The 257,674-nt window shown below is 43.3% G+C and overlaps 1 protein-coding gene and 1 long non-coding RNA gene across 4 annotated transcripts; one reads left to right on the top strand and one right to left on the bottom strand.

Annotated features, from left to right (window-relative positions):
• Positions 1-48,776: 48,776 nt before the first annotated feature.
• On the bottom strand, positions 48,777-229,504 carry KCTD1 (potassium channel tetramerization domain containing 1). 3 transcript variants are annotated; one of them, XM_028523755.2, is made up of 5 exons: positions 229,389-229,504; positions 91,024-91,202; positions 68,602-68,746; positions 53,441-53,746; positions 48,777-49,693 (listed from the first exon to the last, which is right to left on the bottom strand). In XM_028523755.2, exons 1-5 carry the CDS (start codon positions 229,395-229,397, stop codon positions 49,535-49,537), a joined length of 798 nt encoding a protein of 265 aa, XP_028379556.1. In that variant the 5' UTR covers positions 229,398-229,504; the 3' UTR covers positions 48,777-49,534. The 3 variants fall into 3 exon arrangements, with proteins under 3 accessions (XP_028379556.1, XP_028379557.1, XP_028379555.1); XM_028523756.2 differs by lacking the exon at positions 229,389-229,504 and adding an exon at positions 140,023-140,577; XM_028523754.2 differs by lacking the exon at positions 229,389-229,504 and adding an exon at positions 137,875-139,997.
• On the top strand, positions 112,756-118,137 carry LOC118496694. Its single transcript, XR_004899251.1, has 3 exons — positions 112,756-113,300; positions 116,765-116,951; positions 117,836-118,137. It is a non-coding gene; the product is annotated as an uncharacterized LOC118496694 (long non-coding RNA).
• Positions 229,505-257,674: the final 28,170 nt, after the last annotated feature.

Raw genomic sequence — 257,674 nt, 5'->3', positions numbered from 1 at the left:
CCTGAAGCTATCTTTATTGATTTTAGAGAGATGGGAAGAGAGAGAGAGAAACATCAGTCTGTTGCCTCCTGTACATGCCTCAACTGGGGATTGAACCTGCAGCCTTTTGGTGTATGGGACAATGCTCCAACCAACTGAGCCACCCGGCCAGGGCCAAAGTTTATTCAGAAGTCGAACCAGTTACCCTTCACTTTGTGGAATGATGCTCAACCAATTGAGCCACGCTGGTCAGGGCTATTTCTAATATATATCTTAAAACTTTGTGTCTTGTGTACAGGGTGGAGGGGAGTGAAGGGGGGCGGAGAATGGGACAACTGTAATAGCATAATCAATAAAATATATTTTAAAAAATCTAACAATAGCCAGAGGGGAGGGGTAAGGAGAGAATGGGGAGAAGGGTTTTCAGGAACTGCTATAAAGGACACATGGACAAAACCAAGGGGGAGGGTGGAAGCAAGGGAGGGAAGTGGGTTTGGCTGGGGTGGTGGGGAGAAAATGCAGACAACTGTAACTGAACAACAATAAAGTAATTTAAAGAAGGTAAAAAAAACCTTTGTCTTGAAGTATAGTTTATGTACAAAAGAATGAATAGAGTATATCCAAGGTATTCTAGTCAGTTTGCAAAATGGTGGCCTTGGAGTGGATTTGATATATAAATATATTTTCTGTGACTCACACAGTGTTGACAATGTTTTAATTCACAAAAATCTCTATTTCTACTTCTTTCAAAAAAAATTAGAAGACCTGGAATCACTAGGTATAGCCTTTGTGTGTTAATGCCATGGAGCCAACCAGTGTCCATTTTACTTCCGGGGGGTGTGAGTGCCTTCCCTTGTCTCATCCCTGTACGCACTGAACTTGGTGACCCTCTGCCTGCAGTATTTGTCTTGGGTGATGAATAGTAAAAGAAGAAGGTACCAGAAACTCTCCATCAGTTTACTTTTTTTTTTAAAGCAACTTTACTGAGGCATATTTTACATATAAAATTTACCCATTTCATCCATTTTCCTTTTAATGTGACCGATTGGCCTTTTAAATGGTTTCCTGAACATCTGTAAGATCTTTTTCTTAAAAAGAAGCCAAGTTTAACATTCTTTTAAAGCCTGTATTTCTTAAAAGTTGCATATGGGGTAAATTTTGTTTCATTAGAATTTTGGCAAAACTTTACTTAGAATTAAGACCATTTATACTAACTTATGTCATGGTTACAGCAAAAAACACAAGCAATGTTAAGGGCATATTCTGTAGAAAAAAAAGGAACCGAGATCTCAGGCTGATTGAGTTGGACTTTATCTCTGTACCTAGTTGTACAATGAACCAACTACGTTTTTATAAAACTTTGACCTCAACAAGACTCAGTGATATATATAAGTATAAAATTTCATATGTTTATACATGACCTGGTAGCCAGTTTCTATTTTGCTGTTTTTAGCATTATTTCCAGATATTTCACATGCTTCACTGACTGAGACGTGGTTTTTTACATGTTGGCATGACTTACATCTGGTATCAATATCTTTTTCTTTGACTTTTAACTCTCACTATTTTCTTATGTACTGCAGTTGTATTGCATTGGTGCATTCGCTTTTCCACTGAAGCCGTTCCACTGGTTGGAAATTGGCCCTTGGTAGAACATGTTTGCCATGCTTTTGGGGATTAGAGAGACCTGTGCCGTGCATGTGTTCGCCACCACATACTTGAATGCTGACTGGTTAGGTGAGAGAAACGTATACGGCTAATATGTTTAAAATCACTACACCTTGCATACTGAATAATTGTGAGAAAATACTCCTAGAAACTCGTTTTAAGACTTTCGACTTTGTTGTTAAGCCATAATGAGAACAATTTTAATAGCAACTCTTCTTTAAAATAGATTGTTAAATTGAGATCTTTCTAAGTTCTCGTATTGTAGATGGTGTTGAAGCACTATTGCCCTGGCTGCCCATCTCAGTCTTGCCTGGACACGCAGCTGGAGTACGTTTCTGCTTCTCCCTGTAGTTACATGTGGCTGTGTGCCTGAGGTCTGGCCCATGACACGCAGGCAGAAGTGACGGGTGACATTTCAGACCTGGCTCATGACAGCCTGTTTGACCTGTCATGTACGATCTCTTTCCCTCTCCACAGAGACCTCAGAGGGCCCCTGATGAAGATGGCAGAGCCACCAGGAAGGAGCCTGGCCACCAAGTTGTGGCTTAGAACAAAGCCACCTGCTAACCAAGAACACCAGTTTGGGATACAGAGTGGGGCATACACATCCACTGTAAACCACTGACACAATATATGTTAGAGCAGTTAATTAATCTATATGATGAGTATACACATTATAATGTATAACTATGGCAGCTGAATTAACTAATACAGATAGTTAATCTATTCTACTGAATAGATTACTGCTATTATTTCTATTCTACTGAAAAGGAAACTGGTGTGTTAAGAAATTTGCCATTTAGTGCAAGTTGTAGAAAAAGTAGGGGAGTTGGAATTTCAGCCCATGTCTGTACAACCTCAGAGCCTGAACCCTAGATCCCTACACTGATCTAGGAGTTTGTTGTGTTGTGTTTTTGTTTGTTTTTTTTTAATGCTTTGGAGCTAATCTCTGTCCCACGTGATAGCACTTTAAATATCGAAGCCTACTGTCCATTTCCTTTCCTACACTTAGTAGTCTTCTCTGTAGGCTGAACTAGAATCCACAATATAGATTCTAGTTCTTAGTTAATTGTTTTCTTGGTCATATTCTGCTATGCTAAAGACCACTTAAAACATGGTTCCACTCTGGCCCATGCATGTCGCCCCCAGCCCCGCCGTGCCTGCCAACCTCAGTGGTGACTATTTTGAGGGCTACCTGCGGGCCCTAGGTATCAACCTTGCCACTCATAAGGTAGCCAAGTTGCTGAAGCCAAAGACAGTGATTGAACAAAATGGGGACTCTTACCATCCACACATTCAATAGTCTAAGGAACCGCCTTGTTCAGTTTAAATTTGGAGAAAAATGTGATGAAAATAACAAAGGCCTGGGTAACAGAAGATGCAAGAGCTTGGACACCTGGGACAATGACAGGCTCACTTGTATCTGAAGGGGGAAGAGGAAGAGGAAGAGAAGAGAGGCTGGGCTCATTAGACTGCCGGGGATGAGCTCTACCTGGAAACATTCCTTGCAGGCCGAGTGTGCAAGCAGACATTCCAGAGAGCCTGATCTGTATCCAAAAGCAGCCATGTGTGTGTGCAGCTTAATGCCAGATTATATATATTCCAGCATGAACAGGTGTTGAGCTTTCCTGATTTACTGGTGGGGTCACGTGGTCAGAGAGATGTCACAGAGGTTATACCAGAAACCGTCTGAATTGTGGGGAAACCGATCAGCTTCCGTAAAGCTGTCCATTGACTAGAAGAAACAAACATGCTTTCCCTTTGGGTGGTGAGCATACAATGCAATATAGAGATGATATAGAATTGTATACTTGAAACCTCTATGTGATTTTATTAACTAATGTCACCCAAATAAATCAGTAAAATTAAAAAGCAAAAATGGTTCCCTAGGCTAAATGCAGCCCAGCAGGTGGGGCTGGAGAGAGGGAGGATAGTGGGCCCAATCACTGCTTAGCTCAGAATTCCATACTGCTGTCTCTGCGAAGTCGGATTGTGGTGGTGTGAGCCCGTGGTTTATCACTGCAGGGCTTTGCACTCTCGCTGTTCAGAGAGTAGTGAGTGGACCAGCAGCATCGTATTCACGTGGGAACTCGTTACAAACACAGGATCCCAAGCCCCGCTCCAGACCTACTGAGTCAGAACCTGTCTGTTAGCAAGATCCCTGTGCTCACTAATCTTTAAGAAGCACTTCTCTTAACTGATCAGTTAGATCAACCTACAGGGAGAACACTACTATGTTCTGCTATGCTTCATTTTGTTGGTTTTGGCTATTCTAGCCAGTCATGATCATTTATATTTGATTCTGTCACTTATTAAAGACATTTGCATTAAAATGACTAAATCAACTATTCAATTCATTGTCCCTCTCAGCCTTGTGTCTTCCACAGATTTCATAAGCATGTTGACTCAACTTGGTCCATGATATGTTGAACTAGAAGCAGGTATAAAATCATGAAGTGTCTTGTCAGCCTCCAGCGTCAATCTCTTAATTAGCAGATACCACTCTACAGCCAAGTGGGACTGTATCTGGCTGACAGCACTGTTGCGGCATTCACAAAGCCTTCACGAGCAACTCTGGAGCACTTGCTCAGTTCTGTGCACTGCCTAGCACGGGGTTAACTAGCCTAGCCATTTCAAAGAAGAGCAAGGCAATGATTTGGAAAGTCCTCATCTGTTATGAGCTAAACTGTGCCCCACATTTATATGTTGATATTCTAACCCCTTGTACCTCAGAATGTGACTATATTCAGAGAGAATGTCTTTAAAGAGGTAGGGAAGTTAAAATGAGGTCATGAGGCAGGCCCTGATCCGGTACGACTGGTGTCCTTACAAGAAGTGATCAGGACACATGGGTACAGAGGGAAGGTTATGAGAGGACGCAGCAAGAAGGTGGCCATCGACAGGCCAAGGGGAGAGGCCTCAAACCCATCCTGCTGACACCTTGATCTCGGACTTCCAGGCTCCGGAATTATGAGAAAATAAATGTCTGCTGTGTAACAGCCCCTCCCCCCACCTGCCTTCCCTGTCCGTGCTGCTGTTATGGCAGCTCACGCAAACTCCTACATCGCCCCTCCCCTCTTTGCGTCATCTGGTCACCTGGCTCTGGCAAGGTGATCTGAGTTGGCACTTTACTGTCTGTGTGAGAAACTTGGGCACAAACTACATTACATTTGAAATGTCTCAAGGGTGTTTACTACAGTAAAATCCTGGGGAAGTAAAGGATTGCCTCAAAGGGAAGACTTGCCTTGAGGGTCACAGGGTACAGAGGAATGCTGGAAGTGTCTGCACTCATGGCGTTTAGTCAGAGCTTACAGGCAAAGTCAGAATACAACACCCTGGAGCCAGGCTTCTGGGAGGACAGAAAAGTCATTCACCATGGAGCACACAGTCTAGCAGCCCTGTCATCTGTACCCTCAGTGTCAGGATCACTTTCTGAGCTCTAGGGCTTCGATGTGACACTGCCTCAGCTGCTCTGTGCTCCCCCTGCTAACTCCCCTGTCATTGCTTTCACTCTCTGTTCAGTGCTTCCGAGCACATTTTTGCATCTGGGCTCAAATCTCTGCATGTCCCATTTAAACCTCCTGAGAGAGAGGAAGTGGTTGCGTGCTTTAAATAGTCTTCTTTTTGGATCTCATAGGTGGCTGGCCACCCTGCAGACAGCTATTCTGGAGTCAGGTGCTAGTCCCTGGTGCAGACAGCTGTGACCAGCATGGCAATGTCATGGTTATAAAGTGAGGCAGATCACGTGCAAGGAAGCTCCCTTGGCAGTGTTGTTCTGAGGGAGGTGTTAACATGCTACACTCTTACCACTCCAAGTGTGGTCTGTGGACCAGCAGCCTGGGCATCACCAGGAGCAAGTTAGATGCAGAATCTTAGCTTTGCCCCAGAGCTGCTCAGTCAGAATCTGCATTTTATTTAACAAGGTGCCCAGGGTATTAGTATATGTGTCATAAATTTGTAAAACACTTCTACCAATACTCCCATTGATTTTTAGTAAATCTGGACTGTTCTGTATATTAGGTTTGCTTAAAACTGCATACCCCTGTGGATCAGATCAGATCCAGGCACAGGAATTTCCAAGTTCTACTGAACCTTGCTGTATAATCAGATTGAAGAGCGATCAGGCGATTTGCCTGAGGGCACAGCAATAGAATGCATCTAATGCACAATTTTCTAGGAACACTGGTAATATAAAAATAGATTTTCTAATGCAAACTGGCAATGGTGAGTCAATTTCTGAGCCAGATAGACTTAAGAACTAGGCCTAAACTTAGTAAAGCGATGGATGAATTAGCTGACTACATCCAAGTGCACTCAAAGGGGTTAGGCAGTGGAGGGTGGAGAAAAGTCAGGGTTGCCAAAGAGCAACAGCACCATTCTTCCCGTTAGAGGGGCCAGCCCGTGGCAGGCCTCTTTATCTGGCCTTACCGTCTTAGGAGAGATTATTAAAGTTTGTTCCGTTTCTAAGCAAGTTCTCCCACATCTTTTATGTTTTAAATTTCCTGTTTGATTCCCATCAAAATACTTGGGCCCACACAATTTTTTAATCTAAACAGGCACCATGATAATAAAAGTGCTCGTAGTAATAGCGCCAATAGAAATAATAGTAACAAATCATTTTAGGTTCACTATGTGAATGAGTTATGTATGTCACATGAACTGATTCTGAGAAATATGTCATTATAATCTTATGGATTTTCCCTGATGAGTTTCCCATTTGACTCATTAATGGAGTATATTTTAAATTTTTTTTGTTAAGTTTTATAATGGTCATTGTTCATTTAATATTTACCTACAGAATATCCTCTTTACTGAGCTTTTGAGATGGTGGAGTTATACTCATGAATTGCTCAAAGGAATTTTAGAAAGCCTGGAATAGGCACCTAATTTCACAGGTGAGGAAAATAATGTCCATAAGTGGTTGCCGGCAAAGCAGAAGCTGGAGCCCAGAGGACAGAGGTTTGAATCAGCTAACAGGCCCATCAGGTCTTCCCTGTGGCCTCCCTGAGCCTGAGAGCCTGACATCCAGGCCTGTGCTTGGGCCACCTGGTAAGATATTCACCCCTGTTCCTTTCAGGTCTACAGGTTTCTTGTTTATCAGTTGGACACAATTCGATTCACTCGCCCACTTTTCTGCAAGGAGCGGCACTCAGCTCTTGTCTGTGGCTCTCTTCACTGGTTTTGTCACGCATCCAGCAGACGTGTGTTTGGTGCCCACCGTGTACCAGACTCTGTGTCTCATACAGAGGGTTCCAGGGCAAAGAAGACAGACGCCCTGCCTCTAGGGGCTTCCCATGCAGGAGAGGAGGCAGCCGGGCAGCAGGTGACCGGACACAGCGCGGCCGAGGTGAAGCACGAACCGAGTGCCGTGGGAGGTGTTTTGTTGTCTGTGTCAACCTGTTTGTTTCACTCCCTGCCTTTCTCCCTGTTTCTTTTTCTTCTTGAAAAAGAATAAATGTCAGATACTTTAAGAGAAGTAATACCTTGTTTTATTTTATCACACACCCATTGTACCCAAACATGGCGATGAGTACACAGAGATGGACTGTGCAGGGAGGCAAACCTGTCACCAAACAACTTCCCGGGGCACGTGAGGTGCTGTGATGGTGTGCAAAGCCCCATGGGGACGTGAGACGGGGGGCGGCCGTGGGAGAGATGGGGACTTGGAACTTTTACGCTGATACTGAAAGAATAAATAGGATTTTACTAAATGTATATATATTCCTAAATAATGTGTTATTCTGTTGTCTGTTCTCATTTTGGGGGCACGCACTTGTGAGACTCATCTCTGTGGGTGTGTTGTAGTTAGTTTACTTTTTATTGTTGCATATCATTCATTGTATGACTTTGCCCCTGTGTATCCATCCTCCTGTTAAGGGATATTTGGGGGGAGTTTTCAGTCTTACTTTTTTAATTTAATTTTTACTTTTTTGTCATTAAAAGCTGTCTCGTTACTAACATTCAAAAAAGAGAATAATTACGAGGTGCCCAGGCTGCTGAAGAAGGTTGTCCAGGCAGAAGCAGAGCCACCATGACACGTCTTATTTGGGGAATTGTTGTGTTATGTTTGAGTGCTGGGACACATCAGGTGCACGGTGCAGAATGACAGCCTTCGGAAGGCATGCTCCGGAGTACAGGGTAGCCAGACTGCCTGGTCCGGCCCCTCTGGTGGTCGCACAGGGAGGGCATGTATCCCAAACTCCCTCGACTCTGAAACCCTTTAAAATTTACTATAATACGTTCTGTTACACAGGCCTCTCATGAGAGATAATGCTCACTTGAATTTAGGTACGAGAGGTCCTCAGTTTGCATAAAGTCTTCACTTCTGCCCACTGTTGACTCAACCCCATTGGCTTTGGTCATTTCTATGTGGCTGGTCTAGTGACGAGGCATCTCCTGGGAGCCCTGCCTGCCAGCCAGGCACCGTCGCAGAGAGAACAAGAGAACAGCCAAGAGGTGGGTCAGCTGCCCAGCCGCCTGAGCCAGCATTTGCAGGGGCCCCGCTGAGCCCCTGCCTTGTATAGCCCTGGGCCTCCTTCTAGGGGCTCTTCCACCCCACCCTACCCTTTCCTCCTTTTTTTTGTGATTGGTGAGTGTGGGGACACAGGTCCAGGCTGTGCACAGAGGGCCTCACCTGTGGTGTTGGCCCGAGGCCCATATTTGATGAGGGGTGCCCCAGGAAAAGAAGTGCCCCTTTAGGGCAACCTTGCTTCAGAGAAATGCACATCTGGTTAATGGTCTGGAGGCTGAGGGAGGGCTTGTGGGCCCCGGCAGGCCTGGGGGCTCAGGGCCAGCAGGGGCCCCCTTCCCCAGGCACTGGGCACCTGGGAAATTTCTTAGCTGCCTGCCAGGTAGTCTGAGCCTGATGGAGGAAGTGCCTACAGAAGCCATAATTAGGGATTTTATCATCTTTTTTAGTTCCCCTGGAATAGAAATTCTGGAAGTCAGCAGCAGCCAAACCGGCTGGGCAGGGCCTGGCAGTTCTGACTGTTGGTGGCAGCACAGGCCACCTTTGAGTCACAGGGTCTTCCCAGAGGGCTTAGGTGAGTCCTCCAAGTGTGGACCAGTCACCTCCTGGAAGCCACAGCCAGCCGGGTGCCTTGTGCCATGTAAACTATGAACTGTGGTTAAGCATTTTCAAATGTGTTCTGTAATAAAAAGATTTCCCCCGGCTTTCTAGGCATCCATCCATGGGTCCACGGGCTCGGCTCAGCCCTTCTTTCCAGCACGCACTTTGGACCTGGGAAGCCGGCTGTGCCTCTGCCTACTGCAGCCCCTTCTCCCGCCGGCGGACGGTCATGTTGTATTGCAGCCATTTCTCCCCCAAACTGGAGAACAGGGGAGAGAAGCTTGGTGTGTTCCCCTCTCCTCACCTTGTTCTGGGAGTGAAGCATCCGGCTGCACATCAGAGTGGATAGACCTGTTTTACTTCCAGATGCTTCTCTGACCTGAGCTCCGTGTCTCCCACTCCAGCACCAGCAGAAGGCCTGTTAACCAGCTGGTTCCCTAGCCGTTTTACTGGGGGAATTAGTTTGTCCTCCAAGAGTCTAGTCTGTTGTAGGAAGGGGTTCAAGGGAAGAAACTGCTTTCCAGATGCCATTGGCTCCTAGTTGTGCCCGGAGGAGTTATTTGGGGCCAGGTGGGCATTAATAAGTGCCTAGAAGAGTAATCTCCTGAGACCCATACAGCCCTGTCACCGTGTGACAGAAAGAGGGGAGCCCTGAGTTACAGCAGGTCCACAGGGTGTTGCCTGAGCGACGAGAGCGGGGCGGAGGCATCTCCTGGCTCATAGGACAGGCCACATGTCAGAGGTCCCGATTCACACTGTTCAGGAGTATGGGCCTGGAGTTCGGGACACGAAAGACATTTGTTCCACATCCGAGTGTGGGACAGGCCAGCCAGTGTCCCTGGGGCACACTCCCAGGAACACCAAGGAGAGCGTACAGTCGCTGAGGCCCTGCAGTCAGTGCCACGTCTTCCTACTCAGAATCCGGATCAGCGGCTTGACCTCGGAGCTCATAGCCGCTGTCTCGGCAAGGAAAGCGCCTGAGGAGCCAGCTTAGGTTCACCCTGTAAGTCACGGGGTGCCTGTGGATCTCACAACTTGCCTGTCTGGGTGGTACAAAGGCCCGCTGGAGGGGAGCAGGAAGGGTTGTGGGGAGAGAGAGTTCCAGAGGCACTGCAGCTGCTCTGCCTCCCAGTCCCTCCTGACTGAGCAGCCTAGCTCCTAGGCGCCTAACTCTCCACTGGTGCCACTGTGGGTCAGTCTGTGCAAGGACGGGTGATCACAGATGCAAATGGCCGGGGCCTCGGCTAGGAAACCAACAGGTAAACCAACAAACTTCCTACCAAATCCGACACTCGGTAGACATTTCCCTCTAACCCTGGACAACCTTCGCTTCAAGAACTGCAGCCGTAACCCTGGCTGGTGTGGCTCAGTGGATAAAGCACCAGCCTGCCAAGCAAAGGGTCAATCCCGTCAGGGCACCTGCCTGTGTTGTGGGCCAGGTCCCCAGTAGGGGGCACGCTAGAGGCAACCACACATTGATGTTTCTCTTTCTCTCTCTCTCCCTTCCCCTGTCTAAAAATAAATAAATAATCTTAAAAAAAAAAAAAAAAAGAATTGCAGCTGTAGAGAAATTAGATGGAAAAGAATTGTGAAATCTTCCCTGGCAGGGAGCACACAGTTTGGAAATGTCTTCAGCTGATCAGTAATCGTGAACCGGAAAGAAGCGGCCGTGGGGGTTCGCTGCCTCTGCACCACCCTCTGCGAGCTCACTGGTGTCCACGCCAAACCTCTGCAGGGTCTAAATAAGCAAGACGTAATGCGATATATGAAACAAAACCACGGGAGTGTCTTTTCATCCTGGATTTAACAGTTTCAAACTTTCATCTAATGTTTTTTCAAGGAAGGGAAGGAGAGGGTCTTAACTCTTAATAAAAACACAGATGTCAGCGTGTTCTGTAGAGCTGAGGCCTCTAGAACTGGACCTGGAGCCTTTGAGCTCCCAGAGTTTATTGTAAACATTAGTACCGCCAAAACCCACAACTGTTACTGGGAAGTGAGTGCGTGGGTGACTTTTTTTTCTTAATTCAGCTGTAACGTGGCTTCAATCTGCATCTTTACTTCTCACAGGCTGTGAATTTGCCAAGCTGGTCAATCTCTTTTATAGAAAAATATGCACCCATTTTATTAAAACAAAAGCCTCTTAAAATGCAGATGGTATGTTTCCTGCTTGCTAGTCTTCACAGATTCCTTGTTGCAACCGAAGCTGGCGTGTTACTTTGATAGTCCTATGAAATAACCTTAACTTTGCCTGGGGATATTTATAACAAAACATGCAGAATTATTGCACCATAAAGCCTGCTTCGCTGATTCTTGCTGATTAAAAACTTGAAGACTAATGTAATAAAAACCAAAAAGACCCAACAGCTGGAGCTCTGAAGACAGCCCAACTGGGGCCTCAGCCGCTCCCCCTCTGCCCTTTGATTCCAACCGGGTGCTGGGAGAAACTGGCCAGCTCCTCAGCCCCTTCCCAGAGGCACTTCATGCATCACCTACATTCCGGCCCCAAACTGAGGCAAAGAATGAATGGCCTGGGAGGGACAGGCTTGTTTTTCTGCCATCCTGGAGGTCAGCGCCAAGTTTTGCTTCAGGAAAAACTACGGCAGAGCAATCCCGGGTATTAGGCAAGACGGAGTATTCCACCCTGTCCCCGGGCAGACAGGCCCAAGAGGACGGAAGCATTTTTAATTGATGCTAGAAGCTTGCAAGCATAAGAAGCTGGCAGGAACTGACACACCCTTTATTCCTCCTTCCAAGGTGCCCATTTACCAGGCACCTGCTCCAGGGCACTGTGAAATCGGGCCCAGTGGGGTTTCTTTCCCTTGGCTGTTGGCCAGAATCAAACCGGCTTCATCGGGCCCTGTGAGTAGATGCGGTGTGCGTTAATTGGTGCATTCAGAGTTAATCCTCATTTTTCTTTGGGTGTTATGAGGAGCTTTCCCATAACCTCTCCCATGTGGCTCCTCATCTTGCCGGCTCTGACCAGCAGCACCACCACCCTTTACTCCTTTCTCACTGCCCTCTTCCCGAGTCAGCCCCGCCCAGGGCCACACACAGGCTCACACATACCTGATCCCCAGTCATCGCAGTCAGGTTTCCCTGAATCCAGCTCAGGTGGAAAACCTGTTTTAAAAAGAAAAAAAAAGTATTCTCTTATTCCTGAGGGATGACTGAAGAATATTCTTCCCAAGGCCCGCTGGCTGGAAGCCTGGGCTGAGCAGGAATTGCTCTCCTGTGGAGACACCTCTGGTCACGCCAATCACCAGTCCTGGCTGACCCTCAGTGAGTGTTTTTACTAAGATTGAATAGAATACAAAGACCAGTGATCCAGGGAACGCCGATGTGCCCAACACTCGAAATAAGAGACCGTCTCTCCTACTCTGGTGTCTCCTGGGTCCCTTCCCTATTCTGTCCCTTTCTCTCTCCCCTTAGGAGTGACTCATCATCCTGAGTTGTGTGTTCAGCTTTCCTTTGTTTTTCTTGGTATTTTCACATCTGTTGGTATCTAACTAGGAGATTCAATTTGTATGTTTCTGGGCTTTACACGATGGAAGAATATTCTTCTGTAACTTGCTTCTTTCTGATAGATAGCATCAGGCATCTGAGAAACGTCATTTGGCTGCAGCTGTGAATCTCTGTCTGGTTTTCCCGTCGCATCGACTCCCGTTCTATAATGGAGATATTGATTCTGATGGACACTTAGGTTGTTCTCAGGTTTTTACTATCATGGACTTGCTATGCTGTGAACATTCTGGATATGTCTCCTATTTAAGACTTTCTCCAGCAGTGAAATTATTCAGTTCCAGGACATGTACTTGGTGTGGCTAGATGAGTTCCCACCCTGCCGTGCCGTGTACTAAGTGTGCTGTATGTTTCCTCACTAACACGCGATGTTCTTTTCAATACTTGCCAATCTGGTGGGCAGAGTGATAGTTCACTGGGTCAAGTTGAGTTGCTGAGGATAGGTATCTTTCAATGTGCAATTTAGCTATTGTGAAGCACCTATTCAAATCTTTTGCCTGTTTCTCTTAGTGGATTTGTAGGTGTTTTTATATACATTTTGGATTCCAATCCTTGGTCAATTATTCGTGTTACAAATATATACTCCCAATTTTGGCTTACACTTCATTTTCTTTGTGGTGCCTTTTAATGAGCAGAAGTTACTAATTTTAAGAGTTAAACTCTTTCATCTTCCCCTTTAGAATTTGTGTAACTGTCTGGTTTCAGAAATCCCTCCCTATGTCATACAAATTCATAAAGATAGTCTTCTATGTTGTCTTTTTAAAGTTTTATAGTTTTTCTATTTTATGCATTAATGTTGATACTTTATGATGCTCTCCTCCTCCCCCATTCTCCTTCAAAACTTTCTTGGCTGCTATGCTGATCTTGTTCCATATACATTTTAAGATTAGCTTGTCAAGTTCTAGTCTGATGGTATTTTGACTGCAATTGAACTAAATTTGTTAATAAATTTGAGATCTTTATTGATTAAAAAATTTTGCTACTCAATGTCACCCCAATAAATTTCAATAAAAAAGAAAATTTTTTACTTCTCTAAATTGTATTCTCAGAACAATTTTCTAGCATTTGCTGTCAATGGATGAAAGTAAACTTGGTTTCATGTATTGATTTACTATCCATCCACCACCTTACTAAAATTCCATCAATGCTGACAATCTTCTATAGATTTTTTGAGAGTTGTTTTTAAAGACAACTGTATCACCTGCAAGTAATGACACATTTTTTTCCTTTGCACTTTTGAAAAGTGCACTTACACTTTTCTTACTTTTCTTGCACTCCTCTGTTGGCTTGAATATCCAGTACAAAATGGATTGGAAGCAGTGAGAGTAGACACATTAGTTTGTGCCTGATATTGAAGGAAGTACATATGATATTTCACCCTAATGTCTGTGAGTGACATCTAAGCTGAAGAAGTTCCTTTATCCTTAGAGCTTTCCTATTGTTAGAGCTTTTTTTGTTTGTTCTGTTTTAAATCATGAATTAATGTGATATTTTAACAGCTACTTTTTCTGCTTTAATTGACAGAGAACTGCTTTATCCTTTAATCTGCTAATGGAGTTAATTGTATTAATTGATTTTCTAATGTTTATGACCAACTAGGTCATAATGATTTTACACAGTGCCAGAGTTTGTTACTGATCTGGTTATCTCTGGTTGTTTCTGAAACAAACTGCCTTCAAAACTTATTGATTAAAATAATATCTACTTTAATTTGTCTACACTTTTGCAGATCTGGAATTTGGGCAAGATTCAGCTCAGGGATTTTCCTGCTCTATCTGGACTTCTTAAGGTCACTTGGTAGAATTAAGTTGGCCAGTGGGCCGGTGTGGCGGGTCCAAGACAGCCTCACGCATCTGTCTGGTGCCTTGACAGAGATTGCCAGAAGACTGGATTGTCTGGGATTGTCTCAGGGTAGTCTTACTCCTTACAGGCAGCTAAGGGCTCCTAGAGAAAGTTTCTAAGAGATTAAGGTAGAAGCTATAAGCATCTTCTCACTGGTCTAGAAAGGCAGAGTCTTTTTTTTTTCCAATTACCTGTAACCTGACCTTTGCCCTCACATCTCTATTGAGATTATGCTCTTAAAAATGAAAACTTTCCAAATTCTTGATCCTGGCTGTGTATCTCAGCTAGTTGGAGCATTGTCCCAATGTGCTGAGGTTGCCGGTTAAATCCCTAGTCGGGGCACATGCAAGAATCACCCAATGAACGCATAAGTGGATGGGAAACAAACTGATGCTCCCCTCTCTCTCTAAAATCAATATGTTAAAAAAATGAAAGTTTTCTTTTGTTACCACCACCCCCTCTCTTTGGCTTCTTGTACCAGATTCTGAGCACCCCTGCTGGGATAGTGTGCTCTGCTCCTGGTCACTGTGCTGTGTCTAGTTCTTCCCTGCCCTCTGGCTGCCCTTCCTTCACGCCCGCCCCTCCCCCTAAGCCTGTTCCCAGCTCCAAAGCTCTTCTGTCTGTACTGGAGGATTCTACTGCCTTTGTGACTTTAGCTTTTATTAATGTGGCTGCCTTTCATGTCTTGATTCTCTGACCTTAAACTAATTCTCCTTTAAGTCTAAGATCCTGCATTCCTCAGTTCCTCCCAAACACTCATTTAGTGTCCTTATGCTCAGAATGGCTCTCTTCCCTAAAGTTTGTGCATTCATCTCTTCCATTGCCACTTAGACTCAAAAGTCTCAAGTTAGTTGGGTCCCTCCCACTTCCTTACTCCTCTCTCACCTTCTATCAAGTTGGTTCAACCTGCACGATTTCTCTTTCCCTCCCAGGTGCTGTCCCTCTGGCTGAGGACCTCATCCTCTATATTAGAGTGCCAGGCTGCCTGCCGATCTCTCTGTTGCCAGTCTCTTTCCATTCCCAGCCACTTCATACGTCATTGCCTACTATTCCAGAAATTTCTATATCCCCCAGGATATTATGTAAGGAGGTGGGAAAGGACTATGGACTTTGGATTTAGACAAACCAGGATCTGAATCCCAGCTCTACTCTGGACTGACTGGGTAATGCTACTTTCCTCAGCTTCTACGAGGAAGGTCACAGTCTATAAAGCAGAGCACAGTCTAGAGACTTTTCATACACCTCACAGGTCAAGGTGAATTTAAGTCTTTACTGGTCTAATTAATGAGTTCATATTCCTCACGTCCGGAAGCAAATCCTAGATTCCTCTAATTCTTTAGGATCCAGAGCAGACACTGACCGTGCGGGGGCTGGAGCAGGCCCGCGTGCTCAGGAGCTAGGAGCTGGAGGGAAGACAGGCGGTGTGAGTCAGTGTGCAGGCCACCAGGTGTGGGCACTGGGGTGGACAGGTGAGGTGACAGAAGGACTCCTGCCCAGCACGACTGTCACTGGAAAATGAGAAAGGATGTGGAGCTCGTTGCATATTTTTATGAGGTTGAGTGAATTTCATCATTTTCTGCCCTTGGCAATTCGCCCTTCGTAGGGGTCTTGGGGGGTTGGCTAATTGTGAGAATGTCTGTAGTGATACTAAAACTCATTTCATGAGGTTAGCAGCCCTTCCTTTCAAACCATAAATTCATCCCTTAAGACAGTAAGAATGAATGCTTTGAAAAATTCCATTTGATGATGGAATAGTCATAGAAAAGACAAAAACAGAACCCAGGATGCCCCCTTCTGCCTCGGTCCTGGATACGAGCTTGGTCAGGTGTCTGCTGCCACGAGAGGGCCTGGGGCCTCTCACACAGAAGTCGGCTTTGTGGCTGACACTGCAGCTGAACAACAAAAACACTTAGGAGCATGCTCTTTTAGAAAGGTGGGAGAGAAAAAGGAAGGGGGATACATTTCAAGGCATGACAGCCCACCCTTTGCTTGTCTCCGGGGTCATGCATCTCACTTCTCCGATAGGCAACAGCACGGCCTGACTTACTCGTCCTCTCCTTGTGTCCAGAAACGATGTCTTCTCCTCTTGAGCCCTGTCCCTATTCAATGCTTGAGGAAGCCATTCATTCAGAGCTCCCCCAATGAAAGCATTTTGTGATGAGTTTTGTTTGGGAAATGCTGCACGTTACTCTCCCTTTCTGGAGATTTACAGTGAACGTCAGCAGTTGTAATTAAGACTCTGTTTTTTTGCTACTAGCCTTCAGAGCCAGGGTGACAGCTCTCGGGTTGTTTCCAGGGCCCAAGTCAGGCTTGGTAGGAGCTTAAGGAGTTACAGAAATTCTCACATTTCACAGATTTCCCGTTTCCATTATTTTTTGGCAGCAGCTCCCGGGCGAGCTGGTCAGAGCACATCTTGGGCGGGGGGGGGGGGGGGGGGGGGGGGCGCTGCTGAGCCTCACCTTCCAGCCTGCTCAGGACCAGCAGGTCTCAGCTGTTCATTCTAAAACCCTTTAAATAATTCCTCCCTATTCATTCCTCTGAGAGAGGGGAGAAAACCCATTTTTCTGGGCTGACAGACATTCTGTTGCTAGTTTAAACATGAAAAGAATGCTTCAAGGATGGAAAAACTTGAAGCGGTGTTTTGGGGAGCAGCTAACATTGTTGTGGCAACTAAAGATGTTTGCAGGAGTGCAGTGGGCACGGGGCAGTGGGGTCGGTGGGCAAACTCCAGAGAATCACCGGGAGTCCCATCCATGGCCATTGGCAGGGGCCAAAGGAGACAGATAAATCCAGACGAAGGGGCTCACAGGGGAGAGCTGGTGCCACAGGGTGGGCATCCCACAGGGGTTAGTGTGGGCAGTGAGGACAGCAGTGGTGTGTGGGGGGTGGGTGGGGACATCCTTTCGTTCAGAGCATTTCTGCCTGCCTGACTGCTCTGAACCCTCCAGCTCAAGAATATTTGGTTTGGGAAACTGGGCAGAAATCATAGTAGTTAGCTAACATCTGTCAGACTCTCCCTGTGTGCCAGGGTTAGAAAATGCTGCATGTCCATCTCCCCACTCCATACTCACGGCACCTCCGTGACTCGTGGCAGCAGAGTTTTATTATGCCCATTGTACAGATGGAGAAAGAGGGGCTTGGCGAGGCCAAGTCACGCCCTCCCTGAAGCTACTAGGGAGGAAGCCCAGGCGTGCTCTGCTTCTGGGTACAGTTTGGAGCCTTCTGTGGAACCTTCCTCACATGCCAGGCAGAAATGTAAGCACTAGAGAAATAAGAGCCTCGGCATCACATCTGTGCTCCAAAGGCTGCCTCCCTCCTTCCACATCGCCTGCGTGGAGAGGGCTTGGCGCTTCTCAGCAGGAGAGAACAAGCAGAGTCTTCTCTCTGCCGGGGTCCCAGCGTGAAGAAGGGGAGACTTGGTCATGGGTTGGGCCCTCTGGTGGGACGCAGGGTGTGACCCTGAACCCTGACAGTATTCTGTAGATCACAGTGGGCAGGGTGCACAGAGAGGGGTGGCCCCAGGGTTCAGGGGCAACGGAAGGTAGGCAAGCTCCCAAAGGGAGGGTCCTCACCTACCCTTTTAAATGTGATTTCTTCTCTCCAACTCTACCTCCTCCTACAGATGTAGTGAGAGAAATTCGTAGGGAGTTTCGGAATGCATTTGGCTGGCTTTGCTGCAAAATATGTAGGAGAGTTTCAAAACTCCACTGTTGTGGGAACTTAAACCTTAGGTGTTTCTGCACAAAATGGGCAAGGCTGCGCCGGCTCCTGACCGAGCGGGGAGCAGTGATCTGTGTGCCGGCCCCGGGGAGCCCTGGACAGCTGGCCCCGGCTTTGGCGGCAGGCTTCAGTCTGGAGAAGGGAGATTCTGGAAAAGTTGTCCTTGAAATAAATTTCTATTAGTGTAGTCATTTGTGTATTTGATAGTATATAATGCTTAAAAATATCAATATCCCCAGAAAAGACTAATATATATATTTTAAAATCTGGCACTTAAAGAAAAAGTAAAATAGCTGTAATACAAAGACAATATGCATGCAAGGGCTCTCCTGCCTGAGACTGAAATTGCCATCTGCTGGGGTAGGATTCATGCACCCAGGGTCAGCTTCCAAGCGTGTGGCTCCTGGCACTCCCCACGCAGGTTCTTGGCCCTGGCCTTGCTGCTGCTGACCTTGGCCCTGGCAGCCTCCCTTCCACTCCACCCTCCCTGAGCATCCCTCCTCCTGGCCACTGGTTGGGCCCTGTGTCATCTCTCACATCACCTGCCCTGTGACACCCTCATTCTCTGCATCTGTCCCCCACTACTCCGCAGCCCCTCCAGGCAGGCACTGCCTCCCAGCCATCCCCACCCAAATGGCAGGCAATGCCCAACACACCGCAGGAGCCAGCAGCATCGAATGACGAAAGCAGCTTTGTTCTGGGATGGGAGCACTCTGTGGGGGCTCCGCACAGGCACGTGCTCCTGTCCAATAAGATGGAATTTTTTCTGCCTTCTCCAATACCCCTTTTTAAAACTCAACTCATTGTCTAGCTGAAAAACCATTGTCAAACACGAGGCTCTCGTGTGTGTGTGTTCACTAAGGCTACCAATAGATTCAAAACCCGTTGTTTAAACCTGCCCTCTTTCACTTCTCGTGGTGTCAGTCCTCTGGGGGAGCTTCAGGTTTGTTCAGCGGAGGCCCTCTCTAGGGCTTTGTTTCCGCACGTGCAGACTTCTGCACGGAGCCTTCTTTTACTCAACCGGCTTGACCTCCAGGGAGACGGTTGGCTTCTCTGAAGGGGGGTGGGCTTTGGGGTCTGGGCATGGCCTGGCCCTTCAGTATTCCTGGTTTTGGGGCCAACTTCACTAGGCACAGCACACACGGGGCCTAGGGCTCATGGAAATGTTTTAATTTCTTTTCAAATCAGAAGGAAAATGAATATAATTAATATAGAATATGTAACATATAAATCCAGTCTGGATTACATTTGTCTTCATGCCAATGTAGTCGTAAAATATAACTTTTAATATTTTTATGGAGGAAGGGGCGCATGGAGATGAAGTTGTGTTGGGCGCCCCCCCAAAGACACACCGGGCCCTGTGTGTTTGGTGTTACTTGTGTTGTTAGACACTGCCCTTCTGCCCTCGGGTCGCATCAGTGGCAACAAGGTAAGCCAGCAGTTTTGAGGGTTTAGTCAGAGTGGGTGGGAAAGCATTGTGAGGCCCCCGGCCCCCAAAGCAGCCCTAAGAGAACACGGCATTGTGATCGTGGTTCTAGGGATGGGCGGCTTCTATGACTTTCGAGCCCCCCAAAGGCACTGAGGCGACTCGGCGCCGAGGCCAAGGCTGGGCCTCACTTCCTCTGGGTGAGCACGCTCCCAGTGAGGTCTGGAGTAGGGTGCACACTGCCCACTCTCCCTCCATGCAATGGATGCCCTCTGGGGTCCTGGTGACCTAGGCAGCCCTCAGAAGTCTTTGCTGAAGTGCTTGCCTGTCATGGAAGCTTCATTTGTGCATTTATTTATTTATTTATTTATTTATTTTAGGAAAGTTCATTTTAACTCCTGGGTTTGTGAAGGATTGAGAAGTATGTGTTGAACAGAAAAGGTGCTCCATGCCTTATGGGTACATTCATTATCCCCTGGCTGTATACTAGAACAGCAGGTACCTGGGGACAGAGGCCTATAGGTAAGTCATGAAACTCCCCTGAGGTCAGGCGCTTGGAGCTGACCTCAGCCCCACAGTGCAGTGGGCTTAGTGGGGCAGCCTTGTGTCACTCACTGCAGGGGCCCCAGACCAGCAGCGCATAGGCAATCTGGACCCAGGTGCTGACTGTATGACTCCGAGCTGTGGGCAGCGCAGAGGAGTTTCCAAGCAGTGAAAGTATTCCCAGTTCTGGGAAAAAAAATTCTATGCTCAGTCTCCATTTTAACCTCACTACATTCTTCTCTGGAAGGTGCTATTGTACCCATTTTACAGATGAGGAAACTGAGTTGCAGAAGGCTGTGGAGAGATAAGTGAAATATTCAATGGATGACACTGGAGTTGCCTAGCAACTGGTTCTCTGGGACCAGATGCCCCTCTCCCTGAGGTGGGAGGGGCTGTGTGTGGTCTTGACTTGCTAACTATCTCTAGGTCCCGGGCACTAGCATTCCCAGTACCTCCCTAAACAGCCCATGTCTGTGCTCAGACTTCCTAGTAGCCTGGAGTGATTTGTCTTTCATCCTGCAAGGTTGCTTGTATGCCAATAACAAGGGAGCGATTTCCTCCCCTGGAGCACAAGCATGGTGCTCCACACTCAAAGAATGCAGCACCCGGGCCCCAGCTGAGCCTTCTCCCTGTGAGTCCCAGCCTGCCCAAGATGCTGAGCAGTTGCCTGTGTCCATCAGCATGAACGAGGTCAAGCAGTTTCCACAGTCACACAGCAAGCAAGGGGCAGAGCCAGGGCTCAACCCAGGCGGATGGGGTCCAATAGCTGTGAGCTGAACCACACTGCATTCTGTGTAAGCATGGTTTCTTCCTCAGAAACAGCTCGAATGACCCTCTGCCCTGGCTTTCTCACCAGGTTTCTGGGAAGGAAAAATGAGATACCATATGCCAAAGCACAGTGTAATTTCAAATTGCCACGTTTCCTGGTTTAATGCCCCCTCCCCAACCCACTCAGCCTCCTTCATCTTTAAATTCCTCACTCGGCAGCCGGTTTGGTTGTCTTGACCAGGGCAGTAACAATTTCTGAAAAGCAAAGTTATTGGTATGTGCAAGGTCAAAGCCCTTTAGGGGGTTGCGTTTCAGCGTGGTGTAGTGATAGGAAGATAGAAGACCGATATAGGATATTTGATTTCTAGTCTTGGCAATGTCATTGTACTTAATTTCCACCTTTCAAAGGGCACTGTCCCTTCATTACTGTGCATTCTACTATAACCGGATTCTGTGCTAAGCATTGGGGGCACAGAAAAAGTGATTCTGGATTGCAACACGTTCAGCCTAGTCTTCCTGGCAATGTGTGGAGGCGTGCAGTAGACCACACTACTGTTTGTAATTATTTTCTGCCCTTCTTGTGAGAGGACTATTCTTCTCTACCTCATTGATATTGGTTTGGGCACATGTGACTTAGGCTGGCTGATGAGATGTGAGTGGACGTGGCATATGCCACTTCTGAGCCATTGCATGTCACTGCCAATTCTCTTATTGTTCTCTCTCTGCCGTGAGACCAGCTTGGTTCTAGAATGAAAGAAAAGCTGAGTTGACCCTTAGAAGATGTGAAATATGAGCAAGAAATAAACCTATTGTTGCTGTGAGACTCAGATTTGGGGGGCGGGCATTTGTTGTGCAGCTTAACCTACCGAAAGCCGAGTGATACAAAAGGGAAAAAGTGGGCCATATTTTTCTGATCCCTTGTTTGCAGCTGTTTGGTAATAAGAACGGTAAGCTTCGTGTCTCAGGTTATTGATTTCATGTGGCTTAGAAACTCATTTCATTCATTTGTTGTCTTCAGAACCTTGGGGTCTGGGCAGGCAGGACAGTCCAAATCTATGGAAGTTCACTGGCCACTTGCCAATGGTCTTGGTTGCCCTGAGGTCCCAGGCTCGCATGTTTCTTTGCCACTATTTCCAGTGAATGGTTGTTCTTTGTCTTAAATTGCCCTGAGTTACTTCCCAGCCCACATTTGTAAGGCAGGATCCCAGGGTTGTTTGGTGTTGGGTGAGGACTTCACATTGGAAAGAAACTTTCTACTAGACAATCCTGAACTGGGGGCAGAGCATGCTCTGGCCTGTCTACTTTTCCTCCAAGTGACCTGTAAAGTCCTTCTCTGAGGGGCATCCCTGAGTCCCTTGCCTGTCTAGCCCTCCTATACCTTTGCTTTACTCATGGCTACTTTTTGACTTTCCTTCCCATTTGATGAAACAGAAGGGGCAGAGTGAGTCCCTTCAGAATGTAAAACGTGGAAGAAAAACTAACCTTTCTTGTGCTAATACTGAGTGTCTCTTGCAGCCTAACTTTCATGTATGATGACACTAACCAGGGCTCTTTCCTTCCCTCTCCTTCCCTCCCCTCGCCACCCCTCCGTCTTCCCTTATTTCCTTCTTTCCCTCCTTTCTTCTATTTTTTTTCTTCCAGCAAATGTTATTGAGCTTCTGTGATATTCCAAGGCACTGCACTGGGCAATGGTGTGATTGCGGTGAATTAAACAGAGCAATAGCTCCTCCCAAGGCTCTGCAGGAATGGTACAGGGTGAGTGGGCAGGGAAGACAACACACACCTGTTATTCTTTTGTATAGATATCTGATATATTGGTATAACCTTATTATTTTTTTAGTTATTGTAAATGTAGACCTCTGAGTGGAGGTGAGATAAGATGGAAAGGTGAAAAGATGAAGGAGAAAAATGGTAACAGAAAGTCACCAACAGTTTTTTCTGGCATCTTCTAAAGGCTCGTGCTAGATTGGGGATTAAAGATCATTAGGCCCAGCCCTGGCTGCTGTGGCTCAGTGGATTGAGCGCCTGCCTGTGAACAAAAGGGTTGCCAGTTAGATTCCCAGTCACGGCACATGCTTGGGTTGAGCACATGCTGGCCAGGTCCCCAGTAGGGGGTGCTCGAGAGGCAGCCACACATTGATGCTTCTCTCCCTCTCTTCCCCTCTCTCTAAAAATAAATAGATAAAATCTAAAAAATATATGTTTATATATTTTTTTAAAAGGCCATTAAGCCCAGTGTTTCCCAGAAGTCTGCAAAGTGGCCCTAGGGGCAGAGCAGCACGAACCGCTGTTCCTGAAGGAGACTTACATTTAGCATGAAACTGTCAGACATGGGGGAAATTTCTTCAAAGTATCTTTTGTGAGTTAGAAATTAATCTGTTTTACATGCTTTTCATAACATAGCTGTTTGTTTTAATATAAATGTTATTCTCTCTATTGTATGATTCCATTCATATGAAATGACCAGAATAGGCGAATCTAGAGAGACAGAAAGCAGATTAGCTGCTGCCAAGGGCTGTGAGGGCTGGGAGACCTGGGAAGCGATGGCTCAAGGGTATGTGGTTTCTTTTTGGGTGATGGAAGTGATCTAAAATTAATTTATGTGACGGTTTCACAATCTGTGAACATATTAAAAATCACTGAATTGTATGCTTTAAATGGGTAGATTGTATGGGATGTGAGTTTTATTTTGTAAAGCTGTTTAAAAAATGTTGTCCCTCTCATTATCCTCAAATAAAATAGGCATTCCGGGAAGATGAGTAAGCTGGAGTTAAATGCACCCATGTAAGAAGTGAGATTCTGGTACAACCCCATCAGTTTACAGATTTGCAGAAACCCCAGGAGGTGATGTGACTTGCCCAAGGCCACCCAGGGGAGGGAGCAGAGCCAGACTTCCTGAGTCCCAGTCTAGGACAACAGGGTCAGTCTCCAAAGTACTTTGCGCTAGACTTGCATTCACCTCATTTCATGTTCTTGAGTCATTTACTTACCAAGTTGGTTCAGCTACCCATGCTCCTTGGTCTTTGTCAAGCCTTCTACTCTCGGCTTTTTCCTGGCTTTCTACATCCTCACTGTTCCCAAAAGAAGGAGCTAAACCTGCAGATCCCTCACACCGACCTTCCACAGGTGCTGGGTGGGAATGGCAGGAGGAGGAAGGGCCTCACCCATTCTTGCCTTGGGCCCCACAGAGCCCAAGGCTGGCCCTGCCTTCCAGAAACTGTGGGAGTAAGATCCACTATCTGTTTAATCACAGAAGAACCAGTGGTATCTGGATACAATCTCAGCCTGGACACTTTCATCCTAACCTGCTCTGCATTGGGCAAGCCCTCAAAATGAGCTGCAGGGATCAGATAGGAGGAGGGATTGTGTAGTAACTTGCAGTCCCCATGGCCCAGTCTTCTCCACAAAGCCTCATGCCCCGGGGTCCATGGGTGTGTCCAGAGTGTGGTCCCTCCCCGGCCAGCCGGACTTCGTCAGTGAGGGGCAGCTCTGATGATATCTGATGAACTTGGGGCCTCCCTCTTGTGTGGTTCTATGTGTTTCTTGTATCCATTCTTTCATGAAATCTTTATGAGGTGGGAGAGGAGGATATTATTTACCTTCATTTTTTAAAACATGGAAACCAAGGCTTAAGAATGCAAATTATTAGCCCAAGGCTTTTAAACCAGCAAGTGAAAGTGCTGGGTCTGCTCCACACCACAGACCAGGCCCTTTCCACCAGGTGCTGCGCTCAGATTAGCAGTCCTGCTGGAGAAGGGTGCAAAAGGTTGCCCCGGGCCCAAAGGACAGTGTGAGCATTAATTGTCAGTCTGTCCTCCATTTGAAGACCGCTTTGTTTTAAATTCATGCCCCAGGCTGAAATTGGACTGAAAAGATGTGAGAGACAGCAGTCCTAAGTGTACTTGGAAGTTTTTCCTCATAGCTGACTCTCTCTCCCCTCCTCCCTTTCTTGAATGCCAGAGGTTGGGGAATGAATGCTCGGTCACAGGCAGAGATGGCGGTGTGAGCTATCTCACGGAGGAGGTGTTTCAGCACCGCTAGTGCAGCAGACGAGCAACTGGCCCTTCAGTTTACGCCAACAAGGAACTGGTCCTTACGTGGCCTGGTGAAGGACGCTTGCAAAGTTCAGGGCTGGAATTCTGGGTCTGGGCTGTCTGTCACACTTTCCCTGCCAGGCAAGAACCACAGCCCACCGTGATAAGAGTTCAGACATCTTAGGCTCTTTTTTTTTTAAGTCCTCACCTGAGGTTATGGTTTTATTGATCTTAGAAAGAGAGAAAGGGAGAAAGAGAGTGAGAGAGAGAGAGTGCAACACCTATGTGAGAGAAAAACACACCCTGACCAGGGGTAGAACTTGCAGCCCAGGTGTGTACCCTGACCCGGGATCAACCCGCAACCTCTTGGTGCATGGGACAGCGCTCCAACCCACAGAGCCACCCAGCCAAGGCCATCTCACCGTCTTTTAATTACATTCATAGGATTAAAACTTATCTGATTATCTAGTCCAGAATTTTAAAGCACATTAAAAAAATCTGAAGGATCCTTTTTTTCCTCCAAAATAAATAAAAACTTGCCCTGACAGACGTGGCTCAGTTGATTGGGCATCATCCTACAAAGCAAAAGATTGCCAGTTCAATTCCTCGTCAGGGCACATGTCTAAGTTGTAGGTTAGGTCCCAGTCAGGGCACGTACAAGATTGATGTTTCTCTCTCACATCGATGTTTCCTCCTCTTTCTCCCTCCCTTCCCCTCTCTCTAAAAACAAATTAACACTTTTAAATAAATAAATAAATAAATACTTCATTAATCCGAGAAAAGCAGAGCTGGAAAAAGAAGAGGGGTGAGTCAGACAATGCAAAGTAATCCTAAAGTGTCTTCAGAGGTTGTTGACCATGAAACTGGGAGTATAAATGGTCAATAATGTTCCTTTAATGTGTTTATTTTTAAATTATATACATGTGCGTCTGTGCTATTCTGTCCTATGCATGTTTAAGTCTGCACCCAAATAGAACTTAAAGAATTAATTAGCACATACAGGTGGGAATTCTAATATTTTCTTCTCCCTGGTTGGACTGGGCAGGAATAGGTTTAGAGCACTCACTTTGGAGACCTGTGGATCAACCACCTTACCGACTGGGAAAGTTAGGGACCCTGAGGTCAGATGGTCAGTTTTAGGTGACTTTTTATTCTGAGCTGCAACCCCCACTTATAATATCACTACTTCATTCGATTCTTTTATTTGATAAAATAGACATAACATAAAACTTACCAGCCTTCACGTTGTTGTGCGGTCATCACCACCATCTGTCCCAAACTTTTTCATCTCCTCAGTCTGAAGCCCTGTGCCCATCACACAGTAACTCCCACTCCCCCAGGCCCTGATACCCAGCATTCTGCTTTGTGCTCCTGTGCATTGGGCTACCCTGGGTCAACAATTATTTGTAAGCTTCTACAAAGACTCGGGTGGTTTTGAGTGTGGGATTCAGTGGGGAGCAAGGCAAACGATATTCCTGCCCTCTAACCATCAGCAACGTCTGTTTTAATTAACTTAAACTAACCTAGCATCCGTTAATGTCTTTGGAGAGGCCAGGAGGCGGGCTATATCCAAACTTGGGGCCAAGTGTGACAGTCAGGGCAGGCTTGGTGAGAAGGTGTGGAAGGGGTGAGGCTGGAATTCAGTGAGATGCGGCAGGTGACCACAGGAGGAAAGAAACACCTTCCCAGGGAATTCGTTAAAAACTGGGAGAGAGGTGGGTTTTCCTGCATTATGTAGGTTGAGACTGAGTTTATTTTAGTCGAATGCTATAGGTAAATGTGATCCCAAAAGGCTAGGGGACATGAGAATATTAGGGTGCTGTCATTATCAGCCGCCTTCCACTGACTCAGGCTTCAGGGCTGGGGAAAAACAGGTTTCAGGTGTGGAGGAAACACGGGAGGGACCGGGAGCACCTCCCAGGGCAAAGCTGTGCTGTGTGACTGAGAGCCTGCCCCGCGTCTACTGGGTTCCCCGCTCTGCCCCTCCACCCGTCTTTCCCTCAGGGTAAAATTATTCACTGCCAATTACAGGGCTGGTCAAAAATCAATACAAAGGTGGGAGAGAACAGATCATTTTTCTTATGGAAGTAACTGTTTTCATTAATTTTTCATTAGTGCTGCCTTTGTTTGCCATCCATCACTGGCGGAGCCATAGCCTGCATTTCGGCCGGGGCGCATGCTTCTTGGATTCAGGAGACGCTGGTTGGGAAAGCCAGCAGGTTACCGCCCAGGACGACTGCCTGCGGAACCAGTTTAGGTGACTGTTTTAAGATCATCGCGATGGTTAAGACGTGCTTCAAAACACCGTGTTTCCACTCACCAGAACTCAGTCCTAGCTCTCTTGTGGAAAGTCTATTATAGAATCAGTGCATTTTGAGTGTCTGTCACCCTTACTTTCGGTGTATAAGTCCATCTCTCCTCGGGCACCCGTGGTGGTGAGGGATGCGATGGGTCGGTGGGGCTGGCACACTGGGCTGGGGGCGCCAGATTTACGCCTTGGGGACCTGGGCTCTTGGATGGGGAAGAGGGGAGGGCAATTTCTTGTGTCTTTGCGTATGTGCTTCCCTTTGCTTTTAAGGCGGTTATTTTATTTTTAAACTCTTCTCAGTCCCTAACCTTGACCTGCCCCATCCTCTCAAAAGCTTAGATCTTCTCTGTGAAGCCCTGTCAGCTCCCCACCTTAGCAGGTTGCTCGACCAGTGAACCTCACCCCCATCCACATGCCCTTCATACCGTACAGTGCGCTGTTGTCTGTTCACGTGGGCACCCCCCAACCAGCCCTGAGTTGTCTGAGCACAGGGGCAGTGGCTTTTTACTTTTGGATTTTCTAGCACCTAACAGCGTCTGGCCAATGGCAGGTGGTTAATGAATGCTTGTTGAACAGTTAAAAAAAAAAAAAAGACTGGAAGTCATTCCTGGCTTTGTGTAAGCGAGGGTAAGAGCCCCCAACAGCAGCGGGAGGAAAGGGAAGCCTGACACTTCTCCAGCTGACTTATCCTATTGATGTAAAAGCACTAAGTGCTAATCCCAGCTCTGTGGCTAATTAGCTGTGTAACTGTGAATAAACCGCTAACACTGGGTCCTTATCTTTAAAGGGGGGATTCTCTCCAGCCCTAATGTCCTTACCCCAAGAACACGTGCCCTTGGAAGAGAACACTCCCCTGTGCTCATTCCTCCAGCTGAATGACGCACGAGCCTTCCGAGCCTTCCGAGCCTTCCGAGGCCGACTTGCTCAGCTGGCTCCTGTCCAGGCCACGGGCCGGGCTGACTCTCCCTCCTTCTCCGGCCTCCAGACAGGCCTCTGGAGCTAAGCCCATCTCTGGTTGTTAACCCAGCCTCTCAGCCTGCTCTTGGCCTTGCTCCATCAATTGTCTCTGGACCCTTTCCTATTTTCTAAAATCTTCTTAGATATGACTACATTTGGGACAACTGCCTTCATAGAAAACATCTTTGTTGCCCCAGAAAGTTCCCCCGGGCCCTTTTGGAGCCACTAGCCCCCACCCCTCACCTCCACACCACTGGGAATCACTCTCCTGCCTTGGGTCCCTGGGAACTAGTTTTTCCAGTTCTGGGACTTCTTATTAACATTGCCATACAGCATGTACTCCTTCGGTTGCCCAGTTTTTCATTCAACGTAAGTTTTCTGACATTCATTCATGTCATGGCAGTTGTCAGGGTAGTTCATTCTTTTTAATCACCGAGTTGTATTTTGTTGTTTGAATAGACCAGAATTTATTTAGAGTCTCTTGTTGGAGGACATTTGGATTGTTTCCAGTTTTGGACTTCTTGTGTTTTTAACTTCTCCTACATCTGGCTGTTTTCCCTTTGTTTCTAAATATAATAAACTCATTAAAAACATTCACCTCCACTTAGTAGATATGTGACTGTGATTGGGGTACTGAAGCTCTCTGAGCTACAGTTTACATATCTAAACAATGGGAAAGTAGTATCTTTTTTATAAGATTGTTGTGTTTCTTTTTCTTTCAAAGGTAAAAAATATTATATTTGAGAAATTTTATACTGAAATATTTTCAAATACGGTCACATAAGAAAGCAAAAATCTTATCCTCCCACATTCTAGAAATAAATAAGAAGGGTATAAAATTTCCTTTTAAATGAGAACATTTGGAAGTTTAGCACTAGCATCCAAAATGAAGAGAAAAGAAAAAAAGGCATTTACTATATATTTCAGATTACTTTGGTTGGGGTTCTCCTCATGTGGTATTAATATTTCTTTTTTCAATTCTTATTACCCAAACAGCAAAAACCAGGGGAAACATATATATTTAATATGTTCACATGAACACATAACCAAATGATAATGACTAGGTTCATATATTGAAGGACTTAGGATATTGCCCGGAATATAGTGAAGACTGTCGGTGTTTGCTGTTATGAATATTACTATTGAACTGCCGTGAGGATTAAATGGGTCACGTCCTGTTCACAGCAACACGTCTGTCTGTGGTGCCGGCGTTGCGCAAGAAGTGTGGATTTTGAACCTCCTTCTTATCACTTACATTCCTTCTTATAAACATCAGGTAAACTCACTCATAACTTTGGTATTAATGTTTTACAGCAAAAACATGAGATGGTATGCATAGATAAAGTTCTCAAATATTCAAACTGAAAACTATTATCACCCTAACTTGCTGAGTCTTTATCCTCTGCAAAGACATTGTTAGGCATTGATGCAGTAGAAAATATTTCTAACAAGTCTTGGTCATAGAACGTAGAAAATAGCAACTATATTGAATGACCCATGTTAAGGCATGCCATTTTAATGAAGGAAAGTTTGAAAAGAAAGAAAAAGGATCTGTGCATGTCATTCTGCCATTTCCTTCTGGCTACTGCCCCGGCTCTCTTTTCCTTCACAGGTTCAGCAAGAATAGTCTGCAGTCGCTGTCCTCACTTCCTCGCCTCTGATTCCCTTCTCAGGCTGCTGCGTCAGGCTCTGGATCTCAGCGCTTCACGATGGTTTCCTTCAGGGCCAGCAGTGGCCTTGTCTTTGCCATACCCAGTGGACAGGTTTCGGTCCTGTTCCTATTTGACTTCTCTCAGACACTGGACTGAGTGTCATCCTTCTCTCTTTGAAATTTTCCATCCACCCTACCCCATTTAACACTGGTTTTTCTCCTCCCTCTGGGTTCTTCCTCCGGGGTCCCCACCCACCTCTGGGAGTTGGTGGCTTCTCCAGGCCAGGACTGCAGCCCCCTACACGCTCTCCCTGGAGTCGTGGGCAATGTCTTGTCAGTCACCACTCCAAAGCCATGTCTTTGGTTCAGCTCCTCACCCCCGCTGCCCACTCTGACTGCCAGTGCCCCGTCTCCGGACATCGGGTTGCCCCCGGGCACCTCCCCTGCCACATCCTCACAGCTAAAGTCCGTCGAGAGACCCCTTTACCTGCCCCACAAATGCAGGCTTCTTCTGGGCCTCCATTCCCTCTTTCTCCTAAGATCTCCCCACCCACCTGGAAGCCTGAGGTAGCAACTTCAGAATTATTCTTGATTCCTTTCTCTCCTTCACCACCCACATCTAATTGCTCATCAAGTTCTGCCATTTCTACCTTGGAAATATCTCATGAATTCACCCCCTTTTCCACCTCCCAATTGCTTTCATTTATCATAGCTCCATGAGACAGCTGGAACAATCTCCTGATTTATCTCTTCAGTCTCTGCTGTACTTCTGTCTCCATTCTGCCACAAAAATAGTGTCTCTTAAAAGCAAATCTAGTTACATCACTCTTCTGCTTAAAAATGCTGACAGCTGGTGTCTACAGGGGACCCACCTGGCTTTAGTGTCACCTGGAGGTAGATTTCTGGGGCCTACCCCAGGGCTTCAGTGTCAGTCATGGGGCCCAGTGGGCATCTGCAGTAAAAAGAGCTCCCTTTCTAACTGCCAGGACGGGTCTCCAGCTCACTCCCTTGTCCCTGCTTCTGGCCCATGAGGAGCTTGCTATTCTTAGTACACTGGCCCCCTGCTCGTTCAAGCCCCTGTGCTTTGCCAGGACTATTGTTTCCACCTGGAACCCCCTCTGCTCCCCACTCCTCTGCCCTTGTCTTCCTGATGGGGTCATCCTAACAAGGTTCCACTCTTGCCCACAGCTGTGAAGCCTTCTCTGGCTCCCTAAAATGAATTAGTCATTCCCCCCTTTTGTGTTCCCAGGACAGTGTGTCCATAACCCCGTTAGGGCATTTACCAACTCTGTTAATATATGTACAAGGCCACCTGCCTCTGCTCGCTGGGAGCGTCTTCCTCAAGGGTGGGATGCCACCTCTTCCCACCTGCATCCTTGGTGTCTAGCATGTGCCCGGCACACCAGCCCCACTCAGTGCTTGGCCATGCAACGAGTGAATGAACAAACCCCGCTTCTTCCTTCCCTCTTCACTCCCAGCACTGCTTTTCAGATGGTGCCATCAGCACACTAATAGTTAACTAAAGCTGAGTGTGGTTCTGTAAATGGTGCTTCAGTTAGGGCCTCCAGTTTCTCTGCGTCAGTTTTGCTAAATTTTATTTCACTTATTTCTTTTACTTCAATAGAAGAAAATTAAGGTGGGGTTGAGGAGGGCCTACAGGAAAGAGAATTCTGGGCCTTCCTCCAATGTGAGCCTTCTCAACTCTGACACCTACCAGGGCTGTTTTATTTGGGTAGAATAAGACTCCCCTATTTCTCTGTGGAGAACTCCCAAGCTGAAAAACCCCACTGAGACAGTTTTCCTGGTTCCTGGGGGTAATGTTCATTTTTCCCCCAGCAGGGCACTGCCTTTGGGACTAACTTTTGTAGTGTGGGGAGGGTAGCAGCAGCTGCGCCCCAGGACAGTGGAGGGGGCTGTCTGGGGAGATTGGGCGGTCTGGAAAGACAAATGTAGGGTCAAGCACCCATTTGGAGGGTGTGGTGAGACATTCCAGGAATGAGTTCTTATCTGTGGGCTTGGCTTTTTAACTCAGTAGTTGGCCTTGATTTTATTTTCTTTCTTCTTCTTCTTCTTCTTTTTTTAAAAATCTTTACCCAAGGACATGTTTATTGATTTTAGAGAGGGGAGTGGGGAGAGAGAGATGTGAGAAAGAAACATCGATAGGTTGCCTCCCATATGCACCCTGCCCAGCAATCAACCCATAAGCTAGGTATGTGCCTTGACCAGGGATCAAACCTGCAACCTTCTAATGTACGGGATGATGCTCTAACCAACTGAGCCACTCAGCCAGAGTGGTTTTATTTTCTTATTCACAAGAAAGTAGGGGAGTTCCAGCCAAGACAGAGGCATAGGTGGAAATGCTTCACTTCCTCACACAACCAAAAGAAGAAAAACAACCACTTTAAAAACAATAAGCAACCCGAAGTGTCAGAAAATCAAACTGCATGGAACTCCAACAACCAAAGAGTTAAGAGCAGAGCAAGCAAGCGGCATTGTCCCCTCTCTGACCCCTCCCCCACAGATAGAGCCAATGCAGCAAAAAGGGTTGCCCTGCCCCAGTGGATACCTAAGGTCCTGTCCCCTTACAATGTAACAGGAGCACTGAGACAAAGAACTATGGCCCAAATGAAAGAATAGATCACAACTCCAGAAAAAGAGCTAAGTAGAAAGGAGATAGCCAACCTGTCTGATGCAGAGTATAAAACACTGGTAATCAGGATGCTCACAGAATGGATTGAGCTCAGTCACAAAATGAAGGAAGAAATGAAGGCTACCCAAAGTGAAATAAAGCAAAATATATAGGGAACCAACAGGGAAGGCAAGGAAACTGATACTCAAATTAACAATTTGGAACAAAAGGAAGAAATAAACATCCAACAGGAAGAGAATGAAGAAACAAGAATTTAAAAAAATGAGAAGAGGTTTAGGAGCCTATGGGACAAGTTTAAGTACTATAACATCCAAATCATAGGGGTGCCAGAAGGAGAAGAACAGGAGCAAGAGGTTGAAAATTTATTTGAACAAATAATGAAGGAAAACTTCCCCAATCTGGTGAAGGAAATAGACTTCCAGGAGGTCCAGGAAGCCCAGAAAGTCCCAAAGAAATTATACCCGAGGAGGAACACACCAAGGTACATCATCATTAAGTTACCCAATATTAAGATAAAGAGAGAATTTTAAAAGCAGCAAGAGGAAATGAGAGAGTTACCTACAAAGGAGTTCAGCTGATTTCTCAAAAGAAACCTTACAGGCAAGAAGGGGCTGGAAAGAAGTGTTCAAAGTCATGAAGGGCAAGGACCTACATCCAAGATGACTCTATCTAGCAAAGCTATCATTTAGAATGAAAGGCCAGATAAAATACTTCCCAGATAAGGTCAAGTTAAAGGAGTTCATCATCACCAAGCCCTAATTATATGAAATGTTAAAGGGACTAATCTAAGGAATAGAAGAAGATCAAACATTATGAACAGTAAAATGACAACAAACTCATAACTATCAACAATTGAGCCTAAAAAACGAAACCCAAAACTAAGCAAGCAAACAACTAGGACAGGAACAGAACCAGAGAAATAGAAATCACATAGAGGGTTTTCGGGGGCGGGGGGCTGGAGAATGGAGCAGGGAAAGGTACAGGGAATAAGAAGCATGAATGGCAGGCATAAAATAGATGGGAGAGGTTAAGAATATTATAGGAAACAGAAAAGCCAAAGAACTTATATGTATAACCCATGGACATGAACTAATGGAGGGGGAATGCTGGGGGGGGGGGTGCAGGGCAAAGCTGTAATAGCATAATTAGCAAAATATACTTAAAAATAAAGTAGGAAGATCTTAGGAAACAAATTTTAAATGTGAAAAATGACAAGAAGACTAAAAGTGAAGCTTATAAGAATTTTGCACACACAAGAGAGAATCTTTTAGCCTTAGACTCAGAGGAGAAAAAATAATAGTGCAGATTTATTGAGCCTTGTCCTCTTTACATGTATTAATTTTAATTATTCAAATCCTCACAAGAGGTAGATACTACCATCACTGCTAGTTTAGAGATGACAACCCTGAGGCACAGAGAGGTTACCCAACTTTCCCAAGGTCGCATAGCCAGTGAGCAGAGGGCAGGGATGAACCGCACTGGTACCTGTTGTACACAGAGCTCCTTGAGGCAGGAGGAGGGAGAGGCCTGCTGCCGAGAGGAGCCAGTGCGACGTTACCTGTGGCTGCGAGGAGGCAGATAGACAGCACTGCTGTTTTGCTTCTGCCTTCCTGGTCTCAGGGGACAGACCTCAGGTTGGGAGTTGTGGAACAAACACAGTAAGGAGGGAACTGGACTTAGGAATTGGTGCAGAATAGGGGCTGGCCCCTGGCAGTTTTACACGAATTTAGGTCTCTTGGTTTAGGTGACATACATTTCCAGATGAGGAAAGGACTTGCAGATGTGTTAGCCAGTGAGATTTCCTGGAGAGGGAGGGGAGAGAGTAAAATTGAATGTCAATGGTGTCCAGTGATGGAAAAGGACCTAAAAGGGGACCATTGATGGCATCTTTTTCTATATTATGTCTTAGGAGGGATTTTTACATTGCAATTGACATAAACTGTTTTAAACAGATTCAATAAACGAGAAGTTATTATGAGGTTACAGAACTGTCTCTCAGAGGGGAGAGCAGGGGTCCAGGCCTCCGGAGTGAACCGGAACCAGGGAATCAATTGCTGCTTCCACTGTACATTCGCCTTTCAATTTTCTCTTGGCCGTGAACTTGGTGGCTCTCTGCATTCGGTCTCTGCTCTCTACGGTTGGTTCTCTGCATTCCTGGGCTTCAGATCCATGGATTCAACCAAACGCAGCTCAAAAACAGTGTTTTCAATCTGAGGTTGGGAATGCACGGACGCAGACTGGGAGTAGGGAGGGGGCTGCTGACTGAATGCATTGCTCTGGCTGTTTTATACAGAGGACCTGAGCATCCTGGGATTTTGGTATCAGCTGGGGCCTTGGAACCAATCCCCCTTGGACTGAAAATTTTATAGTGGATTTTTAACTCTGCGGGGGAGGGATGGTCAGCACCTCTAACTGCTGGTCGTTCAATGCTCGGCTGGAGTGTCAAGATCAAGGGCATTTTAGTTGAAGAAAATGGGACTGCTTAATCTGGTGAAGAAAATATTAAGGGTAGATCGAATGCCTTTTTTCAAACAGTGAGGGACAGTGGACCAAGGAGAAGGCAACCAAGGTGACAAGGGCAAGTTGCGACTGATGGTGGCAATGACTTAACCTTTGTGCAGAGCCTTGCCTTCCAGGTTCTCTTTGTTGTTTGCTCCTCACAGAGCCTTCGGGTGGAGTTGAGGTGGGGGATGATGTTCTCTCATTACAGCTAAGGAAAATGAATGGCAAGAGTGTTTCAGTGACCTCTGCAAAGTCACATAGCTCACAAGCTACAGAGCTGAGACTGGAGAGCAGGTGTTCTGGCTTCCAGTCTGATGGACCCCCTGAGCTGCCCGTGATCAAGGTGCTGAAGGGGAAGCTGGAAGGCCATGGCAGGGGTGCCGTGGAGGTGAGTCATTTCATGCTGCCTCCCCACACCCCTTCTAAGCGTCTGTCTGACTGTGAGGACGCCCATGGGGGCTGTCATCCCGTGCAGGATGTCTGCGTTTCTGACTTTCGCAGATGATGCGAGGTTAGGACCAGATTCACATGCCAATGCTCCCCACTAGCCCCCCTCCCCCCAGCAAACCCCAGCATGGCCCGTGAGGGGAATATTCGATGTGAGGACTGAAAGACAGTGTTTTCCCTGACTCCAGTGCCCTGCATCATTTTTCAGTGACTTATTTATTTATTCAAAAGGATGGTTTAATGAAATATTCCTTCTGCCTTTTGAAACAATGTGTCTCCTACTGGAACTTTACTTCCAAGGTAATAGCTTCTGAATTAACTGCAAAATCAAGTTTTCACTTATCTGAGATTTTCTAACTGCTGTGAGTGGCAAGTCAGACATTTAGTGTGGGTTAAAAAGTGCTCAGTAATATGACAGCTAAATGCAATAAAAGACTGCTTCCGGGTCTGCAAATGAAACAAGACAGTGCTAAAAAAATTACTGGGACAATTAGGAAAATTTGAATATTGACACTGAGAGAGAGAGAGAGAGAGGGAGGGAGGGAGAGATTGTCAGTCACATCAGTTAATTTCCTGAGCGTCATGTAGGAGTATGTTCTTTTTCTTAGGAAATTCGTGCTGGAGGACTTAGGGTGGATTGTCAGGATGGTTGCTGTTTACTTTCAAATGGTTCAGCAAAAACAGTATGCAAAGAGAGAGGGGGGAGAGCAAATGTGGCAAAATGTTAATAACTGATGAATCTAAGTGAAGGGTGTATGGTGTGATTTGTACTATTATTTCAACTTCTCTGTAGGCTTGAATATTTTCAAGTGAAAGTTTGGGCAAAAATGGTTAACGCTGAAATAAAGGCAAATTTCAAGAAATACTTGTACTGTATCATGAGCCTAAAAATGAAAAGTTCCAGTGGTAAGCAGGCAAGTTGAGGCAAACCATATTGCCGCTCCTCAGCAGCGGAAAGCCAGCAAGCCACAGAATAAAACAAAGGCTATTTTGTGTGGTAGATGAACTCATTTATCAGCCTCATTCAGGCTGGAGAGGCAGAGGGAAAGATCAGACTGTTTAGGTTTCTTTTCTCCACCCCATCCAATTGCTCTCGTTAACCCTATAGTTTCTTCCCAGTGCTTTTAAGGAGAGGAGGCAGCCCTAAAATTCAAATATAGCTAGGATTCAAGTGTGTTGCCAGGCATAAAGCACCTTTGAAGTACAAGCCATAATTATTTTTGATTTTCTGGCAAATATTCTTAGTTTAAGAAGAGTACAGAGTTTAAGAATCTACTTTTTTAAAAAATATTTTAATGTTCAATGTCAGATAATTTTTCTAATAAAGAAGAAATAACTTAAAAGAAATTCATTACAAATTCATCTAAAGAGTAACTTTTTTTTTCTTTTTCTTTTTAATCAAAAAACGTGTTGCTGGGCAGTGTTTGGGTTGCAAATGTGTAATTTGGAAGGTTATTAGACTTGTTGGAGACCCTTTTATGGACCTAGGAAAAGTTACTTTACACGAGCAGCACCCAACCTGTTTGTCAATCTGGGGTGCCGCTGTGAACCCTGAGGAGCCCATGGGGTGCGGTGTGGTGGTTGGCCCGGCCTGGCTGAGAATCTGGGCTCCTTCGTGAACTCATGGCTTAGCTCATTCCGGATACTGCATATTTTCGTTGTCTCCTGTTTTTCTCCCTGATCCGAGCGTCTGGAGGTGCACAGTGCTACTGGTTTTCTCAGAGAAACAGCTTTTGATTTCATTGCTTTTCTCTCTTGTTTATTATTTTCTATTTTCTTGATTTCTGTTCTGCTGTTTATCATTTTTCTTCTGCTGCTTCCTTTGGATTTCATTGGCTCTTCTTTTTCTTATTTTTAAGGTGGAAACTGGGGTTGCTGAATGGAAACCTTTCATCTTTTCTCGTGTGGATGTTTAGTGTTATAATTTTCCCTTAAATATTACGTTGGCAGGATCCCATACATTTTGATATGTTGTGTTTTCATTTTCATTATATACTTCCTAATTGCTCCTTTGATTTCTTCTTTGACCTAGGATTATTTAAAAATGTACTACTTATTTTTCAATATTTGGGGATTTTCCAGATATCTTTTTGTTATTGATTTCTAATTTAATACCATTGTGGTTAGAGAACATCCTTTGTATGACTTAACTCATTTCTCTTTTAAGTTGTTAGGGTCATTCATGTCATCTGTATCTTCACTGATTTTCTGCATACTTTTTCTATCAATTCTTGAGAGAACTGTGTTGAAATTTCTGATAATAATGGCCATTTGCCTATATCTCCTTGCAATTCTATCAATTTTTAGTTCCTGTTCTATTGCTTTGTTGCTATGGGCAAAACGAAAAAAAAAAAAAAAGAAAAAGAAAAAAAGCAAACTGTTTGTTTTCCTGACCAGTTTATAATTATGAAATGCCTTTTTATCCCTGGTAATATTCTTCACTCTGAAATCTGGCTGACACTAATATAGCCATTCCAGAAATATAGCTTTCTTTTGATTAGTGTTAGTATAGTATATCTGTTTCCATTCTTTTACTTTTAACCCATTTTTAATTGAAAGTGCGTTCCTTGTAGGCACTGTATAGTGGAATGTTATAGTTTCATCTGATTTGATAATCTTTGTCTCATATTTGAGGTGTTAAGTCATTTACATTTAATGTGATTATTGGTATGGCTTGGTTTCATTCTATTTGGGTGCTTTTTAAAATTACTTATTTGATCATACTTTGTTTGATTTCATTCTCTTTCTCCTTTCTTTTGGACAAAATGAGTATTTTTTAATTATCTCATTTTATCCCTGTGGGATTACCAGCTGGAGCTCCTTGTTGCATTGTTTCAGTGGCTGCTCAGTGTCTGTGGTCCTGGCTCCATCACGAGGCAGCCTTCAAACGATACTGTGTCACCTGACACGCGAGAACCTTATACTTCCATTCCTCCCTTCTTTGTGCTATTGTCATACAGTGTACTTCTATAAATGCTATAAATCCACAGTATCTCTTTTGTTCAGAATTCATTGAGCTTCTTGGATCTGTGGATTGACAGTCATCCTCAAATCTGGAAAATATTCAGCTATTATCGCTTCAAATATTTTTCTGTTCTCCCCCACCCTCCACACTCCTAGAGAGGGATTCCACTCACATGTGCATTTGGCTGCTTGGGGTGGGCTCACAGCTCAGCGGTGCTCGGTTTATTACGTTTCAGCCTTTGGCAAAAATCTGTGTTTCACTTTGGGTAGTTTCTATTGCTCTAGCTTCATTTTCACAATATTTTTTTCTTCTCCAATGTGTAAGCTGCTGTTAATCCTATCAGGTGTCATTTTCAGATATTGTAATTTTTATTTCTAGAATGTTTTAAAAATATTTTCCATATTACCACTTCACATGTTCAGTCTTTATTTTGGCTTCTTGGACATGTGGAATATTGTTTAATAACTGTTTTAATGTCTTTGTCAACTAATTCTATCATCTCAATCATTTCTAGGTTGGTTTAGATTGATCGCTTTTCCTCTCTGAGTTGTATTTTCCTGATCTTTTTGCATGTCTCATAGTTTTTTATTAGATGCCAGATATTGTGCATTTTACCTTTTTGGAGGCTGGATATATTTGTATTCTTTTATTGGTGCTTTTTTATTTTTATTTTTCACTTACTGAAGTGTAAATATTTTCTTTTCTTTTTAAAAGTATATTTATTGATTATGCTATTACAGTTTCCCCAAATTTTCTCCCTTTATCCCCCCTCCACACTATACCCCTAACCCTCCAGAATCCCCCCTCAGTTCATGTCCATGGGTTGTACATACAATTTCTTTGACTCTCTTTCCTATACCATTTTAGACACCTCCCCACCTATTTAGTGCTTACCAATTATGTCTCTTCTTTCCTGTACATTTCCCCCCATTTCTCCCTTCCCCCTCCCCACTGAAAATCCTCCATGTGATGTCCATTTCACTGATTCTGTTTGCTTAGTTTTTGTTTTTGTTGTTTTTCTTTCTTTCTTTTTAAGGTTTATTTGTTGATAGTTGTGAGTTTGTTGTCATTTTCCTGTTCATATTTTTGATCTTCTCTTTCTTAGATAACTCCCTTTAACATTTCATATAATAATGGCTTGGTGATGATGAACTCCTTTAACTTGACCTTATCTGGGAAGCACTTTATCTGCCCTTCCATTCTAAATGAAAGCTTTGCTGGATAGGGTAATCTTGGAAGCCTTTCATGACTTCAAATACTTTCCAGCCCCTTCTTGCCTGCAAGGTTTCTTTTGAGAAATCAGCTGATAGTCTTATGGGAACTCCTTTATAGGTAACTCTTTCTTTTCTTCTTGCTGCTTTTAAGACTCTCTCTTTGTCTTTAATCTTGGGTGACTTAATGATGATGTGCCTTGGTGTGTTCCTCTTTGGATCCAACTTCTTTGGGACTCTCTGGGCTTCCTGGACTTCCTGGAAATCTATTTCCTTCACCAGATTGGGGAAGTTTTCCTTCATTATTTGTTCAAATAAGTTTTTGATTTCTTGCTGTTGTTCTTCTCCATCTGGCACCCCTATAATTCAGATACTGGAACGTTTCAAGTTGTCCCAGAAGTTCAAAAATCTCTGATTTTTTTTTTGAATTCTTGTTCCTTCATTCTGTTCCAGTTGGATGTTTATTTCTTCCTTTTGTTCCAAATCGCTGATATGAGTCCTGGTTTCCTTCCTGTTACTGTTGGTTCTCTGAATATTTTGCTTTATTTCGGTTTGGGTATCTTTCATTTATTCTTTCATTTTTCAACCAAGCTCAATCAGTTCTGTGAGCATTTTGATTACTAGGCTTTAAATTCTCCATCAGACAGGTTGGCTATCTCCTCATCACTTAGTTCTCTTTCTGAGGCTTTGCTCTGTTCTTTCTTTTGGGCCATATTTCTTTGTTTTGGCACAGCTGCTAGGTTGTAAGGGGGCAGGGCCTTAGGTATTCACCCCGGCAGGGCAACCTTCCTTGCTGCACTTCGAGGCTGCCTGTGGGGAGGGGCCAGAGAGGGAACAGTGCAGCTCAACTGCTCTTCTTTAGCTCACCTTTCAACAAACTCTCGTGTGAGACTGGGAGTTTCTCCCACTGCAGCAACCCCAGGTGTAGTCCCCAGCCAGCTCTGAGTCTCAGTTTCCCTTTTCGTCAGCCTCACCCACGTGGTCCGCCAGCTCACCATGGGTTTTCTCTGTGCACCGCCTTACCAGTCTGGTTGTTCTGTTTGACTGTTTCTGTAATTCTGTGGTTGTCGGAGTTCCATGCAGTTTGATTTTTCTGGCACTTCTGCTTGTTTATTAATTTTAGATTGGTTGTCATCCTCCTTTTGGTTGTGCAAGGAAGTGAAGGGTTTCTACCTGCACCTCTATCTTAGCTGGGACTCTCCCTGTATACTTATAAATAATCCTGAGCTTTGTTTTTGCATGAGGTTGAGTTACTTGGAAATAGTTTGATCCCTTGGGACTTCCTTTTAAGGCTTGTTAGGTGGAAGCGGTACTATCTTTAGCCGAGGGCTAATTTTCCCCAGTACTGAGGTATTCTGAGTTATCTTGGCAGTGACCGATTAGTTATGAGGTTTTTTACTCTGATGGATGGGAATAGGAAATTTTGTAGGCCCTGTGTGAGCTACGGGTTTGTTTTTTTTTTTTCCTAATTCTCCTACATAGTTGTTTGCCTAGCTTTGGGTAGTTTCCTAAGACACATGCACCAGTCAGTACTTAGCTGAAGACTCCACGGAATCACTCTCACGTTCTTTGGTCACCTGTGTGTGTGCATGTGTGTGAGGCTCTCTCCTCTCTGTTACTCCACTCTGTAAAGTCTGTCTGCCTTGGCTTCCCTAGACTGCCAGCTCTGCCTCTTCAGCCCAGGGAGACCACTGGCCTCTGCCTTGGTTTCCCTTCCTGCACCATGCCTGGAAACTTCCTGAAGGCAGTTTGTCAGGGCAACTCTTACCAACCTGTCAGAGACCACTGTGCTCTGTTGTTTAATATTCAGTGTCTTGAAAACCATTGTTTCATATATTTTGTCCAATTCTTTAGTTGTTTCTGGTGGGAAAGTAGATCTGTCATTCTAACCTGGTTAAATGTGGAAGTCTTCTATGATTTTTAATTGAGCAAAATCCAAAGAAAATGTTAAAAAACCCATAGTGCTTGAGCATTTACTGTTGCTAATAATTGATTCCCTATTATACCCTAGTTCCTTTACACACATCTTCATTTAATCTAGTTTTTATGAGTACTGACAAGCTGTCCAAGTGAGGGAGTTAGTCACATGCAATCTGTACTCTGCTTTGTTCTAGGACTAATAGACTTCACTTATTTATTTAATCTATCATCAAGAAACATTTCTTTAGCGCCTACTAGGTGTGACGTACATATAAATAAGTCAGATTTCTCCCATTGAAGATCCAAGTTTAGTCCTTAGATATAGATATGTGAGTAGATATTTCAATATTATGTGGTAAGTGAAATAATAAAAGTACAAATAAGGTGAGTTAGAACCACAGGAGAGGGTCAGCCAGGTGAGGGATCCATGGGAAGGTGGCAGTAGGTGACAGAGGTCTTGATGGATGAATGGTAGGGATTAAGCAATGAGGAGGATCAATATGCGCATGTTCCAAAGCAGCAAGACTTAAAACAATGCGACACATGGGGGAGCTAACATCATTATGCAGAAGGCTGGGGCGGCCACAGATGAGGTTGTAGGCAGAGTCAGATCAAAGAGGACCTGGATGTCACACTAAGGGGACAGGATGGTTCAGGAAACAACAAGGAAACACCGTTGGGCTTTTAACAGGGCAGCGAGCGGGCTGCAACATGGAGGATGCATTTCAGGGGCAGCACTCCCAGTTCCTGGCAGAAAAACAAACTGGGATCTTATAGAACAGTCCATGTCAGAGGAGTTGATAACAGAGAGGAAGAGACTCATTTGGAAAACGTTTGGGAGGGAGACACTCTCTGTAGAACTTGTGACCAACTAAAGTGGGGAAGGCAGGTAAAGGATGCCCAGTGTGGATGGAAAGGAGCATTTTGAACCTAGATGGGAAATCTAAAAGGAGAAAGGAAAGGTCTAGGGCCAGAGTAAGTTTAGTTCTGTATCGTCAAATGAAAACATCTTGTAGATCCTTCATGTGTCAATGCTTTTGACCAAATATATTGAAATGATCTGGTTATGTCTTACTGTCACTGTGTCTCCAGAGCTGGCTACCCCACCTGAAGCTCTGGGAGAGGTCAGGCCTGAAGCACAGGTGCTGGGGAAGCCACCAAAGGATGAGATCACCCGGGGAGAGAGAGAGAGGACAGCGAGAAGAGCAGTGATACACAGGAGAAGGATGTTCACACCTTGGAGTGAGCATTTGAGAACGGAGTGACCTGTGGCCTCACAGTGTCATGTGGCTCTTCCAGGGGCCCCGTGAAATGACACCTGGATGCAGTCTTGTTGCTTGGTCAGTGTTTCTGTTTTAGGGAAGCCATTCCCTGTGTATGTTTTAAATTTTAACAAAAAGGCTTTTAATGACTCTGCAGAGATCATTTCAATTCATCACCTGACTAGCTTTGCTCAGAAGAAAGGCTCCGAGGAGTGGGCAGGGCTGTGAGTGGGGTGTGGAGGGCAGACTGGACAGAAGCAGAAACCTATCAGAAGGAAGGACTGGGGCGGGGGGTGTAGTCTGTCTTCTCCCCCTCCGCCCCACGTAGCTATGGGAAATAGATCTGACTTTGAAATTGTAATGGCAGTAGGGAAAAGATTATAAGGCCAATGTTGCATTTTAGAAACACATCTATCTTGCTTGAAGTAAGAGGTATAACCGAATTGTTTTCATGAATAGGTAACCTACTAAACAGAATTCCCAAATTTTAGGGATCTATAGATATTTGGGGATGTGACTTATAGGAAAACAATAATGTGAATAATAAAATAATGTTTCCAATGAAGAATAATAAAAGAAAAATACAAGTTTCAGCTAACCCATGAGCAATCTGCCTCTCACCACACCGCTGCCTCTCGCCAATCCCCTTGCCCGTGACTGCTGACTCACAGGAAGACTGGCCCCATCAAGTGGGCTGCTCCAGGTGCAGGCCTGTGGATGATCCATTCAGTCCCCCTCAGACTGGAGGTACTCACCTGTCCCTTCTGGTCTTGCTTCTCTTCCAACTAATGTGATGCTTCCATGACAAGGATTTGGTTTTCAGCTTCCAGAACAGGCTTTCCGGACCAAGTTCCAACGTTTGAATGGCATACACAGCAAGTGTTTCTCCGGCTTTTCCCATCTTGTTAATCAGCAGCATAATTTAATATCTGTACGGTCTGTTCCTTCCTCAGACAAGCACAGTCTGGTAGGTGGATGGGAAGGAGTGAGGAAACACTGCGTTTCACACTGAGAGTGAGGGGAAGGAGAAACAGAGAGAGAGGGAAGGAGCCCAGAGGTGTGGGAAACAGAGGGAGCTCTCTGACTCTGATACATCAAAGCAAGAAGGGGATGCATGTGCATTGTGGTAAATAGTTAGGGTTACAGGTTTACACACCTCTTCAAATTCTAAAGTTTGAAATGATTTAAATTCCAGGGATACTGACAAATTAAAATATAAAGGGAAAGGGGATTCCAGTACACCTGCATGCAGTAAGGTATTTTTACAGGTGGTAGATGCTACTGTAATTATTTCCTGTTTGTAAAGTCTTCTCTCATTCATGTCTCTAATAGCTTTTGAAAAGGAGGTGGAAAAATTCTGTAGCTGGTGCACTGTTTTGCATGAGACGGGGCAGTTCTCTACTTAACCAGGAAAGGATGAAGGTCCTTGGGTTAAATTTCAGATAAGTGCTTCTCCATCCCACCACATCTGATGCATTCAATCAGGTCCTCGAAAGATTAGGAGAAGCCAACCGTTGTTTAATCGATACCAATGAAGTTGTAAAAAGGTATGCTGCAGAAGTACTCCCAGAATATTCTTGTCTACTGCTCTCAGCCTAGATTGGGGAAGCACACTTACCCAATCTTTTCCAAATTTGCCTGATTGCGGAGTTGCCTACAGTGGGCACTGTTAAAATACAGATTCCCAGGCTCTTCAGTTAGAAGCTGAGATTCAGGACATCTCTGGGGAATAGGGGTGGCAGGAGTGGTGATGGACTAGAATCTGTAACTTTAACAAGTGCCCTTTGCATGTCTTCCAAACAGGCAAGTTTAGGGAACCCAATATAACCAATACAGACTTTTACTGTGAACAGCTGCTTGACTGTCAGAAAGTCAGACATGACTGTCTTCTCAGGGCTTCCGTTAGTCACAGATGCTATTAGTAATTCCTACTCTATAACCAGTCGTTACTATAGTGACATATTTGTCTAGTGTCTTGGGATAAAGTGCACTGCAGTTGCCAGTGACAGCAAAATCATTTTTTGCATGAGTTAGGGAACCAGAAAGAATTGAGTACAGGTATTAATCAAACACTGGGTGTGTGCTGCTGTTGTTGCTCCACGTTTCTTGAGGACTTTGGGGATTTTTTTTTACTTACCAGTGATCTCATCTACAAAACTGGGACGCTAATGAAAGCCACCTTCCTAGGGTTTCTATGAGGACTGAAGGAAAGAGCATCTGTAAATTCCTTAGCGCAGTGCCAGCACGTGGTGAGCATTCAGTGAGAGCAGCTTATTATTGCTGCTGTTGGCTATAGCGGGACTTAACTCTTTACAATCAAGTGGTATTATTCCTAAGAGTTTGCCTCAAATTTTCATTTTTTAAAAAACTTATGTCCTCAAAGGATTTAGTTCTTTTGTCATCACATATGATTCCACCCAAATGGGATTCTTCTAGAATGTCTAAAACTGCTCTGTTATTTCATAACTTTCATCAGTTACCAACTCTACAGATGTCTTCTTTTGTCTGTAAATCTGAAAACATGAATTGGTTCCAACATCTGCACATCTGGTGATTTCACAGAAATCAGGTTAAGTGTATAGGAGCCTTGTTCTCTTGCTGGAGAACCTGGGGAGTTGAGTGGGGCCTGCCCCTTTGAACGGGCGCACATGCTCCTGCTTGTCTCTCTCCTAATTGATGCAATTCACCTGGCCCTTGTAGGCATCTGAATCGGTCACCCCTACACCCAAGGTGTTGTCTTATTTTCTCATATATCTTTGGATTGTCAGCTCTTAGCTAGGTAGGTCATGATGGATGAAATGGAAAAATGGCCACTTAACTGCCTGCCACATCAACAGACTGTTCCCGTCAGTCAAGTCTGCAGACCCTCAGGTGGACTATTCATGGAGCCCACCTCTGTCTCTCCAGCAAGTCCTGAATGGAGTCGGACCCCCAGCCTGGCACGCAAGAGCAGCCCTGCTCCAGTCCAGTTCCGCCTTCCTTTTGTAGCATGTTCCACTCTTCCCCAGTCACCCAGCTGCACCCCACGCCAGGTCTGAGCCTGCCTTCTGCTTCCCCAGCTGAGCCTCTGCCCTCCTTCTGTACCCCTTCTTTTGTGAAGAGTAGCCGTCTTTCAAATGCCACCTCCCCTGTTGTGCTTTCTAATGTCCCCAATTAGATGTGATTCCTTATCACTTGGTATGTCCATACCCTTGGTTTGCGAATATCAAATGGCACATAGCCCTAGTGCCTCATACTGTCCTTAGCTACATACACCCCCTCCTCCTGCTGCTTGTTGTGTGGGTCCCTACCTACCCCAGCATCCCGTGGTAGAAGCCATGTCACGGTCATCACAATACTACCAGGACTGAGTGCCCAACACATTGTAAATGATGCTCAAAATATTTAAATACAGGCATAAGTTTCCATTCTAAGGAGAAAATGCTGTTAATTAATAACCCACCTTCTTCCTCATCCCAGTACCACATGAGAACTAACTTTTTCTCAGATACTTTGGGGCCCTCCTTATAAAGCTTAACTGCACATTATCTGATGTCTTGGAATCTTAGTTTCTTTAACCGAGAGGCATGGATAATACAACCTCGAGTATGATCATAAGGATTCAATGAGTTGATGCAAGTTGACAGGCTCGACACAGTGCCCGGTATGGAGCAAACACTAAGTGCATGACTACTATTATTACTATGTACAAACTCACTGAATATTTAGAAACCAGGTTAGAAATGGCTTGCCTCTCTATACTTTTCTAAAATACTTCATAGAAAAGAGGTCAGAGATTATAGTTTGTGTGCCCTAAGGGGCTACATTTTGCGTAAAAAAAAAAAAGGTTCTTTCAAATACCTATGGTGCAGACAATAGTTTTTTTTTTTTTTTTTTTTTTTTTTTTTAGTATGCTTTTATAACCACAAAGGTAAATGACTGATTCCGGAAAAGATGACTGAGGAATGTTAAAATCACTGGTGAAAGTGTGTTGAGGGACAGGATATTTGTCAAGTCGACTATTTATTAATTGCAAAGGGAAAAGCTACTTTTGCATTGGAGAAATTTGGTAGCTGTCACTTCAACCAAGTGGTCAAGGTTACCATCACCAAAAAAACCCCACAACTGACATGCAATAAGATTTATAGTAGCAAAAAAACAACAAAAAACCCTAAAAATAGAAATAAAACAGTATTGTCACCATCATGGGCCAAACAGACCCTTATGATGTGATGCAATGAGGACACAGCATCACCTGTGCAGTATTCCTGCAAAAAAAAAAAAATTAACTTGACTTTACCAATGAGGGACCAACCAAATATGGACTGTGCAACAAACTATGAAATAATTGACCTAGACTCTTTATATAAACTAATATCATACAAGACCAAAAACAGGGTGGTGGACCCTTTCTAAATTAGAGTCTAAGAAAACATTATTAATAAATACCACACGCCACCCTTGGTCGGATCCTCCGCACCAAGCATGGCCGCAATGATCCGTATCATGACAGCTGGGGAAGCCTGGGTATGACTGTGTATTGGATAGTAAGGCAGGGGAAACATATTGTGATTGACAAGCTTTTTCCTGGAATGTGATCTGTGGGAATCTGTGTTTTAAGACCTAGAAATGTGAAAACTGCATGAGATATGGTGGCTCCTCGAAACTGTGTCAGTTCTTGTGGAACAGGCAATCACACGATAGAGTGTACAGATGTCATACCGTAAGTTGTGCACCTGCAATTGATGTTATTAACCAATGTCACCCCAATGCATTTCATTTTCAAAAACCCAGAGAAGAAAGAATGTGCTGTTGGATCGTAGTTGTATAAATGGGCTCAGAACTTAGAAAAGAACAAAGTGAATGATAACAGCTAAGGCAGAGTTCAGTGGAGTGACTGGTCGGGACAGTACTAACCGTGTGTACATAGGAGTGCTGGGTGAATGTGAACAGATGACAACCACCAGCAGAGTGTCCCAAGGTGAAGGCTCTTGATTTGGGAAAATTCTGCCTTATGGGAGTGGATTGCTAGTAAAATCATACAGCAATCACCTTCTCCTTTCAATAGGACGTGGACAACCAAGCAGCCCGTGGGAGCAGCCCTGGCTGTCGATGTCTGAGCCAGTGCTGTGCTAGTTTCAAATAAAGGGAAATTAAACAACTACATGGAGGCCTGGCTGGCAGTCATTAGAGTAATTGAGTGTTCTGACCATCTCTGTGTTTCAGGGGGCAATGGGAGCCATTAACAACTTACTTTTAGTTTCAGAAGCCAGAGATATTTTCATTACTAGTGTCCTCAGGCACAGACTTTTTAATTTAAAAAAAGAAAGTTCAGGATGGAAATAGCCCGTCACCACAGGAACACCTCTGTAGCAGAAACACACTGTAGTTTGCCCGTCAATCTTATCATCACGCCAGATTTATTCTGAGCGTCTGGAAGAGCAAGTAGGGCAGAGAGGTGATGGCAGGGCTGATGGAGGAGCTTCCCGAATCACTAATGCCTTGGAAAAGCTGAGGGCTTAATCCCAAGGTGGTGTTGAAATTTCCAGTTTCTTCCCTCTCTGGCTAATAAGGAAGTGTTCGTCCTGGAACTGAGATTTTCCCTACTTCTTCCAAAGCCATGATGCCCTACTTTTTGCATCTTTTAGACAGGTGTTCCAGCAGGTTCAGGTTGGTTACAAATTCTTTGCCCATCTCCCTAACAGGTGGATATTATTTCCCTTTCCCTGGAACCAACAGTCTGCTGCAGAAGTGCACGGGACAGGTCCAGGCCTAGCCTTTCAGAAGACTGCAACTTTTGCTTCCTCCCTCCTGCAACACCTTAGCTCAGGACACTCCCTCTTGGAAGCCAGCACCCAGGCTGGGAGGGGCCCAAGCCACTGGAGAGGCAGGCAGCCAGTATCAATTGGCAGCCCTGTGGGGGAAGCTATCTTGGGTGCCCCAGCCCAGTCACACCCTGGATGACATCACAGAGGGCAGACGGAGCCCAGTGAAGGCCAGTCCACACAAGAGAACCAGCCCAATGAACAAGAGAGAAGAAAATGTTGTTTTAAGCTGCTACATTGGTGTGGTTTGCTCTGCAGCAATAGGCAACTGATATTTGTAAAGGATGAGTTCAAAAGCAGCAAGATGTATCTTGCTCTCCAGTGCAGAGCAACAAAGCGCAGGACGAGACAGTGGCTGAGTGGGAACAGGACTGCTTAGCACTGGTGACAACACCCTCACCCTTCAGTGGCTTTTGACCTCAAAACTGGCCTTAGTTTTTTGACCTCTTTTTGATGCTCAACACAGAAAATTTTAAAAAGAAAAATTTCATTTTAATATAGTTTCACCCCAACATGTGTTTCACACAGACCTTATTTTTTAAACAGAGTTTATTGTATTTAATACATTATAAAATTTGAAAAACTGTAGGAAAGCAGCAGACTCAAACTGGTGCAACTCTAACAAGTAATAATTCTGGCCCCTTTGCAAAACTGATCAGTTTAAAAACAAAGTAACATTCACATCTGTGAGGCGGACAAAAAGTGTGACTTCTGTACAAACTACATTTAAAATTTCATGTCTAACGTCTTTTGAATGCAATGTGCTCATGAGTTTTTCTGAAGTCCTGCCTGGTCCCAGCCTAAAGAGAGACATGAAACCTCCATATGCAAAGATACTGAGTCAAGGTGTGTGTTAAAAAAAAAAAAAAAAAGGAAAAAAGAAAGACAAAGGAAAAAGAAACAATGATGGCTGTTGGCAATGGAAACCGCAAGGACGCGTCCTCACTGCTCATGGCTTGTTCACCGGTCAGAGGCCTCGGGAGGCCCAGGACACTTCACGGCCATCACAGCACCAACTGTAGCTACCACTTTTTTTTTTTTTTTTTTTTTCATTTCCTACCTTTTGACATATATATATATTTATATATTTTTTACACCTTGAAGATATCACTATTCCAATTGTTCCCATATGAATACAGGTGTGGTCTCTATCGGATATAAATGTGTCTTTTATTCAATTTTAGGTCCAGGACTTGGTTTGCTGTCCCAACTGCACATAAATGTCCCTTTTTGTGGTTTGCGTTACTGGGTGTGTATTTTTTTCCTTTTTGTGTAAGAAATATGTCCATTTAGTCCAGAGGCTCTTGCTTTATCCGGATGACAGAGGGGCCTCGGGGCGTCCGCCTCAGCTCCCGCCGCAGGACGTATTCACTGAACTGAGACGAGTCCACTCCTCCCCCACAGGAGCCCACGATTTCAAATCCTCTTTGCTGCAACCTCTCGAGGACCTGTGAAGGGCCAAGACAAGCATCCAGTTAGGGGTGAGACACGTCCTTTGGCCACGTAAACAGTCCAAGAACTGTCCTAAAGCTTAAAATCACATACAGCTCTGGCCAAGCTTCTCCAACCCCTAACTCGCTTGAAGTTTCTGCTTTCAAATGAAGACTGAATTAAAGGACAGGAAGGGAGGGAGCAAACATTTGTAACATCTAAAATGTGCCTCTACATGCTAGCTTTCCATGTGCCAAGTTCATTTAATCATTACAACCTCCTGGAATAATGGGTGGTGTTAGCCTGTTTCACAGATGAGAAAACTGAGGCCCACTATAAGTGATGGAGTTGGGTTTCCAGCTCAGACCTGTTTGGCCTAAAATCCTATGTTTTTTGCAATGTGTAACTACCTTCTCTGGAGGAAAAATGGCTTACATTTCAAAGCTCATTTGCCACTAAAATATATTCTATCCGGTGAAGGAAAGTCAGGGATATTATTTGAATTTACTCAGCCAGCGATTCACTCAATTCATTCACTCTTAACCCTGCCATTGTTTGAGTTTCCTGATACCGAGTTAATATATTTCAGCTTGGAAGAATGGTGTCATTGCAAAAGCAGAACAAACTGAAGACAGCTGCGGTTTACCTACATGTTTTCAAGTTTGTGGCATCTGAAATAGGTTTACCGCCTTGTGTGCATTCAGGGAGGCAAGAATAAATGTGATGGTGATATATTAGAACACGTATCCAAAATAAATTCTAAATGTCTCAATAACCATAAGCCACCTAAATCTTTCTTTGATGAATCAAATACCTAATGCCTAAAAAATCCCTGGTTTGTCACTGCATGTCTGACACTTGGAAATGCTGGAAACAGTTCCCACAACTCTTAGGCAAAAATACAGAAAACTGAACTAGAGCATTCTGTTTCTTTAGGAATCCAACAAATATTAGACTTGCAAATGTTCCCTGCCAGGATTCCGGATATAATTAAGTTGCTTCTATGCCACTCTCAAGGAGAGATGGCTCAATCATAACTTGAAAAAATGTATCTGGCTCAATTTTTTTTGAAAGAAGGGAAATGTTACCAAATAACTTTCAAAACGTAGTCAATGTAAAGTGAATCCTTACTGTTTTTTACAGTTATTATTCTTTTTTGGTCACCTAGCTTTGTATGGACTATGATCTGCTATCTTGCAAAAGAGCTAAGTAGATATGACTAGAAAACGAGAGTAAGCTTTCCGAAATTAAAACTTCAGTTGCTGGCAAATTAAAAGAAAGTCCTCATGAGAGAAAAAAGTGGATCTTCTACCCTGCACGTCTCTGTTCCTGGAGCTACATTCACGACACGTGCGCGCCAGTCTACGAAGCGCCGGACGGAGAAGACACACCTGAGCGTACTGTCGAGACGGGCTCTGGTGAACACTCGGGTGAAGAATGGCTCAGTCTAAGGAGACGTTCTCCAGTAGAGGCAGGAATGCTGTCTGTCAGCAAGAAAACCCCCAGTTTGCTGGAACAAACCACCTCAAAAAGGATTTTTTGCCATGATGAGGAGAGGAATTACAAAGGTAGAGGAAGCTTTGAACAATAAAGAGCTGAACTCTGATATCTTTTGTCTTTCAACGCTGTTACAGTTGCTAAATTGCTAAAAAATAGGAAGTCCCAAAGCTTCCTCCCCAGGGGGTTCAATATGCATGATATGATAATTTTTTAATATGATCCAATGTTACCTTGGATGTGGTCGAAACTTACTCCAACAGAATGCAAATAACTTATGCTTTTTGGACATTACTTTTTAACCATCAACTTAAAAGTTCCTCAAAGTTGGCAATCTAATTTTGAGAATATTTGAGCATATCCTCTTTTGAGAATATTAAAATCACCCCATGGGGTCTTGGGTCTCAAGTGCCTTGTCTCAAAGCCTCTGAAGGCTGAGAGGACACTGCCTAGTTCTCGGTCAGTGGCGCAGGAAGCCAGAGGGGGTCATGATAAAGTCCTACGATGACATGAATGCAGGTGAAAATCTCCACACGTGCTCAGACTTCAATGATGGGGAAACTTCTCAGGCACATGATTTTAGGACAGTTATTCAATGGACTGAGGAGTGGACTGGAGGTTTTGTGTGGGAGAGATGGAGCCCTAGAGAAGTGACCCTGGCTCTGGCCCTCCCTCTGTGGAGAGGAGAGGAGAGCACAGGGGGTGTGTGAGAGGGGCGGGGCTGTCAGGAAGGCCCCACTGTGCTCCTGAACACTGCCCAGGGTGTGTGGGGTGCACCTCCAGACCTGGATAACCTGGCAGCCTGTGAGTGTGTGACCTCCTCTAGCATGCCCAGGGCCCAGTCCTGCCAACAGTTCCTGCTGTTCTGCTTTCAAACATCTGTTCATCCATGTAAACAATTATAAACAGTTGTGGAATACTTGTCAAGAAGCAGAAAGATAGAGTGGGTGCTTCTAGGCCTGGTGTGCAAAGGTTGCCGGTTTGATCCCTTGTGGGGGCACATACAGGAATCAACCAATGAATACATAGATGGGTGGAACACCAAGTCAATGTTTCTCTTTCTCTCTCTCCCCCTTTCTCTCTAAAAATCAATAAAAAACAAAAGTATATATATTATTTTAAAAAATGACCACAAAAAACTTTAGTCATCTTTGGCTTCTGTCTTAAAACCTGCAGCCATCATCAGAAAACCTCATTAGGTCCTGGCTGGTGTGGCTCAGTGGATTGAGCGCCAGCCTGTGAAACAAGAGGTCACTGGTCCAATTCCCAGTCAGGGTACATGCCTAGGTTGCACGCCAGGTCCCCAGTAGGGGGCGCATGAGAGGCAACCACACATTGATGTTTCTCTCCCTCTTTTTCTCCCTCCCTCCCCCTCTCTAAAAATGAATAAATAAAATATTAAAAAAAAAATAAAAGAAAGCCTCATTAGCTCTACATTCAGGATATTCAAAATTGGACATTTCTCCCATCCAAGTACTAACAAGACCCAACTCTGCTTAGCATCTGAGATCAGATGAGACAGGGAGTGTTCAGGGTGGTATGGTGGTAGACAGAATAGACACCTCTCGGCTCTTGCTTGGCCCATAGTTTTCTAACTGGTCTCCTTTCTTCCATTGTCTTCCACCTGCTGCTGGAGTATTCATTTTCAAATACGAGTTGCATCATGTCACTCTTTTGCTCAAAATCCTCAGATAGCTTTACATTTACTCACACCAGCAAACGAACCCAAAGAAAACAAAACCAAAAATCCCAGAGTGCTCTGGCCACCCACTGGCCCAGTGTCTTAGCACTCCCCTTCCCACCTTTCCTCTCTTCACGTCACACTAGCTTTCCTGACACTCCTCAGTATCCCAAACATACTCCTGCCCTAGGGTCTTCAGAACTTGCTGGCAACTGCTAGAATAAGCAATCCCAGATATCCTCTTCTCACTACCTGGACAAATTCGTGTTGGTTACTGTTTGCACCACACCCTCAACTCCATCCACATAATGTAAGTCCCATGGCAATGGAGCTGTTGCCTCTCTTTTGTCTTTTTTATCCCCAGTGTCCAAACCAGCACCTAGCACATAATGGATGTTCAATAAATATCTGTGGAATGATTGGATGAATGCTGTAGAGGGCTGAACAGGTTTAGTAACCCAGGAGAAGTGTCACCACGAGAGTTTCTCAGCTCTTTGGAAGACAGGCACCACGTGAAGGCAAGGGGAGGTAAGCAACAGCATTAGGAGTGACATTCGATGCCACAGTGTATGACATCACAGTGTACCTGGACTGAGTTGAGGTGACAGTAGCCATTCAGTGGAAACCTAATGACGTGCGTTGAGTCGTGATTCCAGCCTGCGTTGACAGAGTTACACATCACGTCACCAATCTCTGGAAACACTTCTTCTATCAAGGATTTGTCACCGCTGAGTGTGATCCTTTCTCCGAGGTCTGGGGCGACACGCACCACTAGGCACTCACAGGGCCTTGAAAAGCGACCGGTTTCTCTGTCCTGCTTCCATCTTTCCATCTCCAACAACATGGGCTGAAGCTGGAAATATTTTGCCTCTTCGTATAACAAAGTGTAGTCCTGAAAACAAACAAACAAACACTTCACAGTGCGAAATACAAACATAAAGTACCCAAAACGTCCACGTATGAGATGTGAACTTTTCACCTCTGTTATTTCAATAATTACACCTAGGTGTGAATTTTTCACTTATAACACATTTGTACGGACTCAATTTGCATTCACTCACTCACTCAATTCATTCGTTCAGTGATTAGAAAAGGAGTGAAGAGTATAAAGGACAGACCAGGTGGGCCCTAAGTGCTTCACGTGAATGAAGCCCTATAATCCCCATAACTGCCCAGGGACTTGGGAATTGTTAGTATTCTCATTTTGCAGATGAGAAAACTGCAATTGGAAAGATTCACTCAAGACTCTTCTCTTTTTGTAGAGAAATGCCTCTGAGAATTTAAGGTCTGACTGTGTTGGTGGGAATCCACGTGATACCCTTTCGGGTGAAACACCAGCATCAGCTGAGTGAAGGAGACACAGCTGTGCACCTTCCTCCAGAAGCCTGAGCTCATCAACCGGAAGCCTGTGCTCCCCGCCGCCTGCAGTGGCAGCACCAGGACTTTCTGCAGAGGAGCAGGGAGCAGCGTGAGGGTAGAAGTGGAGCTGGAGAAGTGGCGGGTGGGCGCCTGGAGGCCACGCTGCTTTCACCTAGATTCAGGGGCTGATCTGTGAGGTGTGGGGCAGGCGGATGGAAATGTGGGGGCTGGCGCGCTGCCCTTGGCCACTGAGTCATGCTGCTGTCAGAGAGTGAGAGAGGCGAACACACTGGGCCTTGACCCCTGCAGGACAGAGGTGCAGAAAAGGAAACAAGTCCATTTCTGAAAGCACCATCACCCTGTCTCTAGGCTTCCTTTTCGCTTGCCTTTAAAAATATATTTGAGTTAAAACAGAAATCTAGCAAACAGGTATCAAAACACACACACAAGCCACAGAAGGGGAGAACAAAGCGGGATGAGGGGGAGGCAGCAACTTAGGAACAATGTTATCAGGCAGGTCAATATTATGTCTAAACGTAGCTATGGCCACAATCATCTCCGGGTGTGAGGTAAGTGGATGCTTGTCCGGACACGTCGACTGAGAACATTGTAATCAACTGACATAGGCATTTCTGCCTTGTCCTGGGGCGGGAGCTGGCAGGGGTGCCTGGTGCCTGCGGGAGGGCGGGTGCTGGATGCCGGGCCTGAGTGCTGGTGGAGGCCTCTGCCTTCCGCATGGGTGGGGCACGGGGGCAGGATGACCACAGGAGAACTGGTTTCATTGGGCATTCCGCTCTTTCTGCTTGTACATCAAGCAGCAGCAAAAAATGGCGTGGAGGGATGAGAAACACCAGTGGGCCTCTAGCTGGCTCATCCACTTTCTATCATGAGAAACTTGGGCTGGGGGAAGAAGCTATCATTGGCACTCATGGTGGAATGGCTGCTGCTTTGTCTTTCCCTGCAACCCCATTCCATACAGGCCCCTACTTCCCCTACAGGAGAGCAGCCCATCACTCTGATCGTCTTCATTTCACGTCCTGCTCCCTGCTTAGCCTCCTGACCCATAGGAGACACTGTTTGATTTGAGGCCTTGAGCACTGAGCTGAGGTGTGGCCACTGTTAAAATGGAGTAGAACTGGGGGCAGGAATGGGGAGACCGCAGGGTCCTCCTGGTCGACTTACGACCTGCCCCCCCCCCTCCCCGCCCAGCCATGGTGACCTTGCTGTCTTTGAAGTACAGCTATGAGATGCTGACCTCAGTGTTTTACTTACTAATCAAGATGATGGCTCTGGCGGAGATTTAAAAACAGCACTGAGAATTACACAAGTAACAGAAGTGAGAACCCCTATTGCCGCCTTGTATTTTCCTATGAGACTAATTACAAATTTTAGCACAAGACCTGGACTGCAGGGAAAATGTGCCTTGTCTTTCTAGAGTCATCAAGTCCTCAAACCATAAAGGTGCTTAGATCAGTTTTCTGGGCCAGTCCTGGCCCTGTGGAGGGGCCCTTTCTAATACCTCTGAGTAGTGACCACTCAGCCTCTGACTGAGCACTTCCAGTGATGGGAAGTTCACTACCTAACAAGGTGCTGCATTTACTCTGCAGCTCTGATTGGTGTAATGTTTTTGTTAAATGACCTGAATTTCCCTGTAACTCCAACTTATTCTAATTCTTTCCTCTGGCATTTCAGTGATCTTAATCTTTCTCTGACATGTTAACCCTTGAAACATTTGAAGACAACTGTTATGTCTTAACATTATTCAGGGTGGAAATACACAATCTTTTCAGCTCCTTTTAATTTGTTATGACATAAAAGTTCTTCTACACTAGGTATGTATTTGACATTGTCAACATCCTTTTTAAAACTCAGACCGGAACTGATGTGATCACGTTTTAGATGTGATCTAATGAGAGCATCGCACAACCTTTGCTGGCCGGACACTCCAACCACTGTCAAGGCAGCCTGTATTAGCTCACTATGGCTGCTGTAACAATGACCACAAATGTACTGGCTTAAAACAACACATGCTTATTATCTTATAGTTCTAGAAGCCAGAAGTCAGGAATGGGTCATTAAAGCTGTGTTTCTCCTGGAAGCTCTGGGGAAGAATCCATTCCCTTGCCCTTCCCAGCTTCCAGAAGCTTCCTGCACTCTTTGGCTTGTCCTGCATCACTCCTACCTCTGTGTCTGTTGTCACATCTCTTGCTCTGACCCTCCTGCCTCCTTCTTTCACTCAATGTCCTGTCAGGACATTGGGTCAACCTGGATCCCTATCTCAAGATCCTTAATTTTATCATATCTGCAAATTCCCTTTTGCCACGTAAGGTATGTATTCACAGCTCCCACAGATGAGGACATGGACATCTTTGGAGGCCAGGAGTCTACCCACCACACAGCATAAGACTGCATCAGCTTTCTTGGCAGTCCCATTACTCTCTTCGCATTTTGCTTACAGTGAAATCCTATACCTTTTTCACAAGAGCTGGTATTAGGCTAAGTCTTCCTCATTCAGCATTTATAAAAAAATTTAAACCTCGATTATTTATCCCTTTATTTTTTTTAAAGTGATTTTTCACTTACAGTCGATGTACAATATTATCTCTCTTTAAATTGTACAACATAGGTTCTGAATCTGTTCCAATGTATTGAGAAAAACGTGGACTCTCTCATGCTACGTTCCAGGTCTCCCTGGGTCCCCCTCGAACTGGGGGTTCTGTTTCTGTATGTGAATCATTTCTTAAAGTCCTGAGAGGACAGGGCTACATACAGGGCTTTGTTCAGGCTGATGGTCAGGTACTAAATCAAGACTCTGGATTTTGGCTGTTCAAGCAGTTACAAAACCTGTAATTCTAAGATCATCCAGCCCATAATTGTGGCCTTTGCTGGATGTCTTGTTGAAATATCATGTGTTTGGGTGGGACTCCCAAGGAAAGATGGGAGGTATAGGAGGGCCTGGGTCTCCATACTGCCCAGTACATTCAAGGTGCATCTAGTCAGGACATTGGGTCAACCTGGATCCCTATCTCAAGATCCTTAATTTGATCATATCTGATACTCTGTGAGTCTGTCCGTGGCAATGCCCTTATCTACCAGTTTTTCTAGCATAACCCAAAGGCAATGATGTTAACAGGACTTGGGGCTACAAGTCCCCCCGTGCTGACTCTGAATCTTCACCGTCACCTTTCCCCTCTGAGCTCACAAGCCACATGTGTAATAATCCACTCTGACGTCTGGCTGTGGACTGACAAGAGTGCCTCCCTCTGTAAGGCTGTTCACATGCATTGTGATCTGCTTTTGGAAAATTACAGAAGCACTGGCCCATACAAGACTTGGCCCTGCTCAGTGATGTCTCAAGGATCCTGCTAGTGGTCATTAAAGTGAAGGTTTAAAAGGGCTCCCCCAAGGTCACCCTGCACTTAGGATGCAATCTCATGGGCCTACCCTGGACCTACTTCAAGCCATCAGGAGCTGGTTCCTCGACTCTCTTGACTGCCTGGGCTCCATTTCTTGCTTTATCACACTGTTCCATCAGGTCTGTGCTGGGGGAAGCAGACACTAGGGAGCAGGTGAGCACATGGGCTTCGAGCAGCCATCAGCTTCTGTGCTGACTTGCCTCCCAGCGTTGGCCGGCCCGAGAACTGAAACAGGTCCCTGTTGTTGTGTTACCATTTTCTGCACGGTTAAGCACACGCTGGCCATTCGTTTTCTTGGCAGGCTCCTTTGTATTTGTCTTCTTCGCCTTCCTAATGCACGTTTCCAGCCTGGGCTCCTCAGAGAATTCCCTGCAGGACAGACTCAGTCCCCACGGCTGCTTTCTTTAGAAACCTCGTCCTCCTTTCTCTCCTCCATCAGGATCATTTCACTTTATTGTCTAAATCCTCTATTTTTAAGAGTTTATCGTGCTTCCTTTCAGATTTTCCAGCCTTGTTCATTTCCTTCTGGTCTCTGCATCTTTTGACATCGTCCTTCCTTGAGGCTGAGTTCTCATCTGACAATGCCCACCATTCCTTTCTTTGACTTTTACAAACTCCGTCTGACTCGGTCTCTTATGCTGAAGGTACAAGGTGGGAACGAGCAGGAGTTTATGGGGCAGGAGGAGGTTTGGCCCCTGTTGGTCTTTGAAGGAAATGAATCCAAAGCATCCACGTTTACTTGTAGCAAGGCAAGTCCAGAATGTTCTACATGCCATCACTTTTCTCTCTTCCCATGCAGATTTGATGTTCTCAAATGAAGAAAGCCATCACGCATATTTTTGCTTAGCCTCATATCCAGCTAAAGGGAAACAGGTTATTCATGTATCTATTATCATGTTTAAATAGTTTTAAAATCCTAGAAGATATATTTTTAAAATAATTATCTTTTAGAGATTTACAATGGTTTTTCAAGGAAGAAGGCTCAAGATATCACTTTGTAGATGAATAAATGGAGCTTCCCTAAGACCCTGAAGACAGATACATGGAACAAGAAAGTAAATACAGGTGGACTCCAAAATTCCAAAATGCAAATGGGTCATGTTTCAAAAGCTTATCTCTTGAATAAATATTTGGAGTGCAGAAAACATTTTCTTTAGAAAGAGAAAAGTGATACATTTACACACACAATGTATTGTTTCCCTATTGCTGCTGTAAGAAATTACCCCAAATTCGGTAGCTTAAAACAACATACATGTCTTCTACTGTTTGGGGGTCAGAAATTGGAAACAGGCCTCACGGAGCTACAGTCAAGGTACCGGCAGCACTGCCATCCCTGTGGAGGCTCCGGGGGGGAGGGACCCACTTCCTTGTCTCTTCCGGATCCAGGGGTCGCCCACATTTTGGTTCGTGGCCAGCAGTCACATCCCCTCCTTCATCACATCTCCTTGTCTACCTCTGCCCCTCCGGCCTCTCGCTTTCACTTCTAAGGACCCTGCTGATTCCTTTGGGTCCACCTGGATGATCCAGAGTAAGCTCCCATCTTCAGACCCTTAACTTAATCACCCCAGCAAGGTCCCATTTGCAAGGTAACATATTCACAGGTTCTGGGATTAGGAGACGGACACGTTTGGGGGCCATGATTCAGTTTACCACACACCATTTCTAGTTCTGCAACCCGGTTCAAAGGCTTATTAAACACCTAGTGTACTTGAGGTTTTACACAGTAGTTGACGGGTTCTTACACTCAAAAGGCAACTCACCCAGTCATTTTAAGATCTGTTCACGTGCCAGATGCCATGCTGGGCACTATGGGTACAAAAACGGTTGAACCTATCCCAGTCTCCCAGCAGCTCTAGCAGCTCCTCTCCTACCACTGCTGGGGGCAGTGGGTCCTGCTCCCGGGCCCCGGGCGGTGCTTGCTTCCCCCCAAGGGAGGGTACACACAGGGTCCAGCATAAGTAACGCCTACTGGGGTGTGGTTGGTAGGGTGACAATATGGGTCTAATAATTTATAGTTTTACTTTGAACATTTCACCTAAAATGTCATATGGTGTACTTGAGTGTGATAATGTTGTTACAGAATTATATGCTTATGATTTTGTAATAAAAATGGGGGGATTATTTGTGTCAGACCTCGTATGCATGAGGGCACCTGCAAAGTAGAGACACAAAGAAAATGAGGGGAAATGAAAAGATTTTATATTTTACATTTCAAAAATAGCATTGGAGCAGCAGTCATCTTCAGAAAAAAGCACATCTCTGCAGGACTGACTTTCCTTTGAAGACTCTGAGCAGGAGGTGAGTCGCCGTAGTTTTTCAGTGTCTGCCTGCCCAGTGGAGCCCACTTCCAGCCTCTCCCGGCTACTCCTGTTTTTCTGGGGCAAGGATACCCAGCCTGAGATATATCCTGACAGCTATTAAAGGAAATGGAAGCAGTAGCAAAGTGCCCTGTGTTTGGCCACTGTCTGCAGCCTCACCCTTTGAATTTTAGAGAAAGGCTAAAAGTATACATAGGTGACAATGATGGGGTGCTGATGGCGGAGCCGAAGACAGATCCCTCCATCCCTTGAAGCCATACTATGACTTGGCAAGTCACTCGGACACCATGCTGCGGGAGTTAGGCCCGGTGCATTGGGCATGGTGGTGAGGGCAGGGGCCGGAGAGGGGTGGCACTGGCTGCTGCAGCTAGGCTCGCCTCTGAGGGAGAGAAGGGGCCTGGGTAGGAGTACCAGGAGAACAGTCTACGCATCGGGGACACAATTCGAGATTGTGGCAGCAGAGACTGTGGGCTGCAGTGGGTGTTCTAAGTGGGCACGCCCTCAGGGTACCTGGCAAGAAGAAATTTCCTGCGGGTCTACCCAGCTCAGCACTCTGCCTTCCCTGAGAAAGTTCAGCTCCCAGGAGTGGGAAGCTAGAAGCCATGCTACAGCCAATCAACTACAATGTAAGCACTGGAGCCACCCTAAGCCAATCAGACGGTCTCTCTGCAGAGCTGAGGAGGGAGAAAGAGGGCCTGGGCACCGCTGGCACAGAGCCACGTGAAGGGCGGTGCTTGCTGTGGAGCCCACACACTCTCATGACCGAGGTCCTCAGAGCTGCCCTGCTGTTTCCACGCTAGAGAATGTTCCCACTAGTTCTGTGAGACAAACTAGTGTCCTTCCCATAAATACTGCCTTCCTCTTTTCCTTTAGTCACACTACTGTTCCTTAGCTGGAAGTTATTTTGACCCTAAAGGACATTGTAGCTGTGGCTAGAGACATCCTTGACTGTCACGACTGGGAAGAGGGGTGCTATGGCATCTGGTGGGATGCTCCACAGCTTCCACTGCTCAGCACAGCCACAGAGAATTTAATTTCTACCACAAAGAATTATTTGGCTCAGCCCTGGCTGCTGTGGCTCAGTGGACTGCGGCCTGTGAACCAAAGGGTTGCTGGTTTGATTCCCGGTCAGGGCAAATGCTTGGGTTGCGGAACAGGTCCCCAGTAGGGGGCGCATGAGAAGCAACCACACACTGATGTTTCTCTCCCTCACATTCTTCCTCCCTTCCCTTCTCTCTAAAAATAAATAAGTAAAATCTTTTTAAAAAAATTATTTGGCTCAAAATGTTAATAGTGTACAGTGAGAAACCAAGCTTGACAGAGATAATTTTTCTTGCAACCTAAGAAACACATAAATCACCCTGATCAAAGGGTCACTTATCATCATTATCAATGGTTCAACCATATGTATTTGCTTCTGTGATGCAATATGAGGCACAATATCACTAGAGGTATATTCCTAAAATGTTTAACTTAATCCACCAAGTCTTTAGATATAACTTACAGTGTACAGGAAACTAGAGGACGGAGTAATGAGCTAACTACACATGACAAGGCGATCACACAAGTCAGATGGTGGGATGTTCTGCAGGGCAAGTGGCACAGTCTCTTCAGTGAGTTGGCATCGTATGAAAAGAGACCATGGTAGATAATAAAAGGAAGGGACATCAATGGATTCAAGTGTGGTCTTGGTTCAGATACCAACTTGGAAAAACCACCTACCTATAAAGAGCATTTTGGGGTGACCAGAGAAATTTGAATATGGGTACAATATTACAGGAAATAAAATTTTATCAAAATAAAGTAGTAGAGATTATCATCTGAACTAAGTATAGAAAATTCAGAAGACTAAGCACTAAGGTTTTAACGCTGACAAACTCTGAGTGGTGGGACTATTTAAACTTTTTTATTTTGCTTGTCTATTTTCAAATTTTTTGCAATCTACATATATGAGGGAGGACCCAAAAACCCCCACAATTATCTTCTGGAGAGCAGGCCCCTTCTAGTACTGGCTTCCCCAGCTAGGTGGTGTTCTAGGAACCCATATGTATCAGTGTACCAGCTGGTATTGTAAGAGGCTGCATTTGGCTTCAGTGAATTTCTTTTGAAGACCCAATGTGTTTGCCCATTTCATGATGGGTGATTTATGAGCATCTGCCCACAAGGTGCGGAGTGTTCAGCAGTTTTTGACCGAAAATCGGCATGACTCCCGCACCCCACCCTACCTATTCCCGACCTCACCCCTAATGACTTTTTTTTGTTTGTTTCCCTGGATGAAAAAAGTCCTCAAAGGGAAACAGTTTGCCAATGTAGAAGAGGTGAAACACAAAATGGCAGAAGCATGCAAAGGCATCAAAACTGACTAGTTAAAAAACTGCTTTGAGCACTGGAAAAGCCATCTCGATAGGGGTACCGCATCAAATGGAGAGTACTTCGTGGGTGACTGAAGTTTAGACATGAAATAATAAATACACGATTTTTCAGAAATAAATTCTGGGTTGTTTGGGCCCCCCACCTTGTACTTCTATAATATTCAAAATTTATTTAAAATTACTAATTGACTTCTGAATGTAAGCCACTCAGGGATAGGTGAGTTGGGGGCTGCCTGCCAGAAAATTTTTCTGTATCTAAGGAGGGTGGACATTCACCCAGAGGCCACAAAAGATGCTAGAGACCTGGGGGACACTGACCAAAGATGTTCAGAATAAAAGGCTAGAGAGAGAATGGTGTGGTTCTCCATCAGAAAGGGAACCAAAGCTTTGGACTCCCGGTGCACTGGGAATCATAATTGTGTGTGTGTCTGTGCATGTGCGGAAGCGAAAATAAAGCAACAGTGAGCCAATCAGCATAATTGGGAGGAAGGGGAATTAAGGGAAGACGGAGACACAGTCATATCCATGATAAAACGCTGCAGAGAAGCTCTACAACAGCTGATCTAGAGAACAGATTCCAACAGCCTTCAGTGGGCTCAGGGCACAAGCAGCTGCCACTCAAATGGTGTTCTGAAATACGAAATTATCTGAATTGTTAAATGGGTATCTAGCTCAGTCAGCACATTTGCAGAATGAGATTCTGAGGCATAGGATGCTGTGATTTTGAGATGTCATGCATTTGCTCAACCCAGCATTAAATAGCTGGAGAGGGAAGCAGGAATCAAAGAACGCTCTCCCTAGCAAATCCAGAGAGTAAAAGTCTCTCCACCTGCCGAATGCTACCTATGTCCCTTTCCCAAGGTCAGGAAACAAACTCCGATGAGGAAGAAAGAACTATTACATTGTCAGGGACAGGCAGACTTCAGAGCTCATCTGTGTGCCTGTATTTGTGACTCCTACATACTGACTGGTGCTGTGGGTGCAATTCCATCACCAGCCACAAGGGCTGAAAGGCCGCCTCGGCTTACTGCTCCACCAGGTTCCAGAATGCCCAATTTATAGCCTGTCACCCAGAGTTTCCGTGGGAAACATTTCAGGGCTCTGAGATACGTGAGTTTCATCAGACATGCTTTTAATCTTCTGTCTGCCTGATGTTCTTTCCTCGGCCTTTATTTGTCACTCAGGCTCATCATATTCATTATCATTACTAAGTCACCTTGTACCTAGTCCGGCTTACGTTTGCCAGTACCCACCCTGATTCTCTGTGGTCGCAAACATTGCATTTGTCATTATTCATCTCTGTTGTTTGGGGAAGAGCATCGGGCAGACAGAACGGTCTGTTCTGAAGAGGGCAAGAATATTCTGTTTGAGGAACCAAGAGATGCTCTGTAGGGCACTGTCTGTAGGGTAAGAGTCAGGTGAGGTGGGCAGGGGCTGACACCTTTTGGGTCTCGTGGGCTCTGACAGGAGTATGCTGCTTTGTTCCATAAATAAGGGAAAGCCCCAGCAGAGTCTTAAGCAGAGCAAGTTATGATACAGTGTCTTTTTAAAATGCATTCCTTGGTGAGGGATAGGGTGCAGATGGAGGAGGGGGTAAGGGAGAAGGATGTGGCTAGAAGAGCAACAGGAGGGGTCCTGGCAATGACGGAAATGCCATGGACCTCAACTGTGTCACCGTCACTATCCCAGCTGTGATGAACTGTAATTTTGTGGGGAACTGGGTAACATCGGATCTCTATTACTTTTTATTTTTTAAAAGATATTCTTTATTTTTAGAGAGGGGAAAGGGAGGGAAAAAAAGAGGGAGAGAAACATTGATGTGAGAAACACTGATGGTTGCCTCTCACACGCCCCTAACCAGAGACCTAACCTGTAACCCAGACATGTGCCCTGACTGGGAATTGAACTGGTGAACCTTCAGTTTGACCCTTCAGTTTGAAGGACAATGACCAACCCGCTGAGCCACAACAGTCAGGGCTCTATTATTTCTTACAACTGTATGAGAATCTACAAAAACCTCAAAGTAAGTTTAATTTTTAAAAAGTGTCTCCCAGTCTCAACATGGAGAGTGTATGAGAGGGGGTAAGGGTGGGAGAGGAGACCAATTATGAAGTGACTCCAAGCCATCCAGTGAGCTGCTGGGCCTTGGACTAGGGAAGGGGATGAGAGGTGTGGATTGATTCAAGATGCATCTGGAAAGTGCTACGGAGAGACTCACTGAGGGACCTTGTGTGGGAGGTGAAGAAGAGGAAAAAGCACAGATTGGCTCCCAGGCTCCTGCCTACAGCAGGCAGGTGGACTCCGGCATCTTTTACTGAGACAGGACAGGAAGGAAGAGGAGCAGGTTTCATGGCCGTGGCAGCGGTGAAGGGGAGGCCAGCTCATGTTTTGGCAGCTTAAGTGTAAGGAGCCAGTGAACTACTCAGGTGGAGATTCTGAATGGGCATTTAAAACACAGTCACCTTAAAACATACTAAAAGTGAAATTTCCCCCCTTCAGCCCCTTTCCCAACTCCAAGGCCTTCCTTCTAGGAAAACATGATAGAGTAAGAAAACAGCAGCCACCTCCCTTGCCTCCACATGTCACCTTCAACCCTTTTCTCTCTGCTCACTTAACTGCTCTCCCGCACAGGACACAATCCAGACCTGAGTGGTGAACGCCTGACACAGGCGACACCAGGTTTGATTAGGGGGGCCCAAGTCCCGCCCACAAATAGCAGGCCCTGTCCAGATACCTTGCGTGTCACGTGGGGCCAGTGCCCACTTGCTAGAAACAGTCCTTTCTTCCTAGCCCGCTGTTCCACATGCAGCAAGCGTGCGAAGCGGCCTGCTGTCCTCAACTCTGCAACTGGTCGACTGAGCAGCCTCAGGGCCTGCTGTCTAAATGCAGCCGGCTCTCTCGGCAGTCCAGCTCGAGCAGGTGTGTCCCCAGGCGTCAGACTGAGGACTGAAGATAGAGGACTTCGCTTTGGCCTTTGCATAAGATGATTGCCAGATGAATGCAGTGGCATCAGGGGAATGGAAGAGGTCTGAATGTCGGCACAGAAAAAAACAGTGTACAGCCCAGGGGTCCCCAACCCCTGGGCTGTGGACCAGTACCGGTTTGTGGCCTGTTAGGAACCTGGCCGAGCAGCAGGAGGCGGGCGGAGGGAGAGTGAATGGAGCTTCACTTGCATTACTGCCTGAGTGTCTCCAGTCTCCCCCTACCACCCCTGTCTGGGGAAAAATTGTCTTCCAAGAAACCGGTCCCTGGTGCCAAAAAGGCTGGGAACCCCTGGACACAGTACATGAAAGGCGTCATATTAGAAACAGACCCTCAGTGCCTTTTCCTTCCTGAGTTGGAAGAGATCATCACTGATGAAGTAGCGGACTTTAACTTAGGAGCCCCGTTGCACAAACTAACTTCATGTGTCTTTTAATCCTGGAATCGCGCCCAGTCAGCAGTGGGAGATGCATGCTCTTTGAGGAGCTCTGGGACCTGCTGCTGACTGAGGAGAGCAGGATCTCGAGTCTTCCTCAGGCTCCTTCCAGGGCTGCAGGGGGCTGCACATGCTAGCTGCAGTTATTTCTCTTATTTTCTTGCCCAATGTACATAGTTGCTTTCATGTAAGATAAATGTATACATGATATAGCTCTTCTGTATTCTTTTCCATTTGGCTAATCACCCTTTTGTTGGTCAAAATCCTAAAGAAGAGGATGAATGAAAGGCTTCCTGAGCCCCTAATTAATTTGGGGTCTATTCTCCCCAATCTTTTTTATTCATTTATACATACATGCACAATTTTTTTACATAAATAAGATCATACTAGCCCTGGCTGGTGTGGCTCAGTGGCTGAGTGCCAGCCTGAAAATCAAAGGGTCACCGGTTCTATTCACATGCCTGGGCTGCAGGCCAGGTCCCTGGTAGAGGGCATGCAAGAGGCAACCACATATTAATGTTTCTCTCCCTCTCTTAAAAAAAAAAAGAGCATACTATACATATCCTGAACTTAGTATTTTTGCTGAATGATAAAATTGTGGTGATTTTTGCCCCCACAGACCAACAGATATGGAGCTACCACATTCTTTTTAACTATCCCAGAGCATGGATATCCAATAATGCTTGTGACCATCTGCCAGTGTAGAACGTCTTCTAGCTGTGTCTGGTTTTTACTACTGCAAATATGACCACAATAAACATCCTGTGTGCGTATATCTTTGCATATTTACGTGGACATGTCCAGAAGATACATACCAGACAAAAAATTGCTAGCTCAGAGAGCATGTATGGTTAAAAATTTAAAAATTACTGCTGAATTGTCCTAAAAATGTTTAATTTTTACTCTCACCCACACTGTAAATTTCCCAAGACTGTATACTATTAATTAAACATTTCTTCTGCCAATCTGATGCATTAAAAACAGGTGTCTCATTTAGGTTTTGTTTCTCTTATACTAGAAAGATTGAATATCTTTTCAAATGTTTATTGGTAATTTCAATTTTTTCCTTTAGGGAATTTTTGCTGTATTTAAAAGTGTTTTCATCAGGTTGTTTGCATATTTCTTGTAGATTTTTAGGAGCTCTTTTATGATAGATATTGATCTTCTGTTGCAAATATTTCTTCCAGTCTGATATTTGTCTTTTATTAATATATAGTATCTTTAATTTAAAAAAAGTTTTGAAGGATGCCTTCTGGGTATTAAGTCTTGCTTAGGTAGACCCTCTCTGCCTCAAAATTATACCTTTAGAAATTCCTTTATGTTTTTTCTAATACTTTTTTAAAAAAAGATTTTATGTTTTAGAGAGGGGAAGGGAGGGAGAGAGAGGGGGAGAGAAACATCAATGTGTGGTTGCCTCCTGAGCATCCTCTACCGGCACCTGGCCCGCAACCCAGGACTATGCCCTAGACTGGGAAGTGAACTGGCAACACTTTGATTCGCAGGCCAGCACTCAAACGTTGAGCCACACCAGCCAGGGCTATTTTTTTCTGATACTGTTATAGCTTTAAGTTTTATGTTTATTTCTAGAATATTTGTAAATTTATGAGGCAGGACTCTGATTTTACATTTTTTCCAAAGGTCTTTATGCTTATTGTCTCAGTGCCAATTACTGATGATTTCTTTCTTTTCCCGCCTTTATAATATGTCCAATTCCTATGTACACACATTTGCCTCTGGACCCTGTTCTTCTGCGCTGATGGGTCTGTAAATTTTAGCCCTGTCAGGATCACACTTCTTCATGACTACCGCCCTATAGTATGTTCTGACATCTGGCAGAACACATTCGCCACTGCCCATGACTACTGCCATTTTTACCATTTACAATAACTGATGTAGCTATTCTTAAGCATTTTTTCTTTTACACAAACTTTATAAATGAATCAAATTCCATTTTTAAAAATATCTGTGACTAAAATGGGCTTGCACTGAATAGGAAGAGTAATTTGGGGACAGCTGACATCTTAACAACACTGAGGTTTCCCATCCAGGGACACAGACGGCCCCTTCATTCAGTCAACTCTTCTTTTACATCTGTACGCAGCCATTTGCAGTTCTCTTAATCAGGCTTTGCGTTCTTCTTGATAGGTTTATTCCTAGTTGTTATAGTTGTTGTTGTTAGTGTGAATGGTATTTTTTCCTTTATATCTTATAATTGGCTCTTGCTTTTTTATAGGAAAGCTATTGATTGTAATATATTGATCCTGAATTTAATGCTTTAATGAGTTCATTATTAGTTCTATTAGCATTTAGTTGACTCTTTAGAAACTTCTATTTAGAGGGGTGTTAGCAGCTGCATTTGATTACATTTTTGTATATTCTCTTCTAATTAACATGTTCTATTTGTTCTTCTGATCTAATTCCACTGCCCATATTTGCCAGTGTAATGTGGGACTAACTTTAACACTAGGTACTAACTTTAAAGAGAAGAATTCTAAAATTTTACTGCTAAATGTTTCCTTTAAACTTCTCAGAGAAAACGTCTTTATTAAGCTAAGGAGATTTTTTTTATTTTCTACCTCATTAAGACTTATCAGAAATAAGCTATGAGTTTAACCAACTTATTTTCAGTGGGTTAAAACAAATTTTAATTCAGTTCTTTATATGAAAAGCAGTCCTCTTTTGTTCATGTAAAACTTTAATGACCATGTACTCTATTTCATGAAGAAAGTATAATGAAGTCAGAGACCTCTGATGCCATTTGAATTGGTATATATTAAAAATGTAGAATTAGAAATATTTGGCGGGGAGTACATCAAGACAAATCATATATTTATACTATTGGTAATTTAACATGAATCCCTCACCTTGAAATCATCGGGAATGAGGAGTTTTGATGTTCGTAGAAAATTCAAGATATATCTGAACATCTGTCCATCTCTGTCAATGAAATAGTGCTGTTTGAGACTGTCCAAAACAATGGGCTCTGTACCATCAAAAAGTCTTCCGATTCTGTGATAGAAAAGAGGGAACAGTGAAGACAATTAGAATCAATTGTTCAGCCACTAAAACTAAGAGCTACCATTTTGTGTTGCTGTCAAAGGTAGCAGTTTTGAAGATGGCAGGCAGGAAAAATTACCCTTTAAGTAGTTATGGTTCTTTGAGAAGTACTGGTCCCTGCTTGATAAATACCTCAGGACCAGGCAATTCAAAGTAGTCTCAGGCTTTCTCAAGTAAATTCTTTCACTCACGGTCTTTTTTCTGTAAAGAAGATGTTCCTGACATGGTGATTATGGCTAAGTGCTGTCGGTGTAATGGAAGATCGAGTCTTTACCCACCCCGTGTTACTTAAAACAGCCTTTTTTGTACTTAAAGATGTTATTGTTCCAAACTGCCTTTTAAATGAATTTTGAAAAATAAATTTTGTTTTTAAGAATCTGTTTTCTGAGCTTTCCCCACCCATAAATCCCAAACTTTTCAAAAATAGAACAATACCTCTATGCTAACACCTACATTTAATTATAAAAAAGAATAACTGAAAAGTATCACTCATCTAGGAGAATATGTTTTCCATTAACAATACACAGTCTAATTTCTTAGGTCTCAACAAAAATCATTTGTAACAGCCAGGTATCATTATAAAAAATACATATTTGACCACCCCAAAAATACAATACAAAATACATTAGACCACCCCAAAAATATGACCTAGGTTTTGCAATGTAAGTGACTACGGGTAACTTTTAAAAACAGCAATCCATATGTTTTTCCCATTTGTAGAGTAAACAATTGAACAGTGTGCTATAGTCAAAGTACATTGCATTCACTATCACTTAACCCTTTAAAGAGGGCTGAACCCAGACACTTTAGCATATATTCAGTTAAGAAAAAGTGGTCACATCTATACTATGAGAAAGTAAAGGACTGACTAATGACTATTAATTATAAAAAATAAATAAAAATAAATAAAAATTTAAAAGGTGCCTTTTTTTTTTTTTTGCTTTTCATTAACAGTGTGGGCAGAAAAATGGCTCCATTTTCTTAATGAAAAGCTTTTGTAGAACTCATATTTTTGATTTGGAATATCATCTTATTGCTTTGAAGATGATTTTGAACTCATACATTTTTAATCTTATGTTGAAGTGGGAGATATGTAACAGATCAGTAATTCCACCCATTAAAATACAACAAACAAGTAGGAAAGCTGCCCCCCACCCACAAGAAAGGCATGTGAATTTCTGTTTCAATAAATATCTTTCAATAGAGTTAGAAAATTCATGTCCTACTTGAAAGTAGTAAATGCAAAGAAGAAAAAAACTAATTATGGTCAGGTCACATATATTTTTCTCAGCTAATGTACTTCATCCAACTTTCCATGAATTGAGGGTGATTAACCAGGGTGTGGATTACAACCATCCCAGATTGCTGCAATGCATTCTACCTTGTCATTCATTCCTCATTAACACATCAATCAAACAGTAGGCTACATGAAAAAGAGGCAGTGAAACTAAAATACACTTAGTCACTTATTTATAGTGTTTCCAGGATGAGAAAGAATGAGAATGGTCTATTATTAAAACATTTTACCCTTTACTGTGAATAACATAAATTTATGGAGGAAGAAAAGGGAGATATACTTATTAAGTGCTTTCCAGATACCTTCCACTGTCCTCAGCATCTTATATGAGTAACAAAACCTCCTTTTAAAGATGAAGAAATAGGCTCGAAATGATGAATAACTTGCCCAACTAGTTAAGTAGCATGGGGGATTTGTGCATGGTCTGTTTGATCTTAAAGGGGCCTCCTAACAATGACTGGAATGAAAAGAATTACCACGACCTAAAGAAAGCTTTTGGTCTAGCGTTTTTATTTCTATCTTATATTTGTTCAGCACGAGCTTTATAATGAAACATAAGCATGTACAATTATTATTATTATGGCCTGAAAAAATTAGTATCAGTGATTGCAAATCACTTTAGTAAGGAAATAAAAAGTAAATATTCTCTTCTTAAATAAATCTTATGCTTTTTACACTTACATGCTCATTCCCAAAATCCAGACTTGGATGGACACTGGCACGCAGTGAGTGATTACTGAGGCTCTGTGGAGTGGACAAGCGAAGCAGGGACTGCGTGGGGAGTGGAATGACGCTCGGCCAGTTACTAGCTCTAATCTGGGTAAAATAAATTCTCTGGCTCCATTTCTGTTATAAAATTGCCTGTTTTTTTTTTCTATAAAATTGCACTGACTTTTTCTTGGAGTTGATGAAAATATCAAATAGGGTCATGGCTGCTCAAAAAGAGTACAGCAACAGAAGGTATCCCAAAGTAAACAAAAATTTCTGTGAGAACAGTTTTTCGAAGATTGCAGGCACTAAAAAAGAATGGGATTTAAGGAAGAAAAGAACAATCTTGGTAGAAGTGTATTGCTATAGTTTTCTAAGAGGAGAGGCCTGCTGTCTGAACAGTTTCTAGGATGCCAAAACAAAACACAACGAAAACCACCTCTCGCAGGTAGAGCAAATTGGGCATAGCTGCAATCAGAAGCACCTTCCCATCTTAGATGAAATGGGAAAAGGTGAGAAAGAGAGCAGGAGGGTAATCTGAAAAAAGGCCCAAAGCAGTGAGAGGTGGGGGCAGGAGGGGGTGAGCAGAGAGGTGGCGGTAGCCTCTGAGCAAGATGGTGGGAGAAGTGGAGTCTCCAAGTGTAAGGAGACTCAAGGAGAACGGGCACAAGTTGAGGAGGAAAGACTGGCCCCCACCAGGCAGGTAAGAACCCCCAGCCGGGCAGCGGTCCGGTGTGCGGAGCTGCGAGGGCTGGAACCTGCGGAGGCCCGGAACCTCCCTCGTGAGCTCGCAGCAGGCGGGGAAGATGAGCTGCGGACCCGGAAGGCCGGAAGATGGTGGGGAAAGGCCTCCTGGCGGCCTGCGCAGGGAAGAAACACTGTGTGGGCAGCGCGGGGCTGAGAGGGAACCGGCTGTGAGGAGGAGAACTTAAAGGCTTGGAAAAGAAGAGCCTGAGGGCCGCGCCTGATGCATATGCTTGACTCAGGTGACAGACCTCTTACCTAAGGAAAGAGTCCCCACATTTGAGGCAACAAATGCTAGGAATAATAAAAGAAAACACAGTGGTGCTGATTTTCGATAACTTAAAAGGCAGGAATGTTTAGGGTCCTAAAATCAACGTGAAGGGCAGGGCTGTGTCAATGATCATAAAAAGGCGTCCTGGGTGGGTTTTGAGATTGGGCTGAATGTGCTGTGGAAACCATTGTTTGGCTAAGCAGATAAAGGGGAAAGTGGACCCAGGCGGTATTTCTTGTGGACATGTGAGTGGACGTACAGATCAAAACTGCAGCGATTTGTAAACCCTGGTGCCTGGAAACTGTGTGGAACTGATTACAGTTTACTAACCTTGGAGAACATTCCTGGTTTTCAACCGACCAAGGCCAAGCTGGCTCTGGATGATGTGTCGTTGTTTGGTTGTTGTTTTTTAAACACTCCTTGAAGCATGTGGTGATGCTGAGGGAAACTTCTTCCCACAATTTCATTTTTTTTTACATTTATTTTGGACATTTTCAAACTTATGCCAAAGCAGAGAAAATAATATAACAAAGTGCCATGTGTCCATCCAGTTTCAAAAGCTATCAACTCTTGGCCAATCTTGTCTTACCTTATACTTCCATGCCTCACCCTCCCCACTGGGTTTTATGAAGTAAATTCCAAACATTTGTGATTTGTAAATATTTCATTGACTGCTAGGATTATAAAAGTTCACTAAAACTATACTTAACAGATAATGAAATATATTCCTCTTTCTTGCTTTTTAGTATTACCACACTGTTGATTATTCTTGTTTATGGCACAAATAATGCAGAACCAGATCCCTGAGGAAATTAAACTCCTTCGGACGGAAAGTAAGTCTGGCTCCCCACTACGACTCCCTGCTCTCTGGTATTAAAGAATGGTCTGGAATGAAATGAAGTGAACTGCAAGTACAGGGGTAGGGCCTGATTCACCTGGCTCAGTGTGAATCAGTCACTAAGAATTTATTTTTTCTTGTGTATTCATTCATTTATAGGACCTGGTTTCTCTAATTTACAGTGACTCAGTTTTTTTTTAAAGGATTTCTCTTACTTCCTTTACAGTGCACTCATTTAGTTACTGATTCATTCTTTATTCACTGGGCCTGACCATGAGAAGTAGAGGGTACACAGTCGTGAATAAGCCACCTTCCTTGCTTTCGTGGAATTTAACAGTCTGTGGGGTGGGAATACAGAGCAAGTGTAGTGTGATGGCGTGTGTCACTGGGTGTGTAGACAGAGCTAGGGGTGTACACAGGAAGTGCGCCCAGCTCAATTTTGAGGAGGCAGGGAAGAAAGAAAAAGTTCATGGGAGACCTGAAGGATGAGCAGAAGTTGGCCAAGTACAGAGGGGAGGTAAGGCTAGCTAAGAAAGGAGAGGGGTAGGGAAGCTACAAAGGCTTGCAGCTGGAAAAAGTCTGGCATGTGATTACTCTCTACGGGGCTGTAGACTCAGGTCAACTGAAAACCGAGGCTGGGGCAGCAGGAGCCAGATCATGAAAAGCTGTATCAGCCAGGTCAAGGACTTGGTCTCGAGGGTGATGGGGACTGATGCCAGGCTACGTTCTCAGCAATGTCAAGGAGAAGAACAAATTTAGAAGTGAAACAAAATTGAAATGCCATATCTGAAATCACATCTCACAGATGCAGTTTGTGGCTTCTCCACATCCTGTCTTCTTTGCACAGCATTTGACTGTGTCATTTGCATAGAGCACTGGTTCTTAACCCTGGCTAGACAATGGAGTCACCTGGGGACCTTTTAAAAAATGCTGATGCCTGCAGCCAGATATTCTGAGGTTAGGGTTGGGGTCCCCATGTCCACCTACATTCTAAAAACTCCCCAAGTGAGTGTAATGGACAGTTGAACTGAGAGCCAGTGCAAACAAGGGTGAGCAGAGAGACTAAAGAGGAGCAATTCACCGTCATCCCCTTGAGACGCTTTCAGTTAGTCATTCTGACAGAAGTGTGGTTGGCCATTTACGAAGAACTGTTACAGCACTTCTTAAATAGCCAACCACACTTTCAGAAGCAAAAGATCTCCAGGATGACCTGGTTCAGCCTCCCGTTCTACAAATGGAGAAACAGTTCCAAATATGTAATGCTCAAGGGTGCACAGCTGGCTAGACACAGAGCTGGCTCTCATGCCACCATGCTGCCCTTGGAGAAAGGACAGTCCCATTCAAGCCCATGGAGGACAACTGCTCCAATGCCAGTTACTATTTATTGAATAGCATTATGGGCCCAAGAATGAGCTGGCTCTTTGATGGGCTTTATCTTGTTTCATTCTTACAGTGATCCTGTGAGGCAGCCACCATATTCCCATTACATAGACAAGGAAAATGAAGCCCTGTACGGTTGTCACTTGGCTTAGATTTCAACCTAGGTTTGATGCTACAGCCTGTGCTCCTGACCACTAAATATACTGCTTTTTTTGGTTATAATTTCGAAAACAAAACACAACAACAAAAACAACAGCTAAACAACTCCCCTTGTGAATTGCACAATTTTTATAATTCAGTAGCATTTGCCAATGTATGTTATCCCAAGCAAGTTTAGTTATATACGCTTTGTAGGGAAAATAATTTACCTAATAATTGGGATGTAAAAAGTTGAGAGGCTCAGGGATTTGCTGTACTTGAGGTCTGGGTACACTGAAAAGATACCCTAAGGTGAACCAAACCAAAACACCCCAAGACTTCAGAGGTTACTTTTAAACAGTTTGTATAAGTGTGGAGTATGTGACAAGGGATGGAAAAGTGAGGCTTCTTAGGACAATGAAAACCTTTGGGGAGAGTTATACACATGAGGTTCTAACTCTATTTATCTTGAGCTCTCATATTCCATTATGTGCCGTGTCACTACATTTAATCCTGACAAACCCCTGTGGGATTTGTCACTTTACAGCTAAGAGAATTTAACTTAAAGAGGCTTCCAACCCTTCTGTGGCGCCACACTCCCAAGCCTCCTAACATACCCAATCCTCCTAAGCTGGCTAAACACAATGTCCATCCAGCACCGTGGTATGTTACATGACACCAGGCCCTGCTTTCCCAGAGGCAAGGGTTAATCCTTCCGACTCTCCGGAGCTGGTGCACACATGGTAATTACACAGGGAGGGAGGCTGTTAACAGAAGGGCTCATCTGCACTGCCCCAGGGAAGGCGGCACAGACTCTACCCAGGGGTGGGGCTGGGAGTGAAGTGCTGAAGACAGACTCAGGGAGCACGATGGTGAGGAAAGGGCAGGACACAGGTTGCTGGGCCTTCCCCCCTACTGGTTCTCCTTGGCCAAGAAATGCCCTCTTTCTCCATCTCTGGGTTTTTCAAGCCATGGAAAATACCATTTGGACTTAAGAAGAAGATTTATTTTGCTAAGCAATTCAGAGGCAACTTCCAAATTATTTCTTTAGCATTACTTTTCAGGGATATTTTTAATTATAAAAGTGACACCTACTCATTGTTGAAATTAGAAAAGTATGGAGGATGAGGAAACAGCAAAACTGATAAACAATCTGCCATGAGTCCACCAACCAGTAGGGCATTACTTGGAAAAAAAAATCCAAGTTAAAGAGTGTTTTTCCATTGAATAATTTTGTTTTCAGAAGCAGTTGTGGCTTTGTACATTTTTCTGTCTAACTAATCCAAGTTAGTAGATTCCCAATTAAGTTTCTGTCCTAATATCTGAAAGCTAAGAAGGATGGTGAATGGGGTTAGAGGGCTGGGTGAGGGTATGCATGTTTGTGCACAAACAATCGTGTGTGTGCGCATGAGTGAGAGGTATGTGGACAGAGCTGTCGCTGTAGGTAGAACCTGGACTCAGAGTAGCAGGGAGGGAGGGAGATATGCACAGAGGGAGCAGCATTGCAACCAACAGAGGCCTTTCCCTCTTTTCTGTTGAGATGGGAAAGGAAGGAAACAAAATGGGTAAGTGGAAAGAGAAATGTTAAATTCATAGCTGAAACTTTTAAATTTTAAAAAATATTTTATTTATTTATTTTGAGAGAGAGGGGAAGGAAGGGAGAAAGAGAGAAAGAGAGAGAGAGAGAGAGAGAGAGAGAAACATCAATTAGTTGCCCCTCACATGCCCCCAATGGGGAACCTGGCCCACAACCCAAGCATGTGCCCTGACTGGGAATCAAACCTGTGACCATTAACTTTGCAGAATGACACCCAACCTACTGAGCCACGTTACCCAGGGCCATATTCAAAAACTTTTAAATATATGATGGTTCATACTGTTTTCTCTCTACATATGCATATATATTTTTAAATGCCCATAGTAAAAAGTTTTTCTTTCTTAAAAAGGAAATACTATGCTAGACATAATTTTAATGTAAAAAAATAAAAAAACCCCATCAGTCAACTTACTGTTTTAAAAGTATGAATGATCATAAACAGCATTTACTTTGCTTAAGTATTATAACTCTTTTAAAAAGTCTAGGAATAATTCTTTATAGTTTCCACACTTGGGAAATTTCATCTATATTTTATGAACACAGATAAAAATTAATTCAGAGCTTGTTAGAGAAATGGATAGAAGTAATGTAAGAGAAGGGAGACAATACCTTCTCAGTAAAAACAAACAAAACAAATTACATCTACTTATGGGGAAGTAATGTCTCCAGTATGTTCCCTGAGGCAGCATCATTTTCTTAAATGATACACAGAACTGGAGAAAGTAGGGGAGAAAGGAAAGGCAAGTCTAAAATATGAGGGAAAATCTGACAGCAAAAACAACTCCAGACTCGGCGTTTTGGAGAACTGCTTACTGAAGGTGACACCGATGGCTGGTGGGGAGCCAAGGCCACTTGGGGCTGCCACCCTCCAGGAATCCTGGGGGTCCTCCCATGGCTCTGGCTAGAGATTTTTTTTTAAAATTAGCAGTTACATTGTTTACTATGAAGAATGTATTATTATTATAATTAACCTGATTTTAAAAAAACACCAGCATTTACATAAGCAGACTTTTAATTTTTGAATTTATTGACTGTCTACCCTGTTCCTGGTGCCCTGCCAGGCCTTTAAAATGACACAGTCCCACTGGGAGCCGTGCAGGACAGGGGAGAAGACCTTGCCAGCCTGGAGCAGGTAGGAAGGCTTCCTGCAGGACGGGATGCCTGGGCAGGGCTTCACCAATCACTAGGTATAAGGAGAGAGGCACACAAGGGCTTGAAGAAGGGATTTCAGGGAAGAACGAACATGATGGGGGAGGTGGGGACACAGCAAGTGAAGAGCATCTCTCTCAAAGTGTTGACCTCAGCAGAGCCTGTGAGGGCCCCATGATTCACAAGAGCTTAGGTATGGAGCTGTCAGTGATGTCCTCGGAGCCCCTGGCACAATCAGCTCAGAAACTCAAGAGACCTGGGTTTGAATCCTGGCTTTACATATTTAGGACTAAATCAGTTTGAGTTTTGATTTTGTCATCTGAGAAGTGAGATACTAGAGAGCCCAAAGAATTCTTAGGAGGAATAAATGACTGTCCAATAAAAGCTACATTTACTGAGTGTTCACTACAGGTAGGACATGGTACTGAGTCTTCAAAACAACTCTCCCAGGTAAATACTATCATCCCCATTGTACAGAGGAAGACGCGGCAGCCAACTAATTAACACTGAGGCCAGAATTAACCATCAGGTGGTGGGACTGCTGAGCCAGCTGGGAACCACACCCTTACAGCCCAGCGACTCTCTTACTGCTCCTACTTAAACACTGTGCCTGCCTGGCACGGGACCAGTAAAAGCTGACAGAGTCTCACCCTCCAGAGTGTGTGCTGTGCCAAAATGGAGTTCTGACTGCAAATACTACCCTGCTGTGCATCTGGAGTTGGAAGGAAACTTTCAAGATTACCTAGCCCTGCCCTTTGGTAATGCCTGCTTTAAGATGATTTCTAGGGGAAAGGACTATTTTTCTAAGATCAGTCCAGGATCAGATCATCATAATCTCCCTTGGGGGCCCACTTCAGTATCTTTGGCTCCAGTGGTTTCTGCAGAGGTTTCTTCCTGCTTTCTTTCGGGGCGTCAAGCACACACGTGCACCAGAGCCTGCCCTGCAGCCCACCTCCACCTTCCTCCCAACAGTCTGTCGATATTTGGAGGAATTTCCAAGAAATTCTATTTTTCTCCTGATTTAAAACTCTAGAATAATTTTTCCATTAATAATTACTCTTTGGAGAAAAACATAATAGATAACATTTTTTGAGTTTGTGTTAGACATTCTGCTAAATTTACAGATGATTTGATTTAACTCTCACAACAACTCTGTGAAGTATTTACACATAACATTTTGATCTGACTGATGTAGAAACCAAGGTGCAGAGCCATCGGATAACTTGCCAAGGGTTGCCAGCTATGCAGTCTCCCTGTCCCCAGGAGTGAAGGCCAGCCCCTCTGCACGCTGTCCCCGACTCCTAGTTTGCATCTGCCCCAGACCTCCCAGCTCCTCTCTGGCTCTGGCACCTCCTGCCAGTCCTTCTCTATCCTGCAGCTGCTCTCCAGTTCCTGTTTTCCAATTTCTTGTCACGTACACTCTTTAACATGTGTTCCATTGAATTTATTCTGTTTTTGAGTAACTGCTCTTACTCCTGGGCTTCTGAGTATCACTAGCCCTACGTATTGAACCAGTGCCTTCCTATCCGATGACACGTTCCTGACTCTTCCATCTGTGCCATCGATTTAATAAACGAACGGACTCTAGGCCCTCCCCCTGTGACTGCTGCTCTCCCAGTGGCCCCACCCTCTGCGGTACTTTGAGATTATTAATGACAACAGGGCACAGAACAGAACCTGTCCCCGTGTCCCTTTGGACTTGACTCTCCCAGACTGTCGGGATTTGCTTACAGTGTCATAGTAGTCACTTCAAATGAAGGCATCACGTTATTACATGACACTAAGAGAGGACCATGGCAAAGCCGGCCGTCTCCATCTTCAGTGTATCAGTTTTTTCTTCTTTGTAATGGGGCTAGCAAAGCAGCAGCTTACAGGAGTATGTAAATTTTTGCTTAGTACCTACAAGTGGAAAACCAGACGCTTAATACAGTGCTTAATAAAAAAAGAAAGAATAAGAAAAAATATAATTTACCAAGAGGCTAGGTAAAATGCTTTTCTAAAACCTCACAGAAGCTGTGTGGAAGAAAACAAGTGAATCTACCCCAATGCACCTGTACCCGTTCCCACCCGGACACAGACACGCACTGCTGACACCTTTCGAGGGTCTTCCAGCAGCGAGCATTGTTCAGATGCTCCGCTATCAAAAGGTGGCTGGACGGTGAAAATGAATGGATTATTCTCCCACTGCATGACTTCAGAATGACTAGGAAGCTTAAGAACACTTTCAGAAACTGGACTTTATGAGGACAAAGCCAAAGGGAGGAGATTTTGCCACAGGACTGTGAGTTTTATTCCTTAGAGGAAGGGAGGAAAGCTGAAAAGTGGAGAAGAGTTATATTTATGCAACTCCAAAAGTATCTAAATATTTTAAAGAATATGTAAAATTATACCTCCCTTTCACTTAAAAGAAAAGTTCTCATTGCTTCTTCAGATCACAATGGATGATGTGCCTCGTTGGCCTTATACTCTGAGAAGCTTAATTAAGATTTCAAATTTATGTCAAAAGATTATGTAAATAGTCACCAAATCAAAATGACGTGCAAAATATTAAGTATAAATCAGCTCATGATTCAAAGACAACATTCTCAGGTGTGTGAGGTTGGGAAATAACGAAAGCGGCTGCTGACAGCACGGTGCCTTTGGCTGCACCACAGCCAACAATGTGCTGTCGTAGGTGTGTGTCTTGTGTAACCTGCTGTAACTGTCGACACCCTTCTGGGGCTCAGGCTTGGTTTATCATAGTTCAAGAATTTACCCAGAGGCACCGAGCCGGTCCCTAGACACGTTGGGCGGTAGGTGTATCTATTGGTTTTTCTCCCTATCCCTTTCAACAAAACACAGAACCAAGTCCCAACCTGCAAAACATTAAAAAAAAAAAAGTTTCCCAGCTAATGACAAGAATTCCTCTTTTTTTTCTCTTCCTTTTCAGATGATCACCTAGAGAAGTGGGCACATTTTAGTAGTCTCTGGATGCCATTTTTTCCCATTCTCGTGGTCCCTACCACTTCATTTGGAAATCCTGTGTGAGACATACAATAAAGCCAAATCTCAGTTTTCAAATACATACTCTGCTAAGTTTTAAAAATCCACATAGAATATTACACATGGCTTCTCCAGGAGCCCAACAGGACCTGTACTCGGAAGAACCGTACTGTCACTGTTTGGTTTTCAATTGGTCAGACATCTTGCCATGGTGAAGAACAGGGTTTTATTCATATTTAACATGGTGCCCTGGGTTTGCTTGGTTGTTACGAACTTATTCCAGTGCATTTTAATGTGTCCAACAATTTTCTCTGAATTCCACCCTTCACGCCTTCTTGTTCCCCTGCAATGTATCATCAGAATGATGTTTTGATAAAGTGCCTTCCTTAGGGCCCCTAAGATTATGGATTACTGGGATATACTTAAAAGATCCTTCTTTTTTCTTTGGTATTGACTGTTTGCACTGCTCTGAGGCTCAGGAGAATTTTCATTTTTTAGGTGAGCTCTCAAGCCCTTGGGGCCTTCTAAGCTGTTGCTTAAAAAATCAGTTTTCGGAGGGGTGGCAGGGGCCTAGCCGAGCCTAATGAGGCTGGGTGGGAGTTCTGGAGCGCAGTCAGCTCAAATCACGAAAACAAGCCTGGGCGAGCTCACATTCACCATTCAGTTACGAAGCCCTCTCTGCCTGGCAAGGCTTCCCACTGTTTGAAAGTGGTGGTTGGCTATTAGGCACAGTTGTACTTTATCTTCTGAATATGAGGAACACAATAGGAAAAGTTGCACAAGAGTAAAAATAATCATTACCAACAAGAAAGATAAACAGCAAACAACGCCCTCATGAAGAACACTTGCACGTGCAGCAATGGGAAGCCATTACCCAGTGACCGTGCTATTTTCACTGAACTGCCTCTCGATTAGATTCAGATAGCCAGAATAGTTGTGGAGCTCAAATACGGGTTTTTAAAAAATATTTTTCTCTTTTAGACGGGATTGCCACCTGACTGGCGTTTCTGGGTGTCTGCCTTTGTTGGCATGTGAACACACGGAATGCGCACACCTGGTAGGGGACGACGGCTCCTCCCCCTCCACCCACCAATCACACGCCCTCGTTCTCCCTCCGGGCCACCCCGGGCCGCCGTTCAGAAGCCCAGCACGTAAAACACCACGCACCCCACTTCGGCGTGCGGCTTTGGGGACGAGTTACTGTGCTTTCTATCTCCAGACATAATATTGATAATTTATCTGTTTGAGGCTATACACCCTGCATTTCTAATGAAATGGCATTTTAATGGGTTATTTACATAATAGACGGAAATGTCTGGGAGACATAGTGACCTGAACTTTTCTGCGAACACGCCTCCCGTTTCAGTAGAGGGCATCGTGTGTTCAGTGGGCCCCTAAGGCCTCCCTCCGTGTGACTGGTTCAGAGGTTTTTTTTTTTAGGAGGGATCCTCGAAGTATAAATGCAAGTTATACCATCATGAGTTTTGGTTGTGAATAAATGCTTCTGTTTGGAAATTAAGAAGGCAAAAGCTTTTCTGCACTGGCTTAATAACAAGGGATCCCCCCCCCCCCCCCCCCCCCGGACTTGAGAATAACTTGCACACTGTTTCATTCCAGCGAGAACACACCCACACAGACACCTCATTGTGTTCTGAGGCAAGGGAGCTTCCTTCCGGATACAAGACTTCACATCTAGGTGAAGCAGATCACGGTGGCTTGGGAAGGTGATCTCAGACTAGACTGCACACCCAGGGCTAATGTTCTGTGGTGTGAACTCCCACCCACAAAGCTCTCTACATGGCCAAAACGTGGTCGGTCTTTTGGAAATTCATCTAAAGTGTTTTAGTGTTGGTCCTCACTGGCCATAAAGAAGCTCTCAGATGAAGAACTAAACCTGAATCAGCATCATGTGACTGACAGAAGCTACGGGTTCGAAGGGCCAAAGTCACGAGATGTGGGAGCTGGGTGGTATGAAATAACAATGTCAATTTTAAGCCCTTTTGATGAAACTGTTCTCAAGAACACAGTAGATTATATTTTTCCCACCATCACCCTGTAAGAGATTACTGTAATCTTCTATGAAATTAATTTTTTAAACAATAAATAAAAGTTTATTATTATGAAAGCTCTTTCTTGTATGATTAGGGGAAGCATGAAAATATGATCATGAAACAAAAGGGCAAAATGACCTTGGCACTGCTGACACTATTCATGACAGAGCAAAATGAGCACAGGAGTGTTATTGTCCCAAGTGATAAGAACCAAGCCAGAATCAATAAGAAAAGCCTTGCTTTAACAACCTGTCCCCTGCCACACCACAGCTGTTCCCACCCTTCTCTGCAAAGCCGGGTGGGTTGCCTGGCATTGATGAAAATGGCAGATTTTCCTCACATCCTGGGATACAGATTATGTACATGGTGGTCAGAGCCCAGGAATCTGCATTTTCAAGCATCTCCAGGTGACCCCTGATGTGAGGAATCAGGGAGGCAGCATCAGATGGAGGAAGTGCACTGAAGGCAGGTGTCACCCTTCTGTTAATCTATTTCCTTGGGGTCCAAGTTGTGACTGGGTTGATTTATTCCCTTCTCCTTATTTTTTCCCTTCATGGTAACTAGAAAATCCTTCTGTGGACTTAGCCTTGAAGAAAAAGGATGTAAATCTTTGCTACCCAGATTGGACTAGGCCTGCCATTGTGTCCTAGTGTCTCCCTAGCAGCTGATGATCCAAGATATTTGACTTTCACGCTGCAGCAGCCCAGATCACAACAAAACGCATTCTACAACATTCAATGAATACTCGTCGAGCATTTGCTGTGGGCCACACACAGTGGGCAAGGTCCTGAAGACTACTGGTGGATCTCTTATTGTTTAAAAACCTAAGACATGTATGCAGAAGGCATGTTTTAGAAATGAATTTTGAAAGTCCTTATAGTTGTTTTCTGATTGGTATATGCATGTGTTTTATGCACAGGAGTGAACCCTGAGATAGTCTGCTACCTTGGTGGGCTCTCTGGGGTCCACTGTTCTATTAGCAACGAGAAGGGAGGTGTCCAGTGGGAAGTGGGTGACTAATGACCCATGGGCCCAGACACCCCCAATGTGGTTGGCAGCCCTCTGTATCCTGGTGTGGTCCAGTATGCCTCTCCTCCAGGTAGGCACAGCCTGCTAGGGCTAGCACATTTTGCTAATGGTTTTCTCTTGACAGGTACAACTAAGCAGCCATCAGGAAGTGGCAGGGTCACTGGTCCAAGGCCAACTTTGCCCCTTGCTGTGGGCAGACTTCATATTGTATACTGGACACTGGGCCCTGAAAAGAACTTCCTGGAATCCACAGGCAAATAAGAGTACAACCCACTTATCCCACTGCCCAGGCTAAGGCGGCACTTTTCGGACCTTTCAGGGTCATGGCACACAGACTACACCAGATAAGAGAGGCTGCTCCTGGCTGGGGGCGACTGGCCCAAGAGCACCAGGTACCTCGGGGGCTGAGGGGGATTAAATGAAGGCCATAATGAGAATAGAGTGGCTTGAAATATTGTAGGTGGCCTGACCTCTTGGCTAAAGACCACCTTTAGAACATAGTTCCAGAAGGTGGTAAGATGGACCATGTGGCTGAACATGGGAAGCATTAAAAAATCCCATGGCCCCGCCCTGCCCCAGACCAATAAAATCAGAACCTTTGTGGGCAGAGCCAGGTTTTTAAATAAGGAGTCCCGATGATTCTACCTTGGCCCTGGATTTGAGAAGCACGGCTACAAAACAGGGACCAACAAGGGGCCTGGAATCAATGTGGGAGTTGGAGTATGTGCACTTCCCCGTTGGGTGAATACGACTAAACAGGCTGCTTATCGCTTAAGAGTTTCAGTGTTCCCATCTGTAAGCAAAGGCCAATCACAGCCACTACCTAACAGGCTACATAAATGAGACAACACAGATGATGCACCCGAAGCAGCCTTTAAACTTGCCTTTCCATTTGAATAAGTGTACTCGATTATTTGCCCTTTATTATTTCGAGGATCCGGCCTCTGTCTACAATATTTTACCCCATAATTAGTTCATATGCTAAAGCAGCTTTTGGATGTCCACTCTGTAGCAGGTGTAGTGCTAGGTACCAAGAATACAAGAGTGACACGAAGTGAGAAAGAGCTCTCCAGGGAGAGGGTTTCTGTCTAAGTGAGGCTGAGTCCTTGATAAGTGAGAAGTTAATAAAAATCAAGACTGACCCACAGTCTCACCCTGAGTTGTGTCCCACAAGATGCCCAAGGTTGTCCCTGATGTCACTGCTCCGCCGTCACAAGCACAGGGACAAGGTCTGCATTCTCACAGTGCCTTCACCTTCCTCCTCTCTGACTAGGAAAGGGCTAAGGGGTACACCAGCCTGTCTATTGCTGGCCTCCAGGGAACTCTGTCCACACTGATTTCAACATCTTTTAATTTTACTTTAGTCAAAACCAAATATGACATCAGTGACCAAGAAATGAAAATTTAGAGGGTATGTATCAGAAACAGTATTATGGGTAATATATTAGTGAGGTGACCGGAAGATGATCTGACCTTGAGTTGTCCCATGTCTGTGGCCCAGAGAGTAACCTTCATCACATATTTCCCTCCCACTGAAATGCAGGGTGAAGGTATATGAATACAGTCATCTGTATTTGCCACACATTAGGTAACAGGAGGTGAAAAACAAAACTCAGAACAGGCAATGGGCCATAAATTAGGGATGATCTCTAATACTGAAGTGACAAAAATCTGCTTTTAAATTTAAACTAAAATAAACTAGACTTTTGTCTTGAAAATGTAGATGAACAAATAAAGATGTTTCTTAAAAAAAACAAATGAAACTATCTTTAGGCTTACAATGAGGGCAAACTATATCCCAGAGCGGGCCTATCGGTTCTGTTATTTTTATTCCTACTTCACTTGATACTAATTCAAATATTGTTAATCGATTGTTCACTTGTTAATTGTCTGTCTTCCTTCTCTCCCAAGGAAGCTACAAGAGAGCAAAGACTCGTGTTGGCCAGTATATGCCCTGGCTGATGGGGCACATGGGAACCATCTGAATGAATGAAAGGATGTAACAGGGAAAAGCTATAGGCACAGGAGTACGGCTGCACTTTCCTTTGAATTATGCTCTATGACAAGACTTCATCGAGTTACTTTACTTTACAAGTTCAGCCTGTTTTGTTCCTAAGTGGCAAAGGAAGTTTGCTGAATATACCAGAAGCTCAGAGTGTTTACTGAAGAACTTGCTTTACAGCAATCAGAAAATTCAGTTTCATCATTTTAAAAAAAAGGCTTTTGAAGCTGGTTTCACTTACTCCTTGCCTATATAACTGAGGAGCAATTTTAGGAAAGCAATATTGCCAGATGAAGAGACAGGGAAGAGGAAAATTTCTCCTATCACCCTGAAGAAACTTGCCATTTTTCATTTGCTAGGGACTTTTCCTCCTTTTAAATCCCTTCGTAAACTATTTTTTAAAAAGATTAACCAATCTTACCAGTCAAAATGTTCACCACTAGTTACACTGTCCTGTTTTTATTCATTTCCATAGACGTTTTCCCAGCAACAAAGACACGCTCTCTCTGTCCACACATGCGAAGACCATAGCCCTCAGGTTGACTTCTTACCTACAGACCCCACAACCCATTCTGGGACTTGTTCACTTGATATTCACCATGATGATCTAAGGAACAGGTTAGAATTAAAAGCTTTCTACTCAGAGTTATGCAATCATTCTGAACGAAAGCTCAAGGAACTGTTTGGCAAATAGGGATGCGTTTATTTTTTTGGCTTTTTTGCTGAGATTCTGACATGTGGGTCTGATGCTGCTGGGCTCACAGGGTCACAGAAAACTCCCTGGGTTGGCACACAGTGGTACCGTGGAAACCCCAACGTTAGCATTCAGTCGTCCTGAGAGTGTGTGCACCGATCCCTTAATACTGCTCTCACCCAACTTTCCTCTCGGACAGATGGCTGACACATCAGAGCGGAGCAGGAGCCAGATCTCTGCTGGGAAAGCATCTCCATCCTCCAGATCCCACTGCACACACCACACCCCTTGGGTGGCCATGGGTGTCGACGGCAAGGCTGAGTCTCTTGAGTTTTGCAATTACTTCCATATGCCAGAGTGCTTAGTAACTCTGCTGCTATTTAGGAGAGCCCAATTTGGCATCTTCTACTTATGTGGGAGTTAACTCATGTACCGGGTTTAAAATACACAAAAGCTCTGTCCAGCAGTCAGATCGATGGCTCAGGATTGTAACATGAGATCTTGTTTTTCATCTCTAGGTCACTGGCTGGCAGTCAGCTCTTTTCCCTAAGACCCCTGACTCATTACCACTCCATAGGCTTAGCTAATTAGGAGTATCAGCCCACTTCCTGTTTTTAAAAAGTCCACCGTCAGTACAGCTGTTATTAATATCGATTTTGTTCGAGGTGATAGCAGAGGGTAAAATAGACCTAACTTTGAGGTCTGACTTGTGTCTACTTTTAAAGCAGTCATAGAATGTGTCTTCAATATCACACACACATTGGCTCAAAAGATATTTTAGCGTGCCAACAGTAGATTTTAAGAAGGTCATGTAACTTGGCACCAATCTTAATTACTTATGATAATTATTTAAACATCTTATTATCAATGATGTTAACAATGATTTCTGGATCAAACATAATAAGCTCTGTCCTTAAAATTTGCAGGGCCCAGGTCAAGAGAGTATGAGTGAGGCCCAGCTCCCATATGTCTAGATATTTACGACTTACAAATCAAGCTGTTAAATAAAATACATTTTATCTTCTTGTATATCCACTCAAAATCCCTTTATGAGGGCAATATATTTATCTTGACTTTTTGTTTTACTTATTTGATGTAAAATTATTGCCGATCTGAGCTGAGCACTTTTCCTGGTGATTATAACTCAAACCAGCAATCAAAACTGGAGACTCGAGGCTCCTCTGTGAGGGAACAGCAGTCACCACGGGGGCGGGGCACCTGTCTTAAAACCACCGCCAAAGAGGGCTTCGCAGTTTACACAAAAGACTGATAGAGACAGACCACAGCACTAATGCGTGCAAAACTTCAGTTAATGTCAACATTTCAGTCCCTTAAGCTAAAAAAATACCTGATGACGGAAGTCAGTAACAATGTGAGTGGTTAACCTTGCTGTGAGTTTAAGAAAGTCAACTTGCTTAGTGAATTCCTGCTCAGTCAGGCCTTACAAGCCAAAACAGCACACAGGTGCACACACAGTAGACCCAGGAAACACTGGTAATTAAAGAAATGAAGATCCAGGTATTTTATTTTGGTGGAATGGCCATTAGGATATCAATGGAATATTCCTTAAGGAAGAGGCCTATATTTGTTTGGAGAAACCATACACTTTAGTGTTGTTCAAAGCCAGGTAGTGAAAAATCAGGATCTCTTAGGGAAATTGCAGACCTTCCTATTTTATTTGTTTGGGGCAGGGCCTCACATGGCCTTTCGATGCTTCTGATGTTTAGCCACGTGGTCCATCGCACCACCCTGGGGACGGTGTTCTAAGACGGTCTTTAGGCAGGAGGGGAGTAATAGAGACAGAACAAAAAAATCACAGTATTTCAAAAGGGAGTAAAGGCTCTTTGCAGGGCCTTTGAAATTACATATTTTAAGATCATTTGTTACAAACAAATTAGTACTTTTACATTACAAGTTTGCCCTTGAGATGCTAGAAAACAAAGCTGAGGGAAAGTCCTCTTCCTCTCTGGGCTACACCAAGGAAAGGGTGGGCGAGAGGAACCAGGGCGCTGCTGGGGGTGGGATGGGGCAGGGAATGGTCCCGGAGGGTGAGAGGGCTCACAGTCCCTGGAATCTAGAGAACCGGCATTGGAGTTATGTAATTCTGTGTTCATGGGCATTCTGGTGTCCTAGGCTTCATTCCAAAAGGGTTGCTGATATGCAGGAGCTTTTCCCAGAAGTTGGTGGGAGCACCTGGTATCTATGGGGGAGTGTGAAGAACTATTTCTTTTCTGTAGCTTTGACTACGAAAATTAGTGTGTGGGTCCCATGAAACTGATGGCTGCTTTGAAACAAATATTTAATTACTTACCAAAAATAAAAACATAAAAACCCAAGAGGGAGCAAAGCAACACACAGCAGTCAATTCAACATCTAAACCAGCGTCACCTGCTTGTTTCAAAAACAAGTCTTGACATATTTTTAAAAATATCTCCTAACGATAAAGATGATCTTGGAATGGCTGAGCAGCTCTGTGACAGATGGGGGCATTTAAGATAAGGTGCCAGAAGATGCAGGTGAGGAATCCTTCAGCCTGTAATAATTCAGGCAAGAATCCAGAAGAAGTAAGGCTGTTTCCATGGTCTAGGAAATGAATGAATGAAATATATTTGGAATTTGGAAGGCAGTTTTAAAAGAAGCAATTACTGAGTTTGGCAGAAGATTAAGTCTAAATGTAATACTCTGTGTTTGGTATGGCTGTGGAGTGCTTTCTGTAATCAAATTTAATCCTCCCGATAACCTTGTAAGTAAGGCATATTTGTGCTGACTTTTACAAGACAGAAGACAGTCGCTCAGAAAGTGGACCTATCTGTGGCCAAACAACTATCGGGTAAATGACAGCATTAACACTCAAAGCTAGGGCTAATGAGCCATAAGTTATTTTTGATGTTGTTCCTGTGATACTGTGACCCATTGGTGACAAGGATGCACAGGGAAAGGTTGGGGAAGGAAGATGAACAAGTCGATCTTTTCTAATTAAATAGGTGAAAGAAAGATTCAATATATGATGCCCAAGTATCAGGTTGGGGGAAGGGTAGAATTAATTTGATTTTTTTAAAAATCTGTGTAGTTTAGCACTGTCCAACAGAAACAAAAGTGAGACACTTACATACTTTTATGTTTTCCAGTAGCCACATTAAAAATGTAAAAAGAAGCCCTGGCTGGTGTGGCTCAGTGGATTGAGTGTTGGCCCACAAACCTAAAGTTTGCCAGTTCAATTCCCAGTCAAGGCACATGCCCGGGTTGTGGGCCAAGTCACCAGTAGGGGTGTGTAAGAGGCAACCACACATTGATGTTTCTCTCCCTCTCTTCTTCCCTTCCCCTCTCTCTAAAAATAAATAAATAAAATCTTTTTAAAAAAGTAAAAATAAACAAGTAAAATAAATTTTAATGATATTTTATTTAACTTAATATGTTATTATTCCAACAGAAGATCAATATATAAATTATTGGGATCGTTTACATTTTTGGGTACTCTTTAAAATTCAGTGCACGTTTCACACTTAGAGGACATTTCGGTTTGGACCAGCCACATTTCCAATGATCATCACGGGCACATGGCTGGTGGCTGTCATGAAGCAACCCAGATACCAAATACTGAGATTCAAGATATCTTGGGGTGTGGCTAATGAGGGATAAAAAGTAGATTCTTAGAAATACCTATGAAAAAAATACCCATGTGGGGAAAATAATCAGGGAGAGGAGGCCAGAGAAAGACTCTCCCAGTGAGACTATTCGAGGTCTTTAATAATATGAAGCACCAAAGTGATTAAAGTGGCAAATTATTTCAGAGAAAGGAACTGAATGAACGGAGTCTCTAACCACTGCCAATGGGCCAAGTGATACTTGGGAACTTCCCAGAGGCTTAAACCCCTGTGGGGCCTTAGTCTGTGGGAAGACACCCACCCGGTTACAGTGAGCACTGGAAAACCTACTGCTTACACCACAGGCAAACGGCATCATTATTAACTTCCCTCCCGGATCGGAGTTTAAAAATCGCACTGAAGCAAAAGGCCATCAGGCCAGACCAATGAATTTTTCTGAGATGAGGATTTGCTTATTGACCCTTATGTATGTTTTGTGACTTGCCCCCAGAATTAAGTGTTTGTCTGAAGAGACATGGTGATTGTCTATCGTTGATGCTGGTATTGGCAGAAGGTTAGAAATATGCAAATAGATATATTTTTTTAAAAAGCCACTACTCATACAATAGTACTCTTGAGAAATACAACTTGTCACATAACATGATTTTGTAGACCTACCACAATGACCTCATGTTAAGGAGGGGACTCAATAACACTAAGTGACTGACATGATCATTTCATTTGCAAATATTAGTTATTTTAGATAATGGTGAGATTAACTAAACGAAACAAAAACAGTCTTTGTGCAGTTATCAAGATGACCGTGATTTGTAAGTCACTGCTATCTACACAGGCTGTAAATTATCTGCTATTTTGTAAGAGAGACTTAAAAATGCAACTGGTGCCTTCTGGAACCTCAAGTGGTGTGTTTCCATTTCACAGGTGCAGACACAGAGAAGCCCCCTTTTTCCTGACATCAGCCACAGGAGTTCATGCCCACTCCCCTCTGCACCAGCAGAGCTGGAGAGGATAAATTCCCTTACAGGACCCGGGCATAGCCCCCAATCTAGGCAGACTCAGGCGCGCTGTCCCAGGAGGGGACCAAAGTCAATTGTTTCCGTGGAACTCCTTCACCAGTGGCAGGGTGGGGTTGTGGGAGGACCTGGCTCAGAAGCACAGCATATACTGCCTATTTGCAAATCACCCCTCCTATATTTTCTATATTTACTTATCGGCCTTGAACTCTCATAAGTTCCATTGTTCTTCATTTTTTTTAAAACAAGACTATCTTGGCTTCCTGGACTTTTGCATACTGTTCTAAATATACTGCCTCACTGATAATAGTCTCTTTTATTTTTTTCCCTGAGTTCACAAGTTGGTAGATCAAATGATCACCTATAAAACTCTAAAAACTGATAAGCAGGTACATTTTAGAAGAAGACAGAAGAAGGGTCCAGGGTAGAAACCACTGTCCTTTTTGTACTGTACTAAAAAATGTGAAGATCTTTGCAGACTGGAATAGCACAGACCTCCATCCTCATGTGACATTTTTACGTGTCCTTGACTAAGCTGTGCGTCAAGCCCTGATACGCAGAAGACCTGCAGCACGTCTGCGGGCAGCCTCAGGAGCAGGGTGGCCCGCATGGTGCTTTCATGTGCTTACCCCGGCCGGGGCCAGGCCAAGTTGCTATGCTGGTCAGGGGAGAAACAGTTAGCTCATCAAATACATGCACTTCTGAGTGTGATTTTTCTGTTTCTGAGTTACCTTGATTCAGGGTATTTGGTGAGGGTGGCCAGGCTGCTGGTGTACATGTGGCCGCCCACGTCAATGTGGACGGGCGCATTGGATTTCGTGAGCTGTGCTGGAGTAGGAATGCCTTGGTTGTTCAGTGGAGATGCAGGAGATCTAGTGATCAGAGGTCTTGACATATTGGGCCGACTGTCCTACAGAGAGAGAAGCAAGTTAGACACGTTTTCCTTTTTCAGTGGAGAGAAAGGAAACACATACATCATAAAGAATAAGCCAGTGACTAGAGCTGATGATACTCATTAGGCAATAAAACCAGCGAGCTCTCACTTTTGCTATAATGAATGTCAGAAAAACAAATTTGGTAACAAAGGAAAAACTTCCTATGCTTAGAGTCAAGGAGCTGAACTAATGCTCACTTCAAATCATTCTGAGCACTATGACAAATTTTACTCATGAATCCTCGCATTTAGCAACTGGTAAATGGCATATGGAGAAGCACTACTCATTCCAAATGAAAAGCTGATCAACATTTAAAACAAAACAAATCTAAATAAAATATGTATGCTTTATCTTTCTCTTTGAAAACTTCTTAAATGTGATGCAGTTGAGGTTAGTACAGACTTTTCAACACCTGTGTTCTACAAAATGTTTTCTTCAATTGCTATTTTTCAAATCAGGACAAAGGGGGCATGACTGGTTTACCCATCAGCTCACATACTCAAATCAACCTTGTATATAGGTACTGTAAGTTTATCTGTCAACAGATGAAAAAAAAACTATCCACGCTCCATCATTTGTTCCCTGTTTCTCTCCCTGTAAGGCTGTGGATGTGGGGGTGCTTTGAAAAAGTGTACAACAGCCCCTCCTATTCGTGGTCTTACTTTCCGAGGTTTCAGTGGCCCACAGCCAACTGCAGTCCAAAAATACAAAATGGAAAATTCTAGAAAAACCATTCATAAGTTTTACATTATATGCCATTGGGAGTAGCATGATGAAATCTCTCTCCAACCCACTGTGTGGCACACAGGATGAATCATCCCTTTGTCCAGTGTATCTACCCTGTAGACACTCCCTACCCATGAGTCACTTTACCAGGTGGTCTTGGTTATCAGATCGACTGTCACAGTATGGCAGCACTTGTGTTCAATAACCCTATTTTATTTAATGGCCCCAAAGCACAAGAATAGCCTAAACTTTATTAACACGTACATAAGAAAAAACATGGTATACATAGGGTTCTATATATAGTACTATATATAGTTTCAGGCATCCCAAATAGGTAAGGAGACTACTATATGCTCCAGTGACAAGGATGCGCTTATAAGCCCCAAGCAAGCTGTTCTTCTGTACCAGCTTCTTAAAGGAACCAAATTCCCCAGGTGCAGTGGAGACAGATGTCAATGTGGCAGGTTTAGTCCCACAGGCAAAGGTGCAGTGTGGACAGAGGAGGAGATCCACGGTGGCAGTAAGAACATGGAGAGGAAACTGCACTCTCTGGGAAAATGAAATATCCCATCCTTTCCATGGAGACAATGCAAATATTTCAAACACTGTCCAAACAGAGTTGATTGCCTCTAGAGCCCACACCACAGACAAGTCGAGTCAGATCTCGGGCACTCAATGAAGGCGTCAAATACGTAAAGTCTACAATTGAGGAATAAGCTAAAATAGCATTTATGTTTGAATTCTGAATACCACAAGTATACCCTCGGACTCATAATGTAGCCAGGGACTGTCTTCAAACATGCAAACAACGTGTGCCAAAGCCAGTGATGAGGCATAATAAAAGGATTTTAAAACATGCCTTTGAAGGAGATTACAAAGGGGAAGTCATCTAATTTTTGTACTTACAACCCAGCATGATAAAGTATAAATTTGCAAAACACATAGATTTTATGATCTGAAACAGCTTTAGGAGTCACCTGGGGCACGACTGTGAGACTACTTAGCATTAAGCACAGGTCTGGGCAGGACGGCAGATGCCCGTGCTTTCTGAGACCTCAAATTGAGCTATGAGCTGGATGGTGATTGGGCCTTTCCCTACATGCCGACCACCTGTGTGGTGCTGGTTGCTACGCTGAATTAAACAGAGCCCAGGAGCAGTCACACAGAAAGAGTGAATGTTTTGTTTCTTAAATTGAGTGGTGGGTTTGTAGGTGTTCACTAATTATTCTTTATCTGTTCCTGGATATTTTCAATAATGCAAAATAGATATTAAAAAAACCCAAAGGATGTGTGTAACGCAGAGAAGTTAAAGAGGTATTGGGGAAGGCAGAAAAACTAAAAAAACAAAAGCATACTTGGTAGGAAATAGAAAAGTTAAAGCACGGAAATATTAAAAGCAGCATTTTAAAATTGGGATGACAGAAAACACATTTTTCCTTTGAAAGTGCAATCACGTGACCGCTAGTTTTAAGAGATGCATACTACCTAACTTCCTTTTAGAAAATGATTTCCTGGCTCGAGATCCCCCCAACCCCTCCCTGTTATAATTCAGCCCATCACAGCACACTGCAGTGTCTGTAATAGTTTTTCAATTGGACACATTCTCTATCCTGCCGGAGGGTGCTTGGGCGAAAATGAACAGATTTGCAGGGTTAATACTGCAGTTCGACTGTGACCTCATTCGGCACAGCTCGAACACTGCGAGGTCTATCCAGAAGGAGGGAAAGAAGCATAACTGATTGGTTGAAGGATTCCAGATTTCTCAGACTATATGCCATTTACACTGTAAATCATAAATGTATGGATATTGCTAAATTTAAAATTAAGCCAGCGTTTCTTTAGCTGGGGTCAGGGAGGGGAGTTAACCCCCGAAGGCAAGGAGGACGTTTCCTGAATGGCTGGGCTCGGGCTGCCCAGGTCTCCAGTGGGCCCAGCCAGCTCTTTCCGATCCTCTTTCCATCTCTGAAAGCTTTTCCTGTTCTGTAGTGTCCCCTTCCTTAGTTAAGGTCCCTTCTAAGGCATTAACTGGCATTAGCTAAAGGAGTCGGTTTTCATTCAGTATGTTCTGTACTGGTGCAGGCTGACAGCACTTTTAAAATCCACAGGCTGGGGTTGGGGGAGGATACCTGGGGCTGGGAGGTCTTGGCGCATGCAAGGGGCTACTCAGTATCTACTGTGTCTACTGCAGGTGATTTAGGTGACACTTTTGGCAACCCCCGTCCCTCACCTGTGACTGGAGCTGACGCTTTCTCCTCTTCATCTAGACATGAGGATGGGACGCCCGTCCCGGCGGCAGCCATTTCCCTCCCAGCCTGGGGAGGGGGAGGAGGTCAACGCTCAGAAGGGCCGGCGGGGAGCGGGGGAGAACCTGGGTTCTCACCGACACTATGGGGACACCAGATCAACCAACTCTGAGCCGCCTACCTCAAGGTTTCTGTTACTTGAGAGAATAAATTTATTTTTAAAGTGAGTTTGAATTGGGATTTCTGTTACCTAATCTGACAGAATACCCACCCCTCCACTCCACTTTCCACGGCTGCCTCCCCATGAGGTTGTTGATTTGGTGACACTTGCTCGGCCCACGATGCCAAGGGCAGCTGCCGGCTGATAGATGCAGCAGAATTTTCTATCATATTATCATCATTCTTCAACTCTAATTTCCCATCGGCCCTTCCCTTGAATCACTCACCCATCATCATCTCGGTTTGCATGCGTTTTCATATATTTCTCACAAAATGAAAACCGTACACTTTAACCAGGAAGGGGTGCTGATGATTTAGATGTGCGTCATCACTACTGAAGAAAGAGCCCAGAGCACTGGTGTGTATTCTGAAAGGTGGCCGGACAGAAGGCTGTCTCTGATGAACCCCCTTCTGAAATGGGCTCCTCACCCAGGGGAGAGGAGCCCCGCCCTAACACTAAGCCACTCAGTCACTGCCCCTTCCTTGCGCAGGTCCATGTTCCTTCCTTCCACATTATTTATGAACAGCTCCTATGTGCCGGGCACTGTGCCAAGGGAGGGGCTTACAACACCAAAGATGACAGACTGGTCCTTGGCCTTACCGGGCTTGCTGTTCAGTGGGAGAGAGAAGCAGAGAACAAGCACCTACTACCAGGCAGGGAGGCCAGGTTCTATAGTCTCTTAATTGAAGAGACACATAACCCAGGCTTGAGGGCGGGGAGGTGGGACCGGGAAGGTTCCCTGGAGACAGTCTATGTTGAGATCTGACCAGTGAGTGTGGGACATTAGAAGGAGGGTTCCAAGTACTACTGCCAAGCCCAAAGTGGGAGAGTATACTTCTTCCCAGGGTGGAGGATAACGCAGGGAACAGAAGCTTGTAACATCATGGTCTGAGAACCACAGAAGTGCAGTAGACACTTGAACAGCAAGGATTTGAACTATGCAGTTCAATACACACAGATTTTTTTTCAATAGACACCCCTACTGTTTTTGATCTGTGGCTGGGAGTCCACGGATGTGGGGCACCAGCTATATGCACTGATCTCCACCGTTTTATATAAGGGACTTGAGCATCCTTGGATTTTGGGATCTGTAGGGAGTCTGGAACCAACCCCCCACAGATACCAAGAGACAACTTAAGTTCTGGGAAAGTGAAAAGTTATAATAAAATTTTTGACTGCACAGGGCTCAGTGGTCCTAATCCCTATGTTGTTCAAGGGTCACCTATAAATGATAATTTACCATAAAAAAACACACCACAACATCCTTATGTCTGGAAAAGAGTAAGATGACGAGGAAGGGAGCTAATAGCCAGCTTCCTAAACAGCAGCATCCGGCAGAACTTTCTGCAATAATGGCAAAACTGTACTTTCTGTACAGGAACCACTAGCCACCTGCAGCTCTCTGAGCCCTTGAAGTGTGGCTAATACAACGGAAGAACTGAATTTTTAATTTTAATTTAATTAATTTAAATTTTAATTAAGGCCACCATAGGTAGCTAGTGGCTATTATGTTGGACAGCCTAGTAAACTCCGCTTGGATTTTGTTAATACATGAAGCCCAAATCATGACAAACATGAACTTATCACTCATGTGGAAACAGAGAGACAGTGGTGTTTTAGAACTGAGTACAAAGGCAACACATGCATTCCCTCTCCCCTTCTAACATTGTCTCCCTTCTCTACTGATTTTATGAAAATAAAAGAAATTAATAGCCACACAGTGAGGAAAAAGAATGATGATGCACACACAACATTTGTGGATCTCACAGAGAAAGTGCTGGGAAAAGGTGCCAGACACAAAAGCATATTCTGTGTGACTCCATTCACACGAAGTAGCAGACAGCAAGGTGAACGTGTAATGACAAAGCTCAGAACACTGGCCACCTGTGGCAAGTACTGACCGGGAAAGAGCAAGAAGGAGCCCTCTGGAGAGCTAGGAAAGTTCTAAATCTTGATCTGGGTGGTTACACAGTTGTCTCCATATGGATACCTAAGATTTATTCACCTTTCTCTCCTAAGTTCTACTTTAAAAGAAAATCATTCTTGGAGCTTCCAGCAAATGTGGAGGCATAAGAGATATGTTTTGCTTCCTTGTACAACCAAAAGAAGAATAACAACCAATTTAAAAACAAAAAATAACCAGAATTGCCAGAAAATCGAACTGTATGGAACTTCAAAACCAAGGAGGTAAAGAAGAAACATTCATCCAGATTGGTAGGAGGGGTGGAGATGGGATGCCTGGAGGTGAGGATGTATGACAAGGCCACAGCTGGTGGACCAGATGGTCCCACATTTGCATGCAGAGAAGCTGGGAGGAACAACTGGGGAATGAGACAGACCATGCAACCCAGGGCTCCAGTGACCACTGAGTATGGTCACAAAACAGAGAAAGAAGTGAAGGCTATGCAAAGTGAAATGAAGAAAAAATACGCAGGAAACCACCAGTGAAGGGAAGAAAACCAGACTTTAATCAATGATTTGGAACAGAAGGAAGAAATAAACATTCTAACAGAATAGAATGAATAAACAAGAATTCAAAAAAATGAGGAGAGGCTTAGGAACCTATGGGACCACTTTAAATGTTTCAACATCTGAATCATAGGGGTGCCAGAAGGAGAAGAGGAAGAGCAACAAATTGAAAACTTATTTAAAAAAATAATGAAGGAAATCTGGTGAAGGAACTAGACATGTAAGTCTAGGAAGCTCAGAGAGGCCCAAAGAATTTATATCCAAGGAGGAACTCACCAATATACATCATAATTAAATTACCCATATTAAAGATAAGGAGAGAATATTAAAAGCAGCAAGAGAAAAGGGGCAGTTACCTACAAAGGAGTTCCCATAAGACTACCAGCCGATTTCTCAGTATCAGCTGATTTCTTAAAAGAAATCTTGCAGGCAAGAATGGGCTGGACAGAAGTATTCGAAGTCATGAGAAGCAACCACCTACATCCAAGATTACTCTGTACAGCAAAGCTATCATTTAGAATGGAAGGGCAGATAAAGTGCTTCCCAGAGAAGGTCAAGTTAAAGGAGTTCATCATCACCAAGCCCTTATTATATGAAATGTTAAAGGTACTTACCTAAGAAAAAGAAGATAAAAACTATGAAAATTGAAATGACAACAAACTCACAACTATCAACAACTGATCCTAAAAAACAACAACAAAAACAAACTAAGCAAACAACTAGAACAGGAACAGAACCACAGAAATGGAGATCACATGGAGGGTTATCAGCGGGGAAGGGGTGCAGGGAGAATGGGGGGAAAAGGTAAGGGAATAAGAGGCATAAATGGTAGGCACAAAATAGAGAGGGGGAGGTGAAGAATAGTATGGGAAATGGAGAAGCCAAAGAACTTACATGCAGGACACATAGGCATGAACTAAGCAGGGGCAGGGGGGAGGGGATGCTAGAGGGAGAAGGGGTGCAGGGCAGAGGGGGAGAAAGGGGAGAAAAAATGGTACAACTGTAATAGCATAATCAATAAAATGTACTTTAACAAAATAAAAGAAAATCAATCAAAAATAATCTTGTAAAAAACTCCCCCAATCAAAACACTTTTCTGTTCAGATATTCATTTAAATTTGTGTGAAATATTGCTTTTTCTAAAAATCCAAAACAATGTTTATTATGTCCTCCCATAGGATCCACCAAATTTGACTAAAATACTCTGACGTGAAACAGCCATCTGAGGTTTTATTTCTAATTCTCCTTTCCCTATGTCTATCCTGGATGTATCATCCTGGCATGTTGATTGGTTTATCCTTAACATTCCCATTTCCCAGCTGCTTCTACTCTTTGGCTTCCTTGTAGCTTAGTCATCCATCTCACCTACCCAACACATTGAGTAGCAGCAATGAGTTTTTGGTAGGAAAATCCTTCAACGGATTTGACTTCAGGCATCTTTCGGAAAAAGCTAATGAAAAATTTGCCTCCTAAATCTAACCTAGCTGTGTGCTGTTCAAACAGGAGCCCCAGGGGCACTGCCTTGAACAATGGAGCTGAAGTTTAAATGGAGAGTGTTAATGACTTTGTCTGTTATGAATGTATGCCCCTGTCTTACGTCCGGTTTCACGACCAAGTCAGACTATATTACCTCCTTCACTGGGGAAAGAAATGTGTTTCTTAGGGATATTTCCAGAAAAGCATGTCAATAGTAAAAAACTTACCTATATCTTTTGATATTGTAATTCTTATCATTCAGTAGAGCAGCAGAGGAATTTAATACAAATCATAACTTTTCCACGAATTTCAACCTGGTTTAAAACACACGTGTTCACATACACATATCATGCACACATGCTCAAGCAAGCATGTATATTATACAGACTGTCAGGAGCATAGAGTGTTTTGATGAATTCTATTTCTGGAAAGTTGGCCAAGCATTTAGGGCATGCAAACTGTAATCAAAGTACCTTAGCCAAGGACCCCGCTTCCTAGGATGGTAATTTGTGGTTGCCTCGGGAGTATTATTTCAGGACTGACACAATCCTATTGGACTCATCATAATGGTTTTGTAGAGAAACATCACTTTACTGACCAGAGTTACTTAATCATATAATGAGACTCTCCACCATAATGTTAGTGTATTTTGTAAGAGGCCTCATTTGTTTCTTCATTCATTCAAGTATTATTTATTGAGCTCCAACCAGGTGTCAAGCTCTATGGTTTCTACTGACAAACTAAATAGAAGAAAGATCCTGACTTCCAGGCAAGATGTAGGCGTAGGTAGACACACTGTGCTTTCTTGCACAACCAAAAAAGGGACAACAACAATTTAAAAACAAAAAACAACCAGAAATGACAGAAAATTGAACTGTATGGAAGTCCAACAACCAAGGAGTTAAAGAAGACACATTCATCCAGACTGGTAGGAAGGGTGGAGTCGGGCAGAGAGGACTCATGCCAAGCTGGAGGGCCCAATGAGGTGTGGATTGTGTGAGTGGGGCAGGCAAGGCTGCAGCTGGTGGACCGGGAGGGCCCACATTCTTGCACAGATAAACCGGGAGGAACAACTGGAACAAAACAGACCACACAACCCAGGGCTCCAGTGCAGGGAAATAAAGCCTCAAACCACTGATTGAAAACACCTGTGGGGGTTGAGGCAGCAGTGGGAGAAACTCCCAGCCTCACAGGAGAGTTCACTGGAGAGACCCACAGGGTCCTAGAACATACACAAGCCCACCCACCCGAGAATCAGCACCAGAAGGGCCCAGTTTGCTTGTGGGAAGCAAGCAGAGTGACTGAAATCCAGCAGAGAGCAGAGCAAGTGCCATTGCTTCCTCTTGGACCCCTGCCCCACATACAACATCACAACCCAGCAACTGGGATGCCCCACCCTGGTGAACACCTAAGGCTCCACCCCTCAATGGTAACAGGTACGTCAAGACAAAAAAAATTGGCCCAAATGAAAGAACAGATCAAAGCTCCAGAACAAATACAACTAAGCGGCAGAGATAGTCAACCTATCAGATACACAGTTCAAAACACTGGTGATCAGAATGCTCACAGAATTGGTTGAATTTGGTCACAAATTAGATGAAAAAATGAAGGCTATGCTAAGTGAAGTAAAGGAAAATGTACAGAGAACCAATAGTGATGGGAAGGAAACTGGGACTCACATCAATGGAGTGGACCAGAAGGAAGAAAGAAACATTCAACCAGAACAGAATGAAGAAACAAGAATTCAAAAAAAATGAGGAGAGGCTTAGGAACCTCCAGGACATCTTTAAATGTCCCAATATCCAAATTATATGGGTACCAGAGGAGAAGAGGAAGAGCAACAAATTGAAAACTTATTTGAACAAATAATAAAGGAGAACTTCCCCAATCTGGCAAAGAAAGGACTTCCAGGAAGTCCAGCAAGCTCAGAGAGTCCCAAAGAAGTTGGACCCAAGGAGGAATACTCCAAGGCACATCATAATTACATTACCCAAGATTAAAAATAAGGAGAGAATCTTAGAAGCAGCAAGAGAAAAGGAGACAATTACCTACAAAGGAGTTCCCATAAGACTGTCAGCTGATTTCTCAAAAGAGACCTTACAGGCAAGAAGGGGCTAGAAAGATGTATTCCAAGTCATGAAAGGCAAGGACCTACATCCCAGATTACTCTATCCAGCAAAGCTTTCATTCAGAATGGAAGGGCAGATAAAATGCTTCTCAGATAAGGTCAAGTTAAAGGAGTTCATCATCACCAAGCCATTATTCTATGAAATGTTAAAGGGATTTATCTAAGAAAAAGATAAAAAATGTGAACAGTAAAATGACAGCAAACTCACAGTTATTAACAACCACACCTAAAATAAAAACAAAAGCAAGCCCTGGCTGGTGTAGCTCAGTGGATTGAGCACGGGCTGGGAACCAAAGTGTCCCAGGTTCGATTCCCAGCCAGGGTACATTCCTGGGTTGCAGGCCATAACCCCCAGCAACCGCACGTTGATGTTTCTCTCTCTCTCTCTCTGTCTCTCTCCCTGCCCTCTCTAATAAATAAATAAATAAATAAATAAAATCTTAAAAAAAAACAAAAAAAACCAAAAGCAAACTAAGCAAACAACTAGAACAGGAACAGAACCACAGAAATGGAGATTACATGGAGGGTTAGCAAAAGGGGAGTGGGAGGAGGAGAGAGGAGGAAAAGGTACAGAGAATAAGTAGCATAGATGGTAGGTAGAAAATAGGAAGGGAGAGGGTAAGAATAGTAAGGGAAATGTAGAAGCCAAAGAACGTATATGTACGACCCATGGACATGACTGAAGGGGAGAATGTGGGTGGGACGGGGTGTGCAGGGTGGAGGGGAATAAAGGGGGACTGTAATAGCATAATCAATAAAATACATTAAAAATAAATAGAAGAATGATCCTAAAGACAGAAAAAAAACATTTTCTTATAATTTCATGAGTTTAAAAAAAAGCCCCAGAAGTGCTTTCAGAACAATGAGTACTGCACATATGATTTACTTAGAGGACAGGTTCTGTCAACCTCTGAAGTCAGCAGAGAATCAGAACAAAAAGTCTTCTGAACATCCAAATTTGATACGAAATCTTCCATTCACTTCATTCACAGGAGTTGCCTTCAAACTCACAGAGTCTATTGACTCTAAATGCATCCATTCGTGTAACAAGTGTGGTCATTGGTTTTTCAGCCCACACAAACATCATCCAAAATTAAGTCATCCCAAAACTGAACCCTGAACTATCTTAGATTGGCAAGTATATAGCATACTACTGAAGAAAGATTTCTGGCCAAAAAGAGTAAAGGAAAACATTTTTAAAAGGAAAAACAATGCATATGGCTAGATAAGTCACCTATACAGAATACCTGGAGGGGACCAGAGAAAGCACTGTGGTTTTTAGAATCTAAAGATGTGGTCTGAGCTCAGGCTCAGCCTTTGTGTCATCTTGGAGAAGCTACCAAACCTATTGGACTCCAGTTTCCTCATCACTAAGACAGGGATGAATCTCCCCACCCTATCCAAAGGTAAAGCCAGCAGTGAAAGTCAGAACATGTGTGTGAAGGCGTACAACACAGCGTGTGGCACAGAGGAGGATAAAGAAAGCTGCTTTCCTTTTGCACGTGAAAAATGAAATTTGACAAACCGGATGTACAGGGGAGACTGGATGTACAGGGGAGACTTCTATGGTTCTAGTAAGATGTTCAGAGAACTTGCAAAGTAGTTGAGAAGGTAAAGATCCATGGGTGAGAAAGACAGCATTTTATATTGACAAAACATTACACTGTGGGATATACAGATAAATCCTAAAAATAGGAGATCATAGCAAGATGCTGGTTATGCACTTTGAACAACGGGTATGAAAGGGAGCAGAGACCAAAATCATCACAGCAAATTCATTAAATGAAATGGCACTTGAGCTGCATTGATTTTTCTTTTCAGATCAAAATCTTAATTTCATAGCTTAAAAAAACAGAAATCAAAAATAGGGGCTTCAAGGTTGTTTCAAAATGACTGCATCTGCGTTAAATTAATCTGCAATCACATCCTAATGTGAAATAGCAAAATGCTACTCTTCTTACTACTGTTTATTTCCGTGCACAGCCTCTGCCAGACGTGCAGAGAGTGCCCTCAACACACCTTTTGGTTCTTTTCTTTTCCCTGGAGAAATAGGTACCTGAGAAGCTCCCTTATAAGATTACCAAGCTGGCACCATGAAAAGAATGACTGTTTGACAAAATTTCCCTGTTTTTTTCCCCCCAAAAGGAAAGTGAACTTGAAAAGAGAACATTTTGATAGATTTTGCTGTTTTTTATAGTTGGATTAATTTTTAAATTAGATTTCTTGGATATTTTTAAATATACTTGAAACATCAGAGTATTTTTATTTATTTTTCTAAAGATTTTATTTAGAGAGGGGGAAGGGAGGGAGAAAGAGAGGAAGAGAACCATTCATGTGAGACAGAAACAATGACCAGCTGCCTCTCATTCACTCTCCGACGAGGACAGCCTTGCCACCCAGGCATGTGCCCTGACTGGGAATGGAACCAGTGACCTTTTGCTTTGCGGGATGACGCCACACCAACTGAGCCACACTGGTCAGGGCTCACAGAGTATTTTTAAATACACACTCTAGCTCAACTATAAATGTTACTAATTTCTTAGCAATTAAAACAGCACTGAAGTGAAAGCAGTCTCTGTAATGACTCTAAACAGAAAGGCCATTTTTGCAAAAGTATGAGTACGTACCAATAAAAAATTCTGGAATCAAACACACCTAATATCACTAGGGATTAGGACCAGGTGATGAAGTTGCAAGCAGATTTTGATGGTGTTTTTATTCTTTTGTGCTTTATGGTGTTGAACATTTATTGCTTTTGAAATTTTTAAAAATGCTGCTTTTGAAAAGGGAGAAACTTATTGCCCAATTAAATCAACTAACACTCGGCATACTGCTATATTTTACCTTCATAATCAGGATTTGGGGGGTATTTTTAAATGAAGGAATGAATAAAGAAATACAGAAATGAAACTGAATGTAGGGACAGTACTTCCTTTCCTTTTACTTTCTTGCCAGAGAAGAAAAATGTGGAACTTTGGATGGGCCTCAGGTCATGGTAAGTCATCTTCAGCTGACACAGAGGTCCATTTACTTCGATACTGATAGAAAAGGGCTGGAGCCTATGGTTTCCAACTATCTGGTCATCTGACCACTCCCCCAGCTCCCCTCCATTCCCAGATCTAAAACACACCAAGAGGAAGATGTTAAAAACTGTAAGTGCGCACCTGCATTCAGAGAGGCCGGTGTTCTGTACACGCACTCTTAGGTGGAGGATGCAAGCAGCAAAGGCTGGCAATGAAGTAGTAGCCAGAGCTCACACAGGGCTTTGTAGTCTGAAATCAGAAACCTCTGCACAGTGTTAAGTGTTATCACCATTTCACAGAGAAGGAAGTTGACTCTGAGGTGAAGTAGCTCAGCCTGTAATTATCCAGTAATGAACTGACTGGGAGAGTTACACGCTAGCCATTGTGCACCAGGATGAGGTTGCCACTCTCCATTACTAGGTTATCTGTGCTCTGCCTTCACAAGACGAGGGAGAGGTCTGTCTTAGTCCACCCCCATTCTTCCAGTTGGTCTGTTCCAGGATGAACACAGGGCTAGAGGGTTAGAAGGATGACCAGTGGTCACACAGAAGGCAAGAGCCAGCAGGCCCAGGAGGTGAACTCCTGCCCCCACCATGGACTCTATTTCCCCACCACAGAGACCTGTCATTTTATTTACTCCTCTTACTGCTAGTCCTAGATGTTAACTACAGGGCACATCTGCCTCTAAACAGACAATAAACTTGGCTTATTGACTTTTTGGATGTGGTCATAAAAATTCCTTGTCCAGCAGTGTCAATAGCTAAATTCCTTTTAACCTTAATTGAGTCCCTGGGAACCTCTTCTTAAGACTCTTAGATGCCTACTGGACTGTTTGCATAAAAAAAATAAAAAATTAAGATACACAGGCTTGTAAATATACTGGCTCACTCTAACTTGCATAGTAGGTGTGTTCAAGAAGTTTATTTGCTCTCTTGTACATTCATTCAGAAAATGTTGGCTAGCCTCTCTTTCTGGTGCTGGGCGGGACACTGAGGAAGTCACCTTTTTAGGGAGTTGAGAGTGTAATGTGGGAATTAGCTACATGCACAGGGAGTTCCTGATGACAGGAGATCCCCATACAAATAAAATGTTTAAAAGTCAAGTTGTGCTTTAAATTATTTATTGACACCCCTAAGGGAATCATTTTGGGGGCAAGCGAGAGTTTGGTATAGCAAGGAACACACCATTCTCAGTTTTATGAATCCGGGGCACATTACTTTAAATTAAGACATACCTATATTTGGTAATTCCACATTACAAGGATCGCACTCCCAACTCTGACCCAATTGCCTTTTAAAGAGGAAAGCAGTCGCAGTGCTTCTCGTGGTGTTCACATCGATCAAGGTTTCTAAATTCAGAAAGTTTCCCGAGGATTCGAGAGAACACAGCTGCACCAGCTGACGGATGAGCTGTGCGGCCTTGGCAAACTCTCTTGTCTCTCACTCCATGTTTTCCCATTTACAACACATGCAGGTGAATCAGTCGGTCCATTACGCTTGTTTTCAGTCCTGATTTTTCTACAATGTTATGATTTTAAAAAGTGTAAACCATAGAGATTCGAATGTCTTAAGAAACTTAGCATTTGAGGAGGTCAGAACTGGAATTTAAAATCCCGTTGAAAGACGGGAGATGTGGTCATGAAATAAATGAAAGGCATTCAAAAGTATCGGTGAAAAAATAAAAAAACCAAAGAAGCCAACACAGAGGGATCTCTCAACAATCACAGCATTTTCTCTGGCTGATTAGGAAGATGAATTTTAATCACTACCGCTTTTTATTTGCCTTCACTGACAGGAGGGGACGACCAATAAAACATGCTGCTTGAGAGCAGAAGGCCTCCTTCAGATTCTTGACTTCATCCCATTTCACTGGAGTCTTGTTTATTTATTTACATCTTGCACTTGTTCTAATACTAGGGCTGTCTGAAAGCAGGTATCTCTTTCTAGATTCCCCTACAAAAATAGAAAAAGAACTGTTTTGGTATTATAATGTAAAACAGATACTTTTTAGTAAAGAATCCCTTACATGCAGAACCAGTGTCATCTTTTCAAAAAGACACACTGAATAATAAAAGGTTGGGGCGATTGAAGGGGGTGGTCTCAGTGCTTATAACACACCAGGGGCAGGGGCGGGTGGGCTGCTGTGTGGGGAGGCATGCCACAGGTCCGGGGGCTCGCCAGAAAGGCCTCTCCTAGGTGACACCTGGTGCTGGGTATCTTTATCCGCACAGATGATTCTCTTCTGGCTGCTTGGGTCACTCTGGTTCTTGGTTACATTATTCCCATGTGAATTACATTATTCTCATCCGAACTGGTATGAAATAAGAGTGGAAGTGAATCAATGGGCTGCTTTTGCTCTGTTCCTTAAGAGGTGGCCAAAGCCGGGTTTGCTGTGAGTCAACTGTGGCCAGAGACCCCGGGAAGCCAACAGTGCCTGCAGTTGAACCGCTAGCCCTGTTATGAGTGCTTATTTCCCAGGATGTTTTCGATGGGATATCGATTGACGAAACTTCCTGCTTGGGACCAGAGAGGAGAGGAAGTAGCATAGAAAGCACAGATTAGGGTGAATATGAATGAGCAGTAAAGACAGCAGTGATATAATCAACCTCCTTGGTATTTTATTGCAACAAGCCATTCTTTACAATATTCACACTATAAAGGAGACATCTATGTTCTGGGAGAAATATCTTAAAATAAATACCAACAAGAGTGAAAAAACAAACCAACTTTTTAAAGTTCAACCTGCATAGCATGAAAAGTATGGTACAAAAATGGAAATGCATTAGGAAAAAAATCATGCCTGAAATTTATCCAGCACCTTATGCATATGAAGTAGTTACCCATGAGATCCCAGAATGCCAAAGACCTTATAAACAATCATAACCTGTCAGTCTTATAAAAGGGCCAGAGAGGGAGGAGGCCAAAGCCAATACTCTCTTTTGCAAAGAAGGAAAACAGGCAGGAATATGTGGACTAATTGCCCAAGGTCAAAAAAGTTAGCTGATTTAAAGTGAGAAGAAAAATATCTGGGATCCAAGCCTGCGTTCTCCTGTCTCAAATGTGCTGTCTCAGACTGCAGCAATCTGGTGGTGTCTGATCCACCAGGACTTGGATCGCTCTGAAAACAGGCCTTTCATTCGCCTGTGGCAACAGACGGCATCACACCGGAGCCTTTCTGCTCCAGGAAGCAAAACGTGTGGCAGAATGTCTTTGGTATTCTTAAAAAACCCAGCTTGACTTTATTAGATGGTTATTTAACCACAAGACATGGTACGTAATGCCACGGCAGGGGTGGTGGGGTGAGGTGGGTCATGAAATTTTGCCTAAGAAGGAAAGTGGTCAATGCTAGAGAAGAAAGGGACAGAAAATAACTCAAGTTATGGAGGCTAAGAAAACAAATGAGAAGATGAAAAGGAATGGAAGAGGGGCAGAAAGTGAGAACAAAAGGCCAGTGATGTGGCGAGAGATGGGAAGAGAAACAAATGGGAAGGAAAAATACAGGAGAGACAAGAAGAAACTCTGTGTTGGGGGAAGTGGGGTGGATGGGACTAGTTTTATCTCCTCATTTTCCAAGCACCCCCGTCCACTTGACTACTCAGAGGTCAATTTTAAATCCCTATGAACTTGCCCACAGCAACCTTTGTTTATTCCATAGTAAGATCTTACTTGATCCCTCCAAGTAGGTAGCTATGAGAGAGGTTTAGGAGGAGGGTTTAAAAGGTTTTCCAGTTCTTGCAATTTGCTATGATCTTCTTGATAACAAATCTGAATGATCCCTCTCTGTACTGCTTCCTTCTGAAGATCGTGGGGCTGAAGCCTAATTTTTAGGGAACCATGTAGATCCTTGACCCAGACAGAAAGTTCACTGACAAATGAGCTCACAGATAAATGGTGCTAGCCTGTTGCATGGAGGATTACAGGCATCCATTGAAAGCCTACAGATACAATCAGAATGAAGTCAGTGGGTAAGTGCTACTTATTTTTCCTATCAACCCCCCACAGTACTTAATGAAATACTTTTTTATTTTTGCACACAGCAGAAAATGAATAAACAGTACTGATGATGACAAAGCAAGTCTATAAGGCTCTATAATTGAGTGCTCTGATCTCCTTCCAGTAAATGATCTCAGTGATTTTTTCCCCTGTAGGGCAATGGCCCTCAACTGCCATTTGATTTGTTACCTACCCATCCTATCCATCAAATAAAAAGAAAAACAATCTCATGGCATTAATAGGCACAAATGTCAACTAAGGAAAAATTAAACTCTAGTACAGTGGAAGGGATTTTTTTTTTTTTAAATAAACACCTCATACTTCCCAAAAGGAGAAGCTGTCATAGTGCCTAGGAAAAACATCCGTGCTGCAAGGAAGCTCCAGGGTCAGCCGTCCATACTCCGAGAAGTAGGGCGTTAGGGGTGTTGGTATTGCTGAGGTTTAGAAAAATGACAAGGCGGCAGCAAACCAGCCCTCTGGGGCTGGCTCTGGATCCCTGCAGCTGTGAGGGACAGACCAGGAGAGTGGGGCAGGGCTGGTCAGCACCAGAGAGTCAAACCCACCAAGTCCCAATCCAGAATGAAGGGTTCTCACAAATAGAATTTCCTCAGAATCACCCTGGACATCAACTGGACTGCAGGCTCATGGGTATGGGAACTGTGTCTTGTTCTCTGTTTCCCAGTCTTCAGCACAGAGCCTGGCATCTAGTGGACACTACTGCTGAATGACTAAATACTGAATTCCAGGAGAGCATGGAAAAGGTGGGTGGGTACTCCTGAGCCCCCCCACCCCCCACCTCCCTTCACCGAGACTCCTTTCCCTCCTCTCCAATCACCGTATAAGGTATCAGACCCACTCTGGTGTAGGGAACAGGAGAAGGGGAAACAACACACTAACTGGGGTTCAAACAGGCAGAACGCTCCATGAACCGTAACTGGGCACTACAGCAGCACTTTAGTCAAACACAGGGACGCTGAGACTTGTTACGGATAACCCGGGTGGACGTTTATTCTGTGATAAAAGTAACATTTTTAAATGAAGTAAAATACTTTATGGTATAACCTCGTGAATTGATAGCTACTCTTGATAAAATCACAACACACTGGCAATGGTTTACAGAGGCAGAATGGAATCATGAGCTCCTAGGCCAGAGGGCAGGCTTCAATCCTGGTGCCACCATGTGCCTGCCAGGCAGTTCAGCTGCTCTGTGCCTCAGTCTCCCCACAGTTATGATGAGGGTAATGCATTTTATGGTAGTCGTGAAAAAATCAGTACTACATGTAAAGAAGTAGAAAGTTATGAAAAGCATTTACCTAATGCCTGAAATAAATTTTTTTAAAGCAAGCTATTATTTTAAATGATAGTTTAAGAGTTTTCAAATAATAATTATTTTTAAAGAATTTAATGCTTATTTGTAAGGGATATTTACAAAATACCAGTCTGTACATATATCACTCATGCAACCATTCTTATTTTATTTTTAATCCTCACCCAAGGATATATTTATTGATTTGAAAGAGAGAGAGAGAGAGAGAAAGAGAAAGAGAGAGAGAGACATCGACATTGATTGGATGCCTCCAGTACACGTCCTGACCAGGGATTGAACCTGAAACCTAAGTATGTGCCCTGACTGGGGATGGAATGTGATTTTTCGCTATACGGGATGACATTCCCTTCAACTGAGCCACCCAACCAGGGAGCATTCTTATTTTTCTGTTCCCTGTTTCCTAGTGGTTCTGAACTTGCTGTGAGATCCCAGCTTATTTTACACTGCATAATGTGCAACACTACACAAATACAGTTGGCCCTCCTATCTGTGAGTTTCACATCATAAATTCAACCACAGTCGGGAATTTGCAGATGTGGAGGGCTCACTGTATGCATCAATATACGCCATTTTGCAATGGGCTATTCTTTGGCACCTGAGCATCCACAGATTTTGGAGCCTACAGCAGGGGGGTTCCTGGACCCAATTCCCCCATGGATACCAAGGGATGACTGACTGTATCCAGAAACTTAAACTCTGCCAATATTCCTTTTCTGCTGAGAAAGACAATACACATGATCTGTTATACACACGTATCAAAAAATGTTTGATATTATTAACTGCCAAATATAGTAGGTTGCTTTTACTTTATTTTCAAATTGTGTAAGTACAACTTCTATTTCAATGAAGACAGTGAATAATTTGCCAAACTTACACATGTAGTGTTTTAATTCTGTTAAATCTCACATGTAGTGTTTTTAGCAGATCTTTAGAAACTCCTAACTCTGACGATGGCCTTGGCCGCTGCTTAAAGAACTCCCGTGTGAATGCGAGTGCCCTCAGAAATACATCCGTCCTTTCTGTAGTTCTTCTGTATGACAAATATGCAAAAGATGAGACTCGAGTATGACAGTGATGCTGAAATATTAACTACTCATTTCTAAGTCAGTCCAATATTTTGTGGAAAAGGGTTCTGCTGAAATACACACACACACACACACACACACACACACATGCACACACACACCATGCTAAATCTTTACATCTGAAAACGCACTGGTCTTCTAATGGAGACTCTGTCCTAAAAAGTAATCAAATAAAGTTCATAATAATGGCACTTAACTTGCTGGCCTACTTACCACCATTTGGAGAAGGTGATCTGAGTGTTAATATTCACTCAACCATTTATATAAACTGGGACTCAAATAAATCCCATCACTAGAATTATTTTACCTGCTAATAATGTTCTTGATATCCTATTTCATGTAATTGGTATACAAAATTAAAATGTTAAACAAATTAAACAGTGATTACCACTTCTCTCTTGAAAGCTATCTTTGGTTGCACTAATATAATTTAGTTAGATGGTAATAAAGAAGATAGGATGAGGTAAGAAACGAGCATACTTTAAATGTAAAAATAACCATTGTGGAGAGAGACGGCAGCTGTTCAAGGTAAAAGTCTATATACTTGGAACCATTTGCTGTTTGTTACTGTTAATGTAAAAAGTTGTAAGAAAGCATTAAAGTCAATTCAGTTCAGTCTTAATGAGACAGCTCTCTAGCAGGAGTCTGTTCACTGTACCTGTCCTAATTACAGCATGGGTATGTCCTCAATGTCAAGTCTGACAATACGCTTAACAAAATTAATGTTCATCTATAACACAGGATCATATCTGAGTTAGCAGCTCTGTAACAAATCTGCATATTAATATTTTAATGCACTCAGGACTGGAAAAGTGCTGATCCGTGATGTTTCCCCGAAAAAAAAGAAACTGAGGCTCAGGGAGACAGCTCAGAGCCCCTCGCTGAGAAGGGTCGGGCGGTCTCTGCCTCCAGGCACACGTGTGCCCAGCAGTTTCCTTGCCGCCTCTCCAGAGAGAACTGCGGTCCTGCGCAACCTTGTGGAACGAAATGGAAGTCGGGTAACAGCCCATCTACATTACTGACAGCGAACAGTATTTGCTACAGCTCCATAACAGAGTACCTCAGGTACCCCTGTAGAGGTTATTAAGTATTATTCTTGCTTTTTAATTGCCACTTACGCTGAAATTGCTATTTCTTCAAGATTTATATGAAGACAATTGGAAGATTAGTTTGAGGAGGATGTCAACACAGCTGCTAATAGACCTTCATCACGCATGTTTGAAAAGTGGTATGAAGGGTAAGGAATAAAAAAATACGACGAATTGGAACTTCAAAAGAGCCCCAAAACTAAAATAACTGCTAAAAAGATGGCGCTAACCAATTCCATGTTTTACCTCTAAAAGGCTTTATGTGTCCCAAATAAGACAGTGTGAAATAATGGACTGACGTATGCCTGCAAACGTCACCCCAGCCTGGCTGGCACTGGAAATACTGAGATGGGTAAGAACAGTCCTGGGACTGTTGCACCCGGACATCACCGTAGCTCCACGGTGGGCTGGCACTTCCTGCCTCGATTGCCCGCAGGCTGCATGTCTGCAGGGCTGCGTGCCATACTCCTGCAGCGGCCTGCAGCGGCCTGCCGCGGCCCGAGATCACTAAACCTTCTCCTGTCCCAAACTGAGGAGGCAGAACTCCTCCAGGGCAGTGACCACAGTTGTTCATGGGGAACCTTTTCTTTTCAGGGAAAGCTTATGATTTAGTCACAAATGAAAAGCATAAAAGGCAGCCCTGCTAGGGCACAGAATGAAAGAGGGGGCAGGACCACCCTCTCTCTGGTGGGCCCACCCTGCTCCGGAGGAGGGTGGACTGTTCCAGGCTCTGAAGGGTGAAGAGCTGGGCCTGGGTTATAACAGAGGGCCTCCAGCTGTGACAGCCCCTGAGTCCACCAATAACGGTAATGACAATGGCACTCGGGGGCCTCAGTGTCAGGCACCATACTCAACATCCGACATCACATGCTCATTGCATCTGCACAATGACCTTGTAACACTTCACTAAAAACACTATTACAGGCATATTCCAATATTGTGAAGCTCTAATCTTGGCAAACGTTGAACTTTTCCTCAATTAAACCCATTTTCCAGGTAGCAGCAATCAAAGAAAATGACTCTTTTTATAAATGGAGAAAAGAATACTTATCTCACAAAGCTGATGTGAGGACTTAATGAGGGTATGAGGTGTCTAATATGGGACCACAGGCATAGTAAGGAAATAAAGTTTTTAAAAGGCCTATCAAAATTATGTTCCATCTAGTTACAGAATTCTAAGGACTGGGTTTATGGTTACTAAAACTGTCTACATTAGATTCCTGCAGATTAATGGCTTGCTTTAAAAGGAGACATATGCCAAAAAAAACAAAAACAAAAACAAAAACAAAAAAACCACAACCAGCTAGCACAGAATATATACATACATATACTGTATAACTTCATTTTTATGAAATGTGAGAAAAGGTACCATGAGAGCTCATCTACAGTGACTCCCTTGAGGCTGGGGCATGGGGGTGGGGGACGGACAGGAGAAAACTTGGAAAGACAGGAGTGGTTTATACCTTGATTGGGGTGGGGTGATGGTTACACGGGTGTATGCATTTGTCAAAACTCACTGAACTGCACACTTAAAACACATGCATTCTGTTGAATAAAGATGACTGAAAAAATAGTTCTAAGGAAAAAAAAAAGCAAGCACAAAATTTCCCAACTGTGTATGACCAAGTCTTTTCTCTTGCATGCTCTCACTGGACTGACCTGCCACACTGCAGCTGTGGATTGAATGTGTCCCCAAATATTTGGACATTAAAGTCCTAACCTCCAGCACCTCAGAATGTGGCCTTATTTGGAAGCAGGGTCCTTGCAGATGTGATCAACTAAGATGAGGTCACACTGGAGTAGGGTGGACCTAATCCAATACTGGTGTCCTTATAAGAAGGGGAAACTTGGATTCAGGCAAGCACACAGGGAGAATGCCATGTGAGTGTGAAGGCAGGGATCAGGGCAATGTGACTATAAACCAAGCAACGCCAAAGACGGACAGAAAACCCCCAGAAACCAGAAGAGAGGCCTGGAACAGAGCTGAGCTCACAGCCCTCAGAAGGAATCAGCCCTGGAGACAGTGTGACTTCTGGCCTTCGGAGCAGTGAGACAACACATTTCTGTTGTTCAAGCTGTTTATGCCACTTAGTCTGTGGTATGTTGTTATGGCAGCCCTAGGAACGAATACAATAGGGCACAGTTTTTCTCCGGTTACATTAAGATTGGACACCATAGCCAACTACAGTTTTCTCAAGTGTAATCAAATCTCGATGGCATCTATCCCTGAGACAAGAATCTTATCTACCAGCCTGTGCTGAACAGCAAATTTGCATGGAGCTCATGAATAATAAAGGTTAGTATTTTCTGAGCATTTACTACATGCCAGGCATCGTGCCAAGTGCTTTGTGTCAATTCATTGAATTTTTGCACTGACTATAAAGTAATAATTAACATCATTTTCAGCTAGAGAAACTGAGGTTTACAGAGGTTGAGTAATTTGGTCCAGTCACAAAGCCAGGAGATGGCTGAGACCCACAGCAGATTCCCAGCACCTCCTGTGGTGTCTGTCTGCTGCTGCATGAATCAGAAAATCGTACTGGTGGCTGACGGCTGTGTGAGTGCCTTCAGCAGTTCCTAAATTGTTATAGGTAAAATAATTAGACGTAAGTTATTTTAAATAGTACAAATAGACTTTTACAGAGAGAGATTTTTTTAAGTTACTAAAAAATTACATTTTTTCCTGGTGATGTGGTAAACTCGTGTTTCCCAAAATGTTACGAGGAATGGTACTGTTAGATATTACCAGGTGGAGAAGGTGGTGAGTTAATGATCAAAAAAACTTGGAAAACACTGAGTTAAACGGGTTTTTCATCCAGGGCTTCCAAAATGATGGCTCTGTTCCCAGGTGTGCCGGCCCTGGGAGCCTCTGTGCAGACCGACACCCACTGCCGCCGGACCAGCGCTTCCCCGCACTTGCTCTGAGGACAGTTAACTGTGCACACTGACTTCCTTTCTATTTGAACTTGACAACGGATTTGCCTATATTGTAAGACTCAATTTCTACATCTATAATACATGGGTAAGAATCAATGTTTTAATATCTCAAGGGGCTGTGGGAAGAAAATCTGGACATTATTTGGCATCCAGAACAGGATCTGAGGGCTTCAGGAGTGGCCCGGGTCACAGGGGTGGGGGCAGGGAGGTGCTAACTTAGGAACTTCTTGACTGTTATCTGAGTGGCTTTTAATGCCAATGTGAATGCCCGGGTGGCCCTGCTCCCCTCTCCTGGAGGTGAGGTGCTCACCCTGACAGCTGGATTGGGATGCTGAACCTCGTCGGTGTAACCTGCCCATGTTCTAGCAGGGGGTCCTGCTTGTCACTGGGGACTGCACGTGCCCCCTACTCTCAGACCACACTTGCCTGCCAGGGGTGCCAAGGGGAAGGTGCCACAGGCTTCTCCCACCAATTTCAGGCTATGGTGAGAGAAAGAATAAAAGACACCAAAAGATTCCCCTACAGTATACATAACGAGAATATTCTAGGTCCCATGGTATTTCCAAAACATTCTATCTATCTCTGCAGACAGAATTAGCTCATTTAACTGTGGGTATGATTTTTATTTTTTCCCTTGGCCACGATTTCTATTATTATATGAGCCCCCAAATTCACTCATGGTCAGGAATCAATATCCCCATGACACGATTCCATCTTCTATCTTGTCTTACTCCTTCCAAACCTTTGAGCAACCGCCACCCACTCAAACAGTTAAGAAAGCTCTGCCTTTCAAAAAGCATAAGGGAGGCATGTGATATGTTTGAAGATGCATGTTAAATGTCTGCATTTCTAAGAAAATGTAACAGTGGTTGTCTCCAGGGAGGAAAATGGGGGCCTGAGTCAGGAGTAGGAGGCAAAGTTATTTTTCATGGCATATTTTAAAATTTTAACATGTACCTGCGTTAAATTATAAGACTTTTTTTAATTTAAAAACATCCAAAGGCACACCACATATGCCCTTCCAGAGTTATTTGTTACAGCCACAACTTCCCATCCTCCTTGAACAAAAGGCCTTAATAATCTCACTGTCTGAAAATACTGCGTGGGTGAACTCCATCCAAAAAGTCCTCTGGAAAAAAAGAAAATATCAAGAGTTCATTCCCCTAAAACATCTCTCTCCCAGGAAATCCAGCCACCAGTCTCCAGAGCCTCCCTCTGAGGAGTCTGGGGAAAAACAGAATTATCCCAACACCAACTTTTGCAATCTTGGCTTAGTTTCCCAATGCAACTTTCCTTCCACCAGTAATGACTTTCCAGAAGGCCTTAGGGGGTAAGGAAGACACTGGCAGACCTACAGGCACCTCCCTCAGGAGGCAGGGCTGCTAATATCCTCACAGAGCACATGCAGTGAGGAGATTGCATCACCTGCTTGGGGCCTCATGGTCAACTGCAAGGGGGCACACTCTCTGGTCCACTTTGCAGACCGTTGAGTTTCTGGGCTGACCTCCACGATCAGACTACACAGGGAAGCCAGTGTTCCCGACTCCCCACCATCTCCAGGGAGGCCCAAGCGGCCACTCCACCTCGTTCCCTTCTTTGCACCCTAGAGTCAGATTGCACGAACTTGGTATTTCCCAAGGAGTTCCCCAAACTCTTGCACAAGCTATTTCCTCTGCCTGGAAGGTTTTTCGTGGCTGAGATTTCTTCCCTGAAGGCCCCATCTAAAGCAGCCCCACTCACCCACAACCACCTGTCACATCCCTTTGTTTTCTTTTCTGGAGGACATTTACTACTATATCATATTTTCTTGCTGATACCTATTTCATACCCTTTCAGTCTGGCTCACGCCCCCCAGAATGTCAGTCAGTCTGGTGGATCATTGCCATTTCAAGAGCCTCCACAGCACCTGCGCTAGGTGTTTAGTGAAGAGTAGTTGAGATACATGGATATTATTTGAGTATCTCTACCCCCCCCCCCCCCCAGCTCCGGGCAGGGGCCCTCAGTTTGCAGCCCTGGGGGCAGGAGGACAGCCATTAACAGCATTTTCTTCTGGATGGAAAACAAAAACCCAAGAATGCACAAAACTGTGAGTGAGCTGAATGTGAGAGACCAGCAAGGAAGCAGCCCCTCCTAGACATTTCCAGCACCTCGAGGAGGGGCACCCCCTCTCACATGCATCATGAGTCTCCTGGGCCACCCATCACAACCTTTGGGACGCCTGGGGGTCCCCGCCGGCTCTGTGAGGCTGTGGTGGACGCCGTTTCCAATGAGACGCAGGGTTATTTTAGGGCGTGTGTAGATGGCTGTTTTCCTGTTTCTAAATACTCATAATAAGTATGTTTTACTAAGCATTAGAAAACTTAAGCAGCCCATCAAATCTAATGAGTCTAAAACAGTCCATAGGAAAGTACCAGGTAAACATGAATACTGGTAAACGAGAGGGAGCAAAGGTCAGGCAGTGGGGCACAGTGACATCAGAGAAGCAGTTCCTGCTCCACTGTGCCTCCTCCAAGGCCTCCGAGGGATGCTGGGAACCCAGGAGAGTTGCATAAAGACTGGTAATGAGAATGTTATGCACACAGATAGAGAGGCTTAAGGCAGAGGGGGGGCCCTTCCCTGAAGAACTGATAGTTTGGCCCAATTCACCCTGTGCATTTCCCAGCAAGTTTTGAAAGTCAGAATTTACAGTTAACCAGTTTCCCTAAGCTTTAAAGCAACACATTTTCTGTACAAAGTAGCAATGAGTAAACAGCATGGCCCTGAACTTCAGTGGCTTTAACCCCTTACTCACCAAACCACCTTTCTCTGTCTTTCTTTCTCAAGGCATCCCTGCCATGAACATTGTTGTCAGTACCTTCCAGAAGCCACAGCTTCCCCTCCTCAGCCCTCTGGGAACAGAAAGGTGCACTACAATCCACTGAAGAGGCCACGGAGAGGCCACGAATCATCCTCAGCTGGAGGCCACGGTCAAGGGTGGGTTGCTCTGCCCTCTCCTCCATCCCCCAAAGAGGTAAGAAAAAAAGCTTCTGGTGTAATGTTCATACTGAAAGCCTAGAAAGGCAGGCAAGGAATACTTACAGAGAGAAGAGTAAAGCTAGAATTTAGATGTTGTTGCTTTAAAGCAGTGATTTTCAACTGGTGTACCACAAGGATATTTAAAACACGCAGTACCTGACTGTGTTCAGGGGCACTGACTTCTTTTCCCTTAGGTTGTCAAATAAGAAACGACAACAGCCAACACTATGATAGCTGTTGGGTGTGAATGAATCAAAATTATACCTATTTTTTTGTCAGATGGGCAAAAAAATATTTTTGTGCGTGCCACAGAATTTTAGTAATTAGTTTATGTGTGCCATGAGCTGAAAAGGGTAGAAAATCGCTGCTTTAAAGTCATAACTCCAGGTCTGTGACTGAATTTTCCTTTGTGTACGAAGGTACTCAAACCAAAACAAAGGTATCATTAAGGCTTCATCAAGACCTCCAGTTTTGCTCACTCGGAAGAGGACTGCTGCAAACACGCGCAGGGAAGCGAGAGATGAACAGAGAGAGCACAGAGGGGCTTCAGGCAGTGAAACTGCTCCGCACCACACTGCAAGGGTGGGTACACGCTCTTGTACACTTGTCAGAACCCACTGCACGCACAGCACCAGGAGGGAACCCTAATGTGAACTACGGAGTTTGGGGGCTAAGTTCATCCATTGTAACAATGTACCACCCCTCTGTTGTGGGGGTGCTGACAGGAGGGGAGGAAGTACATTTGCTGGTCAGGGTATATAAAGGCATCCTCTGAATTTTCTGCCCAATTTTGCTGTGAACTTAAAACTGCTCTAAAAAATAAAGTTCATTAATTAAGAAAAAATTACACGTTGTAAATCACAGTAATTTTTTTCCCAGAAAAAAACAGTTAATAGAAGGGTGTCTTTTTCCCTTATGAACATCCACTTTACTCAAGCCCAACTCAGAACAAAGTCTAGAAATTGTCTCTCTGGATATACAGGCATGACACTTCAAATCAGTTAAATGATACTAACAAGAGTCTGTTGGAATTCCAAGAAACTCAGGACCCAGCATGTTCATTGCACAGAATGCAACTCATCCATTCTTCCTCTAGTCTGAGAAACATTTCCAGACATTGTTCCTATTTTATCTAGCTTTTTTTTCCCCCCCAATTAAATGGGCCTCTGCCTTGAACTTGATCCTCTGCTTTGTCACTGACTCAGTTCAAATACAAAGGATGTTCAGGTTCCCCTCCTAAACGGGGAGGAGGAGAGGCAGAGAAGGAGTTCCTGGCATAGAGCCACCCCTGGGTGGGCGGGGGAAGAGGGAGGGGAAGGGGGTGAACAGTGGTACAGGGGCCCAGGAGCCCAGGGGCTCAGGGCGTGGTCTGTGTTGTTAATGCAGCTGAGCCTTCCAGTGGGATGAGGCCTCGGTGTGTGTCTGGCTTCTGCACAGGGTGGAAAGACCACCATCCTTCAAATGGGAGGCGAGATCCTTTAGGACCAGGAATCTCGACTCCCCAGGGAGCTCTGAATCCAGGAGGGGCTGTGAGGAGAATCCAGGCAGCTCAGGCTGCAGAGCTGAGTCCAGCCTGGGCCAGTCTTTCCTTCCGTGGTTTTACAAAAGGAAATAAAATATTAATGAAACAACCCAAGCCAGTCACTCTACCTGTCCTACAGATCTTGCCACCACCTGTCCTTCTCGTCCTCTACTGCCTCCCTCCCATCAGCTTGTAAACATGTCCGGGTCTCTCCCAACTTAAAAATACATAAAACCTACAGAAACCCAACAAACTCACCTCCAACCCCCACTTCCCCCTGGCTCCTCCCTCTCTCTATTTCTCTCTCTCAGGCAGTCAAACCCGAAGAGAAGCCCCCTTCCTCCCTTTCCGCTGGCTGCTACCATTCCTCACCTCTCATCGCTCCCTCAGCTCACTCCAGCATGACTTTTGCTCCCTGCCCATCACCTCACAAAACTGCCCCGCAGAGGGCACGAACGCAAGGCTTCCTGGTAAAGCCAGAGAACACACACCCAGGCCTCATCTCACCGGAAAGCTCAGCTGCAGTAACCACACAGATCACCACCTGGGCTCGGCTGTGCCCCAGGAGCGCCCTCCTTCCCCTCCGACCCGCCCCTCTCCCTTGTGGCTCTGTGCCAGCAACTCCTTCTCTGCCCTGCCTCTGAACATTCACGTTTCTTGGGGGGTCTTCTTGTATTTTCCCACTACAATTTCTTTCTAAGCAAAATAATCCACCCCAAGTAGCTGCAGTTATCATCTACACACTGGTGAACTTCCAAATTCAACACCTCCAAAGCAGAGCTCGCCATGCCCCTCCCACCCCCGGGCCCCTGCAGTGGCCATTTCAATAGACAGCACCTCCACTCGCCCCGCCCATCCATGCCCACGCTTCCGCCCCCCAACACCCAGGTCCGTGGCCTGCGGCCTCTCCTTTCTCCGATCTCGCTACTGCCACCTTACTCCTTAGCATAGTCTCCACCCTCGCTCTAGTTCCTTTGCAACCTTGGACCACACCTCCACCGAGGAGAACCTGTTTTTTTAAAAAAAACCAGGTGCATTCTGTCCTCCTCTGCTTAAAGCCTTCCATAACTGCCCACAACACAACAGGAGGTTTGAAACCATAACGTGGACGAGACACCGTAGGGTCCTTGCTGAGCCCCTTCAGCTTTCTCTCTCACCACCTCTCTATGCACAAAGCCCACACACGTCCTTTCTGTTCTGGAATGTTCTGGAATATCTATGCTCTTCTCTGTCCCTGGGCTTTTGCTCGTGCTCTGTGCTCTATCATGTTTCTCAGATCAAAACCCTTCTTCCTTTCTCTGTTCTGTCCACACCCTGCTCAAGTGAAAACAGAGGGTAAAGCCCAAGGGAAGACAACATAAGAACCAAGAGAAATATACTGGTTGAAAAAAAATTACCAAGAAGGAAAAAGAGGCTGGTACCTTTATACCCTTTCTTTAACTATACTTTGCCCTCTCAGAGCGTATTTTTTAAGTTTAAATGAAAATGAACCCACGAGATTGTGCTTGAACCAGAACAGATGTGAGCTCCCGAATAGCATTAACAACTGTGAGCGAACTGACTTTATTTCCCATAGCTGTGAACCATCAGAAAGGTGGCTTGAGTCCATGATCAAATCTCATAAAAGTAATTGATATTTCTCAAAACAGTATATGATGTGTCCTAATATCGATAAAATTAACCTAGGAGAGTGAGAAGAGGCCAAATAACAACCATAAAGACCCAAAGCAGACAGCTGGACAGGCAGAAAGACAAGGTCAAAGGAACTCTTTTCCCTAAACCCAAACCACCACACTGACCCCTTGAAGTTAGAATTCCCACCCAAAGAAATGCTCAATCTTGCACTGTTAATTCTATAATTTGAGCAAATACTAAATAATGGATGCTTCTGTGAAATCGAATGTGTACCTTCATAAAAGGGTTTCTCTGAGTTGCTATGGGGTTGGAGGTGAGCCGGGGAAAAGGGGAGGGGAAATGAGGGTTGGGGGTAAAGGAAAGGAGAGAACATCTGAGCGGGCTGGAGGCAGAGGGGGGAGAAGACTGGTCTAGACCAAAAGCACAGAAGAGGCTGCAGTGCAGGTCTGGTGACTTCAGGCAAGTGGATCTTAGACCTGCCCTGCCCCTTCCCAGAGGGCACAGCCTGCCCGCCAGACCTACACCTGTGCTGGCATGGCACGGTGGTGACCATCGCCGTGTCTACCGTGGCTGCTGATGAGTTCGGGTGCGTGCGCTCCCCACTGTGTGCTGAGAAATCAACAGGAGAGGAAAAATGAAATTTGGACCACATGCAGAAGGAAACATGACCTAACCTTCAGGGCACAGCACAGTGCCAGGTACACAGTAGGTGTGCAACACATTTAAGGAAAGGTGGTTTTTCCCACTTAAGTGCTATTGGGGGAGCTTTTTGTTTCTAACCTTGACAGCTAAAGAATTAGTTTTAATTTTTTCAAGTGAGGTAAAATACTTAAGAGCCTTTCTGCTCAGAGCTAGGAGGGCAAAGATTATAAATATACCTTGAAATGTTATTATAAAATATTTGTATGTTTCCACAAATACTTTTGAGCACCGTAAGTGTGCCAACCACTGTGCCAGGCATCAAAAACAGGGCAGTAAACCAAAGGGGAAATGTCCCAAGAATGGACATTTGTCAGACTCATTACTTTATACATCATATTAAGTTGAATATTGTAAAAAGATAGAGTGTGTGTGTGAGTTCCAACATAAAACATGTTCCAACTAAGAATGGCAACAGACACTGTTGGTATACCAAGGTATGTGTAACTTTAAACAGCCTGATCTGATACCATATCCAGGACAAACAAAGGCTCTAAAAACACAATTTCCCTCCATGTAAATATTGCTGTCTAATCTACAAATATTTGATTTGTCAAAAACTGATTTGCAGATACTTTTGCCAGGAGAGAATCAAAGGTTCTTAGGGGAGAAGGGATTGTCAAGGTCACAGGATCAGGTATTCCTGTAACAGCTGCCTCACGGATCGGGGCTTCCCTTAAGGCCTCCCATAAATTGGTTTAGGTGCCTGCGCCTGATGGAGCCCAGGGAGGTTAGGATAGGGCTCAGCCCCGCGTAGCCGGCAGGAGGCTGGCTGACGATCCCTCCTTCTCAAATGCTAATCCCACAGTTCTTCAGCATCACAAATGCGGACTAGCGATGCACAAAGAAGCGCCTCCCTGTGCTAACGTTTCCTTTTGATTCCGTCAATAGTTTACCTGCATTCTTTCCCAACAGGGGGTGGGGAGAAAGGCACAGATTTTCTGACCCCAAAAAGACCTCGTCCCCTCAGGCACTCAGGCAGTATTTCCTGGCAGGGAGAACCTTGGCAGGCTGAGAACCAACAGAATCAAGTCTGAAGCAACCTCATCATAACATTGACACAAAACCTGGCAAGTGAGGAAGAAGACAGGGCTATGTCGACCAGGAAAGACACGCTGAGCCTATGGACAGCGGTCAGTTCCCGACTTCGGACCAGGTTCTGCTGCTCAGTCTCTCTGGGCCGCCACTACCTCACCCCACTCAGATGTGTCGCCCACTCTGAGTTCTTAAAGGAGCTGTGCTAACCTCCATTCTATATAATTTACCCACCCTTCCCTTAATGTTTTAATCCAGGAAACACTAAGTCTGATGTGGCTCATCCACAACGACCACTTGATGTAGAAGAGTGGAGGCCAGTCACAGCTGCATCTGCTCTGACCCCTGCGGAGCCTCCAGGTGGGAATCACTCGAAGCCAGTGATCATGGGTGGGGCTTGCTCCTGGGTGGGTGGGGCCCAACCGACTGGAGGAGGAGACTGCCTGTCAGGAGGGAGGAGCCACCCAGTCACTTCAGTCTATTTTAATTATAGTTTTGTTAGTTTTAATGTCTGTCACTCCCGGTTAAATGTGAAGTCCTTGAAAAATGAGACCTGTTGTGTTCTACGCTGGGTCATCAGTGACAAACACATAGTAGGGGCTCAATAAATATTGGTTGAATGAGTGCACAAGTGAGAGACCTAGGTTGCAGTCCTGGGTTTTCCATTTACTAACATTCACAGAGGATGTATAGTAACATGTTACATATTGTTGGGGCCCATGACAAGCCACCCCAAAATACCCCATTCTGGCACGGTGATTACTTTGAATTCAAGTTAGAAGAGTGGAGGCAGCCAGAGGGCGCCTTGACCCTCCCTTGTCTCCCCGAATGCAGGACACAAAGCTCCCTTGTGAAGGGAGTCCTCTTCGCTCTGGAGGACACTCCTGCTCCAGCGAAATGACTCGGAACTGAAAAGTCTCTGTAATCCGATCTTCCAGTCTCTTTTCTAATTTAGTACTTTGTTTAAATTCCTCACTGAGGGATGCCCGTAAACCTGGCCTAGATTCCTCTCTAATGAGCACTAACCTTCTTTGTCCTGTCAATTTCTCACAAGGTTGTTGCATACTTGTCTAAAAAGTTTTAAAAGGTGCCTGGTTCTATCATTTCTTTGAGCCTCATTTTATGATCTGAGCATCATATTGTTCTTCTCCCCTCTGTGCATATTAAATTGGTTTTTCTCCTGTTAAGCTAGTCTTGTGTTAATTTAACTATTTTATTTTTCTTTTCACTAGTTTTATCTTTTTTGGAAAAGTTATTTTAAAATATAAATATGCTAACATAGCTATTATTTTTGAATAATTAATGCAAACTTTAAAAATTATTAGTTATCATTTGTACTACACTGAGAAGAGAGACATATAAACTTGAAAGGCATAAGATGAGGGAAGTATGAAGAACTCTTACAGAGGGTCACCACCACGGGTGAGGGGCACGCAATCTAGTCTGGGGAGGCAAGAGAAGACTTCCTAAAGGAAAGCACCCTGAGCTGTGCTTAGACAATGGAAACCACCTGGTAAGTCTCTTCAGTAAAGTACCCTGACCAGCTCAGACTGTGATAAAAGAAATGTTATCTTTATATTCAAATCTGACTTCCACATAGCTTACAAATTGGCTGTGACTAAGGGCATAAGCATTAAACAAATAGTCTCGATTTTGCTTACTATTTCTATCATATATACATCGAACCTGATCTGCAGGATCTGCAGCTCAGCTCCCTTTGTGACTAATCCTCTGGAAGCTGGGCACACCCACCTTTCCTTCTGATGTGAACAAGCTGTTGAAGCCACCATTTTCCCCCCATCGTGGTTCTCTGCCTGTGTCAAAGGAACTCAATTTTTTAATTCGTGAAACTTTTCAAATACCTTCTGGCATGTGATTCTGCCATCAGGTCTTATTAATTTGTTATATCATGTATTTGAGTTTTGCTTAAAACCTAGGGCAGGCTGCATTCTGGTGTCAAGACACAATAAGTACAATACTGGGGGCTAAGAAGTTTAAAGAATGCAAGAATGCCTGGCACAGTTCTATTTGTGGACTTTGAATTTCTCTACATTGTCCTCTTAAAACACAGTAGGCCAAAAAGAAAAAATAAGGTTACTGTGTAGTCTTGCTCCTATCTGGAAAAAAATCGACTTTTTTCTTCTCTGAATAAGAAAATAATGTCTCTCAGTTCTCTTGGAAATAAGGATCTGCTCAACAGCGGGACTGATCGCCCTACTTTGTTGTCTTCTTGCACCCTAACCCCGAGCAGTGCATGGAAGGCTAATACGCTAATTACAATTCATGCTTCACAATGCAGATAATACTTACTGACCTCATTTCTAAACAAGTTGGTATAAACTAAGATAAAATGTGAATTATTTGATGATTTCTGTCAACTAAGCAAGTATTTTATTTGTCAAGTAGGAAAAGAGGGTTAAAAGAATGACACAATCTCTAAAATTAGCCCTTCCACAGAGTGCCACTGTTTGATCCAACTTGGTGCCAGGAAGTTTCATGTTCTTCATTGTGTCTGGATGAGGTCTTTTCTGGTTGTAAAGTGGCCATGATTAAAAAGCTACTATTAAAAAAAAATGCTATAACTTATCATCTGGTCATATGTATTACTTTTAATGATAGATGTTTAAAAGATCTTATTTATGTATTCTATATGATTATTTGTTTATCTGAATCAATTTAGAGCCCTGGCTGGTGTGGTTCAGTGGACTGAGTGCCAATCTGCGAACCAAAAGGTCCCCGGTTCAATTCCCGGTCAGGGCACATTCCTGGGTAGCAGGCCAGGTCCTCCATTGGGGGTGTGCAAGAGGTAAACAGTCGATGTTTCTCTAGCACACTGCTGTTTCTCTTCCTCTCTTTCTCCCTCCCTCCCTCCCTCTCCACTCTCTAAAAGTAAATAAATAAAATCTTAAAAAAATAAATTTAGATTGTGACTTGCTGGTATCACAATATTCTAATGAAAAATATAAATAAATATACTAATTTGTACAAATTCATTGCTGATAATCAGGAAAAATCAAATTCTATATATTTTAATGACATGCATAGTTTTATTGAACACTGAAGACATATTAATACCTGCCTGTCAATAATCTCTAACCAATAGAAACTTTAAAAAAATGCCCTGGCTGGTGTGGCTCAATGGATTGAGTGTTGGCCTGTGAACCAAAGGGTTGCTAGTTTGATTCCCAGTCAGGGAACATGCCTGAGTTTCGGGCCAGGTCCCCGTAGGGGGCGTGCGAGAGGCAACCACACATTATTGTGTCTCTCCCTCTCTTTTGCCTTCCCTTCCCCTCTCTCTAAAAATAAATAAATAAAACCTTAAAAAAAAACTTACCAGTTATCGGGCACTTAATATAGGATTTTACTAATCCCAGCAGCAATATTCCCACTATCCCCATCTTAACAGATGAGAAACTAAGTAACTTGCCTAAGGCCATTCTAGTTAATTATTCACATAACTTGAACTTGGTCTACCCTTTGGTAAGTCTAGTTAGAACTTAGAAAGTATGTTGGTTTTGCTCTAAACTTCTCATAAGACTGGAGGTACCTTAGCTACTTACCTCCCCTCTCCTTTATTTTCCTACTATATTTTCCCTTTTTTGTTCCTGTGTCACCAAAGTGTTATCTTTATCATAACATTGTATTATCTATAGGTCTGTCATTGTCACTTCCAGACAACAGGCTTGCAGTAAGAAGTCAGGTGACTCCAGGAAGACAGGATCTACTTCGATCACCTGTTCTGGTTGGGCAAGAACTGTCTGCCTGCCAAGAGCAGCATCCCGGGAAAACCTCCACAGAAAGGCCTGTTATCCTATGCCAAGGAATAAACCCTTGCCCCACAAAGCACCTTAGTATTATTAAACATTTTCTATTTGTCAAGCACTTAACAGTCATTTTTATTGGTGTTTTTTACTAGTCATAACTCTGCATCAGTACAGTATTCTGTTTTTGTTTTTTTTTTTAATCAAGTGCTCTGAGTACAGTGGGAAAGCCGAAGGCCCTGGGGAGCAAGTCTTCAGCAGGGAGCAGACGGAGCACCACGGAGACGGGCCACCCACTCCTGGCTGAGTGCGGGACCTAGAGGCAGCCGGTGGGCACTTGACCACCGTGGGAAGGGCTTCCCGGGGAGCTCAACTTGACATGAGGAAGAGACCCCCAAATTATGATAGCTTTCAGCCAACTTCTACCTTGAACATGTGCTGACATTTGGAAGACTGGGCTGTCTATGTGTCCCCCCCGCCACATCGAGAATGTTCCCTTTTATTTTCCTGACACATGAAAACACAAAACCCAATGTCCTTCTTTCCCCTTTAATGCCTAAAATCAATGCTTTTAAAACTTTAGCTATAAGTTACAGCTAAAAAAATGCCACTGTATAAGAGGACTGGATCTGAGGCCTCTCTGAGGATCCGTTTTTCTCATCTGTAGAATGGGTATCTCTGCTCCTATCCTCTGCCTTCGATTTGCTCATACTGTCACAGGACTTACCCCACTGACAGGGTTTATTCTTCAGGTTGTTTGTCTTTCTTCCCCACAAGACTGTGAGTCTCCAAGGATAGGGTTGTATTTGTGTCCCCATCATCTATCTGCCCTAGTACCTGACACTAGGAAGTGCCCTCCAAAGCCTCCTTAGCATGAAATCACATACAAGAAAGCCCTCTTGCAAACTGCAAAGCACTATTCACAAGTGCTTTAGTAATCGATTATTCACAGTATGGTCCTACAGACCTGAAACGTGACAGAAATAATGTTGGCTACCAAAGGAATGAGGCTTTCAGTAATCGTGAGACCTATAATTAAAATGCGAACTGTGGCACAGTACCAGTTCTGAACTTCTTCGGACTATTGCATAATACTTCATCTCTTGTGCTGGGACACCTGCAAGAGTGGCACACTAAAGCCTTCCCAAGAGGTCTCAATGTGAGAGCAAAGAGAAGGCTTAAGTGTTTGACCAGGCAAGACTGTATTTTTTCCAAATTTTCATGTCCTCCTTACACACTTTTAGGTTTAAATGTTTAGTTTGGGTTAGGCCAACTTTGGTCCCATTTCTTTGGCAGTGGTGCATATTGTGAATCTCCAGGGTTTGCCTGTGAGCAGTCACTAAATAGACCCTCTTCTTCCTCGCCAACAGTTCTCCTTCTGACTCACCCTATGTCTTCCCATGCAGTTTCTCCATTGCTGTCTCTGAACTATTTCTAAGTTATTCCTTACCTCCAAATTCCCACCCTGGTACGTAGCAAATGCTTAGAACCCTATGTTCAGAGGTTTTCTGTAGAGCAATCTCCTTCCCCTTGACTTTCCTCTTCTTATATCATCACTCACATCCCAAGAGGTGGTTGTAAAAGACGTCACTTAAATGCTGGGAATAGAGCCTATGATTTTATGATTCTTTTCATTAGTTAAAAAAAAATTGAGAAATATACCTGGAACTATACCACTCCCCTTCCACTTATAAAACAATCCTGAAAATAGTGAAATCACCAGCACTATGGATATCCTACTGTTGATTTTTTTTAAAATTTTTTAAAAGATTTTATTTATTTTTAGGGAGGGAAGGGAGAGAGGGGAGAGAGAGAGAGAGAGAGAGAGAGAGAGAGAGAGAGAGGGAGAGAAACATCAATGTGCGGTTGCTGGGGGTTATGGCCTGCAATCCAGGAATGTACCCTAGCTGGGAATTGAACCTGGGACACTTTGGTTCCCAGCCCGTGCTCAATCCACTGAGCTACGCCAGCTAGGGCCCTACTGTTAATTTTTAAAAAATTAACATACACTCTGACCAGTGTGGCTCAGTTGGTTGGGCATTGTCCCATAAAGTGAAAGGTCATTGGTTCAATTCTGGGTCAGGGCACATGCTTGGGTTGTGGGCTGGTCCCTGGTTGGGGTGCATATAAAAGGCAACCGATCACATTTTGTTTCTCTCACACATTGATGTTTTTCTTTCTTTATTTCTCCCTCCCTTCATCTCTCTCTTAAAAATAAATAGCCCTGGCTGGTATGGCTCAGTTGACTGGAGTGTTGTCCCGTAGACCAAAAGGTTGTGGGATTCATTTCCAGTCAGGGGCACATACCCAGGCTCAGGGTTTGATCCTGGGTCAGGTGCATTTGAGAAGGCAACCAATCCATGTTTCTCTCTCACATCGAAGTTTCTCTCTCTCTTTCTCCCCCTCCCCCTGCCTTCCTCTCTCTCTCTAAAAAGCAATGAAAAAAAAAGTCCTCAGGTGAGGATAAGTAAATAAAATTTTAAAAACCATAAAATATATTAACATGTGAATGAACACCAAGTTGAGATAAAAAGAAAATTAAGCTAGCATAACCAGTTTTATAATAATCTTGTTATAATTTTATTTATGTTTGTATGTTTCTGCAGCAATGTGTCTTTAAACTGCTACCCCAATCCACTAAAAAAATAAATATTCTGTAAATCTTTTTCTGGAGTAAAAAGCAGTAAGATATTCAAGATAGAATATTGAAAATCTATTCACATATGTAGTTTTGTCAGAAAGAATATCAAAAAGTAGAAAATGACATTCCAGATAAGCAGCCTTAATAAAACTAGTAGAATTATTAAAGTTATTAATTATTAATTAAAATTACAAAAGCCCACAAAATTATCCCATTAGGACTGTGTTAGCTGAATACTGTGAATATTTAAAAAGCAAACTAAATTAGAGGTAATAAATCCTGCATTATATCAGTCATTTCTATTTTCTAAGAGCACCTTGTCAAACTAAAAACAAGTCACAAAAGGGTTAATTGGTCAGCAATGTTGCATCAAAACACCAACTAATTACCCTAATTTTGAAGTATACTCAAAATATATATTAGTACACATTGACTTTAAGTGGAACTTCTATCGAGTTATTTAGTCTCCAAGAAAACAGTCAAGTATTAGAAAATTGTAGCCCAGTTTTCAGGACCAGACAGGACCTAGCCAAACACAGGCCCTACTCCTAGAATACAGAAATTAGAATTTACTGAAACAATCAAACATGTTTTAAGAAGCCAAGTGTGTTATGGATTAACAATCCCAAACCACTCCAGATAAAATTTCATCTTTTGTAAAAAGCTGTTGATTTCATTCTAATCTGACTTTTGTGAATCTGCTGGAGTTTGGGCAGCAGTTACACCCACCAGAGCCCCCCTGTTCCCATCCCTTTTGCTACTTGAAATTTAGTACTTGAAAAAGAGAACTGTGGTTTTCAGAACAAACCTAGAAGCAGGTATGGAGGGAAATCCCTCCAGGGCCTCGGCACTTCTAAACCTTGAAGAAAAGTAGGAGAGAGGCAAACAGGCCTTGGGGGATCTAAAGCATCCACGCGATGGACTTGGCCTGGGTGAGCCAGGGTGCCAGAGGCTCCTGAGATTTCCTACCTATCAGAATAGAGGCAGGGCGACAGGGCTGAGTCACTGGACGCCCAGAAGAAGGCCCTGCAGAGAGGCCCTGCCCAGCATCTGGACAAGGTATTTATAGGAGAAGAACTGCAGATTGAGACTAGGACTTTATCAGCTGTTTTTCAAACATAAGACATCCTAAGATAATAAAGTGATGGAAAACTTTTAAAACACTTCTCAAAACACAACTCATTTAGCACTGTGGACCACAAACTCTTAAGTATCACCACAGACACCATCTGACTGAGGAGGAAACTCAGAGCACAGGGAGGTTCTGGGCTGAGCTGCTCTTAACCACTGAGACATGGGTTCTCAAAAGAGGCCGTTACAGTCCCAGACCCAGCAAAGGCTTGGGACCACACACAGCAACAGAGAAAGAACATGTTATACACTGGGGACACAGCTGACCCTTGAATAACACGGGTTTCAACTGTGGGGGGTCCACTTCTGTGCAGATTTTTTAAAATAAATACTGTAAATGTATTTTCTCTGATGATTTTTCTTAATAACATTTCTAAACCTTGTATATAATACATATAACATACAAAAACATATGTTAATCGACTGTGTGTGTCATTAGTAAGGCTTCCTCCAGTCAACAGTAGGCCATTAGTAGTTACGTTTTGGGGGAGTCAAACGCTATTCGTGGATTTTCGATTCTCTGTGTGGCAGGGTGCGGAGAAGGACGCCCCAACCTCTGCATTGTCCAGTGATCAATTATATTCTACTCTGGTTTCTGGTTTTGAATTTCCCTGTGTTTTAAGAAGTTCCCTCTTCTTACATTGCTCTAGAAAAGCATGTAAGGCAGTGAGTGGTATGAATCCAGTGTTATATCACCTCCTGACTGGATTTTCATTTGAAGAGGTGCTAAGACTTTGAGAATCAACAAACCTTGAATTTAAAAGTAGGGACTCTGGGATTAGACAGACCTGGATTCAAATCCCAACATGGTTACTTACCAGTTCCTAGACCTTAGGCAAGTTAGTCAACACCTGTTCACCTTAGCTTCCTGCTTTGTAAAATGGAAATAATAACCGTAACTCCTCGAAGGGCTGTGTGATGATTAATGAGAGACCACAGAGATCACTGCTCATCAAGATGTTCTGTGTACATAAATTGCCAATGGATCTTCTTAAAATGCAAGTGTTGATCCAGGGGAACAGATTTGTGAGATTCTATGTTATTGGTAAGCTCCCAAACGTGGCAGACGCTGCCATTAGGTGGATCACTCTAAAGCCCACAGTTCATCTGGGGAGTTATTAATGATTACACTCAGCTTCTGTGTGATGAAGATGTCCACTGTCCCATCCGCTCAGAATCTGTAAGCGGATGGGACAGTGGACATCACAACTCTGTAAGAAGAGAGTCACGTGTATCTCTAGAGACTGCAGCCTGCTGAAATGACAGCCTCATGGGCCCAGCACTCCCTTCAACCACTCCTGTGCGGATCTGGTCCAACTGTCCTTGCACTGACGCAGAATAGCTAGGAAACTAGGAAAGGTGAAATAACTCACATTTCTTTTTTTCTTTCTTTTTTAAAAAAGATTTTATTTATTTTAGAGAGGGGAAGGGAGGAAGAGCGAGAAACATCGATGTGTGGTTGCCTCTCGCGCGCCCCCTACCGGGGACCTGGCCCGCATCCTAGGCAGGTGCCGTAGACTGAGAATGGCACTGGTGAACCGTTATTTTGCAGGCCCGTGCTCAACCCACCGAGCCACACCAGCTAGGGCAAATAACTCACATCTCTAAGTTATGTTCCTTAAAAACTACATGGCAAAAACCATAGCAAGTTTAGGTATCAGAACTAACCCATGAGCTCAAGAAACTCATTCTAAACACTGATATCTCAGACTATCATAATAAAATGAAGGACTTTCCCATGGATCAAATTTGTGTGTGTGCATCTAAATGTATCTGAACATATCATCCTTGAACATTTTGTCTAAACAGATGGGGCAGCAGAGAAATCTACAATTATTAAATTAGAATATATACAGTGTATCTACTAGCTAGGTCTCTGGCATGTGGTAGAAAGTACCCCCCCCCCCCCCAGGAAAAAAATAAATAAAAAGAAAGTGCCCAAATGGAAATAGGTGCCATAAATAAATAGTAGTTCCCTTTTTCTTGTGTTCAGAGAGGAAAAATGGGGGTTAAATGGTGGGACACCTGACTACACTGTGTTCACCTGGACAGGAGACATGGTGTAAAACTAGAAATTGATGATTACAATCTGCCAACGTGTCTTGACATTCTAATTTGGTAATCAAATTACTCACAAAGGAAGCGACATTTATCTTTGTCATCCTTCAGCATTCCTTTCCAAATTCCTTTCTTTTTTTCTCAGAAGCCTCCAACCAAATGCTCTCTTAAATCTGTCAGCCTTTTCAGGTGGCACATTTTTACCTCCTCCCAAACAGATCATATCAAAGGGCCTATCTTCCAGTGCTCACTGCCAGGGGGCTGGGGAGAGCAGGAATTCAAGGCACAACAGAGTCTACATACTCCCAGGGAAGGTTTGCATTATACAGATTTTCAATGTCTATACTGCGGTGGCGGCGATGGGGCTGAGGAGGTGAGGGGCAGAGGATGGGCTGGTGATGTGGGATTAACTGAGCTGCTCTAGCAGGCCCATCTTCTCCTAAGACCTCCCCAAGGTCCCCAGTTTTCCAAGGTTATACAGGGTCTGGCAAAAGTAAGGCCTGCTTGAGTGTGGTTGGTAGGGTAGTAATACGGGCATGATAACTTATAGTTTTAATTTGAACATTTCACCTAAAATACCATATGGTGTGCTCCAGTGTGACATTGTTATGTTACAGAATTACATGCTTATGATTTTGTAATGAAAGATTTTTGTAATAAAAAAGGGGCATTATTTGTGCCAGACCCTATACTCAACATGGGAGACCATCCCCACACTGCTCCTTCAGAGTGAGGGGCACACGTAGGAATTCCCTGCACCCCACATATTAAAAACAACCCAACTTACTGCCTGGAGAGTCAGAATGTGAAGAGCCGCAAATCTCAGAATGTAGAGGGTTACCAGGAAAAGAAAGGTCCCGCTGGGATTCCCAAAGCAGCCCAAAGCACATTGCTGTGGTGAAAACTCCAATTAAAGCTGAGACACTCCACTAACAGTATTTTAAGATGCTCCTACTTCCATTATTTTTGAAAGCCAAGATCTGGGCAAAGTTTAGGATATGACATGAATAAAAATATATCAGTCACTAATGAAAGTTTACTGTCACATATAAATGTATTATTTTAGGGAGCAAGAAGAATCTATGTCAGGTTGCTGAAGTATAAGCTGAAAGGAAGGAAGTCTGACAGTAAAGGGAGTATTAAACAGAAGGACGTGGAGAATTAGCTGAAAACCTAAAACATGTCACATTGGGTTGGGCTTCCTGTAGTTCTAAGGGTTATAAAACTGTGGTCTGCTGTTTAGTTTACAGCCATGGGTATGAGGTAATACAACCTCATTGGCAGGTTTAATCTTAGTCCAGAGCCCTTTTTATAGTGAGGTGTAGTGTGTGGTCACATGGCTTACACACTCACTGATTTCTGGATCATACAGAATAGGAGCTCATTCTCTGTTACGAAGACTCAACACCATTCAGAGCCCATCCTCTCTGATATGGTCGTCTCTGAAACGACAATAGCAGGCAAAGAGAAACTTCCATCAATCTGCAAAACCACAGAGCCTGAAACTTTGTAGAGCTTAAAATTTTTAAAGTTCATCTGTTTCCTTTGTGATGTTCATGTAGCAAGCAGAGAATCACTTCGGCTTGCAGTCCACAAACTTGCCAGCCCTCCGAAAACCTCGAGGGAGGATGAGGACCACTGGTCCCTACTCCTCTCTGCAACACTCAGCAGGTAGAAAGAGGCTCAAGTAACAGCGGCTGAGTTGAATTCAGCATCTTTAGAACACCCCAAAGCTTATCAGTACAATGTGTCAAATCCCAAAGTTATATTTTCTTTCATTTTAGTTTTATCAAGGTCGACCAGTATACCCTCTGGGACTAATTAATCCACACCCCACCCCATCCCCAACTAAATACTCCAAAGAAGCCTTTAAAAAGGCATCCTGACTACCTGGTATACTGCAGTGAATAATCAATCAAGAGAAGTAGATTATGTCCTAGAAATTAAAGTTTGAGCATCTGACGGACCCACAGATTACTAGTATATTTGGCCCTAAGATTTTCAACATAGGTGACCACACAGTAACTCCTAAATAGATTTTGCTTTTAAAATAGCAGTTACGAAACCAGAAGATAACTTGAAACTGAACTTTTTGTTAAATGACTGGAGCGGAGTTTTCACCAGCCTAAGCTAAGGGGAGGACCTGCCGAAGTGATCTCATCTACAGCTAGCAGTGCTAGCAGAAGGGGCTCTTCTTGCTTCGAATCCATAAGCAATGACAAGAGAATGGCCTTTTGGGTGTCATTGGTTAGGGGAGCCAGACTTTTAAACAGGATGACACAAGGACATAAATGGGATCCACTCTCTCCTTTGGCAGCAAACGCTTCTTTCTCTATTTCCTGGATCAGATTTAATAGATAGTGAGCTGATATACATGTGGGTCTGTACCAATTTAAAATAATACACCTGACTATTGATTACAACATGTAAAAGTACAGATTTCTTTCCCAAAATAACTGTTGCAAAACATTGAGTGCACTACCTTTTAACTTTTTAAATTTTGTTCTAGTTTTAATATTTAATGAGGAAAAAATCTTGTCAATGAGACTACTTGCCAAGTGGAAAACAGATTAATTTATAGAGATTCCTAGCACAAGAGTCAGATTAGTAGGTGCTCAGTAATTATTTCCTGAATGAATGAAAAAAGTTACATAATGTTGATGACATTTCGTTTCTCCACCAATTTGAACTTTCTATAAAGCAGAGCAAACATTCTTCCAGCAGAAAAAAAAATACAGCCACAAAGTAACACTAAAAATCAGGAAAATATCCATTTTAAACAGAGCAGTTAATCCTAATAGCTCCAGATAACCATTGCAAAAAAAGTTCTTATAATCACTACAGCTGTGAAACACACTACTCTCATCAAATTTATAGAACTCTGTATCCATCTTGAAAGTAGACAGGAGTATCCCTCCTGCCTAGTATCCAAACGCCAAAATAAAACCATTAAGTAAATAGACTGAATATTCCTGTTCCCCTCCCCCTACTGTAGTACCTGAATCTGAATGAAAATGGGTTTCCCAGTGCTATCAGCATCTGCCTTCTCAAAGGCAAGGTCAAGAGTGACTGACTGCTTGTGCCCCACAGGGAGGCTGTTCCAATTTTCAGCTTGGAAACTGTAAGGACCAACTCTGGCCCCCAGTGAAGACAATGGAACAGAAACTGTGGGCATGCACCACTGACTCCAGAATCTTTCCACTAACGGACTTTCTACTTTCAGACTTCCTTAAAAGTATTTCTGGAAATAATCTGGGTTAGGGTCAAGTGAGTGCAACTTGCAGCTTTGAAGCTAAAGTTCACATTTTTGTTTGGTACTTGAGAGAGGCACAGTCTATAAAAACTGAAGCAACAAAACTATATTTAAAATCTAAGCTCCTATTAGTATTCCATTTTTGTGTAAATTATAAAGACTAACATTAGAAATCTCTACTATCTAAGCCGAAGTACTGTTCTCCGAGGCAGGAAAAATGTTGTATTTTCATGCAAAGAGAAGAGCTATAAAGTTGTAGGAGGGGCCTGATAAACTTTTTTAAATGATCACTTGGGAGCTAGGAAGTTACACCAATAACTGGACCATCTTAAATTACAACAGCTCACTGGGGAAAAAGGAACTGAAACTACCCTCTACTTTGAACACAGCCATTCATGGGAATTAAAGTGTGAATCAGTTTAGAGCGTCATCTTGACATGCCAAGGTCGCAGGTTGGATCCCGGTTCAGGGCACACTACAAGAATCAACCAATAAATGCATAAATATGTGGAAGAACAAATTGATGTTTCTCTCTCTTCCATCCTCTCTAAAAAAATCAATAAATAAAAGAAAAAGCCATATATTCTTTAAAAAAGAATGAATCAGTTAAAGCAACCATCACAACCCCCTCCCCAATAAAAAATAAAACCCAGGCACACTTCACATGAGTAAAAATCACGAATTCTATAACCTTTGTTACTCAAGTATACTCACCTTTCAACTAGTCCCATAAATGACACACTTGTTAATGTCCTCAAGAAGTAAAAAGTCAATGCATTTAAAGTAATAGGCTCTTCATTTTTTGAGAAACTTGCAGTATTAGAAGAGAATTAAAGCATCATCAGGGTGTCACTGTATTACCAAGCAGTCTAGAAAAACATGGTCAAACCTGGAATTCAGTGACACACCACTGGATGAGGTCCAGTCAGGATTAAGGTTAGATAGCCTATGCTGATAATTGAGAAATAAAGACTAAACTTAAAGTGCACATAGCATTTCTTCGGGAGGAATGGCCAGCTCGAGGAGTTGACAACCTAGAGCAATGCCTTGGTCCAGTTATTAATCCCCAGGAAATGCCCTGGACCTCAATCATCACAGTGATTTTAATAAGTAGAAGTTTCATACCAGCTTTTTACTTAAAACATTTGTTTTATACTCAGAATTCTCAGACTTCATAAAATGAGTTCTACAGAAGTTACTAAAGAGTTCCTGTAAATTTCTTAATGCTGGTTTTAAAAAAATCACTTTAACATAAATGAAAAGCTGACTACTAAATAAGCACAACTTTTTGTAGCATTTTAACAACAGGGGATTTAGTTTAAGAGCCAGAGTGAAAATACAACCAACATATGGATGCTCAAATCTATACGTAACTCAGGGGTTAACTGACAATTTAAGAAAAATAAAAGAATCAGTATCCAGCTTTATAGAACTGATTTACCTCACTTGGTTAAAATAAAAGACTGTGACAGAGCCGCTGCATTCCTTAGACCAAAACACAGCCAATGAAGCAAACCTGGCCTAACTTTTGTAGATGTTACGTCCTGATTCTATAATGATACTGGTCTCAGACAAACTGTTTCGCTATGATTCCAAGCAGATGTATACTTTAAAAACTCTCTTAGGCTTTTAATTCTTAATCGGATGCTATTCTGAACCAGAACATTTTAAGGATTTTTACTTTAGTAGAGGAATGTGAGCATTTATTTTTGCTTTTCAAAGAAAAAGCAAACCCAAATTCTCCAAAGAAGAGAAAATTCTCCCCTCCATCCTCAAAACTCCCTAAAACAACCTCCTGGTCTGTCAGAAATGTACTACACACACTGGAAGTACAGGAAGAAAGGAAGAAAGACACATAACCTACAGGTCTCCAGTATTTTAGAGAACTTTTGTGTTTATATTACTGTTCGAAGCCCTTTTCACCGCTGGCCTTGGGGCTTGCTGATTGTCTGGTGAATGTTTGAAAGGGTCAGTTTGTCTAGAACTGGAGTATCTACTTTGGAAAAAGCACTGGGGTACCTGACATCTGTTCCTTGAAAGGCCTGCACTACACCTCCAGACTCACAGACCAAATTCCCACTTCTCCTTGATGGCAGAGAGGTCACAGTTATAAAACCCCCAGGGGCTGCTCCTGCCTGCAGAACAGAGCGCAGCCCCCAGAGACCTCTGGTTTCTCACTCCTAAGAAGAGTGCCCAGATGATCAGCATCATTTTAATAATGCAAATATATTCCTCCAGGAATAATCATAAGACACATCCACTTAAGCCCCCAGTCTCAACCTAGAATTTGGTATTGCTTAGAGTGAAATAATTTTAAAGTCAAGACAGTCCCCTTATCTTTGATGAGGACACTACAGCCCAGAGAGGTGAACTGATTTGCCCAAGGTGGCTCAGCTTCTGGGCTACAACTCTTACTTTGGTGTTCTTGCTACACTCCTGTGCTGTTTGTCTTAATCATCTATATTTGTAAGGCTTATTTACCCCCTAGATGGGGGGCTCCATGGGACTAGGGAAAGTCAGCAATGTTTTAGTGCCCACAATGCTGGGCACCACCGGGCACATGCTCCAAGTCAGAGCCTGGCTGGTAGGGCAGATGTCCTTTCCATCTAATAACTTTAACGACTGACTTTAGTTCATGGGAACTACACCCAGGCATCACTTTACATTCAGCTACATGTTACTGGCACTCAACTGCCAGTCTCTCCACTCCCCACCCCCAACAGGAAGTGGGATTGGCATGTTTTCTCTTTAATAATGTATGACTGCTTTTCTAACTTCATAAGTTATGGTGAATATGTAATAGACTATTTTAATGGTTACTTTATTCAAATATATTCTAAGTAACTGCTTCCTTGATATGTACAGTATTCCTGCACTCTTCACCTTATAAAACTCATGCATTCGATGGAGAGGCTGTAAGGGCTGCTTTTGTTCTGTGAACTTGGAAGATTTTAGCGTTACTGCGAAACAGTGATTGTTAGGGCGATTTCCCTCGCACACCTTTTAAGGCGAGGTGTAAACTTTCCTGAAAAGAACCAAGAGTTAAGCTTCTAAGGCTGAAATCAAATCTGATTCAGTATATTTGCTTTTTCAAACTTCTCCCAACCCAGACCTGCATTAGCATAAATTAGTCTCCAAGTGGTACCAAAGAAACATTTCATGCATAGAGCTTAGTTTGGTTACCTGGGTGGGGGAAACAATAGCAGGTGAAACTATGGTGGGAGAATTGGTGCTTCTGTGCCCATTGGCTTCTGGAAGAAGAGGCAGGGGGTCGTGTTTCACGGAAACCACCACCACCGTATCCACAGGCTCCGAGGGGCGAATACAAAGTCGTTTGGGGGAAGAGGGGCCGCAGATTTCCCCCGACCCAAACACCGACTCGTATAGGGCGCGCTTGGGCGCAGCCTCGGATTTCACGTCCGGCCCGATCTGACTGTCTTTGGGGAGAATATAGGTGTTCCCCAGTGAGGGCGGCTGGGGGCGGTGGTGATGGGAGGGATGTGTAGAGGGGTGGTGGGAGTGGTGGCGAGCCGCCCCGTTCAGAGTTTCGGCATAGCAGCCCTGCAGGGCGGGCGAGCCCAGTTTGGTACCGATGCCCGCGATGCTGTTGAGCGTGGCGATGGAGACGGCGCCGATGCAATGGTTGGTGTAGGTCTTGGAGAGTTTGGCCGCCTTGGAGAGCATCTGCATCCTGGTGCCCAGCAAGTTCTTGCCGATGGCTTTGTTCTCATACCAGGTCACATCACCCTCGCTGCAGTGGTCCCGTGGCCTCTGGAAGAACGCCTTGCAGAGGGGGTTGCGCTTCGACAGGTACTTGACAAAGCTGGCATAGGGGCAGAACTCAGTGCCCGTCTCGTACATGCGGGGCAAGTTTTCCTCGTCGCTGCTCTCCGCGCGCTTCTTACTCCACGACGAAGAGCGCGACTTGTGATAGGGCCCGAGGGACTTAAAGTAGACGAACTTACGGCCGTCCTCGTCCATGGCCAGTCCAAAAGAGTCCTCCTCCAGCTCGCGCTGGTTCTCGCGGCCGCGCGTGCAGAAATACATGCACGTCTCGAACCAGACCTTGTTGAGCAGCCCGAAGGGCGTGTTGGTGCTGAAGACGCTGGAGGTGTAGAGCTTGCGCAGGTCAGCGCGCGTGATGGCTTGCTTCTGCACCACCGGCCCGGCGCCCTGCTCCTCGAGCTTGCGGATGACCGCGGCCAGCGTCAGGTTGGCGCTGCGCAGCTCGGGGTCCTTGGTGAGGTCGAGCGTGCGGCAGTACGGGGGCTCGTTGAGGTAGCGGTTGAGGGAACTGCGAATGCTGATGAGCGACGACTTGCTGTAGAGCTGGCCGCTCTTGGAGCGGGCCTCGGCATAGAAGGAACGCAGCACGCGGCACAGCGCCCCCTTGTCCATGGTCTCGAAGTCCGGGCTCTGCGCCTTCTCGCTCAGGTACTCCCGGAAGATGCGCACGGCGTAGCGGGTGGCCAGCCGGGTGTTCTCGCTCAGCCGGGCCCGCTCGGGGCGCTGCAGCACGTCGGGGTCCAGCTCGGGGCCGTCCCCGGGAGGCCCGCCGCGGGCCCGGGGCGCCAGCAGTCGCGGCGGTGCCTCCGGCTCCAGCGCGGCGCTCTGGTCCATATTGATCATATGGACCGGCTCCGGCTCCAGCTCTTCCCCGGCCGAGTCCTCGGGCTCCAGGGGCTCGTCCCAGTCCAGCCCCATCTCCTCCTCCTCTTCTTCCTCCTCCTCGTCGTCCTCCAGCCCCCCACCTCCGTCCTCCTCGTCCCCCGTTATCCGCACCTCCTGGATTTCGTCCTCCTCCTCTTCTTCCTCCTCCTCCTCGCCCGCGCTGCAGTAGTGCGGGCGGCCGTGGCGGCGGCCACGGCCCCCTGCACCGCGCTCGCCCTCGCCCCGCTCCCCATTGTTCTCGGCGGCGGCGGCGGCGGCGGCGCTGGCGCTGCCGCCCGCGCTGGTGTTACAGTCCCCGCTGCCAGGCATTCTCGCCATATTGCCGTCTCTCTGCCAGTCCTCGGGCAGGGCGCATGCGCTATATTGGACCGCAGCGCTGAGAGCTTTTGTGTTTAATGACCTTCAGCTACCGGGAGGCAAAGCTGGGCTCTTAAAGGAGCCGCGCTCAATTGTCAGTTTGGAGCGCTGCTCTGGAGGGGCAGCGGCGCTCAAGGGATGGAGGGGAGGTGGGGAAAGTTATACAGGGAGAGAGTGAGAACGGAGGATGGCTGGACCCTCTTCCTCCCCCACCCTTCTCCCCAAACCTAGGAAAACTTTGAAGGGTAAAAATACGAAAGAGGAGGGGGAGCTGTCGATGGGGCTGAGAAACTCCCAACTTACCCTCTGGCGGAGTAGCGCGCGGGCCCGGGCGGGAGAGAGGGAGGGCCGGCGGGAGGGCGGGGCGGTCTCGCTTCTCTAAGTAATGCCCGAGGAGCAGTGCCCCTTCCACCGCCCCCTCATTGCCCCCCGGAGCCGGGGGTTCGCGGAGGCGGCTGCGCCGAGCGGGTCGCGGGTGCTGCTTCGAGAAGCCCGTGTCTGGGGCCTCACAGAGCGTAGTGGAGCAGGCAGGTTAATGAGCAGGGTGGAGAAGGCACGGCAATGCCCCGCACCCTCTCTGCGCCCGCGGCCAGGGCGCAGCGGGCGAGGCTTGGGAGCGGGATGGGGCTGGCGGCGGCTCCCCCACCTACTTGCTGGCGGCGAGGCGCGGGGGCCTGGGGCCAGCCGCACAGCTCCCAGCTCCCTTTTCGAGTCTTGCAAAGGAGCGAAACACGCCCTACGTCAGCCTCATCCCTGTCTTTTCCAACAGCCACTTTTAAGCTGTCATTAAAGACCTGGGGCGCTCCCCGTAGGTCTGGGGCAAGTCCGCGCGGGTCCAGCCAGCCTCGGGAAGGAGCGAGAAAGAAAGAGACTGGGAGGGGCGGGAGGGAGTGGAGACGCGGAGAGAGGCGCTCGGTACCTCAGGGACCCCTCCTCACCCGCCCAGGCCACCGCCCTCCCTGTCTCAGAGCAGTAAGACACTGCTGCTACTGGTGAGGCGCTCCACCTGATTGGAGCTACAGCATTGTCCGTCCCTAAGCCCGTCGGGCGGGCGGAAAAAGTGAACTTGGGTCCTGGGCACCCCGCCACTGCCACAATTCTGGCAATTCGGATCTTGAGCGCGCTCGCCTTCCAAGTTTGCCAACAGCCACTCGTTTGCCCTCAGGGCTGCGCTGCCTCTGGCGCACGGGGGCGGACACCTGCGAAACTGGAAAGGCAGCCAAAGAGCTCTCCCGGTCCCACTTTCCCATAGAAGACTGTGCCCCGTTTCCAGCCAAATGCCCTCCCCCGGCATGCTCAGGCTTTGCGCCCTTCCGTCGCCGCCTCCCGGCCCAGGGGCAGCTCCCCCAGAGCTGCCAGAGGTTTCGGCTGTTTACTTTGGCGGCACAGGCAGGCCAGCTCCGGAGTTCGTACTGCATCCTAACTTTCTCTTCCTCCGGTTGCCCGAGTGTCCCCTGGCGCGCTGGCCAGCTTCGAGCCCCAGGGGCGAGGGGAACCGACGGAATGAGGTCCGAGAAGCACGACTCCGGCGCTCCCGTGAGGCAGCCTCTCCAGCTCCTCGAATGCGTCCTAGCATTTGCCTCCCAGCCCGAATTCTGTGCAGTTCGACTGTGGGAGTCTTGTCAATTGCCCATTGCCCTCTCCTGGGCAGTTCATAATTTTACGCGTCAATAGAAATGCATCCCTCATCTTGTAATTAAAAAGGAAAAAGGAAAAATAAAGAAGGAAGACTAGGTCCCTGTGCCGCGAGAGCGTCTAAGTGGGAGTTGATGGTGTTTTTCCACTGATCTGCCCCTCGTCCTCCGCGTAACTTCCCGGCCTTTGATGGCGCGGGGCGTAAGGGAAACAACGCCAGGTGTGAACAAGTTGGAGCAAGTTCCTGCCTCGTGGGCCCCCTCCCGCTCCCCTGGGGTACGAGCGCGCGCGCGCACACACACACACACACACACACACACACACCCCAACCCTTCTCTCTATAGAGAACCGTCACGGGAAGCCAGGAATTCGGAGGTTATACTCCTAAGGAATCGTCCCCGAGGTGTAGCAGGCTTTGTTCAAACTGCATTCATTGTCCCCGCCTCCTCCAGTTTGTAAAAAGGAGTGTTTGTTCCCGGGAGCCCAGAGCAATACGCAACTAAGTTAGTCTCGCACACGCGGACCCGCGCACAGGAGCTGGCAAACACCAGTCGCGTAAGACTACTTCTGGAAGGCTGGCCCTTTGTCCTGGGATGCTCCCAGGTTTCCTGGCCTCCAGGACGCTCCGGCCGGAAATTTCAGCCTTCCTGAGAACTCAGGTGGGGAGCCAGGCAAGTTACCTACCAGGGGCTGCTCCCAGGAGGCCCTCGCCGCGAGAGCAGTGAGCCGAGGGGCTGTGCTCCCGGCTCCACCGGGGACTCAGGCCCACGCTCCAGCCCAGAAGGGAAGGGGCTCCCCAGTTCTTCGGGCGGCGGGGGTCACTCCAGCCCCCAGCTCTCCTCGCAGGCAGACAAGCTGCTTTGAATTGTTAGCAGTTTACCGGAGGCAAAGTTCTGGGTTGGACGCTCCGGGAAACAAAGCAACCAAAAACAGCTCCCAGTTGACGTCAACTTACTTTCAGAAAAGAAAATAGTTTTGTGCTCCCAGGACAAAATATCCCCCAGGGCAGGTCTTCACTGGAAAAAGCCAGGGGGCAGGGGAGGAGAATAGCAGAATCAAAAAAATCCAAGCGCAAATAACGTTTTAACGGACTTGGAAAACCAACAGTTTCAGATGCTGCCTGGACAGTTTGCAAACCACCCGCAGGACTCCGGGTTAGGTTAGACACGAACAACGCTCCTGGGAAAGTATGCCTTGGGCTCGCTATAGGGGACCGAATCTGCTTCGTGGTACCGGCTGTTGAAACGCTACCAATTTTTTTTGCCCGTAATGATACGTCATCAAATATTGGAAAAGACCTCTTTAGGTTAGTACCTACCTCTTTAGGTTAGTATTTTACCAGGAAGAACACCCAGAAAAACTAAGCAGTTATAAACCTCCCCCCCCCCCAACCCCCCCCCCCCCCCGCCACGCCAAGTTGCTTAATTTTCAAACCCCAACAATACACAATTACAGTTGAGTTCATAGGGGAGGTTTAAGAAATGATCCCTTAAAAACATCCTGTGCTTCCATATACACCATTCCGAACTAAGAGAATTTTAAAAAGCTTTCTCTTCATTCTTTCGGTAGAGAGGTAATACTGGTAGACTTCTGCCTGTCAGCCCAGCCCTCCCCTTTGATGTTGCCCTATCATGAAGTGCGTTCAGCCCACCACTTACAACTGACAGCTGGCCTCTTTGTCAGAAAGCTTTCTTTATTGTGCAGAATGCATCGCTTCTTTATATAACATGATTCCAGTGCCGTATGGAACATTTGTTGCAATTATTTAACTGTCAGAATTCTTTACTGTAAGCGACACTAAGATGTTCACAACTTCAGAGAGATGCACCATATTTTTCTATCATCGTAATTATAAAGTACCATCTATGTATGTGTGCTTCTCCACTTCTTAGATTACTTGAAGGAAGTGACATGACTGTTTCAGAAGGAAAAATGTTTTCTGCTCCACTGTTTCCCCCTCACTGTACAATCACCTACTCCCTTTTCAGATTCACACTTTATGAAAGGTTATGTTTTCCAGAAACATATTCCGCTCTCCTCTTGCCTTCCAGTCTTCCGAGCATCATCTGCTATGTAACTGATGTAGCTGCATTTTAGCTGCCTGGTTCCTCTACTAAAACCAATATACCTTTATGGTTGAGGCTGGTTCCTGGGACCTGGTGAGCACTCCAGTCATTGACCTTGAAGGAGTGAATAAACAGGCTCCGTGTTTAGGGAAATCCTGTGTTTAGCAAGTAATTTTTTTTGTGGAAAACCTAAAATAACATGGATCTGAATTTCCATATTGAAAATCAGGACGAAAGGTAACTATAAGGCAACATTGTTGTTTACAAGTTTAAAAGGATGTAATGACTGTTTTGGCTTAATGTTTCCTTACCAGGAATCCCTTCTGTAGTAGAACACACTGTAGGAAATTATTGCAGACGTGAGTGAGAAGTCAGGGAATGGAGGTATCTGTGTGTTAAGAGAGTGGGCTGGGGAGGATTTAAACTGATAAATTCATGGAATTGTATGGGCTGGTGGGGGCAGAGGCCAGGCCCACTTTTGGTTCATCACTTAAAGTCACTTTTTAGTTCACCACCTGTTTTTAGTTTATCACCTATAAATCAGGCTTCCTTCATTTGATTATGAAAAAATTCCTAAAGTATTTTGGAGGTCACATATGAATTCAGATTGAAGCTATTTTGAGATATCTTTGTTTCTGACTTTCACTACTCAATTCTATTGAATTCAATCAAAGATCATCTTTTTTCTGAGCTCAGATGAAAACAGAACCCATGCAATCTAACTCTATAAAGTGGAAGAAGAGGGAACTCCAGAAGAGCCGAAACTATGCCTTACTGATGACTGCAGGTCTGGTTCATTTCCATCCAGTTTCGTAGCATATTTTAGCAGAGTGGCTGGCACACAGTAGACAATGAATATGCAAACATGTACATGTGGAAAGAGAACCAACCTCCACAAAAGGTTATGTAACAGAGGAGTTAAAAGCTCCATCTTTGATGAAACCAGACTGCCTGAGTTTGACTGCTACCTTGGCTTTACCAGCTGCTCACCCACCTTCATGTCTCAGTTCTCTCATTTTCTTTTCCGGATGATAACAATAATAGCTCCTATATTGTGGGACTGTTGTGAGAACTAAATGGATCAGTATTAGTAAAGGATGTAACACAGTGTCTGGAACATTCCTAAACATTCAGCTGTCAGCTATTACTTTTTAAGGCTTGATTATAAATAAGAAAACCAAGGCCAGGAGCCTCACGGAGGTCAGGCCACTTGGCCATGTCTCCAAGAGCTCGTAGGGCAGGAAGGCGCAGCTCCATGGCCCATGCCTGAGCCTCTTGACCACTTTCAGTTCTAGGAACCAAAGGAAAAAAAAAACCCTCAAGGGAACAATTTCCTTAGAATATATCAGTGTGCCATTTGATTTGGGAATCTTCGGAAGCCAGAATAGTTCTAAGCTGAGGTCTTGGAGTGTGAGCACTGTGGGTACCGCGGAAGAAACAGTGTCACTTTTGTCACTGGGCACCTAAAACAACTGATACTATTTTCTTGGAATATTGGAAGTAAGAACCGATTTGTGTCTTAGAAGAATGACAGTAAAAGAGTTGGAGGCAAAGGAATGCCCACAAACTGAACTGGCCTAAAATGGAGTGTTTTTTATTGAAATCCTGGGCTGTTTTGTCCAAGTCTCCTGGGAGCAGTGAGGGTGTTACCTGTTTTTATCTTTGATGCTTTGTCCAAAAACAGGTCAGCTTGAACTTAACACAAGGATTGACAGGAGTGGAATTTTCAGTTTCTGATCGCTACTTCATAGTTGTCATTCTTAATCTTGTCACCTACCAGTCTCCTAGATGTTTTTAAAGCAAGTAATGAATTAGGGGAATGTAGTTTTCCATAAGTCAGTTGTGTTTTTGTGGAGCCTGAAAGTGTGTTATCCGTTATAATATTCTGATAATGAAACCTTACTTGGTTAGTAAAGAAGTCAAATGCAAAAGTTATTAAGGTTAAATCAAACAAAATTAATAATGATAGTAGTTTATCTTCTAGTCATATATCTTTAAAAGGTATGTGGAATTGAAGTGGATGTTAGTCTTATTAAATGACGTTTATTTCAATGTCACTGCAATACTAATTAAGGTAAAAAGGAGATAAAGATATGTGTTAATGCCATCTAGCAAATACATGTATTTTAAGTAGTGGAGAAACTATTTACATGTGTCTCATAACATAGAATGTTCCTGAAACTACCTGCTATATATTATTCTTAAAAATAGCCTATTCACTTAGTAAAAGCAAAGTAAAACAAAGATGTAAAAAACCCCAGTTTATACTCTAATATTGGTATGAAAATGTTATTCTCATATTTTTTATTGTCAGTACCAATTAAGATAGCCTTTTAAGAAAGCCATGAAAATGTTCATATTCTGTGACCCAGTAACTGCTTCTGGAAATTCATCTCCTTGAGAAAGTCTAATTTGATTTGTATTTTGGCAAAGTTTGGCTTGTTGCATCCAGATAAATTGGACAGATGAGTTTTGAAGGGCATGTCGCAAAGTGTGCTCCAGAACTGCATTTCACAATGTCTTGGAGACCTATCCTTGTTTACAAAAGTTTAGAGAGTAAGTGTTTGTTGGATGAAGGAAGAAATTCAATTAGGGAGAATCGTGTTTGTGGCGATGTCAAGCACCCTCTGATGACTCTCAGTAATGATGGTGAAGGTAAAGGATATACATTCAAAGGGCAAAGCAAGAAAATGTGGAATCTCCTATTTTAGTGTCTTCCTAACTTTGAGAAAGTTTGAGGGTCAGATTTTGAAGCTCTAGATGTCAGAATTTAGTATCTAGGTATATGGTAGCAATTCACAGGATGTGCTGAGGAGTGGGTATATACTTGCCCTGTGGCTATGTTTCTAAATGAACTAAAAAGGAAAAAAAAATCCCCTTTTAAATACCCAGAAGCACTAACCCACATTTTGAACTAATTGACTTACTTTTTCTTAGGAAAGCTTAATTTAACTGTTGGAGACACATGGGTTTATCTGAATATGTAAAGAAGCCCTGGGATGTGTTTGTTCTATTTCTTTAATTTGATGCTGGAGATCCAGGCTTTGCGCCTGATGGGAGAGGACCTAACCCCTCTGTTTTGGGGTCTAGGTGTGCAGAGCCAGGGCCCAGCCGATACCAGTACAGTACTCACAATTCTTCATGCTCACTCTCCCTACAGTCTGTGCTTTGAGTAGGGTGCCCCCGGGGTCACAGGTGGTCATTACTCCAAATAAAAACAGCCTCCCCTGGCGAGGACTGCATCTGTTTGTTTTCCTTGCCTTGTCTCTCATTGTGGCTCATTCTCTTATATATAAAAGTGAAGAAAAACTGTGATTTTTATTCTTTCCTGTTTACAAAAGTAGCCAGTCTTCACTGGAGAAGGTTCGGAAAGCACAGAAATCTGGAAAAATATATATGCCCCATATTTCTTCCTTGTTCTCATTGAGTGAATGTTTGCTGCGAGTCTGGTCTTTCACATGAACACTCTCAAGTTGTTCTCACGGGTATATGTGAGGATTGCCCCTATTTTCCAGATGAGTAGAAACCCTGAGTGCTTAAATAACTTGCCCGACAGCACAGAGCCACTGGGGGTGGCACTCCAGGGCACACACACCTTCTTAACACTTCACCAGGCCAGGTGCTTCAGTTCCGTTTCCACTGCCCAGAAGAAAACTCTTTACACTGGAGTGTATTTTCATGAATGCAGACCCACATGCTTTACTGTTTAAGTACTACATATTGCAGAGTTCATAAGTCAAAATATGTAATCAGTGGATATTTGGGCAAACCCTGCCAAGCACATGCAAAAAGAGGCAGGAAGCCCAGAAGATTCTCTCCAGGAACATGCCTGGCCTGACTCCAGGGAGGGGCGAACCTCTAGCAGGTTCACATGGTCAAGAGTTTTCCTTCTGCCTTTCTGGTAGTCATTTCCATCTGCCACAGAAAAGCACATTAACCTATTCTCCATCCAGCTCTAGGAAGCGGAATGGAACCGTCAGAGTTTGAGGGCGAACCTCACTTCAGATCTCTTTTGCTGTCCGTATGGAAAGGCATATAGAATACAGCTTTCAGTGGATGATCACTGAAATGCCAGGGAAGTGTTTACTCTGGCTCATGTCCCCAGTTCTGTGGTGTTTTGGTCATTGAAAGGCTTTTTGTGCTTCAGCCCCACACTTTAGTGGCTCACATGCTTTCTAAATTCACTGTTAACTTAGCTTTCCTGGAACTACTGGCTTTTGAGACTGAAAGCTTGGGGCAGTTTGTGGACACCTCGGGCACTTCTTTAACATGCAGATTCTGGGGTGCCGGCTCCAGAGATTCTGATTCAGTAGGTCTAGGGGACAGTCCAAAAATGTACATTTTAACACACAGCTCAGACAATTTAGTACTAATTTAACCACACTCTGAGAACCACTGCCTCAAAAGCTAATATAATTTAGCAATAAAATAATTTCCTCTTTAGCGGTGATTACTAAATCATTTTGAATTCATTTGAAAACGGAAAGTTATGAAACCTCTTCCTCAAAAGATGCATATGCTTAGTTTTGCCTGTACTTTCAGGGGGATTGGGATCAACCTGCATTCTTAAAATACTGTTATCTGGTCTCCAACACCATTTTAATACTTTTCCCCCTGGTTAAGAAGTAGTCATGGCTCCTTTCTTTCGTTTCAAGTCCAAATTCCTTGTATCTTGGCTACAGTCTAATTTCCCAACATTTTTTATTGCTCTCCCTAACATGAGCCCAGCCTTCTGTGGGAGCGGACTTCAGAGAGAACCGTGCTGGGAAGGGAGGACTCATGGTTGGGAGTCTCCGTGACACTGACCCTCAAACTTGAGTATGCATCTGAATTCCCTGGAGGGTTTGTCAAACAGAGAGTGCTGGGCCGCCCCCACCAGGCTGATGTAGCAGGTTCAGGTTGAGCCCAAGAACGTGCAAATTCTCAGGTGATGTTGATGCTGCTGGTTCCCGGCCCCTGACTCTGAGAACCGCTGGCCTAGGAGGAAGAGAAGCATGCCCAAAAGGAAGAACCAGCACAGGAAAGGAGGAAAGATGGGGCTAGGGAGGGCGTGGAGCCCAGTGAGTGAGCCTGGCTGAGTCAATTCAGCAGGACCAGGGAAGGTAACCTTTCCTGTGATTCAATGGCTGAGCCTAAGATGGGAGGATCTGTGAGGAGGCTCGAACCAGCCTTAACTACAGACTTCTTTCGGACTGGGAAAGTCTTCCTCTCCGCCCCTCTACTGATTCAATTTGTCTTGATTCCTTAAGGCCCAGCTCCAGGTCCTACTTCTCCATGAAGACTCCTCCCGCCACTGCAGCTTGAAGCTAACTAAATGGCACTGCTTTTTGGCTATGGTTGTTAAGTGGCAAGTTCTCGAGTTACATTTCAGTGTTCTTCCTTCTACTTTCACCCCTTGGGATTCCTTCTCTTCGGCAGGTATCACACTGCACAGTGACTCCCGAGGTTGACCATACGTCACAATCACAAAGAACATTTTCCTAATGAAAAAAAATGTATCAATGCCAGATCCCTGTCCCCACCCCCTCCACTCACTCATTAACATAAAAGCACTGCGGCCAGGTCTGAAGCCCTTGAGAGCCACTTGTACACTGTCTGGTTTTCTACCTTCAAATTACTTTTTAAAAAGTCCTTCTCCAGGCCTCTCCTAGATTGCAGTGGTTCCTGCCATTGAATAAATGTTAGAATCACCTAGAAAACTTGCAAAAACGACTGATGCCCAGATCCTTTCCCTAGAGAATCTGCTGAAATTGGTCTGGGAAGTGGCTTGGGCATGGCGATTTCCCAAAGCTCTCCAGGTGATTTCAATGTGAAGCTCAGAGTAAGACCTACTGGCCTAGACTGGGAAACCCATTCCAACACCTCTTTTCAGGGGTCTTTAATATAAAGCTTAGGGATTCTTGAGGGGTCAGCAGGTGGTCTATAAACCTGCAGAAATTGTGCACAAAATGTTCTGACTATGTACATTTGTGTATTTTCCTTGAAGGAGGATTCCTAGCTTTCAGCAGAATCTAAAGGGGTCTATGACTCAAAATAGTTTAAGAAACATACATATGGATATGAAGAAACAAGTATATGCATTCTCTGTTGCTAGAAGGATAAATTGGTACAGTCTTTTCAGAGCACAATTTGGCAGTAGCTATCAGCATGCAAAATGCACATCCATTTCAACCTGGCAATTCATTTCTACCAGAATCTAGTCTGTAAACACAGAAAAATACACAAGAATGTTCTTGATGCATTGTTTGTAATAAAGCATTATTGGATACAATCTAACTCTATAAGTGGATGGTGAATAAATTATGTCTCATCTATTTAACAGAATAGTAGCTATAGATACAAAGAATAATGTAGGTTTGTGCATGCTGAGTGAAATGATCTCTAAAGCATTGTATTAAATGAGTAAAGAATTTGAATGTAAACCATGAGTTCATTTGTTGAAAAAAAATCCTGACCTTGGTTTTCAGTGAGGTTCTACTTCCATTATAGTCCTCCTGCATCCCTGTAGTTAAACTGTCCTTGCTTACAACCAAGAAATCCTAACCACACCTTCACCATCTGCACAGGTCCAGCTCCCAAATCTCAGACTCAGTGAGAGTCACCACAACTTAACCCTCTATGCAAGACTGAAACCTGGACAACATCCCTTCCTGCTCCTTCTTACCTTAGATTTCCACCGAAGCACCAAAGCCCTACCAATTCTAATTGACGACTTGCTTTAAATCCATCTACTGTGTCTTTATCCAAGTGTGAATTGTCTTTCCCTCTGTAATAGTCGGCTCAGGCTACCATGCCAAAATACCATAGACTGGGTGAATTAGACAACAGAAATTTATTTTCTCACTATGTTGGAAGCTTTAAGTCAAAGATCAAGGTGCCATCAGGGTTGGTTTCTGGTGAGACTTCTCTTTCTGGGTTGTAGAGAGCTGCCTTCTCTCTGTGTTTCCATGTGGCTTCTCCCCTGTGTGTGTGGAGAGAGAGCTAGAACTCTGGTCTCTTTCTCTTCTTATCAGGATACCAGTCCTCTTTGATTGAGGCCCCACCCTTATGACCTCACTTAACCTAATCATCTCCTTAAAGACCTTCTCTCCAAATAAAGCCACATTGGGAGTTAGGGCTTCAGTATATGAATTTGGTGGGGGACAGTGGGGACACACCCTCAGTTCATAACACCCTCCCCACCTGCTCCTTATTCCTTATTTCCTGTCTCTACAGTGCACCCAAGTCAGGAACACCTTTGCTGATTCCTCATGTCTAAGTCAAACTTGTCCCATTTGGCTCCTGCTCTGCAGACCTAGTGGCATCACCCTAATTCAGGCCACCTCCCTGTCCTGTGACTCAGGGAACATGGTGGTGGAAGCTGAGACTGAGGCAGTACCACCCACAAAAGAGGGAGCAGCTCTGTATGTGCCCAGGCTGTGATTAGTTTACCCTTGGATGTCCATGGGTTTCCTTTGTGTCCTTGAACTTGTGTGTCTATTCCTTGAAAAACCAACAAGCCCAACTAAAATGTGCTCTCTGCCTGTTCCTTTAGAGACACTCATCATCCCCAACACCCACCCTACCCTCCAGCTAACAGAAGTAATTGCTTTTCCTTGAAACAATTCATCTCTCATCTTGCTTACCTTAGTTCATACTACCTTGGCCTGACGACCTCTTAATCCCCTCACTCAATGGCTGAACTCCCAGAGATATTTTTGGAATGATTGCACATGTTACCTCCTCTTGCAAGCCTTCCCTGACTTCAGCAGGCATGGAGTTCCTTGCCTCTACAGGAACAGTATAGTGTAGTGGTTGGGCTCCGTACCAAACAACTCGAATTTAAATTCTGGCTCTCCTGGATACATGTTGTGGGATCAAAATTCTTCACCTCTCTCTGTTTGTGACTTTGCTCGTAGCATGGGGGATTGTTGCAAGGATTAAATGAGTTAATATGGAAAAAAGTGTTTAGGACAGTGCCTGATACATTGTAAGTGCTTAATAAATGCTAGCAATTATCACGATCCTGTGCAGTACCCATGGCACCATCCACGGAACTGCGAGACTTCTGAGGCACCTTGTCGGGCTCCCTCCGGCCAGTCTCCCTTGTGCTTCCTGGCACTCTGTACAGGCCCATGTTTCAGCAGTTGCATGTTGTTAAAATGGCTATTCTCTCCTTAATCAGACTTCTTGGACTTCATTAAAAAAGAGAAACTTAATTTTTTTTCTCTTCTCCTCCTTCTCCTTCCTCTTCTTTTGTATTTACTTTGCCTAGCACAGTTGCTGGAACACAGAAGATATTCAACAGATGTCAGTTGCATGTATTGTAATTGTGAACTTACTAGCCTGTGACATCCATTAAGTGGTGACTTCCCTGTATCCATCTTACTCTTTGTATAGGGAGGGGCAGTGAGGTGATAAGTTAGACTGAGAATGAACTCAGAGCCAAAGAACCTAGTTTAAACATGGCTGTCTCACATCTTAGCTGTGTAACTAACCTTGATCAAGTCACTCTTCCAGTCTCATTCCAATGACCTTGACCCACACCTCCATCCTGGGCTCTAGCTTACTCACTGTGCCTTTTTCTGGACCATCAGTGCCCATTCATGTCTTGGGCCTTTGTCCATGCAGCTCCCTTCTGCTTAGGATGCCTTTCCCTCTTATGTACTTGACGCCTTCCTGCTTACCTGTTAGGGCCCAGCTCACATATCTCAGAGGCTTTCATGAAGCATCGCTGCTCTTTGTCCTCTGCTAATACTTCTATATTATTTTATTGTAATATTTTCACAGAGAGGCTCCAGGATGCCTGTGATTTTTCTTTTTTTTTTTTTGGAATGGTTTTATAGGGTCATAGAATATGCACCCTGTTCAAAACAAGGCAAAGGGAAACATCCCAAAACATCAAAAAGAAAAAGATAGTTGTGATTGTATCCTAAAATGATATGATAATGTAAGTCAGGTCTTCTCAGAGTTAGAACAACTTTTCTTTAAAGAGGAGCTATTTTGGGAGCAGATGAGAGGAAAGGAGGTGAAGAATTCATTAACACTGGTGAGGTCCTTTGAAGATGAAGACTGCCAGGTGATGCAAGTGGTAAGTATCGGATTACCATGTAATTAGGGATCAGGGCCGTTCCAGATCTTCTCCATCTCTGGCAGAGTGTCACTTTATTTTTGCAAACAATTGAATTCTTTAATTCATAACCTTTCCCTTCATATGAATGTGGTTCTGAGGGGAACCATCCAAGGACTTAGAAGTCATCAGCTGAATCATGTGGACTTTATATATTATGTTAGGGAAACGAAATATTTGTCTTCCTTTCTGTTTTGAAAACGGGAGGAAGTGATTCTGTCTTTGAAAATGAAGCAAGCCTTCCCAGAATGTACTCTGGACCTTGCAGAGACAGAGAAAGCTCAGTAAGACTGCCCGAAGGTGCATTAAAGAGTTTTTCATGCCCACCTGCAAGAAATAAACTTGTACTTTTTTTCTCAGTGACTTTCATTTTGTGGGCATTGGTTTGATTCTTCTGGGCTCCAACTTACTTTTTTGAATAAAATTAGACTGTCTTTTATTTGCTGCTTGGTGCTTGTGAGGGGGTGAGTGTTCTTTGCTTCCAGAACTTCTTCCCTGTGGGATGCTGAAGTGTTAGTGCCAATTCTTTTTTTTTTTTTTAATGGAGATGTTAGAGTCAGGGCTAGTACTAAGGATTAACTCAGCAGCGGCTCCTAAACTCTCTGAAATCATTAGATGAAAGGCAAAAAATAGACCTTTACTAAGTGTACATATCATTGCTCTTTTGTTATTATGGGAATTTGCTGTTCAGAGAGTATTTCATTCCTGAATAATTGTCTGTCTGGATTCATGACATCTTAAGTTTTATTGAGGGAAGATATGTTTCACAAGTATTCTTTACATTTCTCACCCAAGACACCCTTTTTATCTTAGTATAGTCTGAACCCCATGGAACATAGTCTGTTTCCTCAGTCTATACCCCAGGCACATAGTAGGGACCAACTATCATTGGTAGAAATGAGTTGATTCTAATGGGTTGGCACTCTGAGATGTGATCAAATAGCTTTAAATACTGCTTCCCCTTCCATTAAGCCGACAAAGGATTTGGGTATATTTAACCGTTTTTCTTCCTGACACTCCAATGTTCAGTTTCATGGTTTGCCCAAGGATCTCAGTGCTGTATCTGTAGCCTGAGCAGGGAAGCGGGAAACCAGATTCTGTAAGGACAGTCACGTCCGCCCAGGCCCCCGCCTGTGTTTCCCCTGGCTGCCCTTCCTACCCCAGCAGCTCCACACCTGCACTGCAGAGGCACCAGACCAGTTCCACCGAGCTCCTTCTGGCTGTCCTGAAACAAACCAACACACGCTTCCCACTCTGGGTGCACTGCCAGGCTCTGAGTTGGTTAACAATTCACCGAGAAAACAGCTCTCAAATTGCTGCTGCCTACAGAGGGTGAGGGTGGGTATATATAGAGATTTCAAACTCTATGAAATTGTTTGGGAAGTCTGCATTTGCAGTTTGGGGAGGGAGCTGGTTCGTGGAGTGCCTGCATGAACATTCTGCTGAAGCAGCCTGTGTGCAGGAATGCTCAGGGGTTGGGACTTGGAGGTTCAACTTGACTCTGCAGGTTCAGTGGTCTCATCCCAAAGTCACAGCCCACACAACTGGCATTTCCCCTTGATGGCTTGAGAACCTTAGACAATAATCCCCAAGCTCTGTTTTGGAGGCAAGATCTTGAGGGGAAGAGGTGGGAGTTGTGAGGAAACCATCTATTCCTTTCCACCCAGGAATCTAGGCCTCCGTGTCCTGGGGCTGGTTCAGGCATCAGCTTTGCCACAAAGCTGCGCTTCCTGAGAAAGAGCAAGGCTTCTCTGCTGTAGGAGGCTCTGCGGGAGCAAGGGAAGAAGGGAAGTGACTAAGTGAGGGTCTCCTGCAAACCTCCTCTCTCCCACTGGAGTCTAAATGCCAATCAGTCTTCCCTCAATACTAATTACCTAGTATTCCACAAATTATTTTTTTAAAGAGATACATCCAAACGACATCCATGACTCTGTCTCTTAGTACATCCTGCAGGACAAGAATTGGATAGCTTCTGCTAAGCTATCTCCAGGCATTTCTCACTGTTTTAAGAAATGTGTTACTAATTCTGAAATGTTGAAATCAGGAAATTATTTACATATACCTTGGAATTGATTTGCAATTGCAACAGGCCTCCTTCAGAGCAGTGGGTAGAATAGTTGCTATAGCTCCAAGGGAAGACCCATCCTATGAGGTGATGTGGGGGTGAGAGGGAATTGCAGAGCACAGGCCGCGAACACGAGGCCCACGGCCCGAATCCGGCCCTTCACCTTATTTTATCTGGCCGGGTACCTTGTTTCTACCTGACAGCAGCACTGACCTCTCACTTAATAGTTAAGGAGTAGTTACATTTATACAGTCCTAAAATTACATTCGGCCCTTTGAAGGCAACTGTGAGGCTGATTTGGCCCCTTGTGAAAATGAGTCTGACACCCCTGTTCTAGAGACGTAGGTCACTATAGCAAATAGGAGTTAAATACACACCTTGAAGATGACTGATTTCTTCTAATCCATGCTAAGGAAAAAAAAGTTCTCTCTCTGTCTCTCTCTGAACCAATTAGAAGATAACATACAATTTTCAGAAAAAAATTGTTTACGCAACCCAAAATCAAGATCGTCAAGTCCTTACTTTCTTAAACATTTATAGGATTTTAAGTAGGACATTTTAGATTATTTTCTTATCAGTGCACTTGAAAATGTATTCCCTACGTGTTCCCTATCTACACACGAGGCATGATGAACAGGTCCCGTGAAGAAATGGTTAACTGAAACTCCAAACACAGCAGAAGCAGTGTTAAGTGGAATTATCAAGAGGGAAGGAGTGGAGGAGTTAACACATGTAATGGGCCAGCTCATGAATTTTAAAATAATTTTTCCTTCAACACAAAAAACCCCCCAGAAAAACGAGGTAAGTAGGATGTAAAGGCAGTCGAATAATCACTGCATTTAAAACCATTCTACTGTAGAATAATACAAGTAAAAAATCGAGTAATTAACGTGATCCATTGAGAGCTTAATCAAGGCCAACACTCTGGCCCCTGTTAATTTTAAGTAATTGCTGCTACTAACACATTTTTTGAGACTGAACTCTATAGAATGGAAGCAGTCCCTCGCGGCAGCCATTGAGGACCAGCAGCGATGGCTCTGCGCTACCCCGGGGCCGTGGGCCTCGTCGCGGGCTGCCAGGTGTCAGAGACCGTGAGCAGGCCAAGGCACAGCCGCCACCGCCGCGGGCGCCTCACCAAGCGCACCGAGTTCAGGCAGGTCGTGATCCGAGAGGTGTGTGACTTTGCCCCTGGTGAGCGGCGGGCCGTGGAGCAGCTCAAGGTCTCTCAGGACAAGAGGGCCCTGAGGTTCATCAGGAAAAGGGTGGGACACGCATCCTGCCAAGGAGAAGAGAGGGGAGCAGAGGAATGTCCTTGCAGCCCATAAGGACTGAGTCCAGATCCCTTCCGGTAATAAAACTTGTTCAGGTTGGGGGGGCGGGGGGGGGGGAGGGGGGAGGAGAAAGAAAGCCAACAAACAGCTCTTAAGTCTTCTTGTGCTAGACTGACCTTTGTTGGTACTGCTGAAAAGTCTAAAGTTGCATTCCTAATGAAAATAAAGTGTTATTTTTCTTTTCTTTCTTTTTATTTTTTATTTTACATTATTTTTTTGACATGAAATTTGGTTTGGGTTAAGGGTAAGGGAGAGGAATTACTGTTTAACATTTAAAAGAGGCAATTAACCAGTTAATTGATCGTACCTCCGTTGCATAAGCAGCATTTTAGCATAGGGACTGAGCGGAGGCACCTTTAATAGTATGTAATTGACCTTTGTGTGGAGATTTAGAGTTCAAAAAACACTTTCGTATGTATTATCTCACCTAAACGTCACAACAAGGAGTGGGAAAGTGCTGCTATTATTCCCCACTTGACAGATAAGGAAGTTGGGGTAGAGAGCCCTTAAGCCACTTGCCCCCAAATTATTTCACCCAGGTATAGGGCCCAGCCCTCACTAGTGTGGCTCAGCTGGCTGGGTGTTGTCCTGCAAAACAAAATGTTGCAGGTTTGGTTCTTAGGTTGGGGCATGTGCCTGTGTTGTGGGCTAGGTCCCTGCTTGGGGCTTGTTGCCCCAAGAGGTGGTCCATCGAAGGCAACTGATTGATGCTTCTCTCTCTGTTGCTTCTTTTTCTCCCTCCCTACCTCCCTCTCTCTAAAAGAAAAAAATAATAATCAAGAATTGAATGCAGGACGTCCATCCCAAATCCTTTATTCCTTCACTACACTAAGGCTACCACCTAAAAAATAAAATAAAATTGTACCACCCCAGGGACTCTGAGAAATAAGCCTAGAGCTCTGAGCGGAGCTTCACTCAGTAACTGATAAAAACCCACTCAAATCCCTTCCTGACAACTCACAGCTCAAATGTCATGGAAAAAACCACTTCCTACCTCCCTCCTCTTTCTCCCACCCCCGACAGCTCTTCTATTCAGACTGTCAGATTCTTCCTGCAAAGCATTTGGGACACAGAGCAAGGAGGGAGGGGGCACTTTGCCTTGATTCTCACGGCAGTGACAACTAAACCGTTAAATTAATTGTTGAGAGGGAAGTAGGGGCACAGATTATTCACAAAGAACAGATAATTCCCAATTCACCTCTAGTTATAAAGTATCTCCTTTAAATTGAGGGTAACCCTCTCCTGGCTCAGATCCTATCACCAATTGGAATTTTTAGACAAAAAGACACATCTCTTATAACAGGGGTGTCAAACTCACTTTCACCAGGGGGGCCACATCAGCCTCACAGTTGCCTTCAGAGGGCCGAATGTAATTTTAGGACTGTGTAAATGTAACTACTCCTTAACAGTTAAGCTAGAGCTCAGCACTGCTGCTGGATAGAAACAAGGTGCCGGGCTGGATAAAACAAGGTGGAGGGCTGGATTTGGTCCTTGGGCCTTGTGTTTGCCGCCTGTGCCTTATGAATTTTTCACCTCCAGATAATTGGAAGTAGCACATTGAGAAATTGAATTATTGGCAGTCAATTAACGAAAAGGCCATGTAGATTTGGTGCCAAGTCCAACCAAAGTCATGGGCAAGCCAAAGTTATGAGGGAAGCCAAGGGCCCAGGAATAAGAACAGATACATAGATTTGCAGCAAGAACTTATCTTCTTTGCATCCAAAAGGTCCTTGACTTCAATAGTGAGAAAAGACCTGCATTAGTAAAGTCATTGCCCAATGACACAAATCAGGCTGTACTCACATGCTAGGTAGTAAAGCGACTGAGTTCCAAATGGGGAGTGTTCTAAATACTCTTTAGAACAATCCAGGAAGGCTTTTTGGAGGCGGGGGCCTGTGTGTTACCTTTCAGGACGTGTTTTCTTAGTTGTATATCTCACACTGAGGAGTGACAGCTATGTTCTGGGAATACCAATTTTTAAAAGTGTGCAGAGAAATGTGGAGGAGAAATAGGCATAGGAGAACCAGAGATGAGGAAAGGTGGAATCTGAGGGATGCTGGAAGGAGCAGCTTCTAGAATGGAGGAATCTAATGAGGACATCTCCACCAGGGGAACCGGGATCTCACTGAGTGTGTCTCCTGAATTTATTATAAGAACTCTGACTTCAGGAAAATGATCATGTTTTTCTGGACTTTAGTTCCTTCATTTCAAAATAACTAAGTTGACTTCTTTCTCTAACATGAAACAATTCTGTGATCCCAGTGATTCATGACTTGGGGACAAGAAAATGGTGCTTTAGTGGACTGAAATGAGGAAATTCAAAAATGAAAACATTCAGAAATTTTCCTTATCAGGGGGATTATAACTTTATTCTAAGAGTGCTCCAGTCTTACTATGATCATAACTCTCTCATACTTTCTGAGGATGTCCCCGTATACCCTGAGTATATAGCTCCATTCCTCAGTGAAGGTGCCTGCTCATACTCCAGGTATAACTTTGTTACTCTCTGAGTGTGCTCCAGGCACTTCTGTGGTTCTAAGGATTTTCTTTTTGCCAGATGAGATTTCCAAACTCTTCACTTCTGTTGCCACTACTAATAAAATACATTCATTGGTAAATATACCTTGCATCTAAAATTCCTTAGTTTTCTTTTACAGAATGTAAAGGCCCAACAGTAAATCTCCAAGTAACCACTGAATATGAAAACAGATCTTTCACTAGTTGGAGGATAAGGACTGAGTCTCACTTTTGCATTAATAGGAACCAGTGTTGTCCCTCATGCATATTCAGCCAGTAAATAGAACACACATTGAAGGACTGAATGAATGAAGTCAATGAATGAGAAAGTTCCAGTTCTTGAAACTGTGGGAAACTGTCATAGCCCTAACAAAAAGAGACGTAATCAAGAACACTCCATTCTGCAGTTTTTAAATGTATCCATATTGCTCTCCCTGGTGTGGCTCAGTGGATTGAGCACTGGCCTGCGAACTGAAAGGCCGCTGGTGGATTCCTAGCCCAGGCACATGCTTGGGTTGTGGGCCAGGTCCCTAGCTGGAAGCATGGGAGAAGCAATGGATCAATGTCTGTCTCACACATTAATGTTTCTTTCCCTCTCTTCCTCCCTTTGTCTCTCTCTAAACATAAATAAGTAAAAGAAAATTCAAGAAATTTAAAAAATATCTGTATCTGAGTGACTGTTCAAGAATAAATAGTGTCATATGTGGGCAGGTATACTAGAATAACGTATGGTGATTGTGAATACTAACTGGCCATCATAGTGTAACCCATTTCAAACAGACATTCCTTAAAAAAAATCACGCGGTAGCAAATGTAAGCTTTGCTAAAATGTACCTACATATTTAATGTTCCATATTGCCTCTAAACAAGGGCATGAAGTGTTTGGTATGGTTGCCAAGAAGAACAAATTAACCCACCCAGTGAGTTTACTGTGTTAGAATACGAAGAAGTAGATGGTGCTTAATTCTGTATCCACTTTTTCAAATGAACCTCACAGAAGTAGTAAAGTTTTTTATTCCTGCCTGACACCATTACAGAATAAAAAGCGAGATTTCTCTTTAGTGTGGGTATCACAGGTATTCAAGAAAAGAGAAGTTACAGGCATGGTATAAGCAAGTAAAGACTGTGCCATGGCCCTACTGGTTCAGAGTGGTATTTTCATTAGGGCCAGAGTTATCAGGATATGTACTATATTCACTTTCAAGTACCATCATTTCTCAATCAATGAAGACACATGTGTGTCTGAGGGAAGATCAGAACTCTTTATGGAGGTTATTCTTCGAGTGATTTCATTGCAGATAGAATGAAGCGATTTAGTGACAGTAAGGTGCTCTTGTGAAAACTGACCGGTGTGCGGGTCAGACACCAGGTGAGGTGCTTGGTTGCTTCTAGAAGCAAGAACCACGACGCTGGGATTTGGAACTACACCGATGAGCCACTGGGAGTGGGGCTGCCAACACTCCAGTTTTTCTTCTCTTTAAAATGTCCTTCAGTCAACCAACCGACAATGATTTGTCCAGGAATTGCACAGCATGGTGGTAATCTCTGAGACAACTAAATAAAGTAGACCACAGTCTAAAAAAGAAGATGCCATTTTTGTTGACTACAGTAAATTCAAATTTAAGATGGTGCTTGTGTTTCGCAGATGAGGTCAAGCTAATGTAGGGATTAAAACAATACTGGAAAAGCTCACGTAAATGAAGGCCATCCTCAAACATCTTGAGCATGGAGGAAATTGTTTTGTCTTAAAGATATTGCTAAGCTATAGGTTGATTTCCTGAAATAGAGACCATGCATATGTGCTGTTTGGTGATTCACAGATATCACCGGTTCTAATCCTATCAGACTCAGTGACTGCTTTTCATAACTACTGTATTTTTAGGACTATAAGACACACCGGACCATAAGACACACCTAGGTTTTAGAGGAGGAAAATAGGGAAAAAATTGTGAAGCAAAAAATATGGTAAAATATTTAATAACCTGTGACCCCACTCCACTGCCATCCCCCTTGCCCCCAGAGAGCCAGGTAAGCTACATTCAGACTATAAGACGCACCCCCCTTTTCTTCCCAAATTTGAGGGGGGAGTGCATCTTATAGTGTGAAAAATACGGTAATGCCCCATAACCCCTCCTTACTGCCCTTGCAATGAAATTCATAGATAATATAATCTAGCTACACATACAAACAAACTCTCAAAAATCATTCAATTGTGAGAAAGTGGTCAAATTCATGGAAACAGACAGTAAAATAATGATTTCTCGAGGCTGTGGGTGGGAAGTGTTTAATGGTAATAGTTCCAGTTATGTAAAATAAAGAGTCCTATGGATGGACACTGGTGATCGTTGCTCAACAGTGTGAGTGTACTTAACACCATGGAATTGTACACGTAAAGTGGTTAAGATGGTAAATATTCTGTTATGTCTAGTTACCACCATTTTAAAAAATTATTCTATTGACCTACTTATAATATAAAAGAGAAATAAAGTAAAAGTAATTTTTTTCCAAATAATATGAACAGCAAAATGTTAGTGCCTGGGCACGACTCTGCTGGAAGGCATAAGGAACTGGCGGCTGCTGGCTCTCTACGGCCACCGTGAATGTGAGTGATGCGTATGCAATGTGATAGGCGTGTTTCCAGAGCAGCGATTCTGAGAATGGCATTTATCAGATGGTGACTGACTCTGGGAAGTTCTGCACAAAACAAAGCACAGTTTTCTCTTGATATACATGGTAGTTGCATTTTTGGAAAATGCAGCATATTTAGAATTATGTAAAAGGTACATTGTATTTATATATAAAACAAAGTTGGATTCTTAGATAATTATAAGCAGGGTTTTTTTTTTTTCACGTACATATTGGGTTGTGAAGGACACAGGTAAGTCTTCGTCGTTCGAGACTATTCCTCGCACTGCAGGACATCTCGCATCCCTGGCCTCTGCCCACCAAATACCAGGAGTCCCCCACAGTCATCGTGACAACCAAAAGTACCCCCAGATCTCACCGTGCCCCTCCTTGAGAGCCACTGACAAACGCTGACCACACTTTGTGCTCCAGAGGCAATCACCCTCTCACTAATGCTGTCTCAGGTTCCTCATTCCATTATGATTCCCTCATTCTTGTAACTCATAGTGTGCTTGTCTTTTATCAATCAGAAATTATTAAATAATGAAATGACTTTTCACTGTGTTGCCCAATTAGCTGAAAAGCAAATAACAGAGAATCTTAAAGAGACATTCCTTTTCCTACTTTTATGAAAGCTGACAAATAAGTGGGCGGATGTCAGATAATGGTTCTAAAAGTGAATCCCTGGTGCGAGCTGCCCGGGAGTTCTCACCCCTGCCTTTCAAGCAAGAGCAAGGTCCTGAAATGGCTCCAGTCACAGTGAGTCTGAGTGAACACATACTTTCACCATGATCTTTAAACTAAAAAAGTTCATAATGCTCAAGAATGCAAGTGCTTTGAGGGCGTGCCATCCTTTTCACATTTCTCACGGTGCCTCCCACGCAGGCTTGAGCACAGAAGTCACTTAATAAATATCTGTTGAGATGAATTGAATTGGTCCATCTAACATATTTATAGTAACTACCAATATTGAATTAATCAAATACCCTTGCTTCCATACTCCAGTTTAGATGGAGTTTTAGTGGGCTATATTTCACTTTTGAGTACATCACTACCTCACAATCAATGAAGGCAAACATGAGTCAGTCGTAGTGAAGATCAAAACTCTCTATGTAGGTTATTCTTCCAGTGATTTCATTGCAGATAAAAGGAAGCAACCTGAAATCTGCAGAGTAATTATGTCAGATAGCCTCATGTCATCGTTTATTCATTCCCAGGATAAAACTGTTGCTCCTGGGCCTTACAAGAAACAAGTTTGGCTAAGGCAAGCAACCCCCAATTATAGTGATATCTTTGCTGTGCAAAAAAAAAATAAACGTGTAATTAAATTTTGCAGGTGCAACAATCCTGCCACCAGGAACCATGAAGGAAACCTGTGAAATTATCCTGAGTAATTTTCTCTAGTGTAATTTGGAAATTAGCCCACCTAGAGACATAAACCCACAATTTCCTCTGCTATTGTCTTATCACATTTATCTTGTCTTAAATGCTGAGATTCCTGTTGCAAAAAGAAACAAGTTGGAACGCTGAAATCTCAGCAAGAGAGTAGAATAGTTCAGAAGTTTGAATTCCGGGCATGTTGACCTTCATGCTGGTTGTACAGATCATAAACACCAACAGAAAGTAGTGGAGGGCGAAACTAATGCCAGAAGAGCACTGCTGAGCCATGGCAACTCGGATACTCGTGCGGACTTGACCTGCTGGGGGCTGTGCCAAAGTCAGCCTTCCTAGGAAACCACAGGCAGAGGCCGGCAAGCAAGGCTTGTCGACACAATTCTGAGACCCCCACAACTGTTTGTGACTTTCCTCTCCTCCTGTCTCTTCCGGGGTGAGGGTGGGGCCTGATCGCACCAGACAAAAAGACAAGCCAGAAACAGTGTGGTCTGTTTTGTTTCTGCAAGTCCCTATCTGTGTGACTGGGGGAAATGGCTTTCTTTTTTTTTTGTTTCATGCCTAATTTTTATTCTGAAATGTAAAGCTCTTCTGAATTTAAAGTACAGCTGACATATAATATTGTATTCTCACAGATACAGAAAAACTGCCAGAGTTTTGGGCGGTGGGGGTATGGGCGGAAATGGCTTTCTTAGCCTTAGGCTTGCCATCTGTAAAAGTAGAAGTATTTTCCAGAGGGCTTTGAATCTTCAAAGGGATGACTCTTATCCATTATTCAAATATTTGTACATATTCTAAGCTGTGCTGGTCAATCCTGAGAGTGTTCCCCTACTTTCTCGGGGACTTTGGATCACTCGAAAACTTGAGAATGCTGTCTTCCATTCCCCTCCACCCAAAGCCTCATTGAATGCACATATCGTTTGAGTGTTGGAGCTCCTGAGAGAGAGCCAAGGGTTGAGGCTCTTGTGTCAGCCGCGGCAACATTTGGTGTCACTTTGTTATTAAAATGACTTGCTCTTAATTCATACAAATCCTTACACAAAAATATCCACAGAAGAATACACTCCATATGTGCCTTGACACTCATATATCTGTCCCCCAATAGGACATTGTTGCTTCCCGGAGGGGAAGCTGAACTTAACTAACACTGGCCCACCCACGTGAGTAACGGTAGGTGTCCCTTACAGCCTTCTGCACCTATGTTAGAGCACTTATCACCTTGCATTGTAATCATGTGCTTATTGTCTTTTGAGCCATTTGACTACAAATTCCTTGAAGGCAGAGATTGAATTGTTTATTGTATTTTCATCTGTGATTAGTACTGTACAAGGCACAGCCCTCCCTCCCCATAGGACTTCTGTATGTTTGTTAAATGGATGGGTGGATACAAACGTATGTAGACCTAAATTGAGATTTTAATGTATTTTTGTCATTCTCTTGATTTCTTTAATTTATTCATTTCTATAAGTTGTTTTTAAACTTTCAAGAATTACAGCCCTGGCCAGGTTGGCTCCGTTGGTTGGAGCATCATCCAGTGTACCCACAGGAAGTTTACAGGTTCAATTCCCAGTTAGGGCACATACCTAGGTTGCAAGTTTGATCCCCTGTAGGGGTGCATGTGGGAGGCAACCGATCAATGTTTCTCTCTCTCTGTCTCTCTTCCTCTCTCTAAAATCGATAATAAAAATATCCTTGGATGAGGGTTTTAACAAAAGGGTTACAGAGGCTGCTGTAACCATTTCAAATAATTCAGAAGTATGAACAGAGTAAAAAAAATGAGTCTTTTCTACTCTTTTCCCCCAGGGGAACCCACCATTAATGCCTTTTTTGGTATTTCTAAACATATATTTAATAAATCAAAATTTATTTCAAAAGACATAACAATTATATTTTAGGTATTCTGTGCCTTCTCTTTTTTCCTACTGAATACTTAGAATATCTCGTTCTTATTTTTTATAAGCTCAGAATATATCTTTATTCAGGTATTCATATTCTTATTTGTTCACTATAAAAATGTTCACTTATTTAAAAAAATTAAACAATGCAGAAAGTACACAATGCTCTTGGCCATTCCAAACCTCAGAGGTAAATACATGTAATTGTGCCTAGTTTTACTACTTTTGGTTGTTATCTCAACAACTCCAAATTACTTCTTGATTTCTCAACACTAGATAATATCAGTTGATAGTATCTATGAACCCTTGATAAGAAAGTTAGAGAATTTGGTGCTTTTACTCAGCCTCTCTTTGCCATCCACCTCCTGGTTTTCTTTCTGTCCTATGTCTAGTTATTTCAGTGGCTACCCTGTTGGCCGTATATAAAGTTCTTAAAATTCTATTTGCCCCATGACCTGCAGCCAGCAGCTACTGGCATTCTGCTGTGTGTTTTGGGGATGTAAGAGCATCTACACTTCCTTCTCCTTCCACTTCTTCAAACTTCTCTAAACTACTGTCAATGTGTATATTTGTATCTGGGCTTTAGCAGTTTCCATATTTTCTGCGCAATGCTTCTGCTTTGGGCATCCAGAAATTGGTTGAGATGTCTTGTCTGCTGATAACACCTATCATGTTGTTCTAGTTGTTATAAACCAATTCTTTTTCAGGATTTCTTTTTCATTATCTTAATGGGACCCGGAGAGATAGTAGAGACAAATTCTTAGCCTACAATCTGGGTTCTCCTACTTCTCTTGAATGTGATTATTTCTTTCTGATAAATTAATTAGCATTTCTTAATTCTGATTGCTCTTACATGCAATTGTGTACATGATTTGAATTGTTAGTAAGAATATACAGATTTGGCTTTAGTTGATGTGTCTCAGTTGGTTGGAACGCTGTCCTTTAAACCAAAAAGTCGTGGGTACGATTTCTGGTCAGGGCACATACCTAGGTCGTGGATTTGATCCCAGGTGGGGACATGGGGGAGAGTCAATGGATCCATGTTTCTTCCCCTCTCCCTCTCTCCTGCCCCCCAGCAAAGTCCATAAGCATGTCCTCAGATGAGGATAAAGAAAAAGAATATAAAGGTTTGAAAAACTGTCACTCATGATTATTATTTCCCTGTCATCATCACTGTATTCACTCCAGCCTTCCTATTTACTCATCTCTACTTTGCTTCCTAATAAGCACCAATAGCAAGTTCTTCTATAAATAATGATGTAAAATAAATAAATCACTTTTAGAAACTTTGATAGTGTAATATAATTTATAAAAGACCTGAGCTGGCGTTAATGAAAATATAGTTATCCTGAAGTTAGAACTCTATCAAGGAATTGAAATGGCTTGTATCGCAAACTACACAATTGTTTCCATTTGTTCTTATATCCTATATACCCAAGTAGTTAGTAAACTCTTTGAACAATTACAAAGAAGTTTTTAAAAAATATTTTATTTATTCACTTTTTTAGAGAGGGAAGGGAGGGATAAAGAGAGAGAGAAACATCAATGTACAGTTGCTGGGGGCATGGCCTGCAACCCAGGTATGTGCCCCGACTGGGAATCGAACCTCCTATGCTTGGTCCGCAGCCTGTGCTCAATACACTAAGCTACACCAGCCAGGGCTACAAAGAACTTTTGAGGCTGCATCTTATTCTTTTTTTAAAAAAATTATATGCAGCAAAGTGCATGTCATATAGTTGACATTTGATGAGGTTTGCTGAACTAAACAGAATCGACTTCAGTTGCTTCGTCACCGCAGATAGCTGAGCTCTATGCCATGGGAACAGCATGGCTTTGCCCGTTCACTACCTAGGTCACTGCATGCAGGAGCCCTTGAAATGCTGACAGGCTCTCTTCTAGTCGTAATTATACATGACTCCTCTTCCCCTTCTTGGTATGCCCATATTAAATGCAACAGGGAAACTGATTTCAATTACAGTGGATGCCTTCCCTTTTCAGTTCATCAAATTACACACACAGCACTTCCGTGGGGTTATCCAGTGTTAATTCTTAGTACTGGGAAGCATGAACAGGGTGCCAATTACTTAGGAAGTGCTCATTAGGAATTAGAAAGCAAATATAATTACCACATGCCAATTGTATAGGAAATAAGAATGCTTTTCAACAAAGCCAAGCTTATTTTATATGTCCCATATATGTCCCACAGGATCTCTTCCCACCGGTTTGTTTGTTTATTTGTTTGTTTTGCTCCACCAAATACTGACTACATATGGAAGACAAAGACTTAAAGACTAGGAAACATAAGACTGCAAGTTCCGTGTTTGTCTCACTCCATTGTGTCTGCAGGATGTAGTTGTGCCCTTCATAGGTGCACTAAGCATACTTATTAGATCTTTTTAATAACTACAGTGGAAAGAAATTTAATGTTTTTCTTTAAATGAGGGCTTTTTCTTGCCAACGCACACACACAGCACTCAAAGGCCTGGATGTGCTAGGGTGGTATTTAAATGCATAAAAACGTTTGGATCTAGAAATACTTGATGATTAACAATCTGCCCCACCTCACTCCCAGTTGCACAACAGGCATCAGTAAGGTTCAATGGGACAATGTGACTACAAGACCAAAATGCCCCTCTTCTAGGCTGGTGCCCTATAATTTCCATTTATGCCTTAGAAGTGATTGTAGCCATCCTGCATGCAAGGATGGCTTCTATCTGCCCCAACTTCTCCCATACTTACCATTGTCTCACACACTGGGCAATCACACTGTATTTGATGATTGGTGATTGTTTTATTTTGTGTGTGACCTTAGTAACGAACTAAATCAGACAACTATTTTGCAGATAATTATAGAGAAAACTGTACATTTTTCAAAGACTATCATCTGGAGTATTTGACCTGATTACTTAATGTTTTCTGTACTGCTTGCTCTAGAAAGCTCAGTGTCCTTCTTAGTCATGTTTGACTTAAAATACAAATACTGCATAGAAATATTTTTAGGAAAAAAATCAGTTTTTCGTAAATTACATGCAATATTCAGAAATATTCCCCACCATCAAGATTTCATGTTTCTATTCCTTGTTAGCACGGAGAAACATTCAGTAAGGATAAAATAGCTCAGAAATGGCCAAATCAGAGCCTGAGAATAGTAGGTAGGCACCTAAATATTTGTTTTTGAATCTTAAGCTGGAAAAAGAAAACCAAAGCAATTTCTCAGCTTCAGAGTAAAGAAACAGCACATAGGTACCGATCTGTTGTTTTCAGGCTCTGCTTTGGCCATTTCTGAACTGTTTCATCATTGGTGCTTCATTCTCGGGAAATGATAAGGAGCCTTGTTTATCCTGAGTCGTGGAGGAAGTGCATACAAAGAAGAAACTGTGAGCCGCCCCACATTTGCCTCTCGTCTACCTATCCAGTTGGACGGAGATGGTGACCCACGGTGACCTGGCCCTCACGGATTCTCTCGGAGGCAGATATGTTTCATCTACGTTCCATCCACAGTAAGACTTCCCATGCTTATGAGAGTTCAGGCTCTACCTGCCCAATGCCAAGTGGATGAATTGCAGAGAGAGGTGATTCTTTCTGCCAACAAATATCTATTGAGCCCGTATCTAAGCTCTGGGAATAAACAGCGAGCATGGCAGGCAAAGTTTCTGCCTTCATTCTCGTGGGAGAGACAAGAGATGCGTAAACATCATGTAAGGTCAGGCGTCCTGGGTGTAATGAGGAAACACAGCAGTTTAGCGAAGCTGATGGGCCGGGAAAGGCACTATGGGGTGGGAGGGGCTTGTTGCTGGTATGGGCGGAGCCTACGATGCCAGAGTCTGTAAGGCTCAGTGAGCCGTGATTCTGCTGTGAACCTCGCACCTTAATCATTGAACCAAATCTACATTTTGGTAAGGACAGGACACACGGTGATAATCTACACTCCAAGACAAAGATCGTCTGGGATTGGGCCTTTGTTTTCCGCAGTTGAGGATGTGATTTATTAGTAGTGTTATTATTGTTAACGATTATTACTACTGTTGTTCTTGACAATGAAGTTCTCGTTGTTCCCTGATCTGATGCTGAAAGAGACCACTGAAACTCACAGCTCGGAGAAATCAGGAAGGCAGTGCAGCAGAATGGAGCAGAGCAGAGGTCAGTGCACTGTAGCCCACATGCCAAATCCAGCCTGATGTCTGTTTTTATTGAAGCCCGTTTTATATGGCCGTGGGGTAAAAAACTTCTGTATATTTTTAACGACTGGGAAAAATATATTTTGTGACATGTGCAAAGTATGTGAAATCCAAATTTCAGTGTTTATAAATAACATTTTATTGGAACACGGCCACGCTCATTTTTTAGGTATTGTCTATGGCTGCTCCTGTGCTACAATAATAGAGTTGAATGGTTGTGCGGAGACTGAATGGCCCCTGAGACCTGAAATATTTATGATTTGGCCGTATTAGAATGTCCGCTGACCCCTGAGCAAGACTATGGACTCAGCAAGGAACTGGCTATATAACATTTAGGGTGTGTGCTAACAAAAGAATACTATAGCTATGGAAAAGAAAAAGATAAATCTCTATTTGTTGCCACAGGAAGATCTTTGTGATAATGTGAACTGAAAAAAACAAAAACAGTTGAGTGCAATACATTTGGCTTCACCAAATATTCCACTGTGGTATAAGCTCCATGAGTGCTGTTTTGTTCATTATTGTGTCTTCAGTACCTAGAATCTTGGGACCCAAGTTATTAATAGGTATACCTTTAATAACTATTTGTTGAGTGAATGTAACATCTAGGGAACTATAAAATAAAAGACTTATAAGTTTGGCTATATAAAAAACCAATATATATCTCTTAGTTTTTGCATGGCAAAGCCACCATGAGTGTGAACGGAATAATGATAAACCTCAAAAATGTACCAAGAGTCTACTCCTGAATGAGCTCCTACAAATCAATAAGACGACCAACAACAACCCAACACAAAAGTGGGTGAAGAGTATCAACAGGCAATTCCCAGGGAAGGAACTGCAAATGCCTCTTTAACCGATGAAAAGATGATCAAGCTACTTATAAGGGAAAAACAAATTAAACTGAATGACACTATTTTTCTCACCTCTCAGCTAATGAGGACACAGGCATTAGTGGAATTGTACACTGGCTAAACTTTCTAGGGAGTGCAATTTGACAGTATCTAACCAAAATTTTAAATGCATATTTATTCCATTTGACCCAGTGATTCTAATTCTAGAAAGTCATCCTCTAGAAATATTCACATTTGAAATGATACAATTGCAGTTATTTACTATGGCATTGTTTCAATCTTAAAATATTGGAAATAACTTAAATGTCTATCAGTAGGAAAAATAAATTGTGCAGCCTAAAAAATACCATGCAGCCCTAGGAAAGAATGAGGCACCTTTTCACATATAGTTACAAAAGGGTCTCCAAAGTGAAAAAGGCGTAAAACATATCAATGGAATGACACATTTGCTTTAAAAAGAAGAAGAAGAAAAGAATTACATGGAGTTCCTTGTAGAGTCTATTTTTAGAAAAATACAGAAGAAAGCGGTAACAGTGGTTGCCTTTGAAAAAGGAACTATTTGGTTGGGGAACGGGAGGGAAGGGAGCTTCACTTTTACTTCATGCCTTTTATTACTCAATATATTTAATAAATACCATTAACATGGAAATTTAAAAAAAATTTTGAAAAAAATGCCAAATATACATAGTAAAATCTGAAAGACATATGCAAATAACGTATGGGGAACTTTCCTTTAAGTTATATATTTCTATGTTTAATAATGCTTAGATACAGCAACTGTAAAGTAAATCCACAGAGAAGACAGAAGACAACACAAGTGAGCACGTGCTTCTATTTATTCGTTCAGAGCACACACCTTACTATGACAGCTACTACCACTGCCACTCACCTAAAATCTGCACCTTGGCTGCACCGGCTACTTGATTTTATGTAAATGAGCACTCGCTGATGTACTCTGCCTTATAGAATTCAAAAGCATTTGGCCATAAAGTTAAATAAAAATGGGTAAAATGTTCTCTCATCTGATTCTGTCATCATACAAATCTTTAGCACAAGGAAGATGCAGTGAAGTCACTTCTCAGCCACTAGCTATTCTTTTGATTGCATGACATTTTCTTAACGGTTGTTTTAGGCACTTTTAAAATATCCTTTTTGCATAAGAAAAGTTGTTTAAGAGAAATCTATTAAAATACAAAATCAGCCCTGGCCAGAATGGCTCAGTCGGCTGTGTGTTGTCCTGCAAAGGGAAGGGTCACCAGTTTGATTTCGAGGTCTGGGCACAGGCCTGGGTTGCAGGTTCGGTTCCCGGATGGGGTTTGAGAAGCAACCTATCGATGTTTGTCTCTCACATCAATGTGTCTCTCCTTCTCTTTCTCCCTCCCTCTCTGTCCCTCCCCCTCCCTCTAAAAATAAGTAAATTTTTTTTAAAGATTTTATTTATTTATTTTTAGAGAGGGAAGGGAGGGAGAAAGAGAGAGAGAGAAACATCAATGTGCGGTTGCTGGAGGTCATGGCCTGCAACCCAGGCATGTACCCTGACTGGGAATCGAACCTGCGACACTTTGGTTCACAGCCCGTGCTCAATCCACTGAGCTACGCCAGCCAGGGCTAAAAATAAGTAAATATTTTGTAAAAATACAAAATTAACTCCTAAGTACCTTGGGGGAAGAGTACAAGCATCTCAGTAGCAGCATCTTATCTCTTACTGCAGAGGACAGCTGCTCAGTTTCTCTCCGCACGAATGCCAGGCTTGCCTCAACTTTAAGTCTGGCTTGTTGCTTTGTATCCTCAAGTTAACATCATCAGTCCAGAGGTCAAGGGAAAGTCTTACACAGTGGCCTCTGTATTTTCCAGAGACCAGATGGGTTTGATGCTGGCCTGGAAGGCTTTGTCCAACTTGAGGTCATTCTTGGTCTTTCAGGCCAGGATTCTGAGGCAACCTTGTGACCAGAGTGAGAGCCATGATGGGCCGTGAGTGTACTGGTAATATCCTGGACAGAAACTTCTTGGCATCAACCTACCTAGACTGTCCAGTACCAAAGCACTGGTTTTGAAATGGGGCTAGCACGGATTGAGACGTGCACTGAAGTATAAAATGCACACTGGAGTTTGGAGACTTAACAAAATAAAATATCTCATTAATCATGTTTTATATTTGAGTCCATGTGGATATATTGGGTTAAACAAAATGTATTATTAAAAATAATTTCATCTGTTTCTTTTGGCTTTTTGTAGGTGGACACTAGAAAATTAAAAACTGCATCTGTAGTTTTCACAGGGCCCGGATGCTGGCATCACACTAATAAAGAATTATCTAATGAGGGGAAACCCAGGTACAGTGGCAGGAAGGCACAAATGGGATTTCATTCAGTTTAATAATCCAAGTCAGAGCACTAATTACATGTTTTGCAACTATTATTCAGTGTTACGTTTTATTGAATTATGCCATGTGACGCATCTGATTATTTTTTTAAAAGCAAAATGGCCAAAATGAGAGCAATCTGCACCCCTCGGACAGACTGTTCCTGATAATTTTTAAATCTTCCAAATTTGATTAACTGTGGCTTACACTTAAAAAGTACTTTATTTCAATAAAAGTACATTATAAAAGCGTTAAATAAGCAAACAAAACTAGCACAGTTTTGAGCCAGGAGAGTTTCCAGGAGCTTTGGAGGCTTCTCCGGCCCGAGGCGGTGGTCAGTGGCCGCGGTGGAGCTCCTGCGGTGGGGGGGGGGGGACGCTCTGGACTCCACTGGGGAGCACAGCCAGCACACTGGGCTGGGAGATGCTAAAGCCCCAGAGTGCGGAGCAGCAGTTCTCAAACTTTTAGTATCAGCATGCATTTTATGTTCTTATATATTATTGAACACCCCAAAAAGCTCTTGTTTGTGTGGGTTATATTTATCACCAGTGACCATTTAAGAAATTTCAACTGAGAAAACTTTACACTATTTTTAAATGTATTTTAAGATAACAATAATAAACTAGTTATATTAGCATACATGGCATACTTCATTGAAAATAGTTATATTTTTCCAAACAAAAAATTTAGTGAAAAATGTGGCCTTATTTTCCATTTTTATGACTCTTTTTTAATGTCTGGCTTAATAGAAGACAGCTATATTTTCCTGTCTGCCTCTGTGTTCAGTCTGTACTGATATCCCGTGTTATGAGGTCTCTGGAAAAATCCACTCTCACAACTGTAAGAGAATGAAAGAGAAAGAGGCAAATAATGTCTAGTGTTGTGAAAACAGTTTTAATTCGCAGGCTCCCCTGGGTGGCTTTTTTGTGGAACCCCAGGGGTCTCTGGAACATACTTTGAGAACTCCTGCCAGAGATTAGCTTAAAAGAATTTATACTCTTCAGAAAACAGAGAGTTTGAACATAGTGAAGCTTATTGATTAATAAACAGTGGCTGAACATTGGCCACCGGGGCCAAGTATGAAGGGGTTGGGTGCAGCATTGAGGGTGACAATGGCCTGGGAGGCAGGTGACATTAGAAAGAGGGTAGCAGATGTGTGCAAAACCACTGTTCTTGACTGATGAGGAACAGGTGGGTGGTGAGGGAAGCACGGCACAGAGAAAGAGGAGCCAGCTGGGGAGGGACTCCAAGCTGCAGGGAATTTGTTTGCATGAGATAGGAAATGGTGTGCAGAACCGAGGGAGGTTCTGGAAGGTTCCTGACAGCCCACTGGACGAACCTTCTGGTCCATCGCTTTTCAGACTTTCTGCAAGCAGTGGAACTCCTTTTTCAAAAGAATCTAACACAAAGCCCCAATGTACATATAGTATGGAACAGCGTGGTCGAAGTAGGGAAGGAGTCTGTGTGACCTGGCGTCCTTAGTCCTCCTCCTGTCCGCTGCTCAGACCCAGCCTGCTCTGAGGCATGGCTTCCCACCCCTGGATTTCCAGGAAAAGTGGCAGGAAAACCACTGATCTAACTGCAAACAATCCATACAGCTGGGTAAATATTGTCTGGTCTCGGGTTCCCCCCATGCGCACGTGAGTGGAGGAGACTGAACATGGAGGTTTGGAAGGGAGGCATGTCTGTGGGAGGCCGTGTCATAAAGGGAGGCTCTGACTGGACCTGTGGCTGTGGGGTAAGAGGCCAGGATGGCAACTGAGAGATGGGATGCAGAGAGGGGCTCAGGCATTGAGTCTTGGACCCTGTGCTGGCCGTTCGGCCACATGAGGGTATTGTAAAGAGTGAAGAATAATAATTATTATTGAATGCTTATTACATGCCAGGCATTCTTTAAGCACTCTGCAAGAATGATCTTGTTTAACCTTCACAAAACCTCTGTTATTACCTTCCACATTTTATAGGAACTGAGGCTTGAAGAAATTAAGTAACTGGTACAAGGGGGCACAGGTGCAAGTGGTGGAGCCAGGCTTTGAACTTGGTGAGATGATCCTGTGGTTTTTATTCTTAAGCACTAAGCTGTCCTGGTTTAAGAGGGAAGGTGATGAGGTCATTGTTTCTTCCATTCCTCCAACCATCCATTCAACAAATATTTGTGAACCACCCACCAGTGCCTCACAGGAGATACAGAGTGAGATGGTTCCTTCCCCCAGAGAGCTGTGTTTTCAACATTTAATCCATAGTGTTTGTGGAACAGCCCATTGGAGGTTTCCTGAGTCAGGAGGAGGGAGTTGAGAGCAGCAGAGTCGGAGCTGGAGACACGGCTTTGGAGCTGTAACCAGGCCACAGCCATGGTGACAGAAGTTGACTTTAAGACAAATAATCCATGCTATCACTTACATGTTGAATCTAGAAAAACAAAACAGCCCTGCCTGGTGTAGCTCAGTGGCTTGAGCATGGGCTGCAAACCAAAGGGCCGCCAGTTCAATTCCCAGTCAGGGCACATGCCTGGGTTGTAGGCCAGGTCCCCAGTAAGGGGTGCATGAGAGGCAACCACACATTGACATTTCTCTCCTTCTCTTTCTCCTTCTCTTCCCCTCTCTCTAAAAGTGAATAAATAAACTCTTTAAAAATAAAAAACAAAAGGAAACAAAAAACAAACTACAAAAAGACCTCCTCAAGCTCATAGAAACAGGGAGTAGAAAGGTGGTTGCCAGAAGCCGGGGCAGGGGTAGAGAAATGGGGAGAGGCTGGTGAGAGAAGAAACTTCCAGCACTGGAAGGACAAGGCCCGAGGACCCGGTGCAGAACATGGTGAGCACAGTTGACAACACTGCATTTTGGAACCGAAATTTGCTGAGAGAGTAGAACTGGAAGAAAGGAGAAGATAAATATGTGGGGCGATTAACATGTTAATGAACTAGATGGGGGACTACTTTCACAATGTATATGGACATCAGATCAGCATGGCGCACGCTTTAAATATCTTACAGTTTTGTCAGTGATACGTCAGTGAAGCTGAAGAAGGAGATTTTGATTTTTTTCTTAATCCTCACCTGAGGATATGTTTATTGATTTTCAGAGAGAGAGGGAGGGAGAGAGACAGAGGGAGACATGGATGTGAGGGAAAAGCTGATGGGCTGCGTCCTGCACACACCCCCAGCTGGGGATGTGCCCTCAGCAGGAGTTGAACCTGCAGCCTTGTGGTGTGCAGACGGTGCTCCCACCAACTGGGACACCCGGCAAGGGCAAGATTTTGATTTTTAAAAATTCTGACGCAATAGGTAATTAAAGAAAGCCTTAGAAAAGTGATTGAAGTATTGTTCTGGTAATTGATATCATATATATTTTTAAAAATAAACATTCAGATAATATTAGCACCAAGTTTCCAAAATTCTCAAGGAAAGCTACTCATATAAAGCCTTTCTGTTTGTTCATTAGATTCCTCATAAGAGTGAAATCATATGGTATTTATCTTTCTCTGACTGGCTTATTACACTCAGCATAATGTGAATGGGGACAGACTCTAGATGGAGAGCAGGATGACAGCTAGCGGAGGGGGGGCATGCCAGGGGGTGGGGGGATTGAGCAAAAAGGAAAAAGGACTCATGGACATGGATAATGGTGTGGTGATTGCTAGGCGACCAAATGGTAATGGGAAAAACAATACAATAAAGATTGAATAAAAAAGGAAAAAAAAGGGGTATTTCTGACTTTAAATAAATACAAAAAACATGCCAACCATGCTTTCAAAATATGGACTGTGGTGTAGTTGTTGTTAGTAGCCTACCAATAGGCCATTCCCTTCCTTTCCTGCTATGAGAATCCCAATTTCTTCAGTGTTTGGTGATCATGTGTATTAAGGGAGCATGGGCCTGGACCCCTCCCTGGCCCTAGAAGGTCAATCTCGACTGGTTTAAGCCCAGCAGGGTGATTTCGTCCCCTTGCCAGTTCAGAAATGGGCGCACGAGGCGATTCTGGCCAGTGAGAGATGAGAAGTTTACAGGGGTAGTGTCGTGTGCTCCCGCTGATAAAGAGATGGATGGGAAGACACAGCCCCTCTCCCCACGTCATGCACCCACTACATGTGACACCTGGGCCTGTGGCAGCCACCCTGTGACCTCGAGGAGAAAGCAGAACTGAAAGGAGGCAAAGCTTTTGCTGTTGATCTGCTGAACTAGCAAAGCCTGACACAACCCGACCTCTGTACTTAAGGGACAATATGTTTTCCTTATTTATTATAAATGTATTAGACCATTTTGAGTCTCTTATTATTTGCAACCCAAAGCATCCTAAATGGCATGTCACTTATATTGCCCTATCTACTTAGAAAAGTAGCTGACTGAGCAATACCTTAAAATGTACAGTTGTTTTGTTTTAGTAAAACTTCTCTTAGAAAACATTAACTCAATCAGGCTTTCTTTTTTGCTAGTCTGGCACCACTGTACCTGCTGAAAAAAAGAATAGCTATTTGTAGAGCAATGTTAAAAGGTTACATGAGGCAGCTGCAAATATTCACTTATTTAGGTTACTATTTATGTTCTAGACAAAAATGCCTGTATGGATTTTCGGTATTTCTAAACCCAGAAATCTGGATCTATTATAGACATCAAATATAGCATTTTGTTACAGGTTCAATAGATTTTAGCTAGGTCCTGTATTGTCCCTCTTACAGGGACTAATTTGAAAAGAGAACCATTCAAATAATTTTTAAATTATTTTAATTTAATATGCAATATTAAATTAAATGTGCACCAGTCCCGAAGGTAAACTCATTGTTGGGTTATTTGACAGGCCAGAAGAGCTCATTACTAGTTATACACATAAAGGAGAATGTAAAGATCAATGGTTATGATTATATAATGCATATGAAAATACTTTGCACAACGAAACTATTTTCAACCTCTTTAGCTATCTTTTAAGGGCTCTTTTGTCCTCTTGTAGAAAACGTAACTGAAGACAAAAGATAAAGCACATTTTTCCACATTTCCCCAGCTGGTCAAAAAGAGGCCCTGAACTGGGCTTGAACTGGGGATCCACCTGACGGCAGAGCCCAGATGTACCCCAAGCTCAGTCTAAATTGCTGGAATTACTCCCATAACTTCACCATTGCCCCCTGCCTGCAGAAACTGTGGTAAGTAGCAAACTATTCAAATGGTGGGCAGAGGAGAGGGTAGAAGTAAAAGACTTCTATAATCTGCATATCTAGTAATCAAATGTACAAATTCTCTAGCTACATTTAAGCCCTATCAAGAGAATTAAATTCCCTGGGACAATGAATTGGTTTTCACATTCCTAAAGCCACAGATTTACACAGTAACCATAACTATTGGTTACTTTGTTACTCTAGTAATGAAAGGATTAAGTTCTCAGGTTCCCTCTATCAAGAGTAGGAATGTCTGCATTCTTAAAAACCATCCTTTAAAACAATTCCTTCTACTACAAAAATGGACAAACAGATTTTCTTTGTTCCTTTTGCTGGAAAAATAACTTAAACTATCCTGCAACACTGTTTAGTTTTTCCACAGTGAATTATATGAAGATCCCTTGGTCCTGTGAAATGGCAGAGACACAAAAGGTATAAAAACCCAGAATTACATAGTTACTTTAGGTTTGTTCATTTATAATATCTCCATGGTGACTGTGTCATCAAACTGTAATGGTTTGTGCTTATCATTTTGCAGGTGATGAAACCGCACCTGAATGTTATGGGAGATTGGACCTCGGTTCAGCAACCTTGGTAATTGAGTTCTGGCTAAGAAAGAATTCAGAGCCAAGACTCAAATACAAGTAAAACTTTATTTAGAAAGTTACAGGGATAGAAAAAGTAAGTCAGCTGAGCTGTGTGGGCTCAGGAAACAAGTTACACAGGCAAAACAAGGGCCCTTGGAGCTTAGAAGAAAGAGAGAAGCAAGGAAAATGCTCCTGGGGGAAGTGGGTGGGGAAAGGCTTGGGTGTGAGGGAGAGCCACACTGGGTCCTTCGTCTTGAGGCTATTTGTGTGGAGGTCTCAGGGGAGGATCCCAATAGAATATTCATCAGCTTTCCAGTGTGCCCTTTCAGGGTTGTGGTCTCTATTGATTGGTCAGTGCTAGGGCAGGGGTTCCTTAGTCATTGCGGCTGGTCCTGAAATCAGCCATGGTGTCACTTGTCTGGTTTTGCTGCTTTTCTGGGCCTGGAGCTGAAACACGGCTGAAGCCTACATGTATTTGATGGGGATCCGAACCTCAGTGTTCTGGGGGCTACTCTCTAGCTCCCTTATTTGTTCCCTCTCTAAGAGGGGGTCGAACCTTCATGTCTACCAATATGTCAGGGTAGGAGAGGTCAGGGGAGGGTCCGAACCACATGGCCAGCGACATATTAGCAGAGGAAAGGTTAACTTGGGGGTGAGGTCCTTGTTTTCCCAGTTTTTCTCATTGCTAGGCACCCAGGGTTTTCCCCACTGGTGACCTTCTGTATCTGGCCCATCTTCCTTGCTATGCTCATGCCTTCTAACTGCCTCCCACAATTCCATGCCTACCAATCTCTAGTTCTCTCCCCAGCAGCTAGCTGGGGTTTCTACCAGACATGCTTATTACTCTACCTCTATTGGAATTACTATTCCGATAAGCCTCTTAGAAAAGTTTATCATCCCTGGTTCATTCAACACAAGCCTCATATTCTCTTGACCTTTTGTACTCCAAAGATGTTGATCTCCAAGCCACTTCAGCCACTCACCCCTGTGGCCACAACCCTGGACTTTATCATCACTTGAATCTTCTTCGGCTCTGAAAGCTTAGACATGGTAATCCCCTTTTCTCTGTGATTTTCTATTTTCTAGTTTTCTCATGGCTCTGGAGGCAGCTGATGTAATGGGCAAATAAAACACAGGTTTTGGAGCCAGAGAGAATTTGGTTTAAATAATGCCTCTGCCACTTGCTAGCTATGTGACCTCAGGCAAATGACTTTATATTTCTAAGCTTCCTATTCCTTCTTTGTGAAAGAAGGATAACGACATCTATTCTTCGGGATTGTAATGTGGTTGCAATCCTGAGGCTCAAAGCAGCAAGCAACACACTTAGTTGATGTTCAATAAAGCTAATTTCTCCCCTCCTCTTCCTTCTTTCTAGTTCTTACACCTAATACCTATTCTCAGGACTCACAGAGAGTGCTGGTCTTGTGACCTTTCCAGTCTCTCATGCCCCTCTGGGCTTCAAGTTCAGTCATTTCATTCACTCTCCATTGGCCCTGGGATGTCCCACCACATGGTCTGGGCTAATACTTCATAGCTCACTCTTGCTTTCTGGCTGCTGAGGGCATTCAGCTTATCCAGGAAGCCCTGGGCATTCCTGTTTTTGAAACTTCTCATTTATTAACTTAAGGATGGGGGATGGGGAGCAATAAAAGGAGAAGGATGAAGAGCAGGGGCAGGGGAAAGAGAAGAGGTGAGAAGGAAGGAGGAGAAGAAATGTCAAAAAACTGTGGACTATTTAAATGTTTCTATTTGGGGGAAATCTTTTCTCCCTGGCCCTGAAATCCATTGGCATAATAAGTGGCCATTAATCAGCAGGTGAGTCTGGACGCAGAAAGTAAGCAAGACAGCTAGCTCCTCCTCTTTCATTTTTCAGGCATTTCCCGGTGAACCTCCACCCCAGAGTCTCTGAGGGTGGCTTCGTCCCCCTCGATGCGGGAGGGCCTGGGTCAGGCGCTGCCAGCGACAGGGTGGGGAAGTTGGCCTAAGTCAGTATTAGGAGGCCCATTTACCTGCAGCTGACTGCTGTGTTCTCCAATAGAAGTGTATTTAGTAGTAAAGGTTAAATATTAGCATCCGTATACTGACTTTTATTTCTTCAATGTTTAGAAGCCTGGTGAAAAGAAATAATTTTTAATGGATTCCCTTACAAATTGTGAAGTTCATATTTAACAAATGTGGTTTTTAAAGTTGAAATGGAGTGCATTATGATTGTGCCTTTCACACGAGGGAGAAACAAACAAAAATCACAATGTACCCGAGGCAGTGTGACTGGGGTGACCGCAGCACAAACCCTGCGGGGTGACCGCACTTCAACCCCGTCACCGTAACCTCCTGATCCTGGGATGATTCATCGCCTTGGCTGCTGCACCTAGCCAAGACCCCCTGTTTGACCAACCCCCTGTTTGGTCAAACACCAGTGGAGGTGTTGTTGTAAAGGTATTTTGGGGATATGATTAACATTTAAGTCAGTGGACTCTGAATAAAGCACATTATCTTTCAAATGTGACTGGCCTTCCTTCAATTAGTTGAAAGCCTTAAGGGAAAAGACTTGAAGGAATTTTGCCTCCAGACTGCCTTTGAACTCAAGTGTCGGAATTTCTAGCCTGTTCACTTGCCCTACTGGCAGATTTCAAACAGGCCAGCCCTCACAATCGCATGAGTCAGTTCCTCAGTGTCTCTGTCCCTGTCTCTCCCTCTCTTTCCATCAGATTGGTTCTATTTCTCTGGAGAATCCTAGCTAACAGAGCTGTGTATAGCTGTACTTAGACATGAAGCTGAAAGTCTAAATTGGAGGCCCTTCATAAACGATATCAGGCCTGGCACAAGGGTCTTCCCCTCTTGCCCCACCCCATTCCCATGACAGGTCTTGAGCATCGCTATACATTCCTTATTTCCATCTTCAATTCAGCCCTCAGTTCATTAGGATTCCTTCATTCTTGTCTGGTGTGGCAGAACCCACCCACTGGTGTATTGCCAAGAACCTTTCTCCATTGTCTGGTAGAAACAGAACCCTCGCTTGTTAGGTGAACACTTGGCCATCTGGAAGAGACTCCATTTCCTTGCAGGTTATGTTGTCATGTTATTATATTCTGGCAGACGAGATGTAACAGGTGTTCTGTATGGTTTTGGGGCATTGCTCTTCCTCCTTCTCGCAGGCAGAATGAGGATGTTATGGCTGGATCTGCATGCAGTGGCTTTGGGAGGAGCAGCCATGCAGAGGGGAGCAATCGCAAAGACGACTGGGTGCCGAGGACTCAGGCATCCTCACCTGCCCGAAATCACCACCACCAGATGTCTTGGGCTTCTATCTACTTTTAATTAGACCCTCAAAGTTCCAAGGTAAATGTGTAAAGTAACCTAATCCTAACTAGTGTACCCAGTAAGGGATTTCTAGCTTGGGAGTTTAGTGATTAAACAACTCATACTTTGAATTCAGGTAGCTCTACATCTGGGTTCTGTCTTGCTTTGAGGAACTGCTAAGTTTGTTTCCAAAGCAGCTGCATTTTATATTCCCACCAGGAGGGCAGGAGGCTTCCGATCTCTCCACAGACTCACCAACACATGTTATTGCCTGTGTTTTTGATAATAGCCATACCGGTGGGTGTGAAGTGGTATCTGGTAGTTTTGATTTGCATTTCCCTAATGACTAATGGTATTGAACATCTTTTCATGTATCTGTTGGCGATTTGTATATCTTCGTTGAAGAAATACCTATTCAAATCTTTTCCCATTTTTAAATTGGTTTATTTCTCTTTTTATTTTGTTGAGTTGTAAGAATTTTTTATATACCTTCTGGACACTAGTTCCTTCTCTGGTTATGATTTATAAATATTTTCTCCTATTTTGTGTTCTTTTTACTTTCTTGATGATGTCTTTGGAAGGAAAAAAGCTTGTAATTTAGATGAAGTCCAATTTATCTATTTTTTTTTAAGTTGCTTGTCTTTGTTATTATATCTAAGAAATCATTGCCAAATCTGATCTATTTCTGTTTTCTTCTAAGAGTTTTGTTGTTTTAGCTTATACACTTAGCTGTAAGAGTTAACTTTTATATATGGTAATTTTGTATTGTGTGTGTGTATATATATATATATATATATATAAATTTTGCATATGTTGTGAGGTAGGATATCTTTTATTTCATTTTCTTATATTCTGTTGCATATGGATACCCACTTGTCAGCAGTATCAGTTGTTGAAAAGACTATTCGTGCTTCATTGAATTATTTTGGCACCCTTCAATTAACTACAGATATAATGGCTTATTTATGGCCTCTCAAGTCTATCTCATTGATCTGTCTTATCCTTATGTCAGCAGGACATTGTTTTGATTATCAAAGCGTTATATTAAATTTTAAAATTGAGAAGTATGAGTCTTCCAACTTCATTCCTTTTTCCCCCTCATGATTATTTTGGCTGTTCTGAGTTCTTTGCATTTTCGCATGAATTTCAAGATGAGCTTGCCAACTTCTGTAATGTAAGCAGCATGATTCTGATAGACTTTGCATTGACTCAACAGATAAACTGAGGAAAATTTTCAGTCGGGGGTTTCCATTTATTTGTTTTCTTTAATTTCCTTCAATGTATTTGTAGTTTTCAGTGTACATCTTACACTTCCTTTATTAAGTTTATTCCTAGGTATTTTATTCTTTTTGATACTATTGTAAATTAATTGTTCTCTTAATTTTATTTGCAAATTGTTCATTGCTAGTGTATATGATTAATTCTTGTATATTGATCTTATATCATGCAACCTTGCAGAACTTGTTTGTTTTACTTTCCTTAGTGTTTTCCTTAGTGGGTTCCTTAGTATTTTCTTTTTTTAACTTTTTAAGATTTTATTTATTTACTTTTTAGACAGAGGGGAAGGGAGAAAGAGATGGAAAGAAACGTGGATGTGCTAGAGATACATTGATTGGTTGCCTCTCACACGCCCCCAACCGGGGACCTGCCCGCAACCCACGCATGCACCCTGACTGGGAATCTAACCGGCGACCTTTTGTTTTGCAGGGTGGCGCTCAATCCACAGGGTCATACCAGCTAGGGTGGTATTTTCTGTATATAAAATCATGTCACCTCCAAATACAGATGGTTTAACTTCTTTCTTTCCAGTCTGGCTGCTCTTATTTTATTTTCTTGTCTAATATCCCTTGCTAGTACCTCCAGTATAATGTCAAATAGCAGTGGTGAGTAAATAATTTTTGTTTTGTTACTGATCTTAGGGAGAAAGCATTCAATCTTACTATAAAGTATGATATTAATTGTAGGGTTTTAGTAGGTGCCTCTTATCAGGTTGAAGAAGTTGTTTATTGTTTTCATTATGAAGTGGTTTTAATTTTACCAAAGGATTCTTCTGTATTGATTGGGATGATCATATAATTTATTATGTATTTTATTCTATTAATATGGCATATTACACATTTTTGTATGTTAAACCATGTACAGTCTTAGGATAAATCCTAGTTGTATATGCTAGATTCTGTTTGAGGATTTCTGCCATTATATTTATTAGAATATTGATGCAGTTTTCATGTGATGCTGGTGTCTTGTTTTGGTATCAGGAATAACACTGGTCTCATAGAATGAGGTGGAAAGTATTCTCTCCTCTTATTTTCTGGAAGTATTTGTTAAGTACTGGTATTTAATTATTTATGCTTAGGTAAAACTAGCCAATGGTACAAATATATATCAAAGATACAAAAGTATTTTTAGTATTAGTCTTTTCAATACCTTCCCCTTCCCAGAGGTAAAGATCTTTATCTGTTTCTTCTCCAGGCATTATAACCTTATCAGCTACATCACAAAACTGATGAACTTCTCTTCCTCCTCCTTCGGGTCTACTAATTTCATGATACAAACAAACATAAAATTATCTGTCCACATCTGTATCAGTTCAGATTAGGCTGTGGGTAACAAAGACCCCTAAATAACAGAAGCCTAAATGTGACAGTGGTTTATTTCTATTTTACTGAAAAGTCAGGAAGTAGGCATCCAGGGCTCACGTGGTGGCTGTGTTCTATGAACTCTCTAGGAAACCAGGCTCCTTCCAGTTCCCCACTCTGCCATCCCCAGGGTACGGCCCTTATCCTCCTGGCCCCCAAATGGATGTTTGCATTTCCGGCAATAGGACCGGGCAAGGAAAAGTCAGCAGGCCCAGAGCATGCCTCAGCTGTCTTTTAGTGAAGGTTCCAGGAAACCGCTTCAAGACACACCCGTCTCAGTGATTAGGATCCTGTATTCACACGGTCTCCTTTAGCTGCAAGGGAAGCTGGGAAATGTGGGCATTATTTTGAGTCAACCTGGACTCATAAAAATTAAGGGGGCTTTTATCATGAGAAAACAGGAGAGGTACCAATAGTTACTACCACACATTCAGTTTTTCAATTCTGTTTCCAACAATTTTCCAAATTTGTCATCCCCCTTTGTTCTCCATTCCCACTCCTTTGCACAAACCCTAATCACTTCTCAGATTCAGATTAGCCAGAGTACCTCTTAACTGACCTTTCTAACCCCAGTCTCCCTTTTCTCTACGAATTTTTTCTCTTATACATATGTTTTTAAATGACAGTGTGACTACATCAATCACGTAATTTTCCAACTACCTAAAAAACACAAACACGCCAAACTCCTAAATGTGGTTTACAAGTCCTTTCATGATCTAGCTCTAGTCTGCCCTTACAACTTCATTCCTGTTCATTTCTCTCTCTCCTTGAACTTCACGCTCAAGCCACATTGCAAATCCGGGCCTTTTCCTAAGTCTATAACATTCTTTTACATCTTAGTAACTATAGACTGATGGACAACTGATTGATGACAATAGCTTTTTACTCCTCTCTGTTTACGAAGTGACTCTGTAGTTCTTCCCATCAAGACATGGGGTCTATTTTCCTACCCTTTGAATCTGGGCTGGCCGTGGGACTTGTTTTGGTCAGTGGAATACGTCTGAAACAATTGTGTGCTGGTGCTGAGCCCAGGCCTCCAGAGTTGCCTCGTGCCCTTCTGTTGTCTCTGGGACCTCTGTCTCTGCCATTAGAACAAGCCCGGGCTAGCCCGCTGGAGGATGAGGTACAGCGTGGAGTGTGCTGAGTCACCCCAGCTAAGGCCGACTCGGCCGTCTAGCCATCAGCTGACCCGCCGCCTGACCTCAGACCTGCGAGCCAGCGAGCTAAGATCAGTTGGGCCACACTCAGATCAGAAGAATGAAGTAACTGACACGTATACTCATGAGACATAATGAATGGTTCTGTTTTAAGCCACCAAGCTTTGGGCAGGCTTGTTTCCAGTGTTTATTGTGGCAGTAGCTCAAGGACACAGTACTTTTGTATGTTAGTCCTTTGTCTTGAAATGCCTCTCTGTTTCTTATTTTTTCAGTCTAGTAATCTTCTGAATCCATCTATCAAGACCCAGATCAAAAATAATCTTAATTGGGAAAGGTTCCTGTCCCTATCTGGGCAGATGTAGCCACTTCCTTCCATGAACTTTACACCTTGATTACAGCACGCAACATAGTTACTTATTCCCACATCCATCTCTGCTTTAGGCTGAGCTAGTTGAGGGTAAGAATGACCTATTATATAATGTACACCAAAAATATTTGTTGCATAAATGAATAAATAAATGCTAGGGTGTTAAGCATATATAATCCTTTCTTTTTCTTCCAAACTATAAATATACTTCTCTTTTTTTTGCGTAGGTCCTTCCATACTCAATGCTCCCCCCCACATTTCAGTCATATATCACATATTTGCTAATGTGTTTATACCTCTTTTACTCTCCACATGTGACTTTTAAGTCAATGCAGTCTCATATTTTCCTTGATAATTTTTCATATTGGGCAGTTACGATATTTGCAAATACTCTGAAAATTTCAAATTCCTAAAGTTTCTTAATTGTTCAATTTAATTTTCGATCATATTCATTACTACCTTTGTAAATAGACTAAAATTTTACCCATTTGCTTTTTTCTAAAAAAAATTGATTTGAGAGACAAAAATATCAATTTGTTTTTCCACTTATTCATGCATTCATTGGTTGACTTTGTATGTGCCCTGACTGAGGATTGAACCCACAACCTTGGTGTATTGGGACAATGCGCTTAACCAACTGAGCTACCCAGCCAGGGCCTTACCATTTGCTTTTAATGTCCTACCATCAGCTTTCTTAAGTGATTAAAAGTCACCCTGTCTTATAGCTCATCTTATGTGCCTCACTAATTTTCTATTTCTAAGTGAGAGTAAAGATGGCTAAGTAAATGGCTAAGTTCTCATCACAGGCTTATTGGCAACAAGGCAGGATTTTACGACCTGTGGTGTCAAGGTCTTTAAATTTCAACTCAGACATCCGTTTAAACTTCACTCACATATCCATTTGTTATATGCCAGTTGGACATGGCTCACTTGTCAGTCCTTGTAAAAAATGGTAAAGCCGTGACAGAAAGAACCTGAAGAAAGGCACAAAAATGATTTTTCTTGTCACCGTAGCATTTCTGGAAAGAGTCTAAGGGAAGACAGCAGACCACACTTGGGGAAGGCTCTGGTGGGCTGCTCCCCATCCTCTGTGCCACTGCCCCCAGCCCCCTACAGCCCCTCGCTGCTCTCTGTTGTATTTTATGTGGCAGTCCCCAAACACCTCAATTTGTAATTGATCACGTCCTATAACTTATAGTACATGGGGGTGCTGCACTGACCTGGTATTGAATATCATACACTTAATTATTTTGAAGAAGGAAATCTACAAGCAAGAAGTGTGTTGTGTGCCTTTTGCAAAATCTGATTTTCACCAGAAAGCTTTGCTGTCACAAGCCAATTGTTTCCGATGTCCAAGTTAACAACAATCATTTACATAATAACCCAGCAATGATAACATGTAATGCCTTTCTTCAAACCAGACTGTAAACACTAATTAGTTATACTTTACTGTATTCTGGAGGGGCTGAGTAAGTTATGATGCTTGTTGTACAGATATTGAAACAGATGAGAGACGAACGAGCAACTTGTGCAAGGCTGCGGAAGACAATGTCAAATTTGGGGTTATAACTCTTGCCCCCTGTCCAGTAGATCTCTGGGTTCATAGGATATATTTGTAAAGTAGTACCAGGAACTCATGTAACGATATGGATAAATCTTGCCACATCAGCCATTGCATTTTGTATGATGCATTTAAATAAAAACTTGTAAGCGTTAAATATTTAAGAAAAAATTTTAATGAAAAGCGTAAACATTTCAAGTGCTTGGCCCAATTATCTTTAAAGGGCCCTGGTTTTAAAATGAACCCAGCTCCAGCTCTCCTGTATGGTACGCTGATGTGATTATGAGCAAATTCGGCCACCGCATTGAGCATTGAGGCAAAAGGGGTCCTGCATAAGTACCAAGTTCAGCCTGCAGGAAGTTAATGGCAACATATTGCCAGGGGACAGACAACCACACGGAAAAGTTGTATGTTACCAACAGCTGAAGGGACAGGGCTGCCTCACTGTGAAATTGTTTGCTCTTTAGAATTTTGGGTACAATTTATTTTTTAAATCATTACTGATCCCCCCTCCCTATTATTTCTCAAAATTGCACGGAAACCTTGCCTTTGAGCTCTAAAATGAGGTGGTTTGAAGTGACTCCAATGCTCATCATCAACATACTTGCCTGTCTAATCATCAACAAGATGTTCTGTTCTCTCAGTGGCTGAAACTACAGCCTTCGGATTCTAGAAAGAGCTTTCAAAATGTGACTTCTACAAGCTAAAACTAATTGTATTTTATTTGGGATGTTCATTCAGATTCAAAGGCTCCAATGGTAAACTTTAAAACAGTATTGCCAAAAGTGAGCTAGAGCCCTAAGCGGCTGGTTTGGTTGGTATGTTGGAGTTGGAGCATGGTTCTGTGCCCCAAAGGTCACGTGGGCTCCATTCCCGGTCAAGCCATGTACCTAGGGTGGAGGTTTGATCCCCAGTAAAAAAAAAATCAATAAACATATCCTCAAGTGAGGGTTAAAAAAAAGGGAGCTAGATTTCCTCCCTGAAATACATAAATTATGCCAATTTGCTGCTTTGGGTCTGTGGTCTGCAAAATAGGGATATTTGTATATATACACCTTGTGAGTATTTTATCTACTGAACATTTAACAACTTATTCAAAAATGCTTCTTTTCAGAGTTGATTTTGAGAATCCAAGAGAATGAGGTATGACATAAGATGTGTGTGGCGCCTGTTTGTATTTACCTGGTGATCCTGTGAGTGAGTAAATATGAATGCACATTGGTGCGTGTCAGGGAGGAGATGGTGTAGTGAGTCAAACTGGGCTGTATTTTCCCTCTCTTTGAATCTGGCCCAGGTCTGTGACTTGCCTTGATCCAAAGTAGGCTGCTCAGAAGCTAGATTATTAAAAGCCTTGCTGTTTTCACCGGGATTTCTTGACTCTCTTGTTCCTGGGCTACTCCCTTTCAGAAGTCAGCTACCATTCGGTGAGAAGCCCAAGTCGCAGAGAGGCCACAGGGAGGGTCTCCAGGGTCCAGGCCTAGCTGAGCTCCCCGTGCTGCTGGGAAATCATCTTGGATGGTGTAGCCCAGCAAACCCCAGCCTTCCCAACACCTCAGCATACACCACATAGAGCAGAAGAACCATCCATTCAAACCATAGGATCACAGGCTATGACAAATGGATGTTTTAAGGTGCTACACTGGGGGTGGTTTGTTGCACAACAACAGATAACCAAAACAGAGAAGGAAAAATAATCATTAGAAGGGGTATATATCACCATAAATATAGATTCTGACTTTGGCACATAAATTATATCCTCACTGGAGTCCCCTAAAGAGACCATGAGTAAACAGTCATTAAGTCCCTTCCCCCATCTTTGCTTGTGTTGTGCTCCCTGTCTGGAACCCCCTCCGCCTTTATGATTATTCAGGTCTTACCTCCGAGGTAAGACCTTCAGTTTCTATCTGCGAGGAAGACCTTCCCCATTCACTCTAGTCCTCAGCATTTTACTCTCTGCCCTCTGCTAAGGTTCATTATCGGGACAGCTTGTTTGATTCCTTTTTTAAAACAGCTTTATTGAAGTATAATTGATACGCAATACACTGTCCACATGTAGTCTATACACTGTGATGTTCCTCCATATGTTCATGCTCACAAAACCCTCATCACAATCAAGGTAATGAACCTGCAAAAGTTTCTTCTGCCCTGTTGTAATCTCATCTTCACACTCGTCTTCCTACCTCCTTTCCAGGCAATCACTAATCTATTTTCTGTCACCTATAAGTTAATGTGCAATTTCTAGAGATTTATAAAATCATACAGTATGTATCTTTTGGGGTCTTGTTCCTTTCACTCAGGTTAATTATTTAGAAATTTATCCGTTTGTTGTATTAACTGTTCATTGATTTTTTTTTCCTGCTGAGTACTATTATGTTGTACAAAAATACCAAATTTTGTTCATCCATTTACCACCTATTGATGGCATTTGGGTTATTTCCAGTTTGGAGCTTTGATAAATAAAGCTGTTATGGACATCCATGAACAAGTCTTTATATGGATATATGCTTTAACTTTTTCCTTGGTAATTATCTAGGAATGGAATGGCTGGATCACAGGGTAGGTATATGTTTAACTTTTTGTGAAATTGCCAAACCATTTTCCAAACTGGATGTACCAATTTACATTTTCACCAGTTATGAGGGAGTGAGCGAGAAAAACATCAATGTGCAAGAGAAACATCAACCGGCTGCCTCTTGAACACTCCCAGCTGGAGCCTGGGCCTGGCCGGGAACCAAACCAGCAATCTTTTGGTCCACGGGCCAGAGCTCAGTCCATTGAGCCACACCAGCCAGGGCCATTTTCACCAGCTCTGTACGAGAGTTCCAGTTTCTCCACATCCTTACCAACACTTGTTTAAATTTAAACCATTGCAGTAAGTATATAGTGGTATCTGATTGTGGTTTTAATTTGCATTTCTTTAATGATGAATGACATTGAGTATCTTTTCAAGTGCTTACTTGCCATCTGAATATCTTCCTTTGTGAAGTACTGTTTTCAAATCTTTTTGGCAATTTGGGGGGTTTGTTTTCTTATCACTGAGTTTTGAGAGCTCTTTGTATAGTCTGATACAAGCCCCTCATCAGAAACATGCTCCGCAAATATCTTATAGTCTGTGGGGTAGGTTTTGAAAATCTGAACTTCAAAATTTCTTTTGCTAAATTTATCAATTTGTTATTTTATGGATTGATCTTATGGTGTTGTACCAAAAAAATCTGTGCCTAACCAAAGGTCACAGTGATTTTATTTTATTAGAAGTTTTACAGTTCTGGGTCTCCTATGTAGTATATAGTCCATTTTGTGTACAGCGTGACACATGAAGGCATGACACGAAGTTCTATTTTTTGCATATTTTTCATTTTATAGAATTTTTAGTCCCATTTTTTGAAAAACCCGTCTTTTCTCCACTGAAATGCCTTTGCGTCTGTCAACAATCAGGTGTGCGCACCCCTCCCTGTGGCGTCACCGCTGTGCTCTCCGACTAGCGCTCCCTGTCACCCTCACCTTCCTCCTGTAGTAACGCCTCCTTTTTCTCCTGTGGCTTTTAGGATTTTCTCTTTGCAACTGATTTGAGCAGTTTGATTAGAACATGTTTTGAGGTAGTTTTGTTCATGTTTCTTGTGTTTGGGGTCCATTGATCTACTTAGATCTATGGGTTTACAGTTTTTATTGCGTTTGGAAAGTGTTTGGCCATTCTTCAAATGTTGCTTCAAATATTGCTTTTTTCTTCAAATACTGCTTTTTTCTATCATTTTGCCTCTCTTCTTTTGGGGAGACTGACTACAGGTATATCAGGCTGCTTGAAGTTGTCACATATCTCACTCAGGCTTTTTTCATTTTTTTTAAATTAATTTTTGTCTTTAATTTTTAACTTTTTAATTAGAATTTTTTAAAAATTAAATTTAGTGTTTCATTTTGGATTGTTTCTGTCACTGTATTTCCAGATCAGCAATCTTTTTTTCTACTTTGCTATTAATCCCACACAGTGTATTTTTCATCTCAAACCTCATAGTTGTCATTTCCAGGAATTTGACAGGGGTCTTTTTTTACATCTTCCAGGTCCTATGTTTTCGCACATGTGGGAAACAGTTATAATAACTGTGTCAATGCCTTATCTGCTCACTTACTATCTGTATTAGTTGTGGGTTGGCTTTGATGGATTGACTGTTCCCTTCACTGTAGGCCATGTTTTCCCACTTCCCTGCATGCCTGGTAATCTTCAATTGGATGCACAAAATTGTAAATTTTACCTTGTTGGGTGCTGGATACTTCTGTATTTCTATAAATATTCTGGAGCTTTGTTCCATGATGCAGTTATCTGGAAGCAGTCTGATCCTTTTGGGCCCTGTGTTTGTGATTCCTTAGGTGTGTCTGTAGCAGTGCTGAGGCTAATCATGCACCACAGGAAGGCAAGACTTCCCCTGTAATCTACCCAATGCCCCGTGAATTATGTTTTTCCAACCTGGCTAGTAGGCATAGCAGTACGCCTGGGCCTGTGTGAGTCCTGGGCACTGTTCCTTCTAAACCTTCTCAATGGTCTTCCTCAGCCTTGTGTAGTTTCCTCACATGCATGTGCTGATCCTATTCTGCTAAATACTACAGGGTGCACAATACACATCTCCAGGACTCACTCCGTGCAGCTTCTCCTCTTTGGCATTCTCACCTGCAAATTGCAGCAGCCTTGGTGTTCCTAAACCTCTGGTTCATCTCAACTCTGAGAATCCACCAGGCTCTCTCTGGAGCCCCTCTCTGTTATGGGCTGAATCGTACTCTCCCCCAAAATGTTGAAGTCCTAATCCTCAGTACCTCAGTATGTGACCTTATTTTGAAATAGGGTCTTGAAGTGATAACCAAGTTAAAACCAGGTCATTAGGGTGGGACTTAATTCAGTATAACCGGCATCCTTGTAAGAAGAGGAAATTTGGAAGCAGGCACAGAGAGAGGCAAAATGATGTGGAACCACAAGGAGAGCGCCACCTACAAGTCAAGGAATGCCTGAGGCTACCGGAAGGTAGGAGAGAGATCTGGAACACTTCCTTCCTCACCACCCTCAGAAGGAACCAACTCTGCCAACACTTTGATTTTGGACTTCTAGACTTTAAGACTGTGGCCAATAAAATAAATTTCTGTTGTTTAAACCACTGGTTTGTGATACTTTGTGTGGCAGCCCTGGGAAACTAATACATCCTCCCTGCACTGTAGTCGAAACTCTCTCACGGCAGTGAGCTGGAACAGTCGTAGGGTGGGCTGAGTCTGTTTCCTGTCGCAGCCATCCCAGTCCTTTGTTGTCCGAGAGCCAGGCCTTAAAAGCCGGTATCTTTGCTAGTGGTGGTGGTTTCAAGTTGAAGGGGAAGTCTAGTCTCTGTTACTCCTTCTTGGTTGCCAGCAGAAGTCCTCCCTCGTTTGGTCTTTAATTCCACTGTCACTGTTTAACATTCCTGCGACCAGGTCTTGGCTGCTGATGGGATTATACGCTTTGAGATCAGAGGCCACATGCCAACCACAGCGCCTGGGCTAGGGCCCTGCACACAATAGGAGTGTAATATGTATCTGCACGACACAGCACATTTCGGGTTCCTCAGACTCAGCACACTGAGGATTGACTCATAATGAAAAAAATCACTGGCTGTGAAATTTCTATTCAACTTGATATTTTTAGTGAGTGAAGAATAGCCTGAAACCAAAATATATTTGTTCCTATCTTGTTTTCTAAGATACACTCTCCCTAGTTCCCTTTTTGAATTAACCGCCATGTGCAGAGCAGCACAGAGCCGTGAAGAATTCCCGCGTCCGACCACCCAGACCATGAAGTCAAACGAACAGCCTGCCTCTGCTCATCTGGACTTCCTGCCTGCTGGGTTTTTTTGTTGTTGTTGTTGGTCTCGCAGTTCTTCTCAAGAAGGATAGAAAACTGTTTGGTACTCAGGCTTTCTCTGACAGGGGCATAAAAGGAAAAACAGAATCACATTTTCTGCTTTCATTCCAGAGATTCAAATTAACTTAGTTTTTTATTGTACTGCTAAAGGAAGGTGTCCATGGAAAGACAGAATACAACAAGAAACTCTGGACTAAGATTTTCCAAGTATAAACTGTTTAAGTTGCATAGTTATAGATTCGTGGCATTAATATATTATTTACAGGGCAGGCAGGAATTTTTGTCCCACTTGGAACAAAGAGAGAAGAAGTACTTTCATAGGACCAGATGGCTGGCAGACTGTGCTAATAACACAATTGTATACATTTACTCAACAATCATCAAGCATGTCCCCACCTCAGGGCCTTTGCATGTACTGTACCTTCTGGATTGCTCTCCTTTTAGATATCTACAAGGCCCACTCCCTCACTTCCTTCAAGCCTGCACTCAAAGGTCACCTTGGCAAGACCCTCCCTGAGGACCCAATCTGAAAGAGCACTGCAGCACCCCTCTCCTATGCCACAGGACGTTCTTTTCACATACCCTGCATTATCTTCTTCACATCATTTATCACTCACCACCTGACAGCTGAGTAAACTTATGCATATATATTTACTTAACACATATACATGTATTTCTTTCTATTTCCGTCCTGACTATATATAGTACATAAGCCAAGAGCACAGAAACTTTTTCTGATGTATTCTTGGCATCTAAAAAGTGCCTGGTGCACAGTATGCACTCAATCCATATTTGTTAAGTGAATGAACAAATAATTGCTGATTTCCTGTTCTGTGCAAAGGCACTGGTGGGAGTATGATAGGAATCACACCAATCCTTTCAAGGAATTTATCTTCTAGGAGGAGAACAAGCACAAAAACCCAGGACTATGCTATAAAGCAGAAGAATGAATTAAATGATGTATTTCACAAGAACAAAAAAAGGAGGGGTGTAGAGAAGCAGAGTAGCTTTTGAGATGGCCCTTACTGCAAAAGTTTGATGACCCTTACCAGAGAGGGGACGGCTGGGGAGTCCAGCCTGAAGGCACAGAGCGCGTGGCACGTGGACCTCAGGAGTGGCAGGTCTGTTTTGGACCTGACGGGAGACAAGCAGGGCTGGGCTTGTGAAGGTTTAGAAGGAGACAGAATGAGAGTGGAGGTTATGGGCTAGATCGTGGAAAGCCAGCAAAGGCTTTTGGAATTTAACTTAAATGAGTTAAGTTAGTATTTTAAAGCAGTCTTTAGCTAGTCCATCTCCTATCCAGGAAACGTGGATGTTTATCAGCATACCAGCACATCGACATGAACTCACTGATGTGGTGACTACACTTGTTTTGTTCTCCTAAACGTTTGTGCTGACCTCACAGCAGTTACCCACTGTGAAAGTGTCACACCACCTGTAGGAGTCATTAAGAGCTTTCGCTGACAATTTGCTCATTGATTCATTTAGTTTTTTTTCTTTTTTAATAATAAGCTTACATGTCATTGGATCTTCACTTATGTTTCTGTGTAAAAAATAACAGCATTTTTTGAGGAAGCTTCTGGATCTGGTCACATGTGCCCAATGAATTCGATGCAATGAATTCGATGTAAGAAAGAGAGAACAGTCCTGACTGGTGTGGTTCAGTGGTGGGCGTTGGCCTACAAAGCGAAAGGTCTCCAGTTCCATTCCCAGTCAGGGCACATGCCTGGGTTGCAAGTTCAGGTCCCAGTTGGGGTGCATGCGGGAGACAACTGATCAATGTTTCTTTGTCACACAGATGTTTCTCTCCCTGTCTTTCCCCTTCCTTCTTCTCTCTCTAAAAATTAATAAATGAAATCTTAAAAGAGAGAAAGAGAAAGAATAGTTAAGTTGGACAGATTTTCCCACCTGAGCAGGGAAACATTCTGGATTGATGGAAACCTTATAGCCTATTAAATCTTAGCAAACAACTTCCCTTCCCATTCCATCCCTGTCCACCCCGTCCAGCTCAAACCAGCCCCACCACTCCCACTTTACAGAATCCGCTAGATGGAATGACTAGGTCAATGGCTCCCAGCTGCTCAGGGGCTGAACCAAACCTATGAGTCAGGTCAGAGCTCTTTCTGCCCCTTTCATTTTGGGACAAAAGCAGGTTGTGTTGGCCTTTGCCAGGTGGCACAGTTGGAGCACTGTCCCTGTACACCAAAAGGCACATACCTAAGTTGCGGGTTCAATTCCCTTTTGGGGCATGTATGAGTGGCAACCGATCAATGTTTCTCTTTCTCTCTTTCTTCCTTTCCTTGCTCTCTAAAAGCATATTCTGAGGTAAGGATTTTTTTTTTAAAGCAGGCTATGTCAGGGCTACTGGAAACCACAGCATTGATGTGGCCACTTGGCTAATTTGTTAGTTTTAATCAGAGTTTTGGGGAGGGGGCTTTTGGTGGAGGAAGAGAGAAGAGTTAAAGAAGTTAAGAAATAAATAGCATTGAGCATTTTAATGTTCAAATGAAGATCTATTATGAGCAGAGTGAAAAATCTACTTGGGTTTTAAAGCCGGGACAGGAGATGTCAAGGAAATGTTTGCTTGGGTCATTCCCTCCAGTCTCTGTCCCCCGTCCCCATAAAGTATTGGTCATTTACCAATCTTGAGATGTGGTTTCCTACCCCACGGTGATTAGAACATGAACTTATCTATTTCAAAATGGGAGTGTTTTTGTTAGACAGAAACAGAAGGAAATCCCAAGGACAAGAACAGGACTCGGAAAACATTCCTGCACTAGCCAATAGAAATAGCAATTTATATCATCAATGCTTGTAGTTGTCATGGGAGACAAGAATTTCTATGTAAAAACAAATTGTTCCTTTTTATTCCTTCTTTTTTTTCCCATTTGGACCTCAGGTGCCGAGTTGGAGTTAATTGTACTCTGCAACTCATGGCTTATCATCTTGGGTCTGTGCCAGGCCCTCAATCGATTGAGTGATTGATTGACTGATTGACCAACTACCCCATCTGCCCTTCCTCCCCCACAAGTCCCCTTCCTCAGTTTTAAGGTAAATCTCTTTGTTGTACGTGTTTTTTTTTTTTTTACCAGATACGGATTGTTGCTTTATGTGCCTATTTCTTTTTTCACTTTGTACTGTTCTTTCAAGGCCCATCCATGATATTACTCGTATGTTTACATCTAATCCATTACTTCTAATGCAACCTAGGCCTCCTTCGTGTTTTGCTTATCTTTTCCCCAGTGATGTGATAGAGATTGCCTGGTGGGAGGCCAGTTCCCAAGGAAGGAGATGCTCAATGTCCCACAGGGGTTTATATATAAATTCAGTTCTTTGTGTTTTACAAAAGTGGGCACTAAGCAAAATTTGTCCCTATTATTATTAGACTGTTAAGTGTACTCTGCCTGACCCTTATCTGGCCAAGTAAGGAAGGGAAAGAGGATGGAAATTGCCAAGTTTGTCTTTCTCCGCTCAACTGACACCTTCAAGTGGTGGACCATGCATTTTAAACAATTGGCCATTCCAAGATAATCTCCCAAGGTCATTTCTAGATGCTGTGCTGAAAAAACAGATTGTGTCTTGAGTGCTGTTAATTCAGGGTCAAGGAACAGGCATTGAAATCATCCGCAGAGCTGGTTACGTCAGCTGGAGAAATGCATGCTGCCAACCGCCTGTATGAAGGTGGGGATCGTAGCTGAAGCTTCTCAACATAGTTTTCTCCCGTGATTTGTCCGGGGAGGAAAGTCTCTCAACAGTCATGGTAACTAACAATTTAGTTTTTGAAATATATGGGAAAATAAAGATAAACAGGAAAGAGTCTTTTGGTCCATTGGATATGTATTCAGCTAAAAATATGAGAAACCAAAGGAGACAATGTTTTATAAATGATGAGAGGTATTTTAAGTAGCCAACAATATAATTTTAGTGCATTTGATTTTTCAAACTATGCCACAGTCTCCTATGTGGTAGGGAATGGTTTTGGCATTTAGAATGTGGTGTTCAAGTCTCCCTTATGTTTATTATAATAGAACCAACAGTTGGATAAGGCAATAAGAGGCTGTGGGTGGAAGAGAGAACTTAGCTTAATGTAGTTGTTTTTATCCCAAACAGCTGAGAGCTTGGTGTTAAACACTGAAGGAAAGATAGACAAGGAGGAGGGAGGAAGAGAGGGAAAGGAAAAGGAAAGAGGGGAAAAAAACTAAGAAAGAAAAGAAAGGAAAAAAAGCAAAAAATCTATGTGAACACAGTCCAGATACGTAGTGTATGTTTGTTGACTGCTTCTTCCTGTGTCTGTATCAAAACTGTCTTATCAAGGAAAAAACCTCTGAACTTGGATGAGTACAAAGACCTTGGTTAAGAAAAATAGACTTTGCCACTTCAGGTCATTGACCGTGATCAAACTGTTTTATCGTTTTGAATCTTATTTTTTCTCTTCTGTACAATATGTGGGACACCTCTTCCAAGGGATTGTGCGGACTAGGTGAACACCCTTGGAAATTGTCAAGTGTTATACAAGTGAAGGGGTTCTCACAGGTTCAAAAGATCTACCTTTAAGGAAGTAAATTGAGTGGGTCAGGGAGATGAAGCAGCCATATTCATTTTGTCATTTCTCCTTTGTGATGAATTATGGTGTCTATGTGGTCGCAGAGAACCCTGCCAAGCAGACTGGAGCTCAGGCTCCAGAGCCTGGGTGTATCCCACCTACCCCTTTAATTCCATCTTTAGAGAACCACAAGTGAAGGACCCAAGGACACAGATTATCAGTATAAACAATGCCTCTGTCTTCATCTTCCTCGGACCAAGATCCTAGGACAAAGATAAATGTGAATGGGGAAGGATTTGAAGGCAAGAAAGTGTTTCAAGACGGGTGCATGGGCCCATTCTGTTTACCTTCCTGCCCAGGTCTCCATGTGCTGCCAGTCCACTCGGTGTTCTGTTTCAACTCTTTTCCGAGTGAGGGTTGTCATTATTTAGAATTCAAGTAGCTGTGCTTCTATTGACATTTGGGAAGTTATACATAGAAGTAGTGCGTTTTTGTTTGAATGCTGCCCTTTTCAGTGTTTCTTTAAGAAAAGGATGAACAGCATTTTACAATCCTCCATAAAAGCCCAGTGCCTATTTCTTCTTGCCGTAGATGGCAGCTCCACACATCCTCTGTAGTCCTTGATTCTTGCATAATTATTATCTATTTGCCAGAACTAGCATAATTGGTACTGTCCTGGTCTCTAATTTTCAGTACTAAAAAAATTAGCCTAGTTGTGTTGTGAATATATGCCTTTGTTGTTGAGATATTGTGATTTATAAGAAATGTGTACAGTATTGGGTCTTCACCCCCATTTCTGGCACAGAGCTCCTAAAACCACTGAATTTCTCAAGTGTTGAGAATAATAAAGATGCCTTTTGTTGTGTTAATGAAGTGACTTTTGGATCTTACCTGAGGAGATGCCAGGAGAACAAACCATTAGAAGGCTGATTAGAGGGTTGGGACTTTCAGTCCCATTCCCTTGACCTCTAGGGAGGGGAGAGGGCCTGAAGGCTGACTAAATCGCCCATGGTAATGAAAGCTCTGTAAAAGCCCGAAAGGAAGGGGTTCAGAGAGCATCTGGGTTGCTGAAGGCATGGAGGTGCTGGGAGAGTGCGGCGCCTGGAGAGGCCACGGAAGCTCCGAGCCCTTTCCCCATACCTTGCCTTATGCATCTCTTCCATCTGGCTGTTTCTGAGTTATAGCTTTTCAAAATAAACAAATGATCTAGTAAGTCAAATGTTTCTTTGAATCTGTCAGCCATTCTAGCAAATGAATTAAGCCCAAGGAGTAGGTCATGGGAACCTCCAATCTATAGGCAGTGGGTCAGAAACACAGTTGACAACCTGCAATTGTGACAGGCATCTAAAGCCAAAGGGGGTCCAAAGGGGCAGGGGGCAGTCTTGTGGGGCTGAGCCCTTCACCTGTGAGGTCTGATGCTCTCTTTGGGTAGATAGTGTTTGGAACTGAGTTAAATTGTAGGATGCCCACCTGCTGTCTGAGAATAGCTTGTTGATGTGGGAACCTGCCCCCCCTCCCCACCACACTCACACACATTGGAACTGGGTGCAGAACCTTTCAGTTCTTTGCAAACTACTCAGTGTGTCCTAAGCCCCTTTTGGACAGGAAATATATCAGATGCTACTTGGGTTTCTTCCTATTCGACTTTTCTTAACAATTGTCCCAAAGTAGTGCTCATTTCTTTTCTTTAAGTTTTAAAATAGATTTTATTTTTGATTATAAAAAGACTACATGCTCACCTCTGGAACTTTGAAAATAGAAACATGAAAAGGATGACAATTCTCCATAATATTACTTCCCAGCAATACTAATAATATTTTGGCACATGCCACCTGCCTGTCTGTGGGCATGTATTGTGGTTGGTACCAAGGGTGTCTAAGAACACTTCCATTGTCATTGCCCTTAGCACCTGGCTGTGTTCAGTCTTGTCAATGCTGTACTTGAGGGAGGCTGCCTGGTGCCCTCCAGGTCTCCTGTCGCTGGGCCCATGCTTGCCTTAAGGCCTGAGGGAGGGGACCAGAGATGCCTGTGGAGGGGTGGTGGTGCCAGGGCTTGAAAATGGAAGCGTAGGAGGAAATACCCCTTCTTCACCGTGGTGGCACTATCTGCGTCTTCAGATCATAAGGGAAGACACTGCCAGTGTTGACAATAGCAGTAGAGAAAGGAAGAGATGACATCACTTCTTGATGAGTTCAGGGGCTCCATGATGCCAGCTCTGAACTTCTTGTTATGTGACATGACAAGCGGCCTTCTTATTTAAGGCACTTTTGGTTATGTTTCTGTTACTTGTCAGTGGAGAAAGGTGGGAAGGAGGGATGATGTTGGGGGGGAGAGGAGGAAAAGTGAACGCAGAGGGAACGAATCCAACAAGAATACAGATTCTCCCTGACTTCAGCTGTCCTGACAAACACACCAATATGGAAAACACACGGATAAGGAGCACGTACGTGGGGCAGAGCAGAGATGTGGCGAATGCCAACCTGTTGAATATTTTGATCTCTGGTGATACGATTTTTAAATAATATCTATTAATACAGAGTTGGCTTATAAATATACTTTCTTTTATAAAAAGGCACTAGAATAGCCTAATCTTCCTTTCACAGTGTCATCATGCATTTTTTTCAATTACAGTTTACACTTAATATTATCTTGTATTAGTTTCAGGTGTACAGCATGGTGGTTAGACAATCGTATACTTTACAAAGCGATCCCCTGATATTTCCAGTACCCACCTGGCAGCATACATAGTTCTCACAGTACTACTGACTATATTTCCTATGTTGTCAGCAAGCACATTTTAATCCATATTAAATAGGAACAAAATATGCATTGAGTGTCTTCATGTATTTTCTGTGGCTTCTTTGTAGGGGAATTAAATTGGTTCCAGAAAGGAACTGAGAAGTTCATGGATGTCAGACAATCCATTCCGAAGGCTTGACCTACACTTCTGTACTGAGCACAGGCTAATGAAAGGGAACTCAATTGGAATTAAGAACAAAAACAAAACACCAAAAAAACCAAACCATGAATTCTAGTCCAGGTTTTCTCTTTAACTAGCTGTGTGGCTTTGAGTAGATGATTTTGAATCGCTGGGACATATTTTTCTTATTTGCAAAACAAAGGGACTCATTAGGGCTTGCATTACTCAATCCAATAAAAGTGGATTGCAAGCTAGCTAACTTCTCTACCGAACACTGCAGAAGTAAGAAGAAAGAGTGTGAGAAGGGCTGAGAGGAACCAAGTTGTGATAAACTAAGAGGAGGAAGAGAGGTGGAGGTGAAAGGGCTTCGTTTGGGAAAGATGTGCCTCATTTTGGGAAAACCCTGGGCTAAGCTCTAAATTTGGTGGTTCTATTACTTCTTAGTTTATATTTCCACTTGGATGTCTGCCAGAGACTCAACCTGTCCACAGTGAAGCTGTTGTCTTCCCTCCATAAACCATCTCTCTTTCCCAGCATCCTTGCCTGCTGATAGCACATTTAGCTTCATCCTCCTCACCTAGACCTAAACCCAGGCATCCTTGCCAGCCACTGATCCTAGAGCTAAGGTCTGCTGAGGAAGACAATGAGAGGGTTAACAGATAGGTCATTACACATGGGGAAGAGTTCTATAAAGAAAAAAAAAGGATACTTTTAAAATTAAATTTACTGGGGTGACACTGGTTAATAAAATTATATAGGTTTCAAGTGTAAAATTTTATAATACATCATGGGTATATTGCATTGTGTGTCTCCCACCGAAAGGCAAGTCTCCTTCTGTCACCGTGTGTCTTTTTAGTATAACACAATGTGGTTGTGTTAATGTGCCTATGAGAGAGAGACAGAGGCACCTAGTTTGGGTAGCTAGAGAAGGTGACGCTAAATCTGAGACCTGAAGCGGAAGGGCAGGGTTACAGGGAGAGGTGGGGGAAATGCTGGCAGGGACCCTGGGGCTGGAGCGGGCACGCCTGAGGAGCAGCTGCAGTTGACGGAAGACCTGTGTGATGTGGGGCTTGTGGCTGAGTGAGAAAGAGGCAAGACACAGGTGGAAGAGGCCCATGCGGTTCTTCCGGCCAACCATGGGCAGTCTTATTCAAAGGGAGATGGCAGGTCATCTTTCATTTCATCTTACTTATCATCTATATGCAATCAGTCATCACACCTGGTTAATTTTTGTTTGGAGCATCTTCTCTATCTCCTATATCCTCTCGTCTTTAATGTGTGATCTGGGTCATTAGATTAGACAATATCATGATTAGACAGTCTCTTAACTGGGTCCCCTGGCCCTAGGTCTCTCCCCCCTCCCCAGCCACAACTCCTGTTCTCCGCTTTCCACATTTTTTTCTCACCAAGTCTCTCAACTGCTGCTAACTGATCTTCTCAGTATTACTTTTATTCTTTTACATCACTGCTCAAAATCTTCAATGGTTTTCCATTGCCTATCAAATAATGATTACATTTCTCTTCCTTTAAGATCCTCACCATCACAGTCCTGTTTTAGCCATCTGCTTTAGTGCCCTGTAAGAAATCTTACAGTTCCAAGCATCTTTGTGCATCGGAGCTTTAGTGGAGAGGTCGTGGGTGCCTTCTGTGTCCCCATCCCCCCTTCCTGACAGGATCCAGCATTTTCTTCTAGTTTCTACTTCTCCACATAGTCTCCCCTGGCTTAGTGTGTCCCCTTTCCCTGGCTACCATCATGCTTTGGGGAGAACATGTGGAGCAACCCAAACCAGACCAATTAGAGTGCATTTGGATTCTTGAATCGCAGAACAGAGATGTTCTCTCTCCAGGACGGTATATGCATGAATGTGAAGCCTGGAACTGATCAGGTCATTTTGCCACCAGGAGGTGTAGGCTGAAGCTGACACTATGGAGAGCAGAGTGAAGAGAAGAAACCAGATCCTTCCTTGATGACATGGAACACTGGACTTTATAGTTTACATGAGTAAACTCCTACTCCTATAGTTTACATGAATAAAACCCCTACTGCTCAAGCTAGTTTGATTGGGGCTCTCCGTTGTTTGCAACTGGGAACATCCTAACTGCCTAAGCCTGCTGTCTACCAGGCATGGTTCCAGCAAAGCCTCTGCTCTCATGAAGCCTACCTCCCACTTTGGGGCTTGGAGGAGGCATACAAAAATGATGTTTATATATTGGTAACTTTTATGAAGAAAAAAGAAAACAAAATGATAGGGAGAGGTTGGGCAGAGGGAAGGTTATTTTAGATTGGGTTCTCAGTGAAGGATTCTCTGCGGAGGTCATATTTGATGAGAAACAAAGGTGGATGAGAAGAAAATGCTAAAGAGAACAGCCAGCACAAAGGCTCTGTATCAGGAAGAAGCTTGGTGGGTTCCAGGAACAGACAGGAAGCTCTGTGGCTGAGCAAAGGGGGAGAGTAGTACAAGCCAGTGATGCTTGTTCCTGTTCCCTTGATTACCTCCTTTTCTTTCTAGAAATCTGTTGAAGATTTCAAGGTCTATCGTATACCTACTTCTTGAACTTGCTCTGACGGAGCTTCTCCTTTGGACTACTGTGTTCCCAGGCCATGACATCCTTTGCACTTGGAAACTGGGACTTGGAAAGTAGCTGTCATGCACTGTCTTCTTTGGCTGTCCAATTTTTTCTTGTGATTTTATTGGCTCTCCTCAATTTAATATTGTCTTTGAAGCACCTTGTGTTTTTAATGTGTCCATCACAAAAGCTCAGTACTGGTCACCGTAAGTGCTGTAAAAATTCACTGTGCTTCTAGATTCACTGCTTCCCTACCAGGGTGTATTTGAAACATAAACACAGAACTGTAATTATTTGGGGCAGGGGGAAAAATAACAACTATCAGCAATTTCATATGGTTTGACCTATATTATAGTACCATCTTTACATGATGGTCCAATTCTGCCACTAATATTCAAATGCATTGATCACCATTCTATTTTTTCTTTTTTCTTTCCTTTTATGGGTTCTAGAGAGAGGGAAAGAAAGAGAGAGAAACATCGATGTGAGAGAGAGGCATTGATTGGTTGCCTCTCATAAGTGCCCAGACTAGGGACTGAACCTGCAACTCAGGCATGTGCCCTGACTGGAAATTGAACTGGCGACCTTTTGGTTTGCAGGATGATATCCAACCAACTGAACTACACTTGCCAGGGCAAATGCATTGGTCATAGTTCTAAAACAACTCCCTTTGTGGAACCTGGGCCCTTCAAAGAAATGCTCCTTTGTAATAAAATGTACCTTTGATCACCTGAATGCCACCTATTAAAAAAAAACAACACTATGCAATTTAGTATTTGTCTGAAGAAGTTTGGATGTCGCATTTAAATTAATGATTATTTGAGAAGAGTGAGTGAACGTGTTATCTAGGCCTGAAACTACCGGCCACCTTAGATAGAAGCCATGCCTGTAGCCAGTTACCCATAAAGGAGGCAATCCTGGGGTCCTCTCTCCGGGCTCAGGAACTGGCTGAGGGAACAGTCTTCCTGCGCCTGACTGAAAGAGCACAAAAGAGACCCTGCCACTGCTCCACACTCCCACACCAAAGGGGTGCAGCTGCCAGGACAATGCCATTGACTGCCCATTTCCTACCACAGGATCTGCCAGAAATGGTAAGATCTAGAACCTTCCCTGGGCTTGGGGTCCTCCTTGCCCTCCAGAATGGTAAAGTAGCTGTAGATTTTACTTTTGCTTTATGAGTCTGGGTTCTCTATGTAAAGGCACACTTTTCAGAATTAATTGTTCATTTTCATCTGGACAAAACACTTAGGTCTTTGGGCCTCAGTTTTCTCCCCTGTAAAACACGGATCCAGACCAATCAATTTCTAAGGCCATTTGTAGCAAACACCATATGGCTGGCCAGTGACTTTTCACTGGTAAGGTTAACTAATACACCTGTTATAGACACACATTTTTATTCAGAACTCTGCTTTTGATTATAATTCCCCACGTGTAATCTCCATGCAAGCTCCTTTGAAAGAGTAGAAATAAATCTTCACATGAGAAATACACATTCTGTGAACAACTTCATTATAGCTCAACCAAATTTCTTTAAACATGCCAAAGGCACTAACAAAGACAACTTGAAAGTTCTAAGGGAAACAGTTTGCATTTGGGAAAAAAGTAAAAAAGCATCTGAGTGATTTCATAAGTGGTAAAATCCCCTCTTTGCCCCTTTCCTTGAGTTTTAAAAATAGCCTACATGGAATCTTACTCAACTTTCTATAAGAAAACATACCTTTAGGCTGAGAGACTACATTAGAAATTTCATCCTAAAGAATTTTTTTTTGGGGGGGGGTGCATCTGGGGTGGAGTTATAAGAGCCTCAAGATAGAGGTTTCTAATTAAATTGCCCTCTCAACCAGAACTGCAGAGTATACGCTATAATCACCACAATTCGGTTTAAATCTGGGACGGAATGATAATTTTGTTAGTTCAGAGGTTTTCAAACTATGGCTCATAACTGCTAGAAAGTTTCCGATGACTTTTCAAAGTTCTGCAAGGCCTGGGTATTTGTTGGGAGACCAGGGGACTTTCAGTAAATGAAGAAATAAGAAAGATTTCACAGTCTCAGGAAGTTTAAGTAGGTCTCAGATGGTCAGGAATTGCTGCAGTTGTCTTTCTGGCTTTGCCGATTACAACAAATCCACAATGAATGATTAGGAAGTTCTGAATGCCTTTCCTGCTAATGGGGATGGGTTCGCCCTTTTCACATGCGCCTGTCATCTCAGTTTATCCGCAAGGTGGGCTTGGGAGGTGGAAGCTGATGACTGAAGTAGCTAAAGGGAAAAGAATAAGGTAGGTCCAACCCATGACCTCGGCCTCAGCCCTTCAAGCCAAGATCTAAGCTAAAAGAGATCATTCACTCACTCACTCATTCATTCAGTAATCTTGATTGTGTGTAATGTGCTAGGTAAAGGGGCTACTGAGGCAGAAAAGATGCACTGAATCAAGGAGATTATATTCTTAGGGGAGCAGACATCAATGGATAAGTTCATAAATATTATATTAATTAACTGTAGTAAGAGCTATGAGAGAATTGTCAAGGTTTACTGAAGACATAGGCCATGAGAACAGAGCCTGGTTGTGTAGTGGGTCTAGGGGGAGTTTCCCTGTGAAAGAAATGTTCAAACTCAAACCTCAGGGATGAGGAGCAAAGTTGACCCAACACAGTGTCATGGGATTAGCACTCCAGTCAGAGGGCCAAGCATGAACAGAGCCCTGAGGTGGGGAAGAGCTTGGCTCTTGCAAGGAACAGAACAGGAGCCCAATCTGTTTAGAGCAATGGTTCCCAAGTGTGGCCCCTAGAACCCTGAACGTCCTGAAGACCTTTTTAGGAGGTCAGCAGGAGGTCAGCAGAGTTATTACTTGACGTTTACACAAACGGTGAAAAAGCAACAGTGGGTAAAACTGCAGGTGACTCACTGATAGTAAAAGCCAGAAGAAGTCACTGTTTTTCACTGCCACACTCCCAGTTTTCAAAAATGCCTGTTCACTTAACAACGTCCTTAATGAGGTGGTAAAATGCATTAGTTTCACTGCATCTCAACCCTTGAGTACATGCCTTTTTAGTATTCTGTGTTGCTAACTAGAAGGGATGTACAAAGCATGCCTGCTGCAAACTGAAGTATGAGGTGGTCTCAAGGAAAAGCATTTGTGGGCATGAGTTGGGGGCTGCGCTAACCACCTTTTCAGGGAAGGCTATTTTTTAAAAATATTTTATTTATTTATTTTTAGAGAGGGAAGGGAGGGAGAAAGAGAGAGAGAGGGAAACATCAATGTGCGGTTGCTGGGGGTCATGGCCTGCAACCCAAGCATGTACCCTGACTGGGAATCAAACCTGTGACACTTTGCTTCGCAGCCTGCGCTCAATCCACTGAACTACGCCAGCCAGGGGTATGGGAAGGCTATTTTTACTCGAAAGAAAAATTGGCAGACAGTATTGTTATTAAGACTTGGGTAACTGGCACACATTTTCTTGAAAATGAATGAAGGATGCCCATCACTTCAAGGAGGACAACTGATAGTATTTGTTGTGAAAAATAAAATTCAAGCTTTCAAGTGAAAATTTTAGAATTGTGAAAAACTTGTATCTGCTACTGATGATCTTGATATCTTCCCAATAATCAACAATACTTTCTGATAAGATTGATGGTGATAATATTTCAGGTACCCATCAGACAATATAATCACTAATTGTTTCATAGAAAGTTATCAAAAAACTCCTTTATGAAAAACTGTATTTTATTTATAAATATAAATATAAAAATCCTAATTAGATTAGAACCAAACACCATATAACAAACCAATTAGGGTTTATTCAAGGAATGCAAAAGTATTTCAATATTAGGAAATACTAGGAAATATAACTGTAAGGAAACCACTTAAATATAATAAAAATATTTCCCAAGAAACACTCCATCAAATGTCTTAATGGCAACACTAAACCCACTGCATTTAAACTCAAGATTTACACAGGAAAGCCTGTCATGACCATTACAGTCTGACTACAACTTGGGAGTTCCAGTGAATGTAATAAGAAAAGAAAGTAAATAACTGGAACAAACACTTGAACAGAGAAATAAATACTATGTATTTTTGATGATATAAAAATCCAAGAGATCTTTGTGTTTTTCTTTAAGATTTTATTTATTTGTTTTTAGAGAGAGGGGAAGGGAGGAAGAAAGAGAGGGAGAAAAACATTGATGTGAGAGAGAAACATCAATTGTTTGCCTCTCATCCTCCCTCAACCAGGGACCTGGACCACAACCCAGGCATGTATCCAGCCCGGGAATCAAACCAGTGACCTTTGGGTTTGATGCCCAACCCACTGAGCCACACCACAGGGCTTCTTGTGTTTTTTCTAAATCGCTAGATTTAATAAGAGAATTTAAGAATATAAGTTATAAATTTAAAAAATAAGATAAATATACATTAATTATTAGCTTTTAATTATTCTAATAATTAATAAATAGAAATTGAAAAGTGGAAATATTCTATTCATAAAACAGTGAGCAAAAATATCAAGAAATATAGTAAATAATAAATCTATATGAAGAAAACTAATCTTATTAAAGGTCATAAAACAAAGTTTAAACAAAGGGAAAGATACACCACACTCTTGGATGGGAAGATGGAATATCACAAAATTATTAATTCTCCCAAAGGAAATATGTGAATGTGATACCATTACAACAATAATTACACAGTTTTCATTTTTGGCAGAGAGACTAGATAAAATGATTTTAAACTTCATGTAGAAGACTAAATGCTCAACAATAACCAGGAAAAGAATAAAAAAGAGTGACAGGGAAATTGCCTTACCAGACATCAGAGTGTACGACAAAGCCCTTATGAAGCAGATATGGTACTGGTGCGAGAATAAGAAATAAGTTAGTGGTAAAAGAAAAGAGAATCTAGAAACAGTCTTGTATATGAGAATTTAATATACATTATATATCAAATATGGTAGTTCAATTTAGTGGGAAAGTAAATTATTAAAAAATGATACTAGTAAAACTGGCTATTTATCTGAAATAAAACTCCTATTTTACACCATATACAAAAGTGCATTCCCCAGAGATTAAAGCCTTAACAGTAAACAACAAAACGAAAAAATATTGCAGCAATATCTAGGCGAGTTTGTTACAATCTGGGGACAAGGAGACCTTAACAAGATTGGAAAACACAGAGACTATAAAAGAGAAGATATATCTGATCACATTAAAAATGTGTAGGCAAAAGATATTATAAACAAATTCAAAACACACATGATAGGTTTGAGAATACTTACAATTACAAGTATTTAATTTATGTAATATTTATATTAACTTATATAATGTAAAAACTAATTATATCAGAATCAATTATGTAGGAATCAATGTAGGAATTATATATTATAGAAAGAGATTTTATGAATTGGCAACTCAATAGAAAAATGACCAAAGAATATGAAAAGGCAGTTTACAGAAGGACAAATCCACATGGCCAACAAATGTACAAAAAGATATTCAAATTTACCAAAGTTGGGGAAATGCAAATTAAAGTAATAACGTGACACCACTTCATGGTCAGTAGGCCAGCCAAAGTGGAAAACAACCTTAGCACATACAAGGTGGAGCAAAAGTAGATCTCCAGTATGCAAAACACAGAGTTTATTATTATTTATCAGTTATTGTATTATTTTCCATACAAACAACTGTAAACCAACTTTTGCCTCACCCTACATTATTTGTGGAAATATAAATTTTACAGCATTTGGGGAAATAAATGTAGCATCATCTATTAAGGTTTAAAATAGACATGCCCAGAAGGAACAAACTGTAGCATATATACACAACGGAATACTACTCAGCAATAAAAAGGAAGGGGCTATAAGCAACAACATGATTCAATCTCAGAAACATGTTGACAAAATAATACAGACGGAAAAGGGTCCAGACTGTATGATTCCATTTATGCCAACATTTAGAACAGGGAAAAACTAATCTACAGCATTAAAATGTATGTGTCAGGATGTTTGTTTAAGGCATTATTGAGTGGCAAAAAAATTGAAACAAGCTGCATACAGAATGGGCGATTGTAGTTCACCTCAAGGTCTCCTACGCTGCCCAGGAGCACGAAAGGGCCAGAGGTACACCAGTCAGTTTGGAGGATGTTTCTACAAAGTGGTGTTTATAAACAAGGTGCTGAAAAGTATAACAACATAATCCCATGTTTTTGAAACAACAATGCACCTCTCTGTATAAATGTGTATTTGTGCATATACATGTTGGTGTTGTGTCTGTATCTCATAGCACATGGAGTGAAATGGAGGAGGTACGTATTAGGAGTGCTACCATGGATTATGGGGGTGGGGATGGAAGGAGGAAAAGAGGGGAAGGGGAAGCCAAAAGAGGAAAGACTGAGCTAAAAACACAGTATATGTGGTATGACTATATTTGTGCTTTAGAGTATTTAAAATTTATATTTATGGAGGATCACTCAAAGAAAATGCTGTCTATCTTGTAGATATTTTGAATTTGATCCTTAGATTAAAGCAGACCTTTGGAACTCTGTATTTGGACTACATCATATTGGTTCTCCTTTATTTTTACTGAACTGAATTTTAGCATTCTTTATTTTACAGAGAAGAAACAGAAGCTGTAAAGCCTAATTTACTTGAGCAAATGCACACTGTTAGTAAGCAGCAAAACAGGGATTTGAACTCAGGCAGTCTAATTCCACAAACCATGCGCACAAGAAGATATTCAGATCTTCCTAGAATTTGGTAGAAGGGGGTGAGGCACTCGTCTTGGGTGCAAATATTAAAGGGGTGATGAGAAGCTCAGAAAGCCAGAGAAATAATATTTGAAGACAAAATGAAGTTAATGCAAAAAAACCCACAACCCATATTTGAACAAAAATATCAAATTTTTCAGTAAAGACAGGATTTGATCCTGCACGTGCACGGCTCAGCCTCATTTGCCCCACCCTAACCTTAGCCCCCTTGGATTTTATCTTCATTGAAAATATGATATTTTGCTCATAGATTTTTCACATTGATTTTGGTTTCAAAAAAATATTACATTAACACATTATTTATCTTGATTATTGAGTTTTTAGACATCCCCTGAAATGTGCCCAAGGTAAGTGCTCACTCGCCTCACTACAATCCAGGCCCTCTAGTCTTCATCACTAGGCAACCGTGTGACAATTTTCTCTCTTTCTGGTGGGGTGATCCTTTTCCCGTCCACTTCATGGGGCTATGGTAAGAAACTAGGAAGCTCTGAATAAGATACTGCTCGTAAAATGTACGTATTCTTGTGACTAGAGTTGCTCGTGATGAGACAAGCAGGTTGGATGCCCCGGACTTTGACACGCACTTGGCCCGCCCCCATCACCCACTGCTGGAAATCCCCTGTAATTCTAGTGTTTGTTTGGAGGGCTGTTCGGCAGCTGCGGTAGCCTTCGTCAGTCGTGCCATCCTATGCCCAAGAGCAGTGCTTCTCCAGTTTGAATGTGCACCCAGGTCACTGGGGATCTGGTTAAATACCACATTCGGACTTAACTGGTTTGGGGGTGGGGCACAAGAGGCTGCATCTCTGACGTGCTCCCAGGTGACACCCGTAAGACTGGTGCACTGACTTCATTCGCAGTGAGTAGTGAGGTGCTGCTGGGCAGGCACATGGTACGCCAGAAAGACTAAAATGCACCAGAATAATGATAGGGCATGACACACCAGCATTGCTGTGGGCATTTTAGTCCTTACAGCAGCCCTGTAGGTGACTTCTACCAGGTTGCCACCCAGTACCCAAAAACCATGGAGAACACACTTCTAGTCAGACACAGTCATATTTATTCAGCTTGCTGCAAGGGAGAACACAAACCAAGGAGCCATGTGAGGGAGCTGGAGAGGTTTGTTAGGGAATTTGGGCTTGTTCTGGGGGAGTCTCAGGATGGCTAAGGGGTAGGGCACCATTTCTAGCCTGGGTACCATCCGGGCACAAGGCAATTTGATGATTGGGCTTCTTAGTATTTTTTTTTTTTTTTTGTGGGGGTTGTCTGGGAAGATGGAGGATTAGGCAGACAGAACTGCCATTATAGACAAGCAGTAGTCACACAAGTTAGTTCAAAGAGGGGGTCATTAATTTATGCTTGTGGTTACAGAGCATCCTTCTCTTTGTTTGGTGTCATACATAGTCATGGGTGGCCTTGTGACTGGTTTGTTCCAACACAGTCATGGAATGACCTTGACTGATTACTGTTTTCATTCTGTGAGTGATGTTTATGTTCCTTTAGGTGCATCACAGCCAGCACTGTCCAGACCTGGCCCTGTGCCTCAGAGGGGCCCTCACGTTGGAGCAAGTTCCCTGGGATTTTCTATGGCCCTCTCCAGTGCCCGAGACTGGCCATGGCTGGCAATGCCATCATGTCAGGGCACACGGAGCCTGGACTGGAACTTACGACGGTCTCAGACTCCGTTTCTCACCTTCAGAGCCCTCTCTGACCTCCACCCTGAGTGTGGGGTCATCCTGACACCCCACGCAGCTGGAAGGCTCGTGTCCATGTGGTCATTCAGGGCCCTGTGTCCGGACTCCTGCCCGCCCCAGGAGGGTAGCCTGGCCAGCAGAGGGTTCCCACGACTGATGTGGCGTTTCCTCTGCAGCACCGTGTGAGGCTGAGCTGCCGCAGTGGTGCCCACGTACTGATGGGGAGTGACTCAAATTGTTTATTGTTTTCTTGTTTTTTTTATATTTGGTGCTTTATTTTAATGCATGCTGTAATTTTTATTAAAAATTTTTAGCTTTTTTGAGGTATGGTTGACAAAGCTGTAAGGTATTTAAAGTGTACATTGTGGTGATTTGATGTATTTATACATTGTGAAAGGACTCCTCCCATCTAGTTCATTAACATGCCACTAACTTGCTGTTTTATTTTTTCAGAGAAAACATGTAAGTTCTACTCTCTTAGCAAATTTCAATGACCCTGCACAGTGTTATCAACTGCAGTCACCACACTGGGCCCTACGTCCTCAGACCAAGCTCTTCTTTTAGCTGAAAGTTAGCTGAGCCCCCAGTGCCTGGCCACTGAGTTTGTACTCTCTGTTGGTATGACTTTGACTTTTCTCTAAGATCCCACGCGGATTGTTTATATAGACAGCACTTTATAAAAAATATTTGCCTGGGGCCCAACACATCCAAAGATTGGGAAGCTGGCTGCTCCCATCACAGCCTAGCTGGCTGCTCCCAGGGCCATTTTTCACCTTCCACTGTTATCACCTCTGTCCCCTATGAAGAAGAGTAAATGGAGGGTCACAGAAGTCAAGCTACGCCCCCACCCCTGCCATTACCACACCGTGATTCCAGTTCCAGGGCGCATGGTGGTGAAGCACGGAATGGGACTCCTAAGGCCGGTGCTCTAGCCCACGCACTCCCTTCCCACCTCCCCAGCTCCGAGGGCCCCCAAGGTGACTCCAGCCACATCATCTGTGTCCTGCATACTGCTGACATTCCTGCCCCTGCTTTTCAAATTCATGAAGTGCTCTTAAATGTGCTTTTTTTTTTTCCTGCACAGCACTCAGACATCTCCATGCATCTTCTACATTTTGCTCTTTGCCTCCTGCCTACTCCTGACTCTTTCTGTCTTTTGGACTGAAACTTGTGCCCCAGTCCAGATTTGTTACAGGATGATGGCAACACTCCAGAGCGTTAACTTTGGCTTTCTGTGAGCACCAGAGGCTGTGAACAACTAAGAGTGTTCTCTCAAATGCCGCAGGGCCTATCCAGATTGCTGGGGGTGGTGCTGAGGTTAGCTGTGAGGAGGAGGTGCCTCCACGTGGGCAGGAAAGCAAAATGTGTTAAGTCTTCTATAATGAGGGCAGCCCACCTCGTGTGGCCACCCTTCCCCCTGCTGAATTCAAGAGCTAGAAACAGAGGGATGGTGGGCCGTGACTAAGAGGCCCAGTGTCCTTTCAGCAGAGAGAGGTAGCCTTGTCACATTAGTTTTCTGCAACTGAGGAAGATTCCAGAACATACAAGTGCTAGGAAGGCTCCTGTGTGTGAGTTCAGTAGTCAATCCACTTTACAGGCAGTGTCTACAATGGAAAGAGCACTGACTTTGGAGTCTCCTGACCTAGCTGGAACCCCAGCATTGTCAGTATACTAGCTGTGCGAGCCTGCAAAGGTTACGTAAGCATTCCCTGCCTCAGTTTCCTCATCTAAAAAGGGGGGATGATAATGCCTTCCTCCTACGGTTATTGTGAGGACAGAGTAAGATGGCACTGGTGTGATGTCTGGCATAGAGTACACTGTAAGCTGTAGCTGGCATTCTTTGTGTCTTAGACTGTCTCATCGAGGGCAGTCTGAGGTCCAGGGCTGGCTCTCCCTGGCGCCACTTCAAGACGTCAGGGAGCTCTCTCCCACATATATTCAGATTCCAACTGTTTTTAAAAAATCAGCTGCAAATCTATCAATACATCCAAACCTTTTGTACCCGTTTTCTATCTTCAGCCTGTGTCATCCCTGCAGGGAATGAAGTTCAGAAGCTCTGCAGCCTGCTATGTCGAATAGAAGCTTCTTAAGCAAAAGCTCCCTCTCTCAGTTTAAGGACAAACTGGCCCAAGTTTACTATTCCTAACCTTCATAATTTCCTCGACACTTGAATGTCTTCTTTTTCCTCTTTAATGTTTTATTTATCTCTCACCACAGTTTTTCTGGTGACTCTAGGACTGTTTAAACATGCACCTGCAAGAACGTTCCAGGGCTGATTGCACCCCCCTGTTTTCTTTCTCACCCTCAGTGTTTCTGTTCTGAGGGTGTTCTGTGGGCTGTTTAGGATGTGGGAAGCTCAGCTACAGGCCCTCAATTTGGGGTCCCATGCATCTAGGTTTGTATCACATCTCCACTGCTTGCAATGTGTGACATTAGTACCTGGCACTAGGTTAGTGGGGGTCACTGGGCCCATGTGAAGAACGCCAGGCAAGGCTGTCCAGGCTCTGGAACTGGGGCAGCTCGGGCACTGCCTTCACTGGCCAGCCCATCCTAAAGCAAAACCTCATCTCCTGCTGCCTCAACTCCTGCATACTGCCTCTTAACTGGCCTCCTCACACTCTCCATTTTGCATACTCTTTTCAACTTCTGTTCCTAAAATGTGGTTTTTCTTTTTAATCATGTTGTCCTTCTACTCAAAAAAAGTCTTTAAAAATCCCTCTTGATTTGTCTTGCATTTAGAGCCCTGTAGAGAACAGCTTCCCAGTTTCTTCTCTTCCTCTTCTCACCCTATTTTACCTCCACATCCTTCCACCTGCCTTCAAGCATTCGAGGACCCTGCAAATATCTGGAGAGGCCAAAAAGATTGCGGCCCAGCCCAGAGACTTGGGAAGGGGACATGACGAGGCCCACCACGCAAGGGGAACCCAGAGGGAGAGATATAACAGCTCCAGGAAGCTGAGGTCTGGACTGTCTCCCCTGTGAACAGCAATCTAGCTGGGGATCGTTCAAGTCCAAAGAGACAAGAGTCCCTGGGAAGAAAGGACCCAGTGAAGGGGAGATGACAGCAGGACACAGCATTAGGAGGCAAAGAAGTCTGGAGAAGCGGAAGCCTGGGGCGTAAGTGGGGCAGTGGGAGGCAACGCCAGTAAATGGAACCCAGGCTGGTGTGTGGGCTTCCTGGGCCAGCCCACGCTCATGTTTAGCCTGGAGGCAGTGGGAGGTCACTGAACATATATAAGCAGGATGCTACATCAGGTAACCTTCAAAGAAAAGATCAGTGTAATGGTCATAGAAGGATTTTATGGTTATTACAGAGAATTGGAAAAATACGGAACATTAAAATTAGAAAATAAAAACCCTATGGCCCGGAGATAGACACTGATGACACGAATGTATTTACTTCTTATTCTCTCTCCCCCTCTCTCGCTGGGACTGCTGTGCAGTGAGCTCTTACCATGCGCCGGGCATTGCTGCAAGAGCGCTCCTCATGTCACCCTCACGACTCTATGCTGTAGATGAAATTATTATGCACTTTTACAGATGAGGCAGCGCTGAGAAGCTTTACACAGCTGGTTAGTGGCAGAGCTGGGCTTCGGACCAGATCACTGGGCACCCGCCCCGCCTTCTGAGCCCGAGGCCACACTGCTGCTCCGCAGTTATACAACCAACACAACATATACGAAGAGAAGTAAAATTTCCCTTAAAATAGAGTTTGGCATCCTAATGTTCCAAATTGGGCTTTAAAAAGGATTTTGGTGAACTCATGAAGGCACTGTGTAGGTGGGCAGCACTTCAGAAAGTGTGGTGGGAGGGAGAGAAGCTGGGTGGTTGCTGCTACAGCGGGTCCTTGCGAGGGGGTGGAGCTATGGCAGTGAGGTTGGGGAGGAGGTGATAAATCAGAGACCTTCAGGAGGCTGAAAATTCTATATGCTAAACAGCTCTATTCTAAAGCCATTATAGGGGGGAGAAGAATCTGGGAGACCAAGAGGGGGACTGATGGCTCCTCCTGAGACCTCGTGAGAGGGTGCTGTCCGCAGGTGGAGGTGTTTACTAGGACTCTCAGAGCCACAAAGGTGGAAAAAAAAGAGTACAGTCGGCTACATCGGTTTGCACAAGAGTCAAGGGGCCGGAGGTTCCCTGGGAAGAGCAGACAGAAGAAAAAGAGGAGACATCTGCACAGAGAGCCGAGGGATGCGCGGGGTGGGAGAGTCGGGCACTTAGCTCGCAGGGTGGCCGTCACACAAAGATCACAGTGCAGGGCGGGATGGGAACAGGAAGAGATTGCTGGGTTCCCTGCTGTCCTCCCCAAACTGCCTTTTCTGCCTCATTTCTACAGGTTCCCCTCTGGTTTGCTTCACTGTTTCAGCCTGGCTGAACCTCCGCCAGCAAGTCTTCCCAGCCTGCTTGACACTGGGCCTTCGGCTGTTTATTTGCCTCCTCACTGCCTGTCCTTCACCTTGTCTCCTCCCAAGATTCCAAACATCTGGGGCAGGGGCCCTGCCCCCTGCAGCCCCAGTGTGCCCAATAACAAGGTGCTGATCAAGCTGTTGCTTATACACTCAGCGTAGAGTGTATTATTTTACTTGGAGTTCTTAAAACTGTACTTTCTGCACACCAGAAGGTCCTCTGCCCTTTAAAACTCATTCTTAGCTTTGTGAATTCTTCCCACGGCAGTCCTCCCTGTTGGCTGAGCATTTTGTTACTTGAACATTTCATAGGCCGCCCAGGAGCCGAGACTCGTATGTTCACTTTCTTTTTCTCATTTCCCCATTGGTCTCTATACTGGTTGTCCCCCAACCCCCTTCACTTCCAGTTTATGACCCCCCCTCACCCTAGAGCCCATGGAACAGCAGCCCTTCCCATGTGCTGTGTTTGCCTATTCACTTAACTCTTTGTAGATATTCACTGCCAGTCTGTTTTAGGACCCGTCTTTCAGCACAGAACTTGGCAATGTTGCACCAGCCCTTGGGCAGCTCTAACGGCCATGGTAGATCTCCACCAAGAGCCTCGTGGATTCATCTTGAGTTCTTTCAACCCTTGTGGGTTCCATGTAGAACCAGGAAAGAAACGTTACTCATATACCTGTGTATACATGTATATATGCATGTGTGCCATGTGTATATTATAGCAACAGTAATAATTATGACAGCTACCGTTTGCTGAGAACTTACTACATACCAGGCACCATGCAAAGTGCTTTATAGACATGGCTCCTCCAATTTCCCCTTCCCTGCCTTCTGCTCTCCCATGTCCTGTACGGTTTTGGAGTTGCTAGTAAATCACTGCAATGCTGGGTAGGAACTTTTGGTTTTCCTTTTTGGGTATTCTGGGGGTCAACCCGGGAACTTTCCATGATCAGCACAGAAGGTTTGGAGGAAATCCATGGCAGCAGTGAAGTGAGGTGACCTGACACGGCTTCACCTCTATCTCTTGTCACCTCTCCCTCAGGGACAGTGACCAGGGTCTGGATGCCACAGGTCAACTTGGGGAAGCAATGACCCTTGACCTTGCCCTGAGATTCAGGGCCCACAGGGCATATGTCTATAACAACGTTACACTAAATAAGCAAAGCTTGATGGGATCTAATTAAATGCCACAGAGAAGACAGAGTTCAGGAGGAAGAGTTTCCTTAAAAAGAATAAACCATCTTCCCAATCCTGACTTTTATAGTTCCACTCCTGTTTAGGGCTATTACCGATTCAGCTGGTAAGTGGTAGGAAACCAATGATGTTGACGTAGAAACATACAGAACAGAGTAACAACGGCTCCCGATTCCTCTACATTGTTTGAAAAAACATCCAGTTGAGGAAATAAACAGAGGAACTTCACTGAGGAATATGATTGGATTCATGGAGAAGTAGACATTAAATTTGGTTTTTGAGGTCAGTTAAGTGTCATGAAACATTCAAAGACTGCAGCGGTTACAATCCCAAGAGCAGTTAAAAATAAAAGCTTCTAGAACAGCCTAGCAGGTTTTCAATGCTACTCATTCTGAAAAGGCATAAATAAGAACACAAACTAAAATAAAAGGTGATTTGAAAAGTATAGCCTTCGAGGGAGGGGAGAGAGGAGGGAGGAGGGAGGCGGGAGAAGCAGACTGCGGTGGGCAGGAGGCATGCAGCCCTGGCTGTGTGCTGGCAGGGAGGGGCAGCGAGGGAAGCAGCCGCAGGGGGCAGAGAGGTTTTGTTTTGTGTTGAAGGATGGCATCTTTGTTGGCTCAGGCTGCCAAAACGAAGTACCATAGACAGAGCGACTTAAACAGCAGAAATTTATTTCTTATGGTTCTGGAGGCTGGGAAGTCCAAGATCAAGATTTTGGTGACTTGGTTTCTGGTGAGGGCTCTCCTCCTGACTTGTACACAGCTGCCTTCTAGCTGTGGGCTCACATTACTTCTCTGTGCCCAAGAGGAGAGAGCAAGCTCTGCAGTGCTCTTTCTTATAAGGAAACCAGTCAGATCAGGGCCCTACCCTTATCACCCATGTACCCTTAATTATGTTCACAAAGGCCCTACCTCCAAATACAGTCACAGTGGGGATTAGGGCTTAAACATATGGGTTTTGGGGGACACAGACAGATGGGTTGTTTTGCAAAGAGTCAAGGACTAAAGAGAAGAAGCCAGTGGAGAGAGGAAGAAGAGACACTGAGGAGGGACACAAGGAGAGCAAGAGAGGACTAGTGGAGCCGTGGATGGGACAACTTCTCAGTAAATCACGAGGCCAGTTTATCTGACAAATGGGAAAGGCTTGATTGTTAAGGAGAGTAGAAAGATCGAACAGCTTCTGTGGAGAATGGGATAAGAAATGGACTGGGGACTGCCAAGCAATAGCAAGGGGCCAGTGAGGAGAGCTAACATCACTCCACCCACACGTCAGCTTCAATGTCAGCGCATTATGGGGGTCTCGCCTGACTGCCCTGTTTCAATTTTATGCATAGCACTTAATCGTGTCTTGATTCAGTTCACATTCCTTCCGTAGGATGTAAACTGCATGTCACCCTGGATCTTTTTGCCTTGCTCGTCGCTATGTTTCTAAGGCCTAGGGCAGTGCCTACCACAGCCAGGAGTCCTTGCCGGCCGGGTAAATGGATGAAGGGCTGCAATGGGACCAATGAGAAGAGTTGTGTGACATTCTACTAGTGTCACTCAGACCCCCTCAAAAGTGAAAAAAAAAATGTTACTCAGGACTGAGTGTTGGCAAGGTGGGAATGACAGAGAGGACCACAGGAGGGAGGAATTAAGGATGTTAAGGATCCTAGTGAGTACACGGTGGAAATGGTGGTCCACTGAGCCTGGCTGAATGAGAAAGGAGAGAGGGTGAGGGAGGGAGGGAAGAGGAAGGACCAGAGAGCTGAGAAAAGAGAAAACAGGGTGAATCCAAAGGCAGGGTTGGTGGGAATGAGTTTCAGGGTAAGATGCCCTGGTCAATAGGAGAACGCTGCAGTGGGAGACTGCTGAGCTGGAGAGGTGTCCAAACCGCATCCGTGGCAGGGGGTTGCCAACAGGAAGTGGAAGGTACTGAAGTTTAGCCCCATCAAGGCACCGCGAGGCAGGGTAGCCTTTCATCTTGTGTCCCAGGAATAGTAATCCTGAGAGTTGATTGGTACTAATAGAATAAAGGGCTCTGTGGTCAAATACATTTAGGAAACATGAGTTAGAAAACTGATTCATGCATTGCAAGGCTAACTACGACTCTTTAAAATACCTCACAAGACTTGAAAAGAAGGTAGTGTTTCCCAAATTCATTTGACTGATGAATACTTTTTATGTCCTTCCAGGAGCATCTCCAAGCCTATTGTTTCCTGTGAACAGAGGTTCTCAAAGTGTGGTCCCTGGAGCAGCAGCAGCAGCAGCATCTGCTGGGAACCTGTTAGAAATGCATGTTCTCAGGCCCCATCCCAGACCTATCTAATGAGAAACTCTGGGTGGAGCCAGGAACCTGTGTTTTAATAAGCCTTCCAGGTGATTCGCTGCATACTGAATTTCTTAACTGCTAAGCTAGAAAATACTTTGGAGAAGGCTGATCACATTCATGCCTGGGAAAGACTAGCTGTTAAGAGGTGGCACAAGTCATTCGTGTTAATGCTGACATCATATGGTATGACTGCAGGAGCTGATGTGGAGAAAAATGTGTGTCCAAGAGTCATGTGCAAATGTGGACTGCAAAATTTAATAGTCGCCTAATTAACATATCACATCAATATTAACAGACATTACTTTGGATTACCTATTCCTTTGGATTGTTCATACCGTTAGGCACCTCTGTTAGCATGAACCAGGAGCACATACCTTTCCAACATATTTCGTCAAGTTATTTGAGGGAGGAAGAAAGAAAGAGTAATGAACATGAAATTTATTTCCTTTCTTTCCCCCTTTCCTTCTTTGGCAGAGTTACAAAAAGAAACTATGAGGCCAAAAGATAGACAACAGTGGAAAAAAGAAGAGACAATAGATCATGTGGAAACTATACCATCAGCTCTTGAGTAACCAAAAACTGATGTAAAGTATCTGTACTATATGTGTGTCTATACAGACTCAAATTTAGAAAATGGCTTTAAAAGCAATTATTTGCAATGAGTTTTATAAATTGATCAGTTCAGAAGCACTTTACCCATTTCTATAATAAATGGTTATTGCATTAACACAAATTTATCAAACAGTACAGTTTCGAGTGTTAAAAAATGTATCTGTCTTACTCCTTAGCAGAATTTGGAAACGTGTTTATCATACATTTATAGTTTGCAGAAGAGCTGTCAAAAAGAAATCAGATACATAAATGCTCTGACTATACAACTGAAAAATGGTGTGGCTATAAAAGGAATTGGGGTGCATGCTTTCAAAAGTAAAGTCTGAGTCTAAGTTTCATCTTCAAATGCATTTTGACTCAGAATTTTCTTTAAAAGGGGGGAAAAACAAAGAAGACCCCTTCAATTATGTCTAGCTAAATGATTGGGCTTCTTAAAACGTGCTTTAGCTGGAAATATCAGTTTTTAAGGCATTTAGACAAAAGACAGAAATGAACGTATTAACATTGTGCCAAGATATGGATGAGCACAAAAGCTTAACTGGGAGAAAAAAAGAAAGAAGGAAATGTCCTGATTTCTTAAGGTGGAACTTTGTAGAACTTCCCCTCTGGGTGTTAGTTACTCAGCCTCCTTTGTCGCCCAGCAATACACACAACTGGCAGGGTCCCTTCGACTCCATTGGTCATGAACTCCTCTGTCTATTTCTGTTAAGTGGGGACAGGCCACACTGGAAGTTGTTTTCGATTAGGATGTTTTTTCCTATAGAAAACCACCTGCCGTTCTTGTACAGCGAGTTTGACTTGTGCAGTCTTAGACTGGTCCATTTCTCAGAGGCTTTGGATCTTTGAATTACAGTTGCTGTCAGCCTCTGAGGAAGGCTTCATTCTGAAAACATGCCCCTCATTTAGAGAGTTGTCTGTCCCCCCAAACCTCACCGAGGCACAGTGGAGAAAGCAGGCTCCAGAGTTGTTAGACTCCAGATTCTAAAACCTGCCTTCCGTCCCAGATTTGGAGTGGCATTTTCCATCAGAGAGGCTGAGCTCATTCATACTGCACGTGAGTTTCTTTCACCACTCTGAGCTCCCGGGTGTGCTAAGAGCTGGCCCTCCTGTACAGGAGGAAGGCAATGGGCAGTTAGCAAAGCCCCTGTCCCCTCCTACCTCCTCATTAAATGATGAGCAGTGACTCTCAGAAAAGGTAAGCGGTGTTACACAAGAGTGCGATCAGTCCCAATTCTCACCGGCCATTCGCCATTCCTGAAGATGGTCTGAAGCTATAAATACAGGATGGGGCAAAAGTAGGTTTAAAGTTATTTGTATGGAAAATAATAAATAATTACTAAATAATGATACGAGAATAAACTTTGTGTTTTGTGTATTTGCAGCTGTAAACCTACTTTTGCTCAACCCTGTAATGTAAATTTTAGAGGGTAAGGCATCTAACATTTTTCTCATACCTTATTTTGTGCAATCGGGACATAACTGTATACTCTGTATACTGTATATCGTAGTCTCATTGGTGAGCTCTCTCATCTCTAAATCACTGTGGCAGTTACAGAGGGACTCACCATTTAGCACTTTAATATATTAGAGTCTTGACATTAATTTGTTTTCCTGTGTTTCTTACAGAGTAAGAAACCAGTAATCTTTCTTCATTTGATAAGGTGGGGAAAGTAATAGCTTCCACCTTATAGGGTGGCTGAGAATACTCGAGGAGTTAACATGTGTGAAGTTCCTAGCACAAGGAAAGTGCCTGATAATTATCAGCTATTAATAACAATCATTATTCATAAGAGGCAGCAGTGCCTGAAGGTTGAGAGCACAGACTTGAAGGCTGAATACACCATCCAAATCCTGGCTCTATCACTCATCAATATGGGATCCTGGGCAAGTCAGTAAATCCCTCTGTGCCTCGATTGCTTCATCTCAAAAATGGGCACACCAATACAAGGTAATATATTGTAAAGTCCATTGTACCATTACATTTTTATTTCTTACAACAGCCCTCTAAGGCGGCTATCGTGACCTCTATTCGTACAGACAATGAAGCCAGAGTTTGGGATCACACAGCTAGTAGTGAGCACACAGTACCAGGGAAAAGGAAGACCAAGCGCATTTCACTGCCCCACGTGAGAGGACTGCAGATGGGTCTTTAGTTGCATCACATGCCTGCCTAAAATAGGTTATCATCGGTACCGGTACTCCTGATTTCTAAATGGCATCAAGTGCTCTCCACCCAGAGCATGTGGTAACATCCTAGAGGACGGAGGTCCCTAGCACTTTCTCCCGTTGATTTGCTTAAGTGCACAGAAAAACAGCCCTCTTACTTATTGTTTGCATCTCGGGGAAGCAGCCGGAAGTGGATTCTAACAGACCACAGTGATGGCTTTCTTTGACTGCCCTGCCCCACAACACAGGGGAAGAGGGTGACTCCCAGGAGTGATTCTTCCAGCTGGCCCTGTTGAACCGCAGTTGTTCCTGCAAAGGAGGAGCCCGGGGTGGGGATGGTGGCAGGTAGTGGGTTGGGTTTAAAGTGGGCTCAGACTTCCTTTTTCACTGAGGGTGGGCATCAGTGAGAACTTAAGACCAGAGGCTATTCTGAGAATTTGTTAGTGAATGTATAGCACTGCCATCTGCTGGATGGAATGGGTATCAGTCTTGTTCCAATATTTCTTTGCTGTGTAAGAACCAAAATCACCGATTCACACCTTGGGTTCAGAACCCAGTGGTTCGTCGTTTCACACCATCAGTTCTAAATGTCAGCATATTTTGGATACATCATGACAGCTGTTTACAGGGAGACCTTCATGTGAATAATCAAAAGGTGAACTGATGACATCTCTGAAGCAAGGTCCCATTTAGCATCAATAGTTATTCCCTAGGTTAAACTTGGTCTGCTCCCAATGTGTGCTCTGACTGGTTAGGAAGAGCCCATAACCATCAGGCAAGGGCACCTGGAAGGACTTGGACCCTCCTGTCAATGGCAAAAAGTACTTACAGGGAAGTGAAATTGCCATCTGGCTTTATTCTTGTGTCCTCTGAAATTCTGTGTTCATGTATCCAGTAATTATTTAATGAGTGAGCACTTATCCTGTGAGCCAGGCACTGCATTATAAGCTGAGAAAGCAACAATAAATGAACATAGTCCCTGCTCTTAATAATACCACGTGAATGCTTCCCAAGTGCTTACTGTGGGGCAGGCTTCTACCTCTCATTTAGTCCTCAGAACCACCTCACTCAGGTCTGTTATTATCTCATTTACGGCAATCTCATATTATATCTCATTTATGGTGACTTATCTCCTTTACTGCTCAGAAACCCGAAGCTTAGAAACATTAAGTAATTTAACTAAGATAACACAGTTGGAAATAACTGGAGTGGGATCTGAATATGGGGTAGGTATTCGGGTGGGGTAGGTGGAGGAGAGAGAGGTGCTGGCAACATGGACCGATGTCCTCCCCACTCCACCCCCACCCAGCACACACACATATAGAGAATCTGGTTTTTTGTTTTATGCACATTTTCTGTAAATACACACTTGCTACAAATTTCCAGCAAAGAGAACATGGTACAAAACAGTAAGTGATGACAACAGTAGATGCTTTGGAAGGTTATTCCTTTCTCTAGCAAGCATTTGAAATCAATCTAGTTAACATTCTCTTCAGTTAATAACTCTTCTTCATAGCAGCCTTAGTGTAGGCAGCAGGACCTAAACTATTGTCAATTCTCATCAGGTGGAAAACAAATCCGTATTTTGGTCAGCATGACAGAGCACACGTAAGTGAATGATTTGCTCAGCAAGAGCTTGAGAACAATTCAGATGTCTGTAATAATCTCAAACCACTTTTTCTTTCTTTCTTGGTTTAAGAGTAGGATGCTGGTGTTGATGAGGAGACATCAGGGATGGACGGAAGGGGAGGGGACGAAGAGAGGGCAAGAGGAGTGGAAGCTGGTGGCGGAGAAGAAAAGCGATCTGTGACGGGTGCCCAAGAAAGTGCTCGAATAGTACCTGCTGGACATGAAGAACTCGGAGTGTGGGGGCAGCAGAGTGTGCAGGGGTTGGTGGTCAGCCTGCTGGGCTGGACCTCTGTGCTGCCACTAGCCTCGTCTTTGACTTCAGGCAAGTCCCACAACTTTCTAACCCTTCATTCTTTCACCTGGAAGAAGGGGTTGCCTCACAGTGTTGCTCTGGGGTTCAGCAATCCAGACTGGCCTCCACAGGGGCCAGAAATCCCCATGGATCCTTCAGGCAAAAAATGCCCTTCGGGGTTTCTTGATGGTCCTTATGTGCATGTCAGTTTGCCACACATACACTTGTTTTTCCTCTCAACAATCCTATAAGGCAAGTTGGAGAGATGTCATCATTCCCATATTTACAGAAGAAATGGATCCCCAGGTGACTTGGCAAAAATGAGGAGGGTTTTCCAGCCAGAGCCTGCCCAAGAAAAGTAGCCTATGGAGTTGACTATTTGTATCAAAACCCTATGCAGAGAGTGGCATTCAAATTGTTTCCCTGGAAGTAACTGAAACTGAATTTCTTGGAAGGCGCTCCAACCTGGAATTTCCTGGAAGGAGGGCAATGAGCAAAGGGGGAAACCATCATAAAACATTCACGGCAGCTGTCTTCTACTTCCTAAGGACTTGGGATGTGGAGAGAAAAACTTACTGCCTAATTTTAGGTTGTTTGAAAATTAACAGTTGATCAGCCAATGTTATTTGGGGGAAGAATAACCCATTTATTGGGCAAAACACTATTTCCTGCACACAGTTGGGAAGTCAGAGGCGACGGAATGGGTTTTGGAGAAATGACAGCAAATGGAAAGAATTAGACAAGATATTAGAAACACCAAAACCAATGTCCACCTAAGGAAAGTATGAAGATGTTGCACTGAGACCACACTAGCCAAGGTCGGTACAAAAAGCTAGACACACGCGAGGGACAAATGCAGTGAGATCTGAGTGGGAGGACGCAGAGCTGAGTCCACTCAAATCAGACCAAACAAACCTGACCACGTTCAGGTCCTTCAAAGTTTTTTCAGTGAGTGATTTGCAGTAATTGTGCCAGTGATTTGTATGTGAATGGCCTTTTAGAAAAGCATGGTCGAACAGTTAATTTTCATGGTTTTTGAATATATGCTTATAATATTTTTAGGCACAATTAATTTGTACTCTAAGGCACAGGCTTGGTTTTGTTTCAGAAGGTTAAACATAGGCCTATTCGAATGGTGATTTCCAGCGTAGCTGGAGCTGAATCAAGTGAAATATCACGGTGCAGTTCATAGGGGAGAGGGCATCGTGTCTGACACACTGCAGGTGCTCCATCCACGACCGGGCAGCCTGGAGGGATAAAAGAAGGACCTTGGTTTCCCCGGTGAATCCTGTTACACAGGATGTGAATCAGGCTTATCACTAGCACTCATTCTGGCTACTAGAAATGAAGTGAAAGGCACAACATCTCCCCAGTCTGCAGAATCCTGGTGTCCATTTGGTTAATGTGCCAGAGACCCAGGTAGGCATCCACTTGCCGTCTCCTTCTCCTTGTTTGCCAGTAACCAATCCTTTACTATGTCTGTCCAGTCACCTTCTAAAGAGATCTTAAACTCTTTCATTCTTCTGTTTCCTCCACCCCTACCCAAATCCCAAATATACCTTCTCTTGCCTGGATAATTATAATAGCCTTCCAAGCGCTATGCTTCTGTTCACTCCTGGTCCCTCCATTCACTGCCCATAGTGACACCATAATTATCTTTTCAAAACACAAATCTGATTATGTCACCACCGCCCCCATCTGGATCCTCCTGGCCACCCCTCCACACTGCTCTCAGGGTTAAGACCAGGGGCCAGTCCCTGGAGGCTGTTCTCTCATCCCAGCCTCCTCCCTCTCTCAACCCCAGCTAGTTAACCCTTGAGTTCCTCTCCCTTTGCCATGTCTCTCCTGGCTTGGCAAATGCTGTTTCCTCTTCCCTTTGCCTAGAACTTAGTCCCAGTTGTCTGTTTTCTTCTCCTGCCTATCCCTTTAAATCTCAGTTTGCAACAGTTCCTCTGGAACGCTGACCCCAGTCTTGGCTATTTTGCCCCTCTTTGGTTAATGTCAACACAACAGAGTCCCCTGTTCCTTTTCCTTCAAAGCACTAATCTGAGTCTGTGTATTGTTCAACTGGCGTTGTTAACGTCTGTCTCTGGAGTTTATGAGTTTAAATCATAAACTCCAAGAGACTGGGGACCCTGAATGCTTTTTCTCATCACTGTGCTCTGGCATCTAGTACAGTGTCTCGCATACAGCAGACACAAGTATGTATTTGCTGACTGAATGAATGAACTTAAGGAATATTGGCTTGTTTTTCTTAAAGGATAATCTACTTTGTTTTCTGCACGATTTTCTCAAACCACACTCACCAACAAGCATAACATGATTTACATCAAGTATGTTTTTATGAATGAAAAGCCAGGGCATCATTACAGTGCCTAGGAAAAGTGAAGTGTTTCTCATTAAAATAAGCACTCATGCTGTATCTGAAATCTCATTTTTATTCCCAAGAAGGTTCATTCATTTTAAAGACAGAGAAAATAAAAGCTCCATTTGTTTGGGAAATTATAAATGTCAGCCCCCCCCCCCAAAGTTCAGAAATGCAGTTGAGGACTAAGCTAAATAAAAGCCTTGATGAATGATGGTTTGCAAACAAGCATCATTTAATAACTCAAAAGCAATGTAAATTTTTAACAAGATCTTAGCAGAAAACATCACATTCCAAAACTAGAAAACCGCTATTTTGATTTAGAAACGTCAAGCATTTGTGCAAGCAACTTATTGCAAAATCTAGGGCTAAACAGAAGTTTGATTTTCATCAAGTTCTCTGATATCTTTCACTAGTTATTTTCACACTTAGAAACGATTACTTTGGATAAATAATTGTATGCCAAAAGGTCCATAATACTGCTTATCAAGTTAAGTAATATATTTTCATCATAAGTTAGTAGAAGTCTTATTGCTGTTACTTTACTAGTAGTTAGTACAATTTGCACTGTAATTACTGAATATTCTCCAAAATAAGTACCTCACATCAGAGTAATCTGGATGGTCGGTAAATCACTATTACTTCAATAATTATGAACCAAGTTATCCTTGTGCACCCCTCCTAGGTAAGTCCTAGTGAGGAATTACAAACACGAAAATCTTACAGCTGGAAGAGAGACCTCTAGTGTGCGTGAGAGAACTTCATATTGTGCTTCGGGCATCATTAATACAGCAAAATCACTGTAGTCATTTTGAATACTGTGGTGGGAGACTTCTTTTTGCCAATTATCATTCACACTCAATTCACTTCAAATGTCTTCTCAGCAAATGTCTAATACTTTTGCTTAACTAGTTACCTTTAAAAATAAACACATGGCCTAAACCAATCAAGTTTTCCCTATGATACAAAGTTTTAAAATTCAGCGGTCCCCTTTGCACCCTAACTGGTAAACGGGAAACCTCCTGCCATCCGAACAATCGCTAACACTTCTTCCCATTCCAGCAGCAGCAGGACTCCGGAGCCAAACTGGTGCAGTCGGTAGGCAGTCTCCAGAACACCGGCTCCTCATGGTAAGCCAAATGTCACACAAATATAAACACGACGACTTGACTGGCACGTTGCCCACTATCCAGGAGACAAATGGACCCACTACTACTTCAAATTCACCAAGAAGGTTAGCTCTTAGTTTCCACAAATTCCCGTATATGCAGGTAAATTCCCTGATGTAAAATCGGACGGAACAAATCACTCTATGGCATCAGCCTCAGTCTTTAAAAATGCTTTATTTTCTCCTTTTCCACATTACAAACACATTGGAGATACACAAAATACACACACATGCCCACAAAACAGGAGGTCTCTTAAGGAGCCTACTGCTGAGAAGGTAAAAGCATTTTGCTCATTTTTAATTTGCTAAAACAATCCAAGCATGCTTGGTACCCAGAGGGTATTCTCAAATAAACTTGTATCTCTAGCTGCCAGCTTAGTTGATTGAAAACAGAAGGCAAACGTTTCTTAAAGAATGAGTATGTTAAACTGTTATGTCTCTACCAGTTCCACCAAGGATACGCACACAGACACACACAGACCCACACGACTCGAGGATTTGCTTTGAAAGCAGCCAGTTCTATGATCTAAAAGATAATGTAGCATTTGTACCAAATTACTTCTGCCCACTGCGGTGCACCTCTTAGCCAGGCCCACGGGCATACTGGACAGTCCCTGCGTGCTGCTCTCCACGCACAAAGCCGACAGCCCTACTTCCAACTTCGCTAACTTAGTTGGCTCCCGCCCAGCCGGCCGCCGAGGCACAGTCAACGGTGAACACGTTTTGATACCAGAAAACCATTTCCACGACAGTGCAAGTGTTCGAAAGCACAAAGGCAGACAATGCCGACCCGCGCTAGCTAGGAAGTTGCGGCGCTCGCGCGGCGGTGGGGAGCACGCGTCCAGGTAAGGAAGTCCTGCACCGCAGGTCTGCTTTCCTCTTCCTGGATGTTTTGGGGGATCGGCCGCACTTTTAAGGCGAATTCGCCAGAACGCGCCCCCCACACCGTTCTGTTTCCAGGAGGCGCGGACTCTTTATTTTCCAGCCAGGTCCCTCTTGGGGACGGGAGAGGAAGCACACTTCATATTTCAATAAAAGGGGACGGCGCGGGTGGAGGTGGGGGTAGGAAAGAGGTCAGGAAGAAGCCAAACGGCATCCCTCCCGCCCACCTTAGTGCCCCAAGCGCTGGTTCAGACGGCGGAGACGGGTGGCGGCCAGGAAACTGTCCCTTTAAGGAAACCTTGGCCTCCAGAAGAGGGGGGAAGCAGGCGGGCTCCGGACTCGGCGCTGCAGGCACCGCGGAGTGGAGACGAGCGCGGCAAAGCCACAGCCATTACCTGCAGCGCCCGCGTCCTTCCCCCACCTCAGGGCCCCCTCCCCCGTCCCCGCCTCCCAAGGAGACTTCTAATTCGGAGCATGTGCCAAGCCCTTTATCTGGGAAGGAAGAGGAATGAGCGCTTTTTAAAAATAAATGAAATGTTTGCATCTAAAGGCGGTGTATGGGGGGGGGGGGCTGGGAAAGGGAGGGGTGGTGGGTGGGGGTTTTAAAGGCGCCCTGGTGGGCGGAGGCGGTGAATCCGGATCAGCCCGGCCGGAGACGGACGGCGGACAGCACTGGGCACTGCCGCTGCTCACAAAGGGGAGCGGCGCGGCCCGGCCCAAGCAAAAGGGGAAGAGAAAACCGCCTCGGGGCCCAATCCGCTCGGCAGCCACAATGGCGTCTTTCACGGGGCGTCCCGGGGCGCCACCGAGGCTGCCTGCGAGCACGGGGCGGCGGTCCTCTCCCGCCCCCCGTGGGAGCGGAGCCCCGGGGGCCGCAGCCCTTGCGCGCCCCGCAGGGTGGTGTGCTTGGCGGGGGCGCTCCGGCCGCCGGCGGCGGCGGGTCGGGGCCAGCGGCGCTGGGAGGCTCCCGGCGGGGCTGGTTTTCAGACGCGGAGCTCGGCGCCGGGGAAGAAAGGGACGCGCGCGATTCGGGCGAGGAGGGAGGAGGGAGGGGAGGGCGGGGGGGGGAGAGCCGCTGCAAAGCGGCCGCCCGAGAGGCTGGCGCGCTAGCGGCGGGCGGGCGGCGCTGGCACTGGCTCCGAGAGCCGCGGCTGCTCCGCTTCGAGTTCCCGAACCGGGCCGGGAGATCCGGAAGCCCGGCCCCGACGCGCCGGCTCCGGCCCCGGGCTCAGGCCCCTTCGGCCGCGCCCGCCCGCTGTTTCTGCCCGTGCCGCCTCGCTCGCTCCTGCTCCCACTCGAGGAAGAAAGCCGAAAACCGGCAAGAACTGTCCCGGAGGAGCCGGCCGCGGGTCCGAGCGGATACCCAGCCGCGGCGGCGGGCTGTGTGTGCGCGAGTGTGCCGCGCTCTCGCCCCATGCCTGGCACATGCGTAAAAGCGAGTTGCGCCCAAAGTCCCAGCCATACCCTCCTTAGCAAATAATAACAAACCCAAACCGTCAGATCTTACCTGAAACATTGAAGCACAAAGTCTCTCTCCAAGTCCCCTTTTCCTTTTCCTCTCCCCCCTTTTCCGATTTCTCTCCCAGCGATCTGCTCGGCTCGCCACACCAGAGAGAAATGCAATAGCTTGGCTAAGGTAGACAGAACAAAATACAGAGAAGAGTTGCTCCAGGGCTTTGAAACCCCTCAAGGCAAGGATCAGGATACAATTAGCTCATGCCTCTACCTCCAGTCTAAATCAATCTCCAAAATAAAACTTAAATCAAATTAACTGATCACAGGGCAGACAATTGATCTCCTTCAAAAATAAAGGTCTACACAAACGTATAGATAAATATATACATAGGAAATTTTTTTCCAGATTTTTTTTTTTGTGGAAAAACAGTCTTATTCCAGCCTCCAACTTGCTTTTTACCCTCCTCTTGCACAGAAAAGCTGATTTTAATCGTTGTGATTAGTTTTGATGTAACGTTTCCGCGGGCGATTTCTGCAAATGGATGGAGTGTTTCTTTGCCAAAAGAGGGAAAAGCAGCAGATGATGATAATTATAAGGATTGTTGGTTGTTTCTTTTTATTTGTGTTTAGGGCTCTCTCTTCACTTTCTCAAGTTGACCTGACATTGCTGTTACACTAAGGTCGCGCAACTTGTTGAGGAGGATCGCCGCCCTGTCTGATCAAAGGATAGGTGATAATTTGGCAATAGAGCCGCACATTTTTGGTTCCTTTGGCGACATAACGTCCCACATGACGTGGATAAAAATAAGCACATGCAATCTGCTTTGCCCCAATCAAGTCTGAATCAGCGCCTGGGGGTGATACACAAACTCATTTCAAATGTTCAACCATGCAGAATTGCAAAAAGATTGAAGGACTTACACTGCCTTTTTTTAAATAGCTAAATTAAAGACAACAAAACCTACATTAGGTGTAGCCAAGGACCTACAATTTAGGTTTACTTAATCAACCCTCTGAACATACCTCCCCGGCTCCCTTCTCTTTGCTTCTGTCCACCTGGTATCTTTTATGGGAGGGTGGGTTGTATAATTCCATTATTTAACGGAAGTGCTCAACAGAGCTGAAGAGACTCTAACATAAACACATTTCCCCAGATGCTACTCCAGTTCTGACCTCCCCCACTCCTCCTCACTTCTTTCTGTCTAGGTCTTTGTTCAAAGAGACGGTGCCTGAGCCAGTTGTTAATTCTTTTTAGTTAGAGTGGGACGTTTGGTTGTAACTCAGAGGTCACCTCCCATTAGTGCTATATCCTTGCAGGATACTTTTTGAAATGGTATGTGTTTTGAGCACTTCACAGTTCATTAATTCAAAGACTTTGCTGACATTTCTTATGAAAAAGACCAGCCTGTAAGGCCAAGATACTAAAAAAAGGTGGCGGGGGTGGGGGGGGAGAACCCCAATAGAACCAGACGTGTCTTGTGAATACCTGCAATAGGCAGCATTTCACAGGAAGTGTTTTTTAATCATCATTTTACCTTTAAGGCAAGCAACTTCTGCCATACCAGCAGAAGGGGGACGGTCAATGATTTTAAAGAATATCATTGCTAATATCAGATCAGTGCTGTAATGACACGAAAGACTTATGTCAGAATAAGAATCAGGTGATGGTAGATTTTTTATCATGACAAGTTCATATGATGACAGTATCTGATTTGAAAATATCAGTCTTCTGTAGGAATAAAAAAAGAATGGCTTACAAAAGAACACAAAACAAAATCATGTTATCCTTTGTACATTCTCCCCCCCGCCACACACATACAAGGTGGATACATCCTCTGATATGTAATAAATTTAAATGTCCATAACACCCCAAATTCAAATGATGTTAAACTTTGTTTTTGCCCCCAAATGGCACTACATGTTAATATATTCATGTGAGAAGAAAAAAGACTATGGAAGAGATGTCCTCAGTTATTGATACGACTTAATACGTTGAAGGCATGGCAGCCTAAAGTGACTTTTCACTAAAGTCTGGGGAATACTGTATCACTGTCCTGGTGTGATGGAGCTGGAGAGATTCTCTGTGGGCACCTGGTCTTCCCCACCTCTTTTCAGATGAGGAAACTGAAGCAGCTTAATGGTGGTCACAAGCCAGCCGAGCCTGGACAGGGCGAAGACGAGGCACAAAGAGACTAGGAGACAGGAGGATGGTGTCCCCTGAAGTCACTCACCTTGAGGAACTACGCATGGTTCTAAATTGTGCTGACATGGCTTAAAAACCACACTTTCCAAAATCTCTTTCTGGACTTGTACTGAAAACCTGTTAGCACATTCTTTTAAATATCTCTGAGGGCAACATGTCTTTGTCCTTTGACATTTAACTTTTGGAACATCCCCTCTCCCCACCCCAAATTAATACCAGGTCTGGATACAGGTGAATGATGAAGATGGTCTAGCTATTTAGAGTCAAAAAAGAAAATATGACTTAAAATTTTGAGTCCAGTTTTCTCATTATTTCCCAAATGGGCTGAAGACAATTCTCAAAATATAAGCAATGGGCACTTTGCTTTCCAAGATAACTGCTCTGAAGGGAAAAATATTCATTTGAACAAATTGAGTTTTGAAATGTTTATTTTACAGATGTTTTAATACTTCAGAATGACAACACTTACAAAATGATGCTCTGTTAAAGCTTTATGTCATTGACATTTTAAAAGGATCCAACCTATTGACTTGATCAAGGAACCTGTAGTAATCCAATTGGCAAATAAATAGCAGAGTGAGGTCTCATTTTATTGTGAGGACCTTGATTTTCTCAGTTCGAAGGGAACTCAAAGTTGAGACTGTGGGGTTTCAGAATGAATCTTATTTTGTATTGTGCAATATGAAGAGATGACAAAACTTCACAACCTTCAGATCAAAGGTGGTGACAACATATTTAAAATTTAGAATAGGTTTTTGATGAAATGGCATGTGAAAAGCAGGGTCCACATCTTGACAAGTGGAAGATCCTCACTTACGAACTTGGCTTCAATCAACCCCTGCAATTGTAAAATTACCCCAAAGGACTTTTTATCTAATTAATACCTGTGCAACAGAACTTCTGCATTTTGTGATTTCTATAGTGCTTTTTTTCCAATCGTGAAGAAGTTGGGGAAAGGAGTATATTAAAAACCCTTCTAACCTTCTTTTTCATTAAATAGTTGAAGTGAGATCAGCAGCCTAAATACCATTAGCAACACGGAAGACAATGAAACTGTCAGCAAGAAAACAATCAGAAAGAAAACATAGACCTCTGTTGCCCTTCCAGGGTCTCACTATCAAAATAAGTTCTACCAGTTTTTAAAAGTATGAAAACAATGAGAGGATATTTTGAATTGAAACCAGGAGCTTGGTGGGAAAAGGTTTAGCGCTATGACTATGTAAGAAGAGAAAATGGGATGTCTTTTAAGGGGAGCAGCAGCCCCTTCTGATGTTAACAAGTGGACAGCCTGATTGGCACCATTATAGTCACTGAACCCTCGAATCACAGGTTTTCACAGATTATCACAGCTCTGTTCAGGGGCAGCCCTGTGGCCCGTTCTTGGTGGCGATATGACAAGGTGTGGACATTAGTTGCTGAGATGAAATGTGGAATTGAAGATCACTTCACTGACGAAGCCAGACACCCAGATCAAAGTTAAAAATTCTACTGCACTTCCCATCAGGATGAAGAGAGAAGCCTCAGTGCTTGGGTTCAACCTGCGTGTACATGGATGTCACCAGCCACGGCCAGGCTGCCACGCTTTTCTCCCTGCACGTCACCAAGTGACAGTACAGTAGTTCTCTCACTGCTCCAGTAGGACCCACCTAGAATTACTGGGAGAGGCCCTGCAACACAGGAAGGCAAATCCTGTTGTTTTATTTTATTTTTGAGTAGTTTTTTGGAGACAATCACTTGTTTCGTACCAGTCAACCTGAGACTCCCATTGTACTGTGGAGCGTGCACATTTCTCTGGAGTCAGATAGAAGCCCTAACGATCTCAAACAGAATGGGTTTGTGATTCCTGGTGGTTTGGCCTCGACCACCCGTGTTTATAATTAGCCTCTGGGAAATATGTTAGTTTTCTATATCACTGTCAATGTTGGGCCTGTAATATATCACATTCTGAAATGGTAGATCCTCCAATGGTGGCAGTTCTGCTGATGGGGATCCATCTCAGCTCACCCATCATCTGAATAAAAATAGACACCCTGTCCTTACCCTGAGGCCCTTAAATCACTTGGGTCTTTTATCAAAGTTTCTTCTCTATTTGTGCAAAGTGACTACTAGTTATAATCTCACATTATAAAGCAACATAGAAGGTGAATACAGCAATAAAACTTAATTGTAGTTAGATACCCTGCCCCCCACTTTAGGTGGTCTCATTTAATAGAGAAATACATTCGTTGGCCATGATACAGATGTGTGAAGAGTTGTGAAGCTCGTATATTCCTCACTGGCATTTAATATTCTCTGATGGACATTTATATTCTACATTTAGCAGAAGTAATTGCATCTTAGATTTCAGTGTGATCTGATCCTTTGTTTCTTTAGGCATATAATATGAATAAAAATTGTTAAAGAATTTTTTCACCTGAAGACATGCTTACTGATTTTTAGAGAGAGGAGAAGGGAGGGAGAGAGAGAAACATTGATATGAGAGAGAAATATTGATTGGTTGCCTCTCCTACGTGCCCTGAGACCAGGGACCAAATCTACAATCTAGGTATGTGTGCTGATCGGGAATGAAACCCACAGCCTTTTGGTTTAGGGCATGACACTCCAACCAACTGAGCCACACCAGCCAGGCCTGAATGCAAATTCTTATGAAGCCTTATTTTGAGGTTCAATGGGAAAACATGTAGAAAATATTTAGAATTGTGCCTAGCATACAGCGAGTTCTCACTAAACAATAGCAATTACTGTCATTATGGTTTATAGAAGTTGTTGAATAAATAACATGGTCCCTAGCAAACTGTTACTGTTTAGGTTAACAGCACAGAAAAAAAAATATTTATGCAATGAGAGATACCTAATTTATTGAAATTTTGTGCCTGATCATTTTTAAGAATAATAACTAAATCTCATTTTATTCTTTTATCTAGAAATCATATGGACACCTCACATTTTCCTGTAAAATAATGAGGGAAAATGAGATTTTCTCCAAGGTAAATTTTAGCTATGACAAATTGTATGTCTATGATGTTGCATATTAGGGAACACTCTTTTTGTTCTTTTGAGGATCGTTGACTTTGACAAGGCTGCCTCACACATATAAAATAATGAGTTAAACATTTTACATAAACTGTTGTATAAGAAATGGGACTCCAGTAGAATTCTGCCATGAACTTCTTTTGTCATAATTATTTGCTTTTTGCTTTCAGGAATTACAGAATCAGTACATACAAGTGCTTAAAAATGTGTGTGTGTATATATATATATATATATATATATATCTGAAAATCAAAAGAAATGAAATTTAAGGCAGATTCATATTTCTAAGGAATAATCGAATCAATCAGTCGATCATTATATTACCCAATTTTCTACCTTCTCCAGTTTATGCAACTTCTTCTTTCCCAAACTTTAGATCTTATCACTTTCAGATTGTTCCATGTTATCTGGTAGGCTATCCATTTTAAAGCTATGCAATAGTTAATTTAAGGAAATATTTTTAATAAGGCATACGTTTCATTAGATGTTTTGTTCTATTTCATATTTCAGTGCCTTATAGTAACCAGCTGGCATTGAAAGGTACTTCTGTCTGCAGTGTAATGCATCTCAGGCACAGCCCATCGGTAGAGAACCACTTAGCTGCGCTCCACTGTTCTTCTGTCTGGACCAAGGCTGCTCATGAGAATCCCCGTAATACAACTGAGGTCCCTCGGGGGCACCGTATACATTTATGTAAGTTATCTCTTCGTGCATCCTTTGGGTGTCAGAACCTCTCAGCTTTGCTAACCATAAAATATCTGCCTTAAGCATATTACTAACTTTAAAACTCTAATGATATGGATGTCATATTTCAATTTTTAAAAAACCTTTCCCTCCTCCACCCTTGGAAAAAACCCCTATAAAACTTATCCAATGGAATCATCCTGCAGTTAAAAACATAAGGTTTACTTAAAAGGAAAAGAATCATGAACATGCTCTAATTAAAAACAAACAAATCCAAGAAGAAAAAATATCTGGCCAAAAAAATAATAATTAAACCAGAAACAAATATATTACTTTTTAAATTGTATTAAGAGCCACTGTAAACAAATTGCTGCAGGAAGCAAGAATCTGTGTGTTTTCTTTAAAGTTAGCCAGAGAGAAAGCAGTTTCTAGGGTCTTAATGAGCATAAGCCTGATCAGTTAAAATGGGCACTGGGAGGAGGGGAACAAATCATCAAGACTATTAAACATGGGCGTTTAAATGATTTCAAGATTGTTCTTAATAATAACATTAATGATAGTAGTGATAAGAAACAGTTATGAAGGATGGTGGGGAACTTCCATTGTGTAAAGACCATCTGGCAGTGAGAATCAGACATAAAACTCTAAAATTAAATCCTCAATCTGTCCCTGTAAGGTTGCTTTGTAGATAATGGATATCTTAATTTTTAAAAAGACAGAAAAGCATATCCATTTTGCCGAACGTATAGCAGCTCTTGCTGAGAAAACAAAGCTTGTGTGTCTATTTCTTTCCTAATTGTTGTTACCCTAAACAAAACGACAGCCCTGTGAAAGAGCTTGTAAGTTAATGATAGTAGCTTTTTATTTTATTTATCAGCCTTTTATTTTATTTTATCTTATTTTTATTGCTTCAGAAGATTTTTGATAGGTAAAACATTATCATAATACTCTTAATCCTCATTTACCCAAGTGGGGGGGGGCAAGAATTTCCCCAGGTTTTCTCCTTATAATAAAGCCTACTGAAATAAATTTTGGGGGGTTGGAAGGGCCTACATTTTTGGTCTACAACAAATACATCATTTAAAATTTACCTTTATGTAGTATGAGAAATATCAAAGAGAAAACATCTCACTCAGAACCTGGAAAATGGACAGTAGTAGATAGGTCATTTTAGTTTTATTTATTATTTCCGGGGATTAGCTATTTCTAATTTTTAGATTCTCTGGCCATGTCAAACTATAATGCGGACAAGATGACAAAAATTGTCTGACTCCACTTATATAAGATACCTAGAGTAATCAAATTTATACAGAAAGTAGATCCGTAGTTACTGGGGCTGTAGGAGAGAAAGGAATGGGGGGTTATTGTTTAATTGGTGCAGATTTTCAGTCTGGGAAGTTACACAACAGCCTGAATGTACTTCATACCACTGAACTATATACTTAAAAATTATTAAAATGGTAATTTTTTTCTTTTTCTTTTTTTAAAAAGATTTTATTTATTTATTTTTAGACAGGGGATGGGAGTGAGAAAAAGAGGAAGAGAAACATCAATGGGTACATGCCTGGGTTGCAGGCCATGACCCCCAGCAACCGCACATTGATGTTTCTCTCTCTTTCTCCCTCCCTTCCCTCTCTAAAAATAAATAAATAAAATCTTAAAAAAAGAAAACAAAAAAAAACATCAATGTGTGGTTGCCTCTTGCGCGCCCCCTACTGGGGGCTTTGGCCGGCAACCTAGTCATGTGCCCTAGACTAGGAATTGAACTGGTGACCCTTTGGCTCGCAGGCCAGTGCTCAATCCACTGAGCCACACCAGTGAGGGCTAATTTTTTTTCTTATCTATACTTTACTGCCACCACCACAACAAAAAAGATAATAAAACTATACAAATATCTCTAAAAACTATGATGGGTGGGTGCAATGGGGTAAAAACCAAAACAAACAAGATATTTGGTTCTCTAATCTTCTTCTTAACTAGTGTTCCATCCATAACACATGGCAAATGAGTTGCACCTGATTGCGGCTCTTATCAATAAGTGGGCAGAAAACCCAGCTCTCTGTTTGGGCCACGGCATTGCAATGAAGACCCAACTTGAGTGTGAGCTCAGACAGACCATTTCACCATTCTCTATCCACATCAACTAAATGCCCCATTCATTGACGATGCCTTCATTGTGTTATAAGAACTTGAATATTCTGAGTCAGGTCAAATCCCTGGGAATTGGTAAAATTTCCCAGATTTTCCTCCTATGGTAAAGTCTACAAAAAGAAATTTTTTCTGGGGGCTAGAAAAGGTTAAATCTTTAGTCTGCAATGAATAGATAATTTAAAACATTGCTATGTAGTAAAGAGATATTGGAAAGAAAGCATCTTTCCAAGTGTCTGGATACTTGGAATTATGTATGCAAAACAGCTGGTTGTTTCATGATATTTTATATTATTTGTAAATATTTTATTTCATTTTAGATTTTAGAGAGAGGGGAAGTGAGGGAGAAATAGAGGGCATGAAACATCAATGTGACAGAAAAACATCCATTGATTGCCTTAGTAGATACCACAGAGGACTGAACCTGCAACCCAAGCATGTGTCCTGACCGGGAACCAAACCGGGGACCTTTTGGTTTGCAAGATGATGCCCAACTCACTGAGCCACACTGGCCAGGGCTCATGATATTTTAGATGTGCTCTCTATGCTTGTCATTGTGTAGACATGGACTTGTACCTAAAAATGCAGAAGCTAAAGCAGCTTGTAGATTGGTAAAATAATTAAACTGAATCATTTTCCATGTTAAGAAGGGAATCAGAGAACTGGGTACCTTTTAGAATTCACGAAACTAGATACCTGTTTTTAGTTTTTAATTCTTCCTGGGGTTTAGGTTGAATTGGATCAACTGCCTATAACCACAGCTTTCGTTTTCTTGCATAACTTCTTATGTCACTCAAGAGGCTTAGATCTGTCTGTTCGGCCTAAATACCCTGTTTCTTTGGCCTCATAGTAACTTCTCATGGATTTGTTGGTATCCTTTTATTTCCCAGAAGTTGATTATTTTTAATTTCATACAATAGAAAGATAAATCTTTAGATTTTAAAGAGTAAGAACACATTTCACCCCTGTTTCCTTCATTTCCTATAGATATGTCACTCTCTGGTTTTTAAACCTGTTTAACCTAGAAACTGGCCTTTGTCTATGGTTTGTCTTTTGTTATTCTTTATTTTGAATTTTTAAGTATTTTTTATTGATTATGCTATTAGTTTTCCCAATTTTTCCCCCTTTGTCCCCCATCCACCCTGCCCCCTCAACCCTCCAGCACTCCCACCCCTCTTAGTTCATGTCCATGGGTTGTACATGTAAGTTCTTTGAGTCCTCTGTTTCCTATACCATCTCCATCTTTCCCCATCTATTTTATGCCTACTAACCATGCTTCTTCTTCCCAGTACCTTTTCTTCCCCATTCCTCCCCTCCCCCTCCCCACTGAAATCCCTCCATGTGATGTCCATTTCTCTGCTTCTGTTCCTGTTCTGGTTGTTTGCTTAGTTTTTGTTTCCATTGTTTTTCTTTTCTTTTAGGTTCACTTGTTGATAGTTGTGAGTTTGTTGTCATTTTACTGTTCATATTTTTGATCTTCCAATTCTTAGATAAGTCCCTTTAACATTACATATAGTAATGACTTGGTGATGATGAACTCCTTTAACTTGACCCTATCTGGGAAGCACTTTATCTGCCCTTCCATCCTCAAGGAAAACTTTGCTGGGTAGAATAATCTTGGATGTAGGTCCTTGCCTTTCATGTCTTCAAATACTTCTTTCCAGCTCCTTCTTGCCTAAAGGTTTCTTTTGAGAAATCAGCTGATAGTCTAATGGGAACTCCTTTGTAGGTAATTCTTCCCTTTCCTCTTGCTTCTTTTAGGATTTTCTCTTTATCTTTAAATGTTGGGTAACTTAATGATAGTGTGCTTTGGTGTGTTCCTCTTTGGGTCTTACTTCTTTGAGACTCTCTGGGCTTCCTGGAATTCCTGGAATTCCATTTCCGTCACCAGATTGGGGAAGTTTTCCTTCATTATTTGTTCAAGTAAGTTTTCAATTTCTTGCTGTTGTTCTTCTCCATCTGGCACCCCTATAATTTGAATATTGGAACATTTCAGGTTGTCCCAGAGGTTTGTAAGACTCTCTTCACTTTTTTGAATTGTTGTTTCTTCATTTTGATCCGGATGGATATTTATTTTTTCCTTTTGTTCCAAATTGTTGCTTTGAGTCCTGGTTTCCTTCCTGTCACTGTTCATTCCCTGAACATTCTGCTTTATTTCATTTTGGGTATCCTTCATTTGTTTTTTCATTTTTCAACCAAGTTCAATCAGATCTGTGAGCATTTTGATTACCAGGGCTTTAAATTCTCCATCAGATGTGTTGGTGATCTCCTCCTTGCTTAGCTCTCCTTCTGAGGTTTTGCTCTGTTCTTTCACTTGGGCCCTATTTCTTTGTCTTGGCACACCAGTTAAGTTGTAAGGGGGCAGGGCCTTAGGAATTCCCTGGGGCAGGGCAACCCTCTTTGTGGCACAACAGCGCTGCCTGTTGGGGAGGGGCCAGAAAGGTAACAGTGCGGCTCCCCTGCTGGTCTCTAGCGCACTTTTCAATGAACTCTTCTGTGAGACTGGGAGCTTCTCCTACTGCAGCAACCCCAGCAGAAGCCCACAGTCAGGTCTCAGTCCCCTTAAGTCAGCCCCTCCTGTGAAGCCTCCCCTACCCCCCCAGCTGGGCAGCCAGCTCCACCCCTAGTGTCTGCAGCGGTTTTTCTGAGTCCGCTGGCGGGTCCTGCAGCCTTGCCGGCCTGGTTGTTCTGATCGACTTTTTCTTTAATTCCTTGGTTGTTGGAGTTCCATGCAGTTTGATTTTCTGGCACTTTTGGTTGTTTATTGACTTCAAATTGGTTGTTGTCCTCCTTTTGGTTGTGCAGGGAAGCTCAGGGTCTCTGCCTATGCCTCCATGTTGGCCAGAACTTGTCTTTTGTTATTTCTTGTGGTTTCTTTGTAAGGAAGGTTGGGGTAATGGCAGGGTGGCCCACTACGATCATGGTAGCTATGTTGGTATTATTGGATCAGTTGGTATTATTCAAACTGTCCTCCAGAGTTATTTCTTGGATCTCATAGAAGCTCATTTAAGCAAAATGGAGAAGCTGGAATAGAAGAAGTTTGAGCTGGAAAAAAATTAAGCCTATGGTAGAAACTTAAGAAAATATTTTAAATGGGTAATGAATAAATTAAGGGACAGACCAAACTCAAGTTTCCCACTTCTCCGCAGGTTTATGGGGAGTAGGAGTGCAGTTGGGTGGTGGAGAATGAATAAACTTACTTCTCCCTTTCCATCTTTGGATTCTTAGAAGCCACAAGTTCTCATAGCCATTCCCTGAAAAACTAGAAAGAATAAAGATGATAATGCCAATCTCCATTTTTAGGCAACATGTTTAATTTTGAAGCATCTTGACACAGATTTGAGTCCATGTTTTAGTCTACCATAAATTTAGCCTTAACTAGCTCTGCCACCATTCTACCTAGTCTTGTTATGATTTTCTTCTTTTCTAATTTTCCTTATTCAGATTGAGACAATGAGAAGTTATATTTGTACAACTTACCAAACACTGTCACATCCATTGCTTCATTTGGTCTTCTCAAGCAGGGCTGTTATCCCAATTGTATTGAGTATGGGGGAAAAGAAAGAGCGATCCCTCACAGTGGTGTAGCAAAAGGTGGAGTCTTCTTCTGACTCCAAGGCCAGGGCTTTTTCCACCAGATGAGAACGTGCATTCGTATTAGTCATAACCAGTCGTTTGCTCTCAGTTATGCCTACTATGTACTCATCTTTGGCTTCTTAGACAAGAGCAGAGTCTTGTAGGAAGCATATATAAAATGACATAGTGAATGAACTTTTCAAGTAATTTGTTCTGTGCCACAATATTTAGTAAATAAAACAAGAGGAATCAAATTAGCTGACTTCTGTATCCATAGGATATCAAGCTCCTAGTTTGAGTGATGAAACAGGAAAGTGACTTCTCCCTCCTTTTTTCCCCATTCTCCTTTTTATTCTTTATCTTTCTATGAAGCCTTTGAGTCTTGGAGTTGTTCCGATATCATCTCCTTGAAATACTATAATGATCTCTCTACATAGCCTGGTTTCTGGGAGGAATTTATATGCCCTGATGCATTGGTGGACTAGTCAAACCCACATCTCAGATCATCAAACGAGGTGCAGCTATCTTTACGATCCTCAGTAAGACCTTTCTGTCCTGTGGGTGAGCAGGAAAGGGCTGACTTTGCCTTGAAGGAAGAGAAACTGTATATTAATGGTGTGGTTGAGTCTTTCGATAGCCTATGCCCACCCTCCTTTTTTGAAATAACAAAGGAGGAAGGCACGTAATCAAGTAGCAGAAAATATCTTCCCCATGTTGCTATGCTGATCATACCTCTGCAAAACTGTGCTAGGGTATAGTCCCTGGCTTAGCTTCCAGGGCCTAATGTGGGGATGCCTAGAGGCCTGAGTGGATATAGCTAGGACTTGAGGGGGCAGAACATAAGGTATCCATTCTTTGAATACCCCATTCATTCTTGATCCCCCCCCATTTATTTTTATCTTGTATCACATCTCTTTCTCAGTGCCTTCCCTCATTCTCTCTCAGTAACAAATAAAAGGAAAGGTGTTTCCCAACCAAAGCAAGTTCTAGCCGAACATCTTCATAGCCTAATTAGAGGGCTCTTCATTTCGGAGAAACTTGACTGTGTATGTTTCCTAATTAGACGAGAAAAAACCTAATGGGAGCCCTGACACTGCGTCCCCTGAGGCAAGCCGTGTGCACAGAACAGCCACCATCCAAAGGAAACCATGGCTCCTTGTCTCTGTAATTAGTATACTCCACTCCAGCTTCAGTTACAATGGAACTTTTTACAAGATGAAGGTCTTGCACCCCCTGCCCAGTTATATATCATGCATCAGATCACAGAAAAATGCTGCAGAAGCCTAAGTTTAACTTTAAAGTTCTCTGAGTCTCCTAATTTTCTTTTCTCTGCCTGTACTGTCTGTGTGTGCAGTTTCATAAAAATCACAGGTAGAGATATGCACCTTTCCTTCTGAAGAAGGAAAAAGAAATGGTTTCTGCAAATGAAAACAAATTCCATTATTTTTTTAATGAATCTAAGATTTCCCAAACTGAATAGGACCCTGATCTGGGTAGTCAGGTACCTTGCCTCTGGCAGAGGCCGCAGTGTAATAAATATGTCAGGGTGAGGGAGAGGAGAGCGCCTCACACACAAAGCCAGTTGTACCATTTTATATAAAAAGGAAATATCTGTCCTAAGCCCCATGGGTGGTCTCATAGCCTAAAGCACCAGAATTGATTACCCTTGGCTTGCTTAATTCCACATGTCCTTGGTAGGCAACAAAAGGTCTGGCTGATGTGGAATTCTAAACTCCATGCTCACAGCTATAGTAGTCAGTTGCCTGGACAATAACAAGAGAAGTTTCAAAAGAGTAGGAGTCCAAGCCAGCAACTCCTAATACTGAAAACAAGCCAATCAACTGCTATCTCCAAAGCGGTGGTGTTATGCAGAAGGGTCGCTTCTCCCCTTCACACTCGGGAAGGGTGCGTGCCACAGTACAGAGAGACAGAGACCCTCCTTTACCTGTGTTTTCTGAGGATATAGATTTCTCTTGTTGCTAGAAAGGGTCTGGTTTTCAGAAGACTCTCAATAAATAGGCAAATCTCTTCAACCTTTTCTCCCTGTCCTTGAAGTAAAGACCAAAATTTCTCTAAGCTCTGCTCGATCTGGACTATGTCCTCTGCACCCACAAGAGACTTCTCTCTCTCTCCACTCTGACTTTTCCCTTAATACCCTGGGTCTTTAGCTCCTTCCACTCAGCTCACTGCCCCAGGGCCTTTGCACAGGAGGAAACTCCTGTACATAGAATGCTCTTTCCCTTTTCTGCACTAGTGACTCCTGCGTATCCTTCAGCCCAAATATCACTTCCTTAAGGAAGCATCTCCTCAAGACCAGCTTAGTGTTCTATGTTATAAGTACTTGTAGTTCTCTGGACTTTTCCTTTAGGGTAGTAATCAGTTTGCAATTATGTATTTGTTTATTATTTGATTACTATCTGTTTCCATAAGGTAGGAACTAGATCTGCTTTTTCTTATGAGTGTTTCTGGCACCTAACTTAGTGCTTGGCACACAGTTGTCCAATAAGTACTTGTTAATGAAGGAAAGGAATGAATGATAAGTGAATGAGTATGAAGGAAAAGACACAGTAGAAAAGCAACTGAAAGGGAAAAAATACTGAGATTGTTAGCAGGTAGGTAAGGGGTGGAATAAGTTCCCTTGGGATTCAGTGATTTTGTGAATCTGGCAGTAGTTTTTTTGTTTTGTTTTGTTTTTTGTCATAGGTTTCCAAGGTCTCAAAGAACTATCCTAAAATCTAAGATTCCTACCCAAAAGAATTGAGAGTGGAGACCCAATGAGGAGTTAGTATACCAAAAGTTATGGCAGCTTTTGGAAACATCCAAATGTCCATTGGTGGATGAACAGATACACAAAATGTATTGCATATGTACAATGGAATATTATCCAGCCTGAAAAAGGAATGAAATTCTAAAACACGCTAAAGATGGATGAACCTTGAGGACATTATGCTAAGTGAGAGAAACCAGAAACAAGAGGACGTACAGTGTATGGATTCACTTACTCGAAGTACCTGGAGTTGTCGAATTCAGAGAGACAGAAGGTTACGTGTGCTGGGGAGGAGGGAATGGGGAGTGAGTTTTTAGGGGTTATGGAGCGTCAGTCCAGGGGAAAAGTTCCAGAGATGGATGGTGGTAATTTTGTATAATAATAGGAATGTACTTAATGTCATTGAACAATACACTTAGAAACAGTTAAAACTGTAAATTTTGTGGTATATGTGTATATTTTTCTACAATTAAAATAAGAAGGAAATGCTAGACACATACAAACACATACCCGTCCTAATTTCCCCTCAAATTCAGTCCTTTTGTTTAAAATGAACATCCAGTGTACCTATATGGTTCTGTTTAAAACCCATATTTATTAACTGTCATTTGTATTATCTGTTTTTAAAATATCCCGCCTTTCCTCTCTGTTCTCAGAGTGAGTGGTCATGTAAGGACCAGCACACATGTAGTGTGTGCATTGGTTGCTTCTTCTCCACAGGTAGCTTCTCCTATGACAACGAGATAATGTAGAATATTTTGTCTCATCCAAACCCTCAGCCCTGATTTGATCCCATTTTTGAGTATTTTTTATTGATTATGCTATTAGTTTTCCCAATTTTTCCCCCTTTGTCCCCCATCCACCCTGCCCCCTCAACCCTCCAGCACTCCCACCCCTCCTTAGTTCATGTCCATGGGTTGTACATGTAAGTTCTTTGAGTCCTCTGTTTCCTATACCATTTCCATCTCTCCCCATCTATTTTATGCCTACTAACCATGCTTCTTCTTCCCTGTACCTTTTCTTCCCCATTCCTCCCCTCCCCCTCCCCACTGAAATCCCTCCATGTGATGTCCATTTCTCTGCTTCTGTTCCTGTTCTGGTTGTTTGCTTAGTTTTTGTTTCCATTGTTTTTCTTTTCTTTTAGGTTCACTTGTTGATAGTTGTGAGTTTGTTGTCATTTTACTGTTCATATTTTTGATCTTCCAATTCTTAGATAAGTCCCTTTAACATTACATATAGTAATGACTTGGTGATGATGAACTCCTTTAACTTGACCCTATCTGGGAAGCACTTTATCTGCCCTTCCATCCTCAAGGAAAACTTTGCTGGGTAGAGTAATCTTGGATGTAGGTCCTTGCCTTTCATGTCTTCCAATATTTCTTTCCAGCTCCTTCTTGCCTAAAGGTTTCTTTTGAGAAATCAGCTGATAGTCTAATGGGAACTCCTTTGTAGGTAATTCTTCCCTTTCCTCTTGCTTCTTTTAGGATTTTCTCTTTATCTTTAAATGTTGGGTAACTTAATGATAGTGTGCTTTGGTGTGTTCCTCTTTGAGTCTTACTTCTTTGAGACTCTCTGGGCTTCCTGGAATTCCTGGAATTCCATTTCCGTCACCAGATTGGGGAAGTTTTCCTTCATTATTTGTTCAAATAAGTTTTCAATTTCTTGCTGTTGTTCTTCTCCATCTGGCACCCCTATAATTTGAATATTGGAACATTTCAGGTTGTCCCAGAGGTTTGTAAGACTCTTCACATTTTTGAATTCTTATTTCTTCATTTTGTTCTGGTTGGATGTTTATTTTTTCCTTTTGTTCCAAATTGTTGCTTTGAGTCCTGGTTTCCTTCCTGTCACTGTTCATTCCCTGAACATTCTGCTTTATTTCATTTTGGGTATCCCTCATTTATTTTTTCATTTTTCAACCAAGTTCAATCAGATCTGTGAGCATTTTGATTACCAGGGCTTTAAATTCTCCATCAGATAAGTTTTCTACCTCCTTCTTGCTTAGTTCTCCTTCTGAGGTTTTGCTCTGTTCTTTCACTTGGGCCATATTTCTTTTTCTTGGCACACCCGTTAAGTTGTAAGGGGGCAGAGCCTTAGAAATTCCCTGGGGCAGGACAACCCTCTTTTCTGCCCTGCAGCGCTACCTGTGGGGGAGGGACCAGAGAGGGAACAATGCAGCTCCCCTGCTCTTCTCTAGCGCACTTTTCAACGAACTCTCCTGTAAGACTTGGAGAAACTCCCACTGCGCAGCAACCCCAGCAGAAGCCCACAGTCAGCCCTGAGTCCCCTTAATTAACCCCCCTCTCACAGCCCAGCCCCCACCCCCCTCATTGTCCGCAGTGGTTTTTCTGAGTTGGCTGGTCAGTCCCACTGCCTTACCGGTCTGGTTGTTCTGTTTGACTGTTTCTGTAATTCTGTGGTTGTCAGAGTTCCATGCAGTTTTATTTTCTGGAACTTTTGGTTGTTTATTGATTTCAGATTGGTTTTTATCCTCCTTTTGGTTATGCAAGGAAGCGAAAGGTTTCTACCTATGTCTCCATCTTGGCCGGAGCTCCTTTGATCCCATTTAAACTACCATAGTTAAGCTGTTTTAAATTAGAAATATCCCTAGGAGAAACCAATACTCTTATTTTTATACTTTCTCTGAATTTGTATGTTTAATTGGTTCTCAGATGTAACCGTCATTTACCTATAGAGATCAACAAATCCAAGAGGCAATTACAGCTTAAAGTGAAATCCAGACCTTCTTTAAGATTGTGCACAAAGGAGTACGGGTGATACATGGATCTCTAACGTTGGTTCGCCAGTGAAGAATGATCATCTTGAGTGTGGGCAAACATCCCCTACAGATTTCCAGAACCCTAGCTCTGGAAAGCTCCCCCGGCAGATTTGGCCCAGGATAGTGAAAATCTGCATCTCACACTGTCCCTTAAGGGTATCTTGATGCTGGTGAGCCTCATCACACACCAAGAAACACTGATCTGCCCCACTCTCTACCTTAGAGAAAGAAACCTTAGAGAGCTCAGCCAAGTCAGTATTTTTTGTCTGAATATTTTTTATTGTGCTAATTGTAGGAGACAAAGAGAAGTCCTTAAGAATGGTCCCCTTCTGCATTCAGTCAGTCTGCTGGGGAAAACGATTCTTCACAACCACTGTTCGGTTCCAATTCAGAGCCATGGCAAATCTGGGGAGTTACTAATTTTATTGAGAACCCAAGGAAACTGTGAATCCTCCTTCATCCGACATCAACTTGCAAAGTTTTCCATGTTCCTTCCAGGGGGTTCTTGTCCCTTTGAAGCACATCTGTAGAGTCCAGATACATTACCCTGTTTTCAATCCTCTTCCTCCCTTCCTCATTATTAAAGAATCATATAATTTCACATGTAAAGGAGATTTAGGGGATCATGTAACTCAGTCAAATGTTTCTTAGAAAGATTTTATTTATTTTTTATTTAAAATTATTTTATTGTTGTTCAAATACAGTTGTTTGCATTTACCCCCCACCACTTCCCCCACCCCAGCCATCCCCACTTCCCTCCCCTGCTTCCACCTTGGTTTTGTCCCTGTGTCCTTTATGGTAGTTCCTTATTTATTTACTTTTAGAGAGAGGGGAAGGGAAGGAGAAAGAGAGGGACAGAAACATCAATGTGTGGTTGCCTCTCATGTGCCCCTACTGGAGACCTGGCCTACAACCCAGGCATGTGCCCTGAATGGGAATCGAATCGGTGACCCTTTGGTTCACAGGCCAGCACTCAGTCCACTGAGCCACACCAGCTAGGGCAAATAGTGTGTGTTTTTTTTAATAGTAGAATAAACAGAGGCAAAAGGAAATTAAATGACTAATGTCACACTGTATTAAAACCAAGCTATCTAGGTTTAATTGAATGTTCTTTAATGATGCTCATTCATATTTGTCTAGGAGATATAACTAATGAGAACATGATCCAGCTGACCTCATTTTAACTTGTGGGACGTATTATCCCCATCCCCCAAATACACACGCACTTACAGGATGTATTGGGTAACACTTTGGAACCCACTGAGGTCAGGCATGTTTTTAGGAGTTACTTGAAAACATCCAGTCTCAGCACAGCATTTCAAAACCTGAAGACCCAGGCCTGTGAACCCAAATTGCACTTTCTTCTGATTCCAGAACGCTTTTATGTAAACCTCCAGAGTCTGAACAGGATGTTTGGGTACACAGGGTGTGGTGATAGGAGTGGGGCACTGGACTACATTGAACTGGACGATGTGGGGCGGTGGTGGTGGCCACAGGGTAGGTGCTGAAAGAAGATAGGAGGACAAACTGATGGGGCCCCATGGCCAGGCTATGTGGCTCCTTCCTGGACATCCAGGAGAGGCTGTGTGGTGTAGTGAAAAGAACATCATCTGAAGGGCCAATGTTAACTGTCATTTACGTGCTATGTAACCTTGGTCAAGTGACCTTGTGAGCATTGTGAGTTTGTTTATGCATACAATAGGGGTAATTCATACCTATTTTATAGTTGTGTTAGATGGATAAGAGATAACAAATATAAAGGGTCTGGTATATAATACACGTCAAAAAATGCTCAAGTTTATGCACATTTGTATATATTTTGTATGCATGGTGAGTGTGTGTGTATCTTGGGTCCCAAAGGAAGAGCCAAAGCTTTCTATTAGAAAGGCTTGCTCTTAAAAAATCCTAAGTAACACTCTCTGAAACACATATTCCTAGAGTTTGGTAGGGGTTATGTGAGTTTGAGTGAAAGCATTGTCATGGTCTGTTCCTTCTTGCTTCACTCATACATCATGGAAACAAGCTGAAAGGGAAATTATGTCTTCAGCTTACCCCCCACATCTTAGAAAAAAGAAGCAGACGTGTCAAACTCACCAAAAATGTTGTCAGCTCATTAAATGTTTATTAAATGTTTCATTTCTCCAGTACCAAATGAAGGAAGAGTAACTCCAGCCAACAGTGTTTATTGTCTAGTTGGGAAATAACATTTCATACAGGCAACAACCAGAGAACAATACCAAGTGGTACACAAACCATTACCAACTAGCTCTCATTTTAAAAGAAGAAATGATCCTAGCGGGTGGGGTTGGCCTGGAAAGGCATCTTGGGAGGTTACCTAGGGTGGTATTTGAAAGTGGGTTTTGGAAGCAGAGAGATGGGAATGTGTGCCCACTCTACCACTGGCATTTTTGTTCAGTCATTAAATTCGAATCCTTGCTCACTTTGTGAAGGGAAGAAAATGACGTTTACTTCTTAGGGTGTTCTGAAGATTAAACAAGATAACAAATACAGAGCACTGAGCAAAGATGCTGGTGTATAGTAAAAGATAAACAAATTGGCTACAGGTTTTTAAAAGTGAATCCTAGGCAAAAACAAGTGTTGGAGAAATTGGAACTCTCATATACTGCTCATGGACATGTAAAATGGTGCTGAAAATAGGTCAGCAGTTCCTGAAAATATTAAACACAAGCTACTATATGACCCAGCTATTCTATTCCAAGAGAAATGAAAGCATATATATACAAAACTCATACATAAATATTTATAGCAGCATTATTCATAATAACCAAAAAGTGGAAACAACCCAAATGTCCATCAGCTGATGAATGGATAAGAAAATGTGGTGTAATCACACAGTGGAATCATATGGCAATAGAAAAGAACGAAGCACTGATAACACGATACATGGGTGAACTTTGAAAAGGAAGTAAAAGAAGCCAGTCACAAAAGATTATAAATCAAATGATTTAATTTATGTGAAATGTCTAGAATAGGCAAATCACCCATAGAGAGTGAAAGTGGATTCATGGTTACCTGAAGATGGGGTGGCTGGTGGGGGCAAGAGGAATAACTGCTAATGAATTTGAGGTCTTTGGGGGGTGATGAAAATATTCTGGAATTAGATAGTGGTGATGGTTGTACCACACTGCAGATGTGCTAAATGCCACTGAACTGTACACTTTTTTGTTTTGAACTGTACAGTTTAGATGAGGGAACTATAGAGTATGTGAAAAATATTTCAATAAAGCTTTTTAAGTGACCCACCTTAGCACTCCACCCCATCCCACAATTCTCCAGTGTAATATTCTCTCAAACCCATGTTAAGTTCAAGTGCAGTAATTCCTAGTTAACCTTAGAGGCCTCCCTGGGGTGGTAGAAAGGGCAGAGAAGATCCATTGTTTTCAGATTTGTCAGAATGTCATGCACTGACTGGAGTGAGCAGGGAAGACAAATCAGAAGGAGAACTGTAGTAGCTTCTGACAAAAAAGAAGACACCTTTGTGGCTGTATGTGTTCGTGCTCTGGTTGGATCTTCAGTCCCAACAGTGCATGCTTTAGTCTGGAGCGAAGGACCCAGATGGCTGGGCCTCTTCAGGGCTGCCTTGTGGGGGCTGGGCACCTGGTGCGCATGGACCGCAGTGGACGGGTGGATCAGCCCTGTCTGGGCTGCACGGTGGACAGGTAGAGAGACCCCACCCCCTGCACAATTCATTTTGCTTTCTGTGAAAATTGTCCTTGAGGTAGGAAGATGCTCAATTTTGGTACAGAACAAACACAAATATGATATTTCATATCTTCTCTGCCATTTTCACCCTCCCTTGTAATTGGAAACTCTTGCCGCTAGTCTCACCTGTAGGATTTTTGTCTTCAAATGTAGATAGAATTCTCTTCTCCCCTTACCAAACCCTCCCTGTCTGCCTTTCTCCCTCTTGCAGTTTTCAAGATCTTTTATTTTATTGGTCAGTCCTTTGATTAGCAATGGTAAAGAAATAGAAGGGAGATGGGAGAGGATTCTTCTGTTTTATTAGTCTCTGATAAAGTGTATAGTTTTAAAAGGCTGCTTTCATAAATCTACACACTTTTTTGTTCAACAGTCTCCAATTCACCTCCCTCTTTCAGACTTGGTTTTGTGCTCAGAGGCACGGAGACCTTGAACACCTCTACATGGTGTCTTAACTAGCCTCCAGCTGATTCCGAGGGTTGAGCTTCTCTTTGCCCTTCAGCTTCCTATTAACCATTTTCTTATTCCTGGATTTTGCCCCTTTTCCTCAAGTTCACTGTTACAGACATTCTTTCTTGGGAGTCACCCTCAATTATAGTATCAAGCCTAGTTCTTGTGGTGACCTAGCTGCCCACTGCATCTCCCGCACTCAGACTTCCACCTGGGATACAAGACAATGAATTCAGTCTTCACTAGCTGACACACAGAAGGGGTCGTTTATAAGGCATTGGGATATCACCTCTGCTGAAAACACCCAGAATGCTTCACAGGAAAAACCCCAGAGAATCTTTGTTGTTCTAATTACTATTATTGTTTTAAAAATTCAAGTTACTATTCAGTGACTAAGGGTATGTGTATTTTGATAATATTTACAATAAGAGTCTTTTGGGTGATTAGGCTTTGAAACCCAATGTTTTGGTTTAAAAATTTTCTGTAAGTTACTTTCCCCTATGAGACACACGCAACTTGGGCTGTTGAGGTTTGGGGATGAGGTGAAGGGGTTTTGGGATGCTGGTTCTTGGGTAGCAAAATTAGCGTGCTGCTTCTTGAACAGCTTTTATTCCATGGGGATCTCTCCCTCCCATCCTCTCCCTTCCTCTCATCCCCTCCATTCCCCCTGTCCCTCTCTCCCTCCCTCTCTCCCTTCCTCCTCTCATTTCCTTTCTTAGAAATGTGACAGTTGCTCCTAATTTCCTTTCAAGTGGACATGCAAGAGTTTTGTTCACTGTTAGGCTTTCTCCTTATCTTTCCATCTTTCAGCCTATTTCAAATATATACAAAATATGCAGGATTTCCCTGAATATTTTGGGAATATCTTAGGGCCTCAGAACATTCTGGAGATCTTGAGTCTCTTGGTCCAGTGATACAATCTATTGTAGTCTTGAGCCAGACCCTGACCCTCTACTGAAAGTCAACCAGAAGTCCCCCCGCCCCCGGGACCAGCAATGATCTCAGAACACCTGATCCCAGAGAGCCTTCTCTGTACCAGTTCTTGTCCTGGACCTCTGGGGCTTTGAGAATATTGCTATCCATCTCATTTCATTCATTCATTCTTCTATCGATACTTTCTTATAGTCAGTCCACAAATATCTGGGGAAATACTGTGAGAGGCTGTGAGGTATATAATATAAGACCTAAATTACGGTCTTTGTATGTTGCCTGTTCCAAATCTCTCTCTCAGAATAGGGTTATCAAGAACCCTGGAAAAGGAAAGATCATGAATTTAGGCTGAATATTCTGATGATCACCCGCTCTTTATTTGTTCACTCTTCTGTGGGTCTCTATTATGTATAATTATTTCTCTTGGTGTTACATTTTATATTATCTTTTTGCTCCCTGAGTGTTAGAAACAGATTATTTTCTTTGTTTGAGGTTTACGTTGACCTGAATAATGAGATTATAATTTGGTAGTAAATTCCACACATTTAAGAATGCATTAACTATTGCTGACTTGTCCAGATATTATCTATTTTGGTTTCTTTCTATCTCCCTGAAAAAACTGCCTAGCCCTTTAAAAGAGTAGCGTTGCATGTTTGTTAAGGTGTAAATTGGTGAACTTGTTCTCTTCTGTATTATGACCCCACCGTGGTGACCTTAACCAAGCAGAAAGAAGGTATCCACAGTATCTTGGACAGGATTCATGCAGGAGAATACTGATGAGGAAAGAAAATAGCACTGGAAGTTCATAGGTTCTCTGCTTAGCCACTGACAAAGGAGCAGCCACTTAAAAACAGATTTTCAAAAGGGAAAAATGAAGTGAAAATAAAAGCTAATTTTAAAATTTTAAATTTAGGTTGAAATTGCTCATTTGTTCAATCTTTTTTATTTTTTAAAGATAGACTTATAGAATCAGAGAAAAGTAGCTATAGTTTAACCTTTTAACTTAAAAACATTTAGCTTTTTAGTTGGCTCATTCTCTGTCATTTTTTTTAAAACAAAACAAACAGATGAACTTATAGATACAGACAATAGAATTGTGGCTGCCACAGGAGAAGGGGTGGGGGAGGATGAAGAGGGTGAAGGGGGTCAGATACAAGGGGACAGAAGGAAATTAGACTTCAGGTGGTGAGCACACAATGGAGTCTACAAATGTCATATTATAAAGTTGTATACCTAAAAGTGTGTTATTAACCAATGTCACCCCAATAAATTTAATGAAAAAGAAATAAAATAAAAATTTTAAAAAACCCCAACAATTCCCTCTACTCACTGGGAGACTGATGTATTCTTTTCTATTCTTCTGGAGTGACATTTAAAAATATCTGATTTTATGTCACAATCATTCTGTCATCATAACACTAGATCCAAATAATTATTTCATTTTCTTTGCTTCACAGAAGACCACCGAAAAACACACTTGTTATCAAGGCCTTATTGGTGTTTGTTTTTTAGTCCACTGGTGCAGGGTTGGCGAGTTAAACAAAGAAAAGCACACCAGGATAAGTAAATGAGTTTGGTTGTGGTATTGTGCTGGGGCCTGGTTGAAGCAGATAAATAATTAGAGAGGGATATTTACTGCCATTGACCTGGAACAGATAATGTGCCACGTAAAGTAGCTCTGTCAACTCCCCTCTCTCTAGGATGTGGGGGTTATGGCTCTCCATTTCCAGAAAATAAATCTGTCCTGGCCAGGTGGCTCAGTTGGTTGGAACTTTGTCCTATACACCAAAAGGTTGTGGGTTCAATTCCTGCTTGGTGCACCTAGTGGAGGCAACTAGTGAATGTTTCTCTCTCACATTGATGTTTCTCTAAAATCAATTAACATACCCTCAGGGGAGGATTAAGAAAAAAAGAGAGAGAATTCTGAAGTTCAGAGCTATGAAGTAAACTATCCTAGGTCATACAAACTTTTTATTTCATTAAATTTTAGGTGTCATCAGTTGTCAGACCCATGATTTTAGGTACCACTGAGAAAGCAAGAAATGTTCCCGAAACTGTAGCATGCTGATTTCTTACTGACTTAGAGTTGTCACTATATGCTTATTGGTTCTTGAACTGATTTTGGCATTGATCTTTCTCAAGTGTAACTCCTGTGCATATGTAAAAGAAAAAATATAAATGAAATAAATTGGTTAATTATTTATAAAACTTCACATTCAGAGTGTGACTCTTAGAAATTATTTCCCAACTCAGAGTCAGCGATGCTCACACTTTGCTGCACAGGTTCACCTGCTAAGCCAGCAAGAGCACTGATGACGTGGCGGTTCCGAAAGATTGCTGCGCAGGGTTCCCTCCTGAGCCATTCCGCGAGTCTGATGCTGTGTACAGGCAATGACAGCTATGGCCAACTCTTGCTGGCGGACAGTGGTCGTAAGATATATTCTGATTTCAGAAATGCTAAAATGTGAGTAAACATGTCTTTAGGTTCCAGTTGAGGTCTGTCTCTTTCTCAGTCAGACACAGAGGAGGTTTTTGTCCTCTGGCTCCAGAAGGTGGTGTTTTACACCAAAGGGCAGCGCTGGTGCTGGCTTTGATCTGTACTTCGCCGTCTTCCTCTTTCTCACTCAGCTACTAATATCTCTTATATTCCTCTTGAAACTTATGGTGAAGGCAACTTGGTGAACCTTCGGGGCAAAAGAATAATTCAAAACCCAGGAAAGACTTTGTTCCGGGCCTGTTCCAGTTCGAACACTCCCCGATCGATGATTTCAGCGGAAGTTCTCTAGAGCACGCAATTCCGTAAATATCCAAGTCACCAGAATATGAAGATTCTGCTGTTAGATTTTGTGCAAGGAGAGTGGTGAAGAAAATCGTGAAGAATTTCAGGTGGCAATGACCGTCGCTCTGAGAAACTGTGTGGACTTCCTTGTGATGCTGTAACTATGTAGCTAAATTGGGCTGAAAAATACCACCTTCTGTCATGGGAAAAAAAAAACAACTCATGTCTGTAGGTTTCAGGGTGGGAATCTACATTGTCATAATGTAATCTTAACACATAATTCAATCTGCCTTGGACAGATGACCCAGAAGGACGGATTCCACTAAGGCAGGTCACCAAGATGCTCATGTTTTATGCATGAAAGTATGCATGTACATATTTCCCGTTTCCCTTTTCAGTTTTCTTTGAACACTAGAGTTTGTTTATTTGATTGTTTTATATTTTGGCAACTAGGGACCAAGATATTTCTCTTTCTGTTTGTTTCTCTCTTTTTACAGTTTAACAAGTCAAATACGAAACTCAGGGGAGTTAATAAGCCTCACGATGGTGCTGTGCATAGTATCACGTTATTGATTGGAAAAACTGCATTGGCATGCCTTAAAAGAGCCCCAGACCAAAACTTTTAGATGCCTGAAGCTTTGAGCTTTCCAATTAGGCTGAAAGTTTCCCTTGATAACCACTAGTGCTGAAGCTTTTAATATTGTTCAGCTCTATCCGTTATCAGCAACGTTTTCTAGTTACAAAGGCTAGTGGATTGCTTGATGTCAGAGAGGTAGCTGATCTAACCCACCTGCACACTTTCTGCTCAAATATTCTATCTGAAAAAAATCTGCAATTTAATGTAAACCGATCATAATTGGGAGCAAATGCTTCTTTTCCTTCTTCAATGCTGTCTCCTCCTGTGCAGCCTGTTTTGCATCCAAAGATACATTTGAAAGTCGAAGTCCCTTAGAGCTAAATATTCTAAACTGACAGAAGAATTTCTAGTGGCACACCAGCCTCCAGCTATGTTTTTATGAGGACATCACTTTCTATTTCTAAGCTGCAGCATGCACTCTTGCTTCCTTATTGCTGGGAGCCATGCCCCATCGACTTGCCTCCCTCTCAGCTTTTAATGTTTTTTTAATGGAGTCCAGTTTTCCGCCTAAGTTATGGCTAGCTTTCTGACAAACCATCAGACACCTAAGTAACCATAATGGAGGTGTCCAGATGTGACATGGGGAAAAAGCAATGGTAAACTTTCACATCTTTAAATAAAACCATATTATACTAATTCCTTTTTATCTGGCTTTGGGGTTAGCCTTCAAGGCTGAAAGGGGCTTAAGAAAACATTTAAAAAATTAATATGTGATAGAAAATCTTTTCTTGCATGCCACAAGCTAAAGCAATCATTTCTAAATCTGGCTGGTATGGTGAGTATGCCTCCTGAACCGCTGCATTTTTTTCCTTAAGCGCATAACCTTGCTCAGGCAGCAATGAAGTTAGTTATCTCATGATGTGAAGGGAGCCTACTCTGTGGGTACGCAGTTCTTTAGAGGAACTGAAGAAAATAATTGTAAATTACAACTAATGATGGATCTTTGAAGATGCAAATTCATTAGGGAATATGGGCATTTCTAAGGTAAAGGAAGAAGGATACACTCTTAAAAGTCAACAGTTTAGATGGCTTTATCTATACAATTTAGAAGACATTTGCAGAACATTTGGTAATGAAATGTGGCCTCAACTGAGAAATAATGCCCGGGGTTGTCCTGCTGGTAAGTAAAAGGTAAGTGTTCTTCTATTCCCCGGGATTTAAGATTCCTGATTGGAATCACGTGAGTTTTCTGAGACACCATTGTGAGGATATATACTCTGTCCAGGGGTGTCAAACTCATTTTCACCAGGGACCGCATGAGCCTCAAGGCTGCCTTCAAAGGGCTGAATGTAATTTTAGGACTGTATAAATGTAACTACTCCTTAGCAGTTAAGCAAGAGCTCGGCATTGCCACAGGGGAGAAACAAGGTGCCAGGCCAGATAAAACAAGGTGGAGGGCAGGATTTGGCCTGAGGGCCTTGTGTTTGCCACCTGTGCTTTACACAATAATATGAGTAAATGTAGCGATGAAGAAAACAGGCAGAATTCATTTCTCTAGATTCACAACAACTGGCTCTTTCTTGGCATTCAGGTTTCAGCTCAATGTCTTCACCTCCCCCAGTGAGGCCTTTCCATCCACATTTGCTCCTTCTGTATCACCATGTTCCTTTATTGCTGTGTCACTAATCATTTTCTGAAAGTATTGCCTTCGTTAGTTTGCTGGCTTGTTGAAGGGGTCTTGGGGACATGACCTGGTGTGGCCCCTCATTCCACTGAAGATACAGGGGATGCACTGAGGTCCTCTCAGGGTGCCCACCGACAAGGTGTCCAGGAGTAAGACCTCCACTAGCAAGGTTTGACAGGGACCATCCTCTCTAGTGTGGGAGTTGTGTTAGCTCAGAATTCCATGAACAATGATATTTTGATTGGGCAAAGAATAGATAATATTTTATCTTGTGATTAATGTTTTGGGTGCTTTCTGTTAAAGCAGTGCTTGCTGACTTTTACATAGATAGAACCTGTTCTTGCCAAAAAAGTATTTTGACTGATGGAGTCTGAGGTTGATTAGAAAGATTAGTACTTTTTTTGAAGTACTTAAGAAAGGTGCTTTTTTGAATTTGGTGTATTTTACAAGAAAGGGCTTAATTTGGTGTTGCCCAGTTTAACTTTCCATTCAGATTGCCCTTGAGGAGTATTTTTAAATCTGATGCATTTTTATCCATATCTTCGGAAGTGTTCTTAAAATTTTTTTAAAAGATTTTATTTATTTATTTTTAGAGAGAGGGTGAAAGGAAGGAAAAAGAGGGAGAGAAACATCAATGTGTGGTTGCCTCTTGTGTGCTCCCTACTGGGGACCTGGCCTGCAACTCAAGCATGTGCCCTGACTGGGAAACAAACTAGTGACCATTTGGTTCGCAGGCCCGTGCTCCATCCACTGAGCTACACCAGCCAGGGCTTAAAATTTTTTTTTTTTAGCAGAAGAGTAGAGTACCATGAAAACCGCTTTTATTCACTGTAAGGACAACAAACTCACATACAACCAAGGGTAAATTTAGTCTCTAGGTGCACATATTAGCCTAAGGGTGTCCTGGGTACACGTGTCTTACTCAGGAAACTCTTTAAAAATAATTACCTGTGACTAGTATCTGATGCCAATGGTATGTTTTCATTTTAAAGGCCTGAAATCTTTATTTCT

Source organism: Phyllostomus discolor, chromosome 9 (assembly GCF_004126475.2).
Source record: "Phyllostomus discolor isolate MPI-MPIP mPhyDis1 chromosome 9, mPhyDis1.pri.v3, whole genome shotgun sequence".
Lineage (NCBI taxonomy): Eukaryota > Metazoa > Chordata > Mammalia > Chiroptera > Phyllostomidae > Phyllostomus > Phyllostomus discolor.
The sequence above is the reverse complement of the archived record's forward strand: the minus strand, read 5'-3'. Positions and strand labels throughout refer to the sequence as shown.

Excerpts from the sequence above, each read along its gene's own strand:
- KCTD1 (XM_028523754.2), bottom strand. The coding sequence starts at position 139,680 with ATGGCGAGAATGCCTGGCAGCGGGGACTGTAACACCAGCGCGGGCGGC. Across the intron at positions 91,203-137,874 it reads CTATTGTTTCCCCCACCCAG|GACAGTCGGCCCAATATGTC; the intron begins GTAACCAAACTA and ends CTCTCTCTGTAG. Across the intron at positions 53,747-68,601 it reads TCATTCCCGATGATTTCAAG|GACTACACTTTGTTATACGA; the intron begins GTGAGGGATTCA and ends GTTTGTTTTCAG.